This window comes from Felis catus, chromosome E2 (genome assembly GCF_018350175.1).
Source record: "Felis catus isolate Fca126 chromosome E2, F.catus_Fca126_mat1.0, whole genome shotgun sequence".
In the NCBI taxonomy this organism is placed as follows: domain Eukaryota; kingdom Metazoa; phylum Chordata; class Mammalia; order Carnivora; family Felidae; genus Felis; species Felis catus.
Genome location: NC_058382.1, coordinates 17,933,202 through 18,210,903, shown reverse-complemented (window position 1 = coordinate 18,210,903; position 277,702 = coordinate 17,933,202). Strand labels below are relative to the sequence as shown.

General features: G+C 50.6%; 13 protein-coding genes and 5 long non-coding RNA genes across 44 annotated transcripts; 12 read left to right on the top strand and 6 right to left on the bottom strand.

Annotated features, from left to right (window-relative positions):
- Positions 1-18,365: 18,365 nt before the first annotated feature.
- Positions 18,366-22,382, top strand: LOC109494618. Its single transcript, XR_006590542.1, has 3 exons — positions 18,366-19,168; positions 19,874-20,421; positions 20,523-22,382. It is a non-coding gene; the product is annotated as an uncharacterized LOC109494618 (long non-coding RNA).
- Positions 22,383-29,455: 7,073 nt separating this feature from the next.
- Positions 29,456-31,906, top strand: LOC123382165. Its single transcript, XR_006590121.1, has 2 exons — positions 29,456-29,810; positions 31,445-31,906. It is a non-coding gene; the product is annotated as an uncharacterized LOC123382165 (long non-coding RNA).
- Positions 30,660-51,539, bottom strand: FAM187B (family with sequence similarity 187 member B). Of its 2 annotated transcripts, none has more exons than XM_045045428.1 (2): positions 50,827-51,539; positions 30,660-31,069 (listed from the first exon to the last, which is right to left on the bottom strand). In XM_045045428.1, exons 1-2 carry the CDS (start codon positions 51,537-51,539, stop codon positions 30,682-30,684), a joined length of 1,101 nt encoding a protein of 366 aa, XP_044901363.1. In that variant the 3' UTR covers positions 30,660-30,681. The 2 variants fall into 2 exon arrangements, with proteins under 2 accessions (XP_044901363.1, XP_003997986.5); XM_003997937.6 differs by lacking the exon at positions 50,827-51,539 and adding an exon at positions 33,820-35,323.
- A 9,970-nt stretch (positions 51,540-61,509) lies between these two features.
- Positions 61,510-75,284, top strand: LSR (lipolysis stimulated lipoprotein receptor). 2 transcript variants are annotated; one of them, XM_019818801.3, is made up of 10 exons: positions 61,510-61,842; positions 63,033-63,377; positions 68,623-68,742; positions 70,454-70,510; positions 71,082-71,228; positions 73,510-73,671; positions 73,824-73,883; positions 73,983-74,114; positions 74,408-75,033; positions 75,124-75,284. In XM_019818801.3, exons 1-10 carry the CDS (start codon positions 61,734-61,736, stop codon positions 75,157-75,159), a joined length of 1,794 nt encoding a protein of 597 aa, XP_019674360.3. In that variant the 5' UTR covers positions 61,510-61,733; the 3' UTR covers positions 75,160-75,284. The 2 variants fall into 2 exon arrangements, with proteins under 2 accessions (XP_019674360.3, XP_044901362.1); XM_045045427.1 differs by lacking the exon at positions 70,454-70,510 and having other exon boundaries at positions 61,520-61,842.
- A 1,120-nt stretch (positions 75,285-76,404) lies between these two features.
- On the top strand, positions 76,405-85,906 carry USF2 (upstream transcription factor 2, c-fos interacting). 2 transcript variants are annotated; one of them, XM_023245486.2, is made up of 10 exons: positions 76,405-76,517; positions 76,782-76,828; positions 76,938-77,056; positions 77,192-77,311; positions 77,816-77,966; positions 78,089-78,176; positions 78,468-78,526; positions 84,762-84,856; positions 85,021-85,149; positions 85,256-85,906. In XM_023245486.2, the coding sequence occupies exons 1-10, from the start codon at positions 76,456-76,458 to the stop codon at positions 85,343-85,345; spliced, it is 960 nt and encodes a 319-aa protein (XP_023101254.1). In that variant the 5' UTR covers positions 76,405-76,455; the 3' UTR covers positions 85,346-85,906. The 2 variants fall into 2 exon arrangements, with proteins under 2 accessions (XP_023101254.1, XP_023101253.1); XM_023245485.2 differs by having other exon boundaries at positions 77,192-77,392.
- Positions 85,907-87,975: 2,069 nt separating this feature from the next.
- LOC101084332 (hepcidin antimicrobial peptide) lies at positions 87,976-89,658 on the top strand. The gene is made up of 3 exons (XM_003997921.3): positions 87,976-88,237; positions 89,296-89,355; positions 89,440-89,658. The coding sequence occupies exons 1-3, from the start codon at positions 88,151-88,153 to the stop codon at positions 89,542-89,544; spliced, it is 252 nt and encodes an 83-aa protein (XP_003997970.1). The 5' UTR covers positions 87,976-88,150; the 3' UTR covers positions 89,545-89,658.
- A 3,784-nt stretch (positions 89,659-93,442) lies between these two features.
- On the top strand, positions 93,443-107,308 carry MAG (myelin associated glycoprotein). Of its 3 annotated transcripts, XM_006941398.4 has the most exons (12): positions 93,443-93,523; positions 95,381-95,440; positions 95,888-95,956; positions 96,127-96,495; positions 97,955-98,251; positions 98,358-98,615; positions 99,726-99,986; positions 104,224-104,511; positions 104,855-104,951; positions 105,751-105,850; positions 106,107-106,145; positions 106,791-106,927. In XM_006941398.4, the coding sequence occupies exons 3-11, from the start codon at positions 95,911-95,913 to the stop codon at positions 106,131-106,133; spliced, it is 1,743 nt and encodes a 580-aa protein (XP_006941460.1). In that variant the 5' UTR covers positions 93,443-93,523; positions 95,381-95,440; positions 95,888-95,910; the 3' UTR covers positions 106,134-106,145; positions 106,791-106,927. The 3 variants fall into 3 exon arrangements, with proteins under 3 accessions (XP_006941460.1, XP_006941459.1, XP_019674302.1); XM_006941397.4 differs by lacking the exon at positions 106,107-106,145 and having other exon boundaries at positions 93,446-93,523; positions 106,791-107,308; XM_019818743.2 differs by lacking the exons at positions 93,443-93,523; positions 106,107-106,145 and adding an exon at positions 93,588-93,668 and having other exon boundaries at positions 106,791-107,308.
- A 12,078-nt stretch (positions 107,309-119,386) lies between these two features.
- Positions 119,387-129,779, bottom strand: LOC123382455. Of its 2 annotated transcripts, XR_006590843.1 has the most exons (5): positions 129,649-129,779; positions 128,224-128,542; positions 128,021-128,143; positions 119,897-126,823; positions 119,387-119,660 (listed from the first exon to the last, which is right to left on the bottom strand). It is a non-coding gene; the product is annotated as an uncharacterized LOC123382455 (long non-coding RNA). The 2 variants fall into 2 exon arrangements; XR_006590842.1 differs by lacking the exons at positions 119,387-119,660; positions 119,897-126,823 and having other exon boundaries at positions 127,683-128,143.
- On the top strand, positions 122,256-134,061 carry CD22 (CD22 molecule). 6 transcript variants are annotated; one of them, XM_003997907.6, is made up of 15 exons: positions 122,256-122,386; positions 122,562-122,603; positions 124,849-124,904; positions 125,124-125,501; positions 126,443-126,736; positions 127,861-128,127; positions 128,253-128,516; positions 129,543-129,800; positions 130,011-130,274; positions 130,352-130,615; positions 132,102-132,198; positions 132,343-132,418; positions 132,589-132,713; positions 132,892-132,976; positions 133,273-134,061. In XM_003997907.6, exons 3-15 carry the CDS (start codon positions 124,871-124,873, stop codon positions 133,402-133,404), a joined length of 2,538 nt encoding a protein of 845 aa, XP_003997956.2. In that variant the 5' UTR covers positions 122,256-122,386; positions 122,562-122,603; positions 124,849-124,870; the 3' UTR covers positions 133,405-134,061. The 6 variants fall into 6 exon arrangements, with proteins under 6 accessions (XP_003997956.2, XP_044903247.1, XP_044903245.1 ...); XM_045047310.1 differs by lacking the exon at positions 122,256-122,386 and having other exon boundaries at positions 122,543-122,603; XM_019818690.2 differs by lacking the exons at positions 122,256-122,386; positions 122,562-122,603 and having other exon boundaries at positions 124,849-124,979.
- Positions 134,062-137,151: 3,090 nt separating this feature from the next.
- On the top strand, positions 137,152-155,461 carry FFAR1 (free fatty acid receptor 1; the record flags this gene model as incomplete). Its single annotated transcript, NM_001319275.1, is given in 4 exon segments — positions 137,152-137,175; positions 137,551-139,011; positions 154,614-154,625; positions 155,443-155,461. A coding segment is annotated over 1 exon segment (963 nt). The 5' UTR covers positions 137,152-137,175; positions 137,551-137,863.
- FFAR3 (free fatty acid receptor 3) lies at positions 142,478-144,198 on the top strand. Its single transcript, XM_023245482.2, is given in 2 exon segments — positions 142,478-143,647; positions 143,650-144,198. Coding segments are annotated over 2 exon segments (1,098 nt in total). The 5' UTR covers positions 142,478-142,651; the 3' UTR covers positions 143,752-144,198.
- LOC109494624 lies at positions 150,675-223,003 on the bottom strand. 4 transcript variants are annotated; one of them, XR_006590839.1, is made up of 8 exons: positions 222,592-223,003; positions 221,842-221,936; positions 219,943-220,109; positions 170,375-170,429; positions 167,416-167,502; positions 165,328-165,409; positions 154,926-155,709; positions 150,675-154,709 (listed from the first exon to the last, which is right to left on the bottom strand). It is a non-coding gene; the product is annotated as an uncharacterized LOC109494624 (long non-coding RNA). The 4 variants fall into 4 exon arrangements; XR_006590838.1 differs by having other exon boundaries at positions 150,675-155,709; positions 222,592-222,990; XR_002149615.3 differs by lacking the exons at positions 150,675-154,709; positions 154,926-155,709 and adding an exon at positions 162,491-164,247 and having other exon boundaries at positions 222,592-222,989.
- On the top strand, positions 168,137-169,123 carry LOC101100526 (free fatty acid receptor 2-like). The gene has a single exon (XM_003997981.4). It carries the CDS (start codon positions 168,137-168,139, stop codon positions 169,121-169,123), a length of 987 nt encoding a protein of 328 aa, XP_003998030.2.
- On the top strand, positions 202,585-205,480 carry FFAR2 (free fatty acid receptor 2). Of its 2 annotated transcripts, none has more exons than XM_003997914.5 (2): positions 202,585-202,751; positions 203,741-205,480. In XM_003997914.5, exon 2 carries the CDS (start codon positions 203,748-203,750, stop codon positions 204,735-204,737), a length of 990 nt encoding a protein of 329 aa, XP_003997963.1. In that variant the 5' UTR covers positions 202,585-202,751; positions 203,741-203,747; the 3' UTR covers positions 204,738-205,480. The 2 variants fall into 2 exon arrangements, with proteins under 2 accessions (XP_003997963.1, XP_044903243.1); XM_045047308.1 differs by lacking the exon at positions 202,585-202,751 and adding an exon at positions 202,759-203,233.
- Positions 222,823-228,088, top strand: LOC123382454. Its single transcript, XR_006590841.1, has 3 exons — positions 222,823-222,945; positions 224,870-225,003; positions 226,470-228,088. It is a non-coding gene; the product is annotated as an uncharacterized LOC123382454 (long non-coding RNA).
- A 6,178-nt stretch (positions 228,089-234,266) lies between these two features.
- Positions 234,267-237,346, bottom strand: KRTDAP (keratinocyte differentiation associated protein). 2 transcript variants are annotated; one of them, XM_003997917.5, is made up of 6 exons: positions 237,237-237,346; positions 235,808-235,846; positions 235,666-235,707; positions 235,452-235,496; positions 234,712-234,759; positions 234,267-234,431 (listed from the first exon to the last, which is right to left on the bottom strand). In XM_003997917.5, exons 1-6 carry the CDS (start codon positions 237,321-237,323, stop codon positions 234,393-234,395), a joined length of 300 nt encoding a protein of 99 aa, XP_003997966.1. In that variant the 5' UTR covers positions 237,324-237,346; the 3' UTR covers positions 234,267-234,392. The 2 variants fall into 2 exon arrangements, with proteins under 2 accessions (XP_003997966.1, XP_044903244.1); XM_045047309.1 differs by lacking the exon at positions 235,666-235,707.
- A 10,363-nt stretch (positions 237,347-247,709) lies between these two features.
- On the bottom strand, positions 247,710-263,110 carry DMKN (dermokine). Of its 10 annotated transcripts, XM_045047298.1 has the most exons (22): positions 261,862-263,090; positions 261,389-261,604; positions 261,205-261,264; positions 260,860-260,910; positions 260,508-260,678; positions 259,767-259,823; positions 259,330-259,395; positions 259,019-259,069; positions 257,492-257,539; positions 256,785-256,838; positions 255,773-255,817; positions 255,579-255,626; positions 255,333-255,380; positions 252,874-252,930; positions 252,532-252,579; positions 250,611-250,658; positions 250,453-250,494; positions 250,057-250,125; positions 248,610-248,633; positions 248,454-248,501; positions 248,150-248,186; positions 247,710-248,042 (listed from the first exon to the last, which is right to left on the bottom strand). In XM_045047298.1, the coding sequence occupies exons 1-20, from the start codon at positions 262,237-262,239 to the stop codon at positions 248,454-248,456; spliced, it is 1,629 nt and encodes a 542-aa protein (XP_044903233.1). In that variant the 5' UTR covers positions 262,240-263,090; the 3' UTR covers positions 247,710-248,042; positions 248,150-248,186. The 10 variants fall into 10 exon arrangements, with proteins under 10 accessions (XP_044903233.1, XP_044903238.1, XP_044903235.1 ...); XM_045047303.1 differs by lacking the exon at positions 248,610-248,633 and having other exon boundaries at positions 261,862-263,110; XM_045047300.1 differs by lacking the exon at positions 248,150-248,186 and having other exon boundaries at positions 247,710-247,913; positions 261,862-263,099.
- A 6,904-nt stretch (positions 263,111-270,014) lies between these two features.
- Positions 270,015-274,364, bottom strand: SBSN (suprabasin). 2 transcript variants are annotated; one of them, XM_006941404.3, is made up of 5 exons: positions 273,939-274,364; positions 272,505-272,750; positions 271,182-271,247; positions 271,042-271,086; positions 270,015-270,193 (listed from the first exon to the last, which is right to left on the bottom strand). In XM_006941404.3, exons 1-5 carry the CDS (start codon positions 274,311-274,313, stop codon positions 270,170-270,172), a joined length of 756 nt encoding a protein of 251 aa, XP_006941466.1. In that variant the 5' UTR covers positions 274,314-274,364; the 3' UTR covers positions 270,015-270,169. The 2 variants fall into 2 exon arrangements, with proteins under 2 accessions (XP_006941466.1, XP_044902778.1); XM_045046843.1 differs by having other exon boundaries at positions 272,505-274,363.
- Positions 274,365-277,702: the final 3,338 nt, after the last annotated feature.

Genomic DNA, 277,702 nt, shown 5'->3' with positions numbered 1-277,702 from the left:
GACACTGTGCTAAGTAAAATAAGCCAGACACAGAGAAATAAATATTGCATGCTATCACTTATAAGTGGAATCTATAAAAATCAAACTAATAAAAGCAGAGAGTGGAGTGGGGGTTGCCAGAGACAGGGGGATGCGGGAAATGGGGAGAAGTGGGTCAAAGGGCACGAAGTTCCAGTTAGACAAGTAAATTCCAGAGATCTAATTGTACAGCTTGGTGACCATAGTTAATAATAGTGTTCTTATTACAGTGATACTGGATTTTGCTAAGAGAACAGATCTTAGGTGTTCTTACCACACACACACACACACACACACACAACTATATGAGGTGATGGAAATGTTAATTGGCTTGATTGTGGAAATCCTTTCACGATGTGTACATATATCTCAACAACGCACTGTACACCTTAAATATATATAATTTTTATTTATCAATTATATCTCAGTAAAGCTGGGGGAAAACCCACCCAGGCTTAGAAAGATTGGAACACTGAATGGCTTTGTCATTTAAGAGTTGCTTATACACGCACAGTGGGGAGTTAAGGGACCACAGTGATATCACTACCATTAGCTGTCACGTGGCTGTCAAATAAATTTATAAGAAGGAGTCCTAGCATCCTGGAAGAGCTTTATGGTGGCTCTTCTTTGTAAAAAAAATCTAGTGGAAATGGCTGTCGTTGGACTGGGATCTTTAAATGCAATAGGCATGATGGAACCCACAGGTGGCAGGGACCCCTGGTGGCACTTGCACACCAAAGATAAGACAGCATGGCTTCCACAGTGGGTAGCGAAGCCAAACCAGTAATGGGAATAGTCTGACTTGCAGAGACCGTTGGCATTTACCAGTTTGTCATGGCTTCCCTAAAAATGAAGCAGGAGGGCAGCCTACTAAAGTCTTGCTCAATTGGAATAAGTGGATGAGTTCTGGGTCTAGTGAACGAAGTCTAACCCGAATGACCAAAACCTAGGCATGGTGTCTCACTTACTTCCTACACTTGAGCCTTTGATCAAAGGAGAGGCCAGGTCCCTTTGAGCAAGGACCCTGTTCTACTGCCGAAAGTGTATGCTGTTAATCTTTCTCCTAGACTTCTCCAAAGAGACCTGTGGCCGTTTACCAGGCAGCTGTACGCTGGGGAAAAGGAAATAAGCAGATTTTCTAAGGATTACTGGACCCTGGGTGGCCACTGACTCTAGTTCCTGGAATCCCAGGAAGTAGTGTTTCACTAGTCAGAGGGGGGCTATGGAGGTCAGGTGATCAATGGAGTTTGGGGGAAGGCCTAGCTGGTCACTGAACCCACCCTGTGGATACCCAAGTAAATTTGTTCAACGCTTAGCTGCAAAAATTGAATAGACATATTGAGCAATTAGAAGAATTCCAATACTGGTGCCTTGAACCATGGAGTGAGGGATACAATGGTTAGAAAAGCCAAGTGGGAGCCACTAGAGCTCTCTCTACCTATGCAAATACTAAGCCCAAAGCAATACCACATTCCCAGAGAAACTGCAGAGATTGGTGCCTTTGTTAACACTTGAAGGATGCAAGGGTGGTGATTCCCACCACATCCCCATCAACTTGCCTATCTGGCCTGTGCAGAAGACAGAGGGATCAGGGAGAATGACAGTGGATCATCATAAACTTCATCAGGTGGTGGCTCCAATTGCTGCTCTCCCAAATGGGGTTTTGTTGCTGGAGCAATCAATTCATCTCCCGGGACCTGTTATATAGGTATTGATCTAGAAAATGCCTTTTTATCTACTATACCTGATTGTAAAAACCATCAGAAGTTTGTTTTCAGCTGGCAAAGCCAGACACGCCTTTATTGTCCCAGCTTAGAGGTATACCAATGCCCCAGCTCTACATCATAATATGGTCTGGACTGATCTTCGTCACCTTCCTTTTACACAAGACACCATGCTGGCCCATTACATGGATGACACTATGAGGATGGGATCTGATGACCAAGAAGTAGCAACCACTTTAGACACATGGGTAAGACACTTGCATGCCAAAGAGTGGGAAATAAATCCCACCCACGAAAATTTGTGGCCTATAACTTCAATGAATGTTTTTAGGGCCCAATGATTTGAGGGGTGTTGAGATATTCCTTCCTATGTGAAGGAGAAGTTGCTGCCCGTGGCCCCTCCTGACACCGAAAGAGACACACAATGCCTGAGGAGCCTCTCTGGATTTTGGAGTCAACATATACCTCATTTGGGAATGCTGCTGTAACTCACGTGTTGAGTAACCCGAAAAGCCGCCATTTTTGAGTGGGATCCAGAATAAGGGAGAGCTCTGCAACGGATTCAGGCTATGATGGTGCTTGAAGTGTCAGTGGTAGATAGGGATGCTGTTTGGCCACTGGCAGCCCCCCTCTAGGTGAGTCACAGTGTAGACCTCTAGGATGTTGGAGCAAAGTCATATCCTTCTCTGAAAATAATTATTCTACCTTTGAGAAACGGCTCTTGGCTTTCTACTGGGCTTTAGTAGAGTCTATCTACTTGAACGCAGACCACTAAGACGCTATGCAAACTGAGCTATGTATCATGACCTGTTGTATGACCCAAGGAGTCACAAAGTTAGGCATGCGCCCAGCAGCAATCTGTGGGAGTGATTTATACAAGATGGCTCTAGCAGGAGGCGAAGGCACAGGTACGTTGCGTGAGGGAGTTGACCCGATGTCCAGATCCCTGCTTCCTGCTTCAATGCCTTCTCTCTCCCAAACCTCAGCTATCGCTAATGGAGAGTTGTCTATGACCAGTTGACTGAGGAAGAAAAAAAATTTTTTACAAATTGTAAAACTCCGGTTACATAAAACCCTGGTTCACATATAGTTCTGCAGGACATGGAGGCACCGCCCAAAAGTGGGCAGCTGCATTCAATCACTGTAGCCTCCTTCTGGGACACCCTTGAAGGATAAGGGTAATGGAAATTTTCCTAATGGGCAGAAATTTGAGCAGTGCACCTGGTTGCCCATTTTGACCAGAAGGAGAGATGCCCAGAAATATGGATTTATATCAATTCATCAGTTGTGACTAATGGTTTGGCCAGACGGTCAAAGACTGGTTGAAAATGGTTTGTCTAGGGGCGCCTGGGTGGCTCAGTCGGGTGAGCGGCCGACTTCGGCTCAGGTCATGATCTCGCGGTCCGTGAGTTGGAGCCCCGCGTCAGGCTCTGTGCTGACAGCTCAGAGCCTGGAGCCTGTTTCGGATTCTGTGTCTCCCTCTCTCTGCCCCTCCCCTGTTCATGCTCTGTCTCTCCCTGTCTCAAAAATAAATAAAAAGTTTAAAAAATTAAAAAAAAAAAGAAAGAAAATGGTTTGTCTAGATGGTCAGAGACTGCTACAAAGAGGTCTGGGGAAGAGATAAGTAGATAGACCTCTCCAGAGGAGGAAAATAATTGATTCCATGTGAATGCTCGTCAAAGAGTGACCTTAGAAAATAAGATTTTAGGAATATAAGATAACCCATTTGTGTACACCAATCAACCACTTTCCCCAGCCACTCCTGTCATCGCCCAGTCAGTTCATCGACAAGGTAGCCAGGGTGGTAGTCATGGGAGCTGTGCATGAAACAACAAGAACTTCCACTCACAAAGGCTGATCTGGCTACTGCCACCAATAAGTGCCCAATCTGCCAGCAGCAAAGACCCGCACTGAATCCTGTGACATATCGGGGTATGCCATGTGCACCACTCCTCAACAGGATCAGTCAGCTTGATGATGGCAGGTTGGTTTCATTAAAACGCTTCCCTCACGGAAAGACAAGCACTTTTTAAAATAACCACATTCTTGTAATATAATTTACATACCACATCTTTATAGCGTATAAGCTAATGGTTTTTAGTATATTCATAGATACGCCCAACAATCAGTTTTAGAACATTTTCATTGCCCCACAAGGAAACCCCAGGGGAATTCTGGGAAGATGGAAGAGTAGGAACCGCGAGGGATCTGTCTCCCCACCTGGACAACAACTGGACTGGCGGACTCATTTTGGAACTCTGGAGTCTATCGAAAGCCAACAACTTCCAGAGGAAGGCTTGGATACTAGATTGTGGTTGATTTTAGTCAATTTCAGCTCTTAGCAGAGTAGCAGTTCTCCATCAGCCAACCCCAGCCTTGTGGCAGGCAGCCATGAACATGTTCTTGCAGCAGCTTGCATACACCCTGTAGGACCAAAGTGGGCAAAAAGCATCTTGTCCTCCATTATAGAGGATCAGTGGTCTGATCGCTGATTGCTGCTTCTGATCACAGAGGGGCAGATAAAGAGGCAGGTAGCCATTAGTGTTGCACCTCCCCTCATTGTTCCAGCCTCTTCCTCTTCAGCTGAAGTGACTTCCCAGGAACTTAAAGAGCTGGTGACTTTTTATCCCCACCTTCATTTTTCGTTTTCCCCTTCTGGGAGCTAGATAGTAAAGACTAGGACATTAAAACAACTGCATATACAGGGGAAGGTGCAAGGTCAGAAAAAACCTCAGAAGACCTTAGGTTTACACGCCAGGCTGATCCTCAACACAGAAACAGCTTACAACAATTAGGAAGAAAGAAGAAAGAAAGAAAGAAAGAAAGAAGAAAGAAAGAAAGAAAGAAAGAAAGAAAGAAAGAAGAAAGAAAGAAAGAAAGAAAGAAAGAAAGAAGAAAGAAAGAAAGAAAGAAAGAAAGAAAGAAAGAAAGAAAGAAAGGGAAAGAGGAGAGCCTGGGTGGCTCAGTCAGTAAAGCATCTGACTCTTGGTTTCTGCTCAGATCATGACCTCGTGGCTTCATGGGTTCGAGCCCTGCATCAGGCTCTGCACTGGCAATGCAGAGCCTGCTTGGGATTCTCTCTCTCTCCCTCTCTCTATCCCTCTCTCTCTCCCTCTCTCCCATTTGCACTGTCTCTGTCTCTCTCAAAATGAATAAATAAGCTTTAAAAAAAAAAGAAAAGGTATTGGAGGCCTTGTTATTAAGAAAGAAAGAAAGAAAGAAAGAAAGAAAGAAAGAAAGGGAAAGAAACACCAATAAGCAAAAACAAACCCTGGGGATGAAGAGAATCTGATTTCTAGAGTTACCACATTATTAGTTTTATATGGCCATTTTTCCAAAAAAAAAAAAAATCACAAGGCATACAAAGAAACAAGAAAACATGACCCATTCAGAGAAAAAAATAAAGTAACCAAAACTGTCCCTGAAAATTGTCTGGTGACAGACCTAATAAACACTTTAAGACAACCGCCTTAAAAAAACTCAAACAGCTAAAAGAATATATGGGGAAAGTCAACAAAATGATGTGTGAACAAAATGGAAATATCAATAAGGACAGAAAACCCGAAGAGGAACTTAAAAAAAACTTCTGCAACTAAAATGTATAAAAGCTGAAATGAAAAACTCACTAGAGGGATTCAATGGCAGATTTGAGCAGACAGAAGAAAGAATCAGTGAATTCAAAGATAGGACGATGGAAATTATTGAGTCTGAGGAATAGAAAGAAAAAAAGATTGAAAGGCGAACAGAGCCTAAGTGACCCATGGAACACCATCAGGTGGGCCAATACACATATTGTGGGAGTGTCAGAAGAAGAGAGAAAGGGGTAGAGAGCATATTTGAAGAAATAATGGCTGAAAACTTCCCAAATTTGATGAAAGACATGAATATAAACATCTAAGAATCTCAACTCTAAGTAAAATGAACACTGGAACCCATTATAATCAAACTTTCAAAAGCCAATGAAATGTGCATTGGTGGTATACTGGTGAGCATAGCTGCCTTCCAGAACCCCAAGGAACAAAAGATGGAATCTTGAAAGCAGCAAGAGAGAAGTGACTTTTCACCTCCTCAATGTGATTATCAGCCGATTTCTCATCAGATACTTAGGAAGACAGAAGGCAGTTGGCTGATATATTCAAAGATATAAAAGAAAAAAAAACCCTGTTAACCAAGAATTCCATATCCAGCAACTGTCTTTCAAAAGTGACAGAAAAATTAAAACATTCTCATATTAAAATGTAAGCTGAAGGAGTTTATCCCATCACAAGACATGTTTAAGGTCGTCCTGCAGGGTGAAATGAAGACACTAGACAGTGGCTGGAAGCCATATAAGGAAATGAAGGTCTCAATAGGTGATAATAAAGATCTCACATGGTGAGATTCCATGCCCAATTGTGACATGTGGGTGTTTTTCCCCCTCACCAAGCAATTCTCCAACAGCAGCTGGGTGTCTTACAATTTCACAATTTTGACACCATCCACTCTGAGATAGTATCAGATTCCACAGCTCAAAGGCTCCGTTCTACCAGACTGCCTTCCCTTCAGATGTCACTTATAAGCCCAGACTGTTGTCTGTGCTTCTGGCTGACTGGTTATAAATCAGAGGCTCCCATGACCCCCTCCTTGGGTTCAATTAGCTTGCTAGAGTGGCTCGCAGAACTCAGGGAAACAGTTCACTTACTAGATTACTGGTTTATTATAAAAGGATATAACTCAGGAACAGCCAGATAGAAGAGATGCAATAGGGCAAGGTATGGGGTAGGGGTGCGATGCGTCCGTGTCCTCTCTGAGTGTGTCAGTCTCCCCAGATGTCCATGTCTTCACCCACCCAGAAACTCTACGAACCTTATCTTTTGGGGGTTTTATGGAGGCTTCATTACATAGGCAAGTGTGATTAAATCATTGACCGCTGGTGGTTAAACTCAACCTTCAGCCTCTTCCCTTCTAAGGGAAGGTGGGGTGGTAAGACTGAAAGTTCCAAATCTCTAGTCACGTGATTGGCTCCTCTGGCATCATCTCCCGTTTCCAAGAATCACCTCATTAACATAACAAAAGACATCTTGATTACTCTGATTCAAGGGTTTTAGGAGTTCTGTGCCAGGAATGGGGATGGAGACCACACATATATTTCTTATTATAAATCCCAATAATGCACCTGGGCAATTAAAAAGCTACTATTATTTTCATCATGATTTATAACTGCACTTTTTGTTTTCTATATTATCGGAGAGACATTTTTAAAATTATTATTCTAAAAGCTAGTAGTATGGTGACTTTGGTTTGTAACATCACGCTTTGTCTTCTAAATAATTTGAGACTAATTTAAATATTTCATTACAGGGGCGCCTGGGTGGCGCAGTCGGTTAAGCGTCCGACTTCAGCCAGGTCACAATCTCGCGGTGCGTGAGTTCGAGCCCCGCGTCGGGCTCTGGGCTGATGGCTCAGAGCCTGGAGCCTGTTTCTGATTCTGTGTCTCCCTCTCTCTCTGCCCCTCCCCCGTTCATGCTCTGTCTCTCTCTGTCCCAAAAATAAATAAACGTTGAAAAAAAAATTTAATAAATAAATAAATAAATAAATAAATATTTCATTACAAAAACAGTTAACTGAACATAAAAGAAGACGGTAATGGAGGAAATGAGAGACTAAAAGCTGTAAAACGTGGAAATCAAATAGGAAAGCAGCAGAAGGTAAGTCCCTCCTTACCAAGAATTACTTTAAATGGAAATGAATTAAACTCTCCAATCAAAAGACAGAGAGACTGACAGAATGGATAAAAAAAAAACCATACACTATCTACAAGAGACTCATTTTAGATCCAAAGAAACTTCTCTCTGTGTGGCTGTCAGGTCATGATCTCACAGTTCATGGGTTCCAGCCCTGCATCGGGTTCTGTGTTGACAGCCTGGAGCCTGCTTCAGATTCTGTGTCTCCCTCTCTCTCTCTCTTCCCCCATCCCCTGCCCACTCTCTGTCTCTCTGTCTCTCTCTTTCAAAAATAAATAAATGTTAAAAAATTAAAAAAACAAACAAGGAAAATTGCAAATCAACAACCTAACCCTATAACCCAAGGCACTAGAAGGAGAAGAACAAATGAAACCCAAAGCTAGCACAAGGAAGGAAAAATAAAGATTAGGGTAGAGATTAACAAAATAGAGAATAGAAAAACAATAGTGAAAAACAATGAGATAAAAAGCTGATTCTTTGAACTATAGAGAACAAACTGATGGTTACCAGAGGGAGGTGGGTGGGCGGATGGGTGAAACGGGTGAAGGGGATTAAGAGTACGTTTAGAGGGGCCCCTGGATGGCTCAGTCAGTTAAGCATCCGACTTCAGCTCAGGTCATGATCTCGCGGTTTGTGAGTTCGAGCCCCGCGTTGGGTTCTGTGCTGACAGCTCAGAGCCTGGAGCCTGCTTCGGATTCTGTGTCTCCCTCTCTCTCTGCCACTCCCCTGCTCATGCTCTGTCTCTCTCAGTCTCAAAAATAAATAAAACATTTAGAAAAAAAGGTACATTTAGAGCACTGGATAATGTATAGAATTGTTGAATCACGATGTTGTACACCTGAAACCAAAATAACACGGTATTTAACTGTACCGGAATTAAAATTTTTTAAAACTTTTTTTAAAAAACCTGATTCTTTGAAAAGACGAATGAAACTGCCAAGACTTTGGCTCGATGGACTAAGAAAAAAAGAGAAAAGACCCAAATTACAAAAACCAGAAATGAAAGTGGTGACATTGCTACTAATTCTACATAAATAAAAAGGATTATGAAAGTGCTGTGGACAATTATATGCCAACAAATTGGATAAGCTGGATCAAATGGACAAATTCCTTGAGACACAAAACTTAACAAAACTAAATCACGAAGAAACAGAAAATCCGAACAGACCTGTAACTAGTATGGAGATTGAGTCAGTAATCAAAAAGCTCCCAACAAAGAAAAGTCCCAGATATGATGGCATCACTGGTTAATCCTACCAAACATTTATAGGAAAACTATTACCAACTCTTCTCAAACTTTTCCAAAAAAAATTGAAGAGAAAAGAGCATGTCCTTACGCATCCTGTGAAGCCAGCATAACCCTGATACCAAAGCCAGACAAAAAGACTATAAAAAAAAACTAAAGACCAATATTTCTATCAACATGAACAAAAATTCTCAACAAAATACGAGCAAACCAAATTCAATACTATATTAAAAGGTTTATAAACGATGACCAAGTGAGATTTATTCCTGGGATGCAAGGATGGTTCAATACATGGAAAATCAATCAATGTAATAGATCACATCAACAGAATGATCATCTTAATTGATGCAGAAAAAGCTCTGACAAACTTCAACACTCTTTCATGATTTGAGGAAAAAACACACTCAATAAACTAGGAACACAGGGTAACTTCAGCAGAATAAAAGCCATCCTGAAAAACCCATAGCAGAAATCATACACAATAGTGAAAGACTGGGAGTCTTGCCTGTAAGATCAGGAACAAGGCAAGGCTTTCACCACTTCTGTTCAACACAGTCCTGGAAGTTCTAGCCAGAACAATTAGGCACGAAAAAGAAATTTAAGGCATCCGAATTCAAGATTTCTCTCTGTCTGTACCACAGACGCTCTGTGTTTTAGACTGTGTTTTAGACCGTGTTGAGTTCAGGTCAGGGGATACATAAGAAAAATAAAATGGTAAACTCACCATTGATTCAGCTGCTTTCGGGGGTGGGGGTGCTTTTCCTGCCCTCTCCCCCTGTCTCTGTCCTCTCTCCGCAAGCAAAAACAGCTCCCTGCCCTCCGTGGCTTCTCTCTCCCCCATTTCACCTCTCTGCACCACGTACCTGCCGAGTTCTATAGTTCAAGTTATATACATTGCGGTGTCAATCCTCGGATCAGTTTTCTAGGTGTGCTAGTTGGCTTGGTGTTGGTCTAGCAGCATTTCAGGGACCAGAGAGGCCAAAGAACTTCCATGCTGTTCCGCCATCTTGGCCCCCTCCTCCACTAACCATTGATTCAAAGCTCACCAGAGATTCATGACCAGACAAGGTGGCTGCTGAGGGCAAATGAATATGGAATGGCGTCTTAGTCCATTCAGCTGCTGCAACAAAATACCACAGACAAGGTAGCTTATAAACAATGGAGATTTATTTCTCAAACTTCTAAAGGCTAGACATCCAAGATCAGGGTGCCAGCATTGTTGAGAATGGGTCCTTTTCTGGGTCCAGACTTCTCATTATATCCTCACGTAGTGGAAGGGCCTAGGGAGCTCTCTGGGGTCTCTTTTGTAAGAGTCCCATTCATAAGGGTTCTATCCCTATGACCCTATCTATCACCCTATCCCTATCTGTCAACTCCCAAAGGCCCCACCTCCTAATATCATCATATCGGTCATTAGAATGTCAACATATGAATGGGGGGACCCCAAACTTTCAGGACATAGCAAACGGGTAATGGGAAAGGTAGTTATAAATATAATTATAAATGCCAGAGATGACCAGGTGCAGAAGTAAGAACTGTAGTAGCTGTATTTCTTTCTTTTTTAAATGTTTATTTATTTCTTTTGAGAGAGAGAGACAGAGAGCAAACAGGGGAGGATCAAAGAGAGAAGGAGACAGAATCCTGTCAGTACAGAGCCCATTGCGGGGCTTGAACCCACAAACTGTGAGATCATGACCTGAGCTGAAATCAAGAGTCGGATGCTTAACCTACTGAGCCACTGAGCTATTTCTTCCTTTTTTGACATGAATATGTTTGTGTGTGTGTTTTTTTTTTAATTTTTTTTATTTTTGAGACAGAAAGAGACAGAGCATGAACAGGGGAGGGGCAGAGAGAGAGGGAGACACAGAATCTGAAACGGGCTCCAGGCTCTGAGCTGTCAGCACAGAGCCCGACGCAGGGCTCGAACCCACGAACAGCGAGATCATGACCTGAGCCGAAGTCGGATGCTCAACCGACTGAGCCACCCAGGTGCCCAGCAAAGGAGGGATTCTTATGGGAGATTTGGGGCGGGGGAAGTAGAGGCCACTTAGAGGCTCACACATGCTGTCCTTCATCTGCTGACTCACTCCATTGGTCCTGAGACTTCTCCACCGTCCCCTAGACCCTTCTTCAGCGTCCTAGTTCCTGAGCCAGCTGTGCGTTTAGCTCCATGACGAAGGGCCCTGGCTCCAGCAGGACACGCACATCACCAAGGTCGTCAGAGGCAACAAGACCCAACATGTGCTGAGTCCAGCCTCGTGGACTCCAGCTTGTGCCGCGTGCTCCTGCCAACTCTTGCTCTCTCTGACCTTACGTCTGTCTTCCCTTCCTGACTGCCTGCCCGGCGGACTCCAAGTTCCCATATGAGACTGCTTCACTAGCTCCCAGATTGCATAAGATCCAGGAACAAGTGCCTTCATAGCTATTTATACATATATCCTGGTGGTTCTGTTTCTCCGGTTGAATCCTGACTGATACACCCACCAAATTCTTGTGACTTCAGAACCAGAGCCTGGAACGTGGGCGTGGACCCTCGGGAGTAGGAGATCTGGCCAGAAGAGAGTTTCTATTAGCCTCTGACTGAAGCTCCCCCTCCCACCCCCGTCCTGCAAAAAGAGATGGCAGGATGGAATTTCACAGGGAAGAGGGGAGGAATGCTAGATTCCATGGCCGGAAGGAAGGGCAATGGGGGGGAGGTTGAGAAGAGAACAGGAGAAAAGATTTCCCTGCAGGCAGAGAGGTGCACTCCTAATGTCGTCCTTGGAGCACCTGGATCCAACTCTGCCTGAAGCCAAGTACATTTGAGTGCACCGATAAGATCCACCTCCTCTGTTGGTGTTCTGTTTAAGTCCGTTTGCAATTGGGGTTCTGACACTTGCCGCAGACTCAACACTAATAAACCGACCCCTCAGTGAAAGAACTTATGTATAGTTGCCTCACATCTAACGTGTGTTTGATTTGGGGGGAAATTAAGGAGGCTGGAGACACCATTAACAATGGCAGCTAACCTTACGGAGCACTTATTATGCACCAGGTGCCCTTTAAACGCCACATGTATGTCAATGTCCCCATGAGGAGGCTACCAAAATTGCCCCCAGGTTTCAGATGTGGCGCAGACGGCTTAGGCAGCCACCTCCGGGTTACGCAACAGGCAAGAAGCATCGGTGGGAAAGGGAATGTCAACCCCTTCCTGACAGCCGCGACTGGGAGGACTCCCCAAGAGTGGGAGAGGGAAAGGTTGTATCCTGATTGCACTGTTCCAGGCTAGTTGACCTCTTCTAAGTGCCGCTGTATGGTTGTTTTCATCGTTATCACGATAATGTTATGAATAACGTGCCTCACTCGGCCCTGGACCCTCCCAGGTAAGCTGATTCTATCTGTCCCACGCCAAGACCAGCGGCGCTAAAGCAGCTCCCCGGGCCCTGTGTCTTCTCTGTCATCAACCCCTGGTTTCTTCCACCGGTGCCTGTGGGCTGTTCCAGCTGCTCTCAAAATATATTCCGTGTGTGGGCTGATGAACTCCTTGCTTCATGGTTTGTAAGGAACATCAGTCCAGGGAAGTGCTGAGCTCTCCAGGTCTGTTTTTTCTTAGCGTGGTCGCATCTGACCCACCAGGGGTTGTGGTGGTGGTTGTTGTTTTTAAGTTTATTTGTTTATTTTGAGAGAGACAGAGAGACCGTGAGCGGGGGAGGGGCAGAGAGAGAGAGAGAGGAAGAGAGAGAATCCCACGCAAGCTCCTTGCTCAATGCAGATCTCGTCTCGAGGCTCAATCTCGTGACTGTGAGATCATGACCTGAGCCGAAATCAAGAATCAGAGGCGTGGGGCGCCTGAGTGGCTCAGTTGGTTAAGTGTCTGACTCTTGATCTCAGGTCAGGTCATGATCTCACGGCGTTCGTGAGTTCCAGCCCCGCGTCAGTCTCTGCTGATGGTGCGGAGCCTGCTTGGGATTCTCTCTCTCTCCCTCACTCTCTTGCTCTCTCTGACCGTCCCCAACTTGCACTGTCTCTGTCTCTCTCAAAAATAAATAAATAAACTTAAAAAAAAAAAAAAAGAGTCAGAGGCTTAACTGACTGAGCCACCCAGCCACCCCCAGAAGTTGACTTTTAAACCCAGTCTATGGGGTGCCTGGGTGGCTTAGTTGGCTAAGCATTTAAGTCTCAGACTTGGCTCAGGTCATGATCTCATAGTTTGTGGGTTCGAGCCCCATGTAGGGTTCTGTGCTGACAGCTCAGAGCCTGGAGCTGCTTCAGATTCTGTGTCTCCCTCTCTCTCTCAAAAATAAGCACTAAAATAAAAAAAATAAAAAAAAACAGTCTTCATTAACAAAAGGCACTTCCGGAAGGGGCGGAGTCCTCTTCTGTGCCCCGCAGCTGTGTGCAATCTGTATCCTAAACCTAGTTGCCAGGATCTGATGGGAGAAAGTGTGAAAGAGGTCATTTACAAGAACATCTCCCTTGCACCGGGGTAGTAGCCTTGTGTGACTCGTGCTTAGGATAAAACCCAAACGCCCCGCCCTGCTGCAGGCCCTGCCTGGCCTGGGCGCCCGCACCCGCGGCCCCGTGTCCGTGGCTCCCGCCCTGCTTCCACTTGCCCTGCGCTCCAGCTTCAGGCTCGGACTCACCTTCTCTCTCGGCACAAGGCTTTTGCACATGCTATGCCTTCTCCCTGAAACACTCTTCCCTGCATTCTTTATCTAGTTGAATCCTCACATCCTTCAAGTTTCTGCTCAAATTTCATGTCCCCAGAAAAGCCTTCTTGGAGCCCCTATATGATATGCTCTCGTGAATTCCTGTACTTTTCCTTCACGGCATTTACATGTTTATATGTGTGTGTGGTTATTTCAGTAAACTGTTCACTCCCTTTGAGAACGTAAGCTCGGAGCACCTGGGTGGTTCAGTGAGTTGAGCATCTGACTGACTCTTGATTTCAGCTCAGGTCATGATCCCAGGGTTGTGGGATGGAGCCCCGCGTTGGGCTCTGCACTGAGCATGGAGCCTGCTTAAGATTCTCTCTCTCTCTCTCTCTCTCTCTCTCTCTCTCTCTCTCCCCCACCCCACATCTAACCCGCCCCCCCCCCCCCCCGCTCATGGTCTCTCTCTCTCTCACTCTCGCTCTCTAAAAAAAAAAAAAAAAAAAAAAAAAAGAACGTAAGCTCCGTCCATGCGGGGAACTGACCAGTAGTGTGCTCACAAATGTTTAACGAGCAGCTATATAGGGCGTTCACCTTAAAAGTCAATTATTTTGCCAGCAAAATTGGATTTCTTTGGGAAGGGCATAGATTGCAATTTGGAACGTGCAAACAATGGCAGAACCATAGGCAAGTCCAGAGAATAAAGGAGAGGAGTATTATTTTATGGAGAAAAAGGAGGAAGTCGGGAGCCGTTGTTCTCAATGGAAGTCCATCGGAGAAAATCAAGAGTGATGGTGGTTTCTCATTGGCTGAGCTTCCGAGCGGTCCATTTTTTAGGGCCTTTAGTTGATCATTCTTTCCTGTTGGGGATTCTTCCTTGGGGTCTGTAGGAATTGACAATTCTTCCTGCAATCGACATAGAGCAGTACGGCCCCCTTCCAGCCTCCCACTGGACTTTAGTAAGGTTTCCTTTTATTGATTTCCGAAGGGGTAAGGTGTGTGTGTAGGGGGGGCACTGATGATAGCTTTTGATGACTGGTGTGGCCTGTCTCAAGCCACCCGTGTGATTTCAACCAAAATTCCTGAAAATTTTAACGATTCCTGCCAACTTGTATCAACCAGCTCCAGCACGCCACTGCAGCTGAAACCCCAGCACCCAGCACACGTTTGTAGAATGAGTGAGTGAATGAATGAATGAATGAATTTAATCCCACAGAAATAGCTTCCCCTGTTTGTACCTATCCATGGCACATTCTCATCTGTCCACTGAAGATTTTTTAAAAAGGAAAACTGTGATGTTTTTATCAAGCAAAGTGTATTCAGCATAAAGGAATATTCTTTGGGTACAACCTTCCCATTTTTTCCTGGTGTTAAAACATCCTTTCTTGCACGTAATTAAAGCTCTGCAGACTGTGAGTAGTGACTCATTAGTGGTTCATGAGATCAATTTAGAAGGTCATGACAAGCATTTTTAAAATGAAATTGAGTAGAAGAGAAGAGAAATTCCAAAGTATCAGAATTTGTCTTGGGCTATTAGGAAGTATTGTTTTGGGAAACAAACAATGTTTCCCAAACATTGTTTGGGATGGGAGCATATGTTCATCCTGATTTGTGATGTAAAGTGACTTTTTAGAGTCAAGAAAGTTTGAAAGCCACTGGGATTGAGAGCAATACTTTTTAAAAAAAAAAAATTGGTAAACTTTATTTTTAAAGCAATTTTAGGTTTGCAGCAAAATTGGGTGAAAAGTACAGAGATTTCCCATAAAACTCCTATGCCCACAGCCCATGCAGGCACAGCCTCCTTCCTGTTATTAACACCTCCCGCCAGAGTGGTCCATTTGTTACGATCAAACCCACAATGACACATCATCACCCAAAGTACATAGTTAACATTACAATTCACTCTTGGTTGTGTACATTCTATGGGTTTGGTCAAATGTATGACATGCCAATCATTGTCTTATCCTACAGAGTAGTTTGACTGCCCTAAAAATCCCCTGTGTTCTGCCATTTCTTTTTATTTTTTTATTTTTTATTTAAAAAAAAATTTTTTTTAACGTTTATTTATTTTTGAGACAGAGAGAGACAGAGCATGAACGGGGGAGGGGCAGAGAGAGAGGGAGACACAGAATTGGAAGCAGGCTCCAGGCTCTGAGCCATCAGCCCAGAGCCCGACGCGGGGCTCGAACCCACGGACCGCGAGATCGTGACCTGAGCTGAAGTCGGACGCCCAACTGACTGAGCCACCCAGGCGCCCCTGCCATTTCCTTTTAGTGCTGCTTGATGTTTCATTGTCTGGATGGATATACCACAGTTCACTGATCCATTCACCTGCTTAACAACATCTTAGTCATTCCCAAGTTTGGCTAATTGCAAATAGAGCTGTGATAAACATTGGCTGCGGGTGTTTGTGTGGACCCAAGTTTTGACCTCCTTGGGTTAATCGCCAAGAAGTGCTCTTCCTGGGTCACATGGTAAGAGTAGGTTTAGATTTGTTAGAAACTGAAAAACTGTCTTCCAAAGTGGCTGGACCATTTTGCACTCCTGCCAGCAATGAGTGAGAGTTCCTGGTGCTCCACATCCTCGCCAGTATTTAGTGATGCCAGTGTTTTGGATTTTGGCCATTCTGATAGGTATGTAGTGGCATCTTGTTTGGATTTACATTTCCCTGATGACACATAATGGTGCACATGTTTTTATATGCTTATTTGCCATCTGTGTATTTTCTTTGCAGAAGTGTCTGTTCAGATCTTTTGCCCATTTTTTTTTATCAGAGCAGTGCTGTTAATGTACTAGTTTTGTTTTATTTTCCATGTCCTTACTTGCAAAATTTTCCAAAAACAAGAACACTATATCAATCTATCTGTATCTATCTATCGATAGATACAGATAGATTGATATATATATCAATATCAATATATATATCAATATCAATATCAATATCAGACTTCATATTTTTGTGGCACATTTTACCAGTGTCTAAAGAAAAAAAAAAACCCACCAAAGTCTAAACAAAACAAAACCAAACCACCCAGCTTTCCCGAGACCCTGTCTCCCATCCCCCAGTGACCTAAAGGGTTAAGCCCACTGAGCTCTGAGAGATGATAGAGATAGATAGCTAGATAATTGGTAGATAGATGACAGGTTGATAGATGAGAGAGGGGGGGGGAAGGTGTCTGGCTTGGGGGCCAGGGAACTTCCTGTTCTAGGCTACCCCCTCCCACTCTTCCCCAGTGCCCCTAGTTATAAGTGTTCATCCCAGAGTTGTGGGACCCTTTTTAGTCTAGCTGCCCCCACCTGGTGACAGCATGAGCAGGGTGGGGAGCATCATAGGGCTGATGCTTGCTGTTCCCATCCATCCTACATGCAGGGGACGGCCCTTAGCTGGCCCTTAAGAGCTAAGGTAAGGGTTGGAGGAGGGTTGGAGGTGAAGCTTGACCCAGGCCACTGGCAGTCACATGTCCTGCCAAGAAACCTCTCTAGATTGCAGCTGGCTGAACAAATGACCTTGTGAATCAGTTTTTCCATCTGCTGCCTGGAGCCCTGCACTAGACACTTTTATCTGCGTGAGTTCATTACGTCTGCACCCCTGCTGTGTGAGCTGCGCCAGCACGTGCATCCCTGATGGGGAGGAGTGATGGGGGGGGGGGGAGAAGCGTGGAGGTACTACGGTGAGCCTCAGTTTTCAGAGAACAAGGTCACACAGCCAGGAAGCCACCGTCACGGCTGGAATCTGAGCACTGGGGAGTCACGTACAGGTAACCGCCGTGCCAGCCCTCTCCCAGAGATTTCACAACAGCCCTAAGGTGGTAATGATAGTCCTATAGTGGCTGACCCTCAGGGGGCACCTGTATGAGCCAAGCTCCATGCGCTCCGAGTGCCTCAGATAGGTTGTCTTCAGAGGACGTGTCTACTGTTACACCTGCTTTACCGAAGAGGACATTGAGGCACAGAGAAGGCACAATCACCTTGAAGAGAGCAGACAGGGAGTGCAGCTGAACCTTGAGCCCTCTGAGCACCTGGCCTGTGCCAGGGTGTGTGCTGGGCACTGGGGTGACAGCTGTAACCGCAGCAGCCCCACCAACATGAAAGCCTCAGGGAAAAGGAAGTAAAGCAGGTCCCCGTGACTGGGAAGGAGCTGTGGGGCAGGGGGCTGGTCCCTCAGTTGGGGTGGTCAGGGAGGGCTGCTCGGAGGAGGGGACCTGGCTGAGACCTGAGGGCTAAGAAGGAGCCAGCCTCGCAAAGTTCTTGGGGAAGGGTGTCTCAGGCAGAGAGAACAGCAAGCACAAACAAACGTCTCGAGACGGGAACAAAAATTTGGTGTGTTTGAGGAACAGAAAAAAAGGAAGTGAGAATGAGAAGGGAGAGCAGGAGGGAAGGGTGAGAGGGTGGGGAGGGGAGGGGCAGGGAGAGGGAGAGGAAAACAAGCTTTGGACAGGGGGAGGGTTTCTGGGTGGCCCCAGCAGCCTCAGAAGGGGAGGGAGGGCCGTGGGACGTGGTCTCCAAGGTAGGGTTCACTGTCACCCTCTCCTCCTGGCTCTTGAGGAGTGCATACACCTCTCCCCCTTCCCCACTCAGGCTGTCTGCCCTGTCCTCTTCCCCTGCAGTATCTACAGTCTGACCCCAGCTCCCCCGTTGCTACAGAGCTCATGGCTTCCTTCTGAGCGGGAAGACAGGGCTCTTGTATATAGTTCCTGCCTGTAGGCATTCATTCATTAATTCATTTATCCACTCACCCATAAAGTGTTGATTAGTCTCAGGTCTTTTGCTTTTGCAGGTCCCTGTGCCTGGCACATTGTCTTGTATTCCTCAGGGCTCTGCTTCCCATGGTGCCTCTTCCAAGATGCCTTCCCTGACTACCCCCAGCTAATTTAGCCCCTTATACCCTGTTAGCAACTGTACTGCTCTTCATGATAAAACGGGATAGGCTGGTGCTCCCAGGGGCTCTCTCTATACGTAAGAGATATATTAGCCCAATGGGCATTCATTTCCCTTCTTGTTTTCTTTTGGGAACCATCCTTTCCTTCTCTGTGCAATTTGTTGATGTCAGCCCCATTCCCCAGCTCCACAAATGAGCACATCACCCAGGGAAAGCCAATGAGAGACGGCTGCAGGACTTTTGCTGGAGCTCCTGGAACGCTGAGTTTTGTGCTGCCGTGGTTGCTTACCTGGTAGGCTGGCAGGCTGGCACTGCCGGGGGAGGAGAGGGCCTGCCTGAAAACGAAATCAATACCGAGGGAAGAAAAGGTGAAAGAAGGAGAGATGTACAGTCCTGAGATTGTTGGAGCACCTGGATCCAGCCATACCTGAAATCCAAACTCCCTCCCGCTGGACTTTTTCACTGTAAGAATCAGTAATTTCCCTTGGTGTTTAAGCTAGTTTGGGTTTCCGTAGCCTCCAAGATAACAAAGCCTCAAAGATATGCAGGCAGCCAAGCTTAGGTACTTTCCCCTTGAGGGATGTGGGCAGGTGTTTCCCTCGCTCAGAAGTCACGTCCCCTCTAGAGGCTCCTTTTCTACAAGGCCTGAATGTTTGGGGTTCGCTCCACCTGAGGCGAAAAAGCAGAAGCAAAGTGCGAGGCCAGAGGTGGGGTGCCTACAGAAACAGCCATGCGACCAGCAGCAGGAAGTGGGGATCTGCATTATTACTGTGCTAACCCATTTCCCCGCTTCTTGGTAGGCTGAGCCCTGATTGTCTTAGCTTGTTTATTAGCTCTGTCCATGTGTTTCGGGGAGGTGTCTAAGCCAGTCATAGTTCCCCAGTCTCCCGGTCAGTGACTGGTTCTGGAAGGAGCCGTGACTCACTCCTAGACAAGAACATGTGAGGGTAAGTCTCCTGGGAAGTGGTTAGGGGAGGTTTCTGGAGGAAAATGGTTTTGCTCTTAAAAAGTAATGCAAGGGAAAGACACTTCCCTTTTCTGCCCCCCACAGAAAGTACGGCGGCGTGGGGAGACACCAACTGATGGTGGGATTTCGTTTTCTCGAACTCTTAGTCTAAAGCAGAATCAAGACAGAGTCTGTGTTTGGTTTTGCCCTCCCACCACGTGGGAGAAAAGGGGGGGGGCGGTGCTAATAACACTCCCCTGGTTTAACAACAACAAAAAAGCACCTCGCAAATATTTAGCCTTTTCAAAATCTACATGGCCACTTAAGTATTATTCCCAGGGCAATAAGTTATTAAGTAAGACAAATCAGAATTACAGATTTTGGAAGGTTGGAGCTGCCTTTCACAAGATGTAGCAATGTCTGAAGTCTGTATGGCCTACGAAAAGTATTTGCAAGGGGAGTTTTACGTTGCCGAGGAGTGTCTGATTTTCTGCAGCTGCAAAGAAAGATCATTTTTCTGCTTCTCTTTCTGCAATTTCTTTCACCAGCACTTTGAAGAGCCTATAATCCTCAAAGCCAAGAGCAGGATTTGCACTAAGTCCCAAGAGCAAACCTGGAGAGGCTAAACACTTAAAACGTAGGGGGGAGACGGGCAGAGTAGGATTTTAGCAAAAGGAAGTATAAGGCTGTTGTGTTCTGCCTCTAGAGGAGACGAGGGCTGGCACTGTGGCAGCTATGTTGCCACCTTAAGGGAAGACACTGCCCACGTGCCGAGGAATCTTCGTCCGACACCGTTGAACGTGAACACCGATCACAAGAACACCGTTCAACGGGTGGGCTGACCGCTGTACAACCTCCCTACCTTGGTGAGATTAACTGTTTGGGAAAATAATAAAGGCCTTTAGTTTTCAAGGTATTTGGAATCTCTTGTTCCCTTACCTGCAGCCAGCAGCAGCCTACGTGATACACCCAGAGTGCGTGGTGCACACGGGACGGCATGGGGACGTCAACAGTATGGCCCGTTCGGTGCCCAGAGCACTGCCCTCACCAGACACGGTCCTGGCTGTCAGCGTGAGAGCCCCCCCATTCCCTCCCGGCCCAGCCACTGCTGGCATCATAGTGTTGATTATGCTTTCCATATTCGTCAGAGGGAACAGTCATTATGTTTTAAACTCTAGCCACCAACCCATAAAGTTTGGTGAAGGTCACTCCCAGAACGTACGTGTCATCGACCCTGATAATTTGACAGTGAAGGTAAAAAAATATCAGAGCCATGACTGCCTTTGGGGGGGGGGGCGGGGATGACCCAAGCAGGTAACTTTGTGGGGTGATGGAACTGTCCTTTGTGTCAATAGGGGTTGGTGTGACCCGTCTATGTGCCAGTCAAAACCCAGTAACCTGCCTTGAAGATTTGCGCATTTCATTGTATGCAAATTTCACCTCACAAAAGAACCACGGGGAGTGGTGGCTGGGTGGGGTGGCTCAGTGGGTTAAGCAGCTGACTTCAGCTCAGGTCATGATCTGAGCCAGTTCGAACCCCTCGTTGGGCTCTGGGCTGACAGCTCAGAACCTGGAGCCTACTTTACATTCTGTGTCTCCCTCTCTCTGCCCCTCCCCTGCTCATGCTCTGTCTCTCTTTCTCTCCCAAAAATAAATAAACATTAAAAAAAATTTTTTTAAAAGAACCGTAAAGATTGAATTCTAATTAGTGATATGGACACTGAGCTATTTAGAAGTTAAAAGTGCAGATGTCTGCTTGAAAATACTTCACTTTAACTCATTTAAAAATCCAGCAAAGAAATCATGTGGTTGAATAAATAGAGGATGGACAGATAGGTATGTGATAAAGCACATGTAGAAAATTGTTAACAAGGGGCGCCTGGGTGGCTCAGTCAGTTAAGCGTCCGATTTCGGCTCAGGTCACGATCTCGCGGTTTGTGGGTTGGAGCCCCACGTCGGGATCTGTGCTGACGGCTCGGAGCCTGGAGCCTGCTTCGGATTCTCTCTCTCTACCTCTCCCCCACTCGTGTTCTGTCCCTCTCTCTCTCTCAAAAATAAATAACATTAAAAAAATTTTTTTAACGTTAACAAGTGTAGAATCCAGATGATAGGTGCGTGGGAGTCATGGTAAAATTCATTCACCTTCTCTGTAGGTTTGAAAATTCTCATAATTCAATGTTGGGGGGGGGGCAGGGAAAGCCTATGGAGAGTCAGGAAATTGAGTCCACTGCTGTGGAAGATGCTCAAATCAATGGTGGCTCGGGGCATCTGGGTGGCCCAGTCCGTCAAGAGTCCCATTCTTGTTACTGGCTCAGGTCGTGATCCTGCCGTTCTGTGTCAGGCTCTTGATTTCAGCTCAGGTCATGATCTCAGGGTTCCTGAGATCGAGTCCCACGGCGGCTCTGAGCTGACAAGTGCGGAGCCTGCTTGGGATTCTCTCTCGTCCTCTCGCTCTGCCCCTGCCCCACCTCAAAATAAAGAAATAAACATTAAAAAAAATAATGTCGGCTTAAATTGGAAAGAAGCCTGGATCTTTCTTGGTGATGGCGCCCTTCTCTCCTGCTGAGGGGCCAGCTGAGGGTGTTGTCCTCAGTGGCTCACAGTCGCCAGGTCCAGGGAGGAAAGGCAGGAAGGGGAAAAGGAGATCTGTCTGTGGTTGGGACTTACAAAGCTAACAGAGAAACCAAAAGGGATGACAATTATAATAACGACAATAGCCAGCATATACCCTTACGGGAGGCGCGGCCCTCTTCCAAGGGCGTTACGGGGTTCATCCCTGTGACCCTCACGACCTTGTGAGGTAGGTACCTGCTGTTGTTCTCATTTCCGGCTGTGGAAGCTGAGGCCCGGGGACGTTGAGCCGAGTCATTATGTCAGGAAGGACACGGCATGAAACGAATCCTCATCCCCCGGGACAGGAAGTCAATGGCTTTGCGGGTGACACTGACGAATCAAAACCCAGAGGCATAAACATCTTAAGAGATGGGGAGATGGTGATGGAAGGGTGACAGGCCGCCGTGACTACTGCTTGTGTCTGGAGGGAGGAAGTGGTGGAGGGTGGGTGAGGGAGGGGGTGGCAGGCACGGAGGCCACAACTGCTATGTCAGGAAACGAGGGCTGGGGGCGCCTGGGCGGCTCAGTCGGTTGCACATTCCAACTTGGTCTCAGGTCATGATCTCACGGCTCGTGAGTTCGAGCCCCGCGTCGGGCTCTGCGCTGACGGCTCGGAGCCTGGAGCCTGCTTCGGATTCTGTGTCTCCCTCTCTCTCTGCCCCTCCCCTGCTTGCGCTCTGTCTCTCTCTCTCTCTCTCTCTCTCAAATATAAACATTAAGTAAATAAATAAATATTTTACAAATTAAAAAAAAAAAGAAATGAGGCCCGAGGGTGTGAGTCTGGGAGCCGGGCAGGTTCTGCGTGTGAGCTCCCCAGTGTCTGCCCGGCTCATTCCCGTGAGCATCCACACCCACTGTTGGCATCCGGGATGGGGGTCAGCAAAATCAGCGCCGATGAGCGAGGCCGGTGGAGCCGGACAGCCTGCCTGCAGGGCAGACCCCGGCTGGACGCACCAGACGAGGAGCGGCCCACAGGGGCACAGCCACAGGGGCCTCTCCCAGCATCAGGCCAGTTCCGCAAAAACCACCATTGAAGACAGCAGCACCGGCTGCCGCCACCAACATTCGGAAGCACATTTCTAGCCAGGCGCTGCTCTAAGTGTTACAGGGCCGAGAACGGATTCCAAACTCGGGTTCGGCTGCTTGTCGCTCTAAAGCCAGACACAAGTGAGGGTGGGAAGGCAAGGTTGCTTTATTCAGGAAGCGGGCAACCCGGGAAGATGGTGGACTGATGTCTCAAAACCACCTGCCCTGTCCAGGGGGAGCCGGAGGGTTTTAACGCGGAAGGCACAGGAAGAGGGCAGGGGCTTGCGTGCGGGAGAAGCTGGCGGCCGGGCCATTCGGCGGAGGTCCACGCGGCCCTGAACAGACTCGGCATCAGGGACGGCTGTTTTCAAATGTGGTCATGCCTTCTCTTCTGGGGAGGTGTGGGCTTTCACTTCCCAAGGCCAGCGGTCTGCAAATCTCGAGGAAAGTTGCTTAGTTCTTCTACAGAACAAGGGACTTAGGTCCGCAAGCCAGGGGCTCGTGGACTTGAAGCAGGTTATCCCTTAAGACCTGCTGGAGCGCTGTTACGTAAGCACTACACATGCATTAAGTCACTCGATCCTCCCGGCGACAGGGACGGGCAGGGGACCCGGAGGCGCAGGGCGGGATCCCATGAAAGGCCGTGGCACCGGGGATCCCCCGGGGGAACCTGCGGCCACGAAGGGTCACTGCAGCGTAACGTTAGTCAAACATCAGCTTGCCCGAACGTGGACAGTTACGTGGCTCACTTCCAGTGCCCTCGGCTTGAATCTCAGCCGCAGGAGCCACATCTGCGCACAAGTGCAGAGCGAGCCACCGTGGAGGAGCCACCGGGCACGCGCCTGCATCGGTCAAATGGCAATAGTAGGAGCACTTTGCAGAGAGTCCACTGAGGCCGGCGAGCTCCTCGTGTGGGGAACTCAGGGCCCCGCTGGCCCTCTCTAAGGCCAGTTAGCGTTAGCGCTGTGATTCTTGCCTTGACAGAAGGTCAGCGAAGGAAGAAGGAAGGAAAGAGACGAGAGAAGAGCACATCTTCACATTGAAGGGGAAAGAAGGCAGTGAGGAGGGAGGGGTGGGATGAGGGGCAGAAGAAGAAACGTAAAGCGGGTGGAATGTTCCCGAAGGTTCCCACGAACAGCTAAGCTTTGTCCTCAGTGGGGTAGATGGGTCCCGGCCACACAGCCGAGCAGGTTTTCCGAGCAGGTTAAGAGTCTTCCTGGATCCATTTCCAGCTCTGCCATGTCCCAGCTGAGGCGACGAGCAAGTGACCTTCTCTCTCTGAGCCTCAGTTTCCCCGTGCCAGCAGGTTGGGAACCCGAGGAGCCCATGTAGCCAAGCATGCTTGCTGTCTTTGTTAAGGGGCGGGCGGCGACGCCCGGATTCTGCTCATGAGATGTCATTACATTCACCCAGTTCTCAGTCGGCTGACAAATCAGAAGCATATAAACAGCCACGTTCGGTTTCTCATAAATGCATTAAAAAATGACTTGGCGTGACTGTTTTGCAGAGATCTAACAGGTGTCAAGGTCACGGGCTCAGAAGGAACTGCAGCTGCCCGGTGGCACCAGGTGTCATCCCTCTCAGCCCATGCCCTCCTTGGCACAGGCTCACGCCGCCACTCCGGGCCCTGGCAAGCCCTGCCCGGTGACTCAGGCCCGGCCACTGCCCGTTTGCCAGGACTCAGCCCTCTGGCCCAGCCTGCATTAGGTCAGTCTGTTCACAAGCGGGTTCCGGGAAGGCTGTGCCAGGCCGTGGGTGGAGGGGAGAGCAGGGAGACACAGACACGGTGAGGGGAAAGACTGGGCTGTCCTGGGGCGCCCCCTCCACCTCCCTTCCTAAGGTTCTCAGAGGCTGACCTCACCCCTGGCTCAGAAGAGGGACGCTGGGGACAGCAGACACAGCTTCTGGACTGCACTGTCTGGATTCAGTTCCTCGCTGCCCCACACGTGACCTCAGGCTTATTCACCCTATCAGTGCCTCACCTTCCCCATCTGCAAAATGGACATAATAGCAGTGCTACCCCATAGGGTTGCTGGAAGGTTTAAATGGTTCAATGGATATTATTACCGTTATGCCCCGATGCTCCCAACAATGTCAGGCACAGAGTATCTTCTCTGAATAAGGCTTGCTATTATGACTCCTTTTCTGTGAAGTAGTTAAGAGCAAGGAGTCTGGAGCAGCCTCGTTGGGTTCAGCTCCCGGCCTGGCCACTCATTACCTGTGAACCCTTAGACATGGATCTTAATCTCTGTGCCTCAGTTCCCTCATCTGTAAACTGGAGATGACGATAACCTCATGGGGTGTGAGGACTAAATAAGTTACCACCTGCCAAGTGCTTAGAACAGTGCCTGGCACACAGTGAGCCCTCTGCCGTTGTCTCTGTCGTCGTGAGAGGTATGCTCTCCTTCCACTGTGATGTAATCCTGGAGCTGCCCTCATCTCTTGGGAAGCGTCTGCCTGAGGATCAAGGCAATGCAGAAAAAAGTGGAGTGAAGACAACGTGGGAGGGCACTGTTTGAGCACCTGGATCTAACTGTGCCTGAAGCAGAACTACTCTTTGACTTCTCCACTCCAAGAGCCAAAACACTCCTTCTGAGCTTGAACCACTTTGCCTGGATTTCTGGTACTTGCAGCCAAAGGTGGTCTGACTGATACAGGAGGCTATTGGAGGCTCAAACAACACAGAGGGGAAACACATGGGGTGGTGGGGAAGCTAAGGAAAGGAACACGAGTGATACAGCTGGGAAGAGTTAGTTTCCTCCTCCCGGGTTAGAAGCCCAGCCGTGTTCCTTGCTGCCTACGTAAAGCGATTACAGAAAGGATGCAGCCCATCACTCCTCCCTGTATGCATTCTGCCAGTGTGACTTTGCTCCTCTTCCCATCAAAAGATGGAGTCTATTTTCTCACGCTTACAAACTGGGCTGACCTTGTAACTTGCCGCGGCCAATAAAACACAGAGAAAGGGATGCTGTGCTACTTCTAAGCTTAGCCTGTGCAGCTTCTGCTTGCTTTCTTGCAGCCTTGCCATGACCTCGTGAACGTGTCCAGGCTAGCCTGCTGCGGGTAGGAGACCGAAGGCTCCCCAGCCAACTGCCACCCAGCCCCCTGAAGCAGAGCCATCTAGCTTCCGGTAGACCAGAAGAACTACCCCAGCTGAGCCCAGCCTGTTACCGACCTACAGAATGGAGAGGTAAAGAAATAATCGTATCAAACCGCTGCATTTTGGATGGTTTCTCCTGCAGCAGTAGATAACAGATCTGATTTAATCCAGCCTCGCCCAGGGGTCTTCCCCAAGCCTAACTTTCAAGGCACATGGATGGCAAGCCAAGGCCACTCTGCCCAAGTGCCTGGTCAAATGCTACCTCTGAGCTTGGGCCCCGCAGCTTCTGTCCACTTTCTTGGACCCTTCCCACCGCCTTGTGGACAAGCCTGGCTCTCTGCCGGCCGGAGGATGAGACCACGTGGAGAGCCCACTGCCGGCACCTGGTCCAGCCTGGACGGCCGACTCCTGCACACGTAAGGCACCTCAGCCAAGACTGGAGGGCCAACCCCAGGCCGCTGTTGATCAGAGAAGCACGAATAATCCCAGCTGAGACCCGAACTACCCAGCTGGTCGCTAGACTTGTAAGCAATCGTAGACTCTTACTATTTTAAATCCCTGATTTGGGAGGATGGTTTTATTTTGCAGCCGTAATTGATACACTAAGTGTGTATCCATAGGCAAGTAGATTTACCCTTCTAGCCCTCGGTTTCCTCCTGTGGGAAAAACAAATCACTTGGGATGGTCGTGAGGATGCTGTGCGCTCATGATCCTAAAGCTCTTGGCACAGTGCCTGGCAGAGACTAAGCACTCAACTAAGGGAAGTTGTTTTAAAAAGAGGTAAAAAGAAGGGCAGACAGCTGACAAACACCCCCTCACTTTGCATCTCCCCGCCTTGTCTGGCCAGCTGTGGCTCATTCCAGAGAGGACCAGTGGTCCATAGATTCCCAAGCCTTTTGTCCTTTTTTTTTTTAATTTTTTTTAACGTTTATTTATTTTTGAGACAGAGAGAGAGCATGAACGGGGGAGGGGCAGAGAGAGAGGGAGACACAGAATCCGAAACGGGCTCCAGGCTCTGAGCGGTCAGCACAGAGCCCGACGCGAGGCTCGAACTCACAGACCGCGAGATCGTGACCTGAGCCGAAGTCGGCCGCTTAACCGACGGAGCCACCCAGGCGCCCCAAGCCTTTTGTCCTTTAATGTCACCAATGCAGAGATATTGGAGGTAGGGCTGAAAACCCTTGAGAAGGTAGTTTAACACCTAGCACCCCAAGGCCTTCCTGTCCAGGAAAGGTAGCCACACAGTACTCAGAACAAGTTTTGAACGGAGACCTAGGTTCTGATCCAATCGTTGCCATTTTCCTACCATGTGTCATTGAGCAACCAATGCAACCATCCTGAGCTTCCATTTCATCCCTGTAAAATAGCGATAATTATACTGACCTCCTAGGATTATGGCTCATTGATTTCTTCCTTCAGTCAATTGACACTCTTCCAGCTGTTTCAGGAGTAGGAGATACAGTGGGGAAACAACAACAAAAAATATCCCTGACCTCATGGAGCTCTCAGTTCAGGGGGTAAAGAAAAATATTAGCCCAACGGCGACAAAAGCAAGTGAAAAATCGCAGAAGTGACAAGTGTTTTGGAAGGAGAGTGTGTCAGTCAGGATAGGCTGCTTATGCTGTGGTAACAAACATCCCCCAAGCCTTACGGCTTATAATAACAAAAGTTTATTTCTAACTTATGCGCCATGTGTATTGTGGGTCAGCTGGAACTCTGCTCATACCTCGACCCAGGCTGGCAGAACACCCTCCATCTCAAGGGCTATGGGTTCTGCACAGAGGAAAGAGGACTCCAGAGTATTTTGCTCTGGAGTTAAGTGCTCTAGCTTAGAAGTGACTTGGATTACTTCTGCCATGATCTCATGGTTCGTGGGTTCGAGCCCCACGTCGGGCTCTGTACTGACAGCTTGGAGTCCGGAGCCTGCTTCAATTCTCTGTCTCCCTCTCTCTCTCTGCCCCTCCCCTGCTCATGCTCTCTCTCTCAAAAGCAAACATTAAAAAAGAAATTCTTGTTAAGAAGAAAGTATCAGCAAGGAGCTAGGAGGTCTGAACAACTAGATGGAAATTTGAGAACCAAAAAATACTTTAGCCAAAGGAAAAGGCTCACTGGGCGGACGGAAGAACCCAGCAGAGAGGACCCAGGGAGGTGACAGCAAACTTGATCAACAGACGTTCTCCGACCTGAAGAGAAGATGGGGGGGGGGGGCGGGGAATCAACAGCCTCAGGGACCCGTGGGACAGCAGCAGGTCTAACATCCATGTCCCAGGAGACAAGAGGGGAACATGTGGCTGAGAAAATACTTGCAGAATCTAATCTGGGGATGCGGAAGTGAGGGAGAGCAAGGCCCAAGAGGGGCTCACCTGATGAACGGGCATGGGTGGGCCGGTTGCCGCTGTGCCCACCTGAAGGTCGGTGTCACTGAAGAGCCTGAGGGACGGTGTTGGATGCGCCCAAGACTTGTGGCTCCCACCGCCATCCCTCTTGGGTAAGGATTGCTCCCGGGGGCACCAGCTGCCCAGCTGCCGGCCTGGCTCCTGAGGGGAGGGAACTGTCTGTGTCACCGCTGAAGCTGCAGGGGACCTCAGGGGGACCGGGGGTTATGGGGGGGGGACGTTTGTTGCCTACCGCTGCGTAACAAATGGCAGTACACTAAGTGGCTTAAAACCACACACGTGCATGATAGCCCGGTGTCCAGGGGTCAGGAGTCCGGATGCGGCTCCCTGGGGTCCTCTGCTCAGTCCAAGTGTCGGTCAGGCTGTGTTCTCATCCGGATGCTCGACGGAAGAACCTGCCTCCGGCCTTACTCAAATTGTTGGCAGAGTTTAGTTCCTGGGGACCGTGTGACTGAGGCCCGGGCTGTCACCTCAGGTCCTAAAGACTACTTGTGGCTCCTAGAGGCCGCTCACGGTTCACACCAAGCGGGCTTCCGCGCCATGGCTGCTGACCTCACCCGGCCAGCGAGCCTCTCTCTGCATCCGGGAGGCTAAGACAGAGTCTCATACAACGTAGCCGCATCCAGGGGTGACATTCTGACCCCTCAACAGTAAGAATATGAATGTGGTTAGAAGCAAGTCACCGGTGCCATCCACACTGGACGGGAAGGGGAACCCCACAAAGCGTGGACACCAGGAGGTGAAAATCACTGGGGTCACCTTAGCGTCTGCCTGCCGCCGGGGGGACGTGGACTCCCTTGGCTGTGGACCGTGGTCCTCAGGCCTGGGGGCAGCCTGTGCTTGGCGCTGGCTGTTCCACCCCCAGCTACAGCGCCATGTGCCGCCGCGGGTGCAGGAAACCGGGGGTTCTGGGGAGCTGGTCGGAGGGCCCCAAGGTCTCCCTTCACTCTCCTGTTGCTGGCCCCATCTCAAGTTTGCTGTGTGACCTCAGGCAGGGTGCTTGAGCCCTCTGTGCCTTGATGTCTTCAACTACAAAACGAGGTTTGGAGGCGCCTGGGTGGCTCTGTCGGTTAAGCGTCCGACTTCGGCTCAGGTCATGCTCTCACGGTTCGTGGGTTCGAGCCCCGCGTGGGGCTCTGTGCTGACAGCTCGGGGCCTGGAGCCTGCCTTGGATTCTGGGTCTCCCTCTCTGCCCCTCCCCCGCTCAAACTCGGTCTCTCTCTGTCTCTCAAAAATAAATAAACGTTAAAAAACTATTTCAAAACAAGGTTCGGAGGAACCCCAGCCTCATGGGTGGCTGGCTGTGAGGACATAAAGTTCATGAAGGGTGTGAGTTCTGATCATGCCAGGAAGTTCACAAATATTTGCCATTGCTGTCATCATTATTCTCCGCCTCTGTTTCCCAACGGACCCTGTTTAGTTCTCCACGAATGTCCTCCCGATTCTGCAGGAACCTTTGCGTCTGTGGGCACCGTGAGAAGCCTTAAGTGTTTTGGCAACAGTGTCTGGTAAGCGAGGGGTGATCTCTGCCCTCTGCTCAGGGGCAGAAGCTCCGTTCTGGAAGTTTCAGATCTGTCCAGTGGGATATCAGGGCAACGAGTTTTACGAGGCATTAATATTTTATTTCTCACTCTTGCACTCTGCGGAACAGTGTATATAATTTCTGGGAACAACTAGGCTTGGTGACTCCCGTGGGTCAGCTGGGCCAGGCCTGGCGCCTTGTCCTGGTAGAACGGGTCTGTCTCTCCTTCTTGGGGCTCTCTCTCCACTGCAAGAGCCAGGAGGGGTGACACAAGTCCGGCGGCCCGGGGCTACGACCCTGGGAACACCCTCTGCCTCGGACAGATATGGCTAAGCCTGAAAGCCCTCAGCACATCTGAGGGAGTGCGGGGCAAGGACGACCAAGGAAAGGCAGAGCCCAGTGCGGATCTGCAGGTCGGGGTGTGACCCCCCCCGCTACCCCCTCCCATCCTGTCTCAGCCCTTGTCCTCGGGGGAATGCAGTAAGCTGCCTAAGGTGGCTACAGTTTACCAACTCCCAGAGACTCGCCCTGAAAACGGTGAGTTCCATCTCTCCCGTCCTCCCCGTGAGGAAAACAAGACTTGAGCTCAAACTGGAGCGCCCCCACCCCCCACCTTCCAATTACTGGACAGTAGTTGCCTCAGTTTCCTCATCTGCGGGATGGGGATTGCTAAGGGGTTAACAGAGCAGGACCTGGAACAGGGAAGAGCTCATCAGCCTTCAATGCGGCCATGGGCCTGTTCTGCACCTGCGGGCACCGCCTCTGCCGCCCCCCACCCCCCCGGAAGTGCCTTGGGAAGGACAGTTAAAGTGACAGAGACACAGGAGGCCAAGTGTCCTGGGCACAGAGGGCTTGCTTCATTTCACCAGCAGCACCTGGTCACTGCTTTTGCCCTGGGAAGGGTGGAAGATCTTGAGCAGCACCCCCAGCAGGCCCAGGACCGTGCCCAGCAGCAGCAGCAACTTGAGCCCCTTGAGGATGGAGCTGGCCTTCCCCTCCTGGGTCTTCCCTTTCCCCCGGTGTGGCCCGCCTTCCTCTTCCCTGAGAGTCTCCGCCGTGCCTGGAAAGGGCACGGGGTTGAACCGGGCCATGAGCTCCTGCTGCACGAAGCACTTGTAAATGGCCGGCTGGAAGACCCGCAGTTGCTTGCCGCCGTTGGAAGGTTCCAAAATGGTGTCCAAGTCCTGGCTGGAGAGCTGGCTCTGCCAGGTCAGGGGGATGTTGTCGGCTTCCCAGAGGATGGGCCTGCAAAGGAGGACAAAGTCAGCTGCTGTGGCCCCGGGGGGGTACGTGGGGGACTGGTGTCTGAGAGGAGATGGGGACAGCGGCGCCCTCCTCCCTGGGGAACAGCGCACAGGGCATGTCCTCCAAGAGTGCTACAAAGCAGGGGGAAGGTGGGGACGGGTGTCAGGGAGCTCAGAGCCCCACCCCCACTCGATCTGCGACAGGAAAATGCCTCTAGCTCTTCAAGCCTCCCATTGCTCATCTGAAAACCGGGGGGTGTGACTATACCTGCCTCTGAGGGTTACTTGGAGGAATCAGCAAGAACGCACACCCCCACTGCCCCCCGCCCCGCTTTCCTGGCCGGGCCTCATTTTCCCCACTCTGTCTCTCACTTAGGCTGCCCCAGCCACATTGGCCTCCTAGGTGGTCCTCCAGCATGCACTTTCCTGCCTCAGGGCCATTGCCCTGGCTGTTCCCTCTGCCTCGAGGGCTGTGCCTCAGCACACAGGGCTGGCTCCCTCATCTCCTTTCAGTGCTGCCAACTTCTCAGCCCGTCGTGACCGAGGAACAGAAAGGAGACCCAACAGACGGCACTGACAGGGCCAGTCATCGTGCAAGCGAAAACGAACACCCACTAGAGGGTGGGGCTTTGCGTCTGGACAGGCATTTGCCCCTTAGACATCACAATGAGCCCGAGAGGCCGGGACCACCAAGACCTCTGTACTGAGTTGGATCGTGTCCTCCCCAAATTCGTGTTCTAAACCTCAGGACGTGACCTTCTTTGGAAATTGGGGTGTTGCAGATGTAATTAGTGAAGACGAGGTCAGACTGGAGTAAATCCCTGGACCCTAAATGCAATACTACCTGTGTTCTTTTGAGAAAGGGAGAAGAGGGGCGCCTGGGTGGCTCAGTGGGGTAAGCGTCCGACTTTGGCTCAGGTCATGATCTTGCAGTTCATGAGTTCGAGCCCCGCGTTGGGCTCTCTGCCGACTGACAGCCTGGAGCCTGCTTCGGATTCTGTGTCCCCCTCTCTGTCTCTCCCCCACTCACGCTCTGTCTCTCTGTCTCAAAAATAAACATTAAATAAATTTAAAAAAAAGAAAGGGAGAAGAGACACAGACCCAAACACACAGGGAAAATGCCGAGTGATGACAGGGACAGATGGGGGGGCGGGGGGATGCAGCTACAAGCCAAGGAGGGCCAAGGATTGCCTGCCACTCCCAGGAGCTAGGCAGAGGCAGGACAAATTCCACCCAGCATCTCACAGGGCGCGTGGCCCTGGTGGCGCCTTGGCTTTGGACTTCTGGCCTCCAGAACTGCAAGAGAATACGTTTACATTGCTGTAAGCCACCCAGTGTGTGGTACTGTGTTGTGACAGCCTTAGGAAATGAATGCGACCCGCATTCTACAGACAGGGAGACTGAGGCCCAGAGGGACACCACAGGCCCAAAGTCGCACAGCTGGAAAAGTGGCAGAGCTGGGATTGGAGCCCAGGTCTGGATGAATCCAGAGTCCAAGATGTAAACCTCACAGGAAATGCCACTCTACTCCCTTGAGACCCGGCAACTCCTAAAGCCTCTGGGGACCTCCCTTGATTCTTATCTCAGGTCCCCAGTGACTGGCAGCCAGGGACTCCTTGTCTGGCAAGCGGCGTGGAGTGGGTGGCCCAGTCCAGGTAAGAGGAGAGACTCGTGTGCCCTTTCCTGCACTTCTGAACTGGGTGGCGGGGGAGGGTTATAGGGAGTAGCTGTTACTTTTGTACTTAAAGGAGGAGGGGAAAAGGAGGAAGGGACACCATGGAGAGAGGGTGAGAAGGAGAAGAGGTCAGAGGTCACAGCTGGAACAAGGGAAAGCAAACCAGATGGAGGTGGCGGGTTCACACTGACAGAGCCTGTGGCTACAGAGGCCCCAAGGGGTTGCTGGGGCCCCCACCTTGCAAGGGAGGGGCCATCCCTGGCACGCGGGGCTGGAGGCCACGGGGACTCTGCAGCCAAGCTTGCAGGATTTAGGGCCACCGTGGATCCGCCCCCCCCTCCCCCGGGCAAGGACTGTGCCTTCTGAGAGCTGCAGCTTCTTCATCTGTAAATGGCCCCCCTGGGGCCCACGGCTCTGGCTCTCGGGCTGGGATGCAGCCCGTGGCTAAAGTGCAGGGCTGTGAGTGGTTGTAATTCTTCTCACCGGGGTCAGGGTCATCAGTGCGGGCGGCTTAGGGAAGACAGGCCAAGGGGAGATTTCCCAGGGGCTCCAGGCAGGAATACAAGAACATGAGTGTGCGTTCTGCGAGGCAGACCCTGATGGGTACCCTCCCGGGCAGCCTCCTCTCCTCGGGGCTCTCTGATCCTCCCCAATGAGCAGAGGTCTCAGGGTCCCACAGCGTTCTGAGCTTCCCCCGGCATAGCCTCATTACTCACGTGGGCTTCTCCCATCCCAGTCCTGACCACCCCGGGCTGTCCACCCCCCACCCCCACCCCCAGGCTGGGGGCTTCCGCAGGGGTGTCTGATGAGCGCCACATCCACAGCATGGCCGGCCACAGGAGCGGCCACAGAATCGGCCAAGCCCTCCCGAAGGGTCAGCGGTCCTGTTCTACCTGTGTGACTCAATTGTGTGTGGGCGCCAGGGGGCTCTTACCAAAGGCACATCTGAAGAGGCCAGCAGAGAGCAAGCTGACCATGTGGGCCCCCTCCCCTCTGCAGGAATTCATCATGAAGGCTCCCAGCCTGGGGGACCCTGGCTAGGAGCCAAGGGCAGGGCTGGTGCCTGTCTCCATCACCTGTAGACAGATCCCAGGGGGCAGGTGAGCCACACGGATCCCGACTCCTCAGTGATCTCAAAGTTGTCAAAGGGGACGTAATCCGACGTCAGTGCCGTGCACGGGACGTGGCAGGCGTCCACCTGCATCTCGGGCCGCATGCGGCTGGACCACACCTTCCTACCTCCCAGATACAGCCGGCAGGGCATGGGTTCCTGCAGGGGCTCCTCGATGTAGCAGTACCCCAGGCGTTTCCGCTCGCCCAGCCCCCCACAGCGGTTACAGTCCTGCCAGGGCTCCCAGCGGGTGAAGACGATCCCTTTGCCACCCAGACTCAGGCTCTCGTTCCGCAGGGGCTTCTGACCCAGTCCCTTGTGTGTTATGTGCAGGGTGCTGACATCCTGGAAGTCAATCTCATACTGTACCACTTGGAGGCCGTCCTCGTCCTGGCAGTGGTAGAAACCCGTCTGGGAGGGCAACGGACTCCGAATGAGAACGCCGCTGTCGGGTATGATTTCTATGTTGGAAGCACTGGAGAGTGTGTGGGACCAGCTGGTCCCGTCTTGCAGGAAGAAGTACCACTGTGACCCAGAAGAGTTGCAGGGCAAGAAGACGTCATTGTCCGAGAGGAGGGCTCTTTGGCATTGCTTCTCGTTGGGACAGCTGAAGGAGACATAGAACCCTGGCAAGGGGACAGCAAAGCTGAGCAGCAGCCACAGGGTGGTTAGCATGGTGGACTGGGGCTGTGGCGGTGGGCAGGGCGCCACGCTGGCCATTGTGAAGTCACCCATGAAACCCAGCAGGCTGAATTGTAGCTCACCTCATGGCTATGTGAGGTCACAATCCCTGTTTGACTGGTGACAGTTTAACAACTCTATCTAGTATCTATTCCAAGCCCTCCACTCTGCTGGGATAGGAGGAAACTTAATTTGTCTATTCAGGATTTTCTCTACCATTCCCTGCTCTGGCATTAACGTGTCACATGTGGACGTTCAACACATTTTTCCTGAACACCTACTATGTTCTGTACACAATTCTTAGTGCAGAGGGTGGAGAGGTGAATAAATTCTGTCCGGTTACCATTCTTATTTCCTACCCCTCTCCCCCAGCCTCTCCTCCCCAGACATGCTGGCCTCCCTGCCACCTTCTGAAAACATCAGGCAAGCAAAGGGCTCCTGCCCCAGGACCTTTGCATGTGCTGGTCCCAGACTCTTGCCACAGATATCTGCATGATTCGACTCATCTTAAACAAGCAAATATTTTTCTCAGTGGTCCCCTTTCCAAACCCTTTCCTAAACTCCTTCTCAGTACTGAAATTAAAAACAATTATTGTGCAGGCTTGATATGCCATTGCTCACTCATTTCACAAGTTTCCTGAATGCCTACCATGTGCCTTATTCTAATCACAGCCCCAAACAGGTTAGACAAAGCCTCTTCCCTCTTGGACTTACCTTCTAGTGGAACAGACAGAAAATAAACAAATATATAATACACAATACCAGATATAGGTGATTCTCCTTATTCATGGCGGTTATGTTCTATAAAGTTGCTGAATTAGCAAATACTGAACATTGTTTATAGGAGACATACAGACTTAAGCAAGGTCCTACGAGCCTTTGGTCATAACATTTTCCGTCAACTGCTCAACATATAACTTTGCTATATGTATGTTTTTGTTTAAAGGCCTCTTAGTTAATATATATTGTTAATTAATTAACAATGAACTTGTACACAACGGCACTATTAACTCACGCCTGAACAATGTTTCTCTAACACACGTGTTTTCTTGACAAGACATGTCACAGCCTTCTCGTGCTTAGGGACACTGGCTAACATGTCAGCACTGCCTGGGAGCCATTTTAAATAGTGAAATCATCAACAAAAAGTACGAAAATGCAACAACAACAAAAAAAGTGGCACTAAGCAGACCATGAAAAGGATACTTGTTAACAGTATGATAGCTGAAACCAGAAGGCAGCGTCTCCCTGTTCAACCTCAGCTGGGAACGCGCATTAAGTGATTCGACTGTTTCACTCCTCTTTGCATGTCCACAAATGACTTTGGAACCACTGTGGGGGTTGACCTGGGGCTACAAATAAATTTTGGCGAGCAGGTGAATTCACAAGTATGGAACCCTCAGATGATGAGGACTAATAATCACTAAAGGTAAGAGTAAAGCAGGGGATCGCTGCTCGGCCTTTTGGCTGAGATCAAGTGAAGAGTAAAGCAGGGAAATGGGCATAGAAAGTGAGGAGACGGACGTGAGCGCGAGCTCAGGGAGGTTGGTCAGGCCTGTCTGAACACTCACGGAGGAGCTGAAGTTGCGCAAACACCTGAATAAATTGACATAAAGGGCCATGTGGGTATCTGGAGGAAGAATACTCCCGAGAGATGGCTAGACCCTGACATGGCTGCCATATTTAAAGGGTGTAGAGGCCAGAGCGGCTAAGGAGTAGCGGACAAGGAGGAGAGTGGTGAGTGGGTGAGGTCAAAGTTCCATCCAAGTCTTTGCTAAGACATCCTGCCTTCCTCTACCTGGCTCCTTATGACCGGGGGCTCTCTCAGGCATGTCCCTGTCCCATGTGGAGACCTCTACAGGCTGTGTTTGGCATAAGCTGTACGCTTCGACTCTGGAACGGCTGCTTCCATATCATCTCACCACCACCTTCACCACAGGAGTGGGCCACACATCTCCTCTGTTCTCAGATCTGTAAAACTGTTCAGAGTTTTTGTCTGCTCCCCAGGACCTTCTAAAATCCCTCTATCTGAGACACATTAACAGTCGTGCCTGTGTTGCTTCCCCTCCAGCTCTCTCCCTCTCTGTCTCCTCAGCCCAGGGGATCTTTTCTAAACACGTAAGCGGGGATATGGGGCCACTGTGAGATAGCCCACCTCCGATTTTCACACGGTCTAGGTGAGAAGTAACAGACTGGCTGGATACAGCCTGAATAAATGTTTGAATTGGCCTCCCTGGTGGAGGGGGTTGGCTATTTAAATCAGTGGCCAACATGTAAAAGCCAAGAGATTTCACATGAGAATCCAGATTCCCTGCTATTCTTTAATAATGTGGGTGGGGTTTCCACTTACTACTACAACCGAGAAGCTTAGATCAACACCCTTGCTAATAACAACTATAGATTTTAAGATAACCATGATTAATATGTTCAGGAGAGGACAAGAAGAGGATTTTGAAGTGGTAGAAAAGATCAAATGGAAATATTAGAACTAAAAAATAAAATGTGAAATTGAGGATTCTCTAGAAAGGATAGCAATCTATTAAACACAACAGAAAAGAAGATCAGGGAAATGAAAGATGGGACCACAGAAAAATATCTATACTGAAGTATAAAAAAAAAAGTGCAAGACACGTATGAGACATAGCGAAAAGTTCTAACATTCGTGTAAATGGAGACTCAGAAGCAAAGGAGTGACAGGCACATAAGTAATATTTTAAGGTACTGAATGAAAACTTTCCAAAACTGACAAAAAACATCAAGCAACAAATTCAAGATGGCCTTCAAATCCCATACAGGGTAAATATAAATGGAGCCACACCCAGGAACTTTATAGGAAAACACTGCTGAAAAGCAAAGAAGAAATAATAAAGATGGCCAGAGAAAGGGCGCCTGGGTGGCTCAGTCGGCCGGGCGTCTGATTTCGGCTCAGGTCATGATCTCACAGCTCATGAGTTCGAGCCCCACGTTGGGCTCTGTGCTGACAGCCCGGAGCCTGGAGCCTGGAGCCTGGATCCTACTTCGGATTCTGTGTCTCTGTCTCTCTCTCTGCCCCTCCCTGGCTCATGCTCTCTCTCTCTCTCTCTCTCTCTCTCAAAAATAAATTTAAAAAATTAAAAAAAAATGTTTTTAAATGGCCAGAGAAGAAAAAGATACAAACTTTGAAAGTGATAATCCTAAGACCCTACACGGACTTTTAAAAAGAAATGATGGGGAAAAAAAAAAAAAAGATATGATGGAAGCTAGAAGACAATGCAATGCCACCTTCAAAGCACTAAAAGTAAACGACTGCCAATCTAGAATTCTATATATAGATTTCTATAGACCCCAATTAAAATCTCTTCTAAAGATGGAGGCAAAAAATAATATTTTCAGATGAAAACTGAGAGGATTTACCACAGCAGAGCACACTAAAAGAAATACCAAAGAGGATTCTCCAGGCAGCAGGAAACTGACCCCAAATGAAAGCAAGGCAACACAGGAATAAAAACTACCAGAAGAGTAAATATGCGGGCAAAATTAAATTAATATTTAGAGTATTTAAAAATAATGTCTTATGGGGTTTAAAGTATATTTAAAATAAAAAATACTAAGCACAACAGACGGAAGCATAAATGGAGCTAAAAAGTTATAAGGTCTCCACATTGTCGAGGTAATGGTACAAGTACAAATTTATATTATATTATATTCTAATGAGCGAGAATTAATTTTGTAATCTCTAGCGAAATCATAAAAGAATGCATATCTAATAAGCTAATAGATGGGGAAATGGAATAATTAAAAAATACTGGGTAAAAAAAAAAGTACTTGGTGAATCCAGTACTATGTTGAATAAAAGTGGCAAGAATGGACATCCTTATCTTTTTCTTGACCTTAAGGGGAAAGCTCTCAATTTTTCCCCACTGAATATAATGTTCACTGTGGGTTTTTCATATGTGGCCTTTGTTGAGGGCTTTTATCATGATTGGATGTTGTACTTTGTCAAATTCTTTTCCTGCATCTATTGAAAAGATCATATGGTTTTTATTATTTCTCCAATTAATGTAACGTATCATGTTGATTGATTTACAAATATTGAGCCACCTTTGTATACAAGGAATAAATCCCACCTGATTGTGGCGAACAGGATAGAAAACCCATAAAAAACCCCACAATTATATGATCACTTAATCATCAAAAAAACAGGAAAGACTATCCAATAGGAAAAAGACACTCTCTTCGATAAATGGTGTTGGGAAAACTGGTCAGCGACATGCAAAAGAATAAAACTGGACCACTTTCTTACACCATACACAAAAATAAACTCGAAATGGATTAAAGACCTAAGTGTAAGACTGAAACCATAAAAATCCGAGAAGAGAGAACAGGCAATAGTGCCTCTGACATTGGCCTTAGAACGTTTTTCTAGATATGTCTCCTAAAGCAAGGGAAATAAAAGCAAAAGTAAACTATTGAGACTACATCAAAACAAAAAGCTTCTACACAACAAAGGAAACAGTCAACAAAACTGAAAGGCAACCTACTGAATAGAAGATATTTGCAAATGACATATCCAATAAAGGGTTAGTATCCAAAATATATAAATAACTGATACAACTCAACACCCCCAAAACAAATAATCCAATTAAAAATAGCAAAAAGACATGAACAGACATTTCTCCAAAGAAGTCATCTGGATAACCAACCAACAGACACATGAAAAGATGCTAATATCACTCCTCATCAGGGAAATGCAAATCAAAACTGCAATAAGATATCACCTCACACCTATCAGAATGGCTAAAATAAAAAACCCAACAAACAGCAAGTGTTGGCAAGGATATGGAGAAAATGAACACCCTTGCACTGTTGGTAGGAATACAAACTGGTACAGCCACTGTGGAAAATGGCATGGAGGTTCCTCAAAATGTTAAAAATAGAACTTCCCTATGATCCAGTAATTGCACTATTGGGTATTCACCTTCAAAATACAAAAACCCTCATTCAAAAAGATATATGCACCCATATGTTTACAACAGCATTATTTAAAATAGTCAAATTATTGGGGCGCCTGGGTGGCGCAGTCGGTTAAGCGTCCGACTTCAGCCAGGTCACGATCTCGCGGTCCGTGAGTTCGAGCCCCGTGTCAGGCTCTGGGCTGATGGCTCGGAGCCTGGAGCCTGTTTCTGATTCTGTGTCTCCCTCTCTCTCTGCCCCTCCCCCGTTCATGCTCTGTCTCTCTCTGTCCCCAAAATAAATAAAAAACGTTGAAAAAAAAATTTAAAAAAACAAAATAAAATAGTCAAATTATGGAAGCAGCCCAAGTGTCCACCAATAGATGAATGCATAAGGAAGATATGACATCTATACAATGGGATGTTATTCAGCCATAAAGAAGAATGAAAGTTTGCCATTTGCAACAACATGGATGGAGCTAGACAGTATAATGCTAAATGAAATAAGTCAGAGAAAGACAAATTATTTCATTCATATGTGAAATTTAAGAAACAAAACAAACAAGTAAAGGAAAAAAAAGGAGAGAAAGAGAGAGGAAAACCAAGAAACAGAATCTTAACTATAGAGAACTGATGGTTACCAGAGGGGAGGTAGGTGGGGGGATGAGTTAAATAGGTGATGGAGATTAAGGAATGCATTTGTTGTGATAAGCACTGGGTGATGTATAGAACTGTGGAATCACTATATTGTACACCTGAAACTAATATAACATTGTATGTTAACTATATTGGAATTAAAATTTTTAAAAATACTTGGTAAATCCAAAAGTAAAACAAGACAAAAGAGCCAAAGAAGGGACAGAACATGTAACAAGCAAAGAGGAAGATGGTAAACTTAAACCCAACTATATCAGTAATTACATTAAATGTAAATGAACTAAATACTGCAATTAAAAGACAAAGATTTTCACACTGAATACCAAAACAAAAATCTAAATATATACTTCTTTTTTTTAATGTTTATTTTTTTTAGAGAGAGAGAGGCAGAGCACAAGCTGTCGGGGGGTGGGGGGTAGAGAGAGAGGGAGACACAGAATCCGAAGCAGGCTCCAGTCTCTGAGCTGTCAGCACATCACCTGATGCAGGGCTCGAACTCATGAGCCGTGAGATCATACCCGAGCCAAAGTCAGATGCTCAACCAACTGAGTCACCCAGGTGCCCCTAAATATCTACTTCTTAAGAGATTACTTTTAAGTAAAAAGATATAGAAAAGTTGAAAGTAAAGACATGGAAAAATATCATGCAAACACTAAATAACAGAAAACTGGTATAGTGGCTATACTAATAACAGAAAGTAAACATTAAGGCCAAAAGTACTAATAGAGATTACAAGAGCCATTGTATAAGATGGTCAGTTCGACAGGAAGTTATAATGATCCTAAATTTGTATGAAACTAAAAATATATGAAGCAAAACCTTCTAGCACTAAATGTTGAAATAGACAAATCCACAAGGCAATATGCAAACAAAAATTTAGTAACAATAAAGAATATTTGAGCTATATGATATAAACTTGACTTAATCATATATGTAATGTAGAACACTGCACTCAACTTCAGATCACATATTTTTTCTAATTACATGAAATATTTGGCAAAATCGACCATATTTTAGATCATAAAACAAGTCTCAATAAATGTTAAAGGAACAGAATCACATTTTTGGTCAGTAGAATTAAGTTAGACTCAAATGACAAAAAGATAACAAGAACATCACTAGATATTCGAAATTTGTACAGTGAAATGTCTAAATAACTAATGGATCAAAAGAGAAACCACAATTGAAAATATAAAGTATTTTTAACTGAATGAAGATAAAAATATAATATTAAAACTTGTAAGATGCAAGTAAGTTATAGCTAGGGGGAAATTTCCAGCCTAAATACATATTTTGAGGGGGTGGGGGATAAAAACTAGAGATCTAGGCGAGTATCTCAAACACCAGAAATCAATTAGATAGAAAACAAAACCAACAAACCAAAAGTTGGTTCTTTAAAAGATGAATGAGATTGATAAAGCCCTAGCAAGACTGATCAAGAAAAAAACAGGAAGAAGACCTAAATAACAAATACTAGTAATGAAAAAAGAGATATTACTACTTTCAGGCATAAAAAGATAATCAGATGATATTAAAAACAACTTTTGGCCAAAACTTACACAAAAATTTAGATAAAATGGATAAATTCATTGAAAAGCTTAACGACACTGTCACAAGAAAAATTCTGAACTGTTCTATGTTTACTATGAAAGAAGTTGAATTTGTAATTAAAAACCTATGCACAAAATCCTTCTAATCCCAGAAAGAGTTACCACTGAATTCTTGCAAACATTTCTTAATGATTAAGAAATGGCATCAATCTTTCAAAATCCCTCCAAAAATATAAAAAGATGAAACACTTCCAAACTTCTATGAGGCCTGCATCACCTTGACACAAAAACCTTATGGGGATATCACAACTAAGGAAAATATCAGGCCAATCTCTTTCATGAACAAGGACACAATATCCTAAACAAAATATTAGCAAATTTCTTCCAATGATAAGTAAAAAGAATAAACATCATGACCACACTGGGTTTATCCCAGGAAGGCAAGCTTGGGTTTACATATGAACATCAATCAATGTAATTCACCATAATAACATAACAAAGGAGAAAACCATATTATCCCCTTATTAGATGCAGAAAAATCATTTGATAAAATTCAACACTCATTCATGGCTCAAAACTCTTGGAAAACTAGGAATAAAAGGGAATTTTACTAATTTCATAGTATTTCTACTAAAAACCTAGAGCAGTATTATATTTAATAGTGATAAGCATGTCTGCCATCAACCTCTCCACTCAGCATTTTACTAGAGGTAAGTGAATTTAGCAAAATAATTTGATACAAAGTCATATACAAATACCAAGTATATTTTTATATACCAACAACAAACAATTAGAAGATGAAACTTAGAAGATATAATTTGTCTCTTTAGCTGCCCCTCCAAAGTTGACAGGCATGTGTTTCAGCCCTCCACTCACCTGAAGCCCTGCCAAAGCTAATGGATGCACCCAGGCCCTGTGCTCTCCTTCTGTCTCATGAAAACTGGCCGGTATGCCAACAAACCAGTTGATACAGGGGATTCCCCTTAATTGCCTGGTTCTGGTAGTTGGTTGTGGGGAGGGGGTGTAGGGCTTGTGTTTCTAGGCCCCAGTGGGACTGAAACAATTAGAGAGACAGTGTGGGTAGGCTACTATCCCTAGGGCACTCTACAGAAGACTGAAACACATCCCAGTCTTCCTGTGAAAAAGACCTATCTACCTATCCTAGAGTTTTGCCACACATCTAGAGGCTATGAAGGAGCTCCCAGAGAATGTAGGTCATGGGGCACCATCTTTGTGTTCTCCCTTGGCCTTACTACAGTTCACTGTTACCTTCCAGAATGGAGCTTATAAACTCATCTGGAGCCCTAATTTTCACATATGTCACACAAGGGACACCTACAGATCAACTAGTTTAGAAGCCAGCAGGGTTTATAACTGTTGTCTCATAGGACTGTATAAATTGGCATAATTTAAAAGCTGCTGCCAATCAGCCTGAAACTAGGTGTTGATTGAGATTCCTCCCTTTGAAACACTGAAAATTCTTGGCACACCCTCATCAAATGGGACCAAGCAAGAATAAGTCAGGCTGCTTGGACAATCAAAAAGGTATGAGAGAAAATCAAGAACTAGGGCACAGTTGAATGATAAAGGTTCATATCCTACACAAAGTCACAAAGTCATTTCTTCAAGACTGGGAGAGGTAGCTATTTCACCTAAGATCTAGAAACAAACACATAAAGTTGAGCAAGTTGAGGAAACAGAGGAGTTTTTTTCCAAATGAAGGAACAAGATAAAATTTAGGAAAAAATTAATAAGATGGAGATAAGTAACTTACCCAAGAGAGTAAGAGTTCAGAGTAATGGTCACAAAACGATACTCAGGAGAAAAATGAATGAACACAGTGAGAACTTCAACAAAAACAAATAAATAAAATCTAAGAAAGTACCAAATGGAAGCCACAGAACTGTAAACAATAACTGAGCTGAAAATGCACAACAGGAGTTCAACAGCAGACTAGATGAAACAGAATAAAGGATCACTGATCTGGAAGACAGGGCAGTGGAACTCACACAAACAGAGCAGCAAAAAGAGGAAAAAAGAATTTTAAAAAGTAAAGATAGCTTAAGGGACCTAGAATACAACATCAAGCAGGATAACATTCACATTATAGGAGACTCAGAAGGAGAAGAGAGAGAGAGAAGGGAGAAGAAAACTTATTTGAATAAATAATGGCTGATGAAAAATTCCCTAAACTGAAGAAGGAAACATACATCCAGATCCAGGAATCCCAGAAGGTTCCAAAAAAGATGAACTCAAAGAGATCCATACACCAAGACACATATATAACTAAAATGTCAAGAGATAGAGATAAAGATAATGAATCTTAAAAGCAGTGAGAGAAAAGCAACTTATTACATACAAGGGAACCCCCATAAGACTATCAGTAGAGTTTTGAGCAGACATGTTGCAGGAAGAAGGAAGTTGGCATAATATATTCAAAATGCTGAAATGAAAAACTTCCAACCAAAATACTCTACCTGGAAAGGTTATCATTTAGAATTGAAAGAGAAAAAGAATTTTCCAGGCAAACAGAAGCTAAAGAAGTTCATCATCACTAAACCAGCCTTATGAGAAATGTTAAAGGAACTTACATATGCCAAAAAGAAAGGACACTAATTAGTAACAAGAAATGTATGAAAGTAAAAATATCACTGGTAAAGATAAATATACAGTAAAGATAATGGATTAATCACAAAGCTAGTGTTAAGGTTAAAAGACAAAATTAGGGGCGCCTGGGTGCTCAGTCTGTTAAGCATCTGATTCTGGATTTTGGCCCAGGTCATGATCTCACAGTCATGAGATCAGCCCTGTGTTGGGCTCTGCACTGGTTGTGGAGCCTGCTTGGGATTCTCTCCCTCCCTCTCCTTCCACTCCTGGTGCTGCTGCTCGTGCACATGCTTGCAATCAATCAATCAATCAATCAATCAAAACTATACCCACAATAATTAGTTAAGGGATACACAAAAATAAAAAGATGAAAAATATGACATCAAAAACATAAAACAGAAGGGTGGAAGTAAAAATGTAGAGTTTTAGAATGTGCTCAAACTCAGCTGGCTATCAATTTAAAATAGACTATTATATATAAGGCCATTACATGTGAGACTCATGGTAACCACAAAACAAAAACCTATAGCAGATACACAAAAGATGAGAAAGGAATCTAATCATAAAACTAAAGAAAGTCACCAAACAACAAGGGAAGAGAGCAAGAGAAGAATAAAGGAACAAAGAGAAACTACAAAACAGCCAGAAACCAATTAATAAAATGGGAATAAGTATATACCTATTAATAATTACTTTAAATGTAAATGAACTAAATTCTCCAATCAAAAGACATAGAGTGGCTGCATGGATTTAAAAACAAAAAACAAGAAACAAAACCCTCCATTAATATGCTGCCTAAAAGAGACTCACTTCAGATGTAAAATTACACAGAAACTGAAAGTGCTAGAAAAAGATGTTTCATGCAAATGAAAACAAACAAAAGGCTGAAACCTAACTTATATCAGGTAAAATAGACTTTAAAATAAATTCTGTAATTAAAGACAAAGATGGGCATTACATAAAGAATTCAACCCAACAAGCTATAACATCTGTAAACATTAATGCACCCAACACAGAAGCACCTAAATATGTAAAGGAAATATTAACAGGGAGAAACTGATAGCAAAACAATAGTAGGGGACTTTAGTACACTACTTACATCAATGGATAGATCATCCAGACAGAAAATCAATAAGGAAATAACAGCATTAAATGACACATTAGGTAAGATGGACTTAATAGGTATTCACAGAACATCCTATCCAAAGCAGTAGATGCACATTATTCTCAAGTGCACATGGAACATTCTCTAAGATAGATCATATGTTAAGCCACAAAACAAGTCTCAATAAATTAAAGAAGATTGAAATCATATCGGGCATCTTTTCCAACCCCAATAGTATGAAAGTAGAAATCAATTACAAGAAGAAAGCTGGAAAAATCACAAATATGTGGAGATTAAACAACATGCTCCTGGACAGCCAATGTGTCAGTAAAGAAATGAAAGGAGAAATCAAAGGATACCTGAGAAATGAAAATGGAAATACAACATACCATATTCTATGATATAGAAAAAGTAGTTTTAAGAGGGAAGTCCATAGTGATACAGACCTCAAGAAACCAGAAAATATCAAATAAGCAATCTAACTTTACACCCAAAGAAACTAAAAAAAGAACAAATGAAACCCAAAGTTAGCAGAAGGAAAGAAATAATAAAGGTCAGAGCGGAAATAAATGAAATGGAAACTAAAATGACAATGGAAAAGATCAACATAACTAAGAGTTGGTTCCTTGAAAAGACAAACAAAGTTGGCAAACCTTTAGCTAGACTCACTAAAGGAGAAAGAGAGAGAGGTGGGGAGAAAGGGCCCAAATAAATAAAATCAGACATGAATGAGGAGAAGTTACAATCAATATCACAAAAATATAAAGGATCATAAGAGACTACTGTGAATAATTATACATCAACAAATTGGACAACCAAAAAGAAATAGATAAACTTCCAGAAATATAAAAATTTCCAAGACTGAATCATAAAGAAACAGAAAACCCCAAAAGACATTACTAGTATAGAGATTGAATCAGTAATCTAAAACCTCCCAACAAACAAAAGTCCAGGACCAGACAGTTTCACTGGTGAATTCCACCAAACATTCAAAGAAGATTTAATACTTATCCTTCTCAAACTCTTCCAAAAAAATTCAAGAGGAGGCAAACTCATCTCTTTAGACTAGCATTACCCTGATGCCAAAACTAGACAAGGATGCAGAAGAAGAAGAAGGGGAAGAGGAAGAGGAAGAGGAAGGAGGAAGAGAAGGAAGAGGAAGGAGGAAGAGAAGGAAGAGAAGGGGGAAGAGGAGGAGGAGGGGGAAGAGGGAAGGAAGGGAGGGGTAGAAGAAGAAGAAGGAGAAATAGGGGGCAGAGGGAAGGGAAGAAGGAAGGAAGGGAGGGAGGAAGAAAGAAGGAAGGAAGGAGGGAGGAGAGAGAAGGAAAAAGGAAAGGAAAGGAAAGAAGGAAGGAAGGTGGGGAGGGAGGGATGAAAAGAGGAAGGAAGGGAGGGAGGGAGGGAGGAAGGGAGGGAGAGAAAGGAGGAAAGGAAAGGAAAGGAAAGGAAAGGAAAGGAAAGGAAAGGAAAGGAAAGGAAAGGAAAGGAAAGGAAAATAATTACAGGCCAACATCCCCAATGAACACAGATGCAGAAATCCTCAAGAAAATATTAGCAAACCAAATTCAACAATACATTAAAAGGCTCATAAGCCATGACCAAGTGAGATTTATTCCAGGAATGCAAGAATGATTCAACATCCACAAATCAACCAATGAATGTGATACACCATGTCAACAAAATGAAGGATAAAAGTCATATGATTATCTCAGTAGATATAGAAAAAGCATTTTACAAAATTCAACATCCATTTATAATAAAAATTCTCAAAAGTAGTTACAGAGGGAATGTACCTCAACATAACAAAGACCATATATGACAAGCCCACAGTTAACGTTATACTTAATGGTGAAAACCTGGAAGCTTTTCCTCTAACGTCAGGAACAAGACAAAGATGCCCACTCTCACCACTTTTATTCAACATAGTACTGGAAATCCTAGACATAGCAATTAGACAAGACAAAGAAATAAGACATCCAACTTGGAAAGGAAGTAGTAAAACGATCACTATTTGTGGACAATATGATTTTATATGTAGAAAACCCTAAGGACTTCACCAAAAAATTGTTTAAATAAACAAATCCAATAAAGTGGTAGGGTACAAAATCAATGTACAAAAATAAGTTGCCTTTCCATACATCAACTATAGTTAGAAAGAGAAATTAAGATAATAATCTCATTTACAATTACATCAAAAAGAATAAAATACCTAGGAATAAATTTAACCCACAAGGTGAAAGACTTATATACTGAAAACTGCAGTCAATGATGACAGAAATTGAAGGAGACACCAATAAATAGAAAGATATTCTGTGCTCATGAATTGGAAGAATTAATATTATTAAAGTGTCCATATTACCCATATTACCTATAGATTCAAGACAATCCCTATCAAAACTCTGATAGCATACTTTACAGAAATAGAACAAATAATCCTAAAATTTGTATGGAACCCCAAAGACTCCAAATAACCAAAGCAATTTTGAGAAATAACAAAGCTGGAGGCATCACACCCCAAGATTTCAAACTATATTACATAGCTATAATAATCAAAATAGTGTGGAATTAGCATAAAAATAGACACATAGATCAATAGAACAGAACAGAGAACCCAGAAGTAAATTCACACATATATGGTCAATTTATGACAAAGTATCCAAGAATATATAATTAGGACAGTCTCTTTAATAAATGGTGTTGGGAAGAACTGGACAGCTACACACAAAGGAATGAAACTAGACCTTCACGTTACATTATACACAAAAATTAACTCAAATGGATTAAATGCTTAAATATAAGACCTGAAACCATAAAACTCCTAGAAGAAAACATAAGCAGTTAGCTCTTTGACATTGGTCTTGGCAACATATCTTTGGATTTGACCCCAAAAGCAATGCCAACAAAAGTAAAAATAAACAAATGGGACTACATTAAACTAAAAAGATTCTACACAGCAAAGAAAATCATCAACAAAATGAAAAGGAAACCTACTGAATGGGAGAAAACATTTGAAAATTATTTTTCCAAGAAGGGGTTAATATCCAAAATACACGAAGAACTTATACAACTCAATAGCAAAACCCAAATCATCGAATTTAAAAATGGACAGAGCATCTGAATACATATTTTTCCAAAGAAGACATATAGCTAACAGGCACATGAACAGGCACAGGCTCAACATCACTCATCATCAGGGAAATTTAAATCAAAACCACAATGAGATATCACATCACACCTGTTAGAACGGCTATTATTTAAAAGATAAGAAATAACAAGTGTTGGTGAGAATGTGGAGAAAAATGAACCCTCATGTACTGATGGTGGGAATGTAAATTTGTACAGCCACAATGGAAAACGGTTTGGAGGTTCCTCCAAAAACTAAAAATAGAACTACTACATGATCCAGCAAGTCCATTTCTGGGAACTTACCTCAAGAAAATGAAAACGCTGATTTGAAATGATATACACACCCTTATGTTCACTGAAGCATTATTTACAATGACCAAGATACAGAAACAATCTAAATGTCCATCAGTGGATGAATGGCTAAAGAAGATGGAGTGTAAATTCACGGTGGAATACTACTCAGCCATAAAAAGAATGGAATATTGACATTTACGACAATATGGGTGGAACTTGAAGGCATTATACTAGGTGAAATAAGTCAGACAGAGAAAGACAAATACCATGATTTTACTTGTATGTGGAATCTAAAAAACTCAACAAACTAAAATTTATAGAAATAAAAACAGATTGGTTGCTAGAGGGGAGGAATGTTGAGGAGTGGGTGGAATTAGTGATGGGAGTCAAGAAGTACAAACTTCCAGTTACAAAATAAATAAATCATGGAGATGTAATGTACAACATGGTGACAATGGTCAATAATATTTTATTGCATATTTGAAAGTTATTAAGAGAATAAATCTTAAAAATTCTTATTACAAGAAAAAAATTTTGTAATTTTGTATGATGATGGATGGTAATTAGATTTATCATGGTGATTATTTCACAGTGTATACAAATATCGAATCACTATGTTGTACACCTGAAACTAATATAACATTATATTTCAGTTATACCTGTCTCTGTATAGAGGGATGATAATTGAAGAGGGGTTTGAAGAGGGATAATTAAAATAGAAGGTTATATTAGTTTCAGGTGTACAGCATAATATAATACTGTATATAATATATATTTTATGTATGTTGTACATTATAATAATATGTATAATATATTTGTTATGTGTATGTATATATATAATATATACCTGTGATTTGAATCAGATCTTAATATCAGGTATATTAAAATTTTGTCAATAGTCAAAACACTGTTTACAACCTTGGATTATTTTATTTCATGTACCAATTTATTAAATCATGCCTTATAAATCCATAAAAAAGACACATTTGTAATTGCATGAAAAATCAAGTATTTAGAAATAAATATAATAAAACATGTAAAATCTCTACATTAATAACTGTACATTACTGGGAGAAATTTAACAAACCCTAAATAAAAGAAATACTTATGATGTTAATGGATCAGAAGTCTAAATATTGTAATATATTGATTCTACCCAAATTTATCTTTCAATTCAATGAAGTCCCCATTTATTAAAACATAGGGTTTTGGCGGGGATGGAAACTACAAGCTGATTCCAAAATTTTTATACAAATGGCTAAGACTAATCAAGACAGTCTTGAAGGACGAAGTTGGAAAATCTATACTACCAGATATCATGACTTATTTTTTTTTTATTTTATTTTTTTTAACGTTTATTTATTTTTGGGACAGAGAGAGACAGAGATGAACGGGGGAGGGGCAGAGAGAAAGGGAGAGACAGAATCGGAAGCAGGCTCCAGGCTCTGAGCCATCAGCCCAGAGCCTGACGCGGGGCTCGAACTCACGGACCGTGAGATCGTGACCTGAGCTGAAGTCGGACGCTCAACCGACTGAGCCACCCAGGAGCCCCGATGACTTATTACAAAGGGACAGTAATAAAAATACCACGGCATTGATGCAAGGATGCGTAAACAAATTGTATTCATCAGAGTTCAGTGAGGAGACAGAAACAACACTAGTGATGATGTTGACATGAATACGGGCCAAAGTGCTTAGTCTCTAGGTTTTACATTTGGTCACTCCTGAATATCAGGAGCCTATGAAGGCAGGGACTAAACTTTTTTTGGTCACCCCTGTGTCCCCAGTAGCACCCTACCCAGGGCCTGGCTCAGAAGGGGCAAAAGTAGTTCCTACTGAATGAACATCTACCTGAACGAGCCAGTGAAGAGACCCCTTCCTGGACAGACTGACCATGAAGGCTTATGGGTGGGAGACAGAGCCTGCTTTTCCACTGGAAGGCAAACCCCTGGCCCAGGTGGGCTTAGGAAACAAAGCCTAGGTGAGGGTCAGGTGCAGGGCTGATGCCCTGGTCCAGTCACCTGTAGATGGAGGCCAAGGGGCAGGTAAGCCACATGTTGTTGGTCAACTTGCCCAACTGATATATGTCAAAGATGAAGTATGGCTGGTTGATTTCCTTAACGTGGTCACAGGGTACAAGACAGGCTTCCACCTGCAATTCAGGCCGCGTACAGCTGTGTCGTGCCTTCTCCGCTCTCAGATAGAGCCAACAGGGCACGGGTTTTTCCTGGGGCTCCCCAATGTAGCAATACCCCAGGCGTTTCCGCTCACCAGGCCCCCCACAGCGGTTACAGTCCTGCCAGGGCTCCCAGTGGGTGAAGACGAGTACGTGGCCACCCAGTCTCAGGGTCTCATTTTGCAGGGGCTCTTGGCCCAGGCTTTCGTGCGTAACATGCAAGGCGGTGGCATCTTGGAAATCAATCTCATACTCTACCACAAGGGCGTTGTCATTGTCCTGGCAGTGACAGAGGCCTGTCTGGGAGGGCTGAGGGTTGGTCAGTTGAAGGCTGCCCCCAGGCAGTTTCTTTATGTGAGGCATTGAGGAGAGCAGGAAGGGATCTTCCCCTAGAATGGAAGAGAAGTACCAGAGTGCTTTGGGATAGTCACACTGCAGGACGACATCATTGCCTGAGACTAGGGCCTGCTGGCAGAGACTCTTATAGGCACAACTGATTAATATCTGGGCCCACAGAGTGGGGAGAGAAAGGCTAAGCAGCCACAGGGTGGCCAACATGGTAACCTGAGACTACAAAAGGATGCTGGGAACCATCCTGGGCATTGTGAAGTCACCCACAGAACTCGGGCATCAGCCCTGGGCAGTGGAATGAAACTTGGTCTGCTGCACTTCTAGGAGTACACAGACATCACTGGTCTGTACCATTTCTAAAATCCACTGAGTAAACACTGCAAGGGCCTCCTGTCTTGTAACTGGGGAGGACTGCTTAATTAGCACCAGATCTGCTAATTGAGGTGGGGTGGGGGTGCTTTCTAAATCTTTGTTCCCTGGGCTCCTGTCTCCACTCTCCAGAGAAATATCTTCTTTGCCATTATCATCCTCGGTTACATCTGAGGTGACACTGACAGAGGTGCCCTCCTTTCCACATGAACAGTTTCCTTGGCCTGCTTCCTGCCTTCCAAAGTTTGGGACCTAAGGATTCTAAGAGGCTCCAGCCAACTCCATTTGCAAAAAAACCCACACCCACAGTTCTGTGCAAGGTGTGCCCCATCTCTTTCCCACTCTCTCCCTCTCTGTCTCTCTGTCACTGCAGAGGCACCATATCAGGCATGCATTGGGAGCCATATTCTTCATTTCTCTTTCACTGAGCACTTTTGCCTACCTGGGGGTATCTTAAGGATTTTCTGGGAGTATCTGAATTCATTCAGAGTCTTTAACAATGGGTAATAAAGATTTAACTAGCTAATTGGATTTTGCCTCTCAAAGGCCTTCCCAAATTTTGGCCAACTTTAGTGAACTTTCACGCATACTCTTCTGTATTCCAGCTGCTTCCACTAAAGCTGCAAGTTCATGAAGTATGTCATTGGCCTTTAAAAGTATCTCAGGCAGGGGTGCCTGGGTGGCTCAGTCCGTTAAGCATCCGACTTCTGGTTTCGGCTCAGGTCATGATCTCAAGGTTCATGAGTTTGATCCCTGCCTTGGGCTCTACGCTGACCGTGCGGAGCCTTCTTGGGATTCTTTCTCTCCCTCTCTCTGCCCCTCCCATGTGCTCTCTCTCTCTCTCAAAATAAATAAACCTAAAAAAAAAAAAAAAGTAGCTCAGCCAACAGCCTCCATCCTGCTGGTTTCAAATACATTTCTTGTTCCTTTTGTTGTGTTTGAAGCCAGTGCCATGTTTTTATTTTTGGTTACAGCAACACCTCACTCCTGATACTAATTTCTGTATCACTCAAGATAGGCTATTTGCTTGTACAGCAAATGTAGCAATACCTCAGGCTTACACATCTCAATGACTTACAAAAACAAAAGTTTATTTCTCACTCAAGCTCCACATCCATTGTGGGTTGGTATTATAATCACTCAGGGACCCAGGATGATGGAGCAAAGCCACCCCAAACATTTCCAGTTTCATACCAGAGGAGGAAAAAAGAGGGCTCTGTAGGATTTCACATCCATAATTAAATGCTCTGGACTGAAATGACACCTGTCACTTGCTCACAAACCACTGGCCAGAAACGGTTACATGGTACCACCAGTTCACCAATCCAACAAAGGAAATGGAATTCTACTATGCCCAGAAAACATTTAGTAGAAGGAAGTCAGTTTAGTAGAAGGAAGTCAGTTAAAACATTTAGTAGAAGGAAGTCAGATTACCACAGTTGATAGTTACCACAAGGAGTGTTCTTTTACATCAGAAAGTTAAAATCATTTGCAAAATCATCCCATCAGATCTCCTAAGGTTCCATTAGCCAAGATTAGGTCCCATGTGCAGACCCAAACCAATCCCTGAGAGAAAAGAGAATTCCCGTGATTGGCTTAGACAATCAGAATTTGTTTTCTAGGACTGGGGAAGTATAACCCTCTCTGACTACAGAAGTCATTGAAGACAAACAAAATCTGGGCGTTGTATACAGAAGAGATGTAGAAGAGAATGCTTATTTGGGGGGAGTAATTCTATACTATCTAGAAGATCAGAAGAATGCAGTGTAGCTAAAGAGGCAGTCACTCATATGACCTGGGAGAGGGGGAGGACATTTGGTATTTTGTGGCTTGGACAATGTCCCTGTCATGTCTGTTCAGACATGATTATAGCGTGATCTTTTTTTTGTCTTGGTTCATCACAGTCACAGACAGGCTTTGTGTGATACTAGTATTCTGTTAGATAGTTTCTGTTCAATAGCATACCATGACTTAGCTGTGAGTTACAGGCCACCTCCTAGTGACACCAACACTATGATTAGTGTCAGGTCAGCTACCAGCTATCAGGGGCTGCTTTTTCTCTTTCTTACAATTTAAGGAACTGCAATGAAGTCTCTTCCTGCAATGGAGGCCTGATCAAATGGCTTTCTCTTTGTAAACCTGTTTCCTCATTTTCAAAGAGGGATTTTAATGGTACTGGCAATAAAGGGCACTTATGAAGATTTGATGAGATGTTGTAAATAAAGGGCTCAGCCACTGTTGTTATTGGGGAATGTGCAACAAGGACTTTGCCCTCTAAATATCAAGGTTCTGTGTTCTGGCTGCAGATTACTGCTTCTGATCACAGAAGTGCAGACACAGAGGCAGGCCACCATTGTTTCGACCCCCGCTGGCAGAAGCAGCTTCCGGGAAATTTAAAAGGGCAGCCTCTGGGCTTTCTCCCCTTTTACCCCTTTTGGAAGCCAGACATTTATGGATTAGGACATTTGCAAGCAACCACACACACAGAATGTAGGGGAATTTAGAAAGTCATTGCATAAGTCCAGGGGAAAATGCAAACTCAGAAAAGATCTGAGATGACCCTAAACTTACACTTTGGGCTGATCCCCAGCACAGAGATACCTTAAAACGACAACAACTACCAGCAAGCCCTGGGGAGAGGGGGATATATGATATCCAGGGTTACCACATTATAAGATTCAAATGTCCATTTGAAACAAAAAAAAAAGTCATAAGGCATTAAAGAAACAGAAAAGTATAGCCCATTCAAAGAAAAAATTATCCCCAAGGAAGCCCAGGTGGCAGACTACTAGACAAAGACTTAAACAATAGTCTTAAAATGTTAAAAGAGCTGAAGAAGACATGGTGAAAAACAGGACAATGATGTATGAACAAAATGAGAATATCAATAGGGAGATCGAAAATATTAAAAATAGACATTCTGGAGCTGAATAATACAATTACTGAGATGAAAAATTCATTCGAGGAGTTCAAAACAGATGTGAGGAGGCAGAAGACAAAATCAGTGAACTTGAAGATAGGACAACTGACAGTATTGAGTCTGAGGAATAGAAGGGAAGAAGATTGAAGAAGAGTGAACAGAACCTCAGGGACCTATGAAACACCATCAGGCAGACCAACATACGTATTGTTGGAGTCCCAGAAGAAGACAGAGAGAAAGCTACTACAAAACTATTTGAAGAAATATTGGCCAGAAACCTCCCAAGTTTTAAGAAAGACATGAATCTACAAATCAAAGAAGCTCACCAAACTTCAACAGCATTAACCTCAAAAGAGGCACGCCAAGACACATTGTAACCAAACTGGTAAAAGCCAAAGAGAAAGAGACAATCTTGAAAGCAGCAAAAGAGAAGCAACTTGTTACATAAAGTGGTTCCCAGTAAGAGTTTCAGCTGATTTCTTGTCAGAAACCCTGGAGGCCAGAAGGCAATGGGTTGAAATATTCAAAGTTCTGAGAGAAAAGAATTTTTTTTCAACCAGGAATTCTATAAGTAGCAAAATCATCCTTCAACACTGAGAGGAAAATTAAAGCATGCCCAGATAAGCAAAAGCTGAGAGATGTTGTTGCCATTAGATCTGCCCTGAAAGAAATGATAAAGGGAGTCCTCCTAATTGAAATGAAAGGATGCTGGACAGTAACCAGAAGCGATAGGAAGAAATAGAGCTCTGCAGCAGAGGTAAATACGTGGGCAATTATTAAAGCTCATATTATTATATTAAAATCCACTTTTAATTGTCTACATGACTTAGAAGAAAATCCATAAAAATAATTATTAATCTTTGCTATTGGGAAAACACTTTATGAAGATGTAATTTGAGACACCAATAACGGAAGGAGGTGATAGAGATGTACGGGAGCCCAGTTTTTATATGATATTGAAGTTAATTAAGCTGGTACAAATTCAAACTGAAGTGTTATAACTTCAGGAGATTTTATATGTAATGTAATTCCCAGGGTTACCACAAAGAAAATTGCCATAGGATATATATATATATATATATATATATATATATATATATATATAATTGGAAATGAGAAGGGAGTCAAAACATTTTATTGTAAAAACATGAACTAAACACAGAATAAGGCAGTAATGGAGTAAATGAAAGGCACAAAGAGAAGGCTTTGAGGCATACAGAAAATGAATAGCAAAGTGGCAAAAATAAGTCCCTCCTCATCAGTAATTACTTTAAGTCAAAAGATGGAGATTGGGGGAATAGATAAAGAAAACATGATCCAACCATAGGCTGTCTACAGGAGACTCACTTTAGACTCAAAGACACAAACAGGATGAAAGTGAAAGGATAGAAAAGAATATTCCATGCAAATCATAACCAAAAGAGAGCTGGAATGGCTATGTTAATATCAGACAAATTGAAAATAGGTTTCAAGAGACAAAGAAAGACAGTATCTGTTAATAACAGTTGCAGCACAGCAAGAAACCATAACCTATACATTTATGTACCTTAAAATATGAAGCAAATGTGAACAGAACTGCACAGAGAAATGGACAGTTCTACAATAATTGTTGAAGGCTTCAATATTCCGCTTTCAATAATGGATAGAACAAACAAGTAGTAAGTAAGGAATAAAAGACTTGAACAACACAATAAAACAACTAGCACTGACAGACATATACAGAACACTCTACCCAACAACAAATACAAGTATGCATGAGTCATTTTCCAGGATATACTATGTGTTAGGCCACCAACTAAATCTCAGCAGATTAAAAAAAAAAAAAAATAGGTATCATACAAACCATCTTCTCTGGTCACAGTGAGCTTAAGTCAGAAATCAATAACGGGCGCCTGGGTGGCGCAGTCGGTTAAGTGTCCGACTTCAGCCAGGTCACGATCTCGCGGTCCGTGAGTTTGAGCCCCGCGTTGGGCTCTGAGCTGATGGCTCACAGCCTGGAGCCTGTTTCCGATTCTGTGTCTCCCTCTCTCTCTGCCCCTCGCCCATTCATGCTCTGTCTCTCTCTGTCCCAAAAATAAATAAACGTTGAAAAAAAAAAAAAAAGAAATCAATAACAGAAAGAAAAACAGAAAATTTACAACTGTGGAAAATAAACACTCTAAAACAGTGAGTCAAAAGAAATCACAAGGGAAATTAGAAAATACTTAGAGATAAATTAAAATGCAATATACCAAAACTTAAACTAGCAGAAGGAAGGAAATAATGAAAAGCAGACCAGAATGAAATAAAATAGAGAAGTGGGGGGAAGAGAAACAATGAAACCAAAAGGTTTTTTTTTTTTTTTAATATCAACAAAAATGACAAACCTTTGGCTAGACTGATAAAACAAAAGATAGAAGACACAAATAACTAAAATCAGAAATGAAAGTGAGGACACTACTACTGGCCCTACAGAAATAAAAAGAATTACAAGAGAACACTAGGAATAACTATCTGCCAAGAAATTAGATAACCTAGAAGAAATGGACAAACTCCTTGAAACATACATCTACCTAAACTAACTCAAAAAGAAACAGAAAATCTCAACAGACCTATAATAAGCAAAGAGACTGAATCAGTAATCTAAAACCTCCCAGCAAAGACAAGCCAGGGACAGATGATTTCACAGATTAACAAAACATTTAAAGAAGAATTAACATCAATCCTTCTTGAATTCTTCCAAAAAATTGAAGGGGGGGGGAACACTTCATAACTCATTCTGTGTAGCCAACATTACCCTGATACCAAAGCCAGACAAAGACATGATAAGAAAAGAAAATTACAGTTCATTGTCCCTTATGAATATAGATGCAAAAATCACAAGAAAATATTAGCAATGCAAAACCAACAGCATATTAAAAGATACTAACTAGAATTTATCCAAGAATGTAAGGGGGGTGGTTCAACATAAGAAAACTAATCAAAGTAATATATCACATTAATAGAATGAAAGGAAAAGAAACACATGATTATCTCGATGGAGAAAAGGCATTTGACAAAATCAAATAAACTCTATTGACAAAAACCCTCTGAAAACTAAGAATAGAGGGAAAATTCTCAACCTGATAAAGAGTATTATGGAAATCCACAGCTACATCATACTCAATGGTGAAAGATTGAATGTTTTCCTTCTAAGGTCAAGAACAAGACAAGCATGCCTACTTTCACTGCTTCTATTCAATACTAGGAATCCTAACATAGCAATCAGACAAGAAAAAGAAGTAGAAAGCATTCAAATTGGAGAGAGATAAAATTACCCCTACTCACAAATGACATGATCCTGTATAGAAAAAGTCCAAGAGAATGCACAAGAAAGCCACCAGAGTTAATAAATAAATGAATTCAAGAAACTTTCAAGGTATAAGACTAACACAAAAGTCAGTTGTGTTTCAATACAACAGCATTAAACAACCAAAGAGGAAATAAAAAAAACAATTCCGTTTAATTTACAGTAGCATCTAAAAGAATTGAATACTTAAGATAAATCTAATCAAGGAAGTGAGAGGTACCTGGGTGGCTTACTTAGTTGAGCGTCTGACTCTTGATTTCAGTTCAGGTCATGACCCCAGGGTCGTGGGATTGAGCCCCATGTTGGGCTCTGCACCGAACATGGAGCCTGCTTAAGATCCTCTCTCTCTTCTCTCTCTGCTCCTCTCCTCCACTTGTGTGCGGCACACCTGCTCTCTCTATCAAATTAAAAAAAAAAAAAGAAAAAGGAGGTGAAAGACTTGGAAGCTGAAACTATAAAAGATTGTTGAAAGAAGGTAAAGAATATCTAAAGAAATGGAAAGACATTCAGTGTTCATAGATGGGAAGACTTAACATGTCAATACTACCCAGAGTGATCTACAGATTCAATGCAATGTCTATCGAAGTTCCAATAGCCTATTTCAAAGAAATAGAAGCAAATCTTCACATTCATATGGAATTGCCCTGAACCTGAATAGCCAAAACAACCTTGGGGAGAAAAAGAACAAAGTCAGAGGACTCACACTTCAAATCTTACTACAAAGCTACAGAAATTGAAACAGTATGGTACTGTCATAAGGGCAGATAGAGAGACCAATGGAATAGAACAGAGAACCCAGAAATAAACCCTCATATATGTGGTCAATTGAGTTTTGACAAAGGTGCCCAAATCATTCAACAGTTAAAGGACAGTCTTTTCCACAAATGGTGCTGGGAAAACTGGATGACCACATGCAGAAGAATGAAGTTGGGACTCTTACCTTGTACCATGTACAAAAATTAATTCAAAATATATCAAAGATCTAACTTAAGAGCCGAAACTATAAAACTCTTAGAAGAAAATATTGGGAAAAATATTCATGACCTTGGATTTGGCAACAATTTCATGGATATGACACCAAAAGCGTAGGCAACAAAAGAAAAAAAAAACAGATAAACAGAACTGCATCAAATTAAGAACCTTTGTTAAGAACTTAATAGTGTCAAAGACCACTGTTAAGAAAGTGAAAAGACAACCTACAGAATGGGGGAAATACTTGCAGATTATATATCTGACGAGGGATTGATACTTAGAATGTAGAAAGAATTTCAACTCAACAACAACAACACAACCCAATTCAAAAATGGGTAAATATCTGAACAGACATTTCTCCAAAGAAGATGTACAAATGGCCAATAAGTACACGAAAAGGTGCTCACCATCCCTAGTCATTAGGGAAATGGAAAGCAAAACTATGATGAGATGCTACTTCACACCAACTAGTATGGCTATAATCGGGAAGATGGGAAATAATAAATGTCAGTGAGGCCGTGGAGAGGTTGGAACCATCCTGGGTTAGTGGTGGGAATGTAAAAGGTGCAGTGATGTGATCTTGGCAGTTACTCAAGATTAGGAACTACCATATGACCTAGCAATCCTACTCCTGGATATATATCCTAATGAACTGAAAGCAGGTCTCTATACACCAATGTTCACAGCAGCATTAGGTACAATAATCAAAAGGTGGAAAAGAACACAAGGGTCTAACAATAGATAAGTGGACACACAAAATGTGGCATACATTGGATACTTTAAATGGAAGCCATAAAATGGAAGGAAATTTTCGGTGTGATATATCCTACGACATCGACAGACCTTGAAAACATTATGCTTAGTGAATAAGCCAGACATAGAAGGACAAATGTTGTATGATTCCACTTACAGGCGTTACTCAGAATAGACGAGTTTGACAAAGAAAGTAGAGAAAAGGTTACCAGGGGTTGGGGGCAGGTAGGAATGGGGAGTTATGGTTGAATTGATAGAGTTTATTGGGGATGATGAAAAAAGAGTATAGATAGTGGCGATGAGAAGGTAACGCTATGAATGTAATTAATGCCACTGAACTGGACACTTACAAATAGGTTGGGGCACCTCGGTGGCTCTTGATTTTGGCTCAGGTCATGGTCTCTCCATTGGTGGGATCAAGGCCTATGTCAGGCTCCTTGCTGACAGCAAAGGAGCCTGCTTGGGATTCTCTCCCTCTCTCTCTCTCTCTCAAAATAAACAACTAAACTTTAAAAAATAAATGCAAATGGCTAAAATGGTATGTATATTTTATCACAGATACACAAAAAATAAAGAGGCGAGGGAGGGTTGAAATTTTATAAGAAATGACCTTTCTGTAGAGCCGTAAAGGAGGCGGAAAGTCAAGTGGCCATCTGCAGGAAGGGGGTTCGGCCAGAGGGAGTAGTACAACAGGTCTGAGTGGGAGTGGGAGAGACACATTCCAGTATCGGGCGGGAGCCCGTGTGGCTGGAGTTGAGTGAGCCTGGAGGAGAGTGGAAGGAGGGGAAGCCAGAGAGAGCTCAGGCCGCGGTAAGTATTTTGGTTTCTTCTGGGAAGGGGAGCCACAGCAAGTTTTTGAACAGCTGTACGTGATCCGACTTGAATTTTAATAGGATGCAGTGGAACAAAACATCCGAGGCCACTGCACCGGCCACCGGCCAGCCAGTGGCCAGTTCGCTACCTCCAGGGAGTCTGTCGAGTAAGCGCCTAGTGCTCCCCAGGAGGCGCTTCCCCGAGCTGCCTTCGGGGGGCAGAAGAGCCGCGCTGAACGCCTCGCGTTCGGGTGCCTCGACACACCCCACCCTCGGGCGCAGGTGGCCCAGACCCTGGGAATCCTTACGCCGAAACCTATCCTTAGTTGCGCGCTTCCGCTCGGCCCTTTAAGAGCGAGCGTGTCCGGAGGCCTAACCTGGGGCGATGGCTGCCCGGGGACTGAACCGCGACTTGGGAAGGGAGGCGGAGAAAACTTCCCCAAAAGAATTCCAACTTTTCCTGGGCCTGATTCCCCTCGGGCGTCCCTAAGAGCGCAGAGCTTCCTTTCCGGAATCTTCACTCGGTTCTTTCAATTATCTAAGTGGAAGGCACAACAGGCCTGCAACGCCTCCGTTCTCCCTGGACGGGAGCCTCCCCCAGCCCAAAGCTCGCTAAGACTCGCCCCTCCCCGCAGGGTGTACCTAGGCGGGTCCATCGCCAGCCGGGCAGAGGGGTGTGGGCAGAGAGGGAACAGGTGCAGGGAGGGACCCGCCCCCCTCAACAGGTGAATCACCCCAGTTAAGCGTCGGTTCTCGTGAGTTACACTCTGCGCGGCTTCGCCAGGGCAGGAGAGGGCCGGACAGGACCCCCAGTCCGCAGGCGCCCTCCCGGCGGGCTGGTCACTTGGTTCCGACCCTCGGGGCCGGAGCGTACCTGGGTCAGCCCACTTCCGGGGAGGGAGGTGGAGGAGCCCCTCCCCACCGCCCACCCCCTGGCCCAGCCCTCTGCTCTCACCCAGTGTACCTGGGCTGATCCATTCCCCAGAGCGCGCAGGGGGTGGAGTGGCTCGGGGAGCCACAGTGGGTCCGGCGAGTTTCTCCCCGAAAGCTGAAGCGTGCTCCTCATCCACGTTATTTCCGCTAATTAAAGTCCTGGAACAGGGCAGGGTGGGCTTGGAATAGGGACAAGGAACGGAAGCGGGAAGGGGAGGAGCAAGCACCCCTCCCAGGCTTGGTGCGCGCCGCGCCCCCTACCCTCTCGGTACCAAGTAGGGGACGCGCGGGCCAGACGCGCCCAGACGGCCGCGATGGCGCCAGTGGCTCGCGGGCTCTCCTGGGGGATGGGCCCTCACCTAGCCTTTCGGGGCTGGGGCGCGGTCGTCTTCGTGTGGCTTTTTCTCAGCACCTTGTGCACAGGTATGGAGAGCGGGGCCTCTGGTCGGCGGAGCGGCGGGACGGCGCTGTAGAAGGGGGATGGATGGAGTTCTACACAGCCGAGCGGGCTGGAGAGCTGGGGGAGGGGGAGCGCCGAGACTAGGATCTCTGGATCCCCAGGGTCTCGGGAAATCTGGGCGCCAGGGTGAGGGGAATTCCCCATTCGAGCCAAGGAACGCTCCCCCGCCCTAGTTCAGAGATAGCAGGAAGTGAAACTCCCCGGACCGCGAATCCTGGAGCGGCAAGGAGAAGGGGACCTTTTGTGATGTCGGGGTGAAGGACCACCCGATCACTGGCAAAGGCCGGGATGGGGATTTGGGCGCACCCCAAGATTTCTAAGACTTGGGGTAACGGAGAGCGGACACTCGAGGGCTGGATCAGACTCCGCCTGGAGAAAGAGTTCAAGAAACAGAGCCCAGGCTTTGGGTGGATGTAGGACTAGGGACTCCCCAGGCCCCAGCCCCATCCACGTTGGGAAGTATCTGCTTAAGGGTCTGGTGGGATGGACTTACGGACTTGGTGTGAAACCATCTTCTGCTGGCAAGCTTTCACCTGGATCGGATGTTTGGGTGGGGATGTGGAGGGGACTTTATCTTTACCCAAGCGCTTTTGGTGTGTTCGTTTGAGATGGATTAGGGTCGGGTGAGTGGGAGGCTGATGGAGACACTATGGGGGCTTTAGCTACTCCATGGCAAAAGAGTTCAGTGAAACAACGCCAAAATTCCACTCCCCTCCCTCGCCCCCCAGTCACAAGACCCCATGGAACTTGGAACCTTTAGTGGTTGTTTTTGCAGTGGGGCCTTGAGTGCAGTGGCCTTGGGGTGGTCTTTGCGCCTTCCTGCTTAGGCCACAGAGAGAGGTCCTTCCCATGAGAGAATGGCTAAGGGAAGAGGGAGCCAAGGCCACACTCTAGGAAGAGGGATGGACAGGACGTTCCAAGAAATCTGGCTGTGTGACCTTGCACTTGCCACTTTAGCCCCACGGGTCTAGGAAATGGGCATGATTATCTGAGCAGCCTCTCCGGTCCCAGGGATTAAGGAACAATGTGTGCTAGGGATTCTGTAAAACCATTACACTTGCAAGTGTCCCACTGGTGACCAGTGATGTTGCTCAGTCCTGAGGCACTTCCCTGAGCTTACAGAAGCCCTTGCTGACTCTCCCCTTGCCCTCAGCTCCTGCCAGCGCCATCCAGGTGACTGTGTCAGACCCCTACCACGTGGTGATCCTCTTCCAGCCTGTGACCCTGCCCTGCACCTACCAAGCCACCACGACTCCCACGGCACCCATTGTGATCTGGAAGTACAAGTCTTTCTGCCGGGACCGCATCGCCGATGCCTTCTCCCCAGCCAGTGTGGACAACCAGCTCAATGCCCAACTGGCAGCCGGTAACCCAGGCTACAATCCCTACGTGGAGTGCCAGGACAGCATGCGCACTGTCAGGGTTGTAGCCACCAAGCAGGGCAATGCCGTGACCCTGGGAGACTACTACCAGGGCCGAAGGATCACCATCACAGGAAGTATGTTGGGCTGGGCAGGGCAGGGGACGGGGCGGGGCTTGCTTGGGTGGCGGTGTTGGCTCCGTTGTGCCCAACCTGGTGTCGCCCCCCCTGGAAGCTCTTGAGCACCAGTGTCTAAAGGCTTGATGAAGGGAGGGATCCTTCCTTCCATCCATCCATTCATCCGTCTGTGCTTTATTTAACAACAAAGATTTATTGAGCACCTAACGTATACAGGTGCCGTTTGATGCTGGAAGTTCATCAAATCCTTTCCCTTGTGGAGACCACATTCCAGTGAGGGAGACCAATGAGATAACATGTAGTGTCAAGTGCTTGGAACATAAAATTGGGTAATGAAGAGAAGCAGCGGTTCTAGAATGATACTAATACCAGCAACAATGTGTAAAAATGTATATAAGCATGTGCCAAGGCCCTCATCTGGGTTTGTATGGAATAACTCATTTAGACCACACAGTAATTGTGTGAGATTCTATTGTCATTGTGTAGAGGTCCAGAGAGGTAAAGCAGCTCACACGGGGTCACAGAGCTGCGATTCTAAGGCGGCCACTTTGGGTCTCATCTCCAAGCTTGTAATCCCTTTACTTGCCCAGGGTGGTCAGCAAAGGGCTCACCAAGGTGGTAACATGAGTAAGCTGACGGGGTGAGAGATTTTCATGGATAAAGCCTATGACTTGCCAGGCACCTTACATACTTTCTCCTATGCAGTCCTCGTGACCACATTTTACACTCTTGGCTTTGAGGCTCAGAGAGGTTAGAGTGGCTGTCTAGACACACAGCTAAGAAGGAGCTGGAGCTGGGATTTGAACCCAGGCAGACTTCAGAAGCCTGGTCTTTAACCATAATGCTGCCAGCTAATAGGAAATGCCTTTTGGGACTAAGTAAGGAGCAGGTAGGAAGTCATCCATTCATTCTTTCGGTATTTATCGAGCATCTGCTAAATGTTAGGTGCTGATGTAGGTGCTGTGGATGTAAGTGGCGATCAGGACAGCCAAGGTCTCTGTGCTCAAGGAGGTGACATTCTAGTGGGGTGAGACTGGCAGTAAACAAGCAGAGAAAGAGAATTTCAGGGAGTACTAAGTGCTACAGAGCAAGCCAGCTAGGGCCACCTACTATATGGAATGAGTCAGGGGCGCACCCCTTAAGACGTTTAGTGAGTGTGATTTTCGAAGGACCAGACCCTAGGGGTGCCTGGGTGGCTCAGTCTGTTAAGCGTCCCACTTGGCCAGGTCATGATCTCACAGTTTGTGAGTTGGAGCCCCCCCGCGTCGGGCTCTGTGCTGACAGCTTAGAGCCTGGAGCCTGCTTCGCATTCTGTCTCCCTCTCTCTCTGCCCCTCCCCAGCTCTCACTCTGTCTCTGTCTCTCTCTCTCAAAAATAAATATTAAAATAAGAGATAGAAGGACCAGACCCTAAAGAATCTAGGGGAAGGTGATGGGGCTGCAGTGGGCGAGGGGTGAACGCTCAACCCATGTAATGGATTTACCCTTTCACTGTCTTAAATAAGGATTAGAGGTTTAATCTTGGGCATGGGGACAGAGCAGGGAAGGGAGCGTCCCTTTGCAGACCCCGAGAGACCAGGCAGGTCGTGGAGCACACTCCCTCGCTCTGTCTAGACCAGGGACAGAAGGCAGGGTTCCAGAGACCCAGTCTGTCAGTCGTGCTTGGGGGAGGGACCCGAACAGCTTGCCCTGACTTTTCATGAGCAGCTCAGCCCAAAGCATCCTGCTGTTCTTGAGGTCAGAGAGCTTCTTGGGGGTTCAACCTGTACAGGCCCCTCCCCTATAACCCAGGGCCGTCTCTGGCCTGGACCAGGCGTGACTACCCAGCAGCCCTGTCCGGATACCGCCAAACTGAGAGTGTCCTTGAAGGCTGGCTGGAATCACGCCTCCTCTGCTGAGGCTAAAACTCCAGAGTGACCCTCAGGCTCTCCTGGGGTAGACCCTTCTTGTTCCAGAGGCCTAAGGTGCCTTGACGCGGGGGTTTCAAGCTGCCTTGACGCACTCTGTGTCGTGTTTGATACAGGCAGTAATGTGTAAATATCCATTGTGTGTATGTCCTCTCAGGAAATCTGGGAGCCGCGGGAGCTTCCTCCATTTCAGCTTTGAGGATGGAGAAAAGCGGACCCCCTTTTGGTGTTCCTAGGGCCACCAGCTGTCCAGGTTTTAACTGGAAGTTGTCCTTGGCAAACCATAATGGTGTGTCCCTCAGCTCAGGGTGCCTCTGGCTACCCCTCCATTCCTCCTAGCTTTGAGTGACGTGGAGCGCCGGGATGGGAGCTTGTTTCTACCTCGCCAGGCTGCCTGGGCACGTGTGCCCCCCCCACCCCTACCCAGTAGCACTAGAAAGCCCATGGGACCCCTGGGGTGAGGGCTGCTTCTGCCTGATGCAGATAAGGAACCAGAGGCCCAGAGATGTGGAGGAGGCCCTGCTCTGTTCTCAACTGGAGACCCAGCACCTCCTCCTGGCACCTAAAACAATGAGGGCAATGCCCAGCCTGAGTGATGTCAGGACCACACATAGACCGGGAACAGGGTGCGCCCTGCAGGAAGGAGGTGGGCCCGGGCCTTAGAATTGATCAAAAGCAGCTGGAAAGCCATATTTTGTGTGGGTTTTGAAAACGTTATACAGCCTCAAAGAAAACATTGAGCCTGGGATCCGGCCCAGAGGAGCCAGGGGATTTCAACTCCTGGCCTGTGAACTTTTGCTGTAGCCGGGGGTTCCCATCCACCTCTGCAGCACAGGGTAGGGACCCGCCCCTCAGCTCTGGTTTTGGAGACTTGGTTGGAGTCTGATTTAAGGACACAGGTGGGAAAATGATGGGCCGAGAGGGTGTTCCGGAGAATCAGGAAGATTTGGGAGCACATAGTTCAGCGTTTTATGAGGATTCAGTGAGAATACATGGAAAGGGACCGAGCACAGAGGAAGAGCCTAATAATCAGAGATGTGTGATTGTGGAGGGGAGTTGTGTCCTCTACTCCCTCACAGTTGCTCGGAAGGTCACCTTACGTGTAAGGCTTCCCTGGCCACCCCTTAAATTTACACAACTCCCACCTCTGGCACTTACCGTCTGCCTTCTCTGGTCGGGTTTCTCCATACTCCTTATCACCATCTGATACGTGGTATATTTAAGTTTATTTGTCTTTCTTTCCCAGTTAGGATCTGAGCTCCGTCAGAGCAGGGATTTATATCTGCTGTAGGTAGCAGTGGTTCTCAAACTTGTCGGTTGTAGGGCCTCTCCACTCTTAAATACTTCAGAGGACTTTGCTTTTATGACTAGCAAACAGAGGAGTTTAAAAAATATTTAAAATGACAATAACCAATTTGTTATAGGTTAATATAAATAACGTGCTTTTTTATGGAAAAAGAACCATATTTTCCAAACCCAAGCAAAAACCTTTAACGAAGAGTATGGCATTGTTTTATATTTTTGCACATCTCCTGCAAGTCTGCCCGAGCAGAAGAAGCTGGCTTCTCAGAGCTGCTGCTGCATTCAGTATACTGTGACAGCACAGGCTTTATAGCCTCTGGAAAACTTCCTGGCAACGCACGAGAGATTGAGTGAGAAAGGCAGATAACACCTTAGTATTATTATGATGATAACTTTGACCTCAAGGACACCTCTGAAAAGATCTGGGGGAACCCCGGGGTCTGTAGATCACACTTGGAGGACTGCCTTTCTAGCACGCCAGTCGCCTCAGGTATGTCCGGAACATAGGGTGCATTTGGTGATTATGTGTTGAATATTGAATGAGTGTATCAAGTGCCTATTTGAATACAGCCATGTGCCCAGAATGCTGGAACAGACAGCAGGTGCTAAGGAAGGTGGGCATGAAGAGGGAAGGGGTTCATTTCCCGGTCCTGGCCAAGGCCCCGTGCCAAGCACTGGGGACTCAGTAGTGGCCGAGACAGGCCGGGTTCTGCCTGCATGGAGCCCACATTCCCTTGGGCATGGGGTCACGGAGGGTCAGCCCCTGAGCTGGCTGATACAATTCAGCAGTCAGGTGGAGGTTACGCTTGCAGGATGGACCCGGCCCCGTGAGCGTCTGGGAACCCAGTGCCAGGCAGGTATGGGCCCAGCATCTTGGGGGACGGTGAGGAGGCCAGTGTGTCTGGAGTCTAGTGAGCAAAGGAGAACAGTGGGTTTGAGGCTGGTGTGGTAACCAGTGGCCAGATCTTGCCAAGGGCCTTGTGGGCTGGGGGTAAGGTGCTTGGAGGGACGTAGGAGGACCTCGGCAGGAGGGTTTCCTATAGGCGCGAGGCCTTTTGAAAAAGGAAGAGGGATCAGCTCTTTGATTACTTCATCAGTGGACTGATGCCCTGCTGGGTCCCAGGTGGTGCAGACTGGGGCACACACTTCATGCCCTCGGGGCCCACATGGGGAAGGGCGTTGGGTGTGCGGGTCAGGGAGGTAGGCAGGTCAGCAGGAGCCAGAGAGCCAGAGCAGCTGCGGAGAAAGCGGCCTGGACTCCTGGGGTGGGAGAGGGAGGTGCTCATTTCTGGCCTGTTCCTGTCTCCCATCCTCCAAGGGCCTCCTGGGGAGTTGCCCGGGGTCCCACCCCATCCCACGTGGGTGAATGGCCGAAGGGGTTTAACTAATTAGGGCCCGAGGAGTAGGGAGGAAACCGGATGTGCTGAAAGACTTTCATTACCACTGTAATTGACAGGCTCCTGGCCCGTGTGAGCGTCCCAAGCCCTGGGCCTGACCTGGAATGTGGGGCTGGTGACTCGGGAACTGGGGGCGGCCCTAGTGTCTCTCACAGCCACTCTTTCCCAGGCCTGTGCGGCTCCCAATTCCCGGAATCTGGCCTATTTCTCTGCCTCGCCACCCCAGTCCCCTGCCCCTGGGTCTATCCCAGGCACTATGGTGGTTCTTGTCGGGGGAGTCCCCTTTGCTGTGAGAGGTGGTAAGACAATGGCTATAAATCTGCAGCCCAGGCTCTGGAGTCAGACCATCCAGCTCCACCGCTGACGACTCTTATGACCTGGGTCAGGTTAGGTGATCTCGCCAGACCTCTTTTCTCAACTACCGAACAGGAAAGGTAACAGGACCCACCTCACAGACTAGTTGAAATACCCCGTGTTAAGTAGTTACAACAGAGCCTAAAAAGTAGCACACCCTTGGTACGAGTCATTTACTGTTCCCGTGGTCCGTGTGTAGGCCTGCTCTCTTACCCTCTTCCTGACATGCTCTCGGGGAGGCCCCGATGCCCTCCCCCGAGGCTCCCTCACCTGTCTCCTGTTGCAGATGCTGACCTGACCTTTGACCAGACGGGTTGGGGGGACAGCGGTGTATATTACTGCTCCGTGGTCTCAGCGCAGGACCTCCAGGGGAACAACGAGGCCTATGCAGAGCTCATCGTTCTGGGTGAGTGGGCTTGGGCCCTGCGGGCCCGGGAAGGGGGTGGGAACCGGGACCGGGGCCCCTTCTTCAGCCACTTGTGTTATGTCTGCCGTCTGCCCTCCGCCCTCCAGCTCGCTCTCTGGACTCTGTCGCCTGCTTCGCTCTCCCCTCATGGCACCACCAGTCACTGGGGCTTCTCTTTGCCCTGCACCCCAGGCAGGGACCCCTCTCCCCAACAATTCAGATAAGCCAGAGCCACACTGAGAGTGGAGAGCGCTGGGGATTCTACCTCTTCCTGGTCTCCGTTTTTAAAAATCTCGAAATTCTCAGAGTTAATTGGCAGTGAGTGAGGAGGGAAGGCGGTGTGTCTAACTGAGGGAAGGCTGGATCCTGCTGCCATGCGTGGAAGGGATGCTGCCATTAGCCAGATGCTCTGTTACCGGCCAACACATATAGTCATGTGTGGCGCGTGCTATATGTGAGGCGTGTGCTGTACGTGTGGCGCTGCTGGGCTGGACGTTGCCATCATCACACGTGTGATGCAAGGAAATGCATGTGTGAATGAGCACACACATGATGGGGGACGTGCTCCAGGGTGTTCAGATCACAGCAGAGCTCACGTGTGGGTGACCCAGAGAACGCTGGCCTTTGGTCAAATGCACATTCTACATCAGCATTTCCCAAAATGTAGTGTTAGGACCTGCTTAACGCATTAAACAACTATCGAGGCTCGCAAAGAGTTTTTGTGGACGGTTTTGTGGATTATTACAAATTGAAAGCAGGAGGTTTTTTTAAGCACGAGGCACGTGGGCACCCGATCCGTTATCCTCAAAGCGATGAGGTCATCGCCCGGCACGGAGCCTCTGGAAAACCCCTGCGCACCTGCGGGAGATGGGGTGCGAAAAAGGCGAATGATGGCGTGGTGTCATTCTGAGAGTTGTAGCCTCGTGGGCAGGACCACACTTTGGGAACCGCTGGCTTGCGTGCTAGAACCTCCTCGTCGGGGCAGGTGGCACGGAGTATGTGAGGTCTGTTGGGGAGAGCTTTGTTGACACAGAGCTGGTGTGTGGGTGCCCCGGCGGTACGATGCTAGTGGGACACAGAGCAACCGGTGGCACCAGCTGGGCCATGGAATGTGCGTATGGGACAGAGTGTGAAATGAGACGGAACTCAGGGCCACGCTATGATTTTGATGGCCTGTTGGCACTTTTGCCTTCATGGGCCTCTTCCTTCGTATTAAAAATACGTGTTTTGTGATTGCATTGCTGTAAATTCATTATTATATATTCAGTGTTACTATATTTTTTTCTTCAGATTTTAAAATAAAATTAAAACATTTTCCTGGGCCCTCGGGCACTGTGCCTCCTCTGCCTGATGGAACAGGACTGTCCCTGTCACATGACATGGAGCCCTTTGGGGCGATAGGACCCGTGTATGTGGAAAAGATGGAGTGCCCACACGGAGGTTGAACTTTCAGAACCACGGGACCCTTTGGGGCAAGAGAATTCCCCATGGCATGAGAGAGTGGGTAAATTATGTGGTGGAAGCCTTCTGGAAAATAGCACTCAACTGGTGGGGGGCGCGCGGCAGGAACTGTGTGCCAGGACCCTCCTGGGCTACCAGCCCGTCTGCTTCAGGACACCTTCACCCTGATGAGCCTGGAGCTTGGCTTCAGGGTAGGGGCGGGCTGGGCTGGCCCCTGCCAGCATAATCTGTCTTTCTTTTGTCCCTCCAGGCAGGACCTCGGGGGTGGCAGAGCTCTTACCTGGTTTTCAGGCGGGGCCCATGGAAGGTACGGGGTGGCGCCCCCCCCCCCCCCGCCCCCGACACCACTTACCGCTGCTAAGTATTCTCCCCCACCCTAAACACTGCTCTCTGTGGACCCCCACTAACCTCACCTGACTCCAACTCCGTGGCATCAGGTGACCTGGCCCTGGGATTTGGGGTGGGCTGGGCTGGCTGAGCAGGGGCCTGGGGTGCAGGCAGGGGGCTCCTGTTGACTGGTGCCTGCCTTACTCTTCTAGAGACGAGGATCTGGGCAGCTGGCTCTCTGTCCCTTCTCTGAGGCTCCATCCTGTTCTTGCTCCAGCCAGGTCACCCCTCATTCTCTGCCTTCCCTGATGAGCCCAGTGCAAGCTCCCTAAATTCAGGACTGGCCTGGGTCGTAGAGGGCGGGCATCCCTCTGCTGCTGCGCCCTGGCGTCTGGCACGGAGAATCCAGCAGGGGGCTGCAACGTCCCCAGCAAGTTTCACAGACAGCTTCGCCCCACCCGTGACTCTGCACTGCCCCGCTGTGCCTGTGTCCGCGTGTCCCCGTGTCCTCCCAGGCCTCCCGCTCACGGCCTTTTCTCCTCCCTCCGCAGACTGGCTATTTGTGGTCGTGGTCTGCTTGGCTGCCTTCCTCGTCTTCCTCCTCCTGGGCATCTGCTGGTGTCAGTGCTGCCCCCACACGTGCTGCTGTTATGTCAGGTGTCCCTGCTGCCCGGAGAAGTGCTGCTGTCCGGAGGCCTGTAAGTGCCCCTCACACGCCCACCCCTGCAGGCCTCTCTCCTGGCTTCCAGGGGAGGAGGTAGCCCTCTGCCCGCTTCCCAGGACACTGTCACTGTTCTGGAGGGTTTGAGCGATCTGGGACAAAGTGGGCCAAGGAGGATCTGCTGTCTTCAATGCTCATTTAGATTTTCACTTATTTGAAGTTGTTTGTTTTGAAAGCATAATTTATGCACATGGTTAAAAAAAAAAAAAAAGGATTCAAATAGTGCAAAATGCCATTCACTGGGAAGAAAAGCTGCCTTGAAAAACAAAATCTGCAATGAAAAAGTAAGACACCAGACAAGGTTTACAGCACTGTATAGTTTACAAAATTTTAAAAGCCCACGTCCACAAAAGCACTCTGGGATTGACGCGGATGCCGTGTTTAAGGCCATCTCTAGCACATCAGAGTAGGTATGGCTGGGGACGGAAGGGGAAAGAGCAAACAAAACAGGCAGGGGGAAGCAAAGAGAGGGAGTCTCCCTCTTGCCACTGGCCCAGCTCCTCTCCTCAGAGACGTGAGCGCTGCCAGTTCCTTCTAGAGCGTCCAGGTACGGCGGTGCCCCTCCGCACTTCACGGTGAAGTGGCAGGCGGCTGTTGTGGGCTTAGGCAGGTGGAGATGTAAGGCCTGGCTGGACAGGTCACCCGCTTGGAAGCCTAATGAGCCACCTCCCCTTGTGTGTCCGGTACTTAGCGCGGGGCTCAGCCTACAGAAAACGTTCCTCACCCACTAGCTGTCGGACATGTTGCTGTCAGCACTGGTAATGACTAAGGGCCAGGAAGCACCTTGGAGCCCTGGCAGTGACACTGTGTGACCTCACACAAGCAGCACCCACTCTCCCGGATGGTTTCCTTCTTTGCCAGGTCCCCGCAGAAGGTGTTTGAACATGAAGGGAAGAGTGCGTGTGAGCACCCAGCACAGGGCTGCGGCTCAGTCCACACTGGCTAACTTTATGACATTGAACTTGGCAGTGAGCAACCCGGTTCCTCAAAGTATTGCTGCCCTGAGGAAAATCCACTGCTCTCTGGAGGCTGCTGGCCATCCTGTTTCTCTTGTCATTTTTAGTTGAGAGCTTTGTATTCAGGCAGGGGGTGTTAGCCCACATCACAGGTGATGAGAGATGCCCCCAACCCCCCCTGCCGGGGCTGCATCCAGGTTTGCAATTATCCCACTAACTAAGGCTGGGACCACAATGGCAAATGCCTGTCCCCAGGCCATGTTCTTTCCATCCTGAGACCCTGATACCTCAGAGAACCCATGAACTCACTGCCAGGGGCCCCGTTCCTTTGGTCCACAACTCCCAGCTAGTAAGAAGTCGGTCCAGTTCCCACGGTTAGTTAGGGAACTGCCAGATCACCTGAGCTACCAAGGGGCTTCTCCTGGGGGTGCTGAGTCCTGAGCTTTCTGTTTCCAAACTGAATCAGAGGAGGGAGCTTTCTGTGCCTCCCATTTCCCTGTCCCAATCCCAGGGAGGAAGCAGCCTCCTGGGGCCCAGTGACTCTGACACAAGAGCAGCCGCCAGAACTCAGCCTCTTGCCTGGGGAGGAAGGCAGCAAAGAGGATGTGCCCTTGAGCTGTCCAGCCTAGAATCAGGCGGGGGTAGGGTGGGAGTGGATGTGGCCCTCGGCCACTGGAGGAGGTACTTGGTTCGCTGCTTGGCTGAGGCAAGTGAACGCTGAGGCTCCCACGCTCTTGCCTCAGACTGATAACCATTGCATGTGGGCCTGGAGGACCCAGCAGCCATGCGAGGGGAGTGGGCCTGGGATTCCTCCCCAGACGATGCGTTTTCTGGAATGGTCAAGGGAACACTTGAATCCAGCTAGAGAATCTAGCACATGGGCTTTACCTACAGGGGCTCCTTTGCGCCCTACTGCTCTGTAAGGACACAGGCCCAGGGTGGCCACATCTCCTGACAAGGTGGTTAGAGAGCTGGGATTTTATGTAAAACCTTGTCAAATGTTGGCAAACCATCATACAAACATGGTGGCTTGCCAGATGGGGGCCCCCCCCATCTGGTAGCACATGCTACCAGTGCACACCCCCTGCCCAGAACCTGTGTGAAGCAACACAAAGGTGGTGTGGATTCAACGATGATGTCCTGAGTCTCAGGGATGCTGCAGAAACCAATCCAAGTGTCTAGGGAAGCCCCATGGCTGGGGGATCGGGAAGAAGGTCCAGGCATATGTTCCTCCAGACCCTCTAACACAGCAAAAAGCGGCATGGCTCCTGGCCACCTTCTCATCTTGTGTGTCCTTCCCAGTGTATGCTGCCGGCAAAGCCGCCACCTCAGGCGTCCCAAGCATCTACGCCCCAAGCACCTATGCTCACCTCTCCCCTGCCAAGACCCCGCCCCCACCAGCCATGATTCCCATGGGCCCCATCTACAATGGGTACCCTGGAGACTTCGACAGGAATAGCTCAGGTGAGGCCTGGGGGAGCCAGGGCAGGGGGTAGGCTGGACATTTGGGTCCTAAGGGGTCTGGGGCTGGAAGAAAGAGGGGATTGGAGGCAGGGGAGAGGAGGCTGGATATGGGTTGCTCCAGGTAGACAGCCACTGACAGTCATCTCCCTCAGTTGGTGGCCACAGCTCCCAGGTACCCCTGCTTCGTGACACAGACAGCAGTGTGACCTCTGGTAAGAACCAACTGTTAAAAGATCGGACATGCCTTTAGGGGAGGGAGCTGGGTCTACATCTGCTCTTCTAAACTGATCACCTCCATCTCCTGCCCTTAGAAGTCCGCAGTGGCTACAGAATTCAGGCCAGCCAGCAGGACGACTCCATGCGGGTCCTGTACTACATGGAAAAAGAGCTGGCCAACTTTGACCCTTCTCGACCTGGTGCCCCCAATGGCCGCGTAGAGCGGGGTGAGTGGGAGCCTTGGGGTTTGAGGGGTTCCTGAGTGGGGAGGGAGAACCAAGTCTCCCTGACACCTGCCCTGTGTATGCTTGTGGCAAATCCTGGGCACAGTCCCTCCTTCCCTGCCACAGCCACAGCCACAGCGAGAAGTGTACGGGACCCTGCATGTCAATACTTAAAAAGATGAGAAGTTTAGGGTCTTCTAGAAAGTGTATGAGCCAAGTGGGTGACACTGCTGGGCCCTGGAGTTCCTGACCTCCCAGCAGTCAGTGACACACCCCCACCCCTCCCTTCCCTACAGCTATGAGTGAAGTCACCTCCCTCCATGAGGACGACTGGAGATCCCGGCCATCCCGGGGTCCTGCCCTTACCCCAATCCGAGATGAAGAATGGAGTCACCACTCCCCTCAGAGTCCCAGGCGGTGGGAGCAAGAGGCCCCCACGGAGCGGCCAGGGAGTGGCTGGGGGGCCGGGCGGCCCCGTGCACGATCTGTGGATGCTCTGGATGACCTTACCCGGCCAAGCTCTGCTGAATCTGGGAGGAGGTCTCCCCCAAGTAGGGGGAGGAGAGGCCAAGCGTATGGACCTCCCAGAAGCCGAAGCCGGGATGATCTCTATGACCAAGATGACCCAAGGGAATTTCCACACTCCCGGGATCCCCACTATGATGACTTCAGGTCTAGAGACCGCCCTTATGCTGACCCTAGGTCCCGCTACCACCGCTCCCGGGACCCTCGGGAAGATAGCTCCAGGTCTGGGGACCCCCAATATGATGGGCGGCTATTGGAAGAGGCCTTGAGGAAAAAGGGGCCAGCTGAGAGGAGGAGACCTTACAGGGAGGAAGATGAGGAGGCCTACTACCCTCCAGCGCCTCCCCCTTACTCTGAGACCGACTCCCAGGCTTCACGGGAGAGGAGGCTTAAGAAGGTGAGTGAACAGCCCTCCCTGGCTTTAAGACCCTTCCTGGACTTTCCTCCAGAGTCCCCAGCTCACACCCTCTTTTTTTCTCCCTTGCAGAACTTGGCCCTGAGTCGAGAAAGTTTAGTCGTCTGATCTCACGTTTTGTATGTACCTTTTGTACTGTTTTTTTTTTTTTTTTTGTGGTTTTTTGTTTTTTAATTTGAGGGACTATTGATTATCTTGCCCTCCTAAGTCTAATAAAACTTATCATTACAAGGCCTGTGTCTAGAGGGAAGTGTTTGTTTTGCTGCACGAAGTGGGTAGCCGGGGAGCTGCTGCGTCTGTGTGTGCGTGCCTGCGAGTGTGCAAAAGGCCATGTGTCCAGTTTTCTCTCAGGACTTGCCTCCTGGGCCGGGAGGAAAGAACCGGGTCTGCCTTCCTCCCCAGGCCGGGAGTACGTGCCCCACGCAGGCTCCGCCTGGCCTTGCGTGCGCGCCCCGGCCCCGCCCAGACGTGCGCATGCGCCCCAGGCCTCCGCCTTCGCGCACCTCCGCCCGGCCGCCGGGAGCGCGCGCGCGCGCCTCTCCCCTTCAACCCCGTTCACCTCCCCGCCCCCCCCCCGACCTACTTTACTTCTCCAAACCCCGCAGCCTGCCTCGTCCCGGGCGACCAGAGCCCCTCCTCCGGGTCCCCTGGCGTTCCATCTGGGCCCGCGTTCCACCGGGCGGCCTGTCGGCGGGTGCCAGGCGGAGGCGGCGACGGCGACCTCGCGCCCCGCCGAGACCCGGGCCCGCGCGCGCCCGCCCGCCATCCGAGACACACAGCGCGCGCGCTCCCCGGGGGCTGCCCTCCCCCCGCGCGCGTCGGCCCCGGGCTCGCGCCGCCGCCGCCGCCGCCGCTGCCGCCGCCGCCGCGCGCGCGCAGCTCAAGTAAAGGAGGAAAAAAAGGGGGAAAAAATAGAAAGCAGCGGCGGCTGCAGCAGCGATCCGCCGCCGGACTGGGCCAGGCCGGGCGGCGGACGCGCGAGCCGGCGATCCAGGGGAGAGGCGGCAGCCATCCAGGGCGGGCCGGGTTAAAAAAAAAGTCGCGGCGGCGGCGGCGGCTGCTCAGGGAAGGAGGCCTGAGGGCCGCGTGCAGCGGGCGGGGGGCGGCCGCGCTGCGTCCCGGAGCCGGGAGCCGCCGGGAGCCGGAGGGCGGGCGGGCGGAGGCGGCGGCGGCGGCTGCAGGAGCAGCGGCGGCGGCGGCGGCGGCGGCATCTCCTCCTCACATGACCCCACTGTTTGTCCCCGTGATCAGCGCGAGCGGCTCCCGTGTCTCCTCCGTCCCCTCCTGCCGCGCGGCGTGAGCGCCGGGCTCGGGGCCCCCCCGGCCGCCCGCCCCCTCCCCTCCCTCCCCTCCCCTCCCCTCCCCCCCCCCGGGCCCCGCGCCCCCCCCGCCCCCACCCCCCCCATGGACATGCTGGACCCGGGTCTGGATCCCGCTGCCTCGGCCACCGCTGCTGCCGCCGCCAGGTAAGAATGCCGGACCGGTCCGTGCCCCCGCGCGCCCCGGTCCCGGCCCTTCGGCCTGGCGACCGGGCCGCCATGATCCCGAGCGGCCGCCGGGCCCAGCTCAAAATGGAGGCCGGGAGGGAGGGGGGCCCCGCGCTAATACCCTGGGTCCCGGGTCCTGGCGGTATCCCAGCTCCAGACCGGGCTGGGCGGGACGGGGGCCGTGCACCTGGGCAAAGGGGCGGGGGCGGCCCTGACCCCCTCTCCTTCCCGTCCTCCTCGCAGTCACGACAAGGGACCCGAGGCAGAGGAGGGCGTCGAGCTGCAGGAAGGTGAGTACTCGAGGGGCCCACCGGGTCTGCGGCCTGAGCCCGGGGAGGGGACTGGGGGCGCCTAGGCCGCGTGACCACTGACCATCCCCCCCCCCCCCCCCGACCGCAGGCGGGGACGGCCCTGGGGCGGAGGAGCAGACGGCGGTGGCCATCGCCAGCGTCCAGCAGGCGGCGTTTGGCGACCACAACATCCAGTACCAGTTCCGCACAGAGAATAATGGAGGACAGGTGAGGCTCCGGGCCGGAAGCCCGCGGGCAAGTGGAGTGTTGAGCTGAGGGTCCAGAGGGCGAGCTGGGAGGGGCGCGGACCTGGCCCCTGCCGGGACCCTAGAACCCATCTCGCCGCTTTGCTGCCCCCTGCAGGTGACGTACCGCGTAGTCCAGGTGACTGATGGTCAGCTGGATGGCCAGGGCGACACGGCTGGCGCCGTCAGCGTTGTGTCTACGGCTGCCTTCGCTGGGGGTCAGCAGGCTGTGACCCAGGTGGGTGTGGATGGGGCAGCCCAACGTCCTGGCCCCACTGCTGCATCTGTGCCCCCAGGTCCCGCAGCACCCTTCCCACTGGTAGGTGCCCACAACCCCTGGGGGGATGGAGAGGGGACAGTAACTCTCTTCTTGGGGATCCCCAGGGAGTGGGGCAGGTGGGACACAGATGCTGCCTTTAGACCCATTGCGTTGTGTGGGTCATATTCCTGTTCTGCAAGGTGAAATTTGGGTCAGGAGTTTTGAAATGTCATTTTTTTTGTTGTTGTTTTCTGTAAAAGGGGGATGAGAGTAACAGGAAAGACTCTTAGAGGTAAAAATGAATCAACCCATCAGGTGATCACTGAGTATCTGCTGAGTTCCGGGGCTAGGAGACAGAGTGGAGTGGCACACAGGGGTTTTCCGTTCGCCATAGAATGCAGTGAATGTCAGACACAGCAACACGGGAGCGGGTTGGGGAACAAAGATGGCTAAGGGTGGCCTCTGTGTCCTCCTACTCCCCAGGCCGTAATCCAAAATCCCTTCAGCAATGGCGGCAGCCCTGCAGCTGAGGCTGTCAGTGGGGAGGCACGCTTTGCCTATTTCCCAGCATCCAGTGTGGGAGATACCACAGCTGTATCCGTACAGACCACAGACCAGAGCTTGCAGGCCGGAGGTAAAGGGAGGAAGGGGCCAGGGCGGAAGGCAGGGGAGGCAGCAGGCCTGGCAGGGAGGGAAGCCCCCTAACCAGTTCTCACTGCCCCCCAGTTTTTGCACTAACCCCTGCTTTCGCTGCAGGCCAGTTCTATGTCATGATGACGCCACAGGACGTGCTTCAGACAGGAACACAGAGGACAATTGCACCTCGGACACACCCCTACTCCCCGTACGTGCAGGAGACCTGTTCCCAGGAGCAGGGGACCCTGGGAGGGCCTGGTGTGAGAGGGCCAAAGGAAGGGAAGGTTTTCTGGAATGAGAGCCAGGCAGTTGAGCACACGGCAGGCAGTCAGTATGCGTTTTTGGTCTGTTTCTGCTTCTTGAGTGTAAGGGAATTACCGTTTTTCTATTTCTGCGTAAGAGTTTATTTTACACAGCTGACTCTCAAGTCTGACTCTTTAGTAGATGTTCAGGCAAACGGTACCTGAGATAATACGTGCCCGTCTTTTTCCTTTTCTAGGAAAATTGACGGAACCAGAACACCACGGGATGAAAGAAGGAGGGCCCAGCACAACGAAGGTAAGGCTGGGGTGGAGTTTCTGGGTCTCACAGGCACAGCCAGGCCTGGTGCTTGGTGTCACAGATCAGCGACGTGCTAGAAGCGCACAAAAGGTGTTCGTTGAATGCCGGAAGAGTAGAAACGGGTGGGAGTTCGTTGTCAGGAACAGACAGGCAGGAGGTGTGAATTGGAATGTGTTTTGTCATCTTGGTTAGTGATCTCGAATTAACGGTCAGCATCTGAAATGGCGTGTTTCACATTCACATACGGATTTCCTGCCTGTTGAAAACTCGAGTTGATTTGATGCCCCTAGAACTATCTTTCCATTGGTGGCTGTCATTGACCTCAAGTCCCTCATTCCCCTGCCTACCTGACTTCCAGAAGCTGTGCCTCTGGCTGGCCAAGGCTGGGGCATCGTGCCTTTTGTAAACACCAAAGCCCACCCTACGGTCATTTTGGCCCTTCGTGATGTCCCCTAGTTCCCCACCCCGAGCCCTGCCTGCCCCCAGTCCGTAGCCACTGTCGTGGACGTGGTCACATGCAAGTCCAGGGGAACGTTTATGTCTTGACAGTTGTCTCTCAGCAAATGTTTCCTGAAGGTGGATTCTGGGCTGGGTGGCAAGCACGTCCCCCCCGCCCCCCACCCCGTGCCAGGTCTGGAGCCCGGTCTGCAGTGTCAAGGAGGCTGGATGGAGTTCAGGCTGGTTTCTTCCCCAGAGAGATGGCCTTTAGGAGTGTGTGTCAGGCAGAGGGGAACGCAGGCTGGAGGGCAGGCAGAGTGGCCTGCAGCTGCTTCGGGGAGTGCTGGTGTGGTCATAGCAGAGGTTCCATGCGGAGTGCTTGGGGGCGGGGGACCGGGGAGGACTAAGGAGGGCCTTGAATGTCAGGCGAGGCCCTGAGACTCCCCACAGTGTTCAGCTGGGTTTGGGCCTTTGTACCTGTGATCGGAGCAGCTCATTGAGCTTGGCGTTGAGCATATCTGTACCACGTATATGCCTGTGTTTTAGGGCCTCAGGTACAGTGGATGATAGAAGAGATGAGGTCTTGGCTCTCCCGGTGTCCGTTCTGGTGGGAGAGACAGAAGTCACCCAAAGCTGCGGTGTGCCGTGAGGTAGCGTAAATCACGACTAGGAACATAAAGCTGCGTGGGAGGTTGGAGGGTAACGGAGACAGCGTGCTCCGTAGGCCCCTCTGAGAGGTGACATTTGAGCAGAGGCTTGAACGGGTCGGCCAGGTGCCTGAGGATGCTTAAGTGCAGACGCCCAGGCCGAAGCCAGAACAGACTTGGTGTCTTTGAAGAAGAGCAGGAGTCCGAGAAGGAAAGAGGAAGTTGGAGTTTCAGGAGGGCTGTCTGGGACCGGGGTCACGCAGGGCCTTGTAAGAGGCCCTCCTAGCATCCCTGCTCCCGGGTTTTTATTCCAGCCAGCAGAGGGGTTTGTGTATGGACGCTGGATGGCAAGGTGATGGGACACCGGGGGCTGGGAGCATAGGAGGTAATTGCAGATGTTGGCTCGGGATAGGACAGGGCATGAGGTAGGGGAGCGCGTCGGGGAGATGATTCCAAGGCTTGAGAGCCAGGGCTTCACGATGGCAGCAGGTCGCTTTGTAGGGAAGGGGCAGGTCTGAGCTTGGTTTGGGCTGCGGTGTGTCTGAGGGGCCTCCAGTGGGATCCCAGGCAGTCGTGGCCCTGCTACTTACTGGCTGCGTGACGCGAGGCTGCTTCTCAGTGTCTGTGCCTGTTTGGGGTTGTGTAGAATGGTGCCCGCGCGGCTCCCCCGGACACTCATGGTGACTTCAGCCAGTACGGACACACGAGCCCCCCCCAGCAGCACGGTGTGCCGCCTGGTAAGGCTGCACCAGTGACTCGGGGATACCATCCAGCCACCCTCCACCCCACTCGTCACTCTCTGCCTCTCACTAGGTTGGTCTAGCTGTAAAGTCGTGAATCTTTCTCGTCCTACAAAAAACCGTCTCTCTCATAACCCTGTCTCTCTCCAGCTGCATCCTGTTCTCTCCTGACCTGCACAGTATTTGACCCACCCTCTGCCCATCCTCCCTGTACCCTTGGCAGTCTGGCTCATTTCTCTACCAAAAGACGTCCATCTAAGGTCACTCAGGATGACCTCATTGCCAAATCCACTGGCTTCCTTTCCTGTCTGTGCTCCAAGCATCTGACCCTGCCTGTTGTCCTTCTTTCGGGAATGTTCCTTCTGCTCTACCCGCTCTGGTTTTTCTGCACTCTCTGCTTTTCCTTCCCAGCCTGTTCCTCAGAGCATAGCATCCCAATAGCTCCGGGAAGCATGTTAACGGTCTCTATCTCCAGGGCTGTCCTCTCAAGGTTCTGAACAAGTGGGTCAGAGGGAGGCCCAGGAGTCTGTATTTCAACAAGTTACCCAGGTGATTCTTCCCGTTGGGCAGGGGTGGGAAACTGCTTTGACTGATGGTTTCCGTTGAGGTCTCGCCCCTCTTCTGTAGGCCTCAGGAGAGTTGAAACATTAGGCCCAGGGATGGTCAATATCCCCAAAGCCTTATCCCCTATTGTAGGTGTCGATCGTTTCTCCAGAAAAGAGTATGTGACTCGGACAAGATGAGAACCAGTCTTCAGTGTCCTCCCAGCCCCCCCGCCAACGCCCCGGCCCTGGCTGTGTGCCAAGCTGTCTCTATTCCATTCTTCTCTCTTGATCTCCAGACCCATAGTTTGAGCTGCCCATTCAAAATCTTCATTTCTGGATGTCCTAGAGACCCCTTCGTACTCAATTTGTCCGAAACAGAGCCTGCCGTCTCCCCTCCCCAAAGGCTCCCAGGCAACATTTCTCTTTCCAGAGCGGCATAAGGCTCCCCTGTGGTAATTACCCAAGCTGGAACCGAATGCCAGGGCCACTGTCCACTCTGCCCCCTTCTCCTTCCCTCTGCGAACCCTGAGATCCTGTGCCAAAGCGGACTTCAAATCAGGTTCTCTTTCTCCTTTTTCCGTCTTTTCCCCCGTTTCTTGGAACCACAGGAGCCTGTCTCCAGGCCCCACGGGAAACTGGGTCCTGCGGGTCCTGCCTGAGGGTGGCCCGTGCAGCGCCAGCCCACTGCAGCCGTGTCAGACTTTGGGTCCCCTGTTGCCCGGATCCTCTGAGGAGCCAGAAATCCAGATCTCTGTGTGAAATCTGGTTTTTAAATGCCGGATGGGATTGTTTTTTTTTATTTCATTAGTTCCTACTCTTTTTTCTTCAACGTTTATTTATTTTTGGGACAGAGAGAGACAGAGCATGAACGGGGGAGGGGCAGAGAGAGAGGGAGACACAGAATCGGAAACAGGCTCCAGGCTCTGAGCCATCAGCCCAGAGCCCGACGCGGGGCTCGAACTCACGGACCGCGAGATCGTGACCTGGCTGAAGTCGGACGCTTAACCGACTGCGCCACCCAGGCGCCCCAGTTCCTACTCTTAATGTTGTGAATTCGTTCCATCTATTTACTTTGGATTTAATTTGTTTGGGGGTCTTTCCCTAGCCTTTTAAGATGATTTAAACCTTTCTTTTTCCTAGCACAGGCCCTTCTGGTTGCAAATTTCACTCCACTGCTGCTTCAGCTGCATCCCATTTGGATATATTGGTTTTCATTATCGTTCAGTTTAAAATATTTTCCAGTTTTCCTTACGATTTCTTCTTCCAGTCGTGTGGGTTTTCTGGGTAATTTTTTTGTTTCTGATTTCTAGTTTAGTTCTGTTCTCATTAGAAACATACTCTTATTATACAATTTCAGTGCCCTGAAATTTGTCGAGCCTTACTTTATGGTCCTGAACGTGGTCTGTCTTGTGAAAGTTTGCATGTGCACTTGAAGAGAACGTATCTGCTGCTGTTGTGTGGAGTGTTTCCTCGGTCAGCGAGGTCAAGTTGGCTGACACTGCTCAGGTTTTCTGTGCTGACTTTTTTGTCTACTTGTTCTATCAGTTACTGAGAGAGGAGTGTTAGCGTCTCCAATTGTATCTGTGAATTTGCCCGTTTCTCCCCCCAGTCCTGGCAGGTTTTTCTCCTGAATTGTTTTCAACGTTGTATGGGCGTAACTTCCGTAGAACGGATGTGGCCTTGGTCTTAACGGTCTTCCACCATTTTAAATGTGCCAAGATGGTCTTCCTGAGCCACAGGCCTGACCACCCTCACCACCTGCTTGATGAAGGGGCCTACACTCAAGGGCCCGGGCCCATAAACAGGGCATTCAAGGCCTTGCAACCTGGCCTTTCCTACACCCTGCCCCACCGTATCTGCCTGCCCCCCCCCCCAAGTATTGCCATGTCGCCATTTCTGAATTTTTCACACCTGCCTGCCTAATGCCCCTGTCCTCGGAAACCAGCCCAAATGTTCCCTCTCCGAGTCTTGTCTCTAAAGGTCCACCACGCCCCACCCCCATGCAGAGGTCGTTGCCTCACGCTGGCATTCCCCAGGCCCTCGGTATGATCCTCGATGCCAGCACATCCACGGTGTCAGTACCCCCCGTTGACGCACATCTCAGGGATGCTGTGGGCACCAGCAGGGCAGAGATGGAGTCCACCGTCGACTCTGGCCTCGCAGGGCACCCTGCACCCGGTAGGGCAAGCGGGACGATTTAAAGAAGGAAACGCAAACTGGAAAAGCTGTGCCCGGCCCCCCATCCCCGCCCCCTGGTGGCTGGAAGGGAGGAGTCCGCGTGAGGTAGGGCCGCGGCAAGGTGCCCGGGCTCGAGCTCGCCAGGCTGCGCGAGGGGAGACCAGGAAGCGGAGGAGCCACCTGCTGTGGCGTGGAGCGCGCTGCGGGGGGCCGGGGGGCAGGGGGCGGCGCCGCCAGGCCCGGGCTGGACTCTGGGCTCCGCTGTGGTCTTTTGGCCACGGAGTTCCCAGACCATAGGACACGGCCGTCCTCCGTGGGGAGGTGCAGGTCTCTCCCTGGGACCCAGGTATTGTGCACTCACGCCAGAGCCGGGGTGGGGCAGAGTGCGGTGCCGGGCAGGTTCTCAGCAAGGCGTTGGGGAACTCTTGTGGAAAGACGGGAGAGTCCATGTAGGAGGGCGTCCTCACCCAGGCTACGGTGGGGAGCACTCGGACGCGGAGAAAGGCTGGTTGGCAGTGAGCAGACAAAGCCAAGAGCCGGCGGTGGGATTTGCCTGTTCGAGGCCGGGCGTGTTCTTTGAGACAACAGCAGGGTCAAGGGGAGGAACCAGCCTCAGAGGCTGTGAGGAGTAAGGGGCGTGATTCCGGCCCACCCTCCTTTCTCACTCCCCCCCCCCCCCTCACCCCCGACCCCCTCTGTAAACGCCTGTCAGCACCGCCCAGCCTGGAGACCATACTCCTTTGCCTTCCTCTCCAAATCCCTCCTCCAGGCTTCATCTCCTCAGCAAACACCGACGGCTTTTGTCTGTGGTCTGTCCTGGCAGGAGGGATGAGGGTGTGTGATAGTTGTGGGTTGACGGAGGCTTTCTTGTGTGTCCACACCAGTGCCTAGTATTGTGCTTGGAAGGTAAGGAAGATTCTGGCACAGCTTTGCCTCGGGAGGCCCTGAAGTGGGGTCTTGGGCTTCGGCGCAGGCCGCCCCCAGGCAGCTGTTAGAAGGCCCTGAAGTGAGCCAGAGGGAGGAACTGGAGAGAAGGCGCGGGCCCCAGCTGAATGGGGTAGCTGCCACTCAAGTCAGCTGACAGCTTGGGTGAGGTTGCCCAGTTTTATAGAGTAAAAATCACGAATCTGGAATTTTTCAGGTGAAACCTTCCATTAGTTTGCCAGCCCTGGCCTTCGAGGTAGGGTTCACATCCTTTGCAGGCCCCTGCGAGCCGCTCATGCCAGCTGGGGGGGCTTGGGACTCGCGGCCAGGGCTCTGGAGAAGGATTTTAGCCGGGGGTGGGATATGGTCGGACTGATTGTAGAGATGAAGAGAAAACAAAATCACGGAGCCCAAAGCTCTAGGGAGTGTGGAAAAATCAAACGCCCCTGCCCTGGGGGACCCGCGAGGGGTACTTGGGTCCCGTGTAAAGGAGCTCTGGCCCATGCTTGCCTCCCAGGCACACAAGCCACAACTCCGTTTCTCAAGATGCCAACTATTACGTGAAATTTCTTAATTTGAATCTTGGCTCAGATTTTTAGAATCTGCCGGGCGGGGGGACGGGTGGGTAGAGGGGAGACTCTGTTCCTCTTGAGAAGCGGGGCGCGGGTGCCTGCGTTCGGGTCTCGGAACATCAGCGTCAGGGAGTGGGCCGCCCGAAGCTCCGCTGGCACGGCCGTGGACACTGCTGTCGCTCTTACAGTGGAGCGGAGGCGGAGGGACAAGATCAACAACTGGATCGTCCAGCTTTCAAAAATCATTCCAGATTGTAATGCGGACAACAGCAAGACGGGAGCGGTGAGTGCCCCCCGGCCCTCCAGCTCCCCGCGCTGCCGTGGGCCAGGCCCCCAGCCCCTGCGACGAAGTCGGCCTGACCTGGCCCCCGGGCACAGGCCCTGTCCCGGGTGAGCCGGGGTTGGGGGGGGGGGCGGCGCTCACCGGCGCTCTCGCCCACCCCCCAGAGTAAAGGAGGGATCCTGTCAAAGGCCTGTGACTACATCCGGGAGCTGCGCCAGACCAACCAGCGCATGCAGGAGACCTTCAAGGAGGCCGAGAGGCTGCAGATGGACAATGAGCTCCTGAGGCAACAGGTGAGGGCCAGGCCGGGCCGGGCCGGGGCAGGGGGTGGGGGTGGGGGAGCCGGGGCAGGGGCGGGGAGCCAGCCCCTGGCTCCTCGTGCCCTGTCGTGTGTGCCAGATCGAGGAGCTGAAGAACGAGAACGCCGTGCTTCGTGCCCAGCTGCAGCAGCACAACCTGGAGATGGTGGGCGAGAGCACGCGGCAGTGACACCCGCCCCGCCGCGCGGCGGGGGCTCCTCCGGCCGCCGCCGCCCCTTCCCCAGCCCTTAGCACAGAGAGGGACAGACGCCCCTCCCCCAGCTGCGTTTTTTTATAGTAGATTTTTAACAAAACGGGGAGAAATAATGCATTTCTGTGGATAAGCGCCCACCGCTCTCCTCAACTTGGGAAATGATCTCCTCCCTCCCCCTCCTGTCTGTCTCCCTCCTCCGGCCCCCACGGAGCCCCAGCACTTCTAGTGGTCTCGCCTGGAGGCAAGAGGGAGGAGGACGGAGCCCTGCCATATCCCGCTGCCTCCTTGGTCTCTAGAGGTACTGAGACAGGGTGCTTTCGGGAAGGAGGGGAGACTTTAGGGGGGCCAGCCCCGGGGCCTGGACCTAAGCAGGGAGGCCATGTCCCACCCCACCTCTTGTTTCTGGATCCCTGCTCCCCTTTGAGTGTGTGTGTGTGTTTTAATTTTCTTTATGGAAAAGTGGACAAAAAAATAGAGAGAGAGAGAGAGAGAGGTATTTAACTGCAATAAACTGGCCCCATGTGGCCCCGCCTTGTCTGTTTGCGTATCTGTCCATCTCGGGTTTGGGGAGGGGGGCCTGGGGTCTGCAGAACTCCATGTTGTGTTCGTGGCTGTGTGCCCATCCCTGCCATCCTGTACCCCCTGGTACCCAGTCTGTCGGCTGGATGGTGGAGAAATTAAGGAACGGATATCCTCTTTGAGGCCCCAGGTGTGCATATGTGGTGTGAAGGCAGGAGGTGCCAGGGTCAAGGACACGTCCCATGTTTTTGGAGGAGAGGCTGGGGTCTCTCCTGTCATCCGTTCTAAAAATAGGACTGGCTCCTGACCCTGCCCTTAGGGGTTGAAGCCCTCCCCTCTGCACCAGCCAATGGTGGGGCCTGGCCTTGAGCCCCCCACCCCCAGGAAGGGCAGATGGCCAGGAAGCCAGGCTTGGCCCGTCAGCCTGTCGCCTCACGCTGTGGCTCTGGCGCCTGTACTGTGACCCCTGCCCCGGCTGATGACGAAACCTGGCCTGAGCGGAGACGCGGCGATGCCTGGCGGTGCCGGGGGACGCTGCCATGTCTCCCCGTGGGTGGCCGCACAGCCCTTGACTCCGCTTCGGCCCCACCCCCCACGCCGCTCCAGGGAGCCGGGCCTGCCAGCCTCGTCACCTCACCGAGCTCTCCGGTCCCATCCTGAATGTTCCTACCTGGTGTTCCCTCTGACAGGGTTCCCTCTGACAGCCCCGTCCCCTCCGCCGAGTGAAGGCGTGTGGGACAGGAAGAGCCTAACGTGGACCGAATCGGGGGGCAGGTGGCAGGGAGCAGCCTTCGCCTCCCGGCCCCCACACGCCCCACTTTTGTGGTTTTGAGTGGGCCTCAGCGGCAGCTCAGACCCGGCAAGGGTGTCCGTTCCTTGGCAGTGTCGTCTCTAGGCTCTTCTGCCGGAGTTGACCCTGAACGGTCCTAGAGTGAGTCAGGGAGGCGGCATGGCTAAAGGCCTGTCTGTCGAGTCAAGGTTGGTAGTTCCCAGGGCCGTATGCCTGCAAAGACGGCCCAAGTGAGTAGGAGGGAGGTGGCCCCAGGCAGGCAGCCCAGGCTCGTCTCCATCCGGTGACATGCTGGAGGACCAGCTCGCCCAAAAAAGGCCCAGCTGTGCAGCGTCGGCCACTGTCTGTGGTTTGGCTGCTCCCACCGTGGCCAGTTTCAAGGTGCCAGGGGGATGTCCCGCGGGAGAGCTGGGATGAGATGCGCACCCTTCGCTCCGTGGAGCCGGTGTGAGCCGGGTCTGGCACGTCCCACCGTGGCCTGTGCTCGTGGGGAGGCAGGAAGGCCAAATGGTGAGAGCACGGGCCCCAGGGTCCGGCCGCTCAGGCCGGCCTAGCTCTTCTGACCAGGTGCGCTTGGGCACTGCCCCGAGTCCGCCCTCGGTTCCCCCTACAGAATGAAGAAAAGCAGCCTTGGGGTGGCCGTGGGCTCCCAGGAGGGAGCAGGGCCTGGGAAGCTAGGCCGCCGGGACCGGTGGCTGAGAAGGCAACGAGGGCCCCAAAGCACAGAGCCGAGCCCGACATGGGGCAGGCGGGAGCCGCGGGGGGCGGGCGGCAGAGGCCGAATGCAAAAGTGGGTCAGCACATCTGCTGGCGCATTGGACGCAGGCGTCCGATGGCAGCCGTTACTATCGCTGCTGTCTCGAGGCCCCAAATGCTCAGGGACGTTCTGCAGATACATTTCCCAAGATTCAGAAAACCACATGCCTGCTGGGGGCTGGAGCCGACACGGATTCCTGCGTCTCCTGCCAGAACCCGTGCACGTGTGAAGCCCGCCTGAGGTGGTAGGAATTCTGCTGGACGCCCGAGGGGACCACAGTGACAGCCGGCCTCCCTGTGGATGAGGATATCGGGAAAGGGTGGAGAGTAAGAGGTCACCTTCCTCCTACTCATCGAACTGTTCAACTTTGGGGGCAAAAGGAATTTTTTCTGAAGTCAACAGGGTGATGGTGCTGTGTCAGGGAAAGTGTCTCCCAGGTGGCTGGCTAGAGGCGTGGGTCTGTGGCCCCGTCTGCCCCACCCCCTGGACACACCTCCGCTGGCTCAGGGTGACATAACACTGTTCCCTGTCGCTCTGTTCCCGCTTATCTCCCGTCTTGTCGGCGCCACCACCTTCTTGGAAATGAGTTGGGACAAAGGGGAGGGGGCTTAGTACCCCCGCCTCCCCCAGAAGGGCCCATAAAAGCAGCTGAAACGGGACCCCAGACACCACAGCAAGTCCCAAACCCGACAGCGGGACACAGCCAGACAACACGATGGCACTGAGCACACAGGTCCAGGCCGCCTGCCTCCTGCTCCTCCTCCTGGCCAGCCTGGCCAGTGGCTCAGCTCTCCGGCAAGAGGTGAGAGCCCAGGGGGCCTGGGCCCGGCACGGTGGCCGGGACCGGAGAGTCAGGCCCCGGGGTGGTGGGGGGACTGCTGAGGGCAGCTGGTCCCCTTAGCACCGGGCAGAGCTCGGGGCAGGGACCGGGGTGGGGCCGGCCGGCCGCCTGAAGTACAGAGATCGTGGCCTGAGGATCGGACTGGGGGCCCGAACTACTTCCACACAGAGCACCTGCTCTGTGACAAGTCCTTTTCTAGTCAGTGGGGATCACGCAGCGAACAAGGTAGATGAGAGAAGAGTTTTGCTCTCGTGGAGCTTACGTCCCGGCCGGGGAATTCATCTGTGAACAGTTAAAACATAACCAGGATAACTGTCTCGTCAATGGGATCCTGAATAACAAGATGGTGATGGCAGCAGAGTGGCCACGAGGGGTGAGGGGAGGACTTCCGACGGACCAGGGGCCGGGAGTCGAGCGGGATGGTTTGTGAGAAATGAAATTCGACCTGGGACTGGGTGACCTGGACCCTAAGAGAAGGGGGCGGTAAGCGAAGCCCCGGGCAGAGGGCAGACGGGTGTCCGAGGATCGGAGGCTGTAGTAAGAGGAGAGGACGCTGCTTGGAGAGGAGACTGAGGGGCGGACTCCAAGTACTGACTTTCCTCCGCCTGTGAGCGCAGCTCTGCAGGCTCGTTTCTTTTAGCACACGCGCAGGCACTGGGGAGAGGGGCGGAGGGAGAGACTCTCGAGCGGGCGCCACGCTTTTAATCCGACCGATAAGGCGTGAGGAACGAACGGGATGGACATGGACGGGGCGAGACGCAGGGAGACTTGCTACAGGCGGGGGTGGCATCCAGGCCAGGGAGGGTGATGTCCCCAAGAAGAGAGAGAGGGAGACGGATCCGGGATGTCTGCGGGAAGAGCTGCCCGAGGGCGGGGGAGTAAAGGCCAGACAGCAAGGCCACTCCTGGGATACCAGCTGAGCCCCAGGACACCGACCACGCGGGGAGAAGCTGGTCTTTGGGGGCGAGTCTGAGAGCGCCACGTCCCCACCACCCTCACCACCCCTTCTGCTCTCACAGACAGGACAGCTCACGGACCTCCAACCCCAGGACACAGCGGCAGCCGAGGCGGGCTTGAAGGTGAGAGCACCTGCGAGTCCCTTCTGAGCCTCCCCGCCCCTTCCCTGCGCCCAAGCTCCGCTCACTCTCCCTTCCTCCCCGCAGCCCGTGCTCCAGAGGCTAAGGAGGCGAGACACCCACTTCCCCATCTGCATGTTCTGCTGCGGCTGCTGTAAAAAAGCAAGGTGTGGGATGTGCTGCAAGACGTAGAGCCTCCCCAGCCTGCCCCCGGACCTCCCTCCCCTCCGTATTTATTCCTGCTGCCCCCTGACTCTCAGTGAATGGACTTGGAATAAAATGGGTCGTTCTGTCTGTTGTTTCCCATCCCAGAGTGTCTGTTGCCCTTTCTCCCTGCCCCAGGCCCATGCCAGAGGCTGGTTCTGGCCCCTGTCTTGTAAGGGCCGGTACTCCGTGGGGTGTACGGGGTTCGTGCGTGCTGGGTTTGGCAAGGAAGGAGGCTTGGTGAAGGAAGTTTCTTCCCTGTTCTTCCCTCCCTTCCCCTCTTCAGAGGACCTAGAATTTACGTTGCTCCAGCAGGGGCTGGAAGGTAAGCCAAGTTCTTCTCCTTGAAGTCTTCTTGAAACAGGGGTTACAACTTCAGATTCCCCACGAGGGTTCTCAAAGCAAGGTCTGGGGACGCCTCGCAGGGCTCCACAAGGTGGAAACTACGAAAACGTCACTTGTTTTTTTCTTTCACCTTCTTTGCGTCCCGGGCGTACAAGCTCTGTGACACGGGATGACCCCACGGCTCTGAGCGCTCGTGTGCCCGCGTGCTTTAAAAGCGCCCCAGCCTCGATTTCTCATACATTGAGCAGCCGTAGATACCACCCATGTAAACAAGAGTTGTTTTGGAGTCCTCGAAGATTTTGCAGAGTAGAAAGGGATTCTGACACCAAGGAGTTTGAGAAAAACCGACGACCTTGCGGACAGGCACGGCGAACGAGTGAGGGGTGGTGGGCTTGTCTCAGAGGAGCACGTGGGAGGCCCTGTGATCTCAGCAAGGACACACGGCCCGTGACCCACGTGGGAGAACGCCGTCCACCTCCATGAGGAGCTGAGTTCCCTCCCGTTGTTCTTGGGACCATATCCCCCTCGCTTTATCCCATTTCCCCACTGATAGAAACAGAGAAGATGCATTTCACTACCTTCCCAGCCTCTGAGAAAACATCAGCGCTAGCATGGTGATAAGGGGCCTTGGCCATTTGGGCCCAATGTTTCGTATCCATGGGGAGGCCCGGGTATCCAACGGGCGACCGGGAGATGGCTGTTGTGCCCAAAGATGGGCCAAACATGGCGAAATCTTCTTTTCGAGAGAAGGTGGCCGTGCTTATTTTTATGTGAAATTTCCTGATTTTTTAAATATTGGCAGCTGATGAAAGGGATTTTATTTTTTGTAAACAACACTCTGTGAGCCCAACTAAACCCAGCCAGGGAGCCAGATCGGTCCTGTACCTCGCCACCCTCTACCTTCTGCCTTGGAAGCCATGAGAGGCTCACCCTCTGGGAGTGATTTCCCTGAATGGAGACCGAAGGGGGGGGGAAGAGGAAGGTGAGGTAGACAGCTTGGTCTCCCATTAGCTGCAGGATCTCGCAGGCGTCTTCTCTCCACGGAAACCCCGCCTCCTCATCTGAAAAAGAAGCGTCTCTAGGCTTCGGTTCATCGGGTGATTTAGCTGCTCACGAGTTATGAGTTGAACTGTGTCCACCCCCCGCCACATTTAATTTTTTTTTAATGTTTATTTATTTTTGAGAGAGAGAGAGAGAGAGAGAGAGAGAGAGAGAGAAACTGAGCGCAAGCATGGGAGGGGCAGAGAGAGAGGGAGGCGCAGAATGGGAAGCAGGCTCCAGGTCCTGAGCTGTCAGCACAGAGCCCGACTCAGGGCTCCAACTCACGAATCACAAGATGATGACCTGAGCCGAAGTCGGACGCTTAACCGACTGAGCCACCCACCCCCACCCCCACATTTAAATGTTGAAGTCCTAAGTCCCAGGATGGTGACCCGATTTGGAAATAGGGTCTCTTTAGAGATAATCAAGTTAAAACGAGGTCAGTAGGGTGGACCCTAATCCAATAGGGCTAGTGTCCTTACGAAAAGCAGGGATTTGGACACAGAGGCCCGTATACGGGAAGAACGCCATGCGAACATGAAGACCGTCACCTAGGAGCCAAGGAGAGAAGCCTGGAGCAGATCCTTCCCCCCAGCACCCGGGGTCGAGCCTGCCAACATCTTGATGTCAGACTGCAGCCTCCAGCCCCGGGAGACAATCAATTTCTGTTTTTTGAGCCACCCGGCATGCGGTGCTCTGTCACAGTAGCCTTACCACACCTGCCTGGTTTGGAAGGCTCGGCCGGACCAGAGCGGCGGCTCCCCCTTTAGACACTCTCAGGCTCCCCAGCGCCCCACCCTCCTGTGGCCTGGGGACCCAGGACTGCAGATCTCAGCCTCGTGGCCGGGGCTCTCTGTGGAGGCACCTGCGTGTGCATCCTACCCGCCCCATGAGACAGCCTCCGGTGCACGCCTAAAGAGGAGCTGAACCCCCAAACGGCACAGGCACGCGACCCCAACGGGGTTGGTGTTGAGGCTGAAGGCTGTGACATACGAGTAGCCCAGGATCTCAGTGTCCTCCTCCGAAGCCCAGGCACCGGGCCCCTCTCTTCTCCGGGACCCAGGCGTTCAAGCCCCACCCCACTCTCAATGGGCCTTTGTCCCTGTCTGGGAAAGGCACGGGCAGAGTCTGACATCATGAAGCCTGAGGTGGGGGTGGGACTCCCCCTCCCCCTCTATCCAGCTTTCTCTGACTCCACACGCCTGGGTCTGAGGGATTTCCCTGCCCCTCACCCTCCCCACCCTGGCCGAGTTCTCCCTTGGGAGAAAGGACCTCCCCTCTCCCCACAAACTGCTCTGGCCTGAATGAGGACTGAGGATGCACCAGTGTGACTGAACAGCTCCTGGTCAAACCATCACTACGCTTAATCGCGGCATCACCAGCTCCTTCTGCCCGTCCCTCCCCTACAAGCACCTTGCAGAGGTCATGACCAAAGAGGAGGATCGCTGTGGAATCTGGAATCGGCACACAGAGGGTCCTCACCCAGCTCATAGAGTAAACAGAGCCCCCGATAAGCCCCTCTGTGCACCAGGTGCTGTTCTATGGGACAGAGGATGAACTAGACAGACAGGTAGAAACCCTGCCCTCTGGGAGCTCTGTGCCGGCGCGGAAGAAGTGCACCCAGAGCGCGGCGGGCAAGTGTGCGGAGGGCTCTGGAAGGACAGGGCAGCGTTTGAATGGAGGGGCCCGGCTTGGTGAGACGGGCAGGGCAGGCTTCCAGAGGAAGTGGTGTCCGAGCTGGGAGCCAACAGAGTGCATAGGCTGCGGCCAGTGGCAGAGTGGGGAGCGGGATGGGGTAGGGAGACCTGTCCGGGAGGAAGGAACAGGTAAGTGCAAAGGTCTCCGGGCAGAAGGTGCCGCTGGGTATTTGAGCAACACATTCGTGCACCCGCTCTGTGGTTAGGAAGCTTAACTCTGTGCCAGGAGCCATTCTACAAACAGGACAGACGGAATAAGCAGGCAAAGCCCTCGTCGTTCTGGAGGCCAAGTTCTCATGAGAGGAGACAGTCAAACCATACGGTCACTGGTGATAGCAAGAAGAGCCTGGAAGATAGACCAGGATGTGGGCACCCAACCTGACCCTGGGAAGTGACTCAAGAGAGAGTGGAGGTGACGCTGAAGCCAGGAGCGGGCAGGTCCCACCTGCTCCTGCTCACACCCTCTGTGGCCTCTTGGGACTGAGGTTATACCTGTTCTTGCCACTGACGTTCCCTAGACACTGAGGACAAGGCCTCCTGTTAGCCTGAGACTTCCAGGGATATCAGAAGGCCCTCTCACGGACCCAGAACCAGGGTGATGGAGGAGGGGGGACAAGTGAGGCCGCTTCCCCCCCCCGCCCCGTCCCCTCCAGGAAGGAGCTAGTAGAACCCAGGCGTCAGGCTGCCCAGTTCCAGCGGTGGTGACAAGGGCCCCTTTGTGCCCCCCTCCCTCGGGGGCAGGGAGGAGCTGGGCCCTGGAGGCAGGCGGCCCCTGGCACCCGGGGGGAGGGGACGGGCTGGCAAGTGGGGGCCCGGACCCTGGGAGGCCAGGGGACTGTGAGCTGGGCCGGTGGAGCAGAGGGCGCAGAAGCAAGAGCATCCAAGTGAGTACCGCCGCCAAGAGGGGCCAGCGATGAGGTGGAGGGCAGAGGACCGGGACTGAGGGGGCGGCGAGGGGCGCCCAGAAGCACGCGCCAAGGCCAGGTGCTCCGGGCCGTGGATGGTCACCGGCAACTGCCACCAGTTTAGGTTGGAGCAGGGTGCGGGTCAGAACTGCTTTGGGGAGGGGCTGGGACCGCAGCAGGGACAGTGACCGGCCTTAGGGAAGAAACCAGAAAGAACAAAGGGCCCCCTCAGCATCCCCACGGTGGAATTTGTGCAGGAACGGTTGCCCGAGGGCTCCTAAGGTGCGGTGGGAGTGTCTGGGGCTGGATGAGGAACAGAAGGATGGGCAGGAGATCAGACACCTGCATCCCGCTGTCTGTGAGGGCGTGAGGGCGGTGGGCCGTGAGCGAGCAAGTTCTAGCACCCGGCACCTGACAGGTGCGTGTGTGTGTGTGTGTGTGTGCACGTGCACGCACACACACGCTGCCCCTGGGTCCGCCTGGATCTGCATCAGCGTTCCTCAGCCTTGTTTTCGTTACACCCCACTAAGGAAAAATTGTAGACCTGGTCTTCCTAATCCCACTCCCACCAAGCAGATACACCCTATGCATGTTTATGCACCGCGGCCCTTTCGAGACTCACACTGCATTGGAACCTCTAAGATTTTTCTGGCCCACCCCCCAGGAACCAAGTTTACCCCCCGTGAAAAACAGGTGGCCTACAAGCTTGTTTCACAAGTCGGCCCGGGTCCTGGGGCTGGGCCTCACCTGTGTCTATCTCCTGTGCCTTCCTGTCGCATGTGCAACGGTGGCATCAGCCACGTGGCCATCAGCGCGCGTCTGGGCGGGTCTGTCCTCAGCCACACCTCATCGTGTGCGCAGGTCTGTGGGTCTTTGTGAGCCTGGCCCGCAGGCGGGTCCACGCGCGTGCCTGAATGCCGTGCCCACGCCAGCCCAGGTGGACACGTGCAGCGGACACGAGGCGGGGCAATGCAGCATGCTTCTGTGACTGTGTGTGTGCCGGCACGTTCTGCGGGCGCGGGGGTCTCGGTGCCTGTCTGCGGGTGCAGGGCCCTGACTGGGGTGCGCCCGAGTCCCCGCTGTGTGAGCCTGCTCCTTCTGGTTGGGTCTGGATCTGTCACTTTTCATACCGGCCTTTGCATGTGTCTGACTGTGCATGCGTCTGTGTCCGTGGGAAGAAGGGCGGCGGAGGCCAGGAAAGGCAGCCACTTGGGAACCTTGGCTTCGACCCTGAGGCAACCCACAGAGCCGCCGGGTGCCAGGGACTCACTGACTCCCAACCCCTGGTCCCGCCTTGTCCCGCTCAGAGCCCAGCCAGGAGTGCCGGAGTCTTCTCCCATCCCACCTACCCGAGAAGCCCCCCGGGATGAGGCACCCTCACCCTGAGCGAACAGGGCTCTTTTGTAACCGGTCCTGGCCTCTGTTGAGGGTGGGGGACACCAGGGGCCGTCTGTGGGGTGGGAGAGGGCGGCAGGAATTCCCGCGGCATGCCGGGAATGCTGATGCCGTGAAACCCAGTCATTGATGGGCCAGGTCCCTGCCTGCCACCCCCAGGCCTCAGCCGTGGGACATCTGCTCGCTCACCCTACTCACCACCCTGCCTGCCTCCCCCCCCACCCCAATGCTCTGCCGCTCCCCCTTTCCTCCCCAGAGTTCTTTGCCATCACAGCTTGGGGTGGGCCGTGGCCACAGAGTAGCTGCCGGGCCGTGTGGGAGGGTCCCAAGCATCCACAGGCCGCAGAGCCCACACGGGCAGCCTTACGGCGGGCGGGTCGCCACTCAGAGCGGACCCTGAAAGAGGGCGGCAGGGGGACACTTGTCTGACTCTCGTTCCAGGTTGGCTGGCTGACCGCTTCAAGTGAGACCCGAAGACATTCCCAACTCAGGGATACGGAGGTGAGGGGCGGGGTTCCAACTTCTCTTTCCCCCTGGCTTCCCCCGCTTCCCGCTGCTGGCCCAGCCCTGGCTCTGTCCTTACTTTCTCGAGGTGCCCAGGGGCACGAGGACAAGGAGGCTAATTATCAGGGTGGTTCGGTGGTGAAGTCTGCAGACCCAGAGCTAGGCAGACAGGGCTTGAATCCTAACTCTGCCACTTGCGGGCTGTGTGGCCTTGGGCAGGTTACTTAACCTCTCTGGACCTCAGTGTAAAGTGTGGGTTATAACTGCACCTACCTCAAAGAGATCACACGAATTAATATCACGGAGTAAAGCGCTGAAGCCTCGTACGCGGTCAATGCCATAGAAATGTTTGCAACTACAGACCATAATAATACCAGCAGCAGCAACCCTCACCACCACCTCCCCTTAATAGAAGCAACCCTCACCACCACCTCCCCTTTCCAGCTGTTGCTCGCTTGCTGTACAAAATGATATTCCTCACGACACTGCCTCTGTTTTGGATTATGATTTCAGGTACGAGGTAGGGGTGCTGGGGGTCCTGGGGCCCTGAGCAGGCTGGGGTTGTCTCTGTGGGCCCCTGGAGCCCTCAGGGCGGTGGAAGGCCAGGGGAGTGGGGGCGAGGATGGGGGCGGGGGGTCAGGGAGGACGTGTCCCTCCGCCTCAGTGGTCCCGCTTGCCTGCAGCCTCCCGAGGGGGTCACTGGGGTGCCTGGATGCCCTCGTCCATCTCTGCCTTCGAGGGCACGTGCGTCTCCATCCCCTGCCGCTTCGACTTCCCCGACGAGCTGCGGCCGGCGGTCGTGCACGGCGTCTGGTACTTCAACAGCCCCTACCCGAAAAACTACCCCCCCGTGGTCTTCAAGTCTCGAACCCAAGTCGTGCACGAGAGCTTCCAGGGCCGCAGCCGCCTCCTGGGGGACCTGGGCATGCGCAACTGCACCCTGCTGCTCAGCAGCCTCAGCCCGGAGCTGGGCGGCAAGTACTACTTCCGCGGGGACCTCGGGGGCTACAACCAGTACACCTTCTCTGAGCACAGTGTTCTGGACATCATCAGTGAGTCCCCAGAGGGTGCGCGGGTGCTGCGGGCTGGGGCGGTGCACAAAGTCTTCCCCGGGACCTCTCCAGGGAGGTCCGGGCTGGCAGGTCCGGGGACTTCTCGGTCTGGCTGGGGGGAGGGGTGCAAACCCCAACGCCCACACGGACCAGGCGGACGACAGCAGACTAAGGCCCCGGATAGTCTTATTGCCCTCAGAGGAATATGAGCGCTCTTCCTCTTCTAGAAACAACTCGGAGAAAAGCAGTGGGGCCCAGGGGTTCGGGGTGAGGCCTCTGGATGGATCCCTGTGTCAGCTGGGTGACTGGGGGCAAATTACTTCACTTCTCTGGGCTGTGCTTCCCTCGTCTGTAAGGCGGGGATGGGAACAGCACTTAGAGCTCAACGAGTGAAGAGTTACGAGTGCTCAGAGCAGCGCCTGGCACAGGGGACCCTGCTCTGGGTAGCTGGTGATCCGGGAGAATGCACAGATACCGCTCCCAGACGATCTGAATTTTTAAGAGTAAACCAGAACTGTGTGTTTTTTCCGTGTAATCTCCCAATTCCTAAACATTGGCTGCTGATTCAGATCTTTTTTTTTTTTAAATCCTAAATTTAGGCCAAATAAAATGCAGTTCTGGGCCAGATTTGGCAATCAGAGTAGGGCACGCTGCCTAGTGTCTGAGAGGCCCTGTAGCATGGAGCCCTTAGATTCGGATCTCCCATCAGCACGGAGCTAAATGAGCCAGATCACAGCCGTGATGCAGAAAGAGACCCCACCGGCACAGCCAGACACGGACACACACACGGAAAATAAACCAAAGAAAACACGGGAAAGGAGAGAAGGGTTTTTTTTTTTTTAATGTTTATTGTTTATTTTTGAGAGAGAGAGTGTGAGTGGGAGAGGGTCAGAGAGAGGGAGACAGAATCCCAAGCAGGCTCCAGGCTCTGAGCTGTCAACACAGAGCCCGACGCAGGGCTGGAACCCACGAACTGTGAGATCATGACCTGAGCTGAAGTCAGATGCTTAACGGACTGAGCCACCCAGAGAGAAGTTCCTTAGGGGATATAATGTCATAGCCAGAGCACAGATTATGAAGCCAGAGTGACAGGGTTTGAAGTTCAGTTTTACTCCACACTAGCTGTGGTCTCAGTAGAATTCCTCATCTCAAAAATGAGCAAACTAATATTACCCACCTAACTAGCATGGCTGGGAGGACTGGCAAGTCAAACTGGTGTCATGTACTCAGGGCATTATAGCATTATTTTCATTATTGCACACCTGTGGTTGATTGTGGAGGACTTCTGGGTGACAGGTAACGGGGAGGAGAGAGGGTCGTAGGGAATTCTGTCTCCAAGGATGGGGAGGCAACCAGGTACCGAGAATGAAGTAGGACAAGGTAGAGGTGGCCCGTGGCCCGATGCTGCTTCCTCAGCCCTCCCTCCTCCCCCGGCCCCCACCACCCCTGTCTCATCTAGACACCCCCAACATCGTGGTCCCCCCGGAGGTGGTGGCAGGCACGGAAGTCGAGGTCAGCTGCATGGTGCCTGACAACTGCCCAGAGCTGCGCCCGGAGCTGAGCTGGCTGGGCCACGAAGGGCTGGGGGAGCCCACCGTGCTGGGTCGGCTGCGCGAGGACGAGGGCACGTGGGTGCAGGTGTCGCTGCTACACTTCGTGCCCACTAGGGAGGCCAACGGCCACCGGCTGGGCTGCCAGGCCTCCTTCCCCAACACTACTCTGCAGTTCGAGGGCTACGCCAGCCTGGACGTCAAGTGTGAGCCTGGGGGTGGGGCTGGGGCGGGGGGGGGGGCGGTGGTCAGGGCCGGGGGCGGGGTCTGCGGCCCCAGCCCCCTGACCCCACACTGTGTCCCCGGCCTCAGACCCCCCGGTGATCGTGGAGATGAATGCCTCGGTGGAGGCCATCGAGGGCTCGCATGTCAGCCTGCTCTGTGGGGCCGACAGCAACCCGCTGCCGCTGCTGACGTGGATGCGGGACGGCACGGTGCTCCGGGAGGCCGTGGCCGAGAGCCTGTTCCTGGATCTGGAAGAGGTGACCCCCGCGGAGGACGGCGTCTACGCCTGCCTGGCAGAGAACGCCTATGGCCAGGAGAACCGCACCGTGGGACTCAGCGTCATGTGTGAGTCTCCTGCACGCCCCAGCACCGGCCCCGGGGCAGAGAGGTTAGGGGAAACCGGCCTCACGCACGGCCTCACGCAGGGCCCGGCCCCCTCCAGGCCATATACAAGGTGGAGGTGGAGATGGAGAGGAGGGCGTCAGGTCGAGGCGTTCCCGCCTGCTTCCCAAAGTATCTGGCGAACACCTACTGTGACCACTCTCATCCCTGGGACAAGGTGGGGGACAGATGCAGCCCCGCCCCCCGGGGAAGCCTGTTAAACTCAGCTTCCTGCCCACAGCCTTGGCTGCTCTGGGAGTAGATCTTGGCCCTGGAAATCTGCATTTCAAGATGAGCCCCGTTGCAGTTCTAGTGGGAGGGATGAGGGGACCCCGGACCTCACCCAGCCCCTTGCCTACACGGTGTGTATTGTGGAGTCCATGGGGAGGGGCTGGTCAGATGAGGTTCTTTGTTAGGAACCAAGGAGAGGTCATTCATTCATTCACAAATATTTATTGAGGCAAAATGCCCAGGGCTGTGGATAATAATAATGACAGCTACAGCCAAGATTTACTCAGAGTGCTTTACACAAATACTCTGCCCCCAGGCATCCCCACGGCTGGCTCTGACCCACCTCTTCTAGACCCAGGGAGGCCCTCCCTCACCATCCCAGTTAAAACTGTAACTCCCTGATTTCCCATTACATTAATTTTTCTCCAAAGCAGTTATCCCCATCTTGCCTCCTGTATGTTTGTTTACTTACATAGGGTCTGCTCACGTGGTTGGAAATCTTCATTTTCCCTTGTTCGGGTTACAGGAGTGCCTGCCACTTAGGTTCCCAGTGGCTCCTGTGAGGTTGGGACTCTGATTAAGCTCCTTTTCCAGAGGCTTGGAGACGTTAGGAGATGGGTCCACTCACAGCTGGGAAGGGGCAGAGCTGAGGTTCAAACACAAGTACACTGGCTGCAGAGCCCGTGTTGATGTAAACAGGATAAACCAGGACAGGGGTCACCCGAGCCACCCTGAGCTGGTGCGCTCAGGTCAGGGTGGATGGGGTCACGTTGGGGCTGGGAGTTGGCCGGCAGAAGAGGCACCCTTGGCTTCTGACCATCGGCCCCCTGTCCTGCCCCCCAGATGCACCCCGGAAGCCGATGGTGAACGGGACAATGGTGGCCGTGGAGGGGGAGACGGTCTCCATCTTGTGCTCCACACAGAGCAACCCGGATCCTATTCTCACCATCTTCAAGGAGAAGCAGATTCTGGCCACGGTCATCTACGAGAGCGAGCTGCAGCTGGAACTACCTGCCGTCACGCCTGAGGATGACGGAGAGTACTGGTGTGTGGCTGAGAACCAGTACGGCCAGAGGGCCACCACCTTCAACCTATCCGTGGAGTGTGAGTACCCGCCCCCCCCACTTCCCCTGCTGACTTGATCTTGACTTCCGGCTGGACTTGACCTCCTTCACCTTCCCTGCCTTGGTGGATGGATGGGTGGGGGTACCTGGATTACTGGAAAGCATCCGTGCCTCCCAACCCGGGGTCAGCTTTGCACCAGCAGGTGAGAATGGGGAAGGTAGGGAAGCCGAATCCACAGCAAGAAATTAAAAGTCCCCCCTGAGAGTACTGTGTTCTCACATCCTGGGGCGTGCTTGTCACCAAAGAGATTTCTGGATCGTGTGGCCTTTTGCGTTCAACAGTAATCACGACCTCTGACCCCTGTGTTGCATTGCTGGGTACCAGGCGTTGCTGGAAAGCTCTGTACAGGGATCCACTCGTTTCATCCACATGACATTCCCATGAGGGAGGTTCTAGTCCTGTCTCCAGTTTCCGGAGAAGCAAACGGAAGCCCAGCGAGGTTATGCCACTTCCCCAAAGTCACACAGCCAGAAAACGGTTCAAATCCAGGCAGACTGGCTCCACTTTTCCGTACTGCCACAGTTGACTTCATCCTCTGTTATTACATCAGAATACATTGATCAGACAGTTGTGCTGTGCAAAGGGCAGTGTGGCTCTGTGGGATGTGGGGGAGGGGACCAAGAGGGCACCAAGCTTTATTATCAGATACAGTGTAGCCAGAGAGGTGGGGTGGATGCACATAGAAAGCTAACTGTCTTCGAAATGGAACTCCTCATTCCACTGGCAAGCAGCACCTCTCCCGACGTCACCACCAACGGCCCCACCCCCACCCTGGCACGGGGCCGCCCTTCAGGGCCGCGGCTCCCAAGTCAACGTTTCCGCTCCCTCTCCTGCCGCGACTACCTCTGGAGTGTCCTCTCCACATTTCCATCTGCTTCGTTTTTAGCTCCGGCCTGGCCCTCCGACACTAGTCTCCAGGCTTTTCCGCTCCTGGCCTCCGTGACTCCCCCTACCGTGGTCCCCACCACACGGGTTTGCCGGAAGGCACTGAGCACAATCCATACTCAATACCGTGTATGTGGCGATAATCAGTACGTGGTAGATACAGATTATTTCTGGAGGGCCACCTTCTGTGGCAGAGGGGTGGCCACACAGGCTCGGCTGGCCTTTCACCTCTGCGCACGTTCTCTGCCCGCAGCGTCCGAGGTGATCGCGCGTTGTGGGGTCCTCTGCTTTCTCCATGCTTGCCCTCCTGGGCCCAGCTTCCTCCTACTGCTACGCCCCCTTTCCCTGTCACACCCCAAGCCAGTGGATCTTGGGTTTTAGAGGCGGAGAGCCCCAGAGAATCTGATGGAAGCCGCGGAACGTGCACACCACCCCATCTCACATACGTTTGTAGTCACAGACCCCTGTGCAGTAAGAGTGGCCAGGGGTCATGAACGGTCTGCTCTGGGCAGGATTCTAACTTCCGCGGTGTTACTTTGCTGAGCCTTTATGGCCACCCTGTGAAGCACGTATGTGCTATCATCATCTCCTCTTGGAGCGAGGAGAAAACCAAGGTCAGAATCCCCCAAGACCATGCAGCTAGGAAGGTTGTGTAGAGCCAGGATCCTTCTGGACTCTCGTCTGCCTCTGCTCTCAAACCCGTGGCGGCTTCGCGTCCCCACAGCCCTGGGGACCCAAGGACTTGCTTAATCTGGCTCATTCTGATAACACATGGGGAGTGGAAGGCCTTCAATCTGCTGGAGTTGAAAAGCAGCTGTGCCCCCCCCCCACCTGCCCCCACCACACCTGCTGAGCCCTTTAGGCTTCCCCGAGGCCCCTTTCTGTTCCCGAAGGCTTTGTCCTGTAGCACCAGGGGTTTCGTGCTCACTGACAACGGCGGCGGGTGTTCCTAGTGCGGGGTTTCCTGGGGTTTCCCGCTGGCCTGCTGATCCCAGGGCCAGCTCGGCGTGGGACACGCAGGTGGCGCTCGCCTCCCCTGAGTGTTTGTGGGCGGGGACCAGTCTGAGCCGTCGGCACACATTGACCTATTTTGGTGTCACAACAACACGTGATGGTGAGGGACTGTTCCTCACCCCGGTTTAACAGAAGGAGACTGAAGTGTGAGCTGGTCAGCATCCCAGCCCTGTCCCCACCTTGCTGCGTGGTCCCGGCCAAGGGACTCCACCTTTGCTGCGCCCCTCCGCTGAAAACTGGGTATGAGGGCAGTAGCTGAGCCCAGAGAAGGTTGTGAAGACTGTGGAGGTTAGCGAGCCCCCCCCACAGTGCCTCGCCTGACATGTCCTATGCGCTCCGGAAGGCCGAGGCATCGCTTCCGGCTAATCTCTCCCTCGGACTCCAGGCTGGATGCCCGCCCGGCCTTTCCTGCCGCCGAGGCTTTGCTCATACGCTCCCTCTGCCGGGATGGTTCTGTCGATCTCCCCCTAAATCCTCGGGAGCATCGCGCTTGTGAGCCCGCCTTCAGAGTTCACGTAGCTCCTTTCGAGGAAGGACCAATACTCCTGTTTGCACAGATGAAAACTCCATCCTGGAGACCCAGGGAGGCTGAATGGCCTGATCGGGGCGGAGCTGGGCTTCCGGCTGGGCTTCCAGAACTCCCCGCTCTTTGTGGAACTTGGGGTCTGCGTAAGGTCAGCCAGGGTTTCCTAGGCGTCCCGGGCTGCCCGCAAAGCTGCGGAGACACTGAGCATGTACGGGCAGAGTGGCGGGAGGCTGGCGTCGGGCACAGCGCCGCAGTCGTGCGTGAAAAGGTTTTTTTAAAAATGTGATAGTTCAGGTTTGTCATTGTTAATGTACCCTGTGGTGTGTTAACTCGTTAACACTACGGCAAGCACAGTGCCTGTCTGCCTGGGCAAAATTTGGGCCATACGTGTTTAATTTACTAGATTTAGATGCATGAACGCATTGAGGTTCCAGCTGGAATCATCTCTAGTTTGAATCCGGTCACGTGACACCTGGTCCATCACTGTGACTTGTTTTTTTTTTGTTTGTTTGTTTGTTTTCTGGAAATTGAAAATAAGTGGGGGAATTGATGGCCTGAGAGTCTTTTGCCCACGTGTAAGTGGGTTTTGGTCGGGACTGAGACCCAGAGCTCAGTCTAGAGTGAGCGGACTCTAGTGCTGGATTCTTCAGGAGGGAAAAAGAACTTGGCAACATTCAGGGGCGCCTGGGTGGCTCAGTCAGTTAAGCATCCGACTTCGGCTTAGGTCATGGTCTCACGGTTTGTGAGTTCAAGCCCCGTGTCGGGCTCTGGGCTGTCAATGCAGAGCCTGCTTCAGATCCTCTGTCTCCCTCTCTCTACTCCTCCTCCAGCCTCTCTCTCCCTCTCTCCCTCTGTCTCTCAAAAATAAATAAACATAATAAAATAAAAAGCAACATTCAAGTTAACTAACTTGGATTTAAATTTTAAAAAAGCAACATTTGAGATCCTATTATAAGATCATATTTTGGAAAATGAAAGAAACAACAACAAAAAAACCGGAGCAGTCCCAGTTTTGTAATACAAATGGCAGCAAAGGGAGGCTCAACACAATGATCTTGGGGGGAGGATGGGGGCCGGTGCCAATGGCAGTGGGGGGCCCCCAAGGGAGGGACGGTCAGGATGCAAGGGGGTTCTAGCGATCAGCAGGGGCATCTGTAGTTCCTGCCAGTGTTCACAGAGCTCGGCTGCGTGAAAGGCGTGGTCTAAGTGTGGGGACAGAGTGGAGGCCGAGCGAGAGCCTGTCCTGATGGAAGTAAGAGACCAGCCAAATTGATCGTCTAACGTGGGTAGGGGTAAGTGCCGGGGACCAGACCCAAACTTGCCGGCAATGCATAGTCAGGGAAGCGAGGTGCGGTTTCCGTGAGTGGTAGGAGAGAGAGGCGTCATCTGAGCAGAGCAGGGGACTGAGTTCAGCCGATGTCAGGGAAGTGTTCCAGGCTGAGGGGGAAACGCAAAGACCCTGAGGTGGGAAAAAGCTCCATGAACTTTAAAAAACAGCGAGGAGGCCGGTGCGACTGGGAAGGAGCCATGGCGAGAGAAGATTAGTGCGGCTGGGTCCTGCGGGGGCCTTGCAAGACCCGGAAATGAATTTGGATGTCACTGTAAGTGACATGGGGGAGGGGGGTTCATCACGATCTCATTTGTGTTTTGCAAGGTGAACGAAGAGAGGGTGCAAGAGGTTCTGCAAAGGGGGAAATACAGCTCATCTCTGACGCGGCCGCCGCTATCCTTGGCCCTCAGCCTCTGGGGGGCCTTTGGTCCCCTGAGTCCTGGTCTTTCTTGCCCCCGCAGTCGCCCCTGTGATCCTGTTGGAGTCCCACTGTGCAGCGGCCCGGGACACAGTGCAGTGCCTGTGCGTGGTGAAATCCAACCCTGAGCCGTCCGTGGCCTTCGAGCTGCCCTCACGCAACGTGACCGTGAACGAGACCGAGCGAGAGTTCGTGTACTCGGAGCGCAGCGGCCTCCTGCTCACCAGCATCCTCACGCTGCGGGGACAGGCCCAGGCCCCGCCCCGGGTCATCTGCACCTCCCGCAACCTCTACGGCACCAAGAGCCTGGAGCTGCCCTTCCAGGGAGCCCGTGAGTGGTGCGGGCCGGGGCCGGGAGCCACGGGGGTGGGGGTGGAGGGGGCTCCTCTTGGATCCACACTGCCCTCCCCAAGGCCGGCCGAGCACGCGGCTTGATCAGGTGGTAAGGGTGCCCTTCCCGCGTGATACGGAGGGGCTGTCCTGAGTCTGCCTGTGCTCTCCCGGGTCCGCTCCTGGGCCCTCCGGCAGCTAAGCCCTCCGGGCCAGTCAGGGCGAGGACACCCCAGCTGTGTAAATGTTTTCACTGTCACCTCTGCCCCAGCCTGGCTCCTAAGAACCCGGGTGTCCTCACTACCGCCAGCAACCCTGAGGGGGCCTGGGTCTTCTGTCCTCAGACCGCCTGATGTGGGCCAAGATCGGCCCCGTGGGAGCCGTGGTCGCCTTTGCCATCCTAATTGCCATCGTCTGCTACATCACCCAGACGCGGAGAAAGTGAGTGGCCTGCCGGGGCTCATCTGGGCGTGGGGAGTCTTCCCGGGCTAGGGAGGCGGGGAGGTCAGTTAGAGGCTGCCGGGGGGCGGGGGGGGGGGGGGTGAGGGAGGCCTCCCTGTCTGTGTGTGGGAGGGCAGTTCTGCTCTGAGAATGTTCCGAAGGATGGAGGAGAGAGGCTCCCGCCCACACGAGCCACCGCCATTCAGGGCACGCCAGTGCTTGGGAGGGCACTTTCCCCTGATGGGTCCCTGTCCCCTGCGTTCTCTGTTATGGCCTCCTGCCCTCTGGGAGCCCTCCTCCTGAGCAGGCCGCAGCGTGATGGGGGAATGCCAGCTACCCCTGGCTCGCAACCACGGGGTCGGCCCCAGGTGGTTCCAGGGCCCTGGTGATCCCACACCTCATTTCTGGCAACAGAAACACTCCCGGCCCCAAACCACACCCCCCTGCCACAAAGGTGCTGTTTCTCTGCCTTGTGGCACACGCACGTCAGCTCCCCTGAGAGCGGACTAATCTTTCTGCACCACATCCTGGCAGCAAGAGGGTGTGACGGGGCCAGGGAAGAACCCCTAGAAGCCAGACCGGGGTCCTGAAAAGTGGCAGGGACCAGGTGGAGGGATGGGCAGTGGGGGACAGGAAGAGGCTGGTCATTCTGAAGAGGCCGTCTGCCCCATCTTAGAGAGAAGGCTGGAAACCACTCTGGGGTCCCTTGAGTGAAACTCCTAAGGTGGATGGGGTGCAGAAATGGAAGGGAGAGGGAGGCCTGGGACTCCCCCTGGGGCTGACATGTCCTGCCCTGCAGAAAGAACGTGACAGAGAGCCCCAGCTTCTCGGCGGGGGACAACCCCCCGGTCCTGTTCAGCAGCGACTTCCGCATCTCTGGGGCACCAGAGAAGTATGAGGTGAGGGCCTGTGGCTCCAGCTTAGCTGGAGTACCTGGGTGCCAGGGACACGGAGGGTCTGGGAGAGCCTGGGGGGCCAAGGGGCAGCAGGGAGGCCGGCCCCTCAGAAGGGGCAGGGAGGAAGTGCGGAGGGCTGGCTGCACCTGGGCGGGGCAGGGCGCTCGGGCTGAGGCCGTGAAGGGGGCCGAGGGGCTCCGCTGAGGGCAGCCCCCATCCTCCCCACCCGGGTCTGTGACTGCATTTCCTTCTCCAATAGTCCAGAGAGGTCTCTGCCCTGGAATGAGCGCCCCAGGAGGTAGGTTCCGGGGGCCTCAGTGTGCCCGCCTCTGGGCCCTTGTCGGGCCGTGGGGTTGGCGTGCATGTGTGTGCGTTCTCGTCAGGCATCCAGGACGGCTCCCGGTCAAGTCCGGCCCTGCCCGGCACTCCTGGCCTTGTCTATTCTGTCCTGTTGCTGCTCCCTTCTGTCTGTGGCCGCTGCCCCGTGTCTGTGTCCAACGGGTGGGGGCGGGGATGGGGCACATGACAGGGAAGCCGAAGTCACACCTGCAGGATCTCGCAGACTGCGGAGGGGAGCCTCACCAGACCCAAACATAGGGAAGGACGCACTGAGCCGGGCATTTGCAAATATTTGGAAAGGTGGGATCCCGACCAGGTGGCTTTAATCTGGGAAGATGCTATGGGTTGACTTGCATGCCCCTCAAATCCCTGCATTGAAGAGGGCTTCCCGGAGACATTGAATTTGTAGGTGACTTTCGGGCTCAGCAAGGAGGAGGTGGTTGTGCGTCGGGGCACCCGTGGGGGCGAAGGCCCCAGGGTGGGACGAGAAAGGAGGTTCACGTGGGGCTTTGGGACTCAACTCTGGGGCCGTGCAGGCGCACGTAACCGCAGCCTCTGGAAAAGGTGGAAACGAGGGCCTCCTAACGGGCTGGTTCTGTTCCAGAGCGAGAGGCGACTGGGATCTGAGAGGAGGCTGCTGGGCCTTCGGGGGGAACCCCCAGAGCTGGACCTGAGCTATTCTCACTCGGACCTGGGAAAACGGCCCACCAAGGACAGCTACACCCTGACGGAGGAGCTGGCCGAGTATGCTGAAATCCGTGTCAAGTGAGGGGGTGGGGGCAGCCAGTGTGGCCACCCCTCCCTCGGGACCCTCACCGGCCCCTACTGGCTATGGGCTCCCTTGCTCCCCGGAGCGGTGAGGGCTGGGGCAGGAAAGGGATGGGGCAGGTGACAGTGAGGTCCTGGGGGCCCGGCCTCCCCTCCTTCCCAGCTGCCCCCACCCTGCCAGCACCCACCCCGCACTGTGGCTCCTCTCTAACCTCCTTTAACCTCATCTGTCCAGAGGGGAGCTCCGTCTGTCTGTCCGTGTTATTTATTGCTGCCCCCCGCCTGGTCTCCTGCCCCCACACCCGGCCCCAGGGCCTGTACAGAGGGACATGAAATAAATGCCCGGAATCCAAATACCTATCTAGATACTGATGACTCTTTTTAAAATTTCTTTTTAAAGTTTATTTATTTATTTTGAGAGAGAGAGAGACATTGTGAGTGGGGGAGGGGTGGGGGGGTGGAGAGAGAGAATCCCAAGCAGGCACTGCACTGTCAGCACAGAGCCCCACACGGGGCTCGAACTCACAGAACTGCGATATGGTGCCCTGAACAGAAACCGAGATCTGGACACTTAACCGACTGAGCCCCCCGGGCGCCCCGATCCTGATGATTTCTGATCCATTCCTAGGCGAACCTACCATCGCCCTCCTTGCCCTCTGCAAGGCCCCGTGTGGCGACGTGGGCCCAGGAATTCTAGCCCTGAGCCCAGGCCAACTGCCCTGAAGCCGCTCCCACTCGGGGCTGGCAGCTGTGAGCTGAGTCTAGCCCCTTCACTCACTCCCATTCCCTCCTGCGCTCTGCTGGGCGGGGTGACCGCAGGTCGGGGTGACCGCAGGTCTTACCGTCTCGTAAGCCTGTGTTGGTTTGACTGCCTTCCCCCCACGTTCGTGCCACAGTCTGTAGCTTCAGCCTCTCCCACCTCACTCATTTGGTTCAAGAAACATTAATTAGGCACCAGTTGTGTACCAAGCCCCGTCAAGAAGCTCAGGCTATCGTGGGAAGGGATAGGACAACCCTGTGAAGGTAAGAACGCTGCGGCTCCGAGAAGCCAGGTGATTTCCCCAGGGTCCCAGGGCTAGGAAATGGAGTGGCCAGGCCCTGGACTCAGTTCTTCGTTTTCCATAACCCCTGTTGGGAACGTGAAGAGGTTAATCAATCTCCACTTACCTTCCCTAACAAGTAGGACAGTGGCTCTCACAATGGTCCCTGTACCAGCGGCATAAGCGTCCCCTGGGAACCTGTCAGAAAGGCACATTCTCAAGGCCCCTTGTCAGTCTGCAGGAACTAAAAGCTCGGGGGTGGGGGGGCGGCAGTCTGTGTTTTGACGAGTCCTCCGGGTGATTCTGAGGCATCGATGTTTGGGAACCTAGGGGAGCCGAGGCACAAAGGTTAAATCACGTCCTTGAGGTCCCCCAGCTGGTGACTGCACAGCCCCAACCTGAGCCCAGAGCCGGGCTCCCGCCACTGTGCGCTCCGCCATCTTGAAGCAACGGGGGCTCACGGGACGGAAGGTGCTGAGGGAGCGGGGAGGACAGGGCCGCAATTGGGCCGCGGGCCCTGGGCCGGGCTGTTCTCCCTGCTCTTTGAAGAAGGCAGAGGATACCACAGAGGCCAAAGTCAAGGCTGAGAGGCGGGACTAACCAAACCGTGTCGGGAGGGAAAGTGATGAGGCCGCCTCCGGCTAGGATGGCGAGTCCACTTGCGGGAGCAAGAAGGGGCTGTGGGTGGTCGCGGGGCTGTGAGCAGTGGGGAGGGGACCGACCCCAGGCCTAGCCCGAGCCCCTTCCTCCCGGAGCCCTCTTGGTCCGGTAGAGAGAAGGACGTTGAACAAAGGACCTCACACGTGATGCCCGACTGCCACCGATGGCGCCTGCTCCCAAGGGAAGTGCAAGGGGGGCTTTTAGAGCCCGGGACAAAAGTGTGCCTCGGGGTCTCAGGGGTCAGGGGAAGCGTCCCGATGACAGGAAAGTCTCACAGGAACACGGCGTGTGAAGGCCCCCCCAAGTGGGAACATATTTGGCAAGATCCCGGGAGCCGAGAGGAAGGACGGAGAGTGGCGGAGGATGAGGCAGAGAATCGTGGGGACTTCACAGGAGCCACGGGGGAAGTTCCGAGCAGATCTCCTGCGCACCGCAGGGACCCCACCCTGACGCACCTGTCCTCTGACGACAGACTCTGGCTCCGGCAGGTCTGGGCTGATAGGAAGGCCCCTAAGGACTTCGCCCCGAGGAGCAGAGCAGTGTCAATAATGAGGGAGTCCGGTAACCCTGTGCTGCCCAAAGGGCCGCCCGAGTGCCATGCTGGAGAGCAACTTCTACATTAATACTGATGTTTCATTCGGCATGGATCCGAACAAAAGGAAAGCGACACGCCAAACTGGTGATTGGGTTGTTTTTTTCGGTTTGTGTTTTTTAACAAAAGCTTAGGATGAGGCTGTTTAAAAAATAGTCAAGTGGGGGTGCCCGGGTAGCTCAGTCAATTTAAGCATCCAACTCTTTCTTGATTTTGGTTCAGGTCATGATCTCACAGTTTCGTGAGATCAAGTCCCGCATCAGGCTCTGTGCTGAGGGTGGAGCCTGCTTAAGATTCTCTCTCTCTCTCTCTCTCTCTCTCTCCCTCTGCTTCTCTCCCCCACTCATGCTGCTCCTTCTCTCTCTCTCTCAAATAACTTAAAACAGTCAAGTGAATTGATTTAAAGAGATGTATGAAATAAAGGACAGACAGAACAAAAGTCCTGAAGGTCATAGGCAAACCTCTAAAGTTTACGGAAAACGAAGTGATCTGATACAAAGACCGTCTCTTAGGAGGGACTTACATTCAGTGATGACACACAAGGAGGATCGGAATTCGGGATATCACACTCCACCCCTCTCCTAGACTCCCCCCAGAATCCATCTCTTCCATCGACACGTGGTTCCTGAGCACCTGTTATGTGCCTACTAAGCATCTACTGAGCACCTATGCTGGGCTCCAGGGATATCACAGTGACCAAGAAGAAACTCTCTCCGACCTCATGAGGCTGACACTCTGTGGAAGAGACAGATGACAATCAGTCAAACAAACCAGTGCTGGTTGGGGAGTGGGTGTGCTAAGAAGGAAAGTGAGCACGATTGGACAGAATGTGCTGTGTAGGGCTGCCATCTTGGAAAGAGGTCATTTGAGTAGAGAGAAGGAAGTGAGGGAGGGGATTCTGGTCATTTGTGGAGGATGTGGATCCAGGGAAAAGCCAAGATCGGGTGCAAAGGCTCAGGGTGGGAATGTACGTGTTATGTTTAGGAACCAGAAGGAAACCAGCATGCCTGGGGCGGGGGGGGTGGGTGGTGGTGAGCTGGAACAGTTCCCGGCTTCAAGGAAGCCTGATCACAGGCCTTATAGGATGGTTAGGACTTGGTCTTTTACTCAGAGTGATCTGGGTTGTCACTGGAGGATTATACACAGAAGCATATTAAGGAGGGGCTGAGGTTTCTAAGACCCCACTGTGGGAACAATGAACCCAGCTGATGGGCAGCTGCGGGCAGAGGGCTCAGGAGGCCAAGAGAGAGGAAGTGGAGACAGTGAGAGGGGACAGGTCAGGACCTCTGTTGTAAAAGGAAATGATGGAGCTGGCTAGTGCTGGAGGAGAGGGAGAGAGAGGGGTTCCAGACAGCCTCTTCCTCAGCCGCTGAAGACGGTGGAAGGAACAAGCTCGTGGAGAACACAAGTGTGCCCTACTCCAGCCGCATCAATAGGAAAGGCTGACGGCAGCCCTCCCTTGGGAAATTACAAGCTGAGGAAGAGTCAGAACCTATGACATGGTGACTTAGAGACATGGGGACAGAGGCACAGGATGACATCTGGCCGGGCCAGCGTAGAGGTGAGCAGGTCTCATGTTGGCAGGGACAGCCACCGCGTGTAGGAGGGAAGACGCCCAGGCACCGGGTCAGGGTCATGACCACAGGCATTTCCTTTTCCTCTTCTCCTGCCACCTCCCAGGTTCCTCCTGGCTGAGAACAACCCATCCCTGGCAGCCCCCAGTCCTATCCTGAGGACAGTGCCTGCGGCAGGCAGCTTGTCATCCTCATCAGTGAAAGGGCTCCAGGCCAGAGCCTCCTTCCCTGGGTTTTCTTCCCCACCCTCCTCGCTGTCAACTCCAGCCTGTTCCCCGGACAGGAGGAGACAACCTCAGCCTCACAGGCCTCCCGGGCAGGGCAGCAGGCAAGCAGAAGACCCACCCCCAGAGTCTGGTCTGCCTGGAGTAGCTCCCCTGGGAAATGGGAGGAAAAAAATAGTTTGGTCTCAAAGGGTCTCTCTGTCAAGCCCCAACTCCAGGTCACCCATGGAGTGTTGGTCAAGCAGAGCTAGTGACAATATCCATAATAATAACAGCTCACTTTTACAGCACATTCATTTCGTGACAGCCACTGTGTGAAGCACTGTATGTGCCTGTGATTTCTCACAGAACACCCATGAGGTCAGTTCTGCCAATATCGTCATCTCCCTTAGAAGGGAAACTGAGGGATGTCACAACTGATAATTGACAGCACTTGGATTTGAAACCAGGTCTGTTTACCACATGCTTGTCATAAGGCGCTCACACAGCTGAGTCCATCACACGGGTGACCTCACTAAACCTGTGAGGAAGGCGCGATCACTATCCTCATCTTATGGTCCTGGGGAGGGGGCTCCGAGGGGGCACATGGCCAGGTGGGGAGTGGTAGCCCAGGGCTCATGGTAGCACCTAGTTGCCTGGCTCCACTGCTTTCCCAGAGGGGATGTGACCCAAAGTGCTGGCCATCCACCATAAAAGGAGAGGCACATCACCCAATGTCAATTACAGGAAGAATTGTCAATTACAAGCCCCATTGGAAGAATCATTAACAGGAAGGAATCACTGATAAATACAGAAAGTATTTAGAACACTTGGCCACCCAAAATGGAGACTACCTCTTTGGAAGGAAAGTTGGAAAGAAGAGTAAAGGCACCAAAGTCATAGAGTTCTGCTTCCACCCTGGCCTTCTCCATAAGTCTTTGGTCTCCAGAAACCGAGGCACATCTGTGAGTCTACTGCCCAGTTTCCTCCTGTTACAAGACTGTGAGCGATGCCTGGAGTTAGGCCAGCAGAGGTCTCAGGCACTCCTTCTTTCTAGGTGATGATTAGGGATTTAAGTCCCCAGTGGGTCCCCTGCCAGCGACCTTTGGGACCATGTTCCCCAGCTGGAGCCCCCATTGAGATTGCTGGGGACTTTAATTTTTATTCTGAAATAATTATAGAATCACAGGAAGTTGCAAAAATAGAACTTTTTATTTTGAAATAATTATAGATTCACAGGAAGTTGCACAGATAAAACAGAGGTCTTGTGTGCCCATATTTTACACAATTATGGTACAGTATCAAAACCAAGAGTGTGACATTAGTAGAGTGTGTGTATACAGTTCCGAGTCCTTTTATCACATGTCTAGATGTATGTGGCTATCGCTGCAATCAAGATCCAGAATTACTCCCTTACCACAAGGCTTTCCCTTGTAGTCATGCCCACTTCCCTTTGCCCCTGGCAACCAGTAATCTGTTTTCCATCTCTATCATTTTGTCATTTTATTTGGTCTGTTACATAAAAGGAATCATATGGTACATGACCTGTTGAGGTTGATGTTTCCTTTTTTTCTTAGTACGATGTCCTTCAGAATCATCCAAGCTGTGTGTGTCAATACCTTGTTCTCTGCTATTACTACTCCATGATATGGATGGATCACAATTTAAGCATTCACCTACATGACATGCTGGTTCTTGCCAGTTTTTGGCTATTACAAATAAAGCTGCCATGAACAACTGTGTTAAGGTTTTTTGTGTGGACATAAGTTTTCATTTCTTGGGGATTAACACCTAGGAATGCAATTGCTAAGTCATATGGTGGTGCGTTTTGTTCATTTTTCCAAGAAACTCACCATCTATTTCCCAGAGTGGCTTCACCATTTTACATTCCCACCAGCAATGTGTGAATGATCCAGTTTCACTGTATCATCACCCGCACATGGTATTGTTATTATTTTTTATTTTGGCTGTTCTAATAGGTATGTAGTGATATCTTACCAGGGTCTTGATTTACATTTCACTGATGGCCAGTGATGTTGAACATCTTTTTATGCACTTATTTGCCATCTGTGAAACGTTTCCCTTCGGTGAAACATCTCTTCATGACTTTTGCCCGTTTTCTAGTTGCCTGTTCGATCCACTTACTTAAAGTGTATACTTCAGTGGTTTTATGCATATTCACAGAGGTGTGCAACCTTCACCACAATCAATTTTAAAATGTTTTATTTTAAGTAAACTCCACACCACATGTGGGGCTCAAACTCATGACCCAGATATCAAGAGTTGTATGCTCTACCGACTGAGCCAACCAGGCACCCCCAACCACAATCAATATTAGAACATTTCATCAACCCCCAAATAAACCCATGTCTATTAGCAGTCACCCCCCATATCCTCTCAGCCCTAGGCAATCATTAAATACTTTGCGTCTCTATAGATTTTCCTTTTCTAGACACTCCATATAAATGGAATCATACAACATGTGGTCTTTTGTGATCAGCTTTTTTCACTTAATGTTTCCATCTTCACCCATGTGGTAGTATCTATCAGTACTTTATTTCTTTTTATTGCCAAATATTTCATTGTATGGATATACCATATTTTCTTTATCCATTCATCACTTGATGGACACCTGGGTTGTTCCTACTTTTTGGCTCTGATGAATAATGTCACTACAAATATTTGTGTTCAAATTTCTGGACGGATATGTTTTACTCTTGGGTATACACCAAGGACTAGAAGTGCAGAGAGCTATGGTAATTCTATGTTTAACCTGAGGAACTGTTTTGAGATTGTTTTCCAAAGTGGCTGGACAATTTTATACTCCTACTAGAAATATTTAAAAGATTCAGTTACTGCACATCCTTTCTAGCATTTGATATTGCCACTATGTTTAATTTCAGCTAAGAGATGTGTGGTAGTATTACCTCATTGTGATCTTAATTTGCATTTCTCTAAAGGTCAGTGATTGCTGACCATTTTTTATATGATTGTCTTTGGTGAAATGTCTCCTTATGTCTTTTGCCCGCTGTGAAAATTAATAGAAGGAAGCCTCACTAAAATGGAGCAGGCTAGAAAGGGGAGCCATACCACTCAATGCCAATTACAGGAAGAACTGTCAATTACAGACCCCAAAAGAAGAATCATCAACAGGAAAGAATCCTCAATTACAGGGCCCAACAGGGGAAAGAAGCACATTGCATCTCCTGCAAGAAATCAATCACCCCTGCAACTCAGCCAGTGAGAAACTGTCATCACCCTGGACTTGGGCTTTTCTCCAATGGACTTTCATTCCAAACAACACCTTTTAACTTCCTCCTTGTCCATAAAATAATGTTCCTTTCCTTTGTTGGACTTGCCTATACAATTGCATGTCCCAAATTGCAATTTTCTGTTATTCCTGAATAAACTAATTTTTGCTGGTAAAATAACTTCCTGGTTTATTTTTAACACCATCTTCTAATTTGATTTTTTTTATTTAGTTTTTTAATGTTGAGCTTTTATATGTGTGTGTATGTGTGTATGTGTGTAATTATATACATACATATATATATTCTAGATATGTAAATATTTTCTTCTAGTCTGTAGTTGGTCTTTTCCTTGTCTTAACAAGGTCTTTCACAGAGCAAAACAAAAGCAAAAACAAACACAAATTTTTAATTTTGATGAAATCCAATTTATAGATCATGACCTGAGCTGAAATCGAGAGTCAGATACCTGGGCGGTTCAGTTGGTTAAGCGTTCAACTTCGGCACAGGTCATGGTGTCATGGCTCATGTGTTTGAGCCCCAGGTTGGGCTCTGTGATGACAGCTCAGAGCCTGGAGCCTGCTTTGGATTCTGTGTCTCCCTCTATCAGCCCCTCCCCTGCATGCTTGCTCTCTCTCTCTCTCTCTCACTCAAAAATAAACATTAAAAAAAAAAAAGTCGGACGCTTAACCAAATGAGCCACTCAGGTGCCCCTCCATGTTACCTTCTAAAAGTGTTCTAGTTTTATGTTTCACATACAAATCTATAATCCACTGTAATTTTTGTACAAAGTGTGAAGTTTGGGTTGAGGTTCATGTTTTGCTTATGGATGTAACCAATCTCTCCACCAACATTTGTTGAAAGACTGTGTTTCTTCCATTGGATTGCTTTTGCTCCTTTATAAAAAAATTAGTTGGCCATCCTTGTTTGGGGTCATTTCCAGGTTCTTTAGTCCATTTATCTATGTATTTATTCCCCCCACCAATACCACACAGTTTTGATTACTGCACATTACTTTATAATAAGCTTTGAAATCGGGGTAGAGTGACCGCCCCTTTATTCTTCTTTTTCAGAAATGTTTCCTATTCTAGTTCTCTGTCTTTCTACATAAACTTTAGAATAATCTTGTCTAGGAGCACCTGGGTGGCTCAGTCGGTTAAGTGTCCAACTCTTGATTTTGGCTCAGGTCATGATCTCACGGTTTGTGAGATCGAACCCTGCATTGGGCTCTGCACTGACAGCACGGAGCCTGCTTGGGATTCTCTCCCTCTCTCTCTGTTCCCCTACCCTGCTCATGCTTTCTCTCTCTCTCTCAAAATAAATAAACATTAGAAAAAAAGAATAATTTTGTCTATAGCTACAAAAAATTTTTCTGGGATTTTGAAAGTAATTGCATTGAATCTGTTTAATCAATGTGAGGAGAATTGACATCTTTATCATGTTTAATCTTCTGATTCATGAATATAGTATTTACTTTGGTCTTCTTTTATTTTTTTCAGCAGTGTTTTGTCATTTTCAGTATACAAGTCTTATATATGTCTTGTTAGATTTATTACATCTAGTTATGGCTTTTTAAAAAGCCACTATAAATGAAATTGTATTTTACATTTCAGTTTCCACATGATTATTGTCAGTATTAAAAAAGTGAGTAAATGACTAATATTTGTGTTAATTTTGTATTCTGCAACCTTGCTGAATTTCCAGTACTGTATTCAGTAGAGTGGTGATTGTAGACACCTTAGGGTGGAAATATTCAGTCTTATAGTGTTGATAGGCCAATTTTAGTTTTTTTTAAGTTAGTTGCAGATTATCCAGTGGAGGAATTTCCTGTCTACTCCTAGTTCTCAGGGAGTTTTTATTGTGAATGGGTGTTGGATTTTGTCAAAATTTTCCGCAACAATTTATATGATCATGTGATTTTTCTTCTTTATCCTATTAATATAAGATTACATTGTTTGATTCTCAAATACTGAACCAGGCTTGCATCCCTCAGATAATCTCCATTTGGTCATAGTATATAGTTCTTTTTACATATTGCTGAATTCTATCTGCTAATATTCTGATAAAATGTTTTGCCTCTATATTCATGAGGAATATTGGTCTGTAGTTTTTCTTTGCATTGTCTTTGTCTTTTTGTTTGTTTGTTTCGGGGTAATACTGGCTTCTCAGAATAAGCTGAGAAGTGTTCCCTCTACTGTTTTCTGGATGATATTATGTAGAATTGGTGTTACTTCTTTACACATTGGGTAGGATTCTCCAGTAAAGCCATATGTGCCTGGAGATTTCTTTTTCATGTTTTAAATTATCTCAGTAGTTATAGGGCTCTACAAATTACCTAACTGACATCTGGAGGGGTGTGGTAGTTTTTACTTTTTGAGGAATTGATCCACTTAATCTAAGTTTTGAAATTTATGTGCATAGAGTTGTTCATAGCATTCTCTTATTACCTTTTTGATGTCTGCAGGACCCGTAGTGATATCCCATTTCATTATTTTTTTTAAGTTTATTTCTTTATTTTGAGAGAGAGAGAGAGAGAGAGAGAGAGAGAGAGAGAGAGAGCTTGTGTGAGCACTTAAGCAGGGTAGGGACACAGAGAGGAAGAGAGAATCCCAAGCAACCCAGGGCTTGATCCCACGAACCATGAGATCATGACCTGAGCCAAAATTAAGATTCAGCCACTTAACCGACTGAGCCACCCAGGTGCCCCCATGCCCCATTCATTCTTAATGTTAGCAATTTGTCGTCTCTCTCTTTTTGTCAGCCTTGCTAGAGATTTGTCAATTTTATTGGTCTTTTCAGTGAAACAGATATTTAATTTTCTCTATTATTTCTGTGTTTTCAGTCTCATTGATTTCTGCCCTTATGTATATTATTTCCTTCTGTATGCTTGCTTTGGGTTTATTTTTCTCTTATTTTCTAGCTTCTGGAGATGGAGACTTTTATTACTGATTTGAGACTTTTCTTCTTTTAATGTAACCCTTTAGTTCTATAAATTTACCTCCTGTGCTTAGCTGTGTACCACAAAATTTGATAAGTTTTATTTTTGTTTTCTTTCAGTTCAATGTATTTTTTATATTTCCCTTGAGATTTCCTCCTTGACACATATATTATTTAGAAGTGTGCTGTTTAGTTTCCAAGTCTTCAGAGATTTTTCTGTTATTAATTTCTAGTTTGATTCTATTATGGTTAGAGAATGTACTCTACAAGATTTCAATTATTTCAAAGTTTCTAAGTCTTGTTGTAGAGCCCTAAATTTAGTTTATCTTGGCATACGTTCCATGGATCCTTGAAAAGAATGCGTATTACATCATTTGAGCGTCAACTAGATCCTGTTGGTTGATGGTGTTCTTGAGTTCTTATATATCCTTGCTGATTCTAATGTCTAGTTGCTCTATCATTTGTTGAGGGAGGGATGCTAAAGTTTCTAACTATAACTGTGGCTTTGTCTATTTCTCCTTTCATTTCTATTGGTTTTTGTCTCATGTATTTTTTAGCTGTGTTGTTTGGTACACACACATTTAGCATTGCTATGTCTTCTTGGTGGATTGACACTTTCCTTATAACATCCCTCCTTAGTTTTGGTCATTTTCTTTGTTCTGAAGTCTACTTTTCTTAAATTAAGATATAACTGACATACAACATTAGTTTCAAGTGTACAACATGATTTAATATTTATATATATTGTGAAATGATCACCACAATAAGTCTAGTTAACATCCATCATCACCACACACAGTTATAATTTTTTTCTTTTAAGATCTACTCTCTTAGAAATTTTCAAATATAGCAGTATTATTAACTATAGTCACTATGCCGTATATTACACCCCAAGACTTATTTTATAACTGGAAGTCAGCACCTTTTGACCACCTTCACCCCTTTTGACCACCTCCCCATCCTCTGCCTCTGGCAACCACCAATCTGTTCTCTGTATCTACAAGTTCATTTTGTTTGTTTTTTAGATTCCACATATAAGGGAGTTAAGGCAGTGTTTGTCTTTCTGTTTGACTTATTTCACTTAGCATAGTGCCCTTAAGGTCCATCCATGTTGTCACAAATGGCAAAATTTCCTTCTTTCTTATGGCCGAGTAATATTCCATTGTATATACACACACCACATTTTCCTTATCCATTCATTCACTGATGCACACTTAGGAGGCTTCTATGTCTTAGGTATTGTAAATAATACTGCAGTGAACTTGGAGGTGCCATATCTTTTTGAATTAGTGTTTTCATTTCCTTCAGATAAATACCCCAGAAGTGGAATTGCTCACACATAATGGTAGTTCTATTTTTAATTGTTTTGAAGAACTCTACTTTCTTTTGATTAATTTACATCATTTTATTTTCAACTTGCCTGTCTAATTACATTTGAAGTTATTTTCTTATGACAGCATATAGTTGGGTCATTTTTTTAACTCACTCTGTCAATCTCTGTCTTCATTTGTGTATTTACACCACTTACATTTAATGTAATTACTTACATGGTAAGGCCTAAGCCTGTCATTTTATTTTTATTTTTGTTCTCTCAATTTTTAATTTCTTTGTTTTCTTTTTTCCTACCTTCATGTAGGTCTCTTGAACAATTTTTAAAATTCCATTTTGATTTATCTATAGTGTTTTTTAATATATCACTTTGTATAGTGTTTTAGTGGTTGATCTAAGCATTACATTATATAGAACTTATCAAAGTCTACTGGTTTCAAAATTTTACCAGCTCAAGTGAAGTATAGAAACTTTACCTCCTTTACATCCTTTTACCTTCTCCCATTTATAATTATCTTAAATATTTCTTCTACAGACACTGAGAACGGCATTACACAGTGTTATAGATTTTGCTTTGCCAGACATAATTTAGAAAACTCAAGAAGAGAAGGAAAGTCCTTTGTATTTACCCATAGGTTTGCTCTTTTCATTTTCTTTCCTCCTTTCTGGTGTTCCAAAATTTCTTTTAAAAAAAATTCATTTTCTTTCAAGGGCTCCTGGGTGGCTCAGTCGGTTGAGCGTCCAACTTTGGCTCAGGTCATGATCTCATGGTTCATGAGTTTGAATCCCACGTTGGTCTCTGGAACCTGCTTCAGATTCTGTGTCTCCCCATCTCTGCCTCTTCCCTGTTCGCGCTCTGTCTCTCTCTCTCTCTCTCTCTATCTCTCTCTCTCTCTCTCTCAAAAAAAAAAAAATTAAAAAAATGTTTAAATAATTTTCTTTCTGTTTAGAAGATTCCCTTATAGCCACTCTTCTAGGGTATCTGTTGGTTAAAAATTGTTAGTTTTCCTTCATCTGAGAATGTCTTGATTTCCCCTTCATTCCTGAAGGATAGATATACATTTCTGGGTTGATAGTTCTTTTCTTTCAGTATCTAAGAGATGCTGTTTCACTTTCATAACACCTTTTTTTTTTTTTAATTTTTTTTTCAACGTTTATTTATTTTTGGGACAGAGAGAGACAGAGCATGAATGGGGCAGGGGCAGAGAGAGAGGGAGACACAGAATCGGAAACAGGCTCCAGGCTCCGAGCCATCAGCCCAGAGCCCGACGCGGGGCTCGAACTCACGGACCGCGAGATCGTGACCTGGCTGAAGTCGGACGCTTAACCGACTGCGCCACCCAGGAGCCCCCATAACACCTTTCTTATCACCTTATCACCTTTTTGATACAAAATCTACTGTCATTTGAATGGGTTTTCTCCCTGTAGGTAATGCATCATTTCTCTGTGGTTGCTTTCAAGATTTTTTCTTTGTCTAATTTTCATAAGTTTGACTAGTATGTGTCTTGACATGGATTTCTTTGGGTTAATCTTGTTTGGGATTCACTCAGCTTCCTGAATCTGTAGATAATATGGTTTTTGTTTGTTTTGTCAAATTAGGAACATTTCAGCCATTATTTCTTCAAATATTTTCTCAGGCTCACCCTCTTTCTCCTCTCCTGAGACTACAATGACATGAATGTTAGATCTTTTGTTATACTAGCCACACATGTCCTTGAGGCTCTGTTCTTCTTTTTTTTTCCTTCAGTTTGTTCTATCTGTTTTTCAAATTGGGTAATTTCTAATGTTCCATGTTCCATTCTGATGTTGAGCTCATTCATTAGGGCTTTTAATTTCAGTTATTGTATTTTTTAGTTCTAAAATTTCCTTTTGATTCTTTATTATTTCTTTGCTGACACTCTATTTTTTTCAATAGGTTTCAAACATGTTTGTAATTGCTCACTGAAGCATTTTTATGATGGCTGTTTTAAAATCCTTGTTAGATAATTCCAACATCTGTGTCATCTTGGTGTTTGTGTCTGTTGATTATCTTTTTGCATTCAGTTTGAGAACTTCCTGGTTCTTAGTAGGCTGAGTGATTTTCAAATGAAACGAGGACATTTTGGGTATTATTTATGGGACTGGATCTTATTTAAATCAGTGTTTTAGCAAGCTTCCCCTGACACTGTTCCAGTGAAATGAACAGGGGCACTGCCTCATTATTACCAAATGGGGGTAGAAGTTCAGGTTCTCCACTCAGCCTCTCTTGACAGCTGGTGTGTGTGTGTGTGTGTGTGTGTGTGTGTGTGTGTGTGTGTGAAGTTTTCTCATTGCTGGGCAGGGGTGAAAGATCAGGTTCCCCATTATGCACCCATTAATACCATCTTGACTGGAAGAGGGAGGGGGTACATCATTATTGCTCTCCACATGGCTTTCATGCAGATTCCACAGAAGTTGGGCTTATGATCACTGAGTGATGGTGAAAGTCCTGATTCTCCCCTAGACCTCCTCTTACACCACTCCAGTGAGGAGTATGATGTCTCATCACAGGGTGGGGTTGGATGTTCAGGCTGCCCATGTGGTTTCTACTGACACTGTGGGGAGAAAGAGCCCAGAGGGGCTGGAGGGCCCAGCCCCACACTCAGCCTCCTCTGGCACCACTCAGATGTGGTATGGGGGCGTGGCCTGGCAAGGGTGAAAGTCTAGGGTCCCACTCAGCCTTTGCTGTCAGGGGTAGAAGTGAAGCAGCAGGTTTTTCTGTGACATTTCGCTGGAGTAGAGCAGTTACTGCATGAAAGATTTCTGTCTTTCTGGGCTGCCCCTTTCTTGCTTCTTTAGCTAGAAGAGCAGAGTTTTGCTGGAACTTTTTTTTTTTTTTTTTTTTGTCTGTGCTCATTGTCATTTCCAGTTGCTTGCTTCTTCAGTATTCAGTCTGGGATAGATGAAGCGAAGAGAAAACCCAGAGAATTCATGGTCATATCATTCCTCAGGTCCCAAGGTCCCTAACCAGTGTGCCTTCTCTCAATCTTTCAGTGTCTTCTTATGCTTATTTTATAAGATCCAGAGTTTTTAATTGTTCTTAGCAGAAGAAATAGGGAAGAATATACCTTCCCATAACATTACTGTCTTTTGAATAAGTTGTTCCTTTTCTGTTTCTTTTTTTGTTTGTTTTTTAAATGTTTATTTATTTTGGGGAGAGAGAGGGAGACAGAATCCAAAGCAGGCTCCAGGCTCTGAGCTGTCAGCACAGAGCCCAATGCGGGGCTCAAATTCATGAACCATGAGATCATGACCTGAGCCAAAGTCAGATGCTTAACCGACTGAGCCACCCAGAAGCCCCTCCCCTTTTCTGTTCCTTTCTCAGTGGCTGGTAGTCAGTAGAGTTTGATGATACCAGGGTGAAGATTTCTCAGAGACTTCCCTGACCATCTGCAGGATTTGAATGGCTTTGCCTGATGTCTGGGTCTGGTCTCCAGACACTCACAGAAGCCTGATGAAAGTGGTAAGTTTCTAGTCTCAAGACTTGCCCATTCAAGAACACTCCATGAAAGTTATCTTTTTTCCTTTTGATACTGTGAGCTCTTCCCTCAACCCTCGGGAGCTGCTGGAGCCTCAGTGTAAGTGATCAGATTTCCCGACCATTCTGGCCTTTGGAGAGAAAGTAATAGGAATGAGAATAACTGGATGGTGTCACTAAACTACCAACGCTTTCATATTGCCTTGTGCCTTTTTCAGCAGGCTGGCGGTTCTAATCTGCTTGGCCTAAATTATCAGCATTTCCTGAGAGCTGGATAGAGAGGAAGTTGTGGAGGGACTAGCTCTGAAACTATCTGATGTAGAAACTCCATACACCGAACCTAAAAACTGACCGTAGGTACTCGAGTGTTCCTTTCAAGCTGATTCCGAGCCCAAGTTGCCCTCATGGCCTCTTTTCCCCCCTCCCCACTTCACCATGCCTCTTGGTTGCCCCGAGAGTCACACAGGGGCAGGGGGTGGGGCCAAGGAGGGTGAAAATCCTTCGCTGTGCTTCCCCTTTCACTCTCAGATGCTGCCAAGGTCCCTGAAGAGGGAAGACACGAGGAAACAGGTAAAAATTATTTTGCTCTCTTTTGCATTCAGCATGCCGGCACGGAGCAGCTGCTGTGTGCCAAGCACAGTTCTTGGGGCTGGGAGCACAGCGGGACCCCCCCCTTACCCATGTATCAACAGGATGTAGACCCCCATCTTTGAGCATGCCCTCTGATGGGCTTGTGGAGTCTTCTGAGAATAGGATGGGTCACCAGATGCCCAGGAGGGAAGAATGGACTCAGGGAGGCGGGCTCTGAGATCCTGCAAGGTCCTCAGCAGGCCTATGTCGAGCAGGCCACCATGGGTCTGGGTAGCATGGCCTTGTCCTGAGCCTTTGTGCCTAATGCCTATTGTCCCCAGCCTCCACGCCCCACCCTGTCTCAGCAGCCTTCCGCTTCCAGGTCTAAGGTCCCACTTCTTATGTCCCAGCGACTGCCTGGAGCTGCCGGGGGCGAGCACGTAGCTCTGCTCTGAGAAGTGCCCTCTCCCCCTCATCCTGGTGTTCTCAAGGCATTCCCCCATGAAGGTGCGGCTGGCGGCTGGCGGCAGAAGGGGCACAACGGTCCGGCTACTGGAGGCTGGTCTTTGCCCCAGAGAATGGAATCTAGCCCTTGCCACAGCTCTTGTGGAAACCCAAAGGGGACCCGGAGCGCATCCCTCAAAACGCTGACCCTGCAGCCCTGCCGAGTTTCTCGCGGGAAACGTAAAATCAGTTCCATGGCTAAAGAAGCGTGGGCAACGTACTGCACTGTACTGTGCTCTGGCCCCCGTGTCGGCAGATGTGTGATGCACACACAGCTGATTATAAGGGACCAGAAAGAGCCACGGTAAAGAATTCTGTTTACCTTCTTCACCCAGCTTTTCTCAAGTGGACGTGGCCTTGAAGGTGTTTTTGCGTGTAGCTCTGTTAGCACCTGCAGAGCCGGTGTCACTTCTACCTGGAGAGTCTGTCCCAGTTCAGACCCCTCACCCTTAACCCGAGCCTGAGACCCGGCCAGGCCAGCACAGACACTACGCCTGGGGACAGACCCCTCCTTCCTGCTCAGCAAGCAGCCTAGCTTCCCCCACACCTCCGGGTACCAGCCACCCAACAGCATTTGGCAGGAGCCATGCAGCCTGAGGAGATAAACAGCCCCAGGGGGTGAGGGGTGTTTGATGCGTGGGAAATGTTGGCAGGGCAGGTGGGAGGGGTGCAGGTCTGCCCTGACACCGGAGACACACTCTGTCACACATCCTGCTAACTCCAGAGGGACCGGCACGGAGGGGCCCAGTCATGCAAATTGGGGCTTAAATTTAACTCTATGTAAATGTAACTCTATGTAAAAGTCTAATAAGGTGGCACACAAACTCACTGATCAGAGAGGGACAGATGCGCAGGGCTGCAAACTGGGGGCCCTTGGACTGCCTTCAGCCCGCGGACTGGCCAGCACCGTGTTTGCTTGTTTGTTTGTTTGTTTGTTTGTTGATGAAAGCAGGACATTTCACAGGAAAATCCAGCTTATTTCTCTTAAAGCACTGGAAGATCAGGCAGTGCTGAGCTCACATTCCCACTTGGCAACAATTGGTTGGGACCGGGACAGTCATTGTCTTTACCCAAGCCATGACCTTTGTTCCCACCTGGTTGATTTATGTTTTCCACCCAGCCCCCAGGGGTATCTGAGTGGGACCCTTGGACCACATTCTCCGAAGTCCTTCCAGACCCCTCTAAATGCTCTCCTGGCATCACACTTGTTAGTTTTAGAGTTATTTTGCTCCTGGTCTTTAAAAATCAAGTTTTGATCATGGCTCTCCCCCATATAAGAACCTTCACTAGTTGCCTCAAGGTGAGCTTCAAGTTACCCCAGGCCTGGAATTCAAGGCACTCAGGAGTCTGATGCCACTCAAAGCCTGAGAGCTGGGCAGGAAGTTTGTAAAATTATGGATGGATGGATGGATGGATGGATGGATGGATGGATGGATAGAAGGATGAACGGATGGATGGATGGATGGATGGATAGAAGGATGGATGGAAGGATGGATGGAAGAAAGGAAGGAGGGCTAGAAAGAGAGACAGGCTAGTCTTACAGAGTTCTTAGGCTGAGAGAATAGACACGACATACCCACAAAAGGCCCCATGAACATCCAGAATTCACATCCTGCAAGGCAAGCAGGCATGGTTCTCCTGGGATCAGGGAAGAGGGGTTGGAGTTTGGTGGGTGAGCAAGAAAAGCCATCTGAAAGAAGCAAGTGACCAGATGGCTCAAAGACAACTCTTCCCGGCCCAGGCTCCTGCCCAGACACAGCACCATGCATCTCCTCGGCCCCTCGTTCCTGCTCCTTGGTAAGGACTGTGGCCTAGGCTTGGGTTCTGGGAGTCTGTGGGAGCTAGAGGAGGAGGAAAGCTCTGGAGCAAAGAGTAAGTATTGGGGAGGAGGGGACAGGCAGGGTATGTGTGTGTGTACCTTCCTCTCTCCCTCTGTCTTTAGAGGGGATTCTTTATTCATTTGAAAGCTCTTTATGCCCCTCAATAATGTTTTTTGATCACTGTGGTGGGTTCCAGAATACTTGGCCTTCTCTGACTCATCTCAATGGAAGTTTGAGCACCCCCACACCCTCTACACCTGGGATGGGGCCTGCGTCTGGATTCCCTGTGACTACAAAGTTCCAGGGAGTAGACAAATGCTGGAAAACCTGACCCTGTACCACAACTATCACTATGACGAGACCCGCAAGGACTTCAGTGGGACCATCCTGTACGATACCGCGAAGGCTGGGAAGACTCTGCCTCACCGGGAGAGGGTTCAATTCCTGGGAGACAAAAAGTCCAACTGCACCATACACATCCACCCTGTGTCCGTCAATGACAGTGGCTGGCTTGGGCTGAGAGTGACAACGAAGAATGACAAATGGATGGAGAAAATAGACCTCAACGTCTCTGGTAAGGCCCTGGGGGATGGGGTTCTCTGCCTCGGTTTTGGGCAAGAAGGGAGGTGGAAAACACCCAGCCCCTGGGACAGGGGTGGCAAGCCAGGCCGGAGGTGCCAGTGAGTGAGCGGGCAGCACAAGATAATGGGGCTGGGGCTGAGGCCAGACCTCTGGTCTCCCCTCGGGCCTCCCACCTGCCACTCAACGCCCACCCATTCCGGAATCCGGGTTCCAGGTGGCCTGATTTTTGACGAGAAGATGGAAATGTGGACTTTCAAGCAAAATCTCCCAATGCCTTAATGTTGGTGATTAATTCTAATTAGGCCTTCATGGCCAAATGAGACACATGTAGGGGATGAATCAAGCACGGGCCCGGGGCCTCCACCCCACAGCCTGTGTCTTCCGTGGTGGTGGGGGAGGTGGGGGGGGGGGCGTCTAAGCAGCTACACGGGGGTGAGAGCTGTGGTTTCAGACCTGTCGTCTCAGGGCGGCCCAGCCCCGGGGAGAGCCGGAGACACACAGGCCCACTAACGGCACCCACTGAAGGAGCGCCACACTGGAGGTCTCCAGTGTGGAGGTCATTACAAACGCAGGCTTGTCAGCAAAGCCAAGAAAGGCGTGGGGACCTAAACCGGTAAAATTCATTTGGGATGGGGGAGCCGTGTCAAAAATGTTTAGAGAGCAAACATCAGGGCGGGGGCACGAGGTACGTATGAAATAGAATACGGGATTCCTCAGGAGCGGCGGCATTCACAAGAGAGAGTGCTTCCGCCGAGCAAAAGTGATTCAAAGCAGAGAAAGGCGGCCGGGAGAGAGGTGCAGAGGCGGAAGGGACCGGCGAGGGGCTCCTGAGGGGTTACCTGGGGCTGGGGGTGGGTAAAGGCAGGTGTGCGAGGTTGGCACACGGGCCCTCGCTCTCCCAGGCCCCCAGCACGGCCCCCTCCTCTTTTGCAGAGACGCCTCTCTCACCTCACATCCAGCTCCCTCCAGAAATCCAGGAGTCCCAGGAAGTCACTCTGACCTGCTCGCTGAATTTCTCCTGTCCTGGGTACCAGATCCAGCTGAAGTGGTCCCTGGAGGAGCCTGCTGTCACCTCCACCCTCCTGACCACCAAGACCGTGTCCACACAGAGCAAGCTCACCTTCCAGCCGCAGTGGACTCACCACGGCAAGAATCTTTCCTGCCAGCTCTGGGACCCCCGAGCAGAGCGGATACTCTCCGAGGAAAGCGTGGGGCTGGATGTGAAGCGTGAGTGTCCCCCAGGGCCCCCCGGGGAAGGACGAGGGCCTTGTCTCTTCTCTTCCAGCCCTCGAGGGCACCAAGGGTGCCAGGCACCTACACAGAAGGAAACAGGCATCAGGGTTGCATGCTCTCCACCACCCCCCCTCCAGCTCCTGACACCCCCACCCCCACCCCACCCCCGTTATCAAGCCCCAGTGTTTCAGGGAACGGATTCATCTTAGCATCTGCTTTGGTCTATCTAACAGAATAAAATACTTGAATATCCTCGAGCCATGACACGAAGTTGAGATCACGTGGTTACACGGGAGGAGGAGGTGGTGGGCGGGGTAAGAGGCGGTTTCACATCATTGTTCGTGCCTCATTCATTCATTCATCCAATAAATATTTACTGGGTGCCTCCCAGGTGCCAGGCCCTGTTCTGGCGGTGAGCAAACTTCTTGCCCACTTGGAGCTGGCATGGCAATGGGGAAGACAAACAGGAAACAGAGTAACAAGGAAACAGAGAACTTAACTGTAGGCAGGGATAAGTGTAGTGGGGGCCAATAAAGCCGGGCAAGGGCAGACGGAGGGAGGGATAGAGGCTTCTCTGAGGAAGGTGAACCTGAGGGAAGGGAAAGACTGGGGCACGCAGAGGTTTATTTGCGAGAAGATTCCAGAAAGAGGAAAGAGCGAGGACGAGGGCCTCGAGGTAGGAGCTCGGTGTGCCTGCGACAGAGCAGGGGGCCCAGCGGGAGGAAAGGAGGGCCAAGGGCAGATCTCACGGGCTGCAGCAGGGTTTGGGGTTGTATTCTGAGCGTGGAATCCACGCAATGGTTTCAAGCAGGGGAGTAACAAAGTCCGAGCGACAGTGTTAGGAAGGCTGCTGGTTGCCGGTGACTAGAACTTTGGAGAGCTGGGGGCGTGCGTAGAGCAGAGACAAGTTAGGAGTTTGTGAGAGTCACCTGGATGCTGGGGCCAGCCCACCCCCCCACCCCCCCCCCCCGTGGACGAGGGTCACGCGAGTGGCCGCACACACGCACACACTCCGTTTAACTGCCGCTTTATCAGAATCAAAGCCCTGCAACTTCCCACCACGCTACACCCTCTGAGAGGTCCCACCCCCTCTCCCACTGCGCCCCCTGCTCCTCTAGATGCCCCAAAGTTGAAGATTGAGGCAACCCCCAGAGAAGCCATCGTAACAGAGGGAGAGACTGTGACCATGACGTGCCAGGTCCTCAGCAGCAACCCCGGCTACCAGAATATAGCCTGGCTCAAGGATGGGACCCTGCTGAGGGAGCAGGAGACACTCACGCTGACTCTGTCCACTGTGACCAAGGAGATGAGTGGGAAGTACCAGTGTGAGGCCTCCAATATAATAGGCTCAGGACAGTCGGAAGAAGTGGACCTTCAAGTATATTGTGAGCCTCCTGGGAGCTGGGAGGGGGGCAGGCAGGGAGTTAGCAGGGGGTGGAACCAAGGCCCTTGAGAGGTGAGCAAGGGAGGCCCTGGCTCACCTCCCTCTGCCTCTGCGGGCTTTTTCCAGATGCTCCGGAATCTTCCAGGGTTGAGATCCTCCCCTCACCAGCTAAGGAGGGAAATAAAGTACAGATGACTTGCGTGTCACCGGCCAATCCTCCTCCAACAAATTACACCTGGTATCACGATAAGAAACAAGTACCCGGAAGGACAAGCAAGACCTTCCAGATCCCAGCGGTCCTCCTCGGGCACGCTGGGTATTATTCCTGCTTGGCCGAAAACAGCCTTGGTACTGGACAAGTTGGCGGGGAAGCTGAGTTAGATGTCCAGTGTGAGTAGTCACAGGGCTTCTGGGTTCTAGAGGGAGAAGGAGGAAGGGAAATGGAGCACAGGGGATTCCTGGGTCCTCGAATGGGCGGCAAGCAGAGGCCGGGGTCTCTCAACGTGTAAGCCCCTGGGGTGGGTGCCTCGCTGTCGTCCCCGGTTGTACACCCAGCACCAGAACAGGGTCTGGCTCGTGGTAGGTGCCCGGTAGATGTTTGTCGAATGAACGAAAGCAAGATGCCAGGGCCCCATGAGGGACGCGGAGACTCGGCATCACGAGGCAGTGGCTGAGCCCCAGGAGGGGGCCTGATGTGTCGGAGGAGAACTGGAGCAAAATGTCTCGTTACCTCCCCATCGGGGGTCAGACCCTGTTTAACACAGTGAATCGTGTCAGTGAGTCGAGCCCAGGACAGAGAGGATCCATAGGTTTGATCCTCGGACCCTGGGATGTCAGAGTCTGAGCCAGATACTCTGATGGGGACGCTCCAATCCCAAACATCTAGACAGCGTGTGACCCAGCGGCAGCGGCGTTTACTAAGCATTTGCTCTGCCCTGGCTGCTTCAGCTCATTTTGTCCTCGCAATGATCCTACAAGGTTAGGTACTCTTAGGACCCCACCTGATGGATAAGTAAACTGAGTCCCACGGCCCACGATCACTCAGCTCTAAGTCACGGCGTCTGCCAGTCTGGCTCCAGAGCTGTGCTTCTCCCCCAGTGAACGCCCGCACCGCAGCCAACTGACTCTGTGCCCCCGGCCCACGCGGAGGCCCGCAAACAGCGCGCCTCTGTCTCCCACGCACCATGCGTTCTCTGCTGGAGCTCTGCTCTGAGCATCATCCTGCCTCAAACCGGGGCCAGGCCAAATGGCCGGGGTTTCTGTCCTCACACAGATGCAAGAGGGAAGCCCAAGGCTTCCTTGGGTTAATTTAGGAACTGTGTGAATGCGGGGGAGGGGTGGGGGAGAGGGAGGCGCCGGGAAAGGTAGTGACGGACAGCTGACTTTCCCTCGCCCATCTCTCTGGTTTTCTCCCAGATCCTCCCAAGGAGGTAACCACAGTGATTCAAAACCCCACACCGATTCGAGAAGGAGACAATGTGACCCTGTCCTGTAACTACAATTCCAGTAATCCCGAAGTTACCCGATACGAATGGAACTTCCAAGGCTCCCGGAAGAAACCATTACGCGAGGTGCTGATAATTGAGAAAGTTTCCTGGGACGCCAGACCAATCTCCTGTGCAGCCTGCAACCAGTGGTGTTCGTGGGCTCCCTCTGTCAGCCTGGATGTCCTGTGTGAGTGAGCGGGCAAGGGGTTCGGAGAGGTGGGCCAGCTGGGGTATGGGCTCTAAGGGGGAGGGGCCTGGGGCCTGGGCCAGAACCTTCACAGAGAACTGAGGGCTGAACGTCTGGCCTCAGGGCCCAGGGGAGAGGAAGTCCTGGGGACAAGAAGAGGGAAAGGGGCCCAAGAGGTCAGCCTGACCCCTTGAGGCCCTTGCTCTCCAGATGCCCCAAGAGATGTCAGGGTCCAGCAGATCAGCCCCCCTTCTGACATTCACTCCGGGCACCGAGTCCTCCTTGGATGTAACTTCTCAAGTAGCCGCCCCAGAGACGTCCGCTTCTTCTGGAAGAAAAATGGAATCTTTCTGAAGGAGGGAAGAGAACTGACCTTTGACGCCATCTCTCCAGAAGACGCTGGCAATTACAACTGCTTGGTCAACAACTCCGTAGGACAGACCGCGTCTGAGGCCAGGATCCTCCAAGTGCTGTGTGAGTGGCTGGAGCTGGCGACAGACAGGAGAGCAGGTGGCCGGCTACCTGGATCCTGATTTCGCTTCTCCTTATAGATGCACCGAGGAGGCTGCGTGTGTCCATCGGCCCAAAGGACGAAGTGATGGAGGGGAAGAAGGCAGTCCTGACATGTGAGGGCGACGCCAACCCTCCCATCTTCCAGTATAGCTGGTTTGACTGGAAAAACCAAAACCTCCAGCATTATGATCAGATGCTGAGATTGGATCCCGTGAAGGTCCAGCACTCAGGAGCCTATCGGTGCCAGGCCATCAACCGGCTGGGCATGGGCCAGTCGACCCCCAGCACCCTCACTGTCTACTGTAAGGCTCCTTACCTCTTCTTCTCTGACCCCTCTTTCTCCTTCCTTCCCCCGCCCCAGTCCTGGGGGGCAGCCTGGTGCGTCACTCCCAGGCACCCCCCTTGCCCCCCCCCACTCACCTTTCTTCCCCCCTTCTCCCCGTCACTCCTGACTCTCTCTAGGAGGGCTCCCTCTCAGGCTGCCCCCCGCCTTCCAGACACCCTGAGCTCTTACTGGGTCCCTCTCTGTCTCTCTCTGTCTCACCCTTGATAGGCTGCCTCTTTTTATCTTTTGGGATTTTAGCTTTTTTTTTTTTTTTCAACATTTATTTATTTTTGGGACAGAGAGAGACAGAACATGAACGGGGGAGGGGCAGAGAGAGAGGGAGACACAGAATCGGAAACAGGCTCCAGGCTCCGAGCCATCAGCCCAGAGCCCGACGCGGGGCTCGAACTCCCGGACCGCGAGATCGTGACCTGGCTGAAGTCGGACGCTCAACCGACTGCGCCACCCAGGCGCCCCTAGCTTTTTTTTTTTTCAAGACAAAGTAAAGCTAAAACAGCACGAGGGGGTAAATGGTAGCAAGACCCCTCTCCCTTCTTTCTCCCTGAGAACTCGACCCTCTCCCTGAAGGCCCTCACTCCCGGCGGCTGGTTGCTTCTCTTCACAGAGCTGTTCTACATGCGCAAGACACTTAAGTAGATCTAGGCCTATACACCCTTCGTCACGCAAATCGTGAGAGAGCCCACACATTGCCCTGGATGTTCTTTTGTTTCCCCACGTAACAATACCACTTGGAGACTGTTCTCTATCCGCGCATGCACAGCGTGTCTGAAGGGTCTGGAAACTATAGGGAAGATATTTAATTTGTTTATTGTGCTTTTGCAGATTAAACTTGGAGCCATGGTTTTAAATTTAGAGGATCATGCCCTGCAAAGCTGGATGCTGAGGGGAGACAGCCTGAGCAGTGTTATTTGGAAATGCAGCGTACTGTATAAAAACCTGTTTCTGGGGTCTCCACTTTGCAGACACCCCGGAGACCTGCCTCTTTCCTTCAGGGCTGCCTTGTCAGTGTATTCCCATGCACGGAAGCGCTCAGTGCCTTCCCTACGGCCTTGTGTCATCTCCGGCTCTGGGCCCCCAGGAAGGACAGTGGCAGGATAAATTTCTACATGGCGTTGCTACGTCAAAGAACAAGTGATTTCACGTTCTGATAAGTAAGGCCAAGCGGTAGCCTTTACTGCGTACTCTGTGTGTGCACCTGTGTCTGTCACAAGACAGGTGTTTCCCAGGAGAGTCAGCCCTTTCCTCCTCATGGGGCCCCGAAGGCAGGGACTGGCTTCTCCCTTCCTCTGCATCACGTCCCCTGCGTGTGGAAGGGGAGTCTGGAAGGCAAGGACAGCGGCCATGCAGAGAGGTTGAGGATTCCTTCCAGGCGGATGCTGCAGGCCAGAGGTTATCGGAGAGATGCAGTGTCACCAACTCATGGTCGCTCTTCCCCCCACCAGACAGCCCAGAGACCATCGGCAGGCGAGTGGCCGTGGGAGTGGGGTTCTGCCTGGCCGCCCTCCTCCTGGCCTTCTGGGGCGTCAAGCTTCAGAAAAGGTGAGCAACTCCCAAGGCCCGTCTCTCCCTGATTCCTTCCCTGGAGGGACTCCCGTTAGCCATCCTGTCGACCCCGCATGCCCGACTCCACGGGGTCCTGTTCCCATCCCCCTGAGCCTCACCGAGCGGGATTTTGTTTCTTAGCTGGAAGAAGATACGGAGCCAGCAGGGGCTCCAGGAAAATTCCAGTGGGCAGAGCTTCTTTGTGAGGAATAAAAAGGTAGGACATGGGAGAAAGATGAAATGGAGGGCAGACCGTAAAGTCAAGGGGAGACAAAGTGAAGATGGGATGCAAGGAGCACCGTGGGGAGGTGTGGGGGTCAGAGGTCAGGGGAGGGGGTCTTGGCGGAGAATGGAGTGGTGAGAGCCGAGACCCCGTCTCTCTCCCAGGTTCGAAGGGCCCCGCTCTCCGAAGACCCTCACTCCCTGGGGTGCTACAATCCGGTGATGGAAGATGCCATCAGTTACGCGACTTTGCGCTTTCCTGTCGGTGACGCCGACGCACCAATAACTGGGTACTGAGTGAGGGTCCTGGGAGGGAGGAATGGCTCGTGTCCTGTCTGCCCTCTTTGTGCCCGGCACGGGAGCCAGGCCCTGCTCCGGGGTGCTCTCAGGGTCTAAGGGAGCTGGAAGTAGGAGGGGAGTTCGTGCGAAATACTTCATCTGCGGCCATCCACCTGCCCTCCCTCTCAGAGACGCAGGGACCCCAGAGACAGAAGGACCTTCCCCAAACAGGGACGACACGGTCACTTACTCCGTGGTGCAGAAGCATCGAGTGGTAAGAGGGCGGGGCTGTAGGAGGTGAGGGTGGGGGAGGGTGGGGGACCTGGCCTCAGCTGTGACTCCCAGGAGGGAGGGACTCGGTGGCCTCAGTGGGGGCCAGGGCTGCTGGTGGGAGGGGTGCTCAGGCACAGGTGTCAGAGCCAGGGCAGCGCCTCCCAGTCGGAGACGCAGACCACGGCCGGCGTGTGGACAGGAGGACCCCCGGGTGGAGCCAAGGAGAGGACAGGCAGGGAATGCAGACCGGGGGGCTGGCGACCGGGAGGCCAACCTTACACCCCGTGGCTTTTGCAGGGAGACTATGAGAACGTGGTTCCAGAGAGTCCGGAAGACGAGGGGATACATTACTCCGAGCTGGTTCATCTTGGGATTGGGGAGCGGCCTCTGGCCCAGGAAATGGTGGAATACGTGACCCTCAAGCACTGAAGAGCCAAACCCGCCGAAGCAGAGGCGCCAGGGGACCGCAGGGGCCAGGCCCCGCCCCTGCTGCTCAGCAGGCCCCAGCCTCCCCTCCACACACACGGGCAGGCACACTCGCACGGTTACTGAAACCCCAGCCAGTGCACAGAACCTCGTGCGTCGCCCAGAGACAGCCTTCCTTCTCAACGCTGGGGGCCCTGGCCCTCCCAAAGGCCTGCTCCTGGCCCGCTCTCCTTTCTACCCAGAAAGTCATCTAAACACCTAGCCTGCACCGTACAGCGCCCCCCCCACACCCCTCCCCTGCCATCTGCCACCACCCATCCCCAGCTGGCCGTGTCCCTGCTGGGATCGGCTTGTTACTATACTTTTTTCTTCCCCTCTCCATCCCTTTGGCCCCCTTACCCCTGCTCTGAAAGTCCCCTCACTAATTCTATGCCTAACGTCTGCCTCTGGGGCAAAGCCCAGGGAAGGAGGGACAGAAATGAGGGAGAAAGACTTGCTGGCCCGCTGGGTGCTCCTCCACGGGTCAGCGAGGCATTCCACGTGGAGAGGATTACGCTGCTGAGCCCCACGCCTCAGGGGTCTTGTGGTCTGAGACACACGCTGGTGTGGACAGACGTGTCACAAACACAGAGCTGCACAATAAAAACAGCTCGGATACCACTTCAAAGAACCCGTGCCTGTGGAGTCAGGGTGAGGACGGGGAGATGAAGAGGGCATCACGGGGCCTGGGGAGAAGGCAAAGGAGTCAAGGTAACCTCAGGACCAAACCAGCGGACTGGGGAGTCTGTTGTCTTGTTGCAAACGGTACACCGGCCCGGCCGGCAGACAAGTGCGAGTCTGAGGCTTGACTCTTCCGCTTGCCCAGCTGAGTGATCTTGGGCAAGTTCACCAAGTTTATCTGAGTCTCAGTTTCCTCATCTGTAAAATGGAGGTGCCACCACCTACCGTGCAGGCGGTTCAAGGGAGGAAGTGAAAGGGGCACCTGGGTGGCTCGGTCGGTTAAGGGTCCAACTTCGGCTCAGGTCATGATCTCTCGGTTCGTGGGTCCAAGCCCCGCATAGGGCTCCGTGCTGCTGGATTGGACCCTGGAGCCTGCTTCAGATTCTGTGTCTCCCTCTCTCTCTGCCCCTCCCCCAGTCGTGCGCACGCACGCTCTCTCTCTCTCTCTCTCTCCCCAAAATAAACAAACTTAAAAAAAAGAGAGAGCGAGGAAGTGAGGTACCATCATACGTATGCTGGAGTCACCTTATAAGAAACTTAACACAATAGCCAAAAGTCCCTAAAAAACCAAATTCCCATCTTGTTTGCATCTCTTGAAGAATGTAAGAAGGGGAAGCCAATTCATCACTCACAGCTGTTCTCAAAAGTGACCCTGCCAAGTTCGGTCAACAGCCACAGTTGCCCAAGAACTTCTCGAAGGCCAGTCGCCTTGAGAAACCTCTTTCACCTATCGTCACTGCCGCCAGTTCCCTATTATGTTCACGAATTCTGACTTTTCCAGTCAGGTCCTTCCAGCTTCCCCTCCGCTTCTCAGTTCCGACCTTTCTCTGCCTGTTCTAGAAGCAGAACCAGGTGTCTAATCAGTCAGCAAGAAGATGCAAACTCCTGGCCTGTGGTGGGTGCTCCAAAAGTTCCACCTTCCTTCCCTGCCCTGCCTTCCCATCCGCTCAATACCAGAATGTTCTCTGAGGAGATGTTCTTTTTTTTTTTTTTTTTAATGTTTATTTATTTTGAAAGAGAGCGAGCGAGAGAGAAAGTGTGAATGGGGGGGAGGGGCAGAGAGACAGAGAGAGAGAGAGAGAGAGAATCCCAAGCAGGATCAATCTCACGACCTTGAGATCATGACCTGAGGGGAAATCAAGAGTCAGATGCTTAACTGAGCCACCCAGGTGCCCCTGAGAAAGACCACGTTCTGGTCATCCTTGAAGTTGCGGCACAACGAGGCATTGATTTCCCCCATCGACTCACTTTGTCCCCAGTGTGATTTCTCGTGAGCCCCGTTAGCATTTCTGGAGGAAGGAGAGACTGCAAGAATTATTTAAGTGAGAGGGTTTCTGTATCAAGAATGAGGTCCAGTATCATTCAACCATTCAACCATTTATTCAGCAAATATTTACTGAGCACCTGTCAATGCATCCAACACAGACCAGTTATTGGGGGACAAAAAAGATATGACATCACCCCAATCTTGGGGATCTCTAATCTAGGGTGCCCAAAAGGTTTTAGGGGAGGGTCCCCTCAAAGGACTAAAGGTGGCCCTGAACCTGAGGAGGCCTGTACAGGCTCCCTGGCAACCAGCGGGTGTCTCCTCATTCCGTCCGAGTCCGGCGGCTGCCAGAAACCTATTTCGTGGCCAGCTGACTGAGAGACGTGGCTGTCACCAGGCGGTGCTGAGGTGTGCATGGCAGGTGACCAGGAAGCTCTGAAGCCGGGACTCCAGGATCCAGGTGGCCCTCCACCCAGCCCCCGGCCTCACTGTCCTCCCAGGGCCCAGACAACTGGTCACTCGTTCAGTTACCGAGCCCCTACTATGTACGCGACAAGCAGTGGACGAGGCAGACAGACATCTTCACCCTCACTGACCGACGTGCCAGCAGAGGAGCTAGCGAATCTGATGTCTCGGGGTCTTGAGTGTTAGAATTAACACAAGATGAAGGCAGAGAGCCTGGAGCAGGGGAGGGGCCCATGTGGAGAGGGTCCAAGGAATGCCCTCCTCAGAGGCGATGCGGGCAGAGACCTGAACCGCCAGGTGGGCAGGGCCGAAGTAGAGCTCTTGATAATCCCACGTCTCCCTTCACGCCCTGCTTTCCTCCTCTCCAAAGGCTTGTCCCGGGAGAGGAAATGGCCCTCCTCCTGGTTTTTCCTTGGTTCCGTCAGCTTCCCAAAGACAAAATAACAAACAACAGGTGGCAAATTCTTCTACACCCCCAGGGAGGTGCTGGACCACATATGTAGGACGTGGACGGGAGGCGTTAGTGACTGAAGTCCGGAAAGGGAATTCGATCATTTCTTTGGAGGCGATTGCCAGGGGGAGGCTCACGCCATCCAGGCCTTAGTGAGTGCCGCCCAGGGTCCCTCCCAGTGCCCCAGAGACAGGCAGTGTGGGGACCGCAGCCGAGCACTTCAGCGCCACCAAATGAGGCTCGTCCCTTGCCTGTCCTCCTCCCCGCTCCTGCCAACGCCAGAAGAAAGGGTCAGAAACTACCGTCATCAAGACAGAAGGGAGAGGAGAGGGAAAACAGAGAAGCCCTCTCCTCCCAAAATGTGCCCACAGCCTGTGTGGATCCAGGGAGGGCAGAGGAAACACCTTGAAATAATTACTTCATTTTCCCACATATCAGTCCCCAGACACGGTGTGGGCCACCAAAGTTTTTATCTACGAGAGAGCCCAAAAGGCTGGGGCCTGCCCACGGGCTCACCCAGGAGGAGAGAAGCCAGCACCCGCAGCGGGTCTGAACAAGCCGTGGTCTGATCGTACCTCAACAACCCTGCTCCTTTAAGGGACTAGCTACACACTCCTCACGCTGCCTAGAAAAAGCCCTCATTGCTGTCCCCTTCCTGTGTCTGCATCAGCTGTTTGGACCCTCACCTCCCGGCCTCTGCTCCTGCCTGAGATGCCCCATTAGCTGCTCAGCCAGGCTGCTGGTGCCTCAGGCTAATGGCCCTGCCACCCCGCCCTCCTCTCCCTTCCGGCTCACTGCCCATCCTGGACACCCTCCCTCAGGCCATCGAGGGGGACTCCTGAGCCTCAGAGACATCTGGCAGCACCAAGAGGTGAGTCCCTCTTTCTGTGGCTCCTCTCCCCACGGCGGTTATTCCCCAGACCCCCCAGTTTACCTGCTTAGGATGCTCCCTGAGGTTGGTCAAGGTCATTCTCTGTGGCACTGATGGGACCCGACTTGCCCTGGCTCTGCCCTGGCGCCCCGCCTCGCCTGCCCTTTACCACAGGCTTCACCTTACCCAAATCCTGACAACCCCCCAACTCCACTGTCTGCGGGGCAGGCTCTCCACGGTCCTGGGGGGTGTGGGGGGCAGCCGCTTCTCTTCCCAGGGAATGAGGGGAGAGGGGTGGACTCAGGAGACTTAGTCCTAGGAAAAACACACACACAGTGGGGCCCGGCTCTAATTTTCTACCCTTTCTCTCCCCAGTCTCAGAAATCAGGAGGCTCTCCCTCTGATGGGACCTGCACGCTTCCATGGTGTTTTAAGAGAGGATACGGTGGGAAGAAAGCAGAGGACTGAGGGCTAGTGGTCCTCGCTCCTCACTCGGGCTCCCCTGCTAACTGGAGCCGCTTCTCTCCGTGGGCCTCCCTCATTGAGACAGTTGATATCTCACAGGACGGCTTCGAATACCCTAGCAGTCTGTGATCCCAGGAGCCCCCGATCCCCCCACCCCTCCACGGGCCTAGCCGAGGCTGGGGAGCGAGTGGAGGTCAGGAGCGTGGAGGCCAGCCCCGGCCCCATGGACCTGCCCCCGCAGCTCTCCTTCGCCCTCTACGTGGCCGCCTTTGCACTGGGCTTCCCACTCAACGCCCTGGCCATTGGGGGCGCCGTGTCCCATGCCCGGCTCCGCCTCACCCCCAGCCTTGTCTATGCCCTCCACCTAGGCTGCTCTGACCTCCTGCTGGCAGCCTCTCTGCCCCTGAAGGCGGTGGAGGCCCTGGCCTTGGGTGCCTGGCCTCTGCCGGCCTCGCTCTGTCCTGCCTTTGCCCTGGCCCACTTTGCTCCGCTCTATGCTGGCGGGGGCTTCCTGGCTGCCTTGAGTGTCGGCCGCTACCTGGGGGCTGCCTTCCCCTTGGGGTACCAAGCTGCCCGGAGGCCGCGTTATTCCTGGGGTGTGTGTGTGGCCATATGGGCCCTTGTCCTCTGTCACCTGGGGCTGGTCTTTGGGTTGGAGGCTCCAGGAGGCTGGACAGACAATACCAACAGCTCCCTGGGCATCAACACGCCAGTGAACGGCTCTCCGGTCTGCCTGGAGGCCTGGGACCCGGCCTCAGCGGGCCCTGCTCGCCTCAGCCTTTCTCTCCTGCTCTTCTTCCTCCCCCTGACCATCACGGCCTTCTGTTACGTGGGCTGCCTCCGGGCACTGGCCCGGTCAGGCCTGAGCCACAGACGGAAGCTGAGGGCAGCCTGGGTGGCCGGCGGGGCTCTGCTCACACTGCTGCTCTGCTTAGGGCCTTACAACGCCTCCAACGTGGCTGCCTTCCTGCACCCCGACATGGGGGGCCACTGGCGGAAACTGGGGCTCATCATGGGTGCCTGGAGTGTGGTGCTCAACCCGTTGGTGACTGGCTACCTGGGAGGGGGTGCCGGCCGGGCGACAAGTGTGGCGAGAACGAAAGGAGGGACATCCCAGAAGCAGCAGCCGCCGCTGGAGAGAAGGGGCACGGAGCAGGGGAGGCCGGCTGCTCTCGCAGGCCCCTGATGGGGACTGAGCCGAAGGAACTGCAGGGCGGCCTTGCCTGGAAGCACCCTTGGAACCGCTTATGGGAAGAACTGAGCCTGGCCGAAGACCACATCCCAGTGGAGGGAAGACGGAGGCCAGGGGCCAGGTCACAGGAGGAAGGTAAGCTTGCCTCCGCATACATCAGCGTGACTCCCCACCTCTGCCTGTCCCTCTTCTCCTCGCGCCCACCTGCCAATGCTGTAGAAATTCTCTTCCAGTCTAGAGGAAATGCCACACTGATGATACGTTCGGGGGGATGCCGTTCCCCAAACATCTCCTAGGAAAGAATATTTTAATTTCTGAACAAGAGAAGAGGCAGGAGGCAAGATACTGACACTGTTATGCCGTTTGGCACTCACAAGAGGGCAGCACTGGAACTGTGAACAGGAAGTTGGTAGGAAAAGACGCCTCCGTAGGGAGAGAAAATACTAGAGAAAATACACACCACGAAGAGTCCCTAACAAATAGAGTCTCTGAGATGGGACAGTCACCACGGCGAGTGCTTTACAAGTGTCCCATTTCATACTCACACAATCCTTTGATTTGGCTACGCAGCTGCCGTACAGATGGGCAGGTTGTTCACTGCACGAGAGTGCCAGCCAGACGGACAAACATCGACTAAAGTCTAGCCTGTGCTGTGCTCACCGATCCATGTGCCCGGCATGGGACTACTTCCATCCAGAGGAAGGAGCACGTTATTCTAATTTGAACAAAGATATCACCCACTCCTCAAGCAGGGTGCCTCGGTGGAGGGCGCTACCGCCTGGAGTGGGGTGCCTTTTCCTAATTTGTACAAAGGCGCCCCTTAAGTTAGCTATGGTCCCGGAGCCAAGTATTATTATCATCTTCATTTTGCAGGATTAAGGAATTTTCCTGAGGCTCTACAGCAAGGAAGGGGTGGACGCGTGATGCGATCCTTCAAGGCAGGACCCCCGAGGGTCAGGGGACATATGAAAGAACTTGAGGTATCGGTGTGAACGCCCGTCCTTGTGGTCCACTTTGCAAAGGCAAACAGTGGCACCCTGAACCCGTGAGAGCAGGGAGAGGAGAGTGGTCATGGAGGAGACAAACATCTGGGCACCTGCTCTGATGAGGCAAGATGCGGGAAGCAGACTTGTTCCTCTAAAGGCGATCACGCCGTGAGCATAGCCTATGCTACAGAACGGGTAGCTACATGCCTGGCGCGCACGCGCTGGTTTATACAAGCTACCTCTTTTTATGCTTCAGTGTCTACAGGGGCAAGGGATTTCATTTGCTGATCTGCCCCCAGCACCTTAGAAGGGAGCTTGGCACGTAGTAGCAGGTTCTCAGGAAGTGTTTGCCGAACGAATGAATGCTCGCAAGAGCCTTCCAAAGAAAATTTCGTTATCTGTTTTACATGAAAACAGACCAGAGAAGTTACACAACTTGCCCGGGGCTCCGCAGAAGCAAGAAACCAGTTTATTCCCTGCACAGCGGTGACAGCAGAGAATTTCAGTAAAAGCCCGAACTCCTGAGCACAAGCGGCCTCACTGCCCCTTCCCATCAAGCCAGGGACGCTCTCTCCCACCGCTCTGGAGCTCCAGCTGGTGCTGGGCCACTTGTTCCGGAGAATTGCACCTCCTCCATTTGGCGGTGGAATTTAGTTCCTCCCGAGGGTCCACGACGCCCATGATCCGCCCCCCAGCACCCTCGTGACCCCCACCCCGTCAGCCCTAAGCCTTCTAGAGGACCCCCCAGCAGATTAGCCTGTGCACCCACCTTTCTGTTTGCCTGAAGGGCCTCCCCAGTGGTTCTCTGCCTCTGTTAGTCTGTCCTACCCTCCTACCACTCAATCCCCTTAGACCTCACCACCACCAGACCCACGGCAGCAACATCTTTGTTTTGCTCACCATTTTTTTTTTAATTTTTTTAACGTTTATTTATTTTTGAGACAGGGAGAGACAGCATGAATGGGGGAGGGTCAGAGAGAGAGGGAGACACAGAATCTGAAACAGGCTCCAGGCTCTGAGCTGTCAGCACAGAGCCTGACGCGGGGCTTGAACTCACGGACCGCGAGATCATGACCTGAGCCGAAGTCGGATGCTTAACCGACTGAGCCACCCAGGCGCCCCTGCTCACCATTTTTAACAATTTACTTGAGATAAAATTTACGTATCATAAAATTCACCCATTTCAAGTGCACACGTCAAGGGTTTTTAGTACACTGACTAAGGCTTGCAACTATCACTATAATCCAGGTTAGAACACGGTCGTCACCCCAGTAAGAGCCCTCCTGCTCGTTTACAGCTGATTCCGTTTCCCCCTACGTCCCCAGGCAACCGGCAATCTACTTTCTGTCTCCATAAAGTCGCCTATCTTGGACAATTCATATAAATGGAAACATACGATATATGGTCTTTTATGTCTGGCTTGTTCCACGTGGCATAATGTTTTTGAGCTTCACCCATATTCTGGGCGTTTCGTTCCTTCCTATTGCCAAAGAGTATTCCATCGCGTGGATATGCCACGTGGTGGATCCGTTCGCCAGCTGATGGGCCCCCAGGGGATGTTTCTACTTTGGGGCCATTATGAACATTGCTTAAGTAGATACCTATTAGTGGAGCTGGGTCCCTTGGTAGATTTACGTGAACTGTTTCAAGAAACTGCTTCCCAAAGGCACCCTACAATTTTATATTTTTAGCAGCGAAGTATGAAGACTCTCATTCCTCCACATCCTCCCCACCACTTGGTATTATCTAATTTTTTGCTTATGGCCATCCCAGCGGGTACAGAATGGTATCTCATTATGTTCCATAAATATTTGAATGAATACATAAAGAAGAAGTCTCTGAAGCTGGACAGAGCTTCGGTTTGAACCCTGCTGGTGATGCTTAACAGGCTGTAGCAGTGAGTCACCTCCCCACTGTGAGGCGAAGGGCAGGTTGGCGATGCCCTCAGAAGCAGAGTGCCTGCCACGGATTACGTGCCCCCTCAATCATCATTATCACTATTAGTGCTGTTGTTATTCCCATCACCCCAGAGACAAGCCCACACCCACGGCTGCGATGTTGGCAGCTAACATCTGTTAGTACTTACCATAACATGCCCGCTTCCCTTCTCAGCACTGGACAGGCAGTAGCAATGCCTTAATCCAACAAAACCCTACGAAATTGGTACTGTGATTATCCCTGCTTTGCAGACGAGAAAGCAGAGATCGAGAGTTTGGGTCACTTGCCCCAAATCCCAGAGTTAGCGACGGAGCCGGCATCGCACCCGGGCTCTGGCTCCGGAGCACGGGCCCTCCATCACTGCGTCGTGCTTCCTGCCCTTACAAGGCAAGTTGGATGACCGCCATTCCAGAGAAGCAGATGCAATTCAAGTGGAGGATCAGGGAGGGGAAGATGAGGTCGGCTCGGGGCTGGGTAGAGCATCCCCTCCGAGGCAGCCGGGGAGCAACGCCGCGGTGGAATTTGCTCCTCATTTTGCATACTCGCGCGGCGCTGGTGATGGAGCAAAAGGCATCTTTTGTGCGATTGCCCAACGGTGAATGAGGTCATCTGTCTTTATCAGTTCTGCCAGATAAATAGCTAACTATATTTCTCTAGAGGAGCCGGCGAGGTGCTGGGGGAAAAGCAGTTGGGTTCTCAAATAAGCAGGTGAGCACGGGGCTCTGGGGGGTCTGGAGGGGGAGCCTCGGCGCTTGCTTTCCTCGGGGAAGGGACAGGCGACAGGGTATGACCAGGAAGACAGGCAGGCTGACGCTGCTGGGGAAAGCATCAGGGGGGCAATGAGGGAGTCGGGGCGGTGACAGTGTTCCCTGCCAACGGTCGAGATGCCGTCGGCATGGGGCACCAAGGACCCCACCCAGACTGCCACCTCCGTCCGCCTCTTTCTCCAGTGGCCATCACCATGGACACCAGCCCGGACCGGTCCTTCTCCCCCGGCAATCACTGGCTCTACTTCTCCGTGTACCTCTTCACCTTCCTCGTGGGGCTCCCCCTCAACCTGGCGGCCCTGGTGATCTTCGTGGGCAAGCTGCGGCGCCGCCCGGTGGCTGTGGACGTGCTCTTGCTCAACCTGACGCTCTCAGACCTGCTCCTGCTGCTCTTCCTGCCCTTCCGCATGGTGGAGGCGGCCAACGGCATGCGCTGGCCCCTGCCCTTCATCTTCTGCCCCCTCTCCGGATCCCTCTTCTTCACCACCCTCTACCTCACCTCCCTCTTCCTGGCAGCTGTGAGCGTCGAACGCTTCCTCAGCGTGGCCTACCCGCTGTGGTACAAGGCCCGGCCGAGGCCGGGACAGGCCGGCCTGGTCAGCGGGGCCTGCTGGCTCCTGGCGGCCGCTCACTGCAGCGTGGTCTACGTGATGGAATTCTCCGGGGAGGCCACCAACGGCACCTGCTACCTGGAGTTCCAGAAGGACCAGCTGGCGATTCTCCTGCCCGTCAGGCTGGAGATGGCTGTGGTCCTTTTTGGGGTGCCCCTGCTCATCACCATCTACTGCTACAGCCACCTGGTGTGGGTGCTCAGCAGAGGCACCAACCACCGGCGGCGGAGGAGGGTGGTTGGGCTCGTGGTGGCCACGCTGCTCAACTTCCTCGTCTGCTTTGGGCCCTACAACGTGTCCCACGTGGTGGGCTACATCCAGGGTGAAAGCCCGGCGTGGAGAAGTTACGTGCTGCTCCTCAGCACCTTGAACTCCTGCGTCGACCCGCTTGTCTACTACTTTTCATCCTCTGGGTTTCAGGCTGACTTTCAGGGGCTGCTGAGGAGGCTGACGGGGGCCTGGGGCCCTTGGAGGCAGGAGGACAGCATGCAACTGAAGGACAAGAATGAGGAGGGGGGCAGCCGGGGGAGCTGTCCAACGTAGAGAACAGGAGGGAGACTCCTGGAGGGCTGTGGAGCAGGCTGGGCTGCCGAGGGGCCTGGCGGGGGCTCTCGTAGCTCAAGTCGGGCAGGACCGGGGAGCAGGGGGCTGGGGACTGACGTGACTGAGCACCAGGCTGTGCTCACCCAAGCCCGGCTCTCGGTCTCACCCAACTGCCCTCGCTTCCCATCCCCTGCCCCCCAGGGATTCAGCCCTGGGAAACAGGAGGAGGGCGGGCACCAGAGAAGCGGGAGCCCCCACGGCCAGCTCCTGGGCTTTCCTTAAGGTGACGGAGGAGGAATCGACAGCAGTGACGAAGGCCTGAGAGATGTGCCAGGCAGTGGAAGAAGCCACCCTTCAGAGCTGTTCCTACCCAGCAGGGTGAGAGTGGGGACACAGGCCAGGCTTCAGGGAGCATCCTGCTCTCACAGAAGGTTCCCATTGTTCAGTAAATTCAGACTTTTAGGGACATTTATGAAAAATTACAGTAGAAAAATTACCAATAAATTTGGTAGCAAGCAAAAGAGAACGGTCTTTCCTTTTTTTTTTTTTTTTTTTTTGCTTATGATGTATCTGCATCAGGTGGGATTGATGGATGGAAGGATAAAACACCCAGACTCCGGAGGGAAAGGGCTAAACCATAGGATGCCTAGATGTCGGGAGAGGATCCAGGATGGAGGCATAAAAATACCAGCTCACTTAGGGGAAGGACTTGGCCTGACCCATTATCTTCTTCAATAACTCTGTGGCAGGTACTGTTATTAAATGAGCAAGTGAGAATAACTCACTTTACACACGAGAGAATGGGCCCAGGCGGGTGAAGCCTTCTACCTGAGATCCTACAGCCAGTAAGTGACTGAAGCAGGACTGGAGGCTGGAATTAGCCGACTCGGAGTCCCGTGCCCCTCACCCACTCTGCTCTCCTGACTCCAGCTGCGTATCATCCGTATGATGCCATATGGATGATGCCTAGTCTGGCTTCCAGAGCCAGTGAGCCAGTGTGGCCGGGACAAATGTAAACAGGCCACGAGGAAAACTGGAACTACATGCAAAGCAGCTCAGCTCTCTGCGTTGCTAAGTCCTCTTCCCCTATTCTTTATTAGAAACCCACTTGAAAAAATAAATTAGTCAGCACAGTTGACTTCAAAGATAGATGCATACTCTTAGCTATTTTTAGCGGGATGTGACCATTTAGTAAGTTTGCCTTTCTCCCTGAGGAGTGGTGCATGAGAAACAGTCGGTTAGAGCCTCCTCGCCCAGCAAGGCAACCAGAGACACGTGGGCACGTGTTGGCACTCACTTGGCCTTAGTTCAAAAACATTTGTTGTGCACCCACAGTGTGCAGGTGGCTGGGCTGAGAACCGTGTGCAGGTGGCTGGGCTGAGAACGGCAAGGACTTTTAATATTAGCGTCTATTTCTTGCTGGGGTTGAGGTCACTGGAGAACGAGGGCTGGCTGTGGGTGAGGGATTGGGTTTCGGGCGGAAGGAGAGAGCCATCATCTGGGTGCAGAGATGAAGGCCTGAGCTGTCTCTCTGACCTGTGACTCATCTTCTGCCCCAAGGAACTCAGTCCCTGGTGGAAGCTAAGAAGTTAATATAAATATGAGTCTACGTGGTTCAGAAAGGGAACAAGGGTGACAGGGAGTCCTGCGACTCCAAAACTGGTAACAAGGACCCAACTGGGGACAAAAAGGAGTCGGAAACTCCACATTCTAGAGAGAGCCATGAACAATAGGAGCCTGACCCTTTTCTCAGGGTTTATCATGAAGAATAAGAGGCAGCTTAGAGGGCTTTGCTGCTTCCAACCATCACCCAGCACTACCCCCTCCCCAGTCTGTATAAGCAAAAGGCTAGGGGTGGGGAGGGTGAAAAGTCACCAGACGCTGGGGCCATTGTCTGGGTGGTGGTGAGGGGACTGCGGTAGTATTTTCCAGATTTTGCAGAAGCCAAGGGAAAGGGCCGTTCAGGGAAGAATGGAAGGTGTATCCTGGGACTAAAGCAGAGAAAGGAGACTGGCAGACAGAGGGCGTGGGAGCACGTGTGTGAGTGACGAGCATCGTGCCCTCTCACCGGCTGGCAGAGCAAGCATGTGGGGGGCCCCCGGGGGGGGTGGAAATTCTGGGGGTGCCAGAAGAGGTCAAGCCAGCTTGGATCTCCCAAGACAGCGGTCAGAAGAACACAGTTCTAGCTGCAAAAGAGAGCCAGTAATTGGGCACCTGACTCACAATGGACACCAAAAGCTACTCAATATTTAGCTACAGCACTGTTTCTCAAATTTCTTTGTATCTCTGTCCTCTCAAGGAGCCTTTTTGGATATTTTTTCCTATTCAGCACCTTACTCTTCCCTGCCTGTGAAACTTTAAAAAAAATTTTTTTTCAACGTTTTTATTTTATTTTTGGGACAGAGAGAGACAGAGCATGAACGGGGGAGGGGCAGAGAGAGAGAGGGAGACACAGAATCGGAAACAGGCTCCAGGCTCCGAGCCATCAGCCCAGAGCCCGACGCGGGGCTCGAACTCACGGACCGCGAGATCGTGACCTGGCTGAAGTCGGACGCTTAACCGACTGCGCCACCCAGGCGCCCCAAAACTTTAATACAACAGACACACTCTATACTTACTCCTGTGTGTGCATGGCCCTTTGGAAAGCCACAAACCATTGCTTCCTTGGAACTAATTTTCGCCTCTCTGGGGGGCAATGTTGGCCCTGCTGAGAATCCATGAGCTAGAGAACCCATCCCACAGAGTGATAAAGCCTGTCTCACTCAACCGTAGCCCCGTGAGGTGAAGTTTATTATCCTTCTGGAGCAAAGGAGACCCCATTGCAGAGGAAGCATGGGCGTCTCACAAGAGAAGAGACAGGGCTAGTGGAGAATTTGGGGTAAGGGGACTGTTTAGGTGAAGTTTCAGTGAAGTAGTGCTTGCCAGGCTCTGAGCTAAGCAGGCCTGTATGCAAAGAGGCCAATTTCAGGCCTGGGCTGACAAGCGGACTCAGGGTCCTGTTCCTTTGGAAAATACGAGTAAACGATAAAGGTAGGATTTTTGTCTGAAAACTCGTTGTCTGAAGCTCTGGGGGTTGAAAAGCTTTTGCTGCTCAGATCTTCCTAGCAGCAGAGGGATACTCCATTCTTACTGAAAGGATTTCAAACAGCCAAGTTTCTGACAGTCTGTGATTTTAGAGAACAAGGTTTCTCAGCAATATAACTTGGCTAGTTAACAAAACAAATTTTTAGGGGCTTCTGGTAGCTGAGTCAGTTAAGTATCTGACTCTTGATTTCAGCTCAGGTCACGATCTTACGGCTTATGAGTTCGAGCCCTACATTGGGCTCTGTGCTGACAGTGCAAAGCCTGTTTGGGACTCTCTCTTTCTCCCTCTCTCTCTCTCTCTCTGCCCCTCCCTTGCTGCGCTCTCTCTCTCAAAATAAATAAATAAACTTAAAAAACAAACAAACAGGTTTTTAAAGGTTTACAAAAGGAATTCATTGATGGCCATGATGGAGGAGGAGATTTTCCCTTTTAGAAGGAAGGGTTCCCCCTTCAGCAAACCCTAGGGCAGTACAACCCAGAAGGGTAGGAGGAAGGGTAGACTTGCCTCATCCCTGCCACAGGTTCCCAGGGCCGTAGGTTAAGGCTTAGCTTATAGGACAGAGAGAGGAGGCCAGAAGTTTTAAATCTCCAAGTGTGGCCAGAAAGCTACTCACAAAATCATTAAGAAACTGGCAGGGACAGTTCAATACAGACAGGACAGTTCAATACAAAGCAGTGAGTAGTTCACCTGCTACAAGCTTGTGCCACAACAAGTCAAACTATTTATAAACCAATTCCCCATCAGAGGAGGGCAGAGGGGCAAGCAGGAAGCAGAGGGGAAGCTGGGTATACGGGAAGGCAGGCTGACTTGATGCCTTTTCCTGAGTTAAATACATCACCGGTGACCAGAGTCTTTGGGTATTTTAGCAAGTGACCTCTCAGCCTGTGAATGCGCCCAGCAGGGCAAGGGAAGCTGTAATACAAAGCAGGAGAGGTAAATCTGCTTCATGTGGATGCTGGGAGGGGGTGCAAAAAGTAGGCCAGGTCCGGGTTGGGAGGGAGGAATAGATGGGGTGAGCAAGAATCCTGGGATTCTGCAAAATTAGTTGCAACAATCATCCAAAAGCAGGAAGCAGAGTGGCAATAAAAGAAAGAATGTGAAAGAAGCCAGGCTGTAAATTCTGGGAGAGGAGAATTAGAAGTGGGACGCAGAGTTTGCAATGGAGGAAACAAGTAAAGTGAAATAGTGTGAGAAAGCGCTCAACTCTTTACCTTCCTCTCTCTGATATGACCTCTCTGGTTAAAAAAAAAAAACAAAAAAAAAAACCAAGTTATTACAGGCATCTGTGGCCCCTAAAACTCTGCAAAGTCTTCTGACTTCCTTTTAAAGTCAGTTCTGAGGGGCGCCTGGGTGGCGCAGTCGGTTAAGCGTCCGACTTCAGCCAGGTCACGATCTCGCGGTCCGTGAGTTCGAGCCCCGCGTCAGGCTCTGGGCTGATGGCTCGGAGCCTGGAGCCTGTTTCCGATTCTGTGTCTCCCTCTCTCTCTGCCCCTCCCCCGTTCATGCTCTGTCTCTCTCTGTCCCAAAAATAAATAAACGTTGAAAAAAAAAAAAACTTAAAGTCAGTTCTGAAAAACCATCCAGATGGAGGGAGATCAAGGCACCAAGATGGCAGCCTGTGATCTCGGAAGAGGAAACTGAGATCACACTCCAGAAAAAGAATGGGATAGAAGAAATGAAGCCTGAGAAACCTGGTGGTAGTGGGATGGGTAGTGGGTAGTGGGTAGTGGTTCCATGGAGGTTCACCCCCCATGGAAGCGTGGAGCGAGGGAAGAGTAAATATTGCAGAAGACGGAATGGGGTATTTTTGGAAGGGAGGTGATTTTAACTGAACTTAGACTCATTTCACTGAATTTGGACAACCAAATCAATAATCTCCTGTTGCAGATCCCCCAGCCCCAGGGTCAATTTGTAAATGGCACTGACCACACCATTCTTGTTCCCATTTATTGGTGACTGCTCTCAGGCAGAACACACAATGACCCAATTCTAGCCAGAAAAATTCTAGCTCTCAGGAAGAACACACAATGACCCAATTTTAGCCAGTAAGAGGTCTGCTGGGGAGTCTCCGGGAAACCATACTGAAAGAGAGAGATGTGTGAAGAGCTACCCTCTCGCTTCCTGGTTTGGAAACTTTTATGTGAGGATGTGATACTTGGAATTGCAGCAGCCATTTGGGGGCCATCGTGCCACAAACTTGAGGAAGAATGCTAACAAGCTAAAGGTGGTGGAGGAGAAGGACAAAAAGGCCTTGCTGAATTGGGACCCCCACCTCCACACTCACTGTTAATAAACATTCCTATAGCTGACTCACCATTAGCCAGATAGCCGCTAACTTGCAGCCAAATGCATCTTAACTGTAATGGATAAGCCTCTGTCTAAGCATCCTATATCCTATATCTGTCACCACTTGGTGACATCTTCTCTTCCTCTAAATTATTTTATGATGCTGGAATCTCTAAATTCCATTTGCTTTGAAGGAGCTATGAAATCCTAGTGTTTATCCTACCTATTCTAGCTGGGCTCAAAGGAGATTTCTCCAGTCAGTAGCTCTGGCACCAAGATGTCAGGACTCCCCTCATTCGAAGGCTCTAAACAGCTAACAGGCTGGGGCTGTATGGACATATTACAAAATGAAAAACACACCTACTGGATGGGACCCTTTTTGAGGTTGAGGAGCATCTGACTGATGGTCTGGGCTGTAAGTTCCTCTCCTTTTATTGATAAAAATTCCCATGCTTGGATGTAAGACCTAAATGTGAGACAGAAAACCATCAAAACCCTAGAGGAGAAAGCAGGCAACAATCTCTTTGACACCAGGTGCAGCAACTTCTTACTAGACAGGTCTCCAGAGGCAAGGGAAACAAAAGCAAAAATGAACTATTGGGACTTCATCAAGATCAAAACCTTCTGCACAGCAAAGGAGACAATCAACAAAACTAAAAGGCAACTGATGGAATGGGAGAAGATATTTGCAAATGACATATTAAATAAATAAAAGGCTAGTAGCCAAAATCTATAAAGAACTTATCAAACTCAACACCCAAAAAACAAATAGTCCAGTGAAGAAATGGCCAAAAGACATGAACAGACACTTTTCCAAAGAAGACACCCAGATAGCTAACAGACACATGAAAAGATGTTCAACATCACTCATTATCAGGGAAATACAAATCAAAACCAAAATGAGTTACCACCTCTCACTTGTCAGAATGGCTAAAATTAACAACTCAGGAAACAACAGATGTTGGCAAGGATATGGAGAAAGGGGAACACTTTTGCACTGTTGGTGGGAACGCAAACTGGTGCAGCTGCTCTGGAAAACAGTGTGGAGGTTCCTCAAAAAATTAAAAATAGAACTACCCTATGACCCAGCAATAGCACTACTAGGAATTTATCCAAAGGATACAGGAGTGCTGACTCATAGGGGCACGTGTACTCCAATGTTTATAGCAGCACTTTCAACAACAGCCAAATTATGGAAAGAGCCCAAATGTCCATCACCTGATGAATGGATAAAGAAGATGTGGTTTATAGATACAATGGAATACTACTTGGCAATGAGAAAGAATGTAATTCTGCCATTTGCAACAACATGGATGGAACTGGGGGGTATTATGCTAAGTGACATAAGTCAGTCAGAGAAAAAGATAGCCTATGTTTTCACTCATATGTGGAATTTGAGAAACTTAACAGAAGACCATGGGGGAAGGGAAGGGGAAAAAATAGTTTCAAACAGAGAGGGAGGCAAACCATAAGAGACTCTTAAATACAGAGAACAAACTGAAGGTTGATGGGGGGGAGTGCGAGGCAGAGGGGAAAATGGGTGATGGGCATTGAGGAGGGCACGTCTTGGGATGAGCACTGGGTGTTGTATGTAAGCGATGAATCACGGGAATCTACTCCCGAAGCCAAGAGCACACTGTTGTACACTCTATATTCGCTAACTTGACAATAAATTATACAAAAATAAATAAATAAAATAACTAAGAAAAAAATTCCTGTGCTTATTATGGGACATAGATTGCCATGGAAACAAGAGAGTGTTGAATGAATGGGGATGGGGATCGTGAGCGATGTCCTATGGAAGGACACTTGGCCCCAGTCGGTGTTCTTAGAAACAGGAGAGCTACCCAGTCTTCCTGCCTGTGGAGTCACCGTACCACAGGTAATGGCTACGTGAAGATGAGGAGATGATTTCCTGGATGTCTAATTCACCACTTAACAATTTATGCCCACAATTAGGGGCTTGCTGCTTACCGTGTCCCTGCACCCCCCTCCCCTTTCTGGTAATTGTTTCCTAGTGGTTCTTGGTGCTTAGAGCACAAACCTCCTCTTCCCAACACCCTAGAAACCGCCTTCAAAATAACTCATTGTTTGTTTATCCTTCGGAAAACAATCAAATTATATGCTGTGAATCAAAAGGTCAGCTGGAAAAGATGTAAACAGGAAAGTTCACTGCAGAGCGAGCTGAACAAACAGGCCAGCAAGTTTGGGCCCCGGGTGGGGGTAGTGGCAGCGCTCGCTGCTGTTGTTGCACGCCAACCGGACCCCAGCCAGCCTGGTGAGGCATCCGGCCAGGCTCCGGGACCAGAGAGACGCACGAGGGCTTTGGAGGCATCACTTCTGACCTCACAACCCGGCGATGTCTTCCTGGGTGTCACTCAGGAGGATGAGAGCAACCCCGTGAACGCAGACTGTACAGAGATATTCACGGCAGCTTTGATCATAATAGCCCCATTCGGGAAATGGTGCAGGTGACCATCGAAAGCGAAAGGATGTGGGGCCACCTGGGTGGCTCAGTCGGTTAAGCGTCTGACTTCGGCTCAGGTCATGATCTTGTGGTTCACGGGTTCAAGCCCCGCGTCGGGGTCTGTGCCGACAGCTCAGAGCCTGGAGCCTGCTTCCGATTCTGTGCCTCCGTCTCTCTCTGCCCCTCCCCTGCTCGCGCTCTGTCTCTCTCTCTCTCTCAAAAATAAACATTAAAAAAAAATCTGTTTTAAAAAGAGAATGGATGTAAAAACTGTGATGTAGCCATGCAACGGCATACCCCTAGGCAATAAAAGTAACACACTGCTGGCAAAGGTGACCATACAGCCTCTGACTCTGACACTGTGATTTATCATAAAAAATGTATTTGGTCTTCAGCCAAGGATTATAGTTGTCCAGCGGTGGCCCATTCCTGCCACAGAGCTCCTAAAAGCTTTGGGATTTCCTAAGTGATGAGAGCAACGAAGCTGTCTTTTGTTATGCGGCGGTGACTCTTGGACCCCCACCTAAAAGTGGGGGCTAGGTGCCAGAGGAACCAACTGAGGGATTAGAGGGTTGGTATTTTCAGTCCTGACCTTCTGACTTCTGGAGACAGGGGGAGGCGCTGGAGGTTGAATCCGTCCCAATGGCCTATGTAATCAATGAATCAATCGCGCCCGTGTAATGAAGCCTCCATATGAACTCAAACGAGCGGGGCTCAGAATGCTTCCACTTGGTGAACACGTGGAGATTTGGGGAGAGCGGAGCACTAGGAGAGGGTATGGAAGCTTCACACGCCTCCCCCATCTCATGCTTTGCTCTATGTGTCTCTTCCATCTGGCTGTCCCTGGGTCATGGCCTTTTAGAACTGATGGGCGATCTCGTATGTAAAATGTATCTGTGAGTTCTGTGAACCGCTCTAGCAAATTCACTGAACCCGAAAAGGGGGTCATGGTTACCTCGAACTGTAGCCAGTGTGTCAGAAGCACAGGTGACAGCTTGGACCAGCAACTGGTGTCTGACATGGCGGCGGAGTGCGTGGGGGTAGGGTAGTCTTGTAGGACCGAGCCCCTTGAGCTGTGGAATGTGACACTATCTCTAGGGAGAGTTAAGTTGCATCGCAAGACACCCAGCTGGTATCTAGAGAATTGCTTGGTGGTGTGGGGGAAGCCATCCCCCGCCACCCCTGTTCAGAATTGGTCCCAGAACCCCTGTACTGAGAGAAAGCAGATCAGTGGTTGCCAGGAGCCACGGAGGAGAAGGGGGAAGGATGAATGGGGAAGATGCCAGAGGGACATTTGAGAGTGATGGAAGTGTTCTAGAATTTGACTGGGGTAGGGGGTTACAGAGATTTCTACGTTTGTCAAAACCTCTCGAACTGTGTGCTTAAAATGGCTGCATTTTTACTGCGTGTAAATTTAGCCTCTCTAAAAATAGTTGATTAAAAAAAGTCACGTCACCTCGGCTCTCTGTGTCACCTCATATTATATGTGTACATAACGTCGGCGATAAACCTTCCCACATTTCAAAAAGCCACGCAGGTCTCTGCTTTTGCTGTGCCCTTCTGCTCAGACGTGACTGCTGTAATACGGGCACCCAGGTTACAGGAAAGGGCAGAAACCATGGCGCAAGCATGTGATCGGTGGCAACCAGCTCTTATCTGGGTGCCGGAGACCCACACGGTCTATGGCCAACTGGGGGATGCACAGCTCGTCAGAACTCAACTCCTGTCTTGTCACCAAGAAGGGCTGTGGGCTCAGGGCTGCCATACCTTCCGCTTCTCCCAGCTGAAAACCCAGCTGTTACCGCTGTTTTTTGAAATCTTACCCCCCCCCCCTTTTTTTTTTTAAAGCCGATGAAACGTTACAGTGTTGTGTGCGGTGAAAAAGAGGCAGGCCTGAGGGCTGTGATCTGGTTCTCAGGCTTCCAGTGTGGCCCCTGCAGCGGTGGACACCGAGGAGGGTTCAGATACTGGGAATGGGTGACGGAAGAAGCGGGAGGAAGTGTCATTTTGCCACAAGTGCAGCTCAGAGATAACTTTGCCCGGATCCGATGGCAAACAGCTGCAGAGATCTGCTGACTTTCTAAAATCGTTCTTAGCATTTCCAAGTCCCTGCCCCGGCCAGCAGCCCTGCTCTAAAGCTACCCGCCACCCCGCCCTCTCAAGGGAGGTCTCTGGCAGACACAGGCAGGGCAGAGCAGAGGCGCCCACGGAGGAGCTCCCACAATCCCTGGGGGCCTCTATCTCAACCCTGGCTCCTCCTCCCGCTCCCATGCTCCGGTAGGCATTGTTCTGGAAGGCCGTCCCCTTTTGCTTTTGCTCTCCACCCTCTCTCCCCAGGTGTTCTAATCCATGACGACGGCTTTCACCATTGAGGACTCCCAAATTTCCATCTCCAGCCCCAGACTCTTGTGCGCCCAACTCTGAACATCTCAACTTCACACGTCCGAACTGAGCTCTTCATTCCCTTCCCCACATCTGAACCCCCACCCCAGCAACACCATCCACCTACCTGCCCCTGCCAGAAACCCAGGAATCTTTTTTTTTTTAAAGGTTTCATTTTTTTTTTTTATATTTTTAAAATGATCATACAATAAAAAGGAACTTTTTCAGGGAGGACTAAACAGTTCCGTGAATTTTAACACTCATGGATTCCTGTAACCACCACCACGATCAAGATAAACAACAGTTATAGTCACTTCTTCCCCTGGCTCCTAACCACCGACAACCACAGGTCTATCGTATTTATCTCTTCAAAAACGACACCTAAATGGAAGCATCCAGTCTTTAACCTTTTGACACTCTTCTTCCACTCAGCAAAAGGTCTCTGAAATTCGCCCCACTTACTGTGAGCATCACGGTTTGTTTCCTTTCAGTGCTAAGTGGTTCGTTCCACTGTCTGGCTACATCACCATTTGCTTATCCGTGCACCCACTGAAGGACACTTGGGTTCTTTCAGTTCAGGACAGTCATGGATAGAGCTGCTCGAAACATTCACGCACTGGTTTTCTGTGTGGACTCGAGTTTTCACTTCTCTGGGTCAAATATCCAGGAGAGGGATGGCTGAGTCATCTGGTAGTTGAGTGTTTCACTTTTAAAGATACCTTCCACTTGTTTGCTGTCGGTTGTACCACTCTGCATTCCTTCCAGCCATAGAAGAGACTCAGCGCTCCGCCTCCTTGTGGCACCTGGTGGCCCTGGAGGCCGTTTGGACAGGTGTACAGTGCTCAGAAAGCCATTCTTAGAAGGCAACTATGCGCACCACTATCCCACCAACACACAACAGCCGTTCTTGACGCCCACTCCCTTACTGCCCACACGCAATTCATCATCGAGTCCTACTGCGTCTATCTCCAGAATGTGTCTGGCACAAACCTGCTTCTCTCCAATGCATAGCAACTAGGATCTCTCACCTGGACTCCAAAAGCTTCCAACCTGGCTTTTCTACTTGTCCTCATCCTCGTTGGTTCATATCACAGCCAGGGGGGCCTTTGAAGAACATAATTGGATCGTGTCATTGTCCACTGTCCATTCCCATCCTCTCTTCCTGGCTTCCAGGCCCTGTGCCATCTGTCCCTGCCTCTCCCGGTCTCTAAGCCCTTGGGGGCTCATCCTACTTTCATCGACATCACTCTGCTGGCCTGGCCTCGAGCAGCCAAGCTCTCAGTCTCTGCACACAGTTTCTCCTCTGCTTGACCTGGCCGGGTCGCCTCTTCTTTCAGGTTTTCTTGCCAACGTCACTTTAGAGAGGCCTTCCCTGATCACCCCATCTCAAGTAACCCTCACCACTTGACATTATCCCACACTGCGCTAGGACAGTTTGATTTGCATATTTGGCTGTTCATTTTTTTAGTATGTGGTTCCTCCCTGTACGCTGGGAAGCCCTTGCCAGCAGTCACCATGTCTGTTTCATTTGTTCTGTATACCCAGGTGCCTAAAACAGTATCTAGCACAGAATAGGCATTTGGTACTTGATAAATAAATGAACGAATAAGAAAAAGTATCTCTAATTTTCCACTGTTATAAATAATGCTACAAGGAACATCCTTTTCCATAAATGTCAGTACATTTATACATTTTGTAAGAGATGCCGCTGTTATTATATGGTACATGCATTTGATATTTTAAATATTGACAAATTACCTTCCCCAGATGAATCAACTCTGTCGCCAACCGTCTGTAGGAGGCTCCATACCTCTGCAACAAGGGGAAATATCACATTGTAGCTTTTTTTTAAGTTGGCATTTAAAATTCAGTAACTCGGTGTATTAGGGTCTTCCAGAGAAAGAGCCCATAGGATGTGTGTATGCGTGGAAAGAGATTTATCTAAGAAATTGGCTCACGTGACTGTAGTGGTTTGTGAAACCAAAATCAGATGGAGGAGGCTGGCAGGCTGGAGACTCAGGTCCAAAAAGTTGCAGTTCAAGTCCAAAGGTAGTCTGGGGCTGGGAGACAAGGAGGAGTCAATGTGGCAAATGAAATATGAAGGCAGTCCGCTGGAGAACTCCCTCCTGCTCAGGGAAGGCCAGCCTTCTATTCAGGTCTTCAACTGATTGGAGGGAAATCTGCTTCACTCAAAGTCTACCAATGTAAATGTAAGTCTCATCCAAAGGTATCCTCACAGAAACATCTAGAATAACATTTGACCAAATACATGGGCACTGTGGCCTAGCCACGCTCATACATAAAATTAAGCATCCCCTCAGTACTATTTTACTTTTGATTTCTCTTATAAAAAGTGAGGTAGCAGGGTGCCTGGGTGGCTCAGTTGGTTAAGCATCTGACTTTTGATTTGGGCTCAGGTCATGATCTCACAGTTAATGATTTTGAGCCCCATGTCAGGCTCCATGCTGACCTGTTTGGGATTCTCTCTCTCTGCCTCATTCTGGCTTGCGCGTGTGCATGCATGCATGCTCTCTCTCTCAAAATAAGTAAATAAACTTAAAAAAAATGAGGTAGCAAATATTTGCATATCGAATATAGTCATTTATCTTTTTTCCTATAGTTGCCTTTTTCTTATTAGTTTGCAGGGTATTTGCATATCTATCAATGTTTGCATTTACAAATGCTTTTTCAGTTTTATATGCAGAAAGATGGGGTCTTTTACTTTGTTAGTAACTTTTCCCATAGCTTTATATTTTTATGTACTAAAGTTTATCATTACTTCCATGACTTCTACATTTATGTCATGCTAGAAAAAAAGCCTTCTCAATTGCAAGGCTTAAAAACGATCTTATATAATACCTACACAACTTCTATAGTTTTAAAAGATATATCTGATCTTCAGCATAGCTGGATTTTACTTTTATTGTCAAGTTGTAACTCTTTCAAACGTATACTCAACTATCCCAACATAATTTACTGAATAGCCCATTCCCTCCCACTGATGCGAAATGGGTTCGGATCACTTAATTAGAAAGAATCCTTCACATGTAATCAATACAATACATCACATTGTAATCAACTGCAATACATCGTAAACAATAAGACATCATTATTTTTACCCATCCTATTAGCAAAAAATATTAAAGATTCAAAATATCCACTATTGGAGAAGGTGCACAGAAATGGGTACCCTCATACATGGTTGGTAGGAATGTAAATTACTGAACATTTTCAGGAAGGTAATACATAAATAGCTATCAAAAATTTTAAAGAACATCTCTTTGACCCAGGAGTTCTATCAATTATATATCTAAAAATCCATCTAACCAGTGGCGCCTGGGTGGCTCAGTTGATTAAGTGTCCGACTTTGGTGCAGGTCTTGATCTTGTGTTTCAAGCCTGGTTCAAAATCTGTCTCCCTCTCTCTATGCCCCTCCCCCGCTTGCACTCTGTCTCTCTGTCTCTCTCTCTTTCTCTCTCTCAAAAGTAAATAAACATTAAAAAAATTTTAATACATGTAACGAAAATACATGTATTTAGATAGATAGATAGACAGCCAGACAGACATTTACTGAAGCACTGTTTGTCATTACAAAAGAACTGAAAACTTCAATAATGTGACAGTTCATCAGACATATTAAATAGTGAAAAATGAAGTTTCAAAGCAATATGCATAGTATTACTCCATCTATGCAATTTTTAAAACTTTACATTTCTATATGTACATATATGGATATAAATAAACAGATTACCCCTAGAAAGGAAGAAGTGCATTGGAGAAGTGAAGTAGCATTTCACATTTCACTTCTGTATTGTTGAATCCTTTGACAAGAAGGATGTATTCTTGCATGATTATGTAAGCTTTTAAAATTAAAAAAAAAAAAAAAATAGTGGAGGAACATTCACCACCTTGATTCTGACCAAGCTGGAACACAGAATAGGGCACAGAAGTTTCAGGTGCTTGCAAAAACAGACACATAGATCAATGGAACAGAATAGAAAACCCAGAAATGGACCTGCAAATGTATGGCCAACTAATCTTCAACAAAGGAGGAAAGAATATCCAGTGGAAAAAAGACAGTCTCTTCAGCAAATGGTGTTGGAGAAACTGGACAGTGACATGCAGAAGAATGAACCTGGACCACTTTCTTACACAAAAAATAAACTTTTAATTTTAATTAGGCTTACACCATGCACAAAAAATAAACTCAAAATGGATGAAAGACCTAAATGTGAGACAGGAAACCATCAAAACCCTAGAGGAGAAAGCAGGCAAAAACCTCTTTGACCTCGGGTACAGCAACTCCTTACTAGACAGGTCTCCAGAGGCAAGGGAAACAAAAGCAAAAATGAACTATTGGGACCTCATCAAGATCAAAACCTTCTGCACAGCAAAGGAAACAATCAACAAAACTAAAAGGCAACTGATGGAATGGGAGAAGATATTTGCAAATGACATATTAAATAAATAAAAGGCTAGTAGCCAAAATCTATAAAGAACTTATCAAACTCAACACCTAAAAAACAAATAATCCACTGAAGAAATGGCCAAAAGACATGAACAGACACTTTTCCAAAGAAGACATCCAGATAGCTGACACATGAAAAGATGTTCAACATCATTCACCATCAAGGAAATACAAATCAAAACCAAAATGAGTTACCACCTCTCACTTGTCAGAATGGCTAAAATTAACAACTCAGGAAACAACAGATGTTGGTGAGGATGTGGAGAAAAGAGAACACTTTTGCACTGCTGGTGGGAATGCAAACTGGCGCAGCTGTTCTGGAAAGCAGTGTGGGGGTTCCTCAAAATATTAAAAATAGAGTTACCTTACAACCCAGCAATGGCATGACTAGGTATTTATCCATAGGATATGAAAATGTTGATTCGAAGGGGCATATGCGCCCAAATGTTCACAGCAGCGTTATCAACAATAGCCAAATTATGGAAAAAGCCCAAATGTCCATCACCTGATGAATGGATACAGAAGATGTGGTGTGTGTGTGTGCGTTGTGTGTATATGTGTGTGTGTGTGTGTGTGTGTGTATATTTATTTGAGAGATATATATATATTTGACATATATATATTTAATAGATATACACGTATATATACATACATACACACACACACACATATATATAGTCATCAAAAAGAATGAAATCTTGCCATTTGCAACAATGTGGATGGAGCTAGAGTGTATTATTCTACGCAAAGTCAGTCAGCCAAAGAAAGGTAAATATCATATGATTTCACTCTTAAGTGGAACTTAAGAAATAAAACAGATGAACATAGGGGAAGGGAAGGAAAAATAAGATAAAAACAGGGAGTGGGAGAAAATATAGGAGACTCTTAAATATAGAGAACAAACAGAGGGTTACTGGAGGGATTGTGGGGGGAGGGAGAATGGGCTAAATAGGTGAGGGGCATTAAAGAATCTACTCCTGAAACCATTGTTGCACTATATGCTAACTTGGATGTAAATTTAAAATTAATTAATTAATTAAAAACATAATAAAAAAAATAAAATCCAGAATGGAGGGGCCTGTACTCAAAGTATCTGACCCCCTACCCTGGTTAGTCCTGGTATATACTCAATATATTCAGTGAATTACTTTAAAAAAAAGTTAGCTTAGGGGTGGGGGGATGGGCAAAATGGGTGAAGGGGAATGGGAGGGACAGGATTCCAGCTAAGGAATCAATAAGTCGTGGGATAAAAGCCACAGCACAAGGAACAGAGTCAATGATATCATAATAGCGATGCATTGGGATAGACCGTAGCTATACTTGTGTTGAACACAGAATAATATACAAACTTGGGGAATCGCTACGTTGTACATCCGAAAGTAATGTAACGTTGTGTGTCAACCATATGCAACTAAAATACATTGTAAAATGAAAATTAACGTGGTAACTTAGAAAAAAGATCAACAGACGCCAAGTGCCACCACATCCCCATCCAATGGAAGGCGTTAGACCATCCACACGGACTCTGGAAACCGGTTTTATCAGCCCTGGTTCAAGGCCCACGTCTAGGCCAGATACAAGGAACTGGGACGTGGAAGAGGAGACACTGAAAACTTTCTGGAACGCTGCGAGTGTACCGTGTTCTGACTCCAGCGGGAGGACGACGGGGAGCTTCCTGCTCGCACATAATGCACAACAGATGGGCTTGAAGACAGCCACCGGCAGGGCTTGACATGTCCCTGGAGTTTAGAGGACGCGAAGGCTGGTGCCAGAAGCTTGCTGGGAAAAATCAAACCAGGACAAGCGGCCACACTGGCGGTGAGCTGCTGTCCTACTGACAATGGTACGGTCCACGGTCCCCTTGGACCAAAGGGGGACCCTCTGCTGGCGAGCCAGTCTAGTCATTTCATGAATGACCCCACCCAAGAGTCAGCCCGGAGGCCCAGTGAGGTCCCACAGAGAGGAGACCCAGGAGCAGAGACCGGACTGAGTGACCGGGCAGAGGAGGCACTCACATCCAAAGGAAACGCAGAGAAAGGTTCCAGCTGGGAGGTCCAAGAACCTGCAAAGGGTCTCCACTGGAGACCGAGTCAGCACTAGACACGTCCCGCCCAGAGGGCATCAGCCCCAGGTCATAACCGTACCAGGCCAGCTAGACATTCCCGGCCCCTCCTGCATCCTCTCTGCCCACGGGGAGGGGCCGAAAGCTGTAGCTAACGAGTAGGAGAGCACAGGAGACCAGACGGAGCCAAGAAAGAGAAATCCCACCGCGCCAGGCCCTTCCTCTGCAGGTTGTCAGTCGGCGACATTGCAGAGCCGGGAGGGAGAAGTGCTCCCCGGAACAGAATTGGGAACTTTGATATTACACCGGGCTGGAGCTACGTGATTATTCCACAGACCGGACTCTTACCGTCTAAGAGTACCCACAGGAGCCAGGGCCCTCGAGAAGTCGCGCTACCACAGGACGAAGGGTTGTGGGGGAAGAAACGAAGTTGGGGTTTACTGGCATCTGTCAAGTCCCGCTCTTTCCATAACACGGCTATATCCCATTTGAGATGGCCTCAGGGTGCAGAATTCACCTCCTCGGAATTCTGCATCAGCGCAACAGGTAGGGTAGTACTTGCCTCTTCTAGAAGCAGATTTCTCTTCAGTGCAGGGAGGGGCTGCCGCCCGAGGGCAGCGCCTGTGCTCTGAGCCAGGCAGGCCCGGCCCATCCGCTGATACCAGGCTCACCCCGGTGCCTGCCTGCAGGGCATCTGGCCCCGGGCCCGTTTACTCTTAGGACGTGATCCCCAGGTGAGGTTAAACATACAGTCACACAAATATCTTGACAGGACCTAGTTTTTAAACCCATGGCTCATTTCTGGTTCTACACTTCACCGCACACTGTCAAAAAGCAGGCAGAGAAAATCCTACAACTATTTTCTGAATGGTACAGTCCCATTTCTTATTTCATGGTAAGAGGCTGTTCTACCATTACAACCCCATTTGAGAATATCGTCACCTTTTTTTTTTTCTTCATAGACTGGGAACTTCAAAAAATGGAAGTGGTCTAGGCCGTCCTGACCGCTGAGGGGCCCTGCTGTAAGAACACTGAGCATCCTTCAGTTCCCCAGCACCTGACTCCCTTCCCGTGTTTAGGGAACTGCCCATGTCTGAATCTTTAGTCTTGGTGGGAAGCAGAGCCTGGCTCCCACCAGAGAAGCTGATAACGCTGGGACCTTGTTTTCTGGGCACCTCTCCTGTGTTTAGCTAATCAGGTTCAGCCTCCCAAACTCAGAATCTGAGGCTACAAAGTGGTACAAAGAAGGAAGGCGGCAGGGAATTGGTCCGGGCGGTGGCAGCAGTGGTGGCAAATAGAATGTGACTCTAGGGCCACAGCGTGTGTGGGTTTGAAGGGGAGGGGCTCCTGTGCCCTCACTGGACTGGGTGGGGTGGCATAGCTTTTAACGTGGTCCTGACTGCACAGCTCCCTTTATTCTCCAAGCTTCGTTCTCCAGCCTTCCTGGCAGATCTCTGAGCTACCCAACATGTTATCATATCATCTCTAAATTAGCAGAGTTGGCTTCTGTTGCTGCAATTAAGAGCCATCACTGAGACGCTGTCCAGAACGGTGATTATGGGCTAAGAGAGCCTGCATCCTATTGAGTGATGTGAAACCCATTAGTAATCAGTAAAATGGGGATGCATTAAAACAGCAAACAGACACTGCTTGATAGCCATTCAACTGGCAAAAATCCAGAAGCTGGATAATGCCAAGTATGGGTGGGGATGGGTGGGGATCCAATGGCCAGGAGGCCCGTAGCTCCGTCCTCTTCCTTTTTTATGTCTACCTTGGTCCTATCCACTCTCCCACCTGGGGCAGCCCAACAGAAGAGAAGGCTCTGGCTGGGTGGTGTGGGATGTACTCTATCACGTACAGGACCGTCTCTGCTTAATCACAGGTGTTTGTGTGACACACAGCACAGCTCGTGAAGAATGCTCAGTAAATGTTAGCTGTGGATGTTTTCTCTTGCTTTTAATTTTTTTTTTTTTTAAGATCACACACACCCAGAAAAAAGTTTTTTGGTTTTTTTAAATGTTTTTATTTTGAGAGAGACAGAGAGTGTGTGCATGCGTGCGCACACACACATACGCACACGCGCGCACACGAGTGGGGAAGGGGCAGAGAGGGGGGAGAGTGAGAATCCCAAGCAGGCTCCACGCTGTCTGTGCAGAGCCCAATATGGGGCTCGATCTCATGATCTAACAGCACAAAAGGATCTACACAGAAAAGTCTCCCTCCCATCCCAACACTCAGTTCTCCTTTCCAGAGACAAACCACGGCTCATGCGTGTCCCGTCCCCCATCTACACTCACCCGGGATCCAGAAGGATCCTTTGGAAACGTGAAACAGCTTACCTCACACCTTTGCCCGCCATATTCCAGGTGTCACTCCACAGCCACGAGGCCCCACGTGGTCCCGGGCCTGTTGAGCACCTGACTTCATTAGCACAACTCTGCCCTCTCCCCGTCCCCTTGCTGCCGCTCCGGCCTGCCTGGCCTCTCCCAACACACCGGCTTCCCTTGGGGCTTGCCATCCCTGCGTCTGGAACACCACGACAGTCTCACACCTCATTCTCTTCTTCCTTGCGGGTCTCTGCTCAAACATGACCTCCTCTGAGAGGCCTTCGCAGACTCGCCCTCTGCCCCCATCTCTGTCTTCCTTCTTGGCCCCAGTCCAACCCCCGGCTGATGCTACGATCCATCTGCAGACTGCCTTGCACCAACGGAATGTCAGCTCCGCGAAGCAAGGCCTGTTCGCTGCTGATTCCCCAGCACTGGCGAGGGTGGTAGCATGGGGGCTGCTCAGGAAACTCTCGCTGAGTCAATGTGTGGGCGTGTGTCCCCTTCTCTCGCGCGACTCGCCATTCCTACGACATGCTTTTTCCTTTTAACAATACATCTCGCAGTTTGATCTACGCTGGCATATGCAGATCTGCCTGGTTACCTGTAGCAGGTGCATGGCGGGTCTACCGACTGGGTGCCCCATGGCTTTTACTCGATCAGATCCCTACTGACGGATACAAGTTGTTCCCAGTCTTTTATTATCACAGAACAAACAGACAAAGAACACTGTGAGGATGTACTTCATGCACACGGGAAAGTACATCCATATAATAAACTCATAGATGTCAGCGTGTTGGACCAGATGGTATGGGGTTTTTCATTCTGAAAGGCATCAGCAAATCGCACCCTCCAGAGAAGTGTCCCAAGTAACGAGGGGAGAGAGAGGAGCAGGAGATGAGGTCAGAGAGTGACAGGGACAGGAAGCCAACACAGTAGAGCCTGCAGCCCACGGTAAGGACTGTGGCATCGACAAGAGATGGGGAGGTCACAGGGTTTTGAGTAGAGGAGGGATGTGACTACTTAGGTTCTAACAGGACCATTCTGGCCGCCATGTGGAGAACAGACTGAAGGGGCAACAGGAGTAGCAGGGGGATCAGACAGGAGGAGATCGTTCAGGGACACAGGCGAGCGATGGGGATGACAGCACGAACCAGGGTGGCAGCGGAGGGTGTGGTCAGTGGTGAGATTGGGGATATATTGTGAAGAGACAGCGGAAGACGTCTGCTCACGGAATAAATGGCAGAGGAAGAGAAGAATCACAGCTCTGTCTTGGGGTTTTGGTCTGAGTAACTGGAAGGAGGGGGTGGCAAACCTGTGTACCCTAGGGCCCCACTCCCGAGACGTGGGAAGCCAGGGCACGCAGAGGCAGCAGCCGGCGGAGGGGGTGGCGGCCGGAAAAACCTTAATTTCCTAACAGGTGAGGTTTCTCCATCTTCGACTGCGTGGCTCCAAGGGGTGCAGCTGAACCACAGTGGGCTGAGCTGTCCAGGGGGCTGGCTCAAGAGCAAGTACGGCAGTGACTACCTTGAACCCTGCTCCCTGGATGGGCCCATGTCCCTCCCTTCCCTTCCCTTCCCTTCCCCTGGTGGCGCATGCCACTGAGCGTGTGACTGGACACCATTGTTCCTTAGCCTCTTAAAATGTTTCCCAGAGACTTCATGTTCAGCAACCCCCTCTGGCCTTTCCCCAATCTGTTGGTGCTGATGCTGAAGAGGACAGTGATGAAGACACAGTGATGTGTGTTAGGAGGAACAAGAAGGGGGCCGTCAGCTTCTGCCTGGCTAGGGCAGCTTATTGGGACACACCAAAGAGCAAGAGAGGGAGATAAGATCAACGGATGCAGATGTGACAGCTGTCTGTCCTCTGAGGTCGAACAACTCCAGATGACAGTCAGCACTCTCTAACTCCCTCCTGGGCCCTCTCACCGCCGCCCACAGGCTGAGCGGCCTGACCTGGCTTCTGCACCCAGCCACCCTGGCCTCCTTTCGGTTCCTCTGACGCAGCAAGTCTGTTCCCGCTGTCCCCTCTACCTGCAACGCTCTACCCATGGCTGGCTCCTCTCCTCCCTGCGAACATCCTTGCTTAGCCCAGGCCTTTCTTGACAGCTCTCTCCCCCAAAAGCCCCACACCAGCCTCCCTCTTGATTTCCCTTTCTGCTTCCTTCCTTCACTTGAAATTCCCTGGATGGTTTCCCTGATTACTCTCTGTCCCATTCGCCCATGTCCGCGGCGCCTAGAGCAGGGTCTGCAGGGAGCAAGGGCTCAGGGCGTCTGACAACTGGGGGGTGCGGTGATGTGAAAGGTGAGGCACGTGGAGGAAGCCCACGCGCCAATCAGCCGTGAGCAGCCTGGGCAACGCTTCACTGAAGGAAAGTAGGGATGCTGCGTGGCCCGCCCCCGTGACGCGGCTGTGTGCGAGTTCCACGGAGCCTGCTGGTTCTCTCAAACAGTTTAGTCTGCACTCCCCTTTCTACCCCGGTGACCCTGGGACCTGAGCACCACGGACGTCCCAACACTGCTGGCTTGGGTGACAGAACGGAGATACAAGGGAAGACAAAAAGTGCAGGTTCTGACCTCCTTGTCGCTTGTGTCGGCAGCTGGCAAGCTCTTCTGGGCACCCCCAGCTCTTGTCCTTTCACTCCAGTTATGCAAGTGCCTGTGACATGCGAGGAATTGTACATTGGTTTTCTTCTATGGACAAACTTCAAAACAGTCCCTTGCGGAAGAGCCAATCTTACCTAGACGCCACCCCATCCCATGGGAAGGCCAACATCCCAAGGGTGGGCTCACAGACTCCCGTGGTCTCCCGTGGTCCTAGCACCTGCTAATAGATTCTTCGGCTCTGTTCTGACTGGGGAATCAGCTCCTTGGGGACAGGGGTGGAGAAAGGAGGACCCTCCCCTGGCATTTTAGGATGAGAGCAGCCTTATGTGGCAGCACTCTTCACCTTTCCAGTAAGTTTCTGTCGCTCAATCAAATGCAGACAGCAACATGGTACAAATTAATTTGGTAGAGAGTGAAAGATAATTATGTTCCCTTTGCCCATGTGTATCAAGCATCAAAACCAATTCCTGAATGCCCATTTTAGGACAGGTACAGGGTAGGTTAGGGAAGGCCAGCCTACAGGAACACAGAGAGATCACTTGGGGACCAACGTGGGGAGTGATAGGCAATAAGAGATGCTTTCTGGGGGGCGCCTGGGTGGCTCAGTCGTTTAAGCATCCAACTTCGGCTCAGGTCACGATCTCACAGTTCGTGAGTTCTAGCCCTGCGTCGGGCTCTGTGCTGACAGCTCGGAGCCTAGAGCCTGCTTTGGATTCTGTGTCTCCCTCTCTCTCTCTCTCTGCCCCTCCCCCACTTGCAGTCTGCCTCTCTCTCTCTCTCTCAAAAATAAATAAATATTTTAAAAAATTAAAAAAATAGAAAAAGGAAGGGACCTGATGGGCCAGAGGAAGTCAGACAGTGCTTAGGACACTAATGAGTTTCAGAAGAGCCTCCTAGAAAGAGAACAGGAAACTGATTATGTCAGGGGCCTTGAAAGAAAAGATGGGGAAGGAAAGGGTGCAGAAAGAGTGGAAGGAGCAGGAAGAGGCCACATGGTCAAAACTGGAATAATTTCCCATGCACAGCAAAACAGAATTGATTACTTGAAACGGGGAAAGAGGAGGAAGCCCAAAAGAAGAGTTGTGATCTGGATTCTGGGAGAAATACGTTTGGTGGGGACAGAATTTGGTGGGGGATCCAGAGGGTCAAACTGCCTTGGGAAGAGCTCAGCTACTGACCTTCCTCTCTTTGACCACGTGACTCATCCAGGTATAAAAGTCTCGTGTTTGTGGAAGAGAAAAAGGTGGTCCAGTTAGACAAAGTTCTTCCTGCTCCTGAGACCCAACGAATTTGAAAAGCCATCCGACTGTCTCCAGAAAAAGGCAAGACACCCAACTTTGCTTGTGCTCAGGGAAGAGGTCATTGGGATCACAAGCCCACAAAGGGATGGGACAGAAGGAAGGAGTGAGTGTAGATAAACTTATGAAGGGGGGGCAGAGTATGGAGTTTACTCTCCGAGGAGATAGGACGAGAGGTCAGAGATGGGAAAGGGGCCAGGACAAGTCAAATGGCGAGCTGGTGGTGTTGGTGGGGGCCGGGGGCAGGTGAGAGGGGTGGGAAAACGAAAAGTGAGCTCAGCCCCAACTAGATGGGAATGACCCTGTTCACCTGGCCCTCTCCTTCAGATGCTCTGCTCTGGGAACGTGATACCTAGATGGGACACCAGTAACATGCTAGCAGTAACAGGTTGAGGACTCAAGTTTTATTTTAAATGTCTCCCTTCTAGTGATACATAAGAGATTAAACGTTATACTCGATCGACATAAAACTCACATACATGTGCTTTCTTCAGGCAGCGAGAAAGGGTGCATTTGCAGGTAGCAGGCTGGGAATTGTGGTACTTCTAGAGAAATCATGGTTATCTGTGATACGAGGACCTAAGTGATTTTCCCAGTCATGTGACTGACAGGAGGCATGGCCGGAGCTGGGATCCTGCCGACCTGGCCCAGCTCAGATCCCTCCCATCCCTAGCCCTTCCCCCCCACCCCGCCCCAAAACCTACAGGTTTTCTTTGAAGGGCTCTGCGTCGAATCAAGAAGCTGGGTGTCTGGGACTCACCTCGGGCTCAACATGCCCATCCCTCAGGCCTGACCAAATTCTCATTTGCAGGGGTGAAGCTGAGAGTCTTCTGTTCAAGCCCAAAGACTTGTGGAGGGAAAAGAAAGAGAAAAGAGGCAAATATAAAGAAAGAAACCACAACCAGGCTGAGCAAAATTTGGAGAAACTCGGGGACAGCCTCAGGCTTAGTCCCTTTAGGTAATGAAGCAGCTGTTTCCTTCCCCTCTGTTCATACAGCCATTCATTTATCAACAGATAGTGTTGAGCACCTACTATGTACCAGGCACAGTCCCAGGTCCTAGGACACAGTGGTGAACAAGACAGATGAGCTCACTGCCCTCACAAAGGGGCCTTTCTAGTGGGGACTTGGAGACCTCAGAACTTTCCCTGTGGGAACTTCTAAGACATCACAACGTTTAGGAGACTAATCATCCTTCCTTTCTTCCGTCCTGTCCTCCCTCCCTCCCCTCCCCACCTCTCCTCTCCTTTCTTTTCCTCTTCTTCCTTCCAGAAGTAATTGTGCAAGGGAGCAAGGAGGCCTTCTTTCTCCCTGAAGCACAGGAAGCAGAGCAGTGCTCAGTTTTGAAGGGTCAGCCACAACCACTCGGCAAGGCAGGGAGACGAGACACATTGAGGCTGACAATGGAGTCACCTTGGTTTGGGGCTGGGAAGCCCATGGTCAGAGAGGATTCTGACCTCATTTTCTGTCTCTTCAGGAAGGATGGCCCCGAGTCCCCACAGCCTGGGACTTCTCTTTGTCTACATAATGTATTTTCTCATTGGTCTCCCTGCCAACCTCCTGGCCCTGCGGGCCTTCGTGGGGCGGGTCCACCAACCTCACCCTGCGCCCGTCCACATCCTCCTGCTCAGCCTGACGCTGGCGGACCTCCTGCTGCTGCTGCTGCTGCCCTTCAAGATGGTTGAGGCCGCCTACGATTTCTGGCCCTTGGGGGATGTCCTCTGCGCCCTCACTGCTTACGGCTTCTACAGCAGCATCTACTACAGCACGTGGCTCCTGGCGGGCATCAGCATCGAGCGCTACCGCAGCGTGGCTTTCCCCGTGCAGTACAAGCAGTCCCGTCAACCCGTGTACGGAGTGATCGCCTCTCTGGTCTCCTGCCTCTTGTCCTTCGGACGCTGCAGCATTGTGATCATCGTCCATTACTTACCAGCCAACAAGGTCGGGGGTGAGGCCAACGGCCTCCCTCTCTGCTATGACAACTTCACCCAAGAGCAACTGGCCATATTGCTTCCTGTGCGGCTAGAGCTGTGTCTCACCCTCTTCCTCATCCCCATGCTGGTCACTATCTTCTGCTACTGGCGCTTTGTGCATATCATGCTCTCCAGACCCCAAGTGGGGACGCAGAAGCGCTGGAGAGCGGTGGCGCTGGCCGCCGTGACCCTCTTCAACTTCCTGGTCTGCTTTGGGCCCTACAATGTGTCTCACGTGGTGGGGTTCTTAGAGGGAAAAAGTGAAAACTGGCGGGTGTACGCTGTGTTGCTCAGTGCTCTCAATGCTTGCATCGACCCCTTGGTTTTCTATTTCTCCTCCTCAGTTATGCGCAAAGCCTTGGATAGGAGGCTACGGAGTCTGCAGAGCTGGGCTGCCTCGCTAGCAGGGCGCTGCAGGAGAAAAGCTGGAGAAGCCGCCGCAGAGAGAGGAGATGAGACTTTGGGTATGGCCAATGTCGGCTTCACAGGAGACTAACTCTGCCAGCTCGGGGAAACATTTTGCGGGGAGGGCTCCAAACGGGGAACAGTGAAACAGAACTGGGGTGAGTTCACCTGTGCCTAGCTTAAGAGGCACAGAAGAGCAGTAGACCTCTCAAATCCAACTCATCCACTGGGTCGGTGCTTTTGTTTTGTTTCCTGGCAGTTATGACATTTCCTTATTTGTGGCCGGCACTGCCTCCTGGTCAGCCACAGCCCTCTTATCCTTGGAATTCTCTCCCCATTCAGTAGCTATATGATGGTAGCATTCCTTCAGCCGGTGCAAAGCTTTTTGCTCAATCCTTGGCCCTGACTCGGCGGGGCGGGGGGGGTGGGGGGTGGGGGGTGCTCCACGCTCCAGGTCTGAACGTCTAGCACAGGCAGGAGTCTGGAGAGTCAGACAGGATCCTGCCATGGGAGCCCGGAGGTCTAGCCCCCCAGCCAAAGCGGTTGCTGGCTCAAGTCTATGAAACGGGCAAGAAAAGAAACAGTCCTTGAGGGAAGAGTCAGCTCTGGTGTGAAGAAACTCGGGTCAGGATACTCTTCAGTAGTTCTGCCCTATTTTCAGTCTCCAACACTGTGTATGTGTGTCTTCTTTTTTGCGTCATCTATCTTGCTAGAAATCTGTTGAAACTCATCTTTTCAAAAGCCCAAGGCCTTCTCTGGTATTTATCTATGCTTTCTATTTCGTCAGTGTTGGGTTGTTCCCTTCCTCCTACTTTATGGAGTCTTTTCAGTTGCTCGCTTTCTAACATATTTCAAGTTGACATTCGTTCATCTTTAACCTCTGTTCTTTGCTATCGCAAGCATGTGAGACTATGAAGTGCAGTGTCAGTGGGATGCTACAAGCCTGCATTTGCATAATTTTCACTATTTTAAGTTCTTATAGGCCCTAATTTCCACAGGATTTTTTTCCTTTGACTCAAGTTTAGACATTTTCTTTATTTTCAAGCATACAAATTCTTCTTGATCCTTTCGTTACTTGTTCCTACCCAAATGGCACTGTGGCCAGAGAATATGGTTTGAATGGTTCCAACTCTTTGAAGTTTGTTGAGAATTGCTTTTGGGCCTGGAATATTGTCAATCTAACGTTCCAGGTGTGACAAGAACATAGATCCTGCGATCGTCAGGTGCATGTTGTCTCTGCACACCTTAGATCAAATTTGTTCATCTGTGATGTTCGAATCCTTATAACCATTATTTACTTTTGCTCTATTTGATCTACCAGTTACATGGAGAGGTGTGTTACCTGCTCCTCCGTGATGGTGAACTTGTCTACTTCTCCTCGTAGTTCTGTCTTCCTGCTAAAATGAAATGTTGGTCATTCCTTTTGCCTTAAAATTTATTTGGTCTGATATAAATATAGCCACACCAACTTGTTTTCGTGGTTAGTATTTTCCCACTACATCACTGTCCATCCTTTTACTTTCCAACTTTCTATATCCTTAGGTCAGGTGCATCTTTTACAAGCAATATATACAGTGGCTGGATGTTTTGTATGTAATATGGTCTGACAATTCAACCGTCTTGGTCTTTTACCTGTATTGTTTTATTCATTTATACTTATATAAAAATAATTTCCAATATGCTTGGATTTATTTCTGCCCCATCTTTTTTTTAATTAAAAAAATTTTTAATGTTTATTTATTTTTGAGAGAGAGATAAGAGTACAAGCAGGGAAGGGGCAGAGACAGAAGGAGACAGAATCTGAAGTAAGATCCAGGCTCTGAGCTGTCAGCACAGAGCCCGATGTGGGGCTCCAACCCACCAGCTGTGAGATCATGGCCTGAGCCAAAGTCGGATGCTTAACTGACTGACCATCCCAGGTGTCCCTGCCCCATCTTATTTTTAATCACTTCCATGGAAGTGTACCCACATACTGAAATATACACTCATACTGCGAATGGCCTGATAGTAATTGTAACAGTCAGATGAATTATCACAGTGAACACAGACATTTAAGAAAAAAAAAAAAAATGAAACGCCTACCATCTTATTTTGTGCTATTTTCTTCACCTTCTTATATTTCTTTTTTCTCTCTTCTTGCCTTCCTTTGGGATTAAGTTTTTTTTTTTTTATTTCTTTTCATTTCTCATATCATTCTCATATTTGTTTCTCATATCACTGAATTGGAAATCATATACTCTGTGTTTCGTATTTTAGTGGTTATTTTAGATGTTTTAACATGTTAAGCGTTCCTTAGTTGGTTCCTCTCTCCCCTTCTTCCTTCTTCCCTTGGTGTTCTAGACAGCATTCGACTATGTGACTCCTATAGGGCAGTTTTCAAAGTGTGGTCTATAGACCCCTAGGATCCCATAACTTCTCTGGGATCTGAGGAGTCCAAACTACTTTCATAATTATATTAAGATGCTAATTGCCTTTTTCTCTCCCATCCTTCCACGAATGAATGCACAGTGGAGTTTTTCAGCAGCTACCTGACATGTGATAGGATAACAGCTTTGCGAATAGAGCTGCCTTCTGTGAAGCTTGAGGTCTAAAGAGGTCTGCAAAAATGTAAAACAGTGCCACTCTTCTCCCTAGGATTTTTTCTTTTGAAAATTTAGTTGTTTTCATGAAAGTATGTCTTTATATTAACATGTAATGGTTTTCTGATTATTTTTAAATAAATTACTACATATTTAAAATGTTGTGTTTTGGGGCACCCAGGTGGCTCAGTCACTGAAGCGTCTGACCAGCTCAGGTCATGATCTCGCGGTTTGTGAGTTTGAGCTCCATATCGGGCTCTGTGCTGACAGCTGAGAGCCTGAAGACTGCTTCAAATTCTGTGTCTCCCTCTCTCTCTGCCCCTCCCCTGCTCACACTCTCTCTCTCAAAAATAAACAAACATTAAAAAAGTAAAATGTCCTCTGTTTTAACTTCCAATGTGGTACATGTCAATGGCTGGAACATAACACTTTAAAAAGCTCTTTGGGGTCCCTAGTAATTTTAAAGAGTATAAAGGGCTCCTGCGATGAACAAGTTTGAGAACTGCTGATCTAGTGTGCCAAGGGGGCCTCCGCGGGTTCTGCTGGATGCCACTGCACGTCCAGAAACAGTGTGCTTCCTGGTGTATCGGCACTGAATGATTCACAACTTCATAAAGTTTCATGCCACTTAAACTTTTGGAGATGTGAGTTTAAAGTCTGCCTGTCACCCCGTCATGAGCTAAAAGAGTAACAGACCGGCCTAGATGGGTCGGATACAGCTGCCCTGCACAGAACTGTGCGCTCGCCGCTTTATGCTAGTCAAGAGTCTTGTTCCAGAGGTCCTTTGAACTGGCGTTTTTCTTCTTGTTCCGTGGATGAGGATCACTTCATCTGCACTTAGGTGGTGGTATGCTGATCCAAAATACAGGTAGGGTTCCTTCTCTTGAAAGTTGGACAAACCGGAAATCTCCATACTAATTCTATTTGGCCTACGGCATCCTGAAAAAAACCTGCACGTTTGATTTTCATCAGCAGAGATCAAAGACAGCTTGTCGGGACAAAAGTTATGAACATACTGAGTGTGCTTTATTTTTGGCGGGGGGGGGGGGTGCTTCACAAAGCCCCAGTAACAGCCCCAGTTTGGTGGCCGCCGGGGTCCTCGGTAACAGGTAGTTCATACAGTCTAAGTTCAGGGCTACTCCCGTCGCACCTCCTGGGAGATCCACGGTTCCTGGAGCGTGGTGTTAAGGAGGAAAAACAAAGGCTCGAAGATACCATTAGCACAGTCTCCTCAGCCCTCTCTGGTTTGCAAGTTGAGGGTGGTGAGGGCAAACTTCCACTGGAAAGGGACTTTGGCATGAAGTCAGGTCACTTGGTTTATGTAAATGTAGGGGACAGCTTTCTCTTCGAGCTGGGCTCAAGAAACCACACCCCTAGTGAGCACCTCACAATCGCTGAAGGCATGACTTTTTGACAGTAACAACAATAAACTGCACACTGTTTGTAGTTTACGTTACATTAAGTAAGTATTATTTGGCAAAGACAAAATGATATTAAACGTGCTTTCAATCCATCTACTCCATCCTATTTGCAAAACACCTGCAATGCTCCCAGTTCACTTGGCAGAGTCTACGCCCCCACCCCGACTCGGGTGGGGAGCTGATGGCTTACGGGACGTCTACTGAGAGCCCTACTCAGGCATTTCCAGTATCACTCCCATGAGGAAGCCCCATTACCCGGGAAAGGGTGCAGAGTGATAAGAGGCAAGTGGCGAAGGGCAAACTGTTTGTTGGACTCGAAGATTCCAGCTTTATCACAACACGCTCTGCAATCCCTTTTCAAAAGTGAGCTGGCAATTCAAGGTGGACATTTGTTGCTCTGGCCTTCTTGGCGTCCCCCTTCAGTGGCGACAGCACCGCTCCCACACCACCCCCAACTGTGATGTCTGGTGCAGCTGGCTTCACCCCCTCCTTCATACTCTGGGGTAGAGGTGTGACCCAGGGCCAGAGCGAGCCATCAGCAGAGCCCATCTGACCACAGTGATGGTTCACACCCGAGTATGTGACTCAACCCAGGCCAAGGAAAGCTAGCCGGGCCCTTCTCTTTTAACCATTTAGGAGAAAGAACCCCTTCTTCTACTGAACTCACCTTGGGACCACTTTGAGGAGAGATGCTGAGGTCAACTAGAAAGAAAGCAGTCCACGCATTTGAAATCCCAAAGCAAGACATACTCTGGGGTTATTCAGATCTGAAAACCAAAAATTCTCCCTCTTTAAGAGCTTAAGCCAGTTTGAACTGGGTTGTCAGTCGCTCGCAACCAAAAGATATATCATTCCTCAATTGCTCACAGTGGCGATCAGTCCTTCTTCAATTATTTTTAAAATTCAAATCAAAAGTTTAAGTGTGAAGACTTAAAAACATAACAAATATGCATATACCCATCATGCAGAGTAAATGCTTGTTAACAATCATATTTCTTCATGTTTTAAAACATTTTGTTTTCAAGCAATCTCTATGCCCAATGTGGTGCTCGAACTTACAACCCCAAGATCAACAGTCCCATGTTCTCACTGAGCCAGCCAGGTGCACCAATATTTCTTCAGATTTTTTTTTAATGTTTATTTATTTTGGAGAGAGAGAGAGACACAGAGAGAGAGAGAGAGAGAGAGAGAGAGAGAGAGAGAGAGAGAATGAGAGTGTACGTGCATGGGGAAGGGGCAGAGAGAGAGCAGGCTCCAGACTCTGATCTCTCAGCACAGAGCCAGACGCAGGGCTCAAACCCACAAATCATGAGATTATGACCCATGAGATTATAACCTGAGCCAAAGTTGGACGTTCAACTGACTGCAACACCCAGGCACCCCACATTTCTTCAGATTTTTTAAGTTGATGTTCCCATTATGTTTCTCTCTCACTGAATTTCCTCTCTTCTTCGCCAGAAGCAATATTATTTTGGAATTTAAGTGTATCTTTCTGGTCCATGGACATGTCCATGAAATGTACCTGAGCCCACAAACACAGTTTAGTATTCCCTTCTGTGTGTGTGTGTGTGTGTGTTTTTATGTCCACAAGTATCACATGGTCATCCTGTGACTTGCTATTTTCCTTCCAAATCATGTCTTTGATACCCACGCCTCTGACATTCATCACTGAAGCTTAGGGCTCTCATTCATTTCTTTGTCTGCTGAGTAAAATGCCATCCTGTTTAAAAGCGGTTTCATGTTTTCCATTCCACTAGTTATAAACATTTGGACAATCTATTTTTCACCAGCATAACAATGCTGCTTTGGACATCCCTGTGCATGCCTCCTTGTACACATGTGGGAAAATTCCTCGAAGCAGAGAACCACTGGGTGGCATGGAATGTGCATTTTCAGTTTTAGCAGAAGCCACCAAGACCAGCCCTGCAGCGAGTCTGGCCCTGGAGTGGACACAAGGTGATGAGTGGGAGGGAAAGGGCTCGGCACGTGCTACCTGTCAACAAAGAAAGGGGTTCAGGTGAGGCCCGAGACCTGCAAAGTAACCTCGTGGACATACACATGGACCCTGTGGGGCCCTGGGGGGCAGACAGCCTCTCCAGGACTCTAGGGATAAAAGAGTGGCCCGTCTCCCCATTCCTCATCTTTCCTAACCCAATCCGGACTCTCGTGACCATTCAACAAAAGCATAAGGGTAAAACGACACAACTAATGCAGCCGAGAGGGGTTTTCCCCCACTGTGTAGTTTATCCAGAAAGCGCACCCGGCCTGCGGAGAAAAGGGGGCTGGAGGCGAGCGCAGATGGACAATGGAGCGAAGGGAAGATAGAGAAGACGCTGGAATCCTGAGGACGAGAATGCAGCCCCTGCCGGCCCTGGGCCCTGGGCCAAGACCAGATGCAGCTCCTGTGGAGTGGGAAAGCACAACCTGCCACTCATTCACGTGTCTGTGTCCAATGGCTTCCAAGCAAACCGGGGCTGCCCCGGATCTATATGGCTCATGCAGACGAGAGGTGAGAAGGCACAGGTGGTGCAGAGGAAGGGCACGGGGACACGGGGAGACACGATCAGAGGTGCTGCCTGCAGACGTGATGGGCTGTGTAAGGCCCCACTTTCTTCTTGGGTGCTCATGTGTCCGGGGACTCTAGAGAGGTTTTGTGAGGCAGGGCTGAAGACTAACCGATTCAACAAGATCCTCACTAGGGGCAACTGACCAAACAAGGAACACAGCCAGGGGCAGGGATGGGAGTATGTGAGAAAGCTGGCCACACGCAAGTTCATTTGGCATAAGCAGCCCAGAGACAGGGATGTAAAACGGGTTTCCTGAACTATGAAAGCAGAACAAAATCTGAAAGAATAATCACCGCTTGAGATCTAGAGATGGCCAACGAGAGTTTTGGGGAGAACAATGAGGGCTGAGTGGCCTGATAGCTCAACTCCTGACCTTCCTCTTCCTGACCCACAGCAAGTTCAAGTTCAAATGCTCTTGGCCTTTAGGGGACCCTGAGATGACAGAAGTACCTGCCTCTGCACCTTCTCCCATGAGTTGGTAAACGTCCGTGGCAGCCTGATCTCCAAGATCAGTCTGCCTGGGAACGGGCTCAGGTTAGTTCAAAGTACCTAGCAATCCTAGGAGAAGGCACCCTGAAATCTGACCCAGAAAAGGAAATGTATAGAGGCCCAAGTGACCACAGGGTCACAGCCAGGGAGTAAGGTGAGGAGTTCATTCCCAAAGTAGGGGTGAGGCCAGAATGGTAAGAGACCTAGAAAACTGAGCAGGGACTCGAGGTAAGGTGGCAGAGGGATCATGTAAGTTGAGGTGGGGGGCAGAGGGGGGTAGTCACCAAGCAGAACCGGTCTTCCTCTTCAGACTAGAAAAAGGCCTGTATTCGATCGGCCTAGGCTGTACCAGGCCTCCCCTCTGTGCTGGCCCCACTTCCTGGGTGGTGACCTGGGGTTTTGCCAGCATCCATTCTTCCTTCTTCTGGTAGCAGTATTCCAATTTTCCCTTAGTCGACCACTTCTTTTCCACTGTCAGTCCATGTGGCACGGGGCAAGAGGCAAAAGGCCAGCCCCGACCCAACCGCAAGGGGGAGGACACATTACCCAGACAGGTCCGTGTCCAGATCAGTCCATCCAAAGTCAGTCATTTCTAGTCTCTTCTAGAGTGCCAAATCTAGAATGATTTGGAAAGAAGCATACTGTTTCCACGGGGTGGTTAGGCTGGTAAAATGTAATCCTGGACCTTGTGGGAGCCATCTTCGCCAGCACTCTCAGGCCGGAGAGGGCCTGCCTGAGAAAGAAGCTGGTGTAGGAATCCAGAACTGAGACACGGAGACAGATGACGACAGCTTCATTTACGCACCTGGATCTGGCCATTCCCAAAGCCACTTTGCCCCAGACTCTTTACTTACATAGCAAATAAATTCTCTTTTTTGCTTCATCAGCTGGGACAACGTTCTGTCCCCTAGAAGCAAGACATTAGGACAAACAGTTGATACACGATTTGTCGTTAACAATAAAGAATAGGTGCTTCCGAATTATATCTTTTATGATATTTTAAAAACAAATCAGAACAGATTCAAGGCTACCTGTACAATTTCACCAATTCGTTTGCATTCTGACATGCAAAGATGAGAGTCAGGGCCCCCGGGCTGGGGATGGACATAGCTCTGGGCATGCCGGTGACTGTCGTCTCTGCTCCAATAAGTCAGACGCCTAGTTGACAATCCCTTAAATCAGGAGAAGTGTGGTCTGCATTTGCAAAAGTGCTTCCACACGTATCATCACACGAGTTCTAAGACAGTGAAGCTGGTTTCTTATGCCCTCTTCAGAAGCAAGGACCCTAAGAGAGTCCGGAGAGGCTAAATGCCTTCCTCAGAGATACACGGCCGGTCAGTGGCCACGCCTGGACCAGAATCTATGTTGGTCCCCCGGTTCCAGCGCTCCTTCGCTTCCACCAGCTTCCTCAAAAGTCAGTATCTGGTGTGTGGGACTCAGGGACAGCAGTTGGGAGGAAAGTCCCGGCTCGCTCCCTGGGGGAGGCTCTCACAAGGGCTTTGAGGGAACAGAGAACAGAAACCGCGTGGTTGAGGCTGGGAAGACTCGGCTCTAGGAAGATTCCCGACTACATCTTTTCCGTCAGGGGTTTATATCCCTCTTTCTGGCCATCTAACACCACCGAACGCCCTTCCTGGGGGTCCGTGCCCGCCTGAGGTAGAAGCGGAAACTTGCTCTGCAGGAGCCTTCTCGCATCTAGGGCACAGGCACGTGGCCTACTCACACACACAGGAGGGCACGGCGCTGCCAAGCTGTGGGGTGAAGGTGCGGGTGTGGTGTGCACGCAGCCGTTCCGGGGAGGGTGGCGGCACACACGGGCGGCTCCGAGGGCGTAATCCGGCATGACCTCCACGTCTGCTTCTGCGGCTGCCCGGGGGATTCCAAGAGCCGCCTCCTGTCCTTGAAAAAGAAGGTTCCTTTCTGCCTCAACTAGCGAGAGGGCTGTCTGCTGTCTGCACCGAGAAGGCCGACCGTCCTCTTCGTCTACATCTTGTCCGTGCCATCGGTCCCTCTGCCAACGTCCTGGCCACGTGTGACCTCCCGGGAAGAACGAGGCCCTGCCCTGCTCCACCCACGGCCTCCTGCAGTGGCAACTGCCACTACTCGACACGGTCAGGCTGTGGCCAGCGGTCCGCGCCTTCGTCGGTTCTGGCTTTGTGGCATGTGGCACGTGGGAGCGGGGCTGTCCCTACAGGAGATGGGCTGCTGTGCCAGCCCGCATCTTGCCCCTACAACTGGGCTGCCCTGTGCTCCTAGGGCCGCAACAAACGAATGTGACGGCCTCCATTTCTCTGTGAGAATTTTGTCCAACAGCAGCTGGGTGTGGTGCAAGAACGCCGAAGGACTAAATGCCAGGATCTTGGGACTCTACCTGCATTTGCGGGGTGGCGGTGGGGTGGGGGGGGACAGGAAACATTATCGAGTACTTCCTGCTCTAAATGTTTCCTATGCCCTAAACCGCTATGCCAGCTCTCCCAAAAGGCTCTCATTGCAGGGCCCCAGGAAGGCTTGTCCAGGGAGACAGACACGGGCCTGCACCCTCACTTGTCCGTCATTCATTCCTTCACTCAACTGCATCGATGGGGTACCTACTCCAGGGCAGGCCTTGCTCAAGCTGTAGAAAACACGACGGTGAACAAGACAGAGAAGCTACCGGCTCTCACGAAGGGCATCTTCCGGAAGGCACTTGAGTTGAGGAACACTGGTATGCCCCCTCGGGCCGGGCATTTGGGCTCCCCGGAAACAACACGGTACTTCAGACTGATTACTCTGTGACCAAACTAATAAAAGACGTGAGGCAGCTAACAATGTCATTTTGACAAGTTAAGTGTGGCTTCCTCCTCCCTGTTTCTGGGCCAAGCAGTGGTGAGAGGTAGCAAATAAAAAAATAGTTGTTTGTTTAACCTGCAAGTGTGTCTAATTATTAAGCAAACGAGTTCTTACTGGAACAATGTAAGCCTGTGACCTGTGCACCAGGAACTATTGATGAACAAAGGGTAAATAAAGACTTTCCCATCTGGGTAAAGCACAGTGAAGACAGACTACCGTAATAAGGAGGAGAGGGGCCTTCTGTAGGTGGAGTTGCCATGCAAGGAACCTGTGAGGAGGAAGGAAGTGATCAGTCATTGATTCTCTGCTGTTGACACGGCCCATCTTGGTGACAGCCTGACCCCGGAGCAGAACCAGAGGAGGCCGAGGCAGCTCCAATCCTGCCCCTTCATTAAGGAGCCTGAAGGCTTCCTTTTGGAGGCTGTCAGTCCCCTGCCCAACAAAAAATCAGAATAAGGCAAGGTCCCCAGGTGGCTGAATGTGCTCTGGGAAAGGACTGTGGGTGGCAGGGGACGGAAGGAATCAGGACAGCGCCACACTGCTGGGGACAGGGCGAGAGCTTCCCCTCCAGGGCACAGACAGACAGGGAAGGGAGAGATCACAGAGAGAATGCAGGGGTAGAGAGACAGCAGCATGCTGAACTGGGCTGGAATGGGGGCGGGGCGGCCGGAACAGATCAGGTCACGGCCACAATACTGCCCGCTGGAACTTCTGACTCACATGCTGTCGACATTCTCTCTCATGGGCAAGAGAGGGATTGGCAGCAGTCACGGCTGGAATGTTTTGGGGAGTCTGTTTAGCATGTCAGCATAATCAGTCCCATGTGTGGCCACTGGAAAAAGTTGAGAATTGCTCCCATAAAGAGTTTAGTTGTCTGGTGACAATTTACAGTAGAGAAATAGCTGCAGTTCTGCAAAGTGTCTTCACCTAAGTGACCTCGTTTCTTCCCCCAAACAATCCTGCTCTATTCACGGAGGGCTACGGCTCACAACAAAGCCCAGAGAGGTGACGTGACTCCCCAGAGCCATGCAGCTGATCAGGACACAGCCCTCGTGGGAATCCAGGCTGCCTTCCCAGCTGCCTGGCTGACATCCCCTTTTGGGAGGTTTTGGAGGGGACGAGGCCAGAAGGCATTCAGAGTGGTCAGCCAGCTCCCCTTCTGCCTGTGGTCCCTGTCTCCACAACAGAGCCTTATAGTTCCATGTGAACACCAACTGTCCAGAACAGAACTGTGAACTTGAACAACCCCAAAACGGCCACTGGACCCACTCCTCCTATGTGACAGCAGCTCTCAAACCCTGGCATGCACCAAAATCTCCTGACGGACTGGTTAAAACACAGATCACAGGGTCCCATCCCCACAGTCTCTGACAGAACAGGTCTGGGGTAGGTGGTCAAGAACGTGCATTTCTAACAAGTTCCCAGGTGCATTTCTAACAAGTTCCTGCTAGCATAGGGGCCACACTTTGAGGACCACTGATCTGGGATGTAATGGGCATCTTCCCCTCCTGGAGGTGGAGAGAGGTTATGAGACTCTGGAATCCTTACGAGGAGACTTCTTCAGGTAGAGAAGAAGAAAGGATGAGAGGGCGAGGTGGAGACCTCAGCAGAGACCTAAGGAGCTGCTTTGCCAAGAGGCACACGATAGGAAACCCAGTGAAGAGGGAAGCAGCAAGATGAGGTCAAAGCAAGTCGGGAGGAGCTTGTGAGACACGGAGCAGAGGACAGAAGGCTGGGACCAGGCTAACGTTCACTTTAGTTACCAAAGAGCACTATCACAACCGTCCTGCAGTAGGACTTACTTACGGGATTTTTAAAAAATTGGGGCGCCTGGGTGGCTCAGTCGGTTAAACGTCCTACTTCAGCTCAGGTCACGATCTCACGGTCCGTGAGTTCGAGCCCCACGTCGGGCTCTGGGCTGATGGCTCAGAGCCTGGAGCCTGCTTCAGATTCTGTGTCTCCCTCTCTCTCTGCCCCTCCCCCGCTCATGCTCTGTCTCTCTCTGTCTCAAAAATAAATAAACGTTAAAAAAAAATTTTTTTTAATTAAAAGAAAAAATCAACATTTTTCAGGGCGCACCTGGGTGGCTCAGTCAGTGAAACATCTAACTCTTGGTTTCGGCTCAGGTCACGATCTTGCAGTTCGTGAGTTCTAGCCCTGCGTTGGGCTCTGTGCTCAAAGTGTGGAGCCTGCTGGGGATTCTGCCTTCCTCTCTCTCTGCACCTCCCCTACTTGCTCTCTCTCTCTCTCTCTCTCTCTCTCTCTCTCTCTCTTTCAAAAATAAATAAATAAATATTTAAAAAAACTCTTTTAAAAAATTGACATTTTTCTCACATATCATTTAGCCTAACCCTAACCAAAACTAAAATAATGATAGTAACAGCAGCCAACACTTCCAAGTGCTTGCCACGTGCCAAACGTGCTCATACACGCATACGTTTACACACGTGCACACACGCATGTGCACGCATACACATACACAGCCCTTCCAATCCTCACGACATCCCTGAAAGGTCAATATATCATTATCCCCATTCTACAAATGAAGAAACTGAGGCCTGGATAAGGTAACCCTGCCCAATGTTACACACACGACGCACAGCGGGGCCAAGATTCCAACCCGCGTGGCTGGGTCCACAGTCCACGCTCCAACCCCTGAAACGAGGGCTTCAGGGGTGTAACTAAAGGCAACTTGCCAAAGGACACACAGCGAGTAACGGGATGGACACCGACACACGACTATGAATTCGACTCTCACACCTGAGTGTTAAACACCGGCACACGTGGGCTGTGGCTGGTGACGGTCACCAGGGGGTGCTAGGCTGGGATGGCAGCAGGGAGAGGAACCTGGAATTAGCCTGAATGAATCCTGGAGACGACCCCTGCAGCGAGTTGGGCATGAGATGCCCATCCTGTCTTCTCCGTACCCCTCAGCCCTTAGTAAAAACAACCCCAAAGCTGACTTTCACTGGTATCATGAAAACAACTTTCTGATTTTGTCTTTCAAATGCAAAAGTGTATGAAATACGCTTTTTCAAAGTACTTACTCCATCCCATCCCGCACCCTGTCTCCCCAAACAGCCCCCAACCAAAACCTTTGCTCTTCAGAGAGACTGAGGGGGCAGGTCAGCCACACGGTATCAGACGGATGGCTGGGACAGAGGAAGGAAGTGAGGCCAGGGGGTGGAAAGCAGGGAAACTCAGCTTTGCCCCACTTGGTTCCTCCCACACCAGAAACTCTCCCTCCTCTTCCTGCTTATCCAGGCTTAACACCTGGAGAGGAATGGTCTAGGAAGCCCCGCATCCCCACTCAACCCTCCCCCCCCCCCCCCCCCGCCGACACACACACACATACACACAACCACAGACAGCAAGGAGGTACCAGCAGGGATCTGAGGATCACGGGAACCACTGTGGCCTGATACTTGACTTCTGCTCCAGAATTGAGATTCCTCGGTAACATTCAGAGGCTGTGGCCTGTTCTGCGTGGGCCAGGGCGGGCAGGAATGAAGGCAAGACAACTCAGGGAGGGGCATCTGGTTGTGGCTCACTCAGCTGAACATCCGACTCTTGATTTTGGCTCAGGTCATGATCTCACACTTCATGAGTTCAAGCCCCGCATCAGGCTCTGCACGGACAGTGTGGAGCCTGCTTGGGGTTCTCTCTCTCTCTCCATCTCTCTCTGCCCCTCCCCTGCTCATGTGTGCTCTCTCTCTCAAAATAAATAAATAAACATTAAGAAAAAGTTAAAGAAAAAAGACTCAGGGGGAAAAGCAGCACTCTCCCTTCCCAACGCTTTCTTGCAGGGGAAGTTTGTGTCATTCACACAAATCTAGAAAAGTCATGAATAGCTATAGAAAACTCTAAAAGTGGGCATCTGGGTGGCTCAGTCAGTTAAGCATCTGACTCTTGATTTCAGCTCAGGTCATGATCCCATGGTTCATGGGGTCAAGCCCCACATCTGGCTCTGTGCTGACAGTGCAGAGTCTGCTTAGGATTCTCTCTCCCTCTCTCCCTGCCCCTCCCCCCACTCTCTCTCTCAAAATAAATAAATAAACATTAAAAAAATTCTAAAAGTAAAATGATGCAAAGGAAGTGAGGCAAGAGACACAGCGAGCAGTCTCTTCCCTTCTGCTCCTACTATCTGGAAAGTGGGCCCGTGTGGGAGGACAGTGAAGCCTGCACAGAGAGAACGGAGGGGTAAGAGAGAGATGTGAGGTCCCTACAGAGGCTCCTGCATCAGGAGGCCTCCCTGATCTCCCCGAAAGCCAGGGGAAGAGTGAAGCTTTGACAGACAGGAGCAAGACACTTTTGCACTCCCAACAGGTAACCAGAGGGGGTCTTCAAAAACCATAAATCAGATTTCACTTCTCTGCCCAAAACCCTTCCATGGTTTCCTATTACTTTGAACATAAAGTCTGACTCTGCCCGTTGGGACTACAGACCCCTGCACGATGGGCTTGTCCTGCCCCAGCCATGCTGGCCTCCTTTCAGTTCCTCCACCACACCGTGTTCTGCGCTGCCCCTGGGCCTTTGCACAAACTGTCTTGTCTGCCCAGAGTGCTCTTCCTCTGGCTCTTCACCTGGAGAGCTCCTCCAGGCCTCTCCTCAATGCCACTCCTTCAGGGAACACTTCCTTGCCACTCCCAGCACCTCCCTCTCATCCCAGGTAATTCTATTACATCATCCTGTTTTATCTCCTTCAAGGAAAGTGCCATGACAATAAATACCTTCGATGTTTACGGATATACCCTTCTGTCCTCCTTGCCCCCACTACCAGGTAAAGTCCACGAAGGCAAGGGCCGTGTCTGTCTTGTTTGCTCCTCTATCCCTGTCCGTTCGTGGGGAGATGGGATGCATGACCTGGTCGTCACCCTGCCCTCACTTGCCTAATCCAAGAGACTTTGGGGATTTTCCGAGGAGCCTAGGGCTGTCCTGGGCCCGCAAAGTTCAGAGGGAGATGACTGGAGAGACAAGAGGAGGTGGCAGAGAACATGTGTGGGAGCAAGAGCGGAGCTGGATTCCCCCAAACAGCGGTGGGCTCTGTGAGGCCACGTGGCCGCGGAACACTTTTCTGGGCAGGCTGGGGGCCCTTGGACCTGAAAACCAGCGGTTCCCAATTTCTACAAAATGTGCTCTGCTGACCAGGGAATGCCGAGTGATGCAAAACCAGAGAGGAAACTGCTCTGGCTGGACCGTGCCAGGAAGGGAACAGGAACTTGACAAACTTGACATTGTCCAGGGTGGGGGTGGAGAGGAAGGGAGGTGAAGAAAGACCAGGAGGAAAAGGTCAGCTGGCGACCTGAAAGAGGCCTCCAAAAGAGAAAGTATGGGCTGCGTGGATCCTGGATGTAAAAAGGGGCCTGGGAGAACAGTCAGAACGTAGATTTGGAGAGATCGATCAGATTCGCAGGGGCAGAGATGTGGAGAGAAGCAAAGAGGGCCCCACCGCCTCAGCAAGGCCCCACGAGGGCTCTTCCCCTCTGACACCTGACGCCTTGGATGGGAGGGCTCTGCGGCCCAGGAGAGAACAGTCATGGAGGTGTTTGCAGGCCTGCGCCCTCCGCCCGAAGCCCCGACACCTTCCTGGGGGGGTGGCGGGGCACCGTGGGAGCTACCCCACTGTTTGCGTCTGGGGAGGGGAGGGGGGTGCTGGAGCACACGCCACAGAAGCACCGAGACTGCTGGAGGACTCCGTGGAGGGTGCCTCTCTTGGGACCAGTGTGATGAGCGTCAGCAGGGCAGAAAAGCAAACGGGGTCTGGAGGTGAACGTGGGCAGATGCTTACACAGGGGCCAGGCCACACAGGAGCCCCAGGTGGGTTGGTCTGTCCCTAGCCGGGCCAGGAGCGTCTTGGCCCATCCGGTCCTCTAACTCAGCGGTTCTCAAAAAAGTGTTGAGACACACTGGTGTGTGGCAACCAGAGGCAAGAAATGCAGGTCAACGGTTCATAGTAATATTGAAAGGACCAGGGTTTGTGAGTTTAAGTAAACAAAGAAATGAGCGGATACAAGGTAAGCCGCTCTAATGTCACTGCCAGTTACAAGTGCTCCATCACTTTCTGGAGTAAGCACTTTCTGCACCATCACGGTGCAGGCTGGAAATTGCACTGGACCTGAGCACAGCGGTCCTGACACAGAACTCCTTCCTTCGGGGCTCTGGGAACGTGCCTTTCCCACCTCACTTCCTGGGGTTGAGCAGGGCTGACCCAAGCCCTCGGCTACAGCGGCAGGCGTGTGCGGCCGGCCAAACCGCTCTGAGCCTGCAGGCCCGGCCGAGAAATCTCGGCCGGGGCCTCTGGACGAGAGACGCTCTCCGCACAGGCTGTAACCCTATGCTGCCAAAGGCCACTGTGCAGAACGGTCCCACTGAGGCAAGAGTCACCCACCCCCTCTCTTCCCGAGTTCGCCCTTCTCAGGGGAGCCCCAGAGGCCTCTGGGGGAGAAAGACAGAACGGGGCGCAGGTGCAACTCACAGATAGTTGTGCCCGTTAGCTCCCGACTTCACGTGGCGGAGGGCACTTCTGAAACTTCAAAATCCTGCAAGAACACGTCTTATCCAGCAAGAGTAGAAGTGGAAAGTCTGACGCGTCGAGGAGAGGAATCAGGGAGAGTAAAGAGTCAGTCCCTCCTGAGACACAGGATGGGGAATCGGACAAGTAGAATCTTTACCCCATCAAGGAACTCCACTAATGGTTCTACTAGGGAGTGGGAGAGGAGGCACCAACGGATGTTTCAAAAAAGCAAATGGGAGACTAATAAACAAAAGGCAGAAGCGGATCCATGAATCCGGAGAACAAACTGATGGCTGCCAGAGGGAAGGGGGGGGGGACGGGCAAAATGGGTGAAAGGGAGTGGGAGATACAGGCTTCCGGACGGGGATGAGTAAGTCATGGGGATGAAAGGTGAGGCAGAGAGAATACAGTCAGCGGGCTTGTAACAGCGCTGTGTGGTGACAGAAGGTAGCTGCATCTGTGGTGAGCACAGCAGAACATCTAGACTTGTCCGATCACTATGCTCGACACCCAAAACTAATGTAACGCTGTGTGTCAACAATACTTCAATTATAAACAAACAAACAAGGCAAATGGTTCAAGTTCAGTCGGTTAAATGTGAGGAAAGGGAACATAAAATCAGGGAGGTGCCTTATCCTAATTTTTTTTTTTTTTTAACTCAAGCAGGACTTTCTCAGAGAGCCTCACCTGATTCCACAATTCTCTTCATCTATGATGAGTCTGGCAACTTCATTCACATCCCTGGCCGAATGCTGCCGGACCTGCCGCTTCCACCCTTTCAAGGCAGCTGAGGCCTTGCCTCCTGGCCCAGTTCAGATGCCTCTGACAAAGGAAAGCTTTGCCTTTGCCTGGTCTTGCCTCTGTTTCCAGAGCAGCATGCTCTGTGGCCCACGGATCTTGGCTGGACTGACATGGAAGGATATGGCAGGGCAGCTTTCCCGGCCAACTGGTCTCCCTCTGTCCCCCACGTGGGCAGCTGGGCTCCCGGCTCCTGTCTCCCAGTGCTGTGGCTGAGTTCTTTCACTGGGAGATGAATGGCACTTGTGTCAAAGCAAATGCAAATATAGATAATGTAAGACTTGCCCACAGATAGCTGCCTGGGATGCTAATAGAATGCCCGCATCTGATTTTGTGCTCCCAGGACAAAACTGACCTCTGCAACTGGTCTGAATTATATTGATCCAACCCCAGGGACCGTGGAATGAGACAGTAGTGTGGCTGATGGCAATTCTCTGCGTGGTACATTCTTTCCCATGTGCTGAGGTCTTCCCTGAGAACAAGGCCCGACGGGATGGCGTAAGCGGAGATGTGCTCTTCTTTAGACATCTGTCAGGCCTTTGGGGACGTGATGCAAAGGCTGCAGAATTGGGGGAGAGAGGGCTCATCTGCAAAAGCTGTACAACTCCAATTTGGAAAAGATTACTGGTTTCTGGGGCGCCTGGGTGGCGCAGTCGGTTAAGCGTTGACTTCAGCCAGGTCACGATCTCACGGTCCGGGAGTTCGAGCCCCGCATTGGGCTCTGGGCTGATGGCTCAGAGCCTAGAGCCTGTTTCCGATTCTGTGTCTCCCTCTCTCTCTGCCCCTCCCCTGTTCATGCTCTGTCTCTCTCTGTCCCAAAAATAAATAAAAACGTTGGAAAAAAAAATTAAAAAAAAAAAAAGACTACTGGTTTCTTCATTTAGTAAAAAAGTCTGATTTTTACCAGTGCACTCAACCCAGCTGAAAGGCTGCTTCCCAGCCTTCTTTACGGTCAGGTGTGGTCATTAGACTAAGTGCTTGCCAGTGAGTTATTAGCAGAAGTGTTGTGTGGAACTTCTAAGAAGTCTAAGAAATTGAGAACAAGTGAATGTTTCTTCTTCCTTTCCTCTTATTCTACTTCCAGGAACACAGATGTGATGGCTGGGGCTTCAGCTTCCATTATGGACCATGAAGACAAAGGCTACTACTCTAGAATTGGTAGGGCAGACAGCTGGAAGAGAATGGGTCTTTTTGAAGTCTTCCTGAGGCTGTCAAAGACAATCCTGGGTGCCCTGGACTACAAATCTCCAGGCTGCTTTTATATGACAGAGGAATATAATTCTGTCCTATTTACACAGCTATTACTTAGAGTTATTCTATTACACACAGTAGAATCCAGTCCCAACTGACTGGAGTTTCAGCTTATATCAACTTCACACAAACTAAAAATTCTGTGTTCAGTTTTGGATGACGTTTTAAGAGGAAGGTTTTCAAAATGGAATCAGAACAATTTAAGAGGCAAAGGAGAGCAGTAATATTACAAAAGCAACCATTAACTTGGCCTTCTTCTCCCTCCCTTTTGTTCCTCTGTATCCATCGTGTTTTCCTTCCAAGATTTATGACGGTTAACATCCCTCTTTTAGCGGTAGAAATTGGAGTAGTGGTTATCTCAGAGGCGGGAGGCTTGCTCTCTGAGCAGGGGCACAACGGGGTCTTATAGGACATTGAAAATGTTCTGTATCTTGACCTACATGATAGTTATACAAACACATACATAAGTTGACGGTTATCAGTTGCATCTCCAAGATTAGTAGGCTTTATTGTATATAAATTACACTTCCATAAAAGTCCTTTCTCAACTCCCACACCTTTTTTGGAGCTTTTAAAAAATATTTACTATTGGGGCGCCTGGGTGGCGCAGTCGGTTAAGCGTCTGACTTCAGCCAGGTCACGATCTCGTGGTCCGGGAGTTCGAGCCCCGTGTCAGGCTCTGGGCTGATGGCTCGGAGCCTGGAGCCTGTTTCCGATTCTGTATCTCCCTCTCTCTCTGCCCCTCCCCCGTTCATGCTCTGTCTCTCTCTGTCCCAAGAATAAATAAAAAAAACGTTGAAAAAAAAATTTTAAAAATAAATAAATAAATAAATAATATTTACTATTGAGATATAGTTGACATACAGTGTTATATCAGTCGCAGGTGTACAACATAGCGACTTGATAACTAAACGCTACTCAGTGCTCCCCACGGTAAGGGTAGTTACCACCCGTCACTGCACAACGTTTTTAACCATATTATTAACTATATTCCCTGTGCTGTACTTTTCATCTCCGTGACTTGTTTATGAGGGGAAGTTTGCACCTCTTAATCCTTTTATCTATTTTACTGACCCACCCCCACACCTCACTCCCCTCTGGCAACCCCCGTTTGTCCTCTGCACGAGTCTGTTTCTGTTTGGTTGGTTGTTTTAGATTCTACGTATAAGTGACATCATGTGGCATTTCCTTTTCTCTGTCTGACTTATTTCACTTGGCATAACACCCTCTAGGTCCATTCTTTTCTATGCCTGAGTAACATTTCATTGCACATGTATACCACGTCTTTATCCATTCATCTATCATTGGATACTTGGGTTGCTTCCCTATCTTGGCTATTATAAATAATGCTGCAGCAAACACAGGGGATGCATATATCTGTTTGAACTAATGTTTTCATTTTCTCCGGGTAAATACCCAGTAGTGGAAATACTAGATCATAGGATATTTCTATTTATAATTTCTTGAGGAATCTCCACAGTTTTCCACAGTGGTGGCACCAATGTGCACTCCCACCAACGTGCACGGGGGATCCTTTTTCTCCACATCCTCCCCCAACACTTCCTTGTCTTTTTAACACCAGCCGTTCTAACTGGTGTGAAGTGATATCTCATTGTGGTTTTGTTTTGAATCTCCCTGATGATTAGTGATATTGAGCATCTTTTTATGTACCTGTTGGTCTTCTGTATGCCTTGTTTGGAAAAGTGTCTATTCAGGTATCTGCCCATTTTTTAATTAGATTGTTGGTTGGTGGTGAGTCGTCTAAGTTCTTTATGTATCGTGGATATTAATCTTTTATCAAATACATCATTTGCAAATATCTTCACCCATGCAGTAAGTTGCCTTTTTGTTTTGTTGATGGTTTCCTTTATTGTGCAAAAGTTTTTATTTTGCTGTAGTTCTAATATTCTAATAGTTTATTTTTGCTTTTCTCTCCCTCACCTGAAGAGACACAGCCATAAATATGTTGCTAAGAGTGATGTCCAAGAGATTACTGCCTAGGTTTTACTTTAGGATTTTTATGGTTCCAGGTCTCACATTGAGATCTTTAATCCATTTTGAGTTTATTTTTGTGTATGCTGTACAAAAGTGGTCCAGTTTCATTCTTTTGCATGTAGCTGTCCAGTTTTCCCAGCACCTCTTGTTGAAGAAACTATCTTTTACTCATTGTATACTTTTGCCTCCTCTGCTGTAGGGGGATTGACCATATAAGTATAGATACATTTCTGGACACTCTATCCTGTTCCACCGATCTATGTGTCTATTTTTGTGGTAGTGTCATGCTGTTTTGATCAGTATAGCTTTGTAGTATATTGTGAAATATGGGATCGTGGTACCTCCAGCTTTGTTCTTTCTCAAGGTTGCTTTGGCTCTTCGGGGTCTTTTGTGGTTCCATACAGATTTTGGGATCATTTGTTCTAGTTCTGTGAAAAATACTATTGGTATTTTGATAGAGATTGCATTGAATCTGTAAAATCGTATGCCTCTGTATGTCATCAATGATATTTTAGTCTTAGAAGTATTTTTCCTCCCTATTATGTCCTATTCAAGATTTCTATAATTTTGACATTCTCCCCTTCCTCTTTACCCAGTTTTGTCAGATCGGGAAAAGGCCCAGTTAATATTCACTTTCCCAGAAACCCTTGCAGCCAGGGGTTGTCATGAGATACAGCGCTAGCCAATGAGAAGTAAGAAGTCTGCTAAGGAGGGCTTCTAGAGAAGCGATCATTTTCTTGGTTACAAAAAGGGATAGATTTGGGCGATGATGATATGTCAGCGTAGGTTCATCATTGTAACAAATGGAACACAGGTCGGGGATGTGGATAATGGGGGAGGCTGTGCATGTGTCGGGGATACGGGGACTCTCCATGGCTTCTGCTCAGTCTTGCTGTCGACCTGTTTTACAGAATAAAGTCACTCAGTCATTCAGCTCACGTGTCCTTTACTCCTTATACTCTCCACCTCCTATTTGCTCAAAATGTAGATGCTTTTCTTAAGGTCATGAAGCAAAACGTCAAATCTAGGGATGGTGCAGCAGAAAGCTAAAGCCCGGGTTGTTGAGGACCGCGTCTGAGAAGCTGCACCAGCCTCGTGGCCTTCATGCACCCGTTTCCTTCATGCGACAGGAGAAGGAGAAAATGTATGTGTTTAAGCGTCTGTGGTTTGGGTTTCCAGGTTCATTAGAGCTCTAAGGGTTTTAGCTTTGTCCGTGGCAAGGACACAGGGGAGTCTTAGGTGCTGATTCGCTGTGGCTTCCTATTCCAGCAGAGCAAGGGCCCAGGGGGGAAAGAGGGAAGCCCTGAACACGAAGACCCGAAGACCCGGTCTGTGTGCTCCTCGCCCTACCTCTCTTCACAAAAGCCTCACTGCTCACTGAGGGATCTGAATTCCTCTGGCCACGAAGGAGCTGGTGGGGGGGGGGGGGGGGGGAGGTGTGACTCAACATGTAGATTTTAGTTCATATAAACTTTTCGGAGAGCTGGTAGTAAAGTATTACGTCAACTGCACTGCTGTTTCTCAATCTATTTTTAACCAATTTCCGTTTCTGATAAACACAAACCGTACTTTCTATAGTCTGTGTTAAGAAAATCAGGGCTTTCCCTTCTGGAAAACTACAATTTTCAAACCACATGTACTACCGTTTTCCCCACCCAGGAATTTCTGACACTTTCCCCCACGCCTCTTGAGATTCTCTGGTGAAATCTGAGTTTCCTAAGATTCTGCAAACTGGACAGAAACCCTGGCAGTTCCCATGATGCCACACCTGGTGGGGCCAGGGGGCGGGGGGACAAGGTGCATGCGGGACAGAAGCAGGTAAAGGGGAGGAAAGCAGAGGAAAGGCTGGGCTGGAAAAGGAACAGAGCACCGGTTTCACCCTGAGCTGGCGTGACTTCTGCAGGATCAGCCAGCACCTGACTGCAACACATCACAGCTTCACTGAGGAAACTTGTAACACTTCCACCGCTAAAGACTCTCTGCCCTTCCTCCCTGGCTCATGGTCAACACTGAAAGGCAGTCCAAGCTAACAGCCAGCTGCCTTCTGCTGTTTCAAAGGAGGCCTAAGCCGCTGAAAGCTACCTGGAGGTCTGGGCTGGAAGCTGCGTGTGGCCAAGGGGACCGAGGGTGGGGAGATTATCAGTCCTGTTCTTGGTCTGAAGGTCAGTTTTACAGGGACAACAGACAGAGAAGTGGGGTGGGGGAGAAAGGTTGGACAGCCTCTTCAAGATTCTATAAATAAAGGAACAGTCTCCTCCCAAGTTCTTAGTCCTGTTTCACTATCAAATCCAGATCCTTATAAACATGCATGCTCATAAATACTAAATGCCAGTGAATTCCATAGAGAGCAACAGTAGACGATATTTCCCCCCTATTCTCTGTGTATCCAAAGTGGTTAAATACAGGTAGGGAGGGAGGGGTTAAACATGACAGCCCCTGGGATCTGGGGTTAGAGCATGAACCAGAACACGTGGAAGGGATCCCAGGGAACTAGGGTGCAAGGTCATTCCGTCATGGGTTCAGGGAAAGAGTGAAGGCCCAATGGCAGGAAGCCTGGTGACCATGCAGACACTTTAAGGGAAGCAGATGACATGATCTTATACCCTTGCCTATGCCCTTGTACCCTCCTGTGTGGGATTTCTACGACTTCTACAGGCTGCTGGGAGAGATGGTTCTAACCTGGATCCTCCTAGCACAGGGGGAGCAGAGTCCAGCAGTGAAGACCATGGACTCCTGAGCCAGACTGTCCGGCTCCCAAGCTCAGAGTTCAGCTCTTCCATTTACCAGCTGTCTGACTTCAGGCAAATTTTTTAACCCCCACCCCCATACCTCAGTTTTCTCATCTATAAAATGGGGATGAGTGTGCCAAACTCATAGAATTTTTTTATTGCCTATATTCCCTATGCTGTACTTTTCACCCCCATGGCTTATTTATTTTATAACTGGATGCCGTACCTCTTAATCCCCTTCAACCTATTTCGCCCGTCCCCACACTTCCTCTCCTCTCTGGCAACCACCAGTTTATTCTGTTTATGAGCCTGTTTCACAGAACGTTTTCAGGATTAATGAGTTCATCTTTACAAAGCTCTTAGCATAGTGCCTGACACACAGTATCAGAATGGGCAGTAAATGCTGGGGCTGGTATACTCATTTCCTGTGTCTGTTATAACAAATTGTCACAAACACTGTGGCTTAACACCACAGAAATTTAGTCTCTGATAGTTCTGGAGGTCAGAAATCCAAAACCAGTATGGTGGTCTAAGGAAAACCTATTCCCTGCCTCTTCCATCACCTGGTGGCACTGGCATTCCTTGGCTTGTGGTCTCATCACTCCAGTCTCTGCCTTGGTGATCCTGTCATCTTCCCCTCTTCTGTCTGTCTGAAATCTCCCTCTGCCTCCTTCTCATAAGAATATCTGTGATCGGGGCGCCTGAGTGGCTTAGTTGATTAAATGTCTGACTTCGGCTCAGGTCATGATCCCATGGTTCATGAGTTTGAGCTCTGCGTCAGGCTCTGTGCTGACAGTGTGGAGCCTGGAGCCTGCTTCGGATTCTGTGTCTCCCTCTCTCTCTCTCTGCCCCTCCCCTGCTCGTGTGCTCGCTCTCTCTCTGTCTCTCTCTAAAAAAATAAATAAACATTAAAAAAAAGAGTATCCCTGATGACCTTTGAGGACCACACGGATTATGCAGGATAACCTCCCCACCATAAGATTCTTCGTCATACCCGCAAAGTTCTTTCTCCCCATGTAAGGTGACATTCATAGGTTCCAGGGATTAAGACACGCATATCTTTTAGGGGAACCGTTATTCAGCCACCACAGCTGGTATTATTGGCCAGAGGCCTGGAGTCTGATTAATGGCAAGCAGGTGGACCGAGTAAAGGAAGGAGAGGTCTCTGCAGAGGGAGGTCAGGGTATGGTTACCAGCAGTGGGTGGCAAAACCCACGATGCCCACTAAGGAATCCAAAAGGGGCAGGACTGAAGAATACTCCTGAGATGCTAGTTCTGGGCTGCACCTTCTTGTTCCTCCCCTTCAGTGGAGCACCGGCACTGGGGATGTGGGGGGCAAGGCTGCAGAACTGGAGGACACTGCTTTTCTAACTTTTTTAAAATTTACTTTGAGAGAGAGGCAGATCATAAGTGGGGGACGGACAGAGAGAGGGGAAACACAGAATCTGAAGCAGGCTCCGGGCTCCCAGCTGTCAGCACAGAGGCCGATGTGGGTCTTGAACTCATGACCCATAGATCACGACCTGAGCCGAAGTCGGACGCTTAACCAACTGAGCCACCCAGGCACTCCCTCATAGGCACACGTTTTCAATTTTAAGGTGTTTATTTTATAAAAGTTTATATGGCAATACCTGAGACAGCACCAGAACAGGCACTTAATACACACTCACCGACAAGATTAAATACGTTAACAGAGAAATACAAACAAAACTGGATCAGCAATCAAGTTTAGAAGGCAATGAACTCTCCCAAAAGAAGGAAGACATTCAGTGTAAGAGTACAGAACACTTAGGGCAGGGAAAATCAAATCTACAGACTTAAAACCCATGGCAGAGTTAACGTTTGGGAGAAACTTAGAATTACAACTCCTTTCGTGATCTCCAACAGGATAGTGCAGATTCTCAGGATAACTAAGAAAACATCACTGATATCCTTTCCATTCACAATCGGGAGAGAAACCACTGTGCGCATGACAGGGTCACCTCCCAGGCTTCATGTATCACAAGAATTATCGTGTCTAGTGTGTGGGCTGCTGCTAATTCTTCTGTTTTAGCCACGCTCACTGAAAAACTCTTATTAAACTTCCTGCTAAAAGAGCAGCGACATCAACAGCTAGAGCCATTCCACGATAGAAAATCAGTTGCTTCACTGTCAAAACATCCCCAACGGTGGCCACCGCACACCGGTTGTTTTCTTCTATTACCCTTAGCTGGGTCTGGCTCTTTGATCTGAGGATATGATATCAGGTAATTTTTTTTTTAAAGTGAATTTTCAACGTTTGTTTATTTTTGGGGGGACAGAGAGAGACAGAGCATGAACGGGGGAGGGGCAGAGAGAGAGGGAGACACAGAATCGGAAACAGGCTCCAGGCTCCGAGCCATCGGCCCAGAGCCCGACGCGGGGCTCGAACTCACGGACCGCGAGATCGTGACCTGAGCTGAAGTCAGACGCTTAACCGACTGCGCCACCCAGGCGCCCCAATATGATATCAGGTAAAATCGCTCCATCGGTGACTTCTTTTTCCAACACAGGCAGATCTGTTGGTGTGGCGTGGTCTCTTTGATCCCTTTCACCCCAGCTCGAACCTGTGCCTGCTCTGCGACTCTCTTCCAGTTTGTCCTCCAGACGAGCACCAGACAGAAAAGGGCTTGAAAGAAGACACAGACTATCAATCCAGACCAGAGACCTATTATCCCAAGTTTTGCGGCAAACACCAGAGATACTCCGATGGGAAAACCAAACACATGATAACCGATGGCGTTCACGATAGCACCAATCTTCTGTTTTCCTATACCTCATAGGATTCCACCACAGGTGCCTGCAAGGGCATCAAATAGATGAAAGGGAGCAAAAACAGGCATCACTTGGCTCACAAGGTAAAACAATAGCTCTGTCTCTGGTAAATATATAGGCAATCACATCCTTCATCGCCGAAAGTAAAATGCCCACGACGAGAGTACAGACACCCGCACACAGGAGAACGGTGATGCTAGAGTCCCAAGCCTGCTCAGCATTCCCTGCCCCCAGAGCCTTGCCCACTCGGACACTGGCCACCACACCAAAGCCAAGGGGCACCCTGTAGGCTACAGAGGCCAGTTCGTAAATGATGGCCTGGGCCCCCAGCTCTGTCACGCTAATCAGTCCTGCAAGAAAGTTCCAATCTCAAAGGTCCACTATTCAGTGCACACCATGAACATACTGGGGACAGCCAGCTGGATGTAGGAGCCCCATTCTTGGAAACAGTCCCAAGTCCACCCTCTCCAGGTATTGATGTGGATTTTTTCCCACCACATGTACAGGAGGAGAGCACACAGGAGGAACTGGGAAGTGCTGTCTGCCCCGGCAGATCCTACCACTCCAAGGTCCAGGGCATAGAGCAGGAGGGCATTCATGCCCACACTGATCACATTTGCTGCAATCCCAGTGATCACCTGAGGCATGATGATGCCCTGACTTTGTAAATATCTTGTCTGCAGCTGAAACAGGAACGCTGCAGGAAGAGCACGAATGAAAATCATCACATAAATCTGGGCTATCCTGGAGACTTCGGGTTCTTGTTTTAAGAGCAGGAGGATACAGTCCGTATTGATGAAGATGGCCCAGCAAGGAAAGCAACACAGCATCAAGATGAGGATTCCTCTTTGGGGTGTGATTCCCCACACGTTTTAGGTTCTTGCCTCTGAAGGACTGAGACATCAGCCTGTCACAAGCGGAGGCCAAGCCAGTTCCAACTGAAATCCCAATAACATTCACCACCGATACCGCAAGAGTAACGGCATCCAGCTTGACTTTGCCCAGATGCCCACAGAAGATGGAACTGACGACGCTAATCAGGAAGATCATCAACTGGGCCAGGAACACCGAGCCCGCGAGGGCCGCCAGAGCGGCTGCCTCCTGCCGCACGTCGGCTCCACAGGCAGCCGTGCCAGCGAGGGGCATCGGGGCGGCTCGGTGCCTTCCCGGGGCGCGGCGGCAACGGCAGCTGCAGGGGGCTCAGTGCCGGCGCAGGGTGGAGGACTCTGCTCTTGACTTGAATCACGGAAAAGGCCGGACAAGCAGCATCTAAAAGATGACAGGGGCACCTGGGCGGCTGAGTCAGTCAAACATCTGACTCTTGATCTCAGTTCAGGTCATGATCTCATGGTACATGAGTTTGAGCCCCACGTCAGGTTCTGTGCTGACAGTGAGGAGCCTGCTTGGGATTCTCTCTCCCTCCCTCTCTCTGCCCCTCCCCCACTCATGCGCGCACGTGCTCTCTCTCTCTCTCTCAAAATAAATAAATAAACATTAAAAAAAAGATATTTAAAAGAGGGTGCAAGCGGGGAAGGGCAATACGCAAACCAATGGGGGGGCGAAATGTGCCAGCACAGGACAGCAATGAGATCTCAAAGTCTACTTGGATATACCGGTCTAGAATCATCTTCTTTCTCACTCCCCCGGAGAGCTCCATTTCTCTCTGGTGTCCTGTAGCTCTTCCCACAGTGTGATTTTATCTAAAGTTGCAGACCCCAAATCCACTGATCTCTGCCTGCACTGCCACATTCTCCTGAATGCCTGCCATCACCGGTCCTCCCCTGGGTGGCCCCGACCACTTCTATTCTCTCTCCACTTCCGACGTCATCCCTCTGGAGACCATGCAGATCATTCCTCACACAGCAGCGCACACATCCTACATCTCATCACGTCACTCTCCTCTTACGGCCCACAAGTGACTTCCTACTGCTTATGGATGGAATCCCAAGTCCTTACTAACACCCATCTGGTCATCCACGGTCACGGCTCTAGCTTACCATGCTCCAGTCACACCAACCTCTCTGCCTCCCTCCTCCACTGCCCATGAACGTGCGCGTACATGCGCGCGCGCACACACACACACACACACACACACACACACACGTGCTTTCTGCCTTCCTGCACCATCTGCCAGCTCCCCCGCCCAGACCCCTCCTCTGCCGGAGTCTCACAGTGGCCAGCCCCAGAATCCGGCTCAACCTCTCAGGTGTCAGCTAACAGCAACTGCAGAGATGGCCTCCCCAAAGCCTCTGGCCAAGGAAGTCCCTGCCACACGGTGACCACTGCCATCGCCCCGTTTCACTTCCTTCACAGTGTCTCTCTCTGCATAAAGACTCCCGTGGCACATATGCTCACAATCTCTATGCTCTAGCATGTAACCACCCTCCGGGAGTGTGAGACCGTGTTTATCTTTTTGACCCTGCGCTTGGCACAGATCCCACCACATCCTAGAGAGCAGGCACATTTTCGTTGAACGAATGAATGAAACAACAGCTCTTCATTTACCGTTAGTGCCTTCCCCTTCCCTTTTGAATATTTTATACCCATACCTCCCTCATATTTGCTAAGCAGGATCTATGTCATAAAGACACATTAGCTTGAATTATCAATACTGGTGATGAGGAAAGATCCAGGCACCTTCCCGCAAAAGTAACGGGAGTGCCTTAATCTACAAAAGAGCTCGCAAGTGATTCCCAGCTGGGATTTCTTATGACGGTCCCAGAAGAAGCTAAAATGAGGCAACTGCAAACAAGTAACTCAGAGCTTGTGAAAATGGATTTCTCTCCATTCCAATTCTTCCGCTTATCCATCCACACATCATCCAAGAAATAATTATCAAGTGTCCAATATGTGCCAGGCTCTATGCCAGACCCTGGGGATACAATGGTGAGAAAAACAGCCATGTTCCCTGCCTTCACGGATAGTTTCACAAGGGAGATGGACACTAAGCAAATCCTCACATGATAAAGGTATTATAACAAACTGAGATACACATGTGCTGTGAAGGAATTGTAAAAGATGCTACGACGGCAACAAATAATTGCAAAACAAAGTCTTAAAAATTCAACTTGTAAGAGCACCAAAAATAGCTAAGAATCAATGCAAGAAATGACGTGTAAAACCTCTCTGCTGAATACGAGGAAACACTGCTGAGAGAAATTCGACACCTAAAGAAATGGAGATATGTCATGTTTCCTCGATTGGCAGGCCCAGTGTGATTCCAATGTCGACAGTTCCAAATTGATCTATGCCTTCAACACAGTCCCAGTCAGAACTCCAGCAGGCTTTTTCGTAGAAACTGATTTATCTGGAAATGCAAATGACCTGGAAGAGCCCAAGCAATCTTAGAAAACAACATGAAGTTAGAGGACTTACACTTCCTGATTCCAAGGCTTCCTATAAAACTACAGTCATCGAGACGGTGGGAGATGGTAAAAGGAAAGACGTTAAGGACTGCTAGAACAGAAGAGAGGTTTAAGAAACAGACCCACTCAGATACAATCAATTCGTTCTCAGTAAAGATACCGAGGAAATTCAACAGGATGTGGGGCTGGATAGGTAGGTAAGGATTTCTTAGAACATGAGAGCACAAAACATAAGAGGAAAACAAAATAAGCTAGACTTTGTCAAAATTCAAAATTGTTTTGTTCTTCAAGAGACCATTAAGAAAATGGAAACACAAGGCATACAGTGGGAAAAAATATAATACCCATAATCTAACAGATGACCAGTACCCGGAACCTAAAAAAGAGGCACAACGTCAACAGTCATCAGGGAAAAGCGAATTAAAACCACAACGAGATACCAGGGCCTGTAATCAGAATGCCTAAAACTTAAGACTAACACCTATCAAGGGGCTGGTGATGCTGTGGAACAGCTGGAATGCCCGTACATTGCTGGCAGGAATAGCAATGGTACAGCCACTTTGGAAAACTGGCAGTTTCTTAAGAAGTTGAACAAGAAATTGACCATACAGCCTAGCCAATATACTTCTAGGTATCTGCCCAAGAGAACTGAAAGTACATATTTGCACCAAGATCTAAACAACAATGTACATATAGCAGCTTTATTCACACTAGCCGAACACTGAAAAACAAAAAAATACCCAAATGTCTAGCAACAGGTGAATGGATAAATAAAATATGAAATATCCATGAAACAGAATACTATTCAGCAACAGTGCTCCGAGAACATGTACTAAGAGAATCTAACTGCACCTAGGTCAGGGAGGGCTTTCTTAAGAAGGAAGCGGGCATCTGAAAGAAGGCTGGGGACTGACTGGGGAGGAGGACTGGGTCATAAGAAATAGAGCGCTGCAGGCAAAGGCTGGGTCATGAGCCCCCGGCAGAGGGAAGGTGGCACGTTTATGGAAGCAAGAGATGGTCTTGCAGAGACAGCAAGGAGAGAGAAGAGACATATGAGTTTAGGCTGGAAGTTGGCAAGGGCCATGCCGAGCAGGCCTTCTAGGCCTTGTTAAGAGTTTTGACGTTGGGGCGCCTAAGTGGCTCAGCTGGTTGAATGCCAGACTTCAGCTTAGGTCATGATCTTGCGGTTCGTGAGTTTGAGCCCTGGGTCAGGCTCTGTGCTGACAGCTCAGAGCCTGGAGGCTGCTTAGGATTCTGTGTCTCCCTCTCTCTCTCTCTGCCCTCCCCTGCTTGTGCTTTGTCTCTTTCTCTCTCTCAAAAACAAACAAACATTAAAGAAATTTGTTTTAAAGAGTTTTGATGTTTATCCTCAAGGCAATAAGAAACCTCAGAAAGGATTTTAAACAAGACGGTGATATAAGTGGCTTGATATTTTTAAAATATCCCACTAACTACAGTATGGAGAACTGACTGTCAGGATGTGAGAGGCTGGGAAGGAGCTGGTCACGGCCCCTGCCAACCTCCTGGTAATAGACTCCGGCTTACGCTGACATGGGACGATGGAGACGGAGAGAGACGGACGCCTTCAATGGGCTCTGAGAAGTGTGGGACTGCATTCAGGGGATAAGGAAGAAGACGGTGTTGAGACGGACTCCAAGATTATGGCTCAGGGGATGGAATGGGAAGAGATCCCACGCCCCAACAGGGAGAATGCTGGAAGAAGGCCTAACTTGTTGGGGAAGGTCAGCTCTGGACACACTCAATTTGAGATGCCTGGGAGACATTTGAATGACAGTGTCTCTCAGGCATTTGGACATGTGGATGTGAAGGCTCACAGAAGCCCTGGATAGAGATTCAAAACTGGCTTTTGTGAAGATGGTAACCGACACTACAGAAATGCATGCAACAGGCCGAAGAGCTACACAGGACCAGGATGAGACCGCGCCTGAAGCCAAGTCTTAAGGGACTCGAACATTTAGAGGACGATCAGGGAATGGTGGGCAGGTGAAGGAAACTAAGAAGTGACCTGAGCAAAGTCAGGGAAGCCAGAAGAGCATAATATATGAGAATTCACAGAAAGAGAATGTTTCAAGAAGGCTATGGAAACTGTGTGGAAGGCTAATAAAATAGGAAGAAAATGTCCACTGAATTTAGTTGCATGGAGGTCACTGCCAATCGTAGGATGAGCAGGTCCTATGGAACAACAGAGGTATAACCCAGATTCGAGGGGATGGGGGAGGGCGCTGATTGAGGAATAAGGAAGTAGAGAAAGTGATTATACATAAATTTTAGATAACGGGCCCAACTTCCTATTCTGACAAGCTGGGCTGTAATAATGATGAAAGAAAGCTGAACTTGGGAGAGATTGTGAAAGACATGGTTTTTGTGAAAGCACAGTCCTTGAATTCAGCCTCAGAGGTTGCATTTCCTTTTCATGTGACATAGGTGGGTGTTGTGAGTCATGAGCCCCAAGTTTCCTTTATTGTGTTACCTTCATAACCACCCCAAACATGGAGGAGGGGGTTCAGTGGGGCCTCGCCAACACAGGTGGCAGGGTGCAGTGACACGAGAACAGGCACAGGCAGGGGACGGACGGGCCAAGGTAAAGCGGCAGTCCTACTCAACATCTGTGTTCAGGAAGTCTCTGCTTTGCCATTAAATCCAGATCCTCATGAATATTTATAGAAAATCATAAAAGCAAAATGATACAAATAAATTTGGGAGCAAGCACAGATGGCAAAACAGAGGCCCCTTCCCTACCTCAAGAGGAAAATAAGTTCTGGCTTGGTTTCCTCCGTGTGTGTATCTGGACAGGGCTTTGAAGAGCTTCTAGAGGGGCTACACAGACAGGGGGTAGGGGATGAGGAAAGGACAAGGGTGGCGCAGAGGTCAGGTGCAGCCCACAGGGAGAGGGAACACGTGGGGGGAAAGACACCGAGCCTGGGCACAGCTTCCCTGTAAAAGGGACATCAGGCCTCCTGAATCCCTGACACTCCCCCAAGTCAGACGGCATGTCGGTGGCCTCAGCCTCCGGATATTTTACCAAGTGGCTCAGTCGCTCAGACGCTGTCAGCAGGCTTCCACTCATGGGTACCCACTAAGTGCTAAGCACTGGCCCATCTGCTTTATAAGCTCATCCACGCCTTACAGAAATGCTGAGATGGAAGTATTCCCATCCACACTTGACTGAAAAGGAAGTTAAAGTTCAGAAATTTATCTGCCCCACCGGCACCCTGATGTTTATAGCAGCACTATCAACAATAGCCAAAGTATGGAAAGAGCCCAACTGTCCATCGATGCATGAATGGATAAAGAAGATGTGGGGTGTGTGTGTGTGTGTGTGTGTGTGTGTGTGTGTATACATATACACACAATGGAGTATTACTCGGCAATCCAAAAGAATGAAATCTTGCATTTGCAACTACGTGGATGGAACTAGAGGGTATTGTGCTAAGCGAAATTAGTCAGAAAGACAAATGTCGTATGACTTCACTCATATGAGGACTTTAAGATACAAAACAGATGAACATCAGGGAAGGGAAGCAAAAATAATATAAAAACAGGGAGGGAGACAAAACATAACAGACTCTTACATACAGAGAACAAACAGCATTGCTGGAGGGGTTGAGGGAGGGGGGGTGGGCTAAATGGGTAAGGGGCGCTAAGGAATCTACCCCTGAAATCATTGTTGCACTATATGCTAACTAACTCGGATGTAAATTAAAAAACAAATTAATTATTAAAAAAAAAAAGAAATTTACCTGCCCCAAGGTCACAGTGGAGGGACTTGGGTTTGAGCCCACATCTGCATGACTCTAAATCCCACACTATTTCCACCAGAATAAGACGCAGGCTAGGCGAAACCAATCTGTCTCAATCAAGAGGGCAAAAGAGACCTGTTGTGGGCAGAGGACAGGAGACCATACAGGGGGAAAAAAATTGAAGAATGAAAGAACGTAGGAAACTTCTTTTCTGAAAATGAGAAGAATCACAGAAGAAATTGCCTAGAAGAGAGAAGATAAGATCATCTGACTTGAGAAATGGGAAAAAGGCCTGTGATTGAAAAAAGAATTCAGGACCTAGGGACAGAGAATCTGGGTTTGGCAGGCAGAGTGAGGGTCTCTGGGGGGCGGGGAACGAAGATGCTGGCGGCGGGTGCCCATCCTTCAGGTTTGAGAGGAGACAGTGCTCAATTACTGACCTTCCCCTCTCCAGTCACATGACTCACGCTAGTATAAAAGCTTTCTACCAGCAGGTTCCTTACAATTTTTTTTTCCTGTGTGAAATGGGCAGTAGCAGTGGCTAAAGCCCTGTTCCTCTTTCCCAGAAGCTTTCAGACTTTCCTTCAGGACTAATCCCAAGAAGCCACCTATCTGGACTGCAGACAAGGCAAGCAGCTAACCCAGTGCTTGTGCTATGGGCAGTAATGCCAGGATCTGGATTGGAGGGGGAGATGCTGGGGGGCTGACGCAAGTCTGTGAGGAACTGGAGACAGGAGCCAGTGTAGGTGGGATCAAGGAAACAGGCCGGGACATCAAGCCCAGAGAGGGAGGATGGAGGGGCCGGGCTGCATATGGGCAGCGAGGGTTACAAGCCAAATGGAAACGGAGTTGACCCCGTTAAGAGTTCTTGTTTATAGTCAAAACACCGGGCTCTGAAGCCAGTTGCTACCTGTGGGCTTTCCTAAATGTTCTCTAGAGTCTTTTAGGGGGCAAGCCCCAAAAGACAGTACTGGCTCACCCTTCCTCCCCTCTGTCCCTCCCTACATATCACTAGCTTCCTTTTTCCAATGCAGTCCCAGAGTCCGGTATAGGTCAGGAGAGGAAAAGGTGGAGGAGAATCTGTGTTCTGCAAAAGGAGAGGAAAATGAGGTAGGGAGATGGGCTGGGGGCCGGGCACCTGCTTCCTGGGCGTGTGGCAGGGTCCTGTGGCAAGCCGGCACTGGGTCTCAAGGCCTGGGTTTGTTTTCCTGGCATGGGTGCTCCTGACAGACGGCTCACAGCTCTCTCCCCGTGAGATGCCTTTGTGAGATGCCTTTCCCTCCGCAGGTCTCTGACTAAGGGACCCAAGGAAAGTTACAAACTGATAACAGTAACTTCCTGTATCTATGAGGAGAGGAGAAAGCCAAGGGTTGGTCCCCCCCCAGAGACACATGATGGCGAACGTAATAACTCCTGCTTAATATCCCGCCCCAGGCAAAGTCAATAATTGCTCTGGGCTGTTCTGGCAGGTGGTGTAAGCAAAGCAGTGGTGGCAACAGAAAGGTCTGGCCTGGGAGGCAGAGTGCAGCAGAGAGGACGTCCGCGGCCTGAACCAGGCGAGGGTCCCTGGGCTGTGAGTGGCACCTCCTGACCCTGCCTTTTTCCGTCCTCTTCCAGAGCAACCATGACAAACTGGCGAAGCTCCATCATCCTCACGGCCTACATCGTCATCTTCCTCACCGGTCTCCCTGCCAACCTCCTGGCCCTGCGGGCCTTCGTGGGGCGGGTCCGCCAGCCTCACCCTGCGCCCGTCCACATCCTCCTGCTCAGCCTGACGCTGGCGGACCTCCTGCTGCTGCTGCTGCTGCCCTTCAAGATGGTTGAGGCCGCCTATAACTTCCGCTGGTATCTGCCCGAGCTGCTCTGCGCCCTCACGGGTTTCGGCTTCTACAGCAGCATCTACTGCAGCACGTGGCTCCTGGCGGGCATCAGCATCGAGCGCTACCTGGGAGTGGCTTTCCCCGTGCAGTACAAGCTGTCCCGCAAGCCTGTGTATGGAGTGATTGCTGCCGTGGTCGCCTGGGTCATGTCCTTTGGTCACTGCACCATCGTGATCATTGGTCAGTACTTGAACTCAACCCAGCAGACCGCAAACACGAATGGAATCACTTGCTATGAGAACTTCACCGAAACGCAGCTGAACGTGGTGCTTCCGGTGCGGCTGGAGCTGTGCCTCTTCCTCTTCTTCGTCCCCATGGTGATCACCATCTTCTGCTACTGGCGCTTTGTGTGGATCATGCTCACCCAGCCCCACGTGGGGGCCCAGAGGCGGCGCAGAGCTGTGGGGCTGGCTGTTGTGACCCTCCTTAATTTCCTGGTGTGCTTCGGGCCTTACAACATATCCCACCTGGTGGGGTATTACACGAAGAAAAGCCCCCCGTGGCGGGTCGAAGCCGTGGTGTTCAGTTCCCTCAATGCCAGTCTGGACCCCCTGCTCTTCTACTTCTCTTCATCGGCTGTGCGCAGAGCCTTTGGGAAAGGGCTGCAGATACTGCGACATCAGGGCTCCTCCCTGTTGGGACGCAAAGGCAGAGAGACAGCGGAGGGGGCGAGTGGGGACAGGGGTGTGAGTCAAGCCGAGGGAGCACCGAGTTCCGACTTCACTACAGACTAGGGGGATCCTGGACCTTTGGAGGCACTCTGGGTTACCTAAGAATTGAGCAGGCTGGGAGAGTGGGAGTACGGGTCAGGAATCCTCAGCCCCGATCCACTACTGGGGCTGTGAAAACCTCTCTCAGCAGCTTGGTGTCCCCTCCTGACTGAAGTTTCCAGCCCAAAGGAGCACAGCTCTGTGACAAAAAGAAGAAATGGTTAGGCACAGAAGCACCATCAGACCAGGGTTTCGGAAGCAACGTAGCTAATACAAATCCAGTCCCTGTGACGTAGCCGGCAGCTGGGGATGACCGGGCTCAAGCGGAGTCCTTAAAGCAATCTTGCTATAAGCTTTGAACAACACCTAGACGCCGGTCTAGCTGTGGATACTGGAAAGAAGCCAACGGGAAAGAGGTGGATGAGAACACCAAATGAGGTCAAAGAAGACTCAGGAAGGTTATAAGCCAAGGGGGGGCGGGGATTAAGAGGGAGGACTGGAGACTCAGGCCTCTGATGATCTAGGTTTGCACTGTATCTATCGCTTCCACTTGCTGCTTTGTAAGTATGCTCCAGTCGCCTTCGTGTGTGTATCTTGTCTCCCTGCGTCAAACCTGCCGGAGGTCTGGGTCTTGTCTTCCCCGTCCGTGGCACCCCACACGGGTCAGGACGCAGCCTGGCACCCATCAGTCAGAGGTCAACACCGGCGAGCCCAGGAGCAGACAACCTGGCCTGGCAGACTGAAAATAAAGACGGTAAAACTCTGCAGCGAGTGTCCACAGTTTTTGTACTTCTCTGCAAGGCTGGGGTGGGTGAAAATGCGATGAAGAAGCACAGTCAGCAGCACGGGGGGAAGGGGATGCATGGGAAACCACAGAAATGGCTGAAGGTCAGGATGTAATGAGTAGAGTGACTGTCGGCGCTGGTGGGATCCCGTTTTAGATTTGGTGAATGGAGACGGGACCTAGAAAGAGGATGTGAGGTGAATCCTGACTTCATGTTATCAGCTGCATCTCAGGGGCCTAAAACACGTAACCCGTGGGCTTAGAAGCCTGCAGAGTTTTCCTACTGTCACGAGTTCTCCTCCAGCAACTCCTATCCTATCATTCCATTACCTACTTTGTATCCTCTCTCCCTGCCCAATCCCACCTTCCTAACTCATCTCTCCCCAAGAAGGAGCCCTGGCCCACTGTCTCTGGTTAACTGATCCCAGCCCCAGCCTAGCGGTCGGCAACAGAGGCTCTACATCAGAACTGTACGAAGAGGTACAAAAATAGTACACGCCCCCCCAGTCCCCCACCCCATGCCAATCTCCTGACTCTTTGAGGGTGGGGCAGCAGATGAGCCTTTAAAAGCCCCCCAGTGATTACTCTAGGCAGCTCGGGAAAGGAATCCCTGGCCTCACTCAGGGGCCCAATCTGTCCCAGAAAATATTCTTCAGAGAGACCCTTCCTATTTGTAAGTCCCTCTCGCCACAACTCCATACTCCCTCATCTTCTGATTGCTTACTTTTCCCACTGTTATAAAACCCCACTCAAAATTCACTTTCTCCAGAAGGACTTCCCTTCTAATTCCCACCCAACTGAGCTCCATTTCTGTTTTCCTTCCTCAAACACCACTGGACTGCTGTAAAAGCCCCAGCTTCACGGTCGCTTCTACTTACTAAGCTGTCCTTGGGCAAGTCCTGACCTCTAGCCTCCCTTTCCAAACCATAATCATGAGGATGATGTATGCCTCCCAGGGTTATTCTGAAATTCCAGTGAGACTGTGTATATAAACTTGCTGAGAAATTTTACAGTATCACTTAGCTCTAAGAGACCAAACAAAACGAAACACCAATATGCCCCAACTTAAAAGAAATAAGGTAAGTAAAAATTAGAAATGATGGAAATCGTATATTAGATAGGTAACCATATAGGATGGTTTAACAGTAATGTGTGAGAAAAAAAATCTGGGATTTTTCTGCTGACTGTACATCTGGGATGTATTACACCTTCCGAAAAAGCTTATTTGATTTGGGGAGGCATTAAAAGAAATAGAGTCTAAACAAGCCAAGACTAATCCCATTTCACTGAGGTCTTAATCAGTAGCATGTTCAGCACTTGAGCTACACATTATTTTTTTAAGACATTAACTCAGGAGTGCCTGGCTGGCTCAGTCAGTAGAGCATGAGACTCTTGATCTTGGGGTTGTGAGTTTGAGCCCCATGTTGGGTATACAGATTACTTAAAAATAAAATCTTTAAAAAAAAAAAGACACTAACTCAGGGAATCAAGCCCAGAAGAATTAACCAAAATGTTTTGGAGAGTTGAAACCCTATGACGGTGATGATTAAATAAATGCCAGCCACTATTCCAGAGAAGTAGCCTAAGATGATGGAGGGAATTTTCGAAGGTCAACAAGTGAAAGAGAGTTTAAATCCAGGTCCGCCTTTCTCCAAAGCACCTGCTTTTTCATTGACTCAAGAGAAGCAAGTAAGAGAATGTTGGATATGTGGCTGAACCAAGGTGAGGTCCAGCTCATGGAAGACACATTCTGTGTAGCTTACGGGGTAAGAACAAGGATCACAGGCAGAAGAAGCAGGGAGCTGCATCTCAAACAGTCAGGGCTGTTTAAAATGGAACTGAGCTAGGGGTGCCTGGGTGGCTCAGTTGGTCAAGCATCTGACTTCAGCTCAGGTTATGATCTCACAGTTCATTAAGTTCAAGCCTCACGTCAGGCTCTGTGCTGACAGCTCAGAGCCTGGAGCCTGCTTTGGATTCTGTGTCTTCCTCTCTCTCTGCTCCTTCCTCATTCATATGCTTGTGCTCTCTCTCTCTCTCTCTCTCTCTCTCTCTCTCTCTCAAAAATAAATAAACACTTAAAAAAAATTTTTTTTAATGGAACTGAGCTAACTCAACAAGGTAGTCACCCCCCAGTTCCAGAAATACTGAAGTGGAAAACAGAAAATACCTATCCTGGAACATTGAGGAAACGGACACACCTGGTAAGAGCTGAACCAGTTAAGTGTCAAACCCTTTCCTGCTCAGAGATTCCCAGGGTTTCAGACACATGGCTGCTCTTGCCAATCACAGAAGCGCAAGAAAATCTCTGGTCTGAGATTTTCATGGTGAACCTTTTGCTGCTCACTAACACATCTTTGATCTGCATGAAGTCATATGATATATAGCACATTTCTTCCCTGGGAAATTAATAGCTCATTTGTCCAACAAATATGTATGGGTTACCTACTAGAAGCCAGATACTTTTCCAAGGGCTGGAGATGCAGAGTGTATAAGAGACAAGGTACCTGACCTCTCGGGGCTTCCATTCCAGTGGGGAAAAACAGTCAATAAGCAAGTAAAGACATAAGCAAGGAAATTTCAAAATGTGCAACTGGTTTTTACAACTGGACTAAAATAGAAACGTGGGGGAAAGTACAATGAGAGGTTAAGGGAGTTTCGAAGATTCTCCTGAGTCAGTGATATTCAGCTGAGAACTGAATGATGAGGAGTTGCCATACAAAGGCCCATGGGAAGAACATTCTAGAAATAGGAACTGCTGATGCAAAGGGAGGGAGGCGGGAGAAAACCTTAGCTTCTCAAAGGCTGAAAGAGGGCCAGTGTGGGGCTAGAGCAATGCTCTGCAAACGTAGGCATGGAGAGTTTGCTAAAGCACAGATTACTGTCCTCCCTCCCCACAGTTGCAGAATCAGTAGGTCTGGGATGGGACCCAAGAATCTACCTCGAACAGTCCCAGGTGATACTGACGCTGGTGGTCAGTGACCACTTTTTGAGAACCACTGGGCAGGCATACAGCGACCTGGGGAGAGAGCCATACAAGATGAAGCCGAGGAGGTCAGCAGGGGCCAGACCACGCCAATCTTTTAGGCCACAAATAGTCTGAATTTATTCTAAGAGCTTTGGAGACCATTCAAAGGTTCTAAGCAAAAAAGCAGAATGGTCCGATTTCCATTTTAAGACAATCACTCTGATATCTGTGCCTACCACTGAAGGGAGATGGTTGTTAGGAACAAGGAGATAACACACAGGACAGATCTAAGAACCTGTTAACATACTACAGCGAGCATGCGGGGTTTTCACCCGACTGGTAGCTCCCTGAAAGTGGGGGCTGTGCCTTCTACCATTAGAACTGTCCAAGGACCACATAGCCAGGAGGAGGCCCCCATAAGTTCTCACGCATCCACCTGACAAATGCGTGCACCTCATGTGTGCTAGAAAATGTTTAAAACAACTAGGTTGGGGGATTTGTTGGCAGTGGAGTGGGTAAGAGCAGGGTGGAGGACGGTGAAGCCCTGATTTGTAGCACTTGCCAACTTCTGTTGGGCCGATTTCTACCAACATGGAGATGCCGAACGCCGGTCTGGCAAGTGATGTCAATGAGCAGTTCTTGCAAGCACATCACTGGATATACCTCCCAGCACATATGCTCAACTGGCAGACAGATCACGTCCTATTTGAGAAAACAATCTCTCTCCCTGGCTACATATAGTACAGGGCTCTGGCACAGGGACTTCTCAATAATAAACACTAGCTGAATGTGGCTGGCTGGGCCCGATCCAAGAGGATCTGGGTGGCTGGTTAGATTGTGAGACTCCCGAGTCCCCTGTAGGATGACAGATGGGTAAACAGAAATATTAGTGCCCGGTTAATGAATAACACAGACAGCAGCCTAGAGCCGCTACCAGGAAACCAGGGTGGAGGGAGCTGGCTCAGCCTGACCAGGGGGCCCAACCAGCAGGAAAAGGGAACCTGGCATCAACTATTTCACTTCCTCTTTCTGGAAAAGATGCCGTTGTGCCCCTTCCTCAGAAATTCTCATCTGACCAGAGCCAGAGCTGTAGGATTTTGTGGTGATCACCGTGGTCCAAGGGAGCAAGGGAGCACGGCTGGGAGGGTCTGAAGGAAAACACAGCCAAGATGCCACAACTGCCTTCAATTCGCCTGCCCCTTGGCTCCAGGTTGTTGTCAGTTCTCCTTTTTATCAGCTTTCTCTACCTCCTGTGGTTAAGTACTTCTGCCCCATTTTTTTTCTTTTCATTATTTTTCTCTAGTCACAGGAAATGAGGACATTTCTCATCTACAAATTGCACATTCAACCAGGAAATTGGGCCAAAGATCTCTAAGTCCGCCGCGGTGCCTGCCCAGTAACCCACTTGGCAAAAATTTGAAGGTCTGCGGAGATAGGAGACGGGAGGTCCGGGGGGGGGGGGGGGGGGGGGGGGGGGGGGAGGGCCAGGGGCCACGGTGAGCCGTCCACCAGCAGCTTACCCAAGCCCTGGTATAGTCTCAGGCTCCTTCTCTCCAGCCACTCTCCCCTGGCATCTGGCAGGCCGAACTACAATCAGCCTCAAGGAGACGGTGTTAGGAAAGTAAATATACTACTTTCAAATCTAGATGTTTGAAAAAGCCGATATGCAGGTACAGTAGTCTAGAGTCTCTAAAGTGCCACAGCAGACATTACATCATTCGGCTTTGCGTGGGTGTAGGCATTTGTTGATCCACAAGCGTTTACCGAGGCTTACTATGTGCTCGGGCCCTGTTCCAGGTGCTAAAAACACAGCAGTGAATGAGGATGAGATCCCTGACCTCATGCAGCTCATATTCCAATGGGAGAGCAGACAGGAAAACCAATAAACAGACACTTGGGGGGCAGTGCTAAGATCTGTGAAGACACTAAGACAGAGTCAGGGGACTAGGTGGCTACTTTTGAATGAGTGGCTTGGAAAGGCCTCTTGAAAGTGACATCTGAGGGACACCTGAGTGGCTCAGCTGGTTAAGTGTCTGACTCTTGATTTTGGTTCAGGTCATGGCTCACGGTTTATGAGATCGAGCCCCACATCAAGCTCCATGCTGGGTATGGAGCCTGCTTAAGATTCATTCTCTTTCTCCCTCTCTCACTCTCTCCCTATGCCTCGACCCCACCCGCACACTAGCATGCATGCTCTCTCAAAATAAAATAAAATTAAGTTAAATTAAAAAAGAGAGAGAGACATTTGAGTTGCAACCAGAATGGAAAGAAGGAATCATGCATACCAAGAATTGGCAGGGGAAACGGGGAGGGGGCCACGGAGGGGGAACCTTCCAAGCAAAGGGCTCAAAGCAGGTGCAAGGCTTGAACAAGCCAAACTTGCACAAAAGAAAAGGCCAGGGTTGGGGCACCTGGGTGGCTCAGTCGGTTAAGCGGCCGACTAAGGCTCAGGTCATGATCTCGCGGTCCGTGAGTTCGAGCCCCGCGTCGGGCTCTGGGCTGATGGCTCAGAGCCTGCAGCCTGCTTCCGATTCTGTGTCTCCCTCTCTCTCTGCCCCTCCCCCGTTCATGCTCTGTCTCTCTCTGTCTCAAAAATAAATAAAACATTAAAAAAAATTTTTTTTTTCTAAATAAAGAAAAGGCCAGGGTGACTGGAGCTCAGTGGTGGCTGGAAGATCGAGAAAGGGTCAGATCATAGGCGTTCTCGAAGGTTTAGGATAAGAAGCACAGCAGATACCTTCCACCTACTTAACAACAAGAAAAGCCGAGGCCCAGAGCTTTTTAAAATGCCATGTGCCAACCCTCATCAGAATGGTTTTCTGACCCCAGACTCCCTCTCAAAAGGAGCCGCACACGCTCTTCTTCACTCTCTCAACCTGACACCTCATTGCAGAAGAGAAAGGTGGGCAGAAACGTGATTCGTGCTGTGGGCAGCTTTGGGGTACAGAAAGTTGGGGAGGGAGGGAGAGATTGGCAAGGTGCTGCGGAAAGAAAGGAACCAGAGGTGGAACAAGACACCCCAGAGTGACAGCACAGCACAGACCGGTGTGGAGGAGGCTTCCAGGAGGGAGCCGTGGCCTAGCAGAGGTGGGCTGCCCAGCAGGAGGTGGAGGTAACCATGAGCCGTCCCATGCTGTCCCCGTGTCCACTGACCTAGAGCAGAAACGGCATAAGGACAAAATCATGGCACTTTGGGGCATCGTAGAAAGCCTCAGGTCCAACGATTCTCAACCCAGGCTGCACTCTGAGCCACCCGAGAAGCTTCTGAAAAATGCCAGTGCATCTGAGTATTTTATTTTGTTAAAGCCCCCCCAGGTGCTTGAGAAGCTCGGAGGGTTGAGAAGCGGTGTCTGGTCCTGATCCTCTGCTGGGCCAGTCAGAGGGGGTTCCGGGAAGGCAGCAGGGAGGGCACAGTGACTGGTTTTGAACCCAGGCTTCCACTGTGCATCTGGACTCCTCCGGGCTTTAGTTTTCTAACTGAAAAACAATGGGGCTAACACACTTAAATCATCACACTACTGTGAGGACTGAATGAGTTCAACACTGTACATGCAAACACTTCAAACGGCGTCTCACACCTGTGGATGTTCACGCATGTTTACACAAGGCCGTCTTTCTAAAAGGTGATCCATTCTTCTGCTTAGAGGCCTCCAAGTGCTTCTCGGGGCTGGCAGAATAAATCACAAACCCTCCCCACGGCCAGCAAGGTCCTGCGGGATCTAACAGGCCCACCTGCCCAAGCTCATCTCCCTCTCTCACACACACACCCCTTCTCTCACTTCATCTTTCTGGCCTCAGATCCTTTGCACTCGCTGTTCCCTCTTCCTGAAGCCCTCTTCCCCCAGTTCCCACGGTGGCTCAGTCTTCATCTGTCAGCCTGTCTGTGACTTCAATTTCATTTGCTCACAGGACTTTTTCCTCGACCCGCTCCAGAAGTGCCTGCCTCCCTCTCATACGCTCACTCGCATTACCCCGAGTTACTGACTTTACTGCACTGGGCACGACCTGATCGCATCTATTGTTGTCTTACTTCTTAGTTTTTTGAAAGATACACAGGCACGTGCTTTAATGAGTCAAATGGTTTGCTGCAAAAAAACAGCATCCCTCACCTTTCGCCCCAGCCAGGACATTTACCTCTTCCTGGAGGCCATGGCTTTCACCTCCTTTCAACTAATCACAAATCCCTCATATCTTTAAGGAACTTGCTTACTTCACTATACTTCTTTTTTTAATATCAGGTTTGATCTGTTAACTTCCCCCGATGGCAGATGAAGATTTAACTCTCTCCAATACATGAACGCACACACACCTCCCCACTCGGTATCCCAATTACATCATAACTGTGTTACAATACTCAACGCTCACATTACTGTGACTATGTAAATAGTGGAGTTCTATAGTACGCGATCATTATTCTTCTACTCTGAACACATTTTCCCATCCTGTAGAATTAATAATTGCCTTATTTTTCATTTGCTTGCTTTTCTATATACCCAAACTCTTTGCCAATGGTCTTCTTTCTCTCCTTCCGAGACCTTCGGTGGTATTAGCAAGATATGGATTTCATTTTCTTGAAGAAATCTCTCCCATAACTTTCTGACCTGCTCCCGTCTGGATGGGTGGCAATTTTTGCCAGGTGTACAGCCGGCCTCTGGATGCTCTTGAGAGGCTTTTTGCTTCTCTGCTCTAGTTTCTCTTCCTCGGTTTATGTCCTCTAACAGCTTCTTAGAAAGTAAATGTTTTGAGGGGAGCCTGGGTGGCTCAGTTGGTTAAGCGTCCAACTTTGGCTCAGGTCATGATCTCACAATGTATGAGTTTGAGCCCCGTGTCGGGCTCAGTGCTGACAGCTCGGAGCCTGGAGCCCTGCTTTGGATTCTGTGTCTCCCTCTCTTGCTGCCCTTCCCCCGCTCATGCTCTGTCCCTCTCAAAAATAAATAAAACATTAAAAAAAATTTATTTTTAAGGAAGTAAACGTTTTGGGACTCTGCACGTCAGAAATTATTCTATCTTTGTGCTTCATTGGTAAGGATGACGTGGGAATTCTAGATCGGAAATAATTTTTGTTCAGAATTTTCAAGGCATCACGATACTGCCTTCTAGCTTCTGGTCTTATTGAAAATTCCCAATTCCTTGATCCCTTGTTTGTGGCCTTTGTCTCACTGGAAACCTCTAGGGCCTTATGCTTCTCACAAGTGTTTTAAAATTTCATCCTTTTGTGCAGGCACTCAATGGGCTCTTTTCATCTGCAAAATAATATCCTTCCGTTTGGGGAATTTCTCTTAACACATTTTGTGATTATTGCCTTGCCTTCATTTTCTCTCTTCTCTCTTTATGGCACTCCTATTATCTGGGGCATACTGGACCTCCTAGACGGGCCCACTAATCTTCCCTTCTCTCCTATTTACCATCTCTCCACTTTTTTGCTCTACCTTCAGTGAGATTTCTTCAAGTTTATCTTCCAGTCCTTCTATTTAATCTTTCCTTTTGGCTATCCGTTTTCACTTCCAAGCATTCTCTTTTATTCTTGATCTTGTTTCATGGTTGTAATATCCACTCTGATCTTTTTGAGGAATTTTCGTCTCCCTGCTCTAAGTTGCCTTGTTGGCATGGGTCTCTATTCCTTTATCTTACAAGTTTTCATCAGCTATCTGGTAATTCTTGCTTGTCTTAAAGGGAAAGAAGGGAACTAATTTTTTTGAGGTATATGAAAAGTACAAAAAGGTAATATGACATGATTCCAGGGTTTGCTTTAAAAACAGAAAAGAGGGGCGCCTGGGTGGCTCAGTCGGTTGAGCGTCCGACTTCAGCTCAGGTCATGATCTCACAGTTGGTGGGTTCGAGCCCCGCATCAGGCTGTGTGCTGACCGCTTGCTCAGAGCCTGGAGGCTGCTTCCGATTCTGTGTCTCCTTCTCTCTCTGCCCCTCCCCTGCTCACGCTGTGTTTCACTCTGTTTCTCAAAAATAAATAAATGTAAAATAAATAAATAAACAAATAAAAACAGAAAAGAAAGGAGCACCTAGGTGGTTCAGTCAATTAAGCAAGGTCCGACTCTTGACCTCAGCTCAGGTCTTGATCTCAGGGTTGTGAGTTCATACCCTGCATTGGGCTCTGCACTAGGTGTGAAGCCTACTAAAAACACACACAGAAAAAAGGGAAGGGGAGGGAAGAGGAGGGGAGAGGAAGGGAGGGGAAGGAAGGGAAGGTGAAGGGAGGGAAGGAAAAGAAAGGAAAGGAAAGGAAAGGAAAGGAAAGGAAAGGAAAGGAAAGGAAAGGAAAGGAAAGGAAAGGAAAGGAAAAAAGAAAAGAAAAGAAGAAGAATGGAAGAAGCCACTATGGTAAAATCTCAAAAACTGTTGAATCTGGGTGATGGATAAATTAGGTTCTATTGTACTCTTCCCTCTACTTATGATGTTTGAAAACAGTCAAAGTACCAATGTGGTTGTTGATGGGATTTGGTTCCTTAAGGGCTGTGAAACTGAGGGCCTCTGTTCCTCACTGGCTGTGGGCTGGAGGTCTCCCTCAGTTCCTTACCATGTGGGCCTCTCCACAGAGCAGCTGGCTTCCACCATAGAAAACAAGCAAGAAAGCAAGAGAAGACAAGACAGAAAGCAGCCTTCTTATAAACCTAATCATCAACATGATCTTCTGCCATTTTCTACTCAGCCCATTCTCAAAGGGAGAGAGAATTACCCAAGAGTGAATACCACAGGGTGAGATCACTGGGGTCATCTTGGAGGCTGCCTTCCACAGATACTAAATAACGAATGGAAGTTGTGAGCACATGAATTAGGCTTCACTGTAGGATGATTCTGCTGGGTCATCCAGTTGGGGAACTTCCAATGTTAACTTAGGGTTTTTCGTCTTGAGCTGATCAAATTTCCCAGAAAAACAAACGAGCCTTCTAATCTCCTTCCTGGAGGATGAAAGTTGGACTATCAGTCAGTTAGAAGCCAAATAGAGAAGAGGGCACCCATCATTCCTGTAATCTCCTTTTGACATGCTGGTACCTCTTCCAAGTATGTCTGGTGTCCCAGGTTCCAAAGATCCTCTGTATTATCCTCTCCAGAGAATAAACTGTAGGTCTTTTCCTGGGTGAGGGGCAGTTACCTCATATCAGAGAACTGAGGAGGAAATCTGGGGATTTTTTTTCATAAATTTTCAACCAGTCTCCCTGACATTAGTGTGCTTTCACCTTCATTTCCAGAGGTACCTGTTGCTATTCATTCATGAGCTTTATGCGGACTGTGCAGTAAAAACTTGGTCGAGTCCTGGATTTTCCCACTAGTGGCTTAGGATTCAACTTCCACGAGTCTACTACATTTCCAGTTACCACTCATTCATCTGCTTTCCAGCTTCCAAACCTTTGTTGGCATTACATCCTCTATTGTTCTCCCTGCCCTTATGGCTTTAGAGCCTTTCTAAAAGATCCCCTTACTGTCTTTGTAGTGTGATTTCAGGAGGGAGCCAAAGGGGCTGTGTGTGCTCAATCCACCATCATTAGCCTCAGGTACTTCTTTACTATTATTTGTTTACTTTTTTGTTGTCTGTCTCCCCTCTTGAATGTAAGTTCCAGGAGAACTTGTCTATTTCATTCACCTATGCATCCCCAGAACCACTGACACAGGTAGGTGTTCAACAAATGACTGAATCAATTTGCCAAAGAAGGAATCTTGCTACTCTCTATCAAAAAGTTGGTAGCAGACCCATGGCTCCTGGTTTCCCATCCAGCACCCTTCCTGCCACAGCATGTGTGGGATGTAAGTCATTTTGCTAACTAATGATACCTAACAGGTTATAAAGTGCTTTACATGTTATAAGGTGGTTTCAGAATGTTATCTCACTTGATCTTGACCATAGCCCAAGCCAGATAGAAAAAGGATTATTACTGGCCCTAATATAGTTATGACCCTTGCCAAGAACTATCCTATGCCAGAGAAATCACCAACCTTGTTCCTGACCTTTCACCTTGTGCCCACTGCCATTCATCTGGCCCTTTCCATAATTTCCTCTGCAAGTGGAACTCTTAAGGCCTGTCTTCTCTCAAGGAAATGGTCCTCAAAGACCAGGACCAGTTCCCTCATAAAGAAGGAAACAGGTACACACATGGGTAAGTAATTCAAGGGCTTCTGAGCAAAAAGGATGTCTGACTTTTGTGACATCATTAGAGCAGAAGAAAAGAAAAGTGGGACTCTCCAAATTCCTAGAGCATAGAGAAGAGGTTGGTACCGGGAGGGTGCTTATATGCTAGAAGGAGAGGGAAGAAGTCCCAGAATTAAAGAGCAGTATAGGTATGGTGGGGAAAGAGTGGGATGGAAATAACCATCTACCATAACCAGCAGACTCTCATAAAATTAAAATAAAGTTAAAATAAAATAAAATAAAATAATTAAAATAAAATAATTAAAATAAAATAAAATAAAATAAAATAAAATAAAATAAAATAAAATAAAATAAAATAAAATAAAAGTGGGGAGCCTGGGTGGCTCAGTCGGTTGACCGTCCAACTTTGGCTCAGGTCATCATCTCGCCATTCCCAAGTTTGAGCCCTGTGCCAGGCTCTGTGCCGACATCTCAGAGCCTGAAGCCTGTTTCAGATTCTCTGTCTCCCTCTCTCTCTGCCTTCTCCTGCTCATGCACTGTCTGTCTCAAAAATAAACAAACATTAGGGGCGCCTGGGTGGCGCAGTCGGTTAAGCGTCGACTTCAGCCAGGTCACGATCTCGCGGTCCGGGAGTTCGAGCCCCGCGTCGGGCTCTGGGCTGATGGCTCAGAGCCTGGAGCCTGTTTCCGATTCTGTGTCTCCCTCTCTCTCTGCCCCTCCCCCGTTCATGCTCTGTCTCTCTCTGTCCCAAAAAATAAATAAACGTTGAAAAAAAAAAATAAATAAACAAACATTAAAAAAAAAAAAAAGTAATGAAAAGCTATAACATAATCACAAAGCCAGTTAGAAAATATTCCAGACAGCAGGTCTTATAAAACAATGACATCAAGATCTTGAGATCGAGACTGGCTTGGACTCTAAAGAATCTGAACTCTGCCTGAGGACCCCAGGGAAAAGTGAAAGCAGGTACAAGGGCCCCTTGAGGGAAACACGACACAACCTCAGAAGGCCACACCATGTCCCAAAGGCACAGGGCACAGAGGTAAGAGGCTGTAAAGAACCCCTCACTTCCCCTGTGCTAGATGTCGTCCTCTTTTGGAAAGTGCCTGCCATCTCCTGGGTGGATAAGGTTACTACCTACCTCCAGAGCCCGGGAGAGCCCTGGCACCACAGAGGCTGTGGCCTTGCTAATGACGCACAGGCAGGCAGGCATCTCTCAAAAGCAGAAGTTTAGGGACGAGGAGTTGCTAAGCCTGTGACTAATCAAGTCTTGGTGTGGAAAGAGGTGCAAGGCACCTTATTAAGCTACAAAAGCAGTTGCAGGAGAGTTCACAGCAAACGGCATTATCTATGATCTTTAAAACAAATATACAGGTATACCTCAGAGATGCTTTGGCTTGAGCTCCAGACCACCGCAATAAAGGACGTCAAATGAATTTTTTGGCTTCCCAGTCTATTTAAAGGAATACTGTAAGTTTATTAAGTGTGCAATAGCATTATGTCTAAAAAAAAAAAAAGCAACGTACATAACTTCATTAAAACCTACTGTGTTGCTAAAAAACGCTAACCGTCATCTGAGCTTTTAGTGAGTCATCATCACCGATCACGGGTCACCATAACAAATATAATAATAAAGAAAACGTTTGAAATATTGCAAGAAATACCAAAATGTGACACAGAGACATGAAATCTGCACGTGCTATTGGAAAAATGGCGCCGATGGACTTGCTCGACACAGGGTTGCCACAAACCTTCAATTTTTAAAAATAAACGCAGTTATCTTCAAAGTGCAATAAAACGACACACAAATGAAGCATGCCTGCACGTAGCAAAGCAGCTAAGTGTTTGGAGACCTTCGCACACGCAGACGGCACTGATCTTTCAGCACACGCTATTCAGCTCCTCACCAAAGCACACCGGTGATGAGGTTTTTTGGGGGGCGATGGGAAGGCTTTTGTGGGGATGGTCCAGAGCGGAAGGCCAAGAAAGAATTCTTGAAGATGTCTTTGGTACAAAAATGTGATTTTATTGAAGCACGGGGACAGGACCCACGGGCAGAAATATACTATAAAGTTGGGAAGGTAAAGTCAAATGGGAGGCCTCCAGAAGGACTTTGATATGCTAAAGAGGACTCCTAAGATACTTGAGGCCTTGCTGTTGTCAAGCTAAGGTTCTTTTCCCTCTAGTGAGGCATTAACATTATGACGGCAGGGGGTTCCTGGAGAAATGTTCTACTCTGAATTTGCCTCAAGTATTGGTCAATGGGCAGCAGGTTATGAGGAAATTTAATTTTCTGCCATTTCCTTCTTGCCTTTGTTCCTCATATCACTATGAAGGGGTGACGTTGGGGTTTCGGGAAACTGAGTCTACAGGTTTCTGGAGATTAGGCAGTTGGTAAGATTGCCTTTTTTTTTTGTAATTTACTAAGATATTTACAAACTGATGGAGACTCAGGTCCTGCAGGACTGTGATCTCTATCAATTAACCATTTGCTTTCTTTCCTTTCCTTTGTCCTTGGGCAAAGTGCCCAAGGCAAAGTGCCTAAGGAATGTCACAAACATCCCACTTGACCGGAGGGGGGCGGGGGTGCTAGCTTATATTTTGCCTTCAGCCTGCCTTATGCTCATCACCGGCACCGCCATGACTTTTCCCCTTATAGAAAGGGAAACTGAGACTCAAGAGTGATCATTAAAGAACTTGCCAGCCACCTCACAGTAACTAAGTGGCAGGGGTAGGACTAGAACCTGGGCCTGTGTGACTCTGGAATCTGAACTCTCAGCCGTTCTCGTATACGGCCTCCTCAAGAAGAGCATGTCCACGCATGCACACAGGCGTGTGTGTGTGTGTGTGTGTGTGTGTATAATTCTGAAAGCTATGCAACAGTCAACAGTGGTTACTTAAGGAATTAGGGGAAAGGGAAGTAAGCCAACTTGCATTCTGCTACTAAACAATTCTGTACTGTTTACATTTTTTCAATGGCTATGTATGATTTTATAACAAAAATATAAAGTCTTATTTTAAGTAATAATTCTGCTCCCCAAACAGCCACAAAAAAGAAAATTCAAGTTAGTCTAGCATTTAGGCCCTGTTTACTGAGCAATTACTATGTCCTAGGCTGATGACTATGTCCTAAGGACTTCGCATTCACGACTTCACTGAATTCTCACAACCAGGTCTAGAAGGAGGGCATTGTCATTCAGCCCCTTTACAGAAAAGGAACCTGAGGCTCAGGGATGTAAACTGACCTTATCAAGGTCACATAACAATGCAGGGACTCAGCTCAGGTCTGACTGGTTTCAGACCCCATGTTTCTACCTACTCAGTATGCTAGTCACACAGGAATGATCACGACGACGATAATAGCAATTTAAGTGCTTACCGTGGGCCAGACCCATGCTCTTCATGCATGAGGTCATCAAATCTCCAAGGCAACCCCAATTTTACAGATGAGGAAACTGAAGCCACTTATTTGTCCAGGGTCACCCAGCAGAATTGGGACTGGAATCCAAATCACCATACATGTGTCCACCCAGAAAAGAGGCAGAGCTAAAAATAAAACGAAAGTACTTACTTGCAATTCAGGGAGCACAGATTCCATCCCTCCTCTGGGAACAAAAGTCAAGGGTTTCTACAGACAAGAGGGAAGGCTTATACACATTGTTTACAAAGAATTTTGATTGGTGTTGGTAACAAAAAACTAATCTTCACTGCATATAATTGGCTGCTAAGGCTGTCACGAAGCGAAGTCTCTTACTGTTGCAGGTGTTCAGGCTGAGTCCTTGGAATATTTGTTGTTTGGCCCAGTTCAAATGCTCACCGTTTCACAGGTGAGGACAGGCATAAGGCACATCTTAATGGCCTCCCGGCTCCATTTTAAAACCCCTTGACATAAGGGGTTTCATTGCACCTATCACACACGACGTTGGCATCCACCCAGCCGCTCGAACCAAACACTCAGTAGTTATCCTGACTCCTTCCTTTCTTTCCTTTCCCTCCCCCTGTCTAGTTTTGCTTGGTTCTAGCTTCTGGAAGACAGGAGCTCGCTTCTCCCTGTCCAGCTACCTCAGCCCTGGACAAGGGAGCCTAAGGCAAGTTGATAGCCCCAAACCACCCCGCCCCCCCAAGGTGGGATGTGCGTGATATTCCTGTGATATTCCTCGGGCCCTTCTGGCTGCCCAAGAACAAAGAAAAGGACAGAAAACAAATGGTTAAACTGATAGAGTCTCGGAGTTTACAGGAATCTCATCAATAGCCTCAGCTCCAGGAACTCCCTACTATCTTAAGAAAGCCTTGCTAGAGGGAAAAACCACCTTAGCTTGACAATACCTAGGCCTCCAGTAATCTGTAAATCCTCTTTAGCACAGGAAAACTTTCTCTTGCCTTTACCTCCCCCAACCCCACAGTATATAAGCAGTCACTCTGCACAACCCCACTGCAGCTCTTCCTGCCCACGGGTCCTGTCCCCGCGCTTTAATAAAATCACCTTTTTGCACCAAAGACGTCTTCCAGAATTCTTTCTCGGCCATCAGCTCCAAACCCCACCATCACCCCAGAACCCCATCAAACTCTCAACTGGGCCGTTGCGAAGGACTTCGCACTGATCTCCATGCTGCCCTTCCTTCCTCTTGACCCCTATCCCATTTACTCTCTACACTGAGGTCGACATGGTCTTTTTCAAATCTCTGCCTAAATAACCTCTCGTGCAGTCTTTCTCAGGGTCCTGGGAGAGAAATAAGCCGTGCGGAGAATGGTATGTGGGATTGTTTTCTCAATTTTCCTAAGGATGATACTATCTAATACCATTTTCTAATAAGATAGATGACCTAATTCATTGCATGTAATGGATGCCTTGGGAGTGTTTGGGCTTGATTCTCTGCAAGAAGTGGGTGGAGAAGGCTGCAAAAGCTTCTTGTCCTATTTCAAGTATCAGCGCCCACTAGGCCCTTGTGACCTAAGGGACACCACATTTCCACCTCTGCAGGCTCATTTCCTACTACCTTTCTTCGTGAGAACAAGAGCTCTCCTCCATTTCTCAATTATAGAAGCCTCATTCCTGCTAGAGGACTTTTGCACAGTCTGTTCCCACTGCCTGGAGCTTCTGCCCCAGGCCTTCCAGGGCCAGCTCCCCCTGTTAGTCATTCAGGCCTCAGGCTCAAATGCTACCAGCACAAAGAAGCCTAGAGACAATGACAATCCTTGCTATCCCATTGCCCTTGTTTTCTTTCTTTCACAGCACGCACTTCCCCTGGTCTGAAAGTGCCTTTCTATATTCACTTACCTAATGTGTGTCTCCCGAGTGCCACAGGGCAGTTCTATTTTATTCAGGGCTGCATCCTCGATAACCACTAGAAAGCTTTTTCACAGGAAACCAATCTGCAAAAAATACGTTCAGAGAATTTATCAGATATTTTATTAGGTGCCAGTCACTGGGCTCGGAGCTTTGCAAGGCGTCCCATCCACCCAGCACTGTCCAATGAAAATATAATGTAAGCTATTTCCAATTTTCTAATAACCACATTAAAAGAGAAAAGAAACAGATGGAATTAACGTGAATGTATATTTAATCTAACATGTTTAAAGTATTATCATCTCAACATGTAAGGGATTTTAACAGATTTTTTTAAGTTGTTTTTTGGTTTCAGGTTTTTTGTTTTGTTTTGAGAGAGAGCGTATGAACAGAGGAGGGACAGAGAGAGAGGCAGAGAAGGAGGATCCCAAGCAGGCTCTGCACTATCAGTGCTGGGCCAGACGCGGGACTTGAACCCACGAACGATGAGATCGTGACCCGAGCCGAGATGGAGTCCGATGCTTAACGGACTAGGCCGCCCAGGTGCCCCAAAAACTTGCAAGGGATTTTAAAAGAGAGAAAACATTTTTGTACTCCTCCTCCATCCCTCCTCCTCTCTGCCTTCTAGGTCATGAGGAGCTCTGCCCTGCCTCAAAGTTTAGGGGCTGGCAGGCTCCCACTTCAGGACGGATCTCCAGTGTCCCCCCAAATGGCGTCTCAGCTTTCCCTCCTTTTCTGTACCTCTCGGTGCGCACGGGCCCTCCAGGACCTGTATTGTGAGAAAGTGGGGAGGCAGCCCTCGAGCGGGGCCTGAAGATGCCTTCCTGCACAGACGCAGAACCCAAACAGGTGTGACTCGGGACCAGGGACGAGCTGCCGGGCCAGCAGCCGTCTTACCCGGAAATGAGTAGGAAAGCGCCAAAGAAGGGACGCCAGCTTTGGAGCATGCGCAGGTTAGCACCAACCCGGAAGTGCACGGGCGGGGGGCGCACGGAGAAGTCCCTGCTGACAAGAAGCGCAGATCGCAAAGCTCGAGGCCCAAGCCTTTCAGCAGGGGGAACGGAGGAGGAGGTCGTGTTGGTGTCTACAGCTGAGGTGAGACCGGAGGTTGACTTCTCCGCTGCGGGTTTAAGAACTCGAAGTTTGGGCCTTAAGCGGGGGTTGAACCCCTGAGCAGGATCTTTCCGGGGAGGGCGCTGGACCTCAGGGATTCTCTGAGATCAGGAAAGACTTTGTGGGGGTGCTTCTTTGGAGTATATCGACAAAGGAAGCAATGCCAAAGGAAACTTTGTTACAAACATTGTGCCACGTTTTAGATTTACCTTGAACGAATTCTGCAAAAGTCTACGTCGGGCAGTATGATCGTGAAGACGGTTTTAGTTCTAAGAAATAACAAGGTGGCCTGGTAATGGGACATAGTTTTGTAGTTGTACGTGAGTGAGACCTCGATTTCTCAATCTGGTCAGGCTGCTTCTCCAAATAATCTCATTTGGAGATAATATAAGGAGTCTAAAGTTAGTCTTCCTGTCTCCTACTTCCATGGGGGGGGGGGGAACCCCAGATGTTCTGTTAGGAATTAGCAAGGAGGGCTGTCCTGAGAACAAGTTGTAAGGGGCGGGGGGGGGGGGGGGGGGGGGGGGGAGTCCGATCGTTGGAGGCCCTGAAAGATCTTTTCATCAGGTCAGCAGCGCTGGAGGGACATTGATCCCTGCTGCTACATTAGGAATGAGTGATGTGGAATGAGGTGTGCCATGGTAGGGGAGGGTCTCTGACCCAGTGTGTCACGGGGACACTGTGACCACACATCCTGTCAGGAATGCAGGGAAGGGAGGTCCTTACTGTGGGAGGTGTTTGAGCCATTATGGCAGGGCCAGGATTGTGGATCGTGTGGAACCTTGGGGGGGGGGGGGGGGGGTGGGCGCCTGTCAGCAAGAACAGGTGAAGGAAGTTACTGTTTGGCAGTGTCCAAGGAGGCTTGATTGCACATGCCCAGATGTAGGCATAGGCAAATTTTTTCCCAGTAGCCAAATTTTGAAAAAGTAAGAAGAAACAGGTGAAATTGATTTTAATGTATTTTATTCAATGCAATATATCCAAAATATTGCTTCAATAAGTAATATAAATATTAGTGAGGTCCTTCTATTCTTTTTTTTTTTTCTAATGTCTACAATGCAGTGTATGTGTTTTCCGCGTATGTGTATGAGCTGTGCGGCCCGTATCTCAGTTATGGTTAATCACATTTCAGGTGCTCTGTAGCCACATGTGGCCTGTCGCTACTGCATTGGAGAGTGCAACTCTAATAGAAATAGAACACGTTGTGGAAGACGTCCTTAGTAATGACAGATGCTATCGCAAAAAAAAAGACCAAAAGGGCAAGTGATGCTTTAGGTAGGGTGGGTCAGGCTGGGAAGACCTCAGCAAGGACTGAGGGAAGTGAGCCATCAGGGCAGGGAAAGATTGAGTCGTGCAGGCACAGTGAGCAAGCTTGGCCTATTCGAAGAGCTCCAGGGAGACTGAACGGCTGCACCAAAGTAAGCAAGGGAGTGGGGGGAGGTAGGAGATGAGTATCATGGTAAAGTCTATCGGGTTTTATTCTGAAATCATGGGAAACCATTGGAGGGTCGAAAGTGGAAAGGTGGCCCGATCTGATTTAACATTCAATTAGATTTAACATTCTAAAAAGGGGCTTTCAGAACTCCTGGGAAGTGACTAGATATCCCATAGGTGATGGAGGGGCTGGTAAGAGGGTAGATGTGAAAGCCATCCGCTGCGGTAGAGGACACTGAGGACCATTAACTCAGGTCACCAGATGGAAGGGAGACTCAGGTTTACATGAGGAGCGTGAGGGGTCTGTCAGTGCGAGAGGACTGAGGGCTTCTCTTTTGTTGGGGTTGTCACTGGTTTGGGGGAGGGGCATTCAGGAATGTTCTAGTAGGTTCATCTGTTGGGCAGCAGGAAATGCGGTGGGAGGTCTCAATAGGAGGATGGTCAAGGGTGTTCTGTTGTGTTCACTTCTCAGGAGCATCTAAGGACATTTTTTTATCTGTCAAAGTTCTGGGGCCACCCCCTCAGTGCATCGTTGTGGAGGTTTGTAATGAAGTGTGCCAGGCTCTCAGGAGGGACTGCGCCGAGGAGGTAGCCTGAGGAGTGCTGGTGAGCCACAGAATTCCCGCATGGCTGAAATGGCTTTGGGCAGGTGGAAATAAGGTGGCTTTACTGTTGCAGTTGTAAAATATTTTTTTTAATGTTCATTTATTGGGCAGGGGGAGGGGCAGAGAGAGAGGGAGGGAGGGAATCTGTGCCGTCAGGACAGAGCCCCACGTGGGGCTCAATCTCATCAACTGAGCCAAAATCAAGAGTTAGGTGCTTGGGACACCTGGGTGGCTCAGTCGGTTGAGCGACCGACTTCGGCTCAGGTCATGATCTCACGGTTTGTGAGTTCGAGCCCCGAGTCGGGCTCTGTGCTGACAGCTTGGAGCCTGCTTCTGATTCTGTGTCTCCCTCTCTCTGCCCCTCCCCCACTCATGCTCTGTCTCTGTCTCAGAAATAAATAAACATTAAAAAAATTTTAAAAAGTTGGATGCTTAACTGATGAGCCACTCAGGCACCCCCCCTTTTTTTTTACATTTTATTTTATTTTATTTTATTTATCTGTTTATTTGAGAGATAGTGTGTGTGCGTGAGTGGGGGAGAGGGGCTGAAGGAGAGAGAGAGAAAGAGAGAGACAGAGACAGAATCTTAAGCAGGCTCCATGCTTAGCATGGAGTTCAACGCAGGGCTCGATCCCACGACCCAGGGATCATGACCTGAGCCGAAATCAAGAGTTGGACACTCGGGGCACCTGGGTGGCGCAGTCGGTTAAGCGTCCGACTTCAGCCAGGTCACGATCTCGCGGTCCGTGAGTTCAAGCCCCGCGTCAGGCTCTGGGCTGATGGCTCAGAGCCTGGAGCCTGTTTCCGATTCTGTGTCTCCCTCTCTCTCTGCCCCTCCCCCGTTCATGCTCTGTCTCTCTCTGTCCCAAAAATAAATAAAAAAACGTTGAAAAAAAAAAAATAAAAAAAAGAGTTGGACACTCAACCACCTGAGCCACCCAGGCACCCCTTAAATATTTGATTATGAACTATTTCAAACATTCATCAAAATATGACAAACCATACTAACAAAGCCTGGTATACACATTCCCTTAGCTTTATCCATTTTAACATGCTGCATAACCTATCTGCTTCAGCCTTGTTTTAAGAACTAAAACCTTATAGGGCACCCGGCTGGCTGGTTGGTAGAGCTTGTGACTCTTGATCTCAGGGTTGTGAGTTTGAGCCCTACGTTGGATGTAGAGATTGCCTGAAGAGTAAAATATTTAAAAAGATGGAAAGAACTAAAACATTACAGACAGAGATAGAGCCCTGGTTGTACCATCCTTGATCCTATTTTCTTCCCTCCCCCGAGGTAACACCGTCCTCAGGTTAATGAAGATCCTTCCCATCTATTTTTTTTTTTTGCACTTTTACTGCAAATGGATATACCCACAAACATGTTTTTTAAGCTTTACGTAAATGGCTTCGCACCGTGGGTATCATTTTATGACTTTTTTTTTTTTCACTTAACATTATGTTTTTCAGACTGAGCCTGCTTGAGACCTGTAGCTCTATCTGATTTTTACTGCCAGATACCTACCGCTCCACCGGGTGGATATACCACATTTTCGTTTTTCCATTCTCTTCTTGACGGACGGTTAGGTAGTTTCCACCTTTGAGCTCCTGCAAACGCTGTTACTGTGAAAATCATGATACACACAAGACTTTCACGCACATATCCACAACTTTGGACCTCAGTGTTGGTTTTGTCATTCAGGACTTTGATGAGAAGCTTCAGTAACCCAACCATGCTTTGCCCCTTTGAGTTTTACTTTACTTTCTGTAAAATGGACATGATAACAGTACTGCATAAAGTCCTAAGAATTAAGAACATGAATGGAAAGCACTCAACACAGTGTCTTACACGTGGCGTGGCGGGCGTCAATACCTGGGGGCTTTTTCTGTCTTGCGGAGACAGGAAATTCAAATGGTTAAAAGGTCTTTGGAGTCTTAACAACTGGGTGGGAAGGCCGGCTCTGCTGTCACTTCCCCCCGGGCTGGGCTGCCCGTGGGAAAGGCAACTCACTCTTCTGAGCTTCCGTTTCTTAACCTGTTAGAAGAAAGCAAATGAATGCAGTTGTGAGTATCCGTTCTCCAAACAGGAATCTGTCTGGGTCGCGATCGGGCTGGAGTTGTATAGCAGAATAATAACAGCTGCCGTTCCCTATTGTGAATAAAACTGGGCCAATCTGTATTGTTTCTGAACTCCTAGTAGGGACCCGTATTATTCTTGTCCAGCAACATCTTATATGGAACCCCAGCATATAAAGCAAATGAAGTTGGAACTACCACAGTTAAAGCGGGGGTAATATCATAGGTGTGTGCGGGTTTAATCCTGGCTCTGCCGGGTACTGGCTGTGTGAGCCTAAACAAATTATCTCTCTGAGATTCAGTTTCTTCATTTGTAAGATGGGGAAATGATGCCAACCTAATAGCGTTGTTATGTGGCTCAACTGAGGTAATATATGCAAAGCATATATTGGCATAAAGCCTGGCTTGTGATAAGAACCGAGTAAGGGTGGCTGTTGCTGTTGTGGCTGTGGCTGTGACCACCTTCGCTGACCACAGGGTGGAGTGGAGATCTCCCAGCCTTGCATCGGTGCCCTCCATCGTCTCGCCCAACCTGCATTTCTAGTCTTCAACACCTACACTGCAGCCAAGTTGAATTACAACGTCCCGTCTAGGATCCAGCACTGCTGGGTCTGGGCGTATGCTCTGCCCGCTGGGGGGACCATCCTCTGTCCTCTCCCTGGCTCCAAGAGTACGAACGTATGCTTTTTAAAACTTTTATCATGGAAATTTTCAGAATGTACAGAAGTTAGAAAAGCTAGTATAATGAACCCTCACGTAGTCACCACTCAGCTCCAGGTGTTACCGACCTTGTTTCCTGTATGCACCCCAACATCCTCGCCCCACTAGATTAGATCCCAAGCAGTTTATCATGTCACCTGTAAATTCATCATTATGTATCTCTAAGGGAAAGATGCTTTTTAAAAAACATAACTACAGAGGCGCCCGGGTGGCTCAGTCAGTTTAGCGCCCAACTTCGGCTCAGGTCATGATCTCACGGTTTGTGAGTTGGAGCCCCACATCAGGCTCTGTGCTGACAGCTCAGAGCCTGGAGCCTGCTTCAGATTCTGTGTCTTTGTCTCTCTCTACTCCTCCCCTGCTCACATTCTCTCTCTCTCTCTCAAAAATAATAATAAAAAATATAACTACAATACCATTTCATGTTTGAAAGAGATGAATAATTTCTCAGTATCAATCTGTCACTGTTAAGTTTTTATCATCTCATAGATCTTTTTTTTTTTTTTTGGTTGATTTGTTCAAATCAGGATACCAGTAAGATCTATACATTGCATTTACAGATGTGCTCCTTAAATCTGTTATCTTTTTTTTTTAACGCTTATTTATTATTGAGAGACAGAGAAACAGAGTGTAAGCAGGGGAGAGGTAAAGAGAGGGGGAGACAATCTGAAGTAGGGTCCAGAGCCCAACGCAGGGCTCGAACTCACAAACTGCGAGATCATGACCTGAGCTGAAGTCAGTCACTTAACCGACTGAGCCAACCAGGCGCCCCAAATTTGTTTTTATCTTTAAGTTCCCTCCCCCTCTCTTCCCCTCCTCTTTCCCCCCTCTTTTTTTTTAACTGAAGAAACTGAGTTATTACTAGGCCTTTGGAATTTCCCATGGGAAATGCAAGCGGCAGGGGGAAGGGGGTTGGCTAATTTCTTCTCCGTGGAACACTTGACTAGGTTCCTCTGTACCTTTTTTCCCCCTGCAGACTGGTAGTTAGATCTAGATTCCAGAGGTTTCGTCAGATTTGGGGGGTGACTTTTGGCAAGAACTTCCGGGTGGTGATCTGCCCCTTCTATCAGATCTGCAGGGGCCGGCCTCCTTTACCATAGTCTTGTAGGATCAATCCACCGGTTCACAGGTTGTCAGCCTGACCTCACCCCTTTAGAGTGCCCCGTCAGACTTTCACCTGGTGGGTTTTAGCAGTCATTGACATCAGCCTCAATCCACTATTAAGTTTTGCAAAAACGGTAACATTATAATTCCATTATCCCATTTGCATTTATTAGCTGCAAATCTTTGTGTAAGAAAAATTGTTGGTTTGCCCTGAGGTACATTTATACAAGACAGAGAATAAAACGCTTCATCTATTCCCTTTATTTACCCGTTCTCAAAATAATGATTTGGTCCCTGGCAGCCTCTAAAGGTAGCCACAGAATTTATTGTTGTTGTTGTTTATATTTTTTATTTTTTAAGTTTTTAAATTCCAGTTAGTTAACATTACAGTATTATATTAGTTGCAGGTGTACAATTTAATGATTCATCACTTACATACATCACCCAGTGCTTAGCATAAGTGCACTTCTTTTTTTAAAATTTTTTTAATGTTTATTTATTTTTGTTAGTGTGGTTTGTCATATTTTGATGAATGTTTGAAATAGTTCATAATCAAATATTTAAGGGGCGTCTGGGTGGCTCAGGTGGTTGAGTGTCCAACTCTTGATTTCGGCTCAGGTCATGATCCCTGGGTCGTGGGATCGAGCCCCACATTGGACTCCATGCTGAGCATGGAGTGTAGACAGGGAAGGGGCAGACAGAGAGAGGGACAGAGGATCTGAAGCGGGCTGTCTGCTGACAGCAGATGTGGGGCTTGAACTCACAAACTGAGAGGTCATGACCTGGGCTGAAGTCGGACGCTGAACCCACTGAGCCCCATAGATGCCCCACAAGTGCACTTCTGAATCCCCATCGCCCATCCAACCCACCTCTCCTCTGGCAACCATCAGTTTGTGCTCCATAGCTAAGAGTCTGTTTCTTGGTTTGCCTCTCTCTTTTTCTCCCCCCTATGATCATTTGTTTCTTAAATTCTACCTATGGGTGAAATCAAATTGTAGTTTTTTAGTCCCATTGTGAATGCCCAGCTGAAACGTAACTTCCCCTAGTTTTTTTTACCCTGACTCAAAAGGAATTTCTCCCTTTTGCTGAATTTAAACACTCTTTTCTAGTGGTTTCCAGCACTTTCTGTATGTGTACTTCCTTTATCTTCAGCCAGATCATAAGCTCCTTGAAGACATTTCTACACAGCACTTAACCTGATGCATCAGGCAGTGCTTCTCAAACTTTACTGTACATATGAACCATGAGGTGGGGGGGGAGGGTGGTCTTGTTAAAATGCATATTCTGATTCATCAGCTGTGAGGTGGGCTGAGATTCTGAATGTCTCACAAGCCAGGTGATGCTGATGCTGCTGGTCCAAGGACCACACTAACAAAGAGGTATGGGAAATTGATTTCATTGATTCGGTAAGAAGTGCACAGTCTGGGCTAGTTCATGGGCCAGGCCCTGTTACCTGAATGCTATTTTTTTTTAATGTTTATTTTTGAGAGAGAGAGAGAGAGAGCCTGGGGGAGGTGCAGAGAGAGAAGGAGACAGAATCCTAAGCAGGCTCCGCGTTGTCATTGCTATCACAGCAGGCTCAATCCCATGAACCGTGAAATCATAACCTGAGCTGAAGTCGGACGCTTAACCTACTGAGCCACCCAGGCGCGCCAGGCCCTGTTTCCTGAAAATGCAAAGGGTTCTTAGAGAGTTTTAGTTCTTTAACATGTTATTTTTTTTTTCAGAATTTTTTTTAACGTTTATTTATTTTTGAGACAGAGAGAGACAGAGCATGAACAGGGGAGGGGCAGAGAGAGAGGGAGACACAGAATCCGAAACGGGCTCCAGGCTCTGAGCTGTCAGCACAGAGCCCGACACGGGGCTCGAACTCACGGATTGTGAGATCATGACCTGAGCTGAAGTCGGGCACTCAACCGACTGAGCCACCCAGGCGCCCCTTTAACATGTTATTTTAAATATGTTTAAGAGTGCACAGAGTTAAAAATGGGTTTGGTTTTGGTTTTGGTTTTTTGTTTTTTCATAAAATCCAGAAGGACTCAGAGTGAAAGTACATCAGTCCCCAGAGGTGATCGCTGTTACTTCTTGAGTTTTATTCTAGAGATATTTTATGCATGTTGGAACATGTATTTGTACTGTCTTTTATGAACATACTATTCACACTTCTCTGTTGCTTTCTTTTTTCCTTTTACTCTATCTTAGAAATTGTTCTATATCTCAACATATGTCTCTGCATCGTGTTTAGTGGGTGGCATAGTTTCTACCCAAGATGCTCTTGTTTGGGTGACGTATACAGTGAAGTGCGACTATGTCCTGGCTTCTTCCTCATCCTACACATTCCATAGAAAGTAGGGGGTCTTGTCTTCCATTCTTTGAATCCTCTGAATCACCTGGCCAGGGGTGGTATATTTTTGTCAGTTTCATTTGATCTAGAATACATCCATCAATCATTTACAAAAACATGTATACACTTCTTTTTTTCCCCTTAGGATTCCAGTCCTCTTAGAATTAAATTATCACTTTACTCTGTATTCCCTTAGCACTCACAAGTTACTCAAAGATAATCTCTTGTTTTAGTAGCATCTTACTGTGAAATGCTGTATACGTAAGTGCGTATAAAATGTATATTGACAGACCTCAGGCCATGTTACCCCAAAATATGGTGCCTTGGCATATTGAACATTTCAAGCTGAAATAATTTGAGAAAATAGACGCAGGAAGGACTCTCTGACCTTCCCCTGAAGCAGACCCCTCACGTGACAAGTACCTTCCCCATACCCTGAGGAAAGGATCATCTTTATCTCCAAGATGGAGTCCCCCACAAGAGGAATCTGAATGAACACGCCTTGCTAAGTTTTCCTCGTTTGCCACGCTGACTTTATACCCCTTCATCCTATCGCATTTTTTCCATGACTCCACTCTTCATCAAACCCGGCACAAAAACAGCGTTAACTACTTCTTCAGGCCTTCATTTCCTTATGAAGACTCCTGTGTCATGTAAAATTTATATTAAATAAATGTGTATGCCTTTCTCTTGTTAATCCGTCTTTTGTTACAGAGACCTAGCCAAGACCTAGAAGGGTAGAATGAAAAGGTATTTCTCCTCCCCTACAGTATATTTAAGGAAAAAATAAAAACACGAATAGTGTCACCACCCCGCTCCAGGTGCCCCTCCCCTACCGCAGGATGGTCTCTCCCTCTAAGGAGATGTGCTGATTTGACATTAATCATTCTCTGGCTTTCCTTTTCTCAGTGGTCCTGAAGCTACAGTGCATCAGAATCATCTAGAGGGCTTGATAAAACACAGATCGCTGTGCCCTCCCCCCAGTTTCTGATCTAACAGATATGGGGTGGGCCCAAGGTTTGCGTTTCTCAAAAGTTCCCAGGTAATGCTGATGCTGCCGATCCCAGGTCTACACCTGGAGAACTGCTTTAGCTCAAAAACGCTCTCGACTTGTGTGTGATGACTCCTGGCCTCCCCTAAAACCCAGCCACTCAGTACAAGCATCTTAAGGACCTCCCCTCCTCCCTCCTCTACTCGTTCCTATCACCCGAATTCGGAGCATTCAGTCTTTGCTAAATATTTCAAAGGATTGTGGCATTTGAGCAGCCTCCATTTTTTTTTCTTTTCTGTTGATCATCCCATTTATAAGTTGCATCTCATTTATGTGTGTGTCTATTATTGTTCGTTAGCCAACAGGAAGGATAGAAGCAACATTCACATGTCTTATTTGTCTTGTCTGGAAGCCCTTTGTAAACAGGAACCAAGTGATGGGGTGCAGAACGTGCCACCCCCTGAAATAACACTGCTGTTTAAGCTGAAGGCGATTGAGAAACAGATGCAGGAAGGACTCTCTTGCCCTTTCTACCTAAAAGCAGGTCATAAAATTGTCCTTGAGAAAGGTGCCCTGCCCGTACCAGGAAGAGAAGAACGTTCTTATCAGCAGAGACCTGGAGTCAACTCCAGTCTGTATAAACAAAGCTACTAAAATAACCCTTACCTTCCATTCGTTTCCCCCATTTATTTCCTAATCACTGTCCCACAGCATATTACCCGTAGTCCAAGCCCCTTTGTCTGGTCACATCCCCACAACTTGTCATTCTTCGTGCAAAAAGGTACATGAGCTTTTGGGCCTAATGGCTCCTTTGAGTCTTCATTTTCCTTCTGAAGCCTCCTGTGTATGTGTAAAACTACACCAAATAGCTTTGTATGCTTTTCTCCTGTTAATCTGTCTTCCGTCAGTTTAGTTCTTAGGCCAGCCAGAGAATTGCAGAGGGAAAAAGGAAGTTTTAGCTTCCCCCCACATTTAATTTCCCTTTGTAGTCCACTTCCACAAGTAGGCTACAGGCCACAGTTTGCAAGCTCAGTAGCTTGTATAGGCCAAAAGGCAATGTAAGTCAGTGAAACTCGCAAAGTGGAATTTTACTGACCTGGAGACCATGTCCTGTAAAGAGGGCGGCTGTTAAACCTTGACTTAAGCCCATCACAAGTCCATTGCTCTCTGATTTTCTGTTTTCAAGAGAAACCAGAATTAATCCCAACTAATTCAACATTTTAAGGACACAGAGCAGACAGAGATTCCATGCAGAATACGTATGCAGAACTGAAATGGAAGCCATTCCGTGTTTCAAGACCTTTGCAGTCAGTGGTTGGATGGATGATTGGGGAGTGAGTAAATAATGATTCTGGGTCATTGCGGCAGCTCTTTACGGAAATGGAAGGAAGACGTCACTGTTGAGTACCTACTGTATGCCCAGCCCTGTGCAAGGGGCTTTACATACACACCTTATCTCTTTTGACTTTCACAACAACGCCACAGGGTAGTTATTATCATCCTTGTTTATGTCCACACTCGTTCCACAGATAAAGAAGTGGAGATTTAGAAAGGCACAGGGTCACATCACTAGTTTTCTTTCTTTATAGGTTATAACCTACCTACCTAATTCTTAAAAAAAAAAAAAAAAAAAGGATCTTAGATGAGCTCGTATGATTTCCGCTGTGTCCTGAGCCTTGGCTTCCAGACGTCTCTGTTATACCAAGTTGCCACCACCAAAGGAATCAGGTTCTCAGAAGGCAGGTGGGGGAGGGCACCAGTGGTTCCGGAAGCAGGTTTGATTCCTTGCTAAGATTCTGGGGATCTTAGCAAGCGACTGGCAGCCTCATGCTCCTCAAGTATGTCAGCCAGTCCTGAGGAGCTAGGACACACGGTGTCTCTTGCCATCCTGATAAGCCCTTCCCACCTCCTCCTTCATCACTGCCTGCTACCCTCTCAGAATTCAAGACTTCTGCCTCCCAGTCTTGGAGTCTACTTCACCCTGATTCCCTCCTAGAGCCCAGTGGGATAAGGACAGATGCACATACAGGAGCTGTCAGGTTGGAAAACATTTTATTGGTGTCGCTGAGCCCGGAGAGAGTGATTACAAGATGGTGATCAGATCCCACACTTAGCCCCTCCTCCAGCGGGTGTCAGCAGTGCTGGGTCTTGAGGGGAACAGTCACTGGGCGTCGGGAGTTGCACTCCTCAAACCCTTCAGCTGGAGGGGGAGAGGGTATGGTCAGACTGGGGACCCTCGGGTGCGGGGAGCTGGAGTCCCCCTGAAGCCCAGGACGGGGCAGGGCGGGGTGGGGGGGGCAGCGATGGAAGGGAATCTCCACCCTGATCTCAGGTCTTATTCTCTAAAGACAGTAGCTGAGATTTCCCTCAGCTTTAGTGACAGAAAGGTTTATCTCGTTACCTGTCCGCCCTTCCTCCCAGATCGTCTGCTGCTTCCCTCACCACCGACTTCTATCCTCCTGCTGCCCACCACCTCTTACCTTTGGAAAGGCATCCCAGTTGAGGAAAGGAAGTTTCCTTTTGATAGACTAAGAGAGAAAAGAAAGAACGAGACTGATGTGTTACAGGTCAGGGGAACGTGGATCCGTGAACGCTCAGTGAACGAGCTGTCTGTAGTGGCCATGGTGTTCTCGTTCTGTAATTCTAGGAAGAGCTGCTATTCCCTGAGCCCTTGTTCCGCGTCTGCCTTATACTGACTGCTCTGCAGGCATGCGTTCATTTGGGCTGCACAGCTGCCTTTTGAGGGAGGCACTGTCACGCCCTCATCACAGGTGAGGAAGCTGAGGCTCAGAGACCAGGTATCTGGGGGGGGGGGGGGGGGGGCACATAGCAAGTGTGAGCAGAGTCTCACGACACAACCTCTAAAGCCCACCCTGTCGCGGACTTTGCCTTCTAAGTGTGGGCAAGGCCCCCCAACTTAGGACCTCAGTTTCCTCGTAGATGGTATGTGGGTTCAAAGAAACTCTTGGCTGATTAAGTTCTGCCTTCTCTGGAAATGTCTTTATGGCCCTGCTCCCCCCCTGCCTCGTGCGGAAAAGAAGCGTGGCCATGTCAGCCTCCCGAAGAAACTTTCTCCCGACGGGCAACATTCAGGCGGGGCAATTACTCCCTCCTGGAACTCAGGAAAGACCCAAAAGGGCTATTATTACTAGAACGTGTCGACCCCACCCTAGAAAGCCTGTGAACGGTCAAGGAGAGGAAGGGGTGCCCACGCTCTTACCTCAAAGAGGGCATGCCAGTTCAGGAATTCATCGGGCTTAAAAGCCTGTGGAGACAGAGAGACCAGAAGAGGATCAGTTTCAGGGGAGGACAGAGCTCAGCCCCCGGCCCCCTAAGAGAGGTGAGGGGTCCACGGTGGCTTTACAAGCCCTCTACCAAGGCATTGGTCTTTATGCTGTGGGTATTGGGGGGCAGCACTGGAGAATGGTACTTACAGCACGCAACTTGTCGATGTTCAAGAACTGAGCGTTAAAGTTCTAGGCAGAGAGACGGGGCATTGTGAGGGTGGCTAAGGAGCGTGAGGAGGAGGGCACAGACTCACGCTGGGGGCGGGGAGGGGGGAAGCAGGATGTTTACCTCAGGGCCTGCCGCATAATCACCGATGGTGGTTTCTTCCTGGAAAGTGAAGGGGGAAAGCCTACTGATCACGTAAGGGCAAGTCCTCGTCCCCAAACCCTCTCCGCCAGCCCTGCCCTCCTCCACAGGCGGGTCCCCGAGCCGACAGCCCGTTCTCCTCCGTGGGGCTCGGATAACCTGTTCTGTTCCAGTAAGACAGATGGCGGACAGATGAGCAAGGCGGCGAGAAGGGATTGGAGAGTGGCGTGGGCGAGGAGCTACAGCCCAGGCCTGCACCCGTGGCAGGCAGCAGGTGCAAAGGGTGGAGAAGAGACGACTCCTCCCAGGAAGACCGAGCTAGTGTTGCCGTGCAGTTGACTTGGGCTGGTCTTGAGACACCTCTGCTCGGCCCGTAGAGCCAGGTGGGGGAGGTTAGCACACAGGTAGGAGCCAGGCCGCCCAGGTGCCCTGCCTGCCTCTAACTGATGGAGGCTGGTTTGCTTGGTGACTTTATTGCCACCAAAGTCGGAGTCACCATTTCCCTTCCCCATGCAGACACTCCCCCAGACCTCAGAGCATCCCATCTTGCCACTTGCCCTGCTTTAGTTGTCCGGCTTCATTGTCCCTTACTTCTTCCTTCCCGTGACAGAGGCCGCAAACGGGTACCCGACAGGCTAGACCCAAATGTTTAGCTCTTACAGGAGGTTGGCCCATTTTGTTTTTGTTTTTTTAATTTGGATAAAACATTTTTAATTAGTAAGAATACCCAAATCAAATTCCCGGTTTCCCCCTGAAAATTTTAAAGCTCTGGCCACACCAGGTGCAGTTTCCTGCTTAGCCACAGCCAGATGGACTGTCCCTTTTTCCACTGGGTGGGTTCCCCCCACCTCCCCTGGGGCCCCGCCAGCCTGCCTGCTCACCGACTTCACTTGCTTGGGTCCCAAGCAGTTGTGCCCATGACCCCATCTTAGACTTTTAAATTCAGCACACTCTCCCCCAACCTTGGGAGAAGATGGGGAGAGAGGGGCCTCCAGTCCCTCCTGGCTGGAGACTGCAGCCTAGGGATCCTTGCTATGGCCTGGGCTCCAGAGACAGGAGGAAGCTTCCAGTTTCCCGGAAGACATTCCCTGGGAGACCAACAGAATGCAGGTGAGGCTGAGCCCAGATGACCAACATCAGCCCCTGTCTCCTCCCAGGATTCAGTTGTCCAGCCTCCGCCCATCCTCTCCCCACCCCTTCCAGAAACAAAGCACATCCATATACATGTCTTCCTGGGGATACTTTGTCTCCCTTCCTCCTGTCTTCCCTTCCTCAGAGCCCCTGCTTTGCATTCAAAGCAAAGATCGCGTCCAACATAAGAGCCACGCGTCCAGTAGAGCGTACAGGTAAAGAAATCGAGGACTGAGGGAGGTAATAGGTAAGAACAGGAGAATCCAGGCGCCGCGCTCACCTCGGAAGTACCCAGGGAGGCACCCTGAGCAGAGTGGAGCGCCACAAGCGAGAGAAGAACCACAGCAGGAAGGACTGGGACCTTCATGGTGTCAGGTTCGGGGTGCTCTGAGGCGGGGCCTCACCGCTTGCCCTTTATATTCCCGGGAAGGTGGATATGAGCAGAAATGGGGTCCCCACCCCACTGACTCACCCCCAGATCCCATCGCCCGCCCCCGGGGCTCTGGGAGCGGGAGGTGTAGACTGTTCCCCACTTATCTTGGATTTCTCAATTGACACTCTGCCCCAGGCACTAGGAAGGTGAGATGGCGATGGGGTGCTTCATGCAAAGGGAGCTGGGATGGAGACAGGTTGAACCTGTCCCTCCAAGGGATTGGCAGTGTCACCCAAGCAGCCTCTCCTTTTGCCTTTGTCTCTTTCCCTTACATCCTTCATTCTGCTCTTATAATTCAGGCTTTTTCCCACCCTACCCAACTCTGTATAAACCCCTCAGATGGCACCGAAGGCCTTTCGCGCTCTGGCCTCAACCTGCCTCTCCAACTTTGCACGTGACCCCACATTCTGGCCAGACTGGACTCCCTGCCACATCTGCCCTTCTTTGTCCTCCAACCATCTTGCCAAGCTCTTGCTTATCCTAAAATGCCCTTCTGTCGTCTCTACTTCTCAGAACCTGACCTCCATCTTGGGTGAAGCTTCCCTGATTTTTCCCATCATCCCTCACTGCCCTCCCCAACCCTCCCCATACCCTTCCCTTCTTGGGATTGCCACGGCAATTCATCTGTTTCTCTCTCAGGTCGTGAGTTCCGAGAACTCTATCTCAATCACCCTTAGACGGCCCTCCGCCGTGCCTTCCACAGAGTGCGGGCAGAGCCAGCATCTGTTAGATTGGATACGTTAGGGGTCAGGCATCCTTCCACCAAGTACGCTTTCCTCCTTTATCCGTCATCCAGCTGCCCATCTCCAATTCTCGGGTCTTCAGAGACATGACTGTCTTGAGCTAAGAAAACAAAGAATAGAGAGCACAGGGGGAAAGAAAACAACACAAAAACACAAAGCAGGTCTTAAAGATACCCACTCGGAGATAAGAGCTAGATCCTGAACTTTGAGTGCCTTCTCCATTTCAGTGGGCTCACCCCACCCCGCTGCCCCGCTCCCCAGCTCGGCAGCTGCATCGCCTCTAAGTGACAAAATATCCTAATCAAGCCACCTTCTCTACTGTGAGGTTCAGGTGGCCCAGCCAGTTCCTGGTGTAATGGGGAGGTGTCGGGACATAGCCTGACCATAGCAAGACCTTATTTAAGAGCAAGCCTCTTCACCCTAACCTGGTGCAGTGTGCGCATGGATGGCAGGCCTGGGGTAGAGGGGCTAGATGGCACTCACAAACGATCTTTAGGAACCCCAGAAGCTGGCGCTTCGGTTCAGTTCCCATGCTGCCCCCCCCACACCCCAATCTTGGCCCCTCTGTAGCCTCAAGAAGCCTCCTCTGTTTGTTGTTTCTTTTAATGTTTGATTATTTTTGAGAGGGAGAGGGAGACAGAGTGTGAGAAGGGGAGGGGGCAGCGAGAGAGGGAGACACAGAATCCGAAGCAGGCTCCAGGCTCCCAGCTATCAGCACGGAGCCCGACGCGGGGCTCGAACTCACAGACCGTGAGATGGTAACCTGAGCCAAAGTCGGATGCCCAACGGACTGAGCCACCCAGATGCCCCTCCTCTGTTTTTATAATAGCACATCCCCCTTTGCAGAGCCACCTGAAGAGACAGAGCTTGAGGAACGCTCACTGAGCACGGGTGACCAGGTGGCAGTGGCTGCTGGAGGGGACAAGTGAGAAAGTGACTGGGGTGGGTGGAGCACCTCCCAAAAGGTTTTCTGGAGGACACAGGTTTTTATGTGTAATGAATTCTTACTAATTAATTAACAGTGACTGAAGGAGCTTATTAGCCACCATCGGGTCAGCATAGGGTGAACGAACTCCAGGGGCGGAGGGAATGAAGGGCGCACAAAGGGGAATACCGTGTGACCCACCCCCGGTTAGGCCCAGCTAATGGAGGAACGCTTCTGCCCCGCAGATCCAAAGCGGCAGAGGATCCAAACACATCACCCGTTTGGCTCTAGGCTTCTTTTGTAACCAGTTGGCTTGCCGATGTTCTCCTCCCCACCTCATGCTAATGCTGCTAACAATGTTAGCCAACATGCGGATGTCTTGTGGGGCGGCAGGCCCGGTGGTGCTAAGTGCTCCAAATGAATGAGCTCGTTGAAACAGCACGGTGATTCTGTGAGGCAGGTGCTATAATTATCCACATTCTACAGGCAGGGGCACCGCAGCACGTAGAGGTTAAGTAACTTAGCCCCGGTCACACGGCCGGTGCCTGGCGAGGCCAGCATGAGAACCCCGGGATTCCAGGGCCTGCCCCGTACTGCCCCTTTGCTGGACTGTGGAGTAGTGTCCTACAGGGGGCCCCGGCCAGCCCACGTGGCACCTGGCATGAATTAGACCCGTCTAGAAAGTTGGGGGGCAGGTTGCACGTAACCCCCGTCAGTGCCCCAGGTGTCCTTTCGCGGCATGCAGCCGGCACAGCCATAGAGAGCAGCTCCAAGCATCCGTGCATTAATTTCAGTGAGTTAACCTGTCAACACCGTTGACAAAATGGAGACAGAAAATTAAGAGATGAATGGCCCTTGGGGAGCCTCGGTGGCTCAGTTGGTTAAGCGTCTGACTTCGGCTCAGGTCATGATCTCGTGGTCCGTGAGTTCAAACCCTGCTCGGGCTCTGTGCTGACAGCTCAGAGCCTGGAGCCTGCTTTGGATTCTTCGTCTCCCTCTCTCTGCCCCTCCCCTGTTAATGCTCTCTCTCTCTCTCTCATAAACAAATAAACATTAAAAATATATATATATATATATAATTTAAAAAAGAGATTAATGACCCTCAACAAGCATATGCCCCAAAATGAACCTACGACTGCCCTCAGACTCCAGGTGCCTCTTGTAGTAGGAGACTTTGCCTTACCAAGTGTGCCTTTTTTTTTTTCTAATATTGACTAATACTGGGGAGAGTACAAGTGGGGGGAGGGGTGGAGAGAGGGGGCAGAGGATCCTAAGTGGGCTGTGCACTGACAGGCCGTCAGCACAGGGCCTGAGGTGGGGCTCACACTCACGAACCACGAGATCATGACCCGAGCCAAAGTCAGACGCTCAACCGACTGAGCCCCCCAGGCGACCCCGAGCGTGTATTTACAGACCACCTGTTAGTTCTAGTTGTGGCTTTACAGTTCCGTGTTTACAGTCAGGTACTTTTGTGTCATGCCTCCGAGCACAGTGTGCACAGCCAAAACAATCCTGGCTGGCTGGGCTGCTTTGCTTCCATCTGGTACCTTCCTGCTGGATCTTCAAGGACAATTTTGACCTTAACGTGATTTGTGCTGTAAGCGCTAGCTTTAGAATCTAGTGTCCCTATACTGCCTCAGTGGGTTTGTGTTCCCCGCGAGTGCCCAGTGTCCGACGGTTGGGCAAGTGGGAGAAGGGAGGGACAGGGGATCCTCACCGTCCTGGCGGTTTGGGTAACGGGCGGCAGGAGAGTCGCCGGATTTCAGCGTCGCTTTGGATGCATCACGTAGGGTTAATGGCGTCAGGCAGAGTCAGTCACATGGGCTGTGTGTCAACCCATCTCCGAGTCTAGCTGAGCTTCTAGCTCCTTCTCTGAGAATACCAGTAAACCCCTGTTTTCCCACAGGCCTTCCCCCACCCCACCCCGAATCTGCCAGAACTTGAGTGTGGGTAGGAGGCGAGGCCCAGCCCTGATTGCTACATTACAGACACGCCTAGGGGCTGGGAGCCAGCCTCCTGGGTTCCGAGAGGGAATACGGGATTTGAAGGGATACACACTGGGCCCTTGGGACCTTGGTGAACACCCAGGTGAAAAGCTTAGAATCTTTGAAGAGAAAGGGGGTCGGGGTGTGGGGTAATGGGAGGCAGAATTCAGGACATCCCCGTCCCTTCCTCTCCTGTGCCTCTACCAATGTTACTATCACACCCAACGAAGCAGCCACGTTGCCCAGCAGGTCTGGTTTCTTCCTTTGCCGCCCACCTTTTGTCCCTATGTACCCTTTGCTTATTAAGCTTCTCCCAGGAAGACTTCCTGGATTGATCCCACTTAATTCTGATCCCTCCTTCCATTCTGTAGTTGGCCAATACTTACTGAGCGGCCGCTTTGGGCCTCAGCGCTGGGAATTCAAGATGGATAAGATAGATAGATACCTGTCCTGTGGAACGCATCATGATCTGTGGACGGATCATAATCTAAAAAAAAAAAAAAAATTAGGAAACAAGATAACTTCAGAGAGTGACAAGTTCCGGGAGGAAAATACAACAGGGGTGATGTGATAGCGCTTGGGGTAGGTGTCCTTGGTTCAGCTGCCTACGGGAGGGCGTTTGAATGTAGACCGAAAGCAGTTAAGGCTCCAGTCTTCCGAAGATCTTGAGCTCCAGGGACAGGTATTCCCCGCCAGCTTCTCGCAGCCGGTCCAGGTTGACAGGGGAGAGGGAGGCCAGAGCCAGATCACCCCGAGCCATGGTGAGGAGTTGGGATTTCATTCTAGGGCTACTGAAAAAAACTTGTGGAGGATTCTGAGCCTGGATCCTTCCTGGTTGTCATGGGAGAATGGGTTTTAGGGGGAAAAAATGAAAGTCAAGGGCTATGTCAAGAAGTTACTTTCAGGGGCGCCTGGGTGGCTCAGTCGGTTAAGCGTCTGACTTTGGCTCAGGCCATGATGTCGAGGTTCGTGAGTTCGAGCCCCTCGTCAGGCTCTGTGCTGATGCCTTGGAGCCTGGAGCCTGCTTCAGATTCTGTGTCTCCTCTCTCCGTTCCTCCCCCGCATGTGCTCTGTCTCTGTCTCTGTCTCTGTCTCTCTCTCAAAAACAAATAAACATTTGGGGTGCCTGGGTGGCTCAGTTGGTTAAGCGTCTGACTTTGGCTCAGGTCATGATCTCTCGGTTCGGTTCGTGAGTTTAAGCCCCGCGTCCAGCTCTATGCTGACAGCACAGAGCCTGGAGCCTGCTTCGGATTCTGTGTCTCCCTCTCTCTCTGCCCCTCCCCTGCTCTCACTGTGTGTATCTTTCTCAAAAATAAATAAAACATTGGGGCGCCTGGGTGGCTCAGTCGGTTGAGCATCCGACTTCGGCTCAGGTCACGATCTCGCGGTCCATGAGTTCGAGCCCCACGTCGGGCTCTGGGCTGATGGCCCAGAGCCTGGAGCCTGCTTCCGATTCTGTGTTTCCCTCTCTCTCTGCCCCTTCCCCGTTCATGCTGTGTCTCTCTCCATCTCAAAAATAAATAAACATTTTAAAAAAAATTTTTTTAAATAAATAAAACATTAAAAAAATTTTTTTAATAAACATTTTTTTTATTTTAAAACGGAGCTACTGCAAAGACCCAGGAAGGAGAAAGGTCTCTCCTTTTATTAGATACGTTTAACCGACTGAGCCACCCACGCACCCCTTAGAGAGTCCTTTACGTTAGAGGGCCTTTGCCTCCTTCCAGTGGCACTTTAAATGCTTTTTTTTTTTTAAGTTTATTTATTTTGAGACAGAGCGCAGGGGAGGGGGAGAGAAAGAGGGACACAGAGAATCCCAAGCAGGTTCCACACTGTCCACACAGAGCCCGACGTTTGGCTCAATCCCACAAACTGTGAGATCATGACCTGAGCTAAAATCAAGAGTTGGACGCTTAACTGACTGAGCCACCCAGGCGCCCTGACCCTTTAAAGGGCTGTTCTCAGCAAGCCTTGGACCAGGAACACCCCGAGAGTCTAGAACCATGTTGACCACCTCGGCTTCTCCCTCAATCCCTCAGGGGCTGGCTCCAGGAGACCGGAGTTCCAGCTCTTTCCATCCATCACCCTCACTCCAGGAAGCCACCTGTCAGTCAGCCGAATTGAGCGACTGCGCTGGGAGAGCTGGGTTCGCCTCCCTGTGGCTTCCACGAGGTACTGCAAGTCCTACGGAGCTGAAATCCACACCTTGGAGACATTGCAGGTTGGGTTCCAGATCAGGCACTAAAGCAAACAGTGCGGTAAAGTGAGTCCGAGGAATTGTTTGGTTTCCCGGTGCACGTAAACATTATGTTTACACTATACTATAGTCTATTAGGTGTGCAATAGCGTTATGCCTTTAAAAAACAATGTACATGTCTTAATTTAAAAAAAAAAAAAACTTTATGCTGGGGCTCCTGGGTGGCCCAGTCAGTTAAGCATCTGACCTCGGCTCAGGTTATGATCTCACAGTTTGTGAGTTCAAGCCCCGCCTCGGGCTCTGGGCTAAAAACAGCTCAGAGCCTAAATCTGCTTCAGATTCTCTCTTCCTCTCTCTCTCTCCCCCTCCCCCACTCGCTCTCTATCTCTGTCTCAAAAATAAATTAAAAATGTTTTTAAAAACTTTTTAAAAATACATTATTGTTAAAAATGCTAACCATCATCTGAACTTCCGACAAGTATAATCTTTTTGCTGGTGGAGGGTGTCGCCTCCATGTCCATGGGGGTGGTTGCTGAAGGTTGGGATGATTGTGGCAATTTCTTTTTTTTTTTTTTTTTTAACGTTTATTTATTTTTGAGGCAGGGAGAGACCGCATGAACGGGGGAGGGTCAGAGAGAGAGGGAGACACAGAATCCGAAACAGGCTCCAGGCTCTGAGCTGTCAGGACAGAGCCTGACACGGGGCTCGAACTCACGGACCACGAGATCATGACCTGAGCCGAAGTCGGATGCCTAACCAACTGAGCCACCCAGGCGCCCCTTTTGTGGCAATTTCTTAAGACAACACTGAAGTTTTCTGCATTCATTGATCCTTCCTTTCATGAACGATTTCTCTGTAGCACGTGATGCTGTTTGCTAGCATTTTACCCACAGTAGGACTTCTTTCAGAATTGGAGGCCGTCTTCTCAAACCCTGCCGCTGCTTTATCAGCTAAGTATGGAATATTCTAAATCCTTTGTTGTCATTTCAACCATCTTCACAGCATCTTCACCAAGAGTAGACTTCATCTCAAGAAACTGCTTTCTTTCTTTCTTTTTTTTTATGAGTTTATTTATTTATTTTGAGAGAGAGCATGCAGAGGGGGAGAGAGAATCCCAAGCAGGCTCTGAACTATAAGAACAGAGCCCGACCAGGGGCTCAATCCCACAAACCGCGAGATCAAGAGTCGGACGCTTAACTGACCGAGCCACCCAGGTCCCCAAGAATCTGCTGTCTTTGCTTATTCCTAAGAAGCACCTCCTCATCCCTTCGGTGTGGTCATGGCATCGCAGCAACGGGGTCCTGTCTCCAGCCTCCAATCCTTGCTGTTTCCACCACATCCATTATTACTTCCTCCACTGGAATCTTGAGCCCCTCAAAGTCATCCACGATGGTTGGAAGTCGAAAATCCTGTTCATGTTGCTATTTTGAACTCTTCCCTTGAATCACCAATGTTCTTAAAAAAATTTTTTTTAATGTTTATTTATTTTTGAGACAGAGAGAGACAGAGCATGAACAGGGGAGGATCAGAGAGAGAGGGAGACACAGAAACTGAAGCAGGCTCCAGTCTCTGAGCTGTCAGCACAGAGCCTGACATGGGGCTCGAACTCACAGACTGTGAGATCATGGCCTGAGCTGAAGTCGGACGCTCAACCGATGGAGCCACCCAGGCACCCCTCGAGGAACTAGCATTTTAAAAAAGTCTTTTTTTAAATGTTTATTTATTTTTAAGAGAGAGAGAGAGAGAGAGAGAGAGCATGTGAGTGGGGGAGGGGCAGAGAGAGAGAGGGAGGGAGACACAGAATCAGAAGCAGGCTCCAGGTTCCGAGCTGTCAGCACAGAGCCCGATCGGGGCTCAAACCCACGGACTGTGAGATCATGACCTGAGTTGAAGTCGGACACTTAACCGACTGAGCCACCCAGGCACCCCAAATCACGAATGTTCTTAATGGCATCTAGAATGATGAATCTCTTCCAAAAGGTTCTCAATGTATTTTGCCCAGATCCATCAGAGGATCCACGATCTATGGCAACTATAGTCTTACAAAATGTATTTCTTAAATAATATTACTCGAAAGTCAGAAGTACTCCTTGATCCATGGGCTGCAGAAGGGGTATTGTGTTGGCAGACATGAAAACCTCATGAATCTCATTACACATCCCATCAGAGCTCCTGGGTGATCAGGGGAATTGTCAGTGAGCAGTAATACTTTGAAAGGAATCTTTTTTTTTTTTTTCTGAGCGGTAGGTCTCAGCACTGGGCCTAAAGTATCCAGTAAACCATGTCGTAAACAGACATGCTGCCATCCTGCCTTGTTCCCTCTACGGAGCACAGGCAGAGTAGATGGAGGAGAATTCTCACGGGCCCCAGGATTTTCAGAATGGTCAATGAGCAGTGGCTTCGACTTCAAGTCGCCAGCTGCGTTCGCCCCCAGTTAAGAGAGTCAGCCTGTCCTTTGAAGCCTTCAAGCCAGGCGTTGACCTCTCTCCAGCTCAGGAAGCCCTAGACGGCATCTCCTTCCAAGAGAAGGCTGTTTCACCTACGCTGAAAATGTGTTAAGTGCACCCACGTTCATGAAGGATCTTAGCTAGACCTTCTGGAGAATGTGCTGCAGCTTCTACCTCAGCACGTGCTGCTTCACCTTGCACTTGGGTGTCAAGGTTTCTTTCCTCAAAGCGCGTGCGCCAACCCCTGCCAGCTTCAAACTATTCCGCATCTTCCCCTCCTCTCTCAGCCTTCACAGAATTGAAGAGAATGCTCTGAATGAGGCTTTGGCTTAAGGGAATGCCGTGGCTGGTTTGATCTTCTGTCCAGACCACTCCGGCTTTCTCCACATCAGCAACAAGGCCGTCTGCTTTCTTGTTCACATCCTCACTAAAGTAGCACTTTTCGTTCCCTTCAAGAACGTTTGTTTCGCGTTCACAAATGGCCAACTGGCGTAAGAGCCTGTCTTGGCTTTTACCTTCCTCGCTAGGCTGAATCATTTCCAGCTTTCGATTTCAAGTGAGAGAGACTCTTCCTTTCACTCGGACACTCAGGGGCCCGTGTGGGGTTATTAATTGGCCTAATTTCAATATTGTTGTGTCTCAGGGAAGAGAGAGGCCCAAGGAGGGGAGAGAGACAGGGGAACGGCCGTCAGTGGGGTACACGCACGACATTTACGGCTTAAGTTTGCCGTCTTATAGGGGTGATGCCAATGGTACCTGCCCCACAATATTACAGCAGTAACGTCAAACATAGCGATCACAGACCACCGAAACAAATATAAGAATGAAGAAGTTTGAAATATTTCGAGCATTACCAAAATGTAATGCAGAGACACAAAGTGAGCAAATGCTATCGGAAAAAATGGCGCCAATAGACTCGCTTGAGGTGGGGTTGCCACGAACCTTCAAGTGGTAAAAAATGTAATAGCCACCAAGCGCGATCAGATGAGGTATGTCTGTATAAAGCAGTAGCCCCCAAATCAGGACAAACGTGAAAATAGGAATAGTCCTCGTCTTTCTCTCAGCCAGATGGCTTTGATCAAGACAGGTTCCCCAGGTCCATTTTGGGCCAGGTTTCTTTTATTTATTCATCAACTATTTGAGGTCTCGCCTGTGCCAGGCCCTGTGGTCAGTGCGGGGGCGGAACAATGACCGAGGCAGTCGGACCATGCACTCAGGGAACTTGGGATCTTGGAGGTGGTGGGGGGGGGTCACCGAGGCTGGCAGGGAGCTTCCTGTCTTTCTTTTACTTCCTGGGTCCCTGCAGGAATGTGGGAGATGATTGGTGGGGACTTCCTAATTGGGGCACATTCTACAGCCTGGATGAGACTTTGGCTCAGAGACTCTGAGTACAGACTCTCCGGCCGTGTCTGCAGAGCTCATAGGCTTGTGATCAGCCTGGCCTCCGCCTGCACCAAGGACCTCTGCCTGTTTCCTTGGTACGTTAATGCAGTAGAAGTTTCCACCACCCCCTCTGCCTCCCAGAGACACGGAGCTAAAGCACTGGGTATGAGCCTCCTGCCCACAACTTCCTAAGCACACGACCTCATCCACACCTCAGTGTGTTTACAAGGCAGACAAGGCCTTGTGTTTATGAGGCATATGCTCTGCTAGGCCCCTGGCCCCTATTCTTGCCCCCTTCCTGGCCCTCTGGGACTGGCCTCCTCTCTTGAAAGGCTCTTTACCCCAGCCTCCTGATGTGAATCGCTTCCGTGTTGCCTTTTCAGGCTAGCAAAACACCTGTGAGTTCCTCACCTTCAGGGGCACAGCATTCGGACACAGACTGGGCAAAGATGATTTTTTACAGACGGAGAAACTGAGGCACGGTGGTATCAGCTAGCTACTGCTTGTCAGTAGCCCCACCCCACCCCCCCATTTGGTATGCCACTGTCGGCGGGAAGCCACGTTATCTACCCCTAAATTGCTTCCATCCTCCCTGGTCCCGGCCACCAGCACAACATTAAAGAATACAGTGTGAGAAATCTTAGGGAAACAAGATTCGGGTTTTATTTCCATAAAGAAACTCAGGAGGAGAAGAAGCTTCTTCTGAAGAACTGTCACACCGACTTCAGGTCACAAAACGGAGTAGGTGAAGAAAAGTGGCGGGTTTATCTGATGAAGTTGCTGGTCACGGAGACCCTACAGTGCGGTTGCAAGATACAAGGGACAGACAGACTTGGTCCCCAACCTGGAAAAAACAGGTGTCAGCACCTAGACCAAGCCTGACACAGGGAGGGGAGAGCTAGGGACGCGGCCCGGTCGGGCTCCTCGAAGACTGACGTTTTTCGGGGCCTCGGTCATGACTGGAAATAATCTTCTAAAAAAGAAAAGAGCAAAGGGTAGCCCGTGGCTACTCCGGAATCTGCTGAAACCCGGTGTCCCTTCATCCAGTCTCGGAGCTCCCGAAATCTCGCGGCGTCCCACCTGTCTCGCCTGCGGGTCCCCTCGCTCTTGCTCCTCCCTGAAACAGATTTTGTGGTTCTGCCCAGGTCATCTCGTACCACCTCCGCCCTGGCCACTCACTTCCTCCGCACCCGTCACCCCAGACCCTTCCTCAACCTCTCCTCCTGCCAGGCCCGCACTCGGCACTCAGAGGGTGCTCCCGAGTGTCCTCTGTCGTTTCCTTATGAGTCTTCCTCCACAGGGCACACGCAAAACAAAGCAGATGCCGGGACCTCAGTGCACCCCCGGGGTGACCGTGGCTTGTGCGGCTCGCTCGGATACTCACCTACCAGAACTTCACCCACCGCAGCAGGCCAGGCTGCACCCGGGAAGCCTGCGGGACAAGGAGAACGTCTGAGTGGACGTCACCCTGTCTCCTGCACACCCTCTGGCCTCAGACCCTTTGTCTCAAGAGCCACGTTTTCCCCGCCCTGGTACTCACCGAGGAAGAAGGCGTGACTACCCCCTGCAAAGAGAAGATCAGAGGAGACGATGGGGGCGCCACAGGGCCCTCCGTGTCCTCGGCCTCGTCCTCAGGGCTCAGGAGGGACCCCAGGGCAGGGGAGGGCTCAGACCAAGATCTTGGCAAAGGTCCTTGGGTCTGACTGTGGACGTTCAGCCCACGGACTTTTTTTTCAAAGCGGACTCATCAGCCTGAGCACATCTGACCCAAGATGAGCACACGCCGGCCAGGCAGACCGAAAGGTGGGTGCCCCCTGCCGCTGGGCGGGTAGAAATTGGCGAGTGGGCACCCACGGGCAGCGCTGGCTGCTCTGTCACCTGCTTCCAGTCAGTAGGTGACTTCTGATCTCTCAGTAGAAGTCCTGGCCCTGAGGGCAGGGGCTTCCTCGTTCTGAGAGATGGAGGGGAATAGGACCTGTTTTTTTTCACCAGCCTAATTAGTACTTAGCACGTTCTTTTACTGAGTCTGTAAGATGGCTTTCCTTGTAACTGAATGAAACAAAATTCTCAGCGTTGTTTTTTGTTATTTTTTTAAGTTTATTTATCTATTTTGAGAGAGAGAGAGTGCGCGAGAGAATCCCAAGTAGGCTCCACACTGTCAGCACAGAGCCCGAGGTGGGGCTCGAACTCACAAACTGAGATCATGACCTGAGCTGAAACCAAGTCAGACGCTTAACAGACTGAGCCACCCAGAGGCCCCTTCTCAGGGTTTGTTTGTGTGTTTGTTTGTTTCCTATTACTTGTTTTGTGGAATGAAGCATTAATTTTCCCACCAGCCAAAGGTTTCTGGGCAAGCCCCCCGCCCCCAACCCGCCCAAGTGCTGGTGTGCCTCCCTCTCCCCCGACCCTCCACGAAATCAGCAGTTAAAGAGGTGGAGGAAACAGACACTAAAAGCAAAGGCTGCTGGGGCGCCTGGGAGGCTCAGTCAATTAAGCGTCCGACTTCGGCTCAGGTCATGATCTCACGGTCTGTGGGTTCGAGCCCCGTGTCGGGCTCTGTGCTGACAGCTCGGAGCCCGGAGCCTGCTTTGGATTCTGTGTCTCCCTCCCTCTCTGCCCCTCCCCCGCTCACACTCTCTCTCTCAAAAATAAACAAACATTAAAAAAAAAAAAAAAAAGCAAAGGCTGCTCCTTTTCCTGTGTGTCATGTGACTTTTATATCCCTCTTTGAGAGGATATTCATTCCCAGTTTTCTCCTCCGCCTGCAATGCAGCCACTGCTACCTTGTAACCTTTTCCGAGGGGGTGCGTGTGAAGAACACCGAATGTTCCGTGGAAGATTCCGTGTTCTTCGCGCCCATGGCTTCCAAAGTGCTCTCAGGGAGCCAGAGTCTCCTCGCAGACAAGACTTTCAAAACAAACGGGATTCGGCCTCAGCTAAACCTGGCAGCCACCCCAGTGAGGAAACGGGGCACTTGGGAGCCTTACCTTAGAGGGGATCTTGGCTGAGTACTGCCCACCAGAAGGAGTAGGGTGTGCCTGCTGGTTATAGTTGTGCTGCGGAAAGAAAACCAGAGAGTGGGGAGGAGGGCGGGGGCGGGGGGCGAGAGAGGGGGGAGGGCATTTTGCTGTGGAATAAACACCCCACCCCCCTGCCTGGGCCAGAGCTGTCCCCGAGCCCCTGCCTCCTTGTGTCATGCGTTCTTTTCTATAGAATCTCCTCGGGCCAGCCAGAGCCCGCAGCCTCACCTCACTTTGCGGTCGTCTCCCGAATGGCCCTGCCTCCTCCTTCCCGGTACCTCTCCCAGCTCCTCAAGTGTCGCTTAGGAGACGAGGGCAGGACACCAAGGCCTGAACCCGGCGGTCCAGTGACGGATGTCTTACCTTAGAAGTTACGGCCGCCACCTCTTGCCATCCCGTGCCAGACTGAGAAAACGACAGAATGGGGGTGTGAAGGAGAGAGGGTTTCAGATGGGCCAGCGCTGAGAACAAGACCGAGAGGGACCAAGGGCCGTCGAAGGCAGGTAAAAGGGCGGACTCACCTGACCGGCGCCGCCCGACCTCTTCTGGAGCGATGACGCATCGGCGCCCTGGAAGGGAGAGGGAGCCACAGTTAGGGTGTCCTCGTCCACGGTCTTTCCGGCCCTGCCAGAGTCGAGCCTGCTGCCCAGGCTCGGCCCTCGTGCCAGAGCACCCACCCCCGCCCACCCCACCGCACCCCTGTCCGTGGTCCATGATCAGTGCTACCTACAGAGAAGGCAGGGAGCCCGGAGGAAACTGATGGCCCCGATAGATACAGGACAGGTTTCCACACTGAGTGTGGGGGAGCGAGGCAGCACCACCCCCACCGTGCAGCTGGGGCTGAGGCAGACTGGCCCGGGACTGAGCAGGGCTGATGGCAAACGAGCGGTGCCCCCACAGGCTTCCTTGGGGCAGGCGCGCACCTCAGCCCAGCCCACGTTCTGCCAACACCAAGCCCTGCTCCTGCCTTGGGCCCCGCAATCCCTGTTCCCAACGAGGGAACGCTGTTCCCACAGGGCTCCTGGAAGGACGGGCTCTAACCCTCAGCACATGGAGGCAAAGCGGGGTGATTAGATTAGCTCTGGGCCAGAGAGAAAGGGGAGAAACACAAGGAAGCCCGTGAAGCCAGGTGAGACACAGGTGCGCGGCCGTCTCCCCTCCACAGTCAAGGCGAGAGGAGAATTCTCAGCGGGAGGAGAGGAGATCCGTTTCTGCGACCATCCCTTCTCCACCTGGAGCCCCCACTCTCACCTGCCCCCACACAGGGTTAGGATGTTCCTCCTCTCACCTGACTCCCCTTGATTTTTCGCCCCACTCTTAGCCCCAACATTGAGGTCACAAACTGCTTGACCACAGGCCTCCAGAAAGTTTTTGCTTGGTCTGCATTTTTAAACTAGATTAATTGCGAACAACTAGCAATCAGATTTCCGGGACGCCTGGGTGGCTCAGTCAGTTGAGTGTCAGACCCCTGATTGTGGCTCAGGTCATGATCCCAGGGTCGTGGGATTGAGCCCCTCGTTGGGCTCCGTGTTGAGCATGGAGCCTAAGGATCTCTCTCTCTCTCTCTCTCTGCCCCTCTGCCCTGCTCATGCTCTCTCTCTTCCTCTGCCCTGCTCTCTCTCTCTCTCTAAAATAAAAAAAAAAAAATAGAAATAAATTAAAATAAAATTCAGATTTCCATCAAATGGCATGGCACACTGGCCATCCCTGAGCGCGTGGCTGTGCACAGCAGAAGGGCTTTGACCTCCCCCCTCGCATGGCCCCGTCTGCCCAGCCTCACTTGCCTGGCCCACATGCATGAGTGAGTGCACCTTTGCCTCAGTGCCCAAAGGCTCTCGGCCATACAGAATCAAGGTATGGCCTCCTGCAGGACCCAGAGGTCCTGCCCATCCTTCCCAGAACCCAGATACTCAGACCCACTGCACCTGCTGGCACTTGACCATGACCTGACCTTCTCCCCCTGCGCCCCCTGTTTTCTTTCAGCTTTCCTCCCTAAAGCCCCCTTTCCAGTGAAGAGAGTTGACCCCAGCTCCAGGCCCCTGCCTCTTCCCCGCCTCGTGTCCCCGCCACCCGCTCACCCTGCAGTACCCACCCAGCTGTGGCTCCCCCTGAGCCAGGCCACACCCAGCAGGAAGAGCAGCAGAGCAGAGACAGTGGCTGGCTTCATGTTCCTGGGCCTGTGGAGGCCCCAGCCCTGGGCCTCAGCTTTTATCGGCGGGAGGACCGCCCACCCTACTCCTTCTCCAGTGACTCATACCTTCTCCCTCCCAACCCACCCCCACTCAGCGTGGCAGAAAGGGAGGAGAGTGGGAAGGGAGGGAGGCACCCGCTGTCAGCAGGGAGGGTGAACAACAGGGACCGAGTCTACACGTCACTGCCCAGGGCCTAGATCCCGCGTCCCCAGAGCTGAGCACCCGACCCCAAAGGTTCTGCCACCCTTACCTCGATAATTGCTTTCCAGTTCAGGAAAGGGGTGTTGTGTTTGAAATCCTGGAGGGAGGAGAAGAGGTGAGTGGGCCTCAGCCAGGAGTGCTGCAGCTTGGTGGGAAGTTGGGGGCTGATGTGCAGGAATGGGTTTTGGAGCCTGGGTGCGGCTCGGGGGTTAGATGAAAATAAGCACAGGGGAGTCTGAGGGTGTTGGCGCTTCTGGTATTGGGGTGAGATTACTATCTCAAAAGTGAAAAGAGGGTGAATTTTGTGACAGTGGGCTGGAGCTGGAGGGAGGTGGCGACGGGGACAGATGACCAGGATCCCCAGTTCTTTGAAAAGTGAGAGGTCTCCTACCTCCCAGAGCCGGCTGAAGTAGAGGAGGGCCCGCGTGCTGGGGGACGGGACTTGGCCCTGTAGAGGAAAGGCGGGGTGCAGGTTAGCACGGAGCCCGGCCCCCTGCTCACCTAGGCCCCTGTTCCCGCTACCACCGCTGCTCGGTCTTCAGAATTTCATCGTGACTAAGGTTTGAGGGAAGCCGGGTGTCTTCAGGGACACCAGAAAATGGCTTTTGGAAGCAGAGGGAGAGAAAGGCTAGCTCTCGGGCGCCACTAACCAGCTCCCCTCCCCAGGCGCATACGGCATGCTCTTGACTATCCCTGTTCCCCCAGCCTCTGCCAGAACTCAGGACCTCAGGACCAGGACCTGTCCCCAGAACTTCCCGCCTTTTTACCTTCCCTTCCGCCTCCAGCCCATTTCCCAAAGCTGAGAGCTGCACTTTGATCCTTCCAGACACCCCCCTCCCGCACCCTGGGGAACAACAGTGGAGACATAAGAAAGGAGCAGAGACCAGGAGTGTGGGGCAGCTAAGGTTTATTTCGAGGGTAAGGGTTGAGATTAACGGTGGGATAGCGATGTTTTAAGAAGGGATGGGAGGGGGGCTCCCATCCATCTGGTAGCTCCTTGTCTGGAGGTCACGGGGTGCGAAAGCTCCTCTGGTCCTGGGCAGAGAAATAAGTTCTAAGAGGGAGCTCAAGGAATACGAATCAGGCCGTAGTGGGCCAAGTCAGGGGTGGATCGGGCCTCCGCTGCTGAAATCCGCAGGGATCTTTTTGCCCACGGCTGTCATCCAGTCAAATCTGGATATTCCAGTTGGGCTTGAAAACCTCCTACGTGCCCAGAACTGTTACGTATATTCTCCTTGTCGTCACTGGTCAGTCTGGCCCTCCTTGTGAAGGAGATGGGCTCTCTGTTCTCTTCTCTGCCCATCTCTGTCCTGCCCTTCTTCCTAGACCTGCTCCTGGGGAAGCCGCCCCAGATGGATCCTGCCTAACTGTGAGCGCTCTCCTTTTACCGGCCCCCTAGATGTGCAAGAATGTCGACTGCCTTCCAGGACCCGGGGAAGTATGAGCATGTGCCTCTGGGCCCAAGTTCCCCGTGAGAGGGGTTGGGGGTTGGCGGGGGCTGTTTCTCTATAAAACAGAAACAGTCCGTTTGCTCCTGCGGTTCATCCAAACCAGAACCGCGCTGCCCCTGGGACCTTCTGCCTCCTTGTATCTTTCACTGTCCCACCTTATTCCCCAGGGGGCAGACTTGGACTTGCTGAGGGCGGGGCTCTGTCCTCGCCTCCCTGCCTACCGCCACCGCCACCTCGGTTCCCCTGCCAGTTTTAGAGGTTAGGGGCCCTCGCCTTGTTTCTGTTGTGTTACAGGTCGGGAACTCGGAGACTGTGACAGGCAGGGGGCCTGTGGCTCCTGGAGAACAAGCCCCTCCCCCCCCCCAAGAAGCAGTGGCCACTCAGCTCTTGTCTCTGGGAGCTCGAGGAAAGAGGGGCCCCGCGGTGCCACATTTTTCAAGAGAAGCCGGAATTCCAAGTCATTTTTGTAAAATCTCTCAGTTTTTAAACTTTGGCAACTAGTTCATAATGCTTTAAAAAAAAAAAAAAAAAAAAGAATAGATCACCGGGCACCTGGATGGCTCAGTCGGCTAAGCGTCCGACTCTTGATTTTGGCTCAGGTCATGATCTCATGGTTGGTGAGATCCAGCCCCACATTGGGCTCCATGCTGACTGTGGAGCCTCCTTGGGATTCTCCCTCTCCCTCTCTCTCTGCTCTTGCCCCGCTCACGCTCTCACGGGCGCGCACGCGAGAGCTCTCTCTTTCTCTCTCTCAATAAACATGTAATTAAAAAAAAAAAAGTGGATCAAACAAAGCACACCGGCTCGACCGTCATTTGCAAATTCTGCCTTTGGTATTTGTGTGGGTTGTTTATCTGCCTCTGCTATTCGGGTGTCAAATCAACCTGCCAGGGGGTCCCCTGAACGTGGAAGGCGTGGGCAGGGAGGAAGCAGAAGGGGGTTCAGGGCCCCAAGCGCCTCCTAAGATCACGCGGGCCTGGAGCCCAGCACGCCTGGCCCCTAGCAGGCACCTGGTACACACTCCCTCCTCTCTCAGCCGGCGGTCCTCCCTCCCGGTCCTCCCGACTAAGGTGCAGTTCGCCGCCTACCCGGCCTCTGCGGCCTCTCCGGTTTCCCGAGGACTAGGCCTCTTCTCGCTCCCCTTAACCTTCCAGGTCTCGAAGGGGAAACTGAGCTTCAGAGAAGCTCAAGCTTCCCTCTGCTTGAGACCCGAAAGAGGCACTCCCTCATCCCCGACTCCCAGCCCACCCCCTGTCCTTCCTCGTCATTCCTGTCCCTCTTTTTAAGCACTGGACAAAACGCTCCCTTAGTGGCCACCATCATCTCCCCAGGTCCCCACACCTCTTCTCCAGTCCCCTCTCCCCTGGGGATCGGAATGGCATAGCCTTCCAGCCCTTACCTTGTTTATGGCATCCCAGTTAATGAAACCCAGCTTGGATTTAAAATTCTGCAGAGGGAAAAAAAAAAAAAAGGAAAATGGCAAATTGGGTCATAATGCGATTGGCTCAGGGCCTCGGGGCAGGAGAGGTCAAGGTCCACCACTGACAGGGCGTTTGGTTATGGAAAGAGGACCTCAGCCTGCGGGGCAGAGGGACAGGGGTTTGCCTTGCCAACAGAGTGAGCAGAGCCACCTGGCCGAACTCACCTTCCAGAAAGTGTCGAAGTTGAAGAGCCCAGGAGATGTCTGAGAGTTCTAAGGCATCGGGGAGAAATGGGATGAGAGTGGGAAGCCGGCTTGTGAGCCAGAGGCAGGGGCAGGCGCTCTGGGGCTCAGGAGGGGACCCGTGGGTTGCCTGACACCACGGTCCGGACCCAAGGTGGGGTGATGCCTCCACTCACCAAGGTATTGATCCCACTGACAGCTTCACCACCGGACCCTTGCCACTGGGTAGGAAGGGGGACTGATTTTCAAAGCCTGTGCCTCCGGTCACGCGTGCCACCTGGCCACCTGCTCCTGGCTCACCACCTCTGCCTTGGCTCAAGCTCTGTGTACTCTCTGTAAAGCCACCTTCTCTTCTTTTTCACACAGCAGCTAGGAAGCCCCCCTTCCTGGACTATTTGCCACTTCCTAGAATAACCCTGCCCAGTCCCTTGAATCATATTCATACTCTGACTCTGCCCGCCACCCCCCCCACACCCCCGCAGAGCCTGCCCCCAAAACACTGCTGGTATGTGACGTGTGATCCACCAGGCGCCTAGCACGGTGCCTTAACCTGCTGCGTTCCTGCGTGGAGATGTCTCCACTGTACAGATAAGGAAACTAAAGTCAGAGCCATCGGCAGCTTGCCTCAGGATCTGTCTCCTTGTTGGCCTCCAGGGTCCAGATTCTGAACCACCTTAGTGGTCGCAGAAAGTTCTGCAGTAACTCAGGCGGTGGGGGCGGGGGGGGGGGTTGGGTGAGCAAGTTTGCTCGCTTTGCTGGCCCCATTTGACCCAAGAGGAGGCCCAGGCTCAGAGAGGTCAATTGACCGGTCTGAAGATGCACAGATGACAGGTGATACAGCTGTCATTTGAACCCCCAACTACTACCTCAAAATTCACTGCCTTTCCACTTGTCAACACTGCCTTCTTAAGTATGGTTCCCAAATACAGCCCCTTGACCCCTCTGTTACTTCCGGCTATCCTTCCCTTCACAGTGATAACGTGGCTCTGACGGCCATTCAAAGGAAGGAGAGAATGAATGAATGGAGGAGACAGGGATCCCAGACCCCCGTCTGGTCTCCTGACAGTTACCCGCCACAGACTCAGAGTAGCAGCGAGAAGACACAGATGCTTCTATTTCTTTTCCCGGCCCCTTAGCACTCTGTCCCCACCCCCCACCATCCCTTCTCGGAAAGCTGTCCCTGCTCACCTGATAATTGCCTTGGGAGCCCCCAACGAGGTGACTGCCTTCTTTGCTTATTTCCTGGGGAGATAGAAAATGGAGAAGAGTCGGTGGGGAAGCAGGGAAGATGCGGGACGAGAGGGCAGGAGAGCAGAATGTGGGCAAGGGTCTCCTGAATCAGGGGACTGGAGATTTCCCGGGACCCCCAGAGAGGCTCTTCTCCCCAGGCAGCTCCGTCTTCCCTGGAAAATCTTGCCTCAACTTCTTGTCGACCGGGCTATCGCACACTTACGATACTTACAGGTGACATAATCACCTCTTTCTGTTCATGTCTGCAAACTGCCCAAAATCCACCAGGAAGGGTCCTTGCCATCAAAGTATCTGAATTATCCTCTGGTTTTGAGGTGGAAGCCAGCCAGACCGTTGGACTAAAGTGATTCAAACTGCAGGGTCCAGTCTGGGCTGATGTTTTGCTTTGGTCAGAAGGGTGACACTAGCTGGAGAGTCGTGGGAGCCGAGGAGGCCCGGAAATAGCCTGGCTTGTCTCCTCCTGAGTGAGAGGTAGGCGCCTCCAGACCCCCACTCCTCGGGACTAAGATGAATTCCCAGGGCCAAGGCCAAGACTGGGCTGCGACGTGAGACTATCTGCCCTGTTGGTATCACTACTGCAGAGGTGATCACCATCCCGTTCTCCTGCCCCCCGTCTCTACTCTCAAGGCCTGCCATCTCCTTACCCTGATGTCACCAGAGCTGCCGGGCCCTCCCTGTCCTCCTTGGAAGCCCTGAAGGATGAGACACGAAACACACAGGTCATTGTTTTAGATCTTGGGTCCATCCCTGCAAATGTTGGTGCCGATTTAATACAATTCTTCTATAAACGCTCACGGGGTTCTCTTTTGGAACATGTCAAAATATTCTTGGAATTCATCTGGGAGAGTAAGTGTCTAAGAATAGGTGAGAAAACACTGGAAAAGACAGGCCGCAAGGGAGGACCTGTACTGGTAGATATTCATGTGCCATAAAGTAAGGCATGCCCAGCACAGATGAGCCCGTTTAACCAAGTAGAGCTCCCTCGGCGCCTGGGTGGCTCAGTCGGTTGAGCGTCCGACTTCAGTTCAGGCCATGATCTCATGGTTCACGGGTTCGAGCCCCTCATCGGGCCCTGTGCTGACAGCTCAGAGCCCGGAGCCCGCTTCAGATTCTGTGTCCCCCCTCTCTCTCTGCCCTTCCCCCACCTATGCTCTGCGTCTCTCTCCCCTCCCCCACTCACACTTTCTCCCTCAAAATAAATAAATAGACTTAAAAAAAAAAAAAGTACAACCCCCGCAGAAGCTCTCCCAAAATCAGTGCACACAGCTGGGAACACCAGTTCGGTATTCGGGGGGTGTAAGGGGGACAGTTACACCTCACTGGTTCCCTCCCTTCTGTTTTTATCTGATTTTCCCCTCATAAGAGAGCACACAGCTCTGATCCAAAGTGTGGGTTAAGTCCAGGTGATCTGAGGAGCTGGACTAGATTGTATACAGCAAAGTCAAGTCCAGATGGATGAAAGAGTTAAATAGAAACAACGAAATTATAGAAGTAGTTCTAGAAGAAAAGAAAAGCCTTCGTGTTCTCAAAAGACTGATATGTTTGACTACATATTTAAGACTTTGCTACATAAAAAACTAGAGACAGAATTACAGGCTGGGAGCTTTTCTGACACCTGTCTACCCATCGAGGTCAGCATCTCTAATGTCCGAAGAGCCTGTTATTCAGGGAGCCTTCTCCCCGATGGTCGGCCGCGCTCACACCAGCCACAGTCGAGCCCCATCTGCTTTGCCCAGAACCTGATAGAAACCAGAATCTCAGCCCCACCCCAGGCCTGCTGACTCAGAACCTGCATTTTCACAAGAACGTAGGTGATTGGTGGGGACCTTAGCGTAACACTTCCTCTTGTCAGTGCTGCAGGTGCTGACAGAAAGCCCAGATTTCCAGAACAACCAGGAGGGAAGCGCACGCTTTCGACACACGGTTTCCAACGCTGTCAAAGAGGTCACGGGACTCTGTTTGTTGGCCAGGTGGGTGTAGGTCATTTGAAATGATGACGTTTCTAAAAGGACTGGTTTCTATGTGATTTTTCACCGCCCCATCCATGGTATAAAGTGAGGCACAACACGTGGGGATTTGCCATTCATTATTATTTTGGAGATTCGGTTTCCTCCCCACAGACGGAGTTGGGGCTGAGCAGGGGTGGGCACAGTCCCAAGTTTGGCTCTTACCTGACCCCCAGATCCTCCAGACACGCGGACTTCATTCCCTGGGTTGTCACACTGAGAGAGAGAGAGAGAGAGAGAGAGAGAGAGAAGGCTTTCTCTCTGTCGCCACCTGGAAACCAACCCCAGCCCCCAAACTGCAGCCTGTTACCCCCAAGGCTAGCCCACACCCGCCCCCAGCAGCGCACCCCCTCTCAGCTCTGGCCGTCGCTCTCCCAACTCTCCCGTCATGCGAAGGGCCTCGGCACCCCCTGTTTTCCCTCCCATCCGGGGAAAGGAGGGAGATCTGTGCAGGTGTGCGCGCAGCGGACACTCACTTCGGGTTTATTTCCACCACCGCTTCCGCCGCCACTGCTACCCGAGGAAGAGCCAGAACTGTGTCCCTACGAGGGGAAGCAAGAGTCCACGCAGGGTCTCCGAAGCACTCAGCCAGAACCAGATCGTTTCCAGGGTGTTATGATTCTCTTTACTCCCCTGTCCCCAACCTCCATCTCTTCCCGTCTTCAGCTAACCAGTCACCGAGGGAAGTTATTCGGGGCACAGAGGTCCGTGTGGCCAAGTGTATTTGGAAATGTGGGCCAGTTTGGGGATTCCGAGCTCTTGTCTCCTCTTCCCTCCCCCACCCCACAGGCCAGAAGTGAAGAGCCTTGACCCTGGCACCCAGGGGCTCCGTCTGTCCTCCTGACTCTCCTCCTCCCCCACCCCCCCCGTCCTGGAACCTGGAAAGGGGAGGGACCCCTAGATCCGTAATTACCTGGGAGCCTGAGTAGCTGCTTTGATCAAAATTCCTAGAATTTTCTAAGGGACGGTCCTAGACGGGGAAGCAGGTAGTACAAGGAGCAGTAAATTACAGCAGTTTACGTGGCCTGGCTCGTCCTAGTCACCTCCCTCTTGTGGCCTGACACCTTTCCCAGATATCTAAGGAAGCCGATGGTGCTCCCCATGGCAGACCCCTCCGTGGGAGAGCCCACGCTGAGCCCATGGTCCCCTCCTGGCCCCTCACCCCTTTTGTAGGGGCCCCACGTGTCCCGTATGTATCAGTGTCATCTACACCACAGCTCCACAAATGTCCCCTCTCCACGTGTGCGACAGGCTTGCCCCTGTTCCCCGGGGAGCTTCCCAAGCAGGTGGCCTGTTTTCCCGTGTCCACCTCTCTCTTTCCGTCTGCCCCCCCCCCCGTCTCTTGTCAGATCTGCCCAGTGGACACTGGCACAGCAGTGGGTGAGACGGGAGGGAGAGCACCCCACCCGCGTGGAGCGGAAGACACGGGAGCCCCGTGAGCTGGCAGCAGGCAGGGCACCCCTTGTGGGGACCTAGGGGGTGTGTGTAAGGAACCCCGCCTGCTGGGGCCGGGAAGGTGGGGTGCAGGGGCCGAGGGGCCCAGGACGGGGCCACAGCGACGCCAGCGTTCGGGAAGACCTTGGAGGCTGTCTCCTCCGCAGGGACCGCCGGGGTCCGGGCTGCACCTCTGCCTTCAAGGGGGAGCAGGACTCACCCAGCTGGGCCCATAATTGCTGCCACCGTTGCCACTGCTGCTGCCACCGCTGCTGCCACCGCTGCTGCCACCGCCGCTGCCACCGCTGCTGCCACCGCCGCTGCCACCGCCGCTGCCACCGCTGCTGCCACCGCCACTGCCACCGCTGCCACCGCCGCTGCCACCGCTTCCCTGAGGGGCAGGAAGAGACCAGAGTGAGAACCAGAGTCGAGAACATCAGGATCATTTGCTCCCCTCCCCCTCGCCCTCCCCCTCTTGCTCGGGCACATTCCCTGCGCGGTCTCAGGGGAGCAGAGACTCCTTCGTCCGCTGTGCGAAATGCCCCCAGCCGCCCAGTCGCCTGTCCCCTTACCCCGGAGTGGCCAGAGCTTCCGCCTGAGCCGGACGGCGGGGGGTTGGTGCACTGCAGGGGAGAGTTTCCAGACCTCAGTCAGAGCCCCTGCCCTCGCGGCCGGGCTCTCCCGCTTCCTGTGGCTTGGCCCCTTTCCCCACGTGTTTCTCCCCCACGCCCCGTCCCACTCCCCTCCCCTCCTCCTGGTCACCTGGCCCGGCCCGTCTCTTCCCTGTCTAAGCTGCCTTGTCCCTCAGTCCGCTCCCCCCACCCCGCCCCAATCCTTCTTTCTTTCCTCTTCAATTCGCCTCCTTTCTGTCCCACGCACCCGAACACCCTCTGCTTTGCCCACACCCGTCCCCTCACCTCTGTGTGTGAGTTGCTGCTGCCTCTCACTGAGCCGTACCCGGGCTGGACCACGGTCCCCTGCGGAGAGGGGCAGGCTGAGCGGGGGACTGATGGGGACTGACCGACAGATGAGGGAGGCGTGGGGACCGTGGGCTCGAAGGGCGGGAGGTGGCGCGCATCAGGGCTGGGGTGGTTACCGTACCTGAGCGTTGGGCCCCAAGTTCAAAGATCCTCCATTGGCTCCTTGGCCCCAGGCGCCTCCCTGAGAGTGGGTTCCAAAGCTGCCATCTGAACCTCCGGGGTATCCCTGGCCCCAAGAAGTCCCCGGGCCTCCAGGGTTGCCCTGGCTGTGGCCTCCAAAGCCACCCTGGGAGCCAAAGATGCCATGGCCTCCAGATGGAGGTCGGCCACCGGTTCCCTGCAAGAGCAACGCGCCCACACTTAGTGTGCGTGACCATCCGCCTGGTGACAGGGGAGGGCGGGACGAAGGCCGAGGCAGGGGGACGGAGACCCCAAGGCAGCAGAGGAAGGCCGCATCACGTGGAGGGAAACCACCGCAGACAGCCACAAGTAAGAGACCTTCCTTCCCACGGGCCACCCTTCCAACCCACTCCAGGACTCTCAACCCGGGGGCCCACGGCCTCCCGTGTCCACACCCAGCTTCCCGCTACTCACCCAAGCACCGTTGCCGCCAGGCACGCCCTGCCAGGAGCTGTGAACCGCATCTCCTCCGCGGCGAATGATGTTCTCAGCCTGCCTGCCTGCCTCACCCCCAGGGTTCCCAAGGGCGCGGGCTGCCTCCTCCACGCCACGGCTCGTGGCCCCCCTGTCTGCAGAGCCGGCGGTCCCTCCGGTCCCTTCGCCAGCAGCCTCTTCGACTCCTTGGTTGATGGCATCTCCCACCCCCTTTCCAATGGCGTCTCCCATCCCGTGTCCCACGGCCTCCTCGACACCTGCTCCCGCACCCTCCCCTTCTTTCGGCAACGGGCCGGCCCCCCCACTGCCCAGGCACAGGGCCAGCAGGAGGCAGGCCAGGGAGCCCTGCAACCTCATCTCCGCCTCGCTCCTTCTCTCCCTCCTGCCTTCTTCCCACCCGAGTTTATGTCCCTCTGCCCTGTCTCCTCCTCCCTGCTGCGTGGCCTCCTCTGTTCTCTTCTTCCTTCGGACTTCTCCCTCCCTCTAGGTGTGCAGCCTTCTCTCTCCTTTCCCAGACTCCCCTGCCTTCCCAGAGTCCTCCTCCCTGCCTCTACTCCTTATACTGCAGCTTGGGAGAAGGTGGCAGGGCTGGGCAGCCCTGTGTCCCTCCCTCGTGACTCAGGGCCAGCCACCGATAGGGTAATGAGCTGTAATTGTGAGTCCGAGAATCTGTGTTGAAACAGAGAGGGAGCCCAAGAATCAGGGAGGGAGGGAGACATGGGATGAGGCAGGTGCAAAAGTGTTCCGATTTCCCAACCTTAGGAATCTGGGGCGCAGGGTGGGGATGGGGGCATCCGAGGAGACAGGCGGTTGGCGTCTCCTAGAGGTGGTGGGATGGAGGGGACTTAGGAGAGAGGAACCACAGGCAGGACCCAACCAGGGAGGCCAGCGTAGGAACCCAGTGGGGCAGGACCCACTAGGTGGAAGCCAGCCTGGGTCAGGGGCACCAGGATGAGAGGCAGGTGCCCTTCCTTGGCCTTGCTGCCTTGGTTTTGGTGGCCTTTGTCTCTCCCATCTGTCTTCCCGCCCATACTGTCACCTAAAGGTGACGGTCCTCACCTTCTCCCGTACCTTCCAGCCCGCAGAGGGCCTGGGAGCTGTGAGACTGCCCTCAGTGGGGACCCCGGGTGCCGGGGAAGGAAGTGCCCAGCCCCAAAGCGGTCACCAGGGCGTCTCAGCACTCGGGCTGCTCTTGGCTGAAAAAGCTGGGTGCGGAGCAGGGGAGCTGGGCGGGCCAGCCACCCCCAGGGAATGAGTGGGAGGAAGCAGCTGACCCAGGCACCCATCCTGTTTACCTGGCCCACTGGGGGCACGTGTGTGAGCTCACAGCCTCCTGGGAGGCCTGGACTGCTGCTCGCCCCACCCACCCCTGTCTCCGCCGGGCCTGGGCTGCAAGGAAGGAGGGGTCGGCGTGAGGGCCCCCCACCCCCCACATCTGGGCTCAGGACACAGAGTTTGGGCGTCTTGCCCTCTCACCCCGGTTTAGTAGCACCCGGGGCCGCCTCTCTGCTCCCAGGGCCCGGGGTCCTCCCACTTGTCCCTGGCCTTGTATCACTGGGACTCATCACCGAGTTAGGAGGGGCCGGTTTCCATCCGCCTTTCTCAATGCCTCTCAGTCAGTCTCTCTCCACCCCAGCACCCGCACCCCACCTTGTAACATCCTCTCACCGTGTAAACACAGTCCCGGTCTGTCCCGGGCAGCCCTACCTGTTGTCATTACCTCCGTTTAATGATAATCATAATGGTGGCAGTGGGAATAACAATATAATCATCATGGCAACTTCAGTTTGTCAAGGGCCTTCTATGTGCCCGGTGCTGGATTAAGCACTTCAAGGCTCACACAGCCCTGGGAGCTGGTCTCACCGTAACCCCATGTAGAGACCGAGAATCTGAGGCTCAGAGGGGAGCGGTGGGTGTGTGGGGTGAGTGTGGGGTAGGGCCAGAGCCAAGCCCAGGCCTGCCCTGCTGCCAGCACTTTCTGTCATCATCTGTCTCAGACCTCCCCCCTTGCCTGTCAAAACCTTCATTCTCATCTGGATAGAATTGGCTGTGATTTTGCCCCGGGGCCTCGTGGGGCGGGGGGGGGGGGAGGGGGGGGCAGGGAGCTGGAGTAAATCTGAGGCCTCCGGATCGCTGATGGACAGACACCTCGGCCCCTGAGCCTGCTGCTTCCATTTCCAAGGGCAGGACGGTGGGGCTGGAGTCGGCACACTCCCTGACTCAGAGACTCCCTCCCACACTTCCCTCCTGGGACGCCACCCTCGCAGTGGTATGTATCCGCCCTCCATCCTAGCTCTATTGCTGATATTTTTCCTTAAGCCAGCTTACTTTCTTAAGTGTATTATATGTCGCTTCTGCAGGAGGAAAGACAGGATCGCTTACCCATAGACAGATAGTACCAGAAAACAGGGTGAGAAGCGAACAGTGGTGTTACATTGTAGCTGGCTGAACTCCTGTACGTCCTTTGTTAAGAAAGGAGATTAGCGGGGCACCAGGGCGGCTCAGTCGGTTAAGCGCCCAACTCGATCTCCACTCGGGTCATGATCTCACGGTTCAGCCCTGCATCAGGCTCTGCGCTAACAGCATGGAGCCTGTTTGGGATGCCCCCCCCCTCCTCTCTCTCTCTCTCTCTCTCTGCCCCTCCCCTGCTTTCTCTCTCTCTCTCTCAAAAATAAATAAATAAACATTAAAAAAAAAAATAAAAGAGGAGATTAGCAAGTATGAGGGAGGTCAAGCAAGGAACGCCAGCACAGAAATTGAGCCTTCCTCTTTAACATAATCAGGAAGCTTCGGAGAAAAGTGAGAAAAGGGTACGTCTCTCACTGTGCGGTTCAGACTTATTCAAAGCCATGTTCGTGAACCACCTAAATTTCTCCCATGCAGTCCCATGTTCTACCTGCTGGGGAAAACTACCTTCAGACATCTCTGGGCCAGAGAAGCCGCCTGACACCGTCTGAAGGCATATTGATGAAAGAACCTGTTGTGAACCAAACGGAAACCCAAGGGCCTCCACGCGCACAATCTCACTTACGTCTTATCACCACCGTGGGGGATGGGCATTATTCCCATTTTGCAGGTGTGGTAACTGAGGCCCAGGGCTGGTAAACACACCCCTAATAGCGTATTTGAGAAAGGATCATGGCAAAATGGGGCTGTCCGAACTCGACCCAGGTCTGTCTGACTCCAAACGGCTTTTTCTCCTACGTCACCAAGCCTCCTTTGCTCTGGTACCTCATCACATCCGCAAATCCGACACTCCCGACCTCACGTCCAGGACCTTCCGATTGCGGGTCCTCTCTAAGTCACTACTTCATTCATTCACTGAGTCCTTATTGAGTACCTACTGTGTGTTACAGCTGTTCTGGGCGCGGGGGATTCAGGGTGGAAGGAGATCATCCAAATCTGTCTCCTCAGGGAGCTCCCATTCGTTGTGAGGAGGTGGGACAATAAACACATCGGGTGGTGAGCACCAGTGGAGGAGAATACGGTGGGGTGAGGGACTAGAGAAGACAGAGGGAGCATTTCAGGAAAGGCTCTGAGAGATGTGACCTATGAGCTGACACCCAAAGGAAGTGAGAGAGCGAGCCATGAGGATGTCTGGGACTAGAGTATCCCAAGCAGAGAGACAGCAGTGCAAAGGCCCTGAGGCAGGAGCCTGCTTACTCCATTTGAGGACCCTTGTGGCTAGAGCAAGGGGGAAATGGGAAGCGTTGAAGTCAAAGAGAAACCAGCCCGGATAGTGAGGATTCGTGGACCATTGTGAGGACTTTGACTCTGAATGAGGTAGAAACAGCGGAGGGTCTTGACTGAGGAAGGCTGGGGTCTGACTCGGTGTTAACGGGGTCCCTCTGGGGGACAGGGGGCAGGATGTGGGGACAGAGACCAGGAAGGAGACTGCGGGGGGGGGGGGGGAAGGACGGAAGCTGGACTCCAGTAGAAAGAGGAGATGAAGCCCTGGGTCTGGGTGGCGTGTCTGTGGTGTCCTGGGCCTCAGACTGGCATCTGACTGGCTCGCCTGTGCACAGCCCCTATCCTGGAGACTAGCTGCAAATCCTAAGTCCGTGCCTTATTAGCCGTGATCTTCACCCACCTGTGCAGCGGTTTCCGTGTCTGGAAGAGGCGGGAACGTGAGGGTGAGGTGAATGCAATACGTGTTCTTGCTAGCGTGGGGCATGTTGATGTTGGCATATTCTCTTGACAGTTTAACTTTGAGACACATACACAGGCACACACGCACCTCCTGAAATGGCCCAAAGCAGACACTTAATTTTAGGCGCATCTAGGTGGCTCAGTCGGCTGAGTGTCCCACTCTTAATTTCATGGGTCATAAATTTCATGAATTTCATGGGTCTTAATTTCTCAGGTCATGGTCCCAGGGTCGTGGGATCGAGCCCCACGTTGGGGTCTGCACTGAGCGTGAAGCCTGCTGAAGATTCTCATTCTCTCTCTCCCTCTACCCCTCTCCTCTGCTCACACGCTCTCTCCCTTTCTCTCTCTAAAAAAAAGAGGCGTGTCTGGGTGGCTCGGTCGTTAAGTATCTGACTTCAGCTCAGATCACGATCTCACGGTTGGTGAGTGCAAGTCCCACATCAGGGGAGCTCGCGCCCCACTTTGGGTGAGCCCCACTTCTCTCTCTCCCTCTCTCTCTCTCTGCCCCTCGTGGGAGTCTCTCTCTCTCCAGTCCCCCTGCCCCTCAGTCACTTGTGCCCTCTCAAAAAAAAAGCGTCTAGCTCCTGATTTCAGCCCAGGTCATGATCTCACGGTTCAAGGATTGAGCCCCAGGTAGAGCTCTGAGCTGACATTGTGGAGCCCGCTTGGGATTCTCTCTCTCCCTCTCTCTCTCTCTCTCTCTCTCTCCCTGCCCCTCCCATGCTTGCACTCTCTTCCCCTCAAAATAAATAAACTTAAAAAAAAAAAAGAGAAAAGAAAAAGAAATTTAAAAAAAGAAAGAAACTTAATTTTTAAAAGGACTTATTTTGAAGTAGTCCCCTCCTCCTCCCCAAGGGTCCCCGGGGAAGCAGGCCACCTGGCGAGCAGCGACCACCAGCAAGGAGACGCTCTTGACTAGGAGCCGGGCCACTGCCACTTACCAGCTGGGTGGCCTCGGTCCGGGAGGGGGACCATCACGGTACCTGCCTCACGTGGCCGCTGGCGAGCACGGGATGAATCATGTGGGTGAGCGCTCGGCACAGCCGGAGTCAGCACCCAGTGAAAGAGGGCTGTGAGGGTCCCGCCCAAGCTCCCCTCCCTGTTCTTCCCCGTCTGCAGAAACCGGCCCCTCCTCTCCTCACCCCCTAGCCTGCCTCCACCTGCCTGTCTCAGGCGCCTCGTTCCGGCCCCCACTTATTCCATGGCCGAGAGGGAAACCCAGTCTGCTCGAGGCAGTGGCCTCCCCCCTACCAGATGCCGGCCACTGGTGCCCGGGCTCCACCTCTCCTCTCGAACATGTCAGTCTGGGGGGAACGGACGTCAGACGAGTAGACATGTAATTACACACTGTGGTTACACAAGCACTATGAAGAGGAGATCGGTGAGCCACGAGAGAGCGTTAACAAAGGTGGCTTGTGTGGCCGAGGTAGCTGAGACCTGAAGGGTAAGGAGGAGCCAACGCAGGGGACGGGAGGGCCACAGAGAATATTCCCAGCAAGGGAACGGCACGCCAGGCCCCGAAGCCGAGGCCGAGGTGAGCCATGCCTCTTCGAAACCTGAGAAGCCCTTGTTTCCCAGAAGCCTCTGGGGATTGACACTCCCCACGCACATGATTATCCCATATCCCTGGCACCTTCAGGACCCATGCAAATAAGAGCACTGAAAGCTTTGCCTTTAGGAAAGAATGATGCCCTTGAATATGCCCTTTCCAGAAGGGACTCCTCCAGTGTGTATGAAACGCGCTCCAGCACGGAGTAGACCCTCAGTAGATGCGTCATATGAACGCACGCTTCTCTGTTCGTGAGTTTGAGTCTCACATCGGGCTCTCTGCTGTCAGCACGGACCCCGCTTCAGGTCCTCTGTCCCCCTCTCTCTCTGACCCTCCTCTGCTCACTTGCGCTCTGTCTCTCAAAAAGAAACATTTAAAAAAATCGCATTGATGTGTGGCCAGATGGATAGATATGTGACAGATGGATGTGTCAGAAAGCAATCAGAGTAAAACGAATTTATGCTTTTTTAAAACTATTTTAAGTAGGCTCCACACCCGGTGTGGGGGGCCTGAACTCACAACCCCGAAATCAAGAGTCGCATGCTCCACCAACCGAGCTGGCCAGGCACGTACACAGGTATTCACTATAAAATCCTTTCATCTTGGGGGCACCTGGGTGGCTCAGTTGGTTGAGCATCAGACTTGATTTTGCCTCAGGCCATGATCCCAGGGTCATGGCAACAAGCCCCACATCAGGCCCCAGCTGAGCATGAAGACTGTTTAAGATCCTCTGTGCGTGTGTGCGCGCGCGCGTGCGCCTGGGTGGTTTAGTCAGTTGGGCATCCGACTTTGGCTCAGGTCATGATCTCACAGTTTGTGAGTTCCAGCCCTGCATCAGGCTCTGTGCTGGCAGCTCAGAGCCTGGAACCTGCTTCGGATTCTGTGTCTCCCTCTCTCTCTGCCCCTCCTGGCTCACATTCTGTCTCTCTCTCTAAAATAAATAATAAACATTAAAAAAAAAATTTTTTTTTAACATTCTCTTTCTCTCTCCCTCTGCCGCTCTCCCCAGCTCACACTCTCTCACTCAAAAAAAAAAAAAAAAAAAAAAAAAACTTTACATTTGAAATATTTTCAAATCAAAATATCGCCGGGGAAGGGAAGGACCCTATGTGATAAAAATGATGGTATTCTGCAAATCCGGAAAAATGCAGTTAACCAGAAGGGTCAGGAAGGTCACCATGCAGGCCCCGCCCCTCCTGGTGTGGCGTTTAGTTCTCACCGAGGCATTGCTTTGTATTTGTTTTCATATTCTGTTTATATGCCTTGTATCCCCAGGAAGCCTGTAAATTCCCCAAGGGCAATTTTTGTCTCTAATTTTTGGCCCCACAAGTGATGGAATTTTGGAGCTGGAAGCCATGTTTGCAGTCCTCCCCTGCAGATGCCCCGCCCCTCTTCTTATAGAAGGAAATTCTGGCCCCTGGAAGGAAAGGAAGCTGCCCGCAGGCATCTGATCTAAGAGGAGCGCAGGTGTCCCAGCACCCAGGCCAGCGCATTCTGGAGACTTTCCAGGCAATTTGGAAAGGTCAGGTTCTATCAATAGACAGCCAAGGCCCTGGCCCCGCTGAGCCTCCGTTTCCTCATCCACACAATGGGCATCACAAGAGGACTTCTGCCTTTGGGTTGTGAGAGGCTTAAATGGTTCTAGCTCTTCACACAGTACTGGAACCTAGTAAGTGCTTAGTAAGCAGTAGCTGCTACCGCACATCCAAAAGCCAGGCCTTCCGCGTCACCGTTCATGTCTTGTAAAAGAGGCCCGCCCTCCTGTCATCGTTGTGCCTGCCACCTGAGCCTTTGGTCCTCCTCCCCGTGCAAGCATCTCCCACACGCAACTCCTCCCTCTCTCCTTTGCACGGATGCCCCCCACCCGGCCCCCTGACACACACGGGTGCCAAACAGGAAAAGACTATTTTCAGAACATGCTTTGTAGCTCTTGTTTCTCCTCCACTTCTATGTGACCTTGGCCACGTTTCTTAACCTGCGGGAGCCTCCATGTGCTTCTCTAGTAAAAGGGGCCATAACAGAACCTCTTACCTAGTGAGGTCACGCACCCAGCAGGGAGCCCAGCAATGCACAATAAATACAAGTTGTCCTTGTTATTCCTTCCGGGCCACACCTCCCAATGAGGACGCCACTCCCTGGGGCTGCACTAGGTTCCCGCCACTCTCTTCCTCGTGCTTCCTCCCCCACTGCCCGCTTTTTCGGCCCGGATGCTCCTCTCAGTGCTGAGCATGCGCGATGCTGCACGCCAGCGAGGCATGGCTCCTCCCTCTGAGTGCCCTCTTGCATCTGACCAGCCCGACGACGTCTCCAGCTCAGCCCCGCTGTGTGTCACCACCCCCCCCCCAGCTCCTTCAGCAAAGTAGCAAGAAGAGAAAAGAGAATCCTCCCCCCTCCCCTCAACCAACCCCTCCTCGGGGAGCACGGCGGACCATGATGAGAGTAAAAGCGCGTCGTATTTATTCACAAATCCCAGCACAGACCCCTTGCGAGGCTCAGGAAATCTGTCCCCCCACCCCCAGCTCCTCCAGGTCCTGTCAGCTAGTATGACAACAGGAAAGTCAGTCTGCTGAGTAAGGCCAGTGCATCAGTTTAGGGAATGATGGCGATGACGCTCTGGAAGAGAGGAGAGAGGGAGTGAATGCAGGGAACGCGGCCCTGAGGGGACCAAGGCCTCTGTCCTCAGCCCCCTAGAAAATGAGAGGGACATTGACACTAGCTTCTCTGACCTCGGACTTGCTTATGTCCTCTAGACTCCTAGATTCAGGAAGAATAGGGAGCCAGCCCTCCCAGGCAGAGGTGGCAGGGGCCTCTGTGGGAGCCCAGGGGCCCTGTCCGTTTTGCCTCAGAGGATCCCCTGCCACCCCCACGGCCCAGAAATAAACAAGGGTGTGCCTTGGGGCTGTTCCCACCCTCATCCTATGCCCCAGTCTCTTGCGGCTCAGGTACTAATTGCAAAGAGAAGAGCTAGGACTTTGCTTTGGGCCCAGAGTAGGGAGCAGGGTCCCACGGGAGCCTTTATACTGGGGGGCGAGGGGGTGCCTATCAGCCAGGCAATGGACAGAGCGGCAGGCTCCCCCCGCCTCCCACCGGCATGTGGCTGTAAGGCAGCAGAGGCTGGGCAGCAGAGGGACTCACGGTGCGTTGAGGGAGGAAAGCTGGTGAGAAGTGTTGGGCACAGGGAGGGGAGGGTTTCGGCAGTGCCTCCCCCGCTGGCCCCCCGTGAGTCTGTTTTGCCAGCTCATGTCCACCTCCACGGGAATGGAAAGCAGCCAGAAGAGGGGGCGAGGGACACAGAGCAGGCAAAGGAAGGGAAGGCCAGAGCTGGGAAACAGGTCGAACGGATGGCCTCTGCAAGGCTGAGTCTGTCCACCGTGACATTGTCCGTGAACGGGCAGTGGGAAGGGATGTGACTATGTCTCCAGAGGCCAAGAGCACAATGGAGAAGCCACGTGGGCACTCACCTGCCACAGAGCTGGAAAGTTGAGGAAGGCCTTGTTGACCGAGGCCTGGAATTCAAGGACAAGAGGGTTGGTCACCAGCACGTGCCCCACCGCCCCCCCTAGCGGGGCCTCCCCTCCCTCGTGCTACTTGGGTGACTTACTCCAGATGTTAATGTTGTGGTTGCGCCCCCTCCGTGCTGGCCGGTGGAAACGCCTGGATGAGTGCCCTGTGGATGAAGCCCAGACTGTCGTTATAACCCGTCAGCCCTCGAGGGGTTCCAAGTTCATCTTCCACCGCTGACCTGCTGCCCTGTAGCAGGGGCCGGGGTGGGAGGCATAGGCTAACCCCCTGCCCCCTCACTGTCCAGAAGGAAAACCCAGAGCCCATGTTGCTGTGGGAATTCTGTGAGATGAGAAGAAAAGCCTGGAAGGATGTCTGCCCCCTCCTGACTAGTCTTCCCCCAATTCCCTCTTATTTCACTTAACGCAATGCCCTGTTGCTGAGAAGGCCCTGACTGGAAAGGGAACCCAGAGAACCCACACAGATCCTAGTGCGACCTCAGCCCGACCTCGGCTCTACCCCCTCTGACCTGATCCCTAACTTGGGTTGATCCCTGTCCTAATTTTATCCCCAGATACTCAGCAGCGCCTCTGCTGCTGTGGTCAGCCTTGAATCCCACAACAAACCTCCCCCTCCTGACCTCCTCCCAACGAAGACTGCTGTCTGACCCAGAGCCCACCCCTCCACCCCGTATACTTTCTGCAGAGTCCCTTCCTCCCCACCCACCCCTGGGTCCCTGCCTGGCAGCCGATGTGGCTGTCGGCTTCAAGGTCGAGGTCTGGGCCAGTCCTCAAGATGGTGTCCTAAAGATTCTTCGCGGAGATTGGAGCGTGGGGAATTGAGGCAGGCAGGGGTCAGCCTTCTGGTCCCCATGCCCCCTCCTTGGTGCCCGTTCTGCTGAGTGCTAGCCACAGGACCTTGGCAAGTCCCCTGAAAACCTCAGTGAGCTTCCATTTCCTTATCTGAGAATCAGGGAGTCCGCACCCTCACCCTGCCTACCTCAGAGGCTTGTTATGAAAATGAGGCAGAAAAGGGCTTGTCTCCAGAAGCCATTCCCCATGCTTCCTCTGATGCTCTGGGTTTTCTCAACACTCACTCTGTTTGCACTGCCACAGACCTTGGCCCAGTAACCACTTCCTGTTCCCCAGGAGGGGCTTCGTGTGCCTCTCTTTACACCTCCTCAACTGGGAGGGCAGCTCCCTGAAGGTGGGGCTGGGCCCCTTTCACGCTGTCTGATACAGGGCTTTGCCATGAGGTGGTTTGATCCATCTGACCAGCTGAGCCCAGAGAGGGAGCGTGGCCATGGAGCTGCCCAAGCTTCTTTCACCGAACCCAGGCTACATGGACTACCCAAATGTCCCAAGGGTTTAACTTTCCCTCCCCCCAGCCCCTTCTCCCCAGTTCCCCACCCCTGTTCACCTACATTCAGCAGCTTGTTGGCCTCCTTGCCGGCTTGGTTGACCCCATTATGAACATTCTGCTGCAACCTGTCCACCTCCTTCCCGGCCTGGCCAGCAGCATGGTGGACACCTTGGCCAAGTTTCTCCGCTTCCTTTCCAGCCTGGCCGGCAGCGTGGTTGACCCCTTGACCAAATTTCTCTGCCTCCTTCCCGGCCTGGTTGACCCCATCGTGGACCCCTTGGACCACTCTGTCTGCCTCCTTTCCGGCCTGTTCAACGGCATGGTGAACGCCCTGGCCAAAGTGCTCCACCTCCTTCCCAGCCTGGTTGACTCCCTGGTGGACCCCTGGGACCACTTTCTCTCCCTCTTTCCCACCCTGTCCTGCAGCATAGTTGGCCTCCTGGCCAAACCTCTCTGCCTCCTTCCAGGCCTCATTAGCCCCATTGTGGACTCCCTGGCCAAACTGCTCCACCTCCTTCCCAGCCTGGTTGACTCCAGGATGGACCCCTTGGACTATTTTGTCTCCCTCTCCCCCAGCCTGCCCTGCAGCATAATGAACATCGTGACCAAACTTCTCTGCCTCCTTCCCAGCCTGGCTAACCCCATGGTGCACCCCCTGACCAAACTTCTCTGCCTCCTTCCCAGCCTGGCTGACCCCATGATGGATCCCCTGACCAAACTTCTCTGCCTCCTTCCCAGCCTGACTGACCCCATGATGGATCCCCTGACCAAACTTCTCTGCCTCCTTCCCAGCCTGGCTGACCCCATGATGGATCCCCTGACCAAACTTCTCTGCCTCCTTCCCAGCCTGGCTGACCCCATGATGGATCCCCTGACCAAACTTCTCTGCCTCCTTCCCAGCCTGGTTGACCCCATGATGGATCCCCTGACCAAACTTCTCTGCCTCCTTCCCAGCCTGGCTGACCCCATGATGGATCCCCTGACCAAACTTCTCTGCCTCCTTCCCAGCCTGGTTGACCCCATGATGGATCCCCTGACCAAACTTCTCTGCCTCCTTCCCAGCCTGGTTGACCCCATGATGGATCCCCTGACCAAACTTCTCTGCCTCCTTCCCAGCCTGGTTGACCCCATGATGGATCCCCTGACCAAACTTCTCTGCCTCCTTCCCAGCCTGGTTGACCCCATGATGGATCCCCTGACCAAACTTCTCTGCCTCCTTCCCAGCCTGGTTGACCCCATGATGGATCCCCTGACCAAACTTCTCTGCCTCCTTCCCAGCCTGGTTGACCCCATGATGGATCCCCTGACCAAACTTCTCTGCCTCCTTCCCAGCCTGGTTGACCCCATGATGGACCCCCTGGCCAAACCTCCCCGCCTCATTCCCTGCCTGCCCAGCAGTATGGTGGACCCCCTGGCCAAACCTCCCTGCCTCGCTTCCCGCCTGGTTGACCCCATGATGGACCCCCTGAATCACTTTGTCTGCCTCCTTCCCAACCTGTCCAGCAGCGTTGTTGACCCCATGGACAAACTTCTCTGCTTCCTTTCCTGCTTGTCCGATGCCATTGTTGATCCCATGGGCTACCTTGTCCAAGCCGTTGTTGAGCCCCTGGACGCCCTTGTCCAGCTCCTTGCCAGCTTGGCTCCCCATGTGGCTAAGTCCATTAAAAACTTTCTCCACTTCCCTTCCAGCATGAGTGATTCCATTATTGATGCCTTCCAGGGCCTTGCCCACCTCTCTCTCTGCATTGCTCAGCCCTCGGTTGATTCCTTCAATGACCTTCTCAATGGGGTCATCATTGGCCGCCCATCCAGGAAGGGCCCCCCAGAGCAGTAGGAGGGAGCAGGAGCTGAGCAAACTGGCAAGGTGCATGTTGTTGGCAGGGTGGGGAGGATGCAGAGAGGAGCCAGAGAAGCAAAGCTGCTATTTATCCTCTACCTCCCTCCCTCTTCTCCACCCCTCATGACTCAATTACCCTGTGAGGCACTGACTTGGTCCCCAGTCAGGGAGGTATTTCCCAGAGAGCTTTGAGTTGAGCAATGAAGAGGAGGAGGCAGAGAGGGTGAGTCATGAATGGAGAACACTCACGTGGCATCTTTGCCTCTTGCCCATTTCAGGCCCTCCACCCCAAAGCCCAGATGGCCTCCCTTCCAACCACCCCCTCTTTTCATTCCTCCCCCACCGTCCAGGTCTCCTCTCTCCCAACCCCACCTTCCAGCACCCCCATCCTCACGACCCAGGCCTGGCTCTTCATTCCTCTTGGGGGACAGAAGGATCCAGTTTCCCCAGTAGTGAGAGTCTGGGGCGATGGGAGGTGCAGTCAAGGGAAGGAGAGCACTCTTAGGGAGTTGAAGGAGTCATCAGACCTTGCTCTTACTGTTCCAGTAGATGCCCCCTGCCCTACACTTACCGCGTCCCAGCCCCATGGGTCTTCTCCCTGGTCCTCAGACACACCAGGTTTATTCCTGCCTCCATGGCCTTTGCACTTGCCGTCTTCCCTGTCTGCAACGCACAACTCAGATCTTCACGTGGTGGGTTCTTCCTTATTCTGCTCTTGACTCAAATGTAGCCTTCTAAAAACAAAAAACGAAACAAAACAAAACAAGAACCTTCCCACAGACCGACCGGCCACCACCCGCCCTTCCTTCTGGTGACCTTTGTCATGCCCAGGCTAGACTCCCGGCTGTTCCCCTCCGACCCCTGCCACCATGTGAGCGCTTGGGGCTTTAGGCTGGGACCGAGGAGGCCCCGGGGGGGAGGAGGGAAGGAAGGATGAGCCCCTGGCCTCCAGCCCAAGTTCTGGCTGTCTCTCAGTTATATTGGATGATATCATCCTTTTGTTTTTATTTTTATAAGTATTTACCATGACCCAAAATTATCTTCTATATTGTCTGCATCACCTATCAGATTGTAAACTTCCAGAGGACAGGGCTTTTGTGTTGGTCACTGCTACATCCTCAATTTTTAGAACATTGCCTGGGGTTCAGTTAATATTTCCAGGCTAAACAAGTGGATGGATTAAAAGAAGCACTCCCCAAAAGTATGTGATGTAAGTACACATAGTATGCTTGCTAAGGGAGCCTGAGTCTCAGAGGGTGCTGGAGAGAGGGGTGCCTGGGTCCCCAGAGCAGCATAGGGCCCCTTGGGGAGGGTTACAGACTTTGGAGCCAGGACACATTCTCATAACAGAACCTTGGCTCCTGCTTCCTAGGCCTTGGGCAAGGGCAGAGGACTGATTGCCATGCGTTGGGACAGGACGCAGTGTCTCCTGAAAAGCCGGTTGAGGCAGCCACGGGGAGGGGCCGAAGACCGGGGGCAGCCAGAGAGTGTCAGCTAGAACCTGGGCTGGAGGCCAGGGGCTCATCCTTCCTTCCCTCCTCCCCCCTGGGGCCTCCTCGGTCCCAGCCTAAAGCCCCAAGCGCTCACATGGTGGCAGGGGTCGGAGGGGAACAGCCGGGAGTCTAGCCTGGGCATGACAAAGGTCACCAGAAGGAAGGGCGGGTGGTGGCCGGTCGGTCTGTGGCAGCATCGTTATCTGGGGCTAGTTTAGAGGCAGGCGGAGACCAGAAGAATGAGAGCCAGTGTGTGGGTAAGTTGGGTGCAGGGGTGAAAGAGATTTGGGTTTTGATGCCAAAGGGAGAGACAGAGAGGGGGTGGAGGTGGGATTCCCGGTGGGAAGGCTCACGGGAAGGAATGTACAGGGTGTGAGTGAGCGGGGGTGGCAGAGTTATGTGCGTGGGTGCCCAGGTGTGGTGAGAATCTGCACGTGTTGTCAGCTCTGTTCAAAGGCCCACCCCCCTTGGAGGACCCATGGTGCCACCCGGGGTCCTGACGCCCAGGCCGAGACCCAGGGGCTTCTGCCATTTCTAGGCACTCCTGTAGAGGGCGACAAACCGTGCCACGTCTCCAAGCTTGAACTCATTAAATCTGTCTCCCAGTTTCACGCTCCAGGGACAAAGCCAAATCCCTGGGCAACCTCAGGTGTGGCTCTTCTGCCCTTGTCCGGTGCCTAAATGAGGGAGTTTCCCGTGCCAGGAGATTGCAGGGTGGGGAGGGGCGGGTGGTGAACTTCAGAATCCTAATCCGCCCTGAGATTGAGAGGTGGGGTTTCTCCTTTTGAAATGCACTCCATCGTATCCTTCCACCCCTCTCTCTGCCCATCCCACCATCTCCCGGCAGCCCCAGTGCTTCTCAGGCCCGTTCCCATTTGCCACTGCTTGATTCAGGACTTTGGCATCTGACGCCATAAGAGACCGGCCTGGAGTCGTCCTTCCTTTGCCGTCCTCTGTTGGCTTTGGTCATGTGGCCCTGTTGCTTCTCTAAAGCAAGTCAAAGAGGTTTCTGTGGCCCAGCGTCACAGCAAACGGTCCCCGGGAGGGAGCGGTGGGAGCACACACACGGCCTCAGAGAGCACATGCCCTGCCCAGGGCCTCCCTGCTCTGGTTAGGATCTGCAACCATTCCTATGCGCTGGCGAACACTCGTTCCTGAGGCTTTGGCAGATCTTTTTTTAATTATTCTTATTTTTTTTAATGTTTATTTTTGAGAGAGAGAGAGAAAGAGAGAGAAACAGTGTGAGTGGGGGGAGGGGCAGAGAGAGAGAGAGGGAGACACAGAATCTGAAGCAGGCTCCAGGCTCTGAGCTGTCAGCACAGAGCCCGAAATAGGGCTCGAACTCACAAACAACGAGATCATGACCTGAGCCAAAGTCTGACACCTAACCGACTGAGCCACGCAGGCACCTCTGCTTTAGCAGATCTTGCCCATAAAGTCATCTGGATCTGGGTCAGCCTTTGGGAGGATAAATCTTAACTCTGTTTCTTCTTTTGTTATTGGCCGGCTCAGATTTGTCATTTCTTTTTACACCACTGTTGATCCTTTATATTTTCTTAATGTTTATATTTGAGAGAGAGAGAGAGAGAGAGAGAGAGAGAGCGAGCGCACCAGGGAAGAGGCGGAGAGAGAAGAAGACACAGAATCCAAAGCAGGCTCCAGGCTCTGAGCTGTCAGCACAGAGCCCCACGCAGGGCTCGAACTTGTGAACCATGAGATCATGACCTGAAGTCGGTCACTCAACAGACTGAGCCACCTAGGTGCCCCACCCCTTTATATTTTCTAAGAAAATTTTTAATTGCATCTAGCTTTCCACATCTGTCATTGTAAAGTTGTACAAAACTGGCCCCTCTTCAGTCCTGGTTTCATTTGGGTGATCTTCCACAGCCCCCATGATACATGTTAAGTTTGTCCCCCTTTTAATTAATA

Excerpts from the sequence above, each read along its gene's own strand:
- LOC101084332 (XM_003997921.3), top strand. The coding sequence starts at position 88,151 with ATGGCACTGAGCACACAGGTCCAGGCCGCCTGCCTCCTGCTCCTCCTC. Across the intron at positions 88,238-89,295 it reads GCTCAGCTCTCCGGCAAGAG|ACAGGACAGCTCACGGACCT; the intron begins GTGAGAGCCCAG and ends CTGCTCTCACAG. Across the intron at positions 89,356-89,439 it reads CAGCCGAGGCGGGCTTGAAG|CCCGTGCTCCAGAGGCTAAG; the intron begins GTGAGAGCACCT and ends TCCTCCCCGCAG.
- SBSN (XM_045046843.1), bottom strand. The coding sequence starts at position 274,313 with ATGCACCTTGCCAGTTTGCTCAGCTCCTGCTCCCTCCTACTGCTCTGG. Across the intron at positions 271,248-272,504 it reads AGGCCAACAAGCTGCTGAAT|GGCACTCATCCAGGCGTTTC; the intron begins GTAGGTGAACAG and ends CTTCATCCACAG. Across the intron at positions 271,087-271,181 it reads CCACAACATTAACATCTGGA|GCCTCGGTCAACAAGGCCTT; the intron begins GTAAGTCACCCA and ends CTTGAATTCCAG.
- CD22 (XM_019818690.2), top strand. The coding sequence starts at position 124,871 with ATGCATCTCCTCGGCCCCTCGTTCCTGCTCCTTGGTAAGGACTGTGGC. Across the intron at positions 124,980-125,123 it reads GGAAAGCTCTGGAGCAAAGA|AATACTTGGCCTTCTCTGAC; the intron begins GTAAGTATTGGG and ends GGTGGGTTCCAG. Across the intron at positions 128,517-129,542 it reads AGCTGAGTTAGATGTCCAGT|ATCCTCCCAAGGAGGTAACC; the intron begins GTGAGTAGTCAC and ends GTTTTCTCCCAG.
- USF2 (XM_023245485.2), top strand. The coding sequence starts at position 76,456 with ATGGACATGCTGGACCCGGGTCTGGATCCCGCTGCCTCGGCCACCGCT. Across the intron at positions 76,829-76,937 it reads GGGCGTCGAGCTGCAGGAAG|GCGGGGACGGCCCTGGGGCG; the intron begins GTGAGTACTCGA and ends CCCCGACCGCAG. Across the intron at positions 85,150-85,255 it reads ATGAGCTCCTGAGGCAACAG|ATCGAGGAGCTGAAGAACGA; the intron begins GTGAGGGCCAGG and ends CGTGTGTGCCAG.
- FAM187B (XM_003997937.6), bottom strand. The coding sequence starts at position 34,589 with ATGGGTGACTTCACAATGGCCAGCGTGGCGCCCTGCCCACCGCCACAG. Across the intron at positions 31,070-33,819 it reads CCCCTGGGATCTGTCTACAG|GCCCATCCTCTGGGAAGCCG; the intron begins GTGATGGAGACA and ends CCTCCTTTGCAG.
- DMKN (XM_045047300.1), bottom strand. The coding sequence starts at position 262,239 with ATGAGGTTGCAGGGCTCCCTGGCCTGCCTCCTGCTGGCCCTGTGCCTG. Across the intron at positions 255,818-256,784 it reads GCTCCCAAGGCAATTATCAG|TGGCAAGGGTCCGGTGGTGA; the intron begins GTGAGCAGGGAC and ends CTTCCTACCCAG. Across the intron at positions 248,502-248,609 it reads TAGTCACGCCTTCTTCCTCG|GCTTCCCGGGTGCAGCCTGG; the intron begins GTGAGTACCAGG and ends CTTGTCCCGCAG.
- LSR (XM_019818801.3), top strand. The coding sequence starts at position 61,734 with ATGGCGCCAGTGGCTCGCGGGCTCTCCTGGGGGATGGGCCCTCACCTA. Across the intron at positions 68,743-70,453 it reads TGCAGAGCTCATCGTTCTGG|GCAGGACCTCGGGGGTGGCA; the intron begins GTGAGTGGGCTT and ends TTGTCCCTCCAG. Across the intron at positions 74,115-74,407 it reads CAATGGCCGCGTAGAGCGGG|CTATGAGTGAAGTCACCTCC; the intron begins GTGAGTGGGAGC and ends CCTTCCCTACAG.
- LOC101100526 (XM_003997981.4), top strand. The coding sequence starts at position 168,137 with ATGGCCCCGAGTCCCCACAGCCTGGGACTTCTCTTTGTCTACATAATG.
- KRTDAP (XM_003997917.5), bottom strand. The coding sequence starts at position 237,323 with ATGAAGGTCCCAGTCCTTCCTGCTGTGGTTCTTCTCTCGCTTGTGGCG. Across the intron at positions 235,497-235,665 it reads ACATCGACAAGTTGCGTGCT|GCTTTTAAGCCCGATGAATT; the intron begins GTAAGTACCATT and ends CTGTCTCCACAG. Across the intron at positions 234,432-234,711 it reads ACTGGGATGCCTTTCCAAAG|CTGAAGGGTTTGAGGAGTGC; the intron begins GTAAGAGGTGGT and ends CTCCCCCTCCAG.
- MAG (XM_006941397.4), top strand. The coding sequence starts at position 95,911 with ATGATATTCCTCACGACACTGCCTCTGTTTTGGATTATGATTTCAG. Across the intron at positions 98,616-99,725 it reads CGTGGGACTCAGCGTCATGT|ATGCACCCCGGAAGCCGATG; the intron begins GTGAGTCTCCTG and ends CCTGCCCCCCAG. Across the intron at positions 104,512-104,854 it reads GCTGCCCTTCCAGGGAGCCC|ACCGCCTGATGTGGGCCAAG; the intron begins GTGAGTGGTGCG and ends TTCTGTCCTCAG.